General features: G+C 61.1%; 3 protein-coding genes across 4 annotated transcripts; 2 read left to right on the top strand and 1 right to left on the bottom strand.

Moving 5' to 3' along the window:
- Positions 1 to 138,954: 138,954 nt before the first annotated feature.
- On the bottom strand, positions 138,955 to 144,762 carry LOC125962731 (collagen alpha-1(I) chain-like). Its single transcript, XM_049703628.1, has 4 exons — positions 144,719 to 144,762; positions 143,536 to 143,677; positions 142,606 to 142,783; positions 138,955 to 139,967 (listed from the first exon to the last, which is right to left on the bottom strand). Exons 1-4 carry the CDS (start codon positions 144,760 to 144,762, stop codon positions 138,955 to 138,957), a joined length of 1,377 nt encoding a protein of 458 aa, XP_049559585.1.
- A 32,771-nt stretch (positions 144,763 to 177,533) lies between these two features.
- ZNF469 (zinc finger protein 469) lies at positions 177,534 to 191,820 on the top strand. The gene has a single exon (XM_004280140.3). It carries the CDS (start codon positions 177,656 to 177,658, stop codon positions 188,819 to 188,821), a length of 11,166 nt encoding a protein of 3,721 aa, XP_004280188.1. The 5' UTR covers positions 177,534 to 177,655; the 3' UTR covers positions 188,822 to 191,820.
- A 7,124-nt stretch (positions 191,821 to 198,944) lies between these two features.
- Positions 198,945 to 268,238, top strand: ZFPM1 (zinc finger protein, FOG family member 1). Of its 2 annotated transcripts, none has more exons than XM_049703174.1 (10): positions 198,945 to 199,713; positions 225,350 to 225,460; positions 228,073 to 228,201; positions 249,918 to 250,051; positions 260,257 to 260,359; positions 261,915 to 262,124; positions 265,283 to 265,516; positions 265,805 to 265,900; positions 265,982 to 266,128; positions 266,270 to 268,238. In XM_049703174.1, exons 1-10 carry the CDS (start codon positions 198,984 to 198,986, stop codon positions 268,111 to 268,113), a joined length of 3,738 nt encoding a protein of 1,245 aa, XP_049559131.1. In that variant the 5' UTR covers positions 198,945 to 198,983; the 3' UTR covers positions 268,114 to 268,238. The 2 variants fall into 2 exon arrangements, with proteins under 2 accessions (XP_049559131.1, XP_049559132.1); XM_049703175.1 differs by having other exon boundaries at positions 198,948 to 199,713; positions 266,336 to 268,238.
- The last annotated feature ends 10,646 nt before the right edge of the window (positions 268,239 to 278,884 follow it).

The following is a 278,884-nucleotide window of genomic DNA, read 5'->3' as shown; positions in this document are numbered from 1 at the left end:
AACTGACATGTTGACAATATTGAGTCTTCCTATCCATGATCATGGAATATCTCTCCATTTATTTCATTCTTTGATTTTCTTCATCAGAGTTTTGTGGTTTTTCTCGTACAGATCTTATACATATTTTGGTAGATTTTTACCTAAGTATTTCATTTCGGGGGTGCTAATGTAAACGGTATTGTGGGGTTCTTTTGTTGTTGTTTTTTTGCGGTACGCGGGCCTCTCACTGCTGTGGCCTCTCCCGTTGCAGAGCACAGGCTCCAGACGCGCAGACTCCGGACGCGCAGGCTCAGCGGCCATGGCTCACGGGCCCAGCTGCTCCGCGGCATGTGGGATCTTCCCGGACCGGGGCACGAACCCGTGTCCCCTGCATCGGCAGGCGGACTCTCAACCACTGCGCCACCAGGGAAGCCCTGTGTTTTTAATTTCAAATCCCACTTGCATGTTGTGGTATATTGGAAAGTGCTTGACTCTGGCCTATTAACCTTGTATTCTACAACCTTGCTATAATTGCTTATTGGTTCCTGCAGTGTTTATTTTTTTTTGTCAGTTCTTTTGGATTTTCTACATAGACAATTATGTCATCTGTGAACAAACACAGTTTTATTTCTTCCTTCGCAATATGTATATTTTTAATTTTCTTTTCTTGTGCATTAACTAGAACTTCCAGTATGACGCAGAAAAGGAGTGGTGAGAGAGGACATCCTTGCCTTGTTCCTGACCTTAGTCAGGAAAGCTTCAAGTTTCTTACCATTAAGCTTGATGTTAGCTGTAGATTATTATTATTATTATTTTTTAGTATTAGTTTTTTTTTGTTAGTGTGTTTTTTAATACTGCAGGTTCTTATTAGTCATCAGTTTTATACACATCAGTGTATACATGTCAATCCCAATCGCCCAATTCAGCACACCACCATCCCCACCCCCCTGCAGTTTTCCCCCCTTGGTGTCCGTACGTTTGTTCTCTACATCTGTGTCTCAACTTCTGCCCTGCAAACTGGTTCATCTGTACCATTTTTCTAGGTTCCACATACATGCGTTAATATATGATATTTGTTTTTCTCTTTCTGACTTACTTCACTCTGTATGACAGTCTCTAGATCCATCTACAGCTCAACAAATGACTCAATTTCGTTCCTTTTTATGGCTGAGTAATATTCCATTGTATATATGTACCACAACTTCTTTATCCATTCATCTGTCGATGGGCATTTAGGTTGCTTCCATGACCTGGCTATTGTAAATAGTGCTGCAATGAACATTGTGGTGAATGTGTCTTTTTGATTTATGGTTTTCTCTGGGTATATGCCCAGAGGTGGGATTGCTGGATCACATGGTAATTCTATTTTTAGTTTTTTAAGGAACCTCCATACTGTTCTCCATAGTGGCTGTATCAATTTACATTCCCACCAACAGTGCAGGAGGGTTCCCTTTTCTCCACACCCTCTCCAGCATTTGTTGTTTGTAGATTTTCTGATGATGCCCATTCTAACTGGTGTGAGGTGATACCTCATTGTAGTTTTGATTTGCATTTCTCTAATAATTAGTGATGTTGAGCAGCTTTTCATGTGCTTCTTAGCCATCTGTATGTCTTCTTGGAGACATGTCTATTTAGGTCTTCTGCCCATGTTTGGATTGGGTTGTTTGTTTCTTTAATATTGAGCTACATGCGCTGTTTATATATTTTGGAGATTAATCCTTTGTCCGTTGATTCGTTTGCAAATATTTTCTCCCATTCTGAGGGTTGTCTTTTTGTCTTGTTTATGGTTTCCTTTGCTGTGCAAAAGCTTTGAAGTTTCATTAGGTCCCATTTGTTTATTTTTGTTTTTATTTCCATTACTCTAGGAGGTGGATCAAAAAAGATCTTGCTGTGATTTATGTCAAAGAGTGTTCTTCCTATGTTTTCCTCTAAGAGTTTTATAATGTCTGGCCTTACATTTAGGTCTCGAATCCATTTTGAGTTTGTTTTTGTGTATGGTGTTAGGGAGTGTTCTAATTTCATTCTTTTACATGTAGCTGTCCAGTTTTCCCAGCACCACTTATTGAAGAGACTGTCTTTTCTCCATTGTATACCTTTGCCTCCTTTGTCATAGATTAGTTGACCATAGGTGTGTGGGTTTATCTCTGGGCTTTCTATCTTGTTCCATTGATCTATATTTCTGTTTTTGTGCCAGTACCATATTGTCTTGATTACTGTAGCTTTGTAGTATAGTCTGAAGTCAGGGAGTCTGATTCCTCCAGCTCCGTTTTTTTTCACTCAAGACTGCTTTGGCTATTCAGGATCTTTTGTGTCTCCATACAGATTTTAAGATGATTTGTTCTAGTTCCGTAAAAAATGCCATCGGTAATTTGATAGTGATTGCATTGAATCTGTAGATTGCTTTGGGTAGTATAGTCATTTTCACAATATTGATTCTTCCAATCCAAGAGCATGGTATATCTCTCCATCTGTTGGTATCATCTTTAATTTCTTTCGTCAGTGTCTTATAGTTTTCTGCATACAGGTCTTTTGTCTCCCTAGGTAGGTTTATTCCTAGGTATTTTATTCTTTTTGTTGCAATGGTAAATGGGAGTGTTTCCATAATTTCTCTTTCAGATTTTTCATCATTAATATGTAGGAATGCAAGAGATTACTGTGCATTAATTTTGTATCCTGCAACTTTACCAAATTCATTGATTAGCTCCAGTAGTTTTCTGGTAGCATCTTTAGGATTCTCTATGTATAGTATCACGTCATCTGCAAACAGTGACAGTTTTACTTCTTCTTTTCCAATTTGTGTTCCTTTTATTTCTTTTTCTTCTCTGATTGCCATGATTAGGACTTCCAAAACTATGTTGAATAGTAGTGGTGAGAGTGGGCATCCTTGTCTCGTTCCTGATCTTAGAGGAAATGCTTTCAGTTTTTCACCATTGAGAATGATGTTTTCTGTGGGTATGCCATATATGGCCTATGTTATGTTGAGGTAGTTTCCCTCTATGCCCACTTTCTGGAGAGTTTTTATCGTAAATGGGTGTTGAATTTTGTCAAAAGCTTTTTCTGCATCTATTGAGATGATCATATGGTTTTTCTTCTTCAGTTTGTTAATATGGTGTATCACGTTGACTGATTTGCGTATATTGAAGAATCCTTGCATCCCTGGGATAAATCCCACTTGATCATGGTGTATGATCCTTTTAATGTGCTGTTGGATTCTGTTTGCTAGTATTTTGTTGACGATTTTTGCATCTATATTCATCAGTGATATTGGTCTGTAATTTTCTTTTTTTGTAGTATCTTTGTCTGGTTTTGGTATCAGGGTGATGGTGGCCTCATAGAATGAGTTTAGGAGTGTTCCTTCCTCTGCACTGTTTTGGAAGAGTTTGAGAAGGATGGGTGTTAGCTCTTCTCTAAATGTTTGATAGAATTCACCTGTGAAGCCAGCTGGTCCTGGACTTTTGTTTGTTGGAAGATTTTTAATCACAGTTTTAATTTCATTACTTGTGATTGGTCTGTTCATATTTTCTGTTTCTTCCTGGTTCAGTCTTGGAAGGTTATACGTTTCTAAGAATTTGTCCATTTCTTCCAGGTTGTCCATTTTATTGCCATAGAGTTGCTTGTAGTGTGGTCAGAAAAGTTGCTTCATATGATTTCAATTTTCTTAAATTTCCTAAGGCTTGATTTGTGACCCAAGATGTGATCTATCCTGGAGAATGTTCCATGCGCACTTGAGAAGAAAGGGTAATCTGCTGTTTTTGGATGGAATGTCCTATAAATATCAATTAAATATACCTGGTCTGTTGTGTCATTTAAGGCTTCTGTTTCCTTATTTATTTTCATTTTGGATGATCTGTCCATTGGTGTAAGTGAGGTGTTAAAGTCCCCCACTATTATTGTGTTACTGTTGATTTCCTCTTTTATAGCTGTTAGCAGTTGCCTTATGTATTGAGGTGCTCCTATGTTGGGTGCATATATATTTATAATTGTTATATCTTCTTCTTGGATTGATCCCTTGATCATTATGTAGTGTCCTTCCTTGTCTCTTGTAACATTCTTTATTTTAAAGTCTATTTTATCTGATATGAGTATTGCTACTCCAGCTTTCTTTTGATTTCCATTTGCATGGAATATCTTTTTCCATCCCCTCACTTTCAGTCTGTATGTGTCCCTAGGTCTGAAGTGGGTCTCTTGTAGACAGCATATATATGGGTCTTGTTTTTGTATCCATTCAGCCAATCTGTGTCTTTTGGTTGGAGCATTTAATCCATTCACATTTAAGGTAATTATCGATATGTATGTTCCTATTACCATTTTCTTAATTGTTTTGGGTTTGTGTTTGTAGGTCTTTTTCTTCTCTTGTGTTTCCCACTTTGAGAAGTTCCTTTAGCATTTGTTGTAGAGCTGGTTTGGTGGTGCTGAATTCTCTTAGCTTTTGCTTGTCTGTAAAGCTTTTGATTTCTCCATTGAATCTGAATGAGATCCTAGCCAGGGTAGAGTAATCTTGGTTGTAGGTTCTTCCCTTTCATCACTTTAAGTATATCATGCCACTGCCTTCTGGCTTGTAGAGTTTCTGCTGAGAAATCAGCCGTTAACCTTATGGGAGTTCCTTTGTATGTTATTTTTCGTTTTTCCCTGCTGCTTTCAATAATTTTTCTTCATCTTTAATTTTTGCTAATTTGATTACTGTGTGTCTCGCATGTCTCTCCTTGCATTTATCCTGTATGGGACTCGCTGCGCTTCCTGGACTTGGGTGGCTATTTCCTTTCCCATGTTAGGGAAGTTTTCAACTATAATCTCTTCAGATATTTTCTCGGGTCCTTTCTCTCTCTCTTCTCCTTCTGGGACCCCTAAAATGCGAACGTTGTTGCGTTTAATGTTGTCCCAGAGGTCTCTTAGGCTGTCTTCATTTCTTTTCATTCTTTTTTCTTTAGTCTGCTCCGCAGCAGTGAATTCCACCATTCTGTCTTCCAGGTCAGTTATCCGTTCTTCTGCCTCAGTTATTCTGCTATGGATTCCTTCTAGCATATTTTTCATTTCAGTTATTGTGTTGTTCACCTCTGTTAGTTTGTTCTTTAATTCTTCTAGGTCTTTGTTAAACATCTCTTGCATCTCCTCGATCTTTGCCTCCATTCTTTTTCTGAGGTCCTGGATCATCTTCACTATCATTATTCTGAATTCTTTTTCTGGAAGGTTGCCTATCTCCACCTCATTTAGTTGTTTTTCTGGGGTTTTATCTTGTTCCTTCATCTGGTACATAGCCCTCTGCCTTTTCATCTTGTCTGTCGTTCTGTGAATGTGGTTTTTGTTCCACAGGCTGCAGGATTGTAGTTCTTCTTGCTTCTGCTGTCTGCCATCTGGTGGATGAGGCTATCTAAGAGGCTTGATGGGAGAGAGTGGTGGCGGGTAGAGCTGGGTGTTGCTCTGGTGGGCAGAGCTCAGTAAAACTTTAATCCACTTGACTGCTGATGGGTGGGGCTGGGTTCCCTCCCAGTTGGTTGTTTGGCCTGAGGCAACCCAACACTGGAGCCTACCTTGGCTCTTTGATGGGGCTAGTGACAGACTCTGGGAGGGCTCACGCCAAGGAGTACTTCCCAGAACTTCTGCTGCCAGTGTCCTTGTCCCCACAGTGAGCCACAGCCACCCCCTGCCTCTGCAGGAGACCCCCCAACACCAGCAGCTAGGTCTGGTTCAGTCTCCCCTGGGGTCACTGCTCCTTCCCCTGGGTCCCGATGCGCACACTCCTTTGTGCGCACCCTCCAGGAGTGGAGTCTCTGTTTCCCCCAGTCCTGTTGAAGTCCTGCAGTCAGTTCGCACTAGGCTTCAACGTCTGATTCTCTAGGAATTCCTCCTCCCGTTGCCGGACCCCCAGGTTGGGAAGCCTGACGTGGGGCTCAGAACCTTCACTCCAGTGGGTGGACTTTGTGGTATAAGTGTTCTCCAGTCTGTGAGTCACCCATCCAGCAGTTACGGGATTTGATTTTACTGTGATTGCACCCCTCCTACCATCTCACTGTGGCTTCTCCTTTGTCTTTCAACGTGGGGTGTCTTTTTTGGTGAGTTCCAGTGTCTTCCTGTCAATGATTGTCTAGCAGCTAGTTGTGATTCTGGTGTTCTTGCAAGGAGTGAGAGCACGTCCTTCTACTCCACCATCTTGGTTCCTCCTCCTCTCGTATGCTTTCGCTGTAGATTATTCTGATAGCGTTTATGAAGTTGAGAAAGTTTCCCTATATTCCTGCTTTACTGAGCATTTATATCATGCATGGGTGTCGGATTTTGTCGAATGCTTTTTCTGCATCTATTTATATAATCACATATTTTTCCTTTTTAGCCTATTGATGTGATGGATTACTTTAACTGATTTCTAATGTTGGACCAGCCTGGCACACCTGGGGTGAAGCCCACTTGGTTGTGGTGTATAATTCTTTTAATACTTTGTTGGATTTACTTTGCTAATATTTTGTTGAGGATTTTTGCATCTGTGTTCATGGGAGATATTGGTCTATAGACTTATTTTCTTACAATGTCTTTGTTTGGTTTTGGTATTAGGGTAGTGCTGGCCTCATAGAATGAGTAAGAAAGTATTCCCCCTGTTTCTGTCCTCAGAATATTGATATAACTTCTTCCTTATGTGTTTTTAGTAGAATTCACCAGTGAACCTATCTGGGCCAGACGCTTTCTATTTTTTTTTTCTTTTTAAATTTTTGGCTGTGTTGGGTCTTTGTTGCTGCCCAGGCTTTCTCTAGTTGCAGTGAGCGGGGCTTCTCAGTGCCGTGGCTTCTCTTGTTGCAGAGCACGGGCCCTAGGTGTGCGGGCTTCAGTAGCTGTGGCACACAGGCTCAGTAGTTGTGGCTCGTGGGCTCTAGAGCGCAGGCTCCAGTAGTAGTGGCGCATGGGCTTAGCTGCTCTGTGGCATGTAGGATCTTCCCGGACCAGGGCTCGAACCCATGTCCCCTGAATTGGCAGGCGGATTCTTAACCACTGCGACACCAGGGAAGTCCCTAATTTTTTCTTAAACACATTCTTAAGACCCAATTCTATTTATTTATTTGGCTGAGTTGGGTCTTAGTTGCGGCACGTGGGATCTTTGTTGTGATTCACGGGCTCCAGAGTGTGCAGGCTCAGTAGTTTTGGTGCACAGGCTTAGTTGCCCCACGGCACGTGGGATCTTGGTTCCCTGACTAGGGATCGAACCTGCGTCTGCTGCATTGGAGGCAGATTCTTAACCACTGGACCACCAGGTCCAGATGCTTTCTGTTTCTGAAGGTTATCAATTACTGATTCAATTTCTTTAATACAATACAGGCCTATTCAAGTTGTCTGTTTCTTCTTGGGTGAGTTTTGTCAGATTGTGTTTTTCAAGAAATTGGTCCATATCATCTAGGTTATAGAATTTACAGCACAGAGTTATTCACAGTGTTTCCTTTTTTTCCTTTAACATCTTTATTGGGGTATAATTGCTTTACAATGGTGTGTTAGTTTCTGCTTCATAACAACGTAGTGTTTCTTTATTATGCTTTTAGTTTCCATGGGATCTGTAGTGATTCGTTTCTGATGTTGATAATTTGTGTTCTCTCTTTTTTTCTTAGTTAGCTTGACTAGAGGCTTGTTAGTTTTATTGATCTTTTCAAAGAACCAGCTTTTGATTTGTTGATTTTCTCTATTGATTTCCTGTTTTCAATTTCATTGATTTCTGCTGTAATTCTTATTATTTCTTTTCTTCTGCTTACTTTGGATTTAATTTGCTCTTCTTTTCCTAATTTCCTAAGGTGGAAACACAGATTATTGATTTTAGGCCTTTGTTCTTTACTAATGTAGGCATTCAATGCTGTAAACTTCCCTCCAAGCATTGCTTTTGCTGCATCCTACAACTTTTGTTAGGTTGTGTTTTCATTTTTATTTAGTTCAAAACATTTAAAAATTTCTCTTGAGATTTCTTTTTTGACCCATGTGTTATTTTAAAGTTATAATAGTTTTTTTCCTTTTTTTAAATAAATTTTATTATTTTATTTATTTATTTACTTTTGGCTGTGTTGGGTCTTTGTTGCTGTGTGCGGGCTTTCTCTAGCTGCGGCGAGCGGGGTCTACTCTTTGTTGCAGTGCGTGGGCTTCTCATCGTGGTGGCTTCTCCTGGTGCAGAGCACGGGCTCTAGGTGCAGAGCACGGGCTCTAGGTGTGTGGACTTCAGTCGTTGTGGCATGCGGGGTCAGTAGTTGTGGCTCGCAGGCTCTAGAGCGCAGGCTCAGTAGTTGTGGCACACGGGCTTAGTTGCTCCACGGCATGTGGGATCTTCCCAGACCAGGGCTTGAACCTGTGTCCCCTGCATTGGCAGGCGGATTGTTAACCACTGAAGCACCAGGGAAGTCCCAGTTGTTTTCCTTTTGCTACCGTTGTCCCCAGATCTCAGCCCCTCCATCTCACAGCGTTGTGTGTGCACATCCACAGACACACACATGAAGAGAGAGATCTGTATTTCTGTACGATGGCCCTGAAAGTAGCTGAGCAGGATGAGAATGGAATAGCTACAAGCCTGGGCTTCTAGACCATTCCTTTTTTTGTTTTTTTGGCCCCTTCGAAGGGGTCAAATTCCTCGTTTTATAGCTGAAGACGTCTTACATATCGGCATTTTATGGGCAGGGTTGGCACGTTGGAGCTGTTTACACAATTCTGAGTCGAAGAATACTGTCTCTTGTTCAGACAGCAAGAGGCTTTGGGGCGAGTGTGGTGAAGGGGCTGTGCTCTCCCCCAGGTGTTCATGTCTTGTGAGATCCCGCATTTCTCTCCTGAGTTTCCGTGCCGCCATGCCCTCTACGTGGAGCCCCCAGAAGAATTGCCTTCTGAGGTCACCTGCTCACATCCCACGTGCACGTCTAAGGGTCTTTCCTGTTGTCAGGGCTCTGGTTTATTAGGACTCTTCTTCTATTTTCACGTTTACGACGCACTTTCTCTTTCCGGGAGTGCTTTCAGCTCAGCCTCCACTTGTGTGTTCACGCAGCTTTTCCAGACTCTTTCTCCTCCCACCCAGCTCTCTGCGGTGGGAGCTCACGAAATAGGCCTGTTTGAAACCAGCCTTTGTCTTTCTGTCTACAGATGATTTAATTTTTTTGGTGTCCTGTGTCATGTAGATGCGCTGAAGGTGTGCAATTCCTGTCATTTTGCTCTTGATCTGCGTGAAGTTTAGAGGATGTTTGGAAAGATTTCAATTCAGGTGCTGCTGTTACCTTGGTGGCCAGAATGTCCCAGTGCCTGCCCATGTCTTCTTTATGGCAAACCGCTCACAGCTTGACATGAGTAACCTTGAGGAAATACTGAGGTTACCTTTGAAAGAAAAGAGCCAGGAATTTGGGCACAGGAATGAAAAAACAGGGGCATGTGTCCACTCAGAAGTAACCCACTCCGTAATGAGGCTGTGTTCCCTTAGAAAGGACTCCCTGGTCCCCTCTCAGCAAGAGCGTGCTGGGGTTGTCTCAGTGGTTGCCCCATCTGCACTGGGCTCCCAGCAGGGATTTCAGACAAAGAGGAGGACACCCTCCCTGAAGCCTGGGTTCGCTTTTCGCTTGGCCTTTTTAGACATTTCAATATGCATTTCTGTATGAGAGAAACCAGGGCCACTCCTGGGATCCTGAAAGAGGTGTGTTAATGTCCCCAACTATGACTGTAGTTTTTCTGCCTCTCCTTTTAGTTCTGTTGACTGTTTAATGAAGAGACACAGACCTAGGATTCTAATATTTTCCGGTGCGTTAACCATTTTAGCATGAGGAAATGTCCCTGTTTGTCTCTGCTTCCTTCTTTAAAGCTTCATCTATGTAATATTAGTCTAGCTATACCGGCTTTATTTCCGTTACTGTTTGAATGATTTCTTACTGAATAGTTGGATTTTTCAAACTTCCTGCCTTATGATTAAGGTGTGTGTGTTGTACTCAGCATATAGGTAGACCTGGGTGTTTCTATCTTTACCTAGTCTCTAATAATCTTACACTGGAGTAGTCTGTTTGCATTTAATGAGTTACTGATATATGTGGATTTATATCTACTCTTACTTTTTTCTTTTTGACTGATCTCTCGTATTCTCCCTTCTCTCGTGGTTTGCCTTTGTTTGGGAATCAATTAAAACATTTATTTTTTCACTCCTTCCCTCTACTAACTTTTGCTAGTCCATCAGTGGTTATCCTAGAGATTCAAGCAGGCACATTTATTTATTACAGTTGAAAACAAATTATTACCTTTCCCACTCTTCGATGATGCTAGAAACTTAGAATAACTTAACTCATTAAACCCTACTGCGTTTTGTGTTTTTGTGGTCATGCATTTTCATTCTGCATCTACCTTAAACCCTACAGTTCACTCCAGTCATTGCTTTGTGCAGCCAGTATTCAGGAGATATTCATTTATATTTATCCATAGATTTACTCTTTCTGTTGCTTTCTGTTTCTTCCAGGAATTCCCTGTTTTTCTCAGTGGTCATTTTCCTTGTGTGTGGAGAACTCTCTTTCTTTTGCCTGAACACGTCCTTATTTTACCTCGTTTCTGGAGGATATTTTAAGTAGGCACAGAGCTCTAAGTTGGTGGGTGCTGCCTTTCTTATATATATATATATATATATATATATATATTTTTTTTTTTTTTTTAATTTATCAGCTGCTTTGGGTCTTCATTGCTGTGCGCGGGCTTTTCTAGTTGCGGTGAGTGGGGCCTACTCTTCATTGTGGTGGCTTCTCTTGTTGCGGAGCACGGGCTCTAGGCGTGCGGGCTTCAGTGGTTGTGGCACGTGAGCTCCGTAGTTGTGGCTCACAGGCTCTAGAGCACAGGCTCAGTAGTTGTGGCGCACGAGTTTAGTTGCTCCACGGCATGTGGGATCTTCCCGGACCAGGGCTCGATCCCGTGTCCCCTACATTGGCAGGCGGATTCTGAACCACTGCGCCACCAGGGAAGCCCCAATACTGTCTTTCAAAGATGTCACTTCATTGCCTCAGCACTTACATCGTTTCTCCTGAGAAGTTGGCTGTCAGTCTCGCTGCTGCTCCTCTGAAGGTGATGAGTCTTTTCTCTGGCTATTGCCAAGATTTTGCCTTTGGTTTTAAGAGGTCTTAATGTGATGTACCCAGATGCAACTTTCTTTGTATTTATCCTGGTTCTGATTTTGTAGGGTTTGGACAGTTGATTCCTTTCATTATCTTTTCAAATAAGGAAAGTGTTTCCTTTGTCATTTGTTTTCTCTTTTCTTGAGACTTCAGTTACTGTGTCTTTACCTTTCAACCATATCCCACTTGTCTCCAACAGGTTTTTCTATATTTTTCATTACTTTTTCTTTTGCTTCAAGTTGGTTATGTTCTATTAACTTGTCTTCCAATTTACCAATTCTGTCTTCTGCTTTGTCTAATCCGTCTTCTTCCTTTTCAGATATAGTATTTTCTCCTTCAGTTCTAGAATGCCCTCTGGGAGATTTCCCCATCTCCCCCTCTGTTTTGTTGAACTTATTCAGCATGGTTATTTTTAAAGGCTTTGCCTAAGAGATCTGATACCTGGATCACTTCTAGGTCTGTTTCTGAGATCTGTGTTTGCTCTTGGTTTCTTGACCGTGTGGTCCTCTCTTTTGTCGTGACAAGTAATTTTGATTGAATGATAAACATTGAATAAGGCACATTGTAGAGCCCCTTGTTCCTCTAAGAGGGTCTGCCCTTCCCTCTGCTGGAAGTTCGGTCTCCCTCCAGGTGCCCCTGGTCCTTTAGGGTTTCAGTTGAGAGCCTGATGTGTTCTTTTCCCCTCCCTTTGGTGGGTCCTAAAGTCTAAACTATGCAGTGACTCTGCTTCCCCAGGGCCTTCCATAGATCCCATTTCCACATAACCCCAGAATTCACCACGTGACCCTGAGGGGAAACTGGCCAGGCCCTCAGGCCCCCCACGTCTCCACCAAGAGCTCCACTGACCCTCTGCCCCCTCCAGTGGCCCCCAGGTACCAAGCCACGAGATTCTCAGCCTCCTCCAGGCGCCTGCGATCAGCAGATGCCCCTGAGACAAAGGAGCTGCTGGACTTTGCTCACCTTCCCGGCCCTGCCCTCTCCATTCCCAGCAGTTCCTGATGCCTGGCAACAGGCGATTCTGTGTCCGCGGAGGTTTCTAGTTGTTCTCAGCAACAGCGATGGCATCATGCTGGCTCCTGTCGCCACTTGGAACCTGTCGGGATTCTGAAGCAGGCGGGTTCTGTGGGCTCCCTTGGACGCTTGCCACCCTCAGCCAGACCGGGAAGGTACCTGCCACGTGGGCCAGAGGTCACACACTCCCCACCTGTGCTGCAAAGCCCAGAGCACTGCTCATAAATAGAGAACTCCCGGGGTCTTGGCTCTGCCCAGATGCTTTGGGGGTTCTGTAATGCATAGCGAGTGCCATGAATCCCTAACTTCTCGCTGTAAGAATGACAGGGTTGCTTTCCTGTCCCACCAAGGTGCCCCGAAGGCAAGCCAAAGCCAGGTGGAAGGACTTAATGATGTGACGGGACTTGGGGGAATCAGGTGTTCTCAGTCAGTGCTCACTGAGCCCCAAGAGCTCACTGATTTGTGTGTTCATCTCAGTTTTGATAACAGCTGTGAAGGCATTACTGTTAGGTCCCATTTCACAGATGAGGAAGGTGAGGCAGGGAGGCTGGAACTGGAAGTGGGTCTGTTGGCACCCCTGCGGTGCACAGCTCCCGACGTGGACATGGGCCACGAGCTCCCTGGGGCCTGTCGCCCTGGGGGTCCTTCCTGCCTGCCTGCCCTCCCAGGTCAGCTCTTGCCTCCTCTGTCTCCATTTAGATCCAGCCCCACTTGCTCCCTGGAGCTGGAAACACTGGCTTCCACGTTCTCTGCCCGCAGTGCCTCACTGACCCTCCCAGCCTGCTGGTGCTGTGCCCTGCACGGCCTGGTGAGGGTGTCGGTCCAGGAGTCCAGATGGGCCGAGTGCCTGCTGGGCTCTGGGTGTGCGGCCCTGGGATGCTCAGACTCCCAGCACAGACCCCCAGAGCCCCCTCATGTGTTCTGGGGAAGGTGGGACTCACAGGAGAGAACTGGGGACTTGGGGGAGGACGGGTCAGCCTCAGGAAGCCGTCTCTTTCTGGCCTAGGTTTCCTCGTCCCCGAATCTATAAAACCAGCTTCCCGTGGTTGGGGGCCCTGCGAGGTGACGTGACAGGAAGTGCTTTGTCACTTGGGAAACGCTGTCTCTGGGCTGTTACCTGCTCTGGCCGCTGGGCCTCCCCTGTGGCCCAGCAAAGGCCCCTGGTCACATGGATAACTTCCCCTGGAAGGGCTTGTGGAGCCAGGGTCCAGGGCCTCGTAGAAGAGCAGGAATGTGGCAGTCTTGGAGGGAAGGGGTGCCTTCCGCATGCTCCCTCCAGACTGTGGCACAGGGGGGACCATGCCCGGCCCTCAGCCCAGGTGACGGCCACCGTCGCCCTGCTGCATCCCAGCGTGTGCCCGCTGAGGTCACCCAGAGCCTAGGCTGTCATTCCCCATGGCTGACCACACCCTGGGGGGCTGGAGAAAACAGAAGCCTCTCCTCTCTGGCTCTGGGGGCGAGTCTGAGAGCCAGGTGGGGGCAGGCCCGGCTCCGTCAGGGTCTCCCTGCCAGTCCCCCAGCTCCTGGCGGCTGCAGGCGACACTCAGCGCGTAGACGCGTCTCTCCACCTCCAGTCCCGGTGTCCCCAGGCCTCTCCGTGTCCCTTCCGCCCCTTCCCTTCTAAGGACGTTGAGTTCAGGGCCCCCCGCCCAGCCCGGGACGGGCCCATCTCAGTAGCCTTGACTTAACCACACCTGCAAAGACCTCTTTTCCAGATAAGGTCACATTCAGAGCTTCTGGGACGTGGGCATTTCTTTGGAGGGGGTGTCACCACTCAACCCACCACATCACGCTTACAAACTTTTTTGACTGAGTTCACAGCCAGGGCTACATTTTTTCACCTTGACCCTAAACATGATCTGCACACGGGTTGAAACAGTCTCACACAAGACTGTTTCGTGTGATGCAGTATTTTCTGTCCTACTTCTGCTCCTTTTCCTTCGATTCAGTTGCAAACTCGCTGAGTGATTCCCGACGTACGAATGGGAATCGTACGAACGCAAGCTTTCGTCTGAGCCCAAGCTCTCCCAGCGGTGCCGGCATCTTGGTTCCACACAGAGCATCGTGGCAGCTGGAGAAGGGGGTAAAGCCCGCGGTATGTGCCTTACTGAGGCCGGTGGCCGCCAGGCAGTGGTGTTTATAACAGGGACGGGCCGGAGGCCGAGTGAAATGCGGGATGCAGGCCCCCCTGAGCACTGTGCTGGCCCAACGACCGTGGTTGGAAATGGCTTAGAAACGTGGAGAAGGGTCCGGAGTGGAGAACTTAGGGGAGGGTGTCTGCTTGCCAAGCCGTGGCCGCAGTGCACTGTTGATGGTGGCCGAGGGCACGCTTCAGGGAGAGACCGGGGGTGGGGGGTGGGGGAGGGGCACGCCCCGCCCACTAACCCGCCCAGCGTGCCAACCCCGCGTTCCCCTGAACTGCTCTGTCCGTGCCGTTCTCTCCCTGCCCCTCCCGCTGCCCATTGCCCCCACCCTCGCACGTGGCTGGCCTGAGGGTGTGTGCCTCGTGTGCCACGACCGGGAGCCCCGCACGAGCCCAGACGCAGGGCCCGGGGAGCGTTTGTGGACGACTGATGACCAGCGCGCGACGGTGTGGGTGTCTTTATCGTTTCCCTGCTTGCCTGATCGTTTGTAACGTGGGTCGTTTTCTTTCAAACGGAAAGAGCGAGGCTTATTTTTCCATGTTTGAAGCTGCACAGAATGAAGCTGAAGCACCTGCCACGGCCCCGTGGAGTCGAAAGGGCCGAGTTTGTCCTGGAGAAGCGGAGGCCGCGGGCCAGCGGGAGGCGGGAGGAGCACGCTCCCTGGACACGCGTGGCCACCCTGGCGCCGGGCTGCTCGTCCTTTCCTGAGCCCGAGGGCGCAGCGCGCAGCCTGGCGCCAACAAGCCCCGCGGAGGGAGCCGGGACTCGGGGACCCAGTAACCCCACAGGAGTTGCTTCTTCCTGCTTCGGTGTCACCGCCGCACAGATGCCGCGGGAGTCGGGCCTCGTGGATGGGGTACCGCGATGGAGGTGGCTCCTTTCCAGCTCGTGAGCCCCTGCCTGGGGACACTGCGGCGTGGACCAGGCGCTGCTCGCGTGTGAGGTCGGGGAGAAAGCGGCAGCTCCAGTTAAGGGATGAGGAGGACACCGTCTCAGAGAGGGTGAGGGGCAGACAAGGCCACACAGGAGTGGGCCCAGGGCCCTTCACGGCAGGCGCCTCACCTGGCCGGAGCGGGGCACCCTTCCCGCTGCCCACGGGTGCCTCCCCAGCCAGGCATGGAGTCAGCGTCCCCTTGGGGCATCCTTATTCGTTCATTCGCTCAGCAGTGATTTACAAGCTGACCTTAGGGTCCGGATAAGAGAGGCGGGGGCTGGGGACGTCGTCACAGCCTGAACCCAGGCTGGGCTCCCACGTGCCGCGGAGCAAGGAGCGCGTGAGACAGAGAAAGGGCACCTGGGCCGCCGCGGGCCTGTATGAGGGGTGGGAGTCGGGGGGAGCGGGAGAGGGGCCTGCCGCTGCCCCCGCCCAGCCCGGCTGGCCGCGCAGACCCGGGGCCCAGAGAGTACCAGCTCAGCCCCTCACGCGGGTGGGACAGAGCCTCGCCGAAGCCACAGGACGTGCTGGGTGCGCCGAGATTCAGGGTCCACGTGCCGTCTTCACCACACAGACGCGGGACACCTGTGCTGAACGCACAACGACAGCGACGTTCCGGCACAGAGCGAGTGAACGGCTGGGCAGGCGTGGGGCGAGGGACCCGCCGGGGGACCGGGACAGCCTGCCGCTCCGAGTGGTGTGTGGTCACTGGCTCTGTGGTGCACCATGGGGTGGAGAAAAGAGGGCGTTTCAGAGAAAATGTGCAGCGTTCTAGGGAAAATCGTCATGAAGGGACGGCCTGGGGGGGTGGGGGGGGCTGGAGAAGAGAGCGTGTGTGTGAGAGAGAAGGCGTGTATGGGACCCTGTGTCAGTGTGACCGTGTGCACGGGTGTGCGTGTGCCCGTGGTCCCCGGGTGCAGGCCTCTGCTCCTCCCCCTTTGGCCGGGGTCGCTTCAGGAGCTGGGCCGGGACCGCGTGGCTCCAGGAGGGGAGGCAGGACCGAGGCCCAGGCTCCACCGCCTGCAGCACCGGCCCCCTCGCTCGCCCCGCCCCGCGGCCTCCTCCCCGCTCCCTGCCCAGATCCCCGAGTCTCTTTAAATATTTAAAACTCACCTCTGATGGCGCCCCGGCGAGACTCTGCTCCTGATTTCCCGACGGCTGCGCTCTGGCGAGTGCCCGCAGTGGCTGGACCCAGGTGTTCCCAAGGCCTAACCTGCAGGCACATCCTTCCCTCTTATCCTAGAAGCTTGTGCTGTGCCGGCACCGCAAGGGGCCCCTTTCCAATTGGAAGAAGAGAGTCGTGGGCAGGGCGGGGTCAGGGACGAGCTGGGACCGGGGAGGTTCCCCAGGCGGAACTGGCGTCAGCTCCAGCCTCTGTGGGGGGAGGAGTGTAAGGGGTGTAAAGGGTGAGCGCGAGCTGCTGTGCTCTCCCCAAGGGGTGACGGGGCGCCCGGGGCTGCGGCATGCCTGCTGTGAGAATCCTGCTTCCGGGGCTCGTATCCCTGAAACCACACCCAGAGGTTCTCCCGGGAGTGTGTGTGTGCACGTGCAAGGCTCTAAACACCTTCCACCCTGTCTTTTGGGACAGTGGTTGTGGGTTGAACTGTGTTCCCAGCGGACATGTGCAGTCCTCACACCCCCTACTTGTGCATGTGACCCTGTTTGGAGATAGGGTCTTTGCAGTTGTCCGCATTAGGGTGGGTCTTTTAAGAAAAGGGGAAAATTCACACGGAGTGAGGCCACGAGGCAGAGGTTGGGGCGATGGCTCTACCAGCCCAGGATCGCCAGGGGTTGCCAAGGATCTGTGGAGCCACCAGAGGCTGGGGACACAGGGCCTCCCTCAGAACCTCTGGGAGGACCCAGCCCCGCTGATGCTGGGTTTGGACTTCTGGCCTCCAGAGCGGGGAGAGAGCGCGCTTCTGTTGTTGAAACCGCCAGTCTATGGTCATTTGTGACGGCCGCCCCATGGCAGTCCTCTCAGAAAAGCAGGAGCTGAGCTGGCGGTGACGTTTGTCACGCGCTCGGGGTCTGGGTGGATAGATGAGTGCGGCCGTCCCGAGGAGGGGAGCCGCCCGCCGCTGCCCATATGCTTTCTTCTCTGTTTTTTTTTTTGCGTTACGCGGGCCCCTCACTGTTGTGGCTCTGGACACGCAGGCTCAACGGCCATGGCTCACGGGCCCAGCCGCTCCGCGGTATGTGGGGTCTTCCCGGACTGGGGCACGAACCCATGTCCCCTGCATCGTTAGGCGGACTCTCAACCACTGCGCCACCAGGGAAGCCCCACGTGCTTTCTTCTTCTTTGCTTCTCTTTCTTTTGGCCTTTGGTTAGTTCCCATTCCTACTCACTTCACCTTAGAGGTCAGAATTGTGCTTTCAGAGCAAAGGCCATTTGGGAAGCCGTTCCACAGCGGGTTGCAATTTGCGATTCCGGTCCTTAGAACCTGGAAAGGCTCCTCTGCACGGCCCCTCCCTCGTCTCGGGGGCCCCATGCCTTGCAGTGGCTGCTCAGGTGGTGGGGCGAGGTCTCGCTGTGGGTGTGTCTCAACCCCTGACCGTGAAGCAGGAGCCAGGCTGGTGTGCATCACCCCCAGGGCCTGGGACGACGCCTGACCCACAGCTGGAGTCGTGCACACACCCGTGGAGGGGAGGGCGGGGCAGGGAACAGGGCCGGACGCTCAGCGCTGCCCCGTTCCGCGCCGTCTGCCCCGCACCTGGCCCAGGTGGCCGACGCAGGCCCCCAGAAGCCACTCGGGTTCTGCCCTGACTTCGTAATGGCATCTCTACAGGACCCCGGCGCCTCACTCACCAGGTGCCCATAAGGACAGAGAGTGTGTTTGTGTCGTGGGGCCGTGGAACCAAAGAACCGCAGACCGAGGGGCTTCAAACCGCAGAGACGTATTCTCTCACCACGTGGAGGCAGAAATCCAACATCAAGGTGTTGGTGGTGGGCCTGTTCCCTCGGGGGTCTCCGAGGGCCCCGGCCGTCCCGGGCTCTGCAGCCCGGTGCAGGGCACGCGTGGGAGCCACGTGGGACCCCGGCCGTGTGTCTTCAGCCACGTCTTCCTCGTCTGAAGATGGGGATCCTGGTGCCGGCGTGGCCGTCACAGGATTCCTGGGGAGGGCGGGGGTGCTCAGGGACCATTTGGCTCTTACTGTCCTGTGGTTGGTTCAAGCAGGGAAGAGCTCTCTGGGAAAGACGTTTTTGTAGTGGATTGTGGAGGCTGACCCTGAACTTTCTGAACCTGCAACTTCTGTTTTTTCGTAACCCATTCTCATTAGGAAATTTGGAAAACGTAGAAAAGTAGATAAATGGGCAAAAAGACACCCAAAGACAATGATTATTCATGTTTTGGTGTATTTATTTTCAACCTTCCTTTGTCCCCCACAAGTTGTTTTAATAGTTGAGATTGACGCCGAGAACCATTTTTACAGAGCCCGTGGGGGGCTTGGCCTGGTCAGATATTGTAAATGGGCCTTACTTTCAGGGCAGGACACAAAGAGTTCGGCAGTGGGTCCTGGTGCGCCGGTGGGACAGGGGTTGAGGCTGCGTGTGAGGGCGGTTAGCGTGTGGGCTGGGAGGGGCGGACTGCGGGCCGTCTGTCTAGGTGGGAGCCGAACCAGCTGCAGTCTGTGCTCGAGAGACGGCATCCCCCTCACGTCTCTGAGTATTGCAGTCTTTTCCGAGACTTCAAACACAAAGAGGCTTGTTTTGCATTTCACTAAAATGAATCAACCAAAAAGAAAATAAAAAGTCAAAGCTAGGATAAAGAGATCAAATTGATGTAAATATTTTCACCGATTTCCCCATGTTTTCCTCAAGAGGAAAGAACTGAGACTCCGCTGGGGGCCTTAGCTGAACAGTGTGTTTGCCGCGAACCCCCAGTCTTCCCCGAAACCACCGTCCCGTGGACAGATCGCTTCTGAAGCAAATGGCCCGTCGGCGGTGAAGGCCAGCTTCTGCGGGCACACAGCAAGAGGCGTGATCAGCAGGGACTTGGAGGAAAAGGAAGCAGGAGGCGGTCCGAGGCGGTGAGGCCTCGCGTCCAGCAGGATCGGCTGTGGAGGGCGTCAACACCGACGTCAGTGCACAGACGGACAGAGGAGTCGGCGGCACAAGCCCTGCTGGCATGTGCATGTGAGCGTTTGGTGCAGCTCCCACGGCTGGTTCTGAGTTCTCAGTTGTCTCTTTTTTTTTTGCGGTACGCGGGCCTCTCACTGTTGTGGCCTCTCCCGTTGCGGAGCACAGGCTCCGGACGCACAGGCTCAGCGGCCATGGCTCACGGGCCCAGCCGCTCTGCGGCATGTGGGATCCTCCCGGACCGGGGCGTGAACTCGTGTCCCCTGCATCGGCAGGCGGGCTCTCAACCACTGCGCCAACAGGGAAGCCCCCTCAGTTGTCTTTTAGTGAAAGGAGTTGTCCCTGCGTGAGCCACTGCTGCTGTGGGGAGGGCCCACAGCCAGGCCCAGGGCTGGCGGGAGCTCTCCCGAGTGGGCGACGGAGCTCCGTGTGACGCAGAGCCTGTGCCCGCGGGAGGGTGGGCATGTGTATGTGTGTGGCCATGTGCGTATGGGTGAGCGTAGGTGGTGTGTGCACACGTAGTGCGTGTGTGTTGCAGGACTTCGGTCTCCCCTCCCGCCGCCTCGCCAGCGCACTGCTTCCTGCAACAGCGGCGTCTCTGTCCATTTCTTCCTGTTACTCTGGGGGCCCCAAGAGGTCCAGTGACCATCCAGTCACACACTCCCTGATCTGCTGTCCCTGGTGGGTCTCTGGTAGGAACGATGGGGTGGTTGGCCCTTCCCCTGAGGGCATGCTCCACTCTGGAGGACTCTGGGCTGCGTTGGTTGAGTCAGGGGTCCACAGCCACACGTGTCCTTTCTGGGGTCCTTTCCACCTCGTCCTGCTCTGCGCTCCAAGTGGAAGGGATCCTCACGGCTGTGTTTCCGAGTTCCAGGCGCCATTACTGAGAACAGAACGGTGATTCTGGTTTTAGCCCCGCTTACCGTTTTTTCCCCGAGATCTCGGGGGGAGAGGGCAGCAGAACTGTCTTCACACTTCCCCGTGAAACCTAGAGGAGGTCAGAAAGGTGTGCTCGGTGGTTTGCAGAGAAGAGCTGGTGCGGCAGGTGGCCAGCCAGGCAGGCCCTGGATGAGGATTGGGGATGAGTTTTATTTGGGAAGGTGACCCCCGGCAGCTCTGGGAGGAGAGGGACCCAGCAGCCTGGTGGGCGATCAGGATGCAGCGGTGGGCAGCTGGGGCCCCCGAGGTGCTGCAGAGCGTTTGTCCTCAACTTCCGTCCAGTTGTGGGGGGCTGCGCCCCCAGCACCTCCTCGCAGGCACGATGGCCCCTCCTGTGGACAGAGAGCATGCTGGGTGGTGGCCCAGGTCTGGGCGGCCTCCCTGCGTTCCCAGTATGAACGTGAGGGTAGAATTAAAGCTTTGCACGCATGGCCATTTTGGCTGTATCAGCTGTTATTGCGATGTTTAGAATACAGATTTTGAGCCCCCAGAATACTGTTGGTTGGCGGAAGAGTCACGTCAGGAGCTCGTCCACCTGCCACGTGGCCTCGGCGGTCCTTTACCAGCTCCCGGTTCCCGGGACATCGGGGCATCCAGGCCACTGTCGCCACCGTGTTTGGAAGGAGCGCAGTGAACCCACAGCTGCCCTCAGTCCCAAGCGGGTCTCGCTTTTGTCAAGAATAAGTCCCATCCAGGTCGGTACTCTTCTCGCCGTGACAAGAGGTGACCCAGGGCACGACCACACCTCCTAGGGGGCTGTCTGGTACCTTCTCCCCAGTGGGGAGTGGGGTGGCCTGTTGCCTTCCAGGCCCTCTGGGGATTAAGAGGGTCACTGGCGAGTGGGCAGGCCGCGTGGTTGGCGTTGACCCCCGGGGACGCTCTCCTCAGCGGCTGGGCAGGCACGTTGGCCAAGTTGCCCAGAGTACAGTGTGCGTGACCTTGAGCGAGGTCAGCATGGTTTTCCCTGTGAGCCCTCTTCTAGGCTCTGAGCATCTCACTTACCTGTGTCCAAGCCATTCTTAGATCAGTGACAGCCAGGAGCTGGGGCGCACGAGGCTCAGGGTCTGGCAGCAGAGCAGGCCCACGTGGCCACCTCCCAGCCCAGTGCGGGCTGGCTGGGGCCTGGCCCCCTGACTGCCATCCTGTCCTCCTCTGCTGGACCCGGGAGCTCGCTCAGCCTCCCGAAGCCCTGCCCCTGCCAGCCCCGGAGACTGGCCAGGCCACCCACGCTGCCGTGTGACAGATGGGTGGAGGTCGCCACGGGCTGCAGCCTGGGCGAGCGCCTCCCTCTGCCGCCGTGGTCTATGCAGCAGCTCCTTCCCACCCTCTGTACTTGAAGCCCGATTCTGCTTGTTTGGGAGGCGACCCCTGACCTTCTTGCTGGATGACCCCACCGAGGTCAGCGGTCCTTAACTCCCTCCCTCCCTGCCTGCGTCCCTGAGGATGAGGCTGGATGGGTCCAGGTCCACTGGGTGCCTGGCCTTGAGCGCTCTTCCCCGTCTGGCTCTTGGAATCTCCCTGGAATGCCTGTTGGAAAACTGGTAACAACCACCTTGGAAGGGCCCCACGGTGGTGGGAAGCCCTGGATGCCTCGTTCTGGAGGTTTCCGCAGGAGGGAAGGGCCGTGCGCACAGGCGTCCAGATGTACAGCGGTTAGTCTCCCCAGCGACAGGTGACTTGAAAGTTTGGTTTTGATGAGAGAGGTTGACGAAGCTTTAAAACCATTCTGCGTGGCCGGGTGTGAAACAGGAGCCCAGCCCTGAGCCTCCGGTCGGCCCCCTCCTCCCGGGGGAGTGGAGGCCCGGCCAGGCTGCGGCCTGGATGTGCCCAGACGCTCAGGAGACAGACAGCTTTCTGGGGGACCCCCCGCCTAACACGTTCTCTGCCGCCACCCCCCGGCGCCACGCGCACCCTCTGCGAGTCTGAACCTCGGTTTGGGGATTTGGCCCGTTTGTCAGTGGGTTTCCATGTGTGGTTTCTGCAGGAACTTTGCTGTTTAAGTGCTTTTCTGAAACATGGAATTATCGTTTTCCTAACCGAGTGAGATCACTGGCTTTGTGGGGGGCTGGTTCATCTGCGGGGCCGTGTACCTCTGAACCCAGAGGCGGACACTCGGACACGCCATGGAACCAGGGGCTGCTGGGGTCTCCGGGTGCCCGCGGGCCCCTCTGCATCCCTGTGCATTTCCAAGATGCTGATGTGTCCTGGCTGCCCCATCCCTGAGCGAGCCAAAGGATTTAGAACCCTCCACTTGCAATATTACTCATGGGCTGGGGTTTACGTCCCACGGGACCAGCCTTCCCGAGAGCCAGGAACACTGTGACGTGGGGCAGGTCCTACAGGTGGAGAGGGCGCAGAGAAGCCAGGCTGGGCACGGGGCACAGCTCGGGGCGTCCACCAGGGGTGCCAGGGGACCGGCCGCGTCAGCCTCCAGGGCCCCTCCTCCTCCTCTGTTTGGAGGAGGTTGGATGAAGCCCTCGCTGGGTTAGTTGGCGGTTGTGTTTTCCAAAGGACCACAGCCCTCTCGTCGACGGGAGGGCAAGCCGAGTCGTCGCTGGTGTTGATCTTTCCCGTGTCCTGAAGCCTCAGAAACCCCGCTGGTCTGGAAGCAAAGCCCCGTTCTGCACACACAGGGGCTGCCGTCTGGACGGAGGGCAGTTTATCCCGCCTGACTCACAAGGAGGGTGTAAAACGGGTGCTTCCCCCCACTTCTCCTGCCCTCGGGCCGCGCGCCTGCCCTCCCTCCCTCCCCTTCTTGGCACGCCCAAGTGTCCCTCTGAGAAGACACCTGCCATGTGCCCAGGACCCCAGGAGGGAAAGAAGGTCAGCCAAGGTCGCAGGTCCTGAAGGTCGAGGGCCTCGTGACGTGGGCGCGTGACAGGAGGGCCAGGCCTGGGCGACGTGCTGCCACCCGGTCTCGATATTCTTAGAAGTAAGGGGCCCACGTGTTCAGTCTGCACCACAGGTGACATGGCTGCCCCGCTCGCCACGTCCAAGCCCCAGAGTCACTCAAGCCCCTCACTGACGTGCCGTACCCCTCCCTGTCCATGGCACTCGGGGTGCGAGCCCCCATTTCTTTCCTTTTTAAAATAGCTCATCTGGGGGGATTTTCTCCTATCAGTACTGGCTTCAGAGCACGCCTTGTGCCCCCAGTTCCCTCCTTTTCCACAGGCGCCCCCGTGCGAGTTGCCACAAACCCCTCCATCACACACAGCAGCCGGGGAGGTGTTGCCCGAAGACGCTGGCCCCTCACAGCCTCCCCCCGACCTGAGCGCCTCCCCACCCAGCCAGGCCTGGAGGTGGAGTCTTTGCATCTGCTGGTTCTTCCAAGAACCAAATCCGTTCACCCCAGACAAGACGGCAAAGCTGACATTGAAACCAGCCCTGTCGGATCCAACACTGTTTTTCCTTCAACTATATCACGGTGTTTTCAATAGCGGGAGAAAGGACGCCCAAAGGATGCCCATCCCTGTCTTTAATTTCTGCCACCTGCATTAGCATTCTGGAGGTCAGCGTTCCAGACAGCTCATTATCTATAGTGTATATGTGTCAATCCCAGTCTCCCAGTTTCTCCCACCCCACCCCTTTCCCCCTTGGTATCCATACATTTGTTCTCTACATCTGTGTCTCTATTTCTGCTTTGCAAATAAGGTCACTATACCATTTTTCTAGATTCCACACATATGTGTTAATAGACGATATCTGTTTTTCTCTTTCTGACTTACTTCACTCTGTATGACACTCTCTAGGTCCATCCACATCTCTACAAATGACCCAGTTTCGTTCCTTTTTATGGCTGAGTAATATTCTGTTGTACATATGTACCACATCTTCTTTATCCGTTCCTCTGTTGATGGACGTTTGGGTTGCTTCCATGTCCTGGCTATTGTAAATAGTGCTGCTATGAACATTGCGGTGCATGTGTCTTTTTGAATTACGGTTTTCTCTGGGTATGTGCCTGGTAGTGGGATTGCTGGGTCATATGGTGGTTCTGTTTTTCATTTTTTAAGGAACCTCCATACTGTTCTCCACAGTGGCTGTATCAATTTACATTCCCACCAACAGTGTAGAAAGGTTCCCTTTTCTCCACACCGTCTCCAGCATTTATTGTTTGTAGATTTTTTGATACCATGTATAAAATAGACAACTGATGGGAGCATAATAGCTCAGGGAGCTCTACTCATGCACTCTGGTGACCTAAATGGGAGGGAAGTCCACAAGGGAGGGGATGTGTGTATACGTATGGCTGACTCATTCTGCTGTGCAGGAGAAGCTAACACAACGTTGCAAAGCAGCTATACTCCAATAAAAATTAATTAAAAACAAACAAACGAAAAAACCAAACAGCTAGGTATCTGAGGGGAGAAAGTTCACCGTTAGGATTCACAGGATGAGTGAACTATATGCAAACCACCGTCCCTCCAACTTTTTTCTTAATTAATAGATTTTCTTTTTTAGAGCAGTTTTAGATCTCCCAGAGATTGAGCAGAAAGGATGGGAAGTTACCATGGATTTCCCCACTCCTCGTCCCCTATTATTAACAGCTTCTGTTAGCGTGGTGTTTTTTGTAAGTATGAGCCAGTGTTGATAGGTTATTATTAACGACAGTCCACAGTTCAGATTAGGATTCACCCTTGGTGGTGTACATTCTGTGGGTTTGGACAAATGTCTAATGCCAGGTGTTCACCTCTACAGTCTCAAGCAGAGCAGTTTCAGTGCCCTAAAGATCCTACCTGTTCACCCCTCCCGACCCCCGGCCACCGCTGATCCTTTTACTGTCTCATAGTTTTGCCTTTTCCAGAATGTCTTGGAGTTGGAATCATACAGTCTGCAGCCTTTTCAGATTCTGCCGCTGAGTAGTGTGTATTTAAGTTTCCCCTGTGTATTTTCACGGCTGGACAGCTCACATCTTTCTAGCGCTGCGTAATATCCCGCTCTCTGGTGCGCACAGCTTACCTACCCATTGGCCTGGGAGGGCACCTCGGCTGCTTCTAGCTTGGGGCAATTGTGAACGAAGCCACCCCCCAGTTGCCATCTGTCCGCCCCCTTGTCGTCCACACCGGACTGAGTTCCCGCGGGAGGGGTCTCGGCCTATTGGCGTCCGTAGGCCCGGCAGCCCTGCTGTGTGTGTGTGTGGGGGGCACCTGGCAGCTACCCCGTCAATAATCATAGAGCTCGACAGTGAGGAAGTGAAGAGAGGGCGTGAGAAGGGAGGGCGGAATCGGCCCTTGTGTCCCTGTGTGGGGATCAGAGCCACATGAGTGATGTTCGTGGGGAAAGCATGAGGATGGACAGAAGCCCGGGAAGCCCAAACCAGTCTCTGGCCGCTGCCCAGGCCCCTGGCAGCTCACAGCCACCCTTCTGATCTCCTGAGGTTGGAGCCTGGGGCTGGCACATCTCTACTCAATTTAAGCTCTTTAAAATGCACATATCAGAGCAATCAGGACCCAAGGGCAGCCAAGTGAAGTTGGTATTTTCCTGTGGGTCCACTGAAGACCCCTTAGATCCCAGTCTTCTCCAGGAGCAGAGGGTCAGGGCCGGGGCCGGGGCATGGACGGGGCTTGGGGGCAGCCTCCGCCGTTTCTGCCCCACCAGAAATGGGCTCCCAAAGCCCGTTGTCCTTCGTCAAGGAAAGCCAGTCTGCTTTGTAGCGGAATCGTTGGGTAAAGACCACATGGCCAAGGGTTCCCGTGGTTAGTCTTCCACAGACCTGGGCACTGCTCCCCTCGGTGGCCCTCGCCCTCGGCCAGGCCTCAGGAGACAGGTCCAGCCCCTCTGGGAGTCACCTCCCCTTCCTGACCTTGGCTGATTTGGGTCAAATGATGGATGAGTGACAGGTTTCATCTTGCAAGTCAGCTGGGATCGATTGATAATGGCTGCCCAGAGCGCTGGGTCCACACTCTGTGATGGATTAGACAGGTCTGACCCGGTGCAGAAGTGGGCAGTGGAGTTGCGTTCAAGACTCTGCCATCTGGTCCTCCACATCCTCAGAGCTTTTCTACACGTCCTCGTGGTTTTTGTTTATGTTACAATCCAGAATGCTGAGTTGGTTGAGTAGGCCAGGAAGAAATTGAGAAGTGGTTAAGTTGGTCTCATTTTTTCCTCTTATGTGGTTAAGAAGAAGAGGATTCTTTACGTTTTTAACATTAACTTGTGACACAGGTGTGCGGAGAACCACGGGATTTTTTGTGTACGGCTTTGCCTTCGGATGAGGCTTAGAATGTGCTGGTGTGGTGTCTGCCCGTGAATTTCCACGTGTCCTCGATGGCCCCTGCATCCCTTCAGGCTCCACGTGGCCCAGTGGCTGGTCTTAGGAGGCCCTGGCACACCAAGGGTGGGTCCGCTGGACAGGCCGGAGGAGGTGCCTGTTCTGGAGCCCACCGGCCTCTGCCCCATCCTCCCGAGCCGTCTGCTCCCCGTGCAGAGCGGAGCTGAAGGCCTGTGCCCGCTGCCAACCCTGGGCCGGTGACCCGGCTGCCCATGGCGCTATGAGTGGTGAGTCTAGGCGCCTGGTCAGCCCAGCCCAGCCCAATCAGTCCAGCCCTGACATTTAGAAGGGCCATGCTTGAGGAACATTAGGGGAGATTCAAGCCGTTCCTCTAATACTTGTGTGATGAGAAGGCAGAGACTGGGAGGGAGGGTCACAGCTGGCAGCTGGGGGCAATGTGGGGTTTCCCACATCTGGTCGGCCATCCAGGGTGTGCTGTCCACTCGCCCTCAGTGTCCATTACACACCCTCTGCAGACCAGGACTGAGAGGGTGGTGTGGTGAGAAATGCAGCTTGGCGCTCGGGGTCTGTGGGATGCAGAGGCGTCAACTAGAAAGCTTAGCGAACTCTCTTCAGCTCTGGGACGGGCAACGCGGGACAGCACAGAGGGGTCTCTGCAGACTCCAGAGCCGTCAGCGGGTGGAGGCGTGAACCCTTCCTCATTTGGGAGACGGTGCGTCGTCTGGCTCCTGGCAGCCATGAGGCTCCCTCCAGCTGACTCTGGGCCTGTTAGAAAAATAAGGACATTGGGGCGTGGAAAGCCCTAGAGCTCCCTGGCGTGTGGCCGCTTCCTGGTTTGCACCAGGGACCCTCAGCATGTCCATGGCAGGGACCCTCTCCTCCCGCAGACCCAGCCTGCACCAGCCTCCTCACAGCCCTGGAACAGCTGTGCATGCACACGTCTGCACACATCTCCCGCCAGCACTTCCCGTGCACACGCCATGCATGCACTCACAGGCACGTGTGCTCACACACGCCTCTCACACGCTCATCCGCTCATGTCCAAGTCTGCACACTGCATGTCGGCTCACACGCTAAGCTGGTGGATGTGTGCCCACCGGGCAGTGGCAGGGGTTAAAAGCGCTTCTGTGACTTTGTGAGAAGTTTATTTATTGGGACCTGGGAGGCTCAGGAGAGTGGGCCCCAGATGTCGTGTGTCATCGGCCTGTGGGTGACTCTACTGTTAGGGAGGTGAACTTGGGTCGTCTCATCAGGGCCCGGGGGAGGGCCAGGGACACGACCCAAAAGATGGACGTGCCCGTGACAATCCCTGAGTGACACACCAGGCACTGAGTCGCGTCCTGCACGTGTGCACAGAGCCACTGAGAGGCCAGAGCCATCTTGGAACTCTTGCCCTACTGAAAGGACATGGCACGGACACACTCATACTCACATAGTCACAAGGTCACACTCAAACCGCACTCAGAGTCCATACACCAGTGTGTAAGATTTAGTAGAGCTGTTGGCAAGGTGTTAGGTGAGTACGGAATGAAAATTAAGTATATGCCTGGCAGAGCCTCTAAGGATTCAGAGGAGGTGACAGTTCACATGGGTTTTGAAGGATGAGTAGGAGTTTGCTGGGTAGAGAGCACGGGAAGGCTAGAGCAGGATGTGTGCAGGGAAGGAGAGCAGCTTGCTGCAGCTTCCGTGGGCACAGGGATGCCTGGGGAGCTTGTTGAAATGCAAGTTCAAGGTCACTTCCTTGACTGGGGTGTCTGGGGTTGGGCCACGGAGTCAGCATGTTTTGTGAGCACCCAGGCAGTTGTGACACAGGTGGTCCCCTGAGTGCCGTGATACAGGCTGGCATGGCTGGGAGGGGCGAGGTGGGAGGGGAGCAGAGATGAGGCTGGAAGGCAGTGGGGGCAGGCGTGACGGGCCAGGTGCCCTGAGGTCTGCGCATACCCCACCGTGGGCCTCATGAAAGGTGGGCGTCACCACAGCGGGCGTGACCCACCTGGACAAGGTGGCCAGACCCCCATGGGCAGGCTGTGCCTCAGGTTCCACGGGGAGCAGGACATCTGTCCTCAGGGGGGCACACAGTCTGGGCACAGGTGTCCCCAGGCCCACCCCACTGTCATCCTGAGACACAGAACTCAGGGCAGAGGCAGACATTTTGGGGCAAAGGCTGGGGGGGTTCCCAGAACCAACCTCGGCAGCTCCAGAGGAGGTGGGCTGGCCCTGACCTTGAAGGATGGCCCCCGTGCTGACGGGCAGCTTCCTCCTCTGCCCGGGGCCACAACCGGGGCAGCTCTGCCCCGTGGACGCATTTCTGTTGTCACCACCTGGGGGGAGCTACTGGCGTCTGGTGGGAGGAGGCCAGGGACGCTGCTCAACACGCCCCTGGCAGGGGACACAGTGGCGGGACACAGTGAGGGGACGGCCCCACAAAGGATTATATCCTTTATGAGTTTCCTCTGGCTGCCGCAACAAAGGACCACAAACCGGGGACTTAAAACAACAGAATTTATCCCCTTGGTCTGGAGGCCGGAGTCCCAGATGACCGTGTTGGGCAGAGGCCCTGGGGGAGGATCCTTCCTGCCTCTTCCGGGAGGTTCTGAGACTCAGGACTTGAGCACGTCTTTGGGGGGACACGGTTCACGACAGCCCCCAAACGTCAGTAGTGCTGAGGTTGGAAAGCCCTGCACTGCGTGGAGAAGCCCGTCCCCTGCCCGTAGCAGCCGGCCAGCCCACGCACCCGCCTCCCAGGCCCCCAGAGCGCATCACCGACCCACCAGGCTGGCTCCGTCTGGCCTCCACCGCAGCTCAGACCCGCCGCGGAGGACCTGCCGCCCCCTCATGCTGTGACTTTGGAGGGGAGGACAAAGGGAGGACAGTTTGTGTGCCCTTCATGGCTGGTGCAGCCCTGGGTGGCGTTCTGGTGGGGAGGGAGGTGGGCAGAGAGCCAGGGGACACCAGAGAGCAGGGTGGGGGTCCTTCCAGAGCGCGGTCACCCTGTCCAGCCAGGGGGGCAGGCTGACACGGCCTCCTCCTCCCCCGTTTTCTGCGTGTGCGATTCCGCTGGGCTCCCTCTCCTCCCTCGTGTCCCCGCCCCAGAGCTGTCGAGAGGGTGGCTACACCCCAGAGCAGGAGTGGGGGTGGGGGGAAGGTGGGGGCATGGGGCCTGTAAGCCATGCCCATGCCCATTCGTGGGGGTGCTGAAGGGGCAGGAAGGCTCACGTCCGTAATGAAGCGCAGAAGTTTATTCTGCCGGTTCTGGAGGCTGGAAGGCCAAGGCCAAGGTGCCAGCAGGCTGGGTCCTCCTGAGGCCTGGCTCCCTCCCTAGAAGGCCGTCTTCTCCCTGTGTCCTCACATGGTTGTCCCTCTGTGCGTCCGTGTCCTGATTCCCTCTTCTCATGAGGACGCCAGTCATGTTGGGTTAGGGCCCCACCCTAATGACCTCGTCTTACCTTAACTGCCTCTTTTAAGACCTTATCTCCAATAACAGTCACATTCTGAGGTCCTGGAGGTTAGGACTTCAGACATATGCATTTGCGGGGGAGGTGTGTGATTCAGCCTGCAACAGGTGGGTTAGAGGTTCCAGCGTGGCCCCTACCACCCTGCCCAGGCCAGGGTCCTTGACGGCTCAGTGGGGGTCGACCTGCCAGAAGGGTCAGGCCAGTTCCCCAGCGAGGATGCCAGCCACTGGCCAAAAGCATGTGGACTCTCTAACACACGAGGTTTGGCAACCCATCGTTAAAAACTCAGGGTGTTTACACATTCCTGTAATGAAGGAAAAAACCCAAGAAGCAGAGAGCCAGAGCAGTCATTCACTCTTGCTTTCTTAAGCTGCAGAAGGAGCCAGTTGGGAAATCATGAGTCAAGTAAAATCCTTTAAGGAATGAGCGAAAACAAAAGGAACAAAAGCTGTTTGACTTGCTCACTGAATCCCCGTGGGGAGACGCTGACTGGGGCCGGGAATGTTTACCATCCACTGCCCCCATCCGCGGCCCTGCCCCAGCCTGGGCTGTCTGCATTCCCCTGTATCCGCTCCCCAGATGCTTAAGTCACTGCTTATAATGGCACAAGATGTCAGGAGGTGGCTCTCAGAGGCTGGAAAAACAGTGCAGTGTCCTCGGCCGGCAGCTGACTCATTGGCTCCACGTGGACGCTCCGTCCCTGGGCACCCACCTGAGGCGGACCGTGCTGGTACCATGGACACCAGTGCCAGCCCGTCCGTTCACAGCCTGCGAACTCTGAGCGGTCCTGCGCCCACACGGACAGCATCCAGGCCCTGTCTGCAAGCGGCTTCGGACCTCAGTTGGGATAAAAGACGTACACAACTCCTTCTGGAAGTTCCCCTCAGTCCCCCTGGGTGGAGTGGGTGCCCCTCAGTTGTGTTCACACTTTGTGCTTGTTCCGTGCTCTGTAGCTGTGTGCTGACAGACCCCCAGAGACTGCACTCCTCAGGGAGAGACGCATCTCATCCAATCTGGGTTCCAGGTGAACACGGGGAAGGAGCATTTCATTCAGCCTTGTGCTCCCAGGGCAAGTGTAGGGAGCAGATCAGAGGAGCTGCTTCATCTGCGTTTTTTTTGGATAGATGGATGGGTGGATGAATAAATGGGTGGATGGATGGATGGATAAGTGGATGGATGGGTGGGTGGATGGATGGTTGGGTGGATAGGTGGATGGGTGGATGAATAAATGGGTGGATGGATGGATGGATAGGTGGATGGATGGGTGGGTGGATGGGTGGATGAATAGATGGGTGGATGGATGGATGGATAGGTGGATGGATGGGTGGGTGGATGAATAGATGGGTGGGTGGATGGATGGGTGGGTGGGTGGATGGGTGGGTGGATGGATGGGTGGGTGGATGGGTGGGTAGGTGGATAGATGGATGGGTGGGTGGATGGATGGATAGGTGGATGGATAGGTGGATGGGTGGGTAGGTGGATAGATGGGTGGATGGATGGATGGATAGGTGGATGGATGGGTGGGTGGATGGATGGGTGGGTGGATGGGTGGGTAGGTGGATGGATGGATGGATAGGTGGATGGATGGGTGGATGGATCGGTGGGTGGGTGGATGGATGGATAGGTGGATGGATGGGTGGGTGGATAGGTGGATGGGTGGGTAGGTGGATAGATGGGTGGATGGATGGATGGATAGGTGGATGGATGGATGGATGGATGGATAGGTGGATGGATGGATGGATGGATGGATAGGTGGATGGATGGGTGGGTGGATAGGTGGATGGGTGGGTAGGTGGATAGATGGGTGGATGGATGGATGGATAGGTGGATGGGTGGATGGATGGATGGATGGATAGGTGGATGGATGGATGGATGGATGGATAGGTGGATGGATGGGTGGGTGGATAGGTGGATGGGTGGGTAGGTGGATAGATGGGTGGATGGATGGATGGATAGGTGGATGGATGGATAGGTGGATGGATGGGTGGGTGGATGAATAGATGGGTGGGTGGATGGATGGATAGGTGGATGGATGGGTGGGTGGATGAATAGATGGGTGGATGGATGGATGGATGGGTGGATGGATGGGTGGGTGCAGGGATGAGCATAAGGCAGCACCTCCCTGTGACGACCAGGCCATGTTTTGTGCCCAGGGCTTTGGCTTGGAAAGCCCATGATCTGGGAAAGCACAGAAACTGACCTTCCACCAGGAGACCAGGAATTTATTGCCAGTGATGAGAGGAGATCCTCTCTCACACACCACTGCTGAAGAGACGACCATGAACCAACCCCAGGACTTCCCAGAAGACTAGACTTGCCCTCCAGTCCCAGGCATGTGGTCTCTGTGTGACACCGACGGAGTCTCGCTGCTGTGAGGAGCACAGGAGTGTGTTCTGAGGGGACCGCCGCCTTCCGCATGAGGACGTCCTTCCGGGGTCAGCAGAGGCGCTATCGTGGGTGCAGGCCGCTGCAGCACGAGGAGCTCAGGGCGGACAGCAGTCAGGACTCGGGGCTGCCGCAGTGGGGCAGACGTGACTGGTCCCTGCGGCCCGCGGCAGCACCATCCCTCCTGGTCCTGAAGAGCGGGGACTGGGCCAGGGGGAGGATGCACCGGCTGCAGGCCTTTCCCGCCCTGTCCTCCCACGCTCCCCGCCGCTGTCTCCTCCGCGGATCCTGGAGCTGTGTCCGAGGCTGGGAGGTCAGCTGCCTGGGGAAATCAAAGGCTGATGGGCAGTGGTCAGCGCTGCGTTCCCAGATGAGTCACTGCGTGACGGTCGCCTTCCTCATCCTCCGCAGGCCCAAATAAGTCATCCCCGAGCATCGCTTCCCGTGACTCAAGCCTCCCGGCCTATTTTTAGGCTCTCTCTCTGGATCGTCGTGGTGGCGGAGTTGCTCCGGGGACTCTCCACCCAACCAGCAGCCCCGAAACAAAGAGCAAGGAAGTCGGCCTGCTCTGCGACGAGGACAGAGGCAGGCCGGCCACACCACAGGGGCCAGGCCGAAGCGGCGCGTGCCCCCTGGCCGTCCTCCAGCCGGGACCGCAGGCAGGTGGTGGCGCTGGCACCCCCAGCGGAAGCGCTTAGCAAGCGGCGGTGCTCCCTGAGTGTCCATGGCCCTGCGGCCCCCAGGGGCCCATCCCTTTCTCCTCCGCCTCCCATGAGGGACTGAGAGCTCCGCCTCATTCGTGTGTTCGTGTTCCTAACCCCGGCTCTGCCCCCAGAAGAGGCTCATCAAAGTCTGTATTCTCTCACTCAACATTTCTTGTGCCACTGCGGTGCTAGCTACGGGTTCTGTCCTCAGGGAATTTACCCCAGGAGACAAGCAGAAGCAACAGCGACAGGGATCGTGGTGGGGGAAGCAGAAAGGGCTGGGGCAGGTAGTCACGGAGGACTGCCTGGAGGAGGGAGTGTTGAAGATGAGTAGGTGTCAGCTGGGAAGAGCGGGGCGGGGGGAGATGTTTTGGCACAGAGGTCCCCACTTGAGCGTGCATATGAGTCTGTAGAGCGTCTGGTAAAACACAAATGGCTGGGTCCCATCCCCCGAGCTTCTGATCCATCAGTCAGGATGAAGCCCATGAATTTACTTTTCTAACAAGTTTCCCGTGATGCTGATGCTGGAGTCCAGGGGCCTCACCTTGAGAACCACCGTTCTAGGGAGAGGGAGCCACAGGCGCAAAGGATGGAGGTGACAGTGTGGATGAATGAATGAGTGAATGAGTGAATGTGCTTGGAGTTGCTTTTCCCACCACGGAGTTGGGTCGACGTGGATTCGTCTCTCTCGTACCCAGTGGACAAGGTCACATTTACAGAGCCTGAGGCTGACCACCATGCTGATCCTGGGGTTGAAGGTCAGCCTTGACTGGGTCCCCCGACCCCTAGGCTAAGGCCGGGCAGCTCCCAGGGATGAGCAGAGGATGTGTGTCTGCGACCCCCAGAGAGGACCGCCACGTGGACAACCCCTCAAACGTGCGGCTTCCCTGGGTCTCCTTCCTGCTGACTCCACCCTCTGTCCATCAAACCCCGCCCTCCCTGTGCTCGCTACTTCCTATACCCCCAGGTTCAGAATGTTGTTACCTGTCATCTGCACCCCCCAGAGCTCGGCATGTTATAGGGGACGAGTGGGTCCAGGACTCAGTGGAGCTCAGGGTCAGGGGTGGCAGGGCAGTTGGGATAGTTACTCTGGACACTTTCCGCGGCAAGAAACAGGGAGCTGCAGCTCAGCCGCCCGGCACAGGGCAAGCGTCTTCACCAGCCTTGGCTCGTCCGGGTCTTCCCCGCTTGCTGCTGGGAGAGCGTGTGTCTTTTTCAACCGAGTGTGATGGGAAAGGCGCAGCTGGCTTCTGAGCCCAGGCAGAAAGCGTCAGCTTCTTCCCTGTTTGCTGGAGCTCCTGGACCACGGCCTGGGCACCCACGAGAGGCTGTGTGTGGGGATGCTGCCGCCCTGTGCACTGCTCTAGTCCGAGGGGCTCCTGGTCCAGCTCCAGAGGCCAGAGGAGGAGCCCCCACCCCCGATGATTCAGCCCCATCTCAGCCGAGGCCCCAGGTGTCCACCACCCTGACGCCCACATCCACGGGCGCGGCTCAGTGCGGGTTCAAGACTGTGAAGTAACCGAGACCGAGGGCTGCTGCAGCCGCCCAGCTTTGACCGATGGGGAGGCCCCTTGCACTGCCCGGATGGAGCCAAAGAGTCCATTCAACAGCCGGCTCCGATTGCAAATGAGGACCAGGCCCGGAAGCGGGGGCTTCTGGGCCAGCGAGACAGACAGAAAGGAGTGTGATGGGCTACTTCTCAGAGAACAGAGAAAGCAGCTTCGGGGCGACTGAACTTCGCTGAGACGTGGAGCGGCCTTCAGAAGCCACCGTGGACGTTATCAGGCAAGATGTGGCCAAATGTGAAACAGTGAGTCCCTGGATCTGTGTCCAATAAAAGCCTCGAGCAGACGTTCTGGATTTTGCAAAATCCCCACTACGGCTCCAGTTTCTCCAAGGGTTGCAAATATGCTTTAAAAATTCTTCCAATGAATTTTACTTTATGTAGAATTTATGAAGCTGAGAGTATGCTAGAATAGTGCTGGGGAGGAGGAAGTGGTAGGCTAATTGTGTTACTCTAACACATCTATGAACTCAGTAGAAAAGAACTGTGGAGCTGGGAACCTTTGCAATCATTTATCTCAATTCCTGCATGTCACCGATGAGGAAGCTCAGGTGGCCAGAGACACAGCCACCTGTGCAAGCAAAACAGCTGAGCTGTCAGAGCTGGGGTTGGAACTTAGGCTTCTGGGAGGAGGTGGGGCTCTTCTGTGTTACGAGTCTTGCGTGTGTTTCCTTCTGCTGCCCCCACGATCTTGCCAGGGGTGCCCCCACATGCAGCCCGATTTCTGTGTGTGTGTGTGTGTGTGTGTGTGTGTGTGTGTGTGTGTGTGTGTGTGTGTGTCTGGATTCTTCATTCTGCTTTTATGGAACCACTTCCCTGTCTACACTCCAACACAATACTCTGTTGACTGCTATAGAGTTATAGTAAGACTTAGCATCAGATAATGTAACTCCCTTTTGTGCTTCTTTTTAAAGGTCATTTGGCTATTCTAGATCCTTTGCCTTTCCATATAACTTTTAGAAACAGCGTATTAATTTCTACCCAAAAAGGAAGTCTTTTGTGGTTTTGATTGCTTTGAATCTATAGATACTGAATTTGGGGGGAAGACTGCCATCCTGAGGGCAGTGAGTGTTTGAATCCATGAACATGGTATACCTCTCCATTGATTTGGGTCTTCTTTAATTTCTTTCAATAATATTTTGTAGTTTCGATGTAGACTCTTCAGAAGCCCCTCCTTAAGACGTAGGCATATAAGACATGGGTCCTGTTCTCTGTTTGTTAGTGTCTGGTATTGGAAAGAAGCCTAAAACCTGGACCTCGACTCCAAGCAATTTAAGACAAGCTGTCTTTCGCGCCCAAGGGATATTTTTATGTGTATTTTACAGATGAGGCTTTGGGAAGTTAAATGTCTTGGACAAAGTCCCCCAACTGATCAGCAAAGGAGCCCCAAACCCTGCTCCTACCCATAGGGCTGAGCTTTGTGGAAATTGAGCTATGTGTTTGACACCAAGGAGTGCTCTAGAATCACTTCCCTTTTTTTTTCTTAACACCTTCCCTTCCTTGGCTCCAGAATGAGATTAAACAGAAATGATGGCCCAGAAGCTTCCTTTTGAATCTGCATTTTCTTTCTTTCTTTCTTTCTTTCTTTCTTTCTTTCTTTCTTTCTTTCTTTTCTTTCTTCTCTCTCTCTCTCTCTCTGTCTCTCTCTCTCTGTCTGTCTCTCTCTCTCTCTGTCTCTCTCCCTTCCTTCCTTTCTTTTTTTTTTTCTTTCTTTCTTTTTTTTTTTTTGGCTACACCACGGGGCTTGTGTGATCTTAGTTCCCCAACAGGGTCGAACCCGGGTCCTTGGCAGTGACAGCGTGGAGGCCTAACCACTGGACCGCCAGGGAGTTCCCGCAATCTGTATTTTCTGATCACGGTCCTCAAGCGCCACGAGGGCTCTGGTGCCCTCTGTGTAATATAAGGAAACACTGATAAAATAACTAAATGTGCAGTTTTGTCCCAACCCGAGGTTATTCCAGTAGAATCTAGCAGAGACCAATGGAAATAGACTTTGACAGATTAGATGAAAAGTTGCAGGAGACAGACATCGTAGACCAGGGTGATTTATGTGTATGTGGACTGGGGAGCAGCCACTCTACGCCAGCTCTGGGGGGACAGCATCAGGATCTCTGAGTTACTGGGTCACACAGGAAGGCAGAGATTTTAAGACCACTTGGATGACGTTTGATTATTTTGTTCAAGGAAGATTTCCTGGAAGGAAAGAGATGGCTCAGCATAGCTCAGTAGCCCAGAACCCTCACCTCGCGGCGTGGGAGCTCCGTCCCCCATCACCGATCAGCTTTCCCCGATGCAGCTGGGGGCCCTGGAGCCGTGGTCTGGAGGAGGTCCAGCCCAGGAGGAGTCCAAGTTCATGCAAGGTTCTGGGCTTGAAATTTCAGGCAGTGATGTAGGAGGGCAGACATCCTCAGGGGTCAAGCTGCTTGGGGGATGCGAAGCCTTGTAGCATTTGGCATGAACCCTCTGTTTCTTTTAGAAGCTTGAAGATCTCGAAGAGTTTGGGTTAATAATAATAATACTGGTGGTTACGGGTGGTGACAGAGCAGCTGGCTCTCCAGTGGGCTTCAGGAGTGAGTGGAAAGGACGCACCCCAGCCTGCGGAGCTCGCCCCTTGGCAGCAGGAGACACACCAGGAAACAAGTTTCTCCCAGTCGTCCTCTGACACAGGAGTTCCTCTCATTCCTATTGTACACTTGAGGAGCTGGGCCTCGGAGATAGTCTGTGCCTTCCTGAAATCACTCGGCAGGCAATGTGGGCTGGCTTTGAGACCCCTGCCCGTGGGGCGAGTGGAGATGCAGGTGAGGACAGTTTCATGGGAGCACTTCCCTCCCCAGGAGTGACTGAGCTGTTTCTTCTGGTCCCAACTGAGCTCGACCCTTAAAGGGACCAGAGAGTGATGTATTTGTTTCTTTCTCTTTAAGCCCACAGAGCAGAAGAAAGTGTTGGGAACCAAGCTGTTAGAGTCCAGGCCTCGAGGCTGCCCGCCAGCTTGTGGAGAGGAGATGTCCCCTGGGACCACGGCGGGCAGGCCTCTCCAGGGGGAGGCTCGCAGGGGTACCCATGGGGGGGTGGGGCAGGGCCTGACCACTGCCAGCATCCCCGTGTCCCCGGCACGTCCCCAAGGGGATCCTGCACCCCTTCTCCCACCAGGAAGCCAGGGCGGTGAGCAGCCAGGTGTCCCCAGAGTCTGTGAAACAAAACCACCCCTGCTTCCAGGAGAGCTGCTCTCAGTAAAAACACAGGTTTTCCTTTGTAGGTGGAGAAACGCTTCAGGCTTTTGTTACTGAACCAGACTCGGGAGCCGATCTGCTGCTGCTGGGTGGTGGTGATGGACAGTACAGCATTTATTTGCAGAGTGTCAGGCAAGGAGAATGGGCAGCTCAGGCTCAAAAGACCCAAACCCCCCAGTGGCTGTCAGGGGAGGGTTTTTAAAGGCAGGGTAAGGGCAAGGGTTGCAGGTGCGGGATCAGCTTGTGAACCGTTCACTGATTGGCTGGTGGTGAGGTAATAGGGTGGTGTTCTGGGAATCTCAGTCATTAGTGTCTGTTTCCAGCCCGTCTGGGGTCTGCATTCCGTGGGCAGCATGTAGTTAACTTCTTCCACCTGGACGGGGTTTCTGTATCTGCAAAACAGCTCCCAGGACGTGGCGCAGAGTATCATCTACAGCTGTTGAGGAGGAACTAAAGGTCCTTGACTTTGTTAATGGCTGACCTGTTATTAATTTGTCTTGCTTGACTGTTTTCCTTTCTTTCTGCATTTTCTCACTTCTCTGGTTAAATTTATTCTTTGGAACCTGGTAAGGCCTACGAGGCTAAAGTTCTTCTGCAGACAGGAGGCAGGCGGAGGACATGGTGGGGGCGGTCTGTTCTGGGATGGCCCTCCTGGGTTCTGCTCAGTCACAACTGGTTTCTCCCTTTCCCAGCCCTGCTGGCAGTCAGTTCCACGCTCAGCGTCTCCAAATCTTCCCCGTCTCAGATCACCCCAGACCACGGGGATCTAGACGGGGTGGAGTGGGGAGAGCTCCGGGCTGTGGTGGGTGAGGAGCTGGCCCCACGTGGCGTTGGGCTGGCCAGGCCCTCGCGGGGCCGGACTCTCAGCTGCAGTGGGCCCTGGGGCCTCTCCTGCTCTGACCCGCTGTGGCTTCTAGCAAGACCTGGTCACAGTGGCTGTGGTGTCTAGGAGGACATTCCGCTGCAGAGTCGGGGTCTGAGCCGTCTCTCCTGGGGTCCATCCAGGTCTGAACCGGCCACTGGGGGCTGAGGTGGCAGGCACCCGCGTGGGTGTACGTACGGGCCCATCGTGTTTGTGGCTGGGATGACACCTGCCCTGATGCAGGCTCTGCATGGATGTGGTGGGGGTGGGCAAAGGAGCAGGAAGGGGCAGCTGCCCCGTGCGGGCTCACAGCCACCATCAGGTCCTCACACGGGTTTGGACCCCGAACCTCTGCCTTGCAGTTGTTTAGGGAGATGCCCTCATGGCAAAGGCTCCCCGAGAGCCCACAGGCCTCTTTCCACCCAGCACCCTGCCTGGAAAGCCAGCCCTGCTGCCCGGAGGGGCAGCCCTGTCTTCTGAGAAATGGTCTGGAATTGGGACAGTGTAGAGAGACTATTCTATTCAGTGTAGAGAGACAGACCAAGGCAACGCTCAGGTGAACCGTGTGCAGGCGAACTTCCGAGCAAGTCGGCGGGAAAGCCGCTGGGCGTGGCCGAGGTCCAGAACTTCCCCCGACGCCCCCCACGGCCCAGGCCTCGTGGCCGTGAGTTATGCTTCCAGGACAGGAGGGTGTTGGGGTCCCTCCAGGGCCAAGAAAGTCTGCTGCCTGACCTCCGCCGAGCTCCCCGCAGAGGTGCTTTCCTGCGGCCGGGGGCTCTGGGACCCGCTCTCAGGGCCGCCCCCTCGCCCCCCGGCTGTCTCACCCTCCCCTGTGAGGGAAGATATCTCCTGTACGTCCGCTACCCCTGCTGGACGGGGGGCAGCCACAGGATGGACTCCAGAGCTGCTCCTGGGAGGTGACGTCTAAGCTGTCCACTTCTCTCCCCGAGCTGCTTGTGGTAACTCTCAGTGGCGACACTGGAAAACCCAAGATCCTTAGGTTGGACGGGGCCTTCTCTGCTTCCTGCGCCGGCCCTGCTCCCACCCTGCCCACGTCCTTCCCCCACGGCCTTGCCATCACCCCTCTGCGTAGCAAGGAGGACCCAGGCCAAGTGCTGCCCCTCTGGGAAGATACGTGACAGCCACTGCTGACCCTACGCAGGACCGTTCTCATCACCCAGCGGTCCAGCCGAGCCCGGCGAGAAGAGGTGTGGTCAGTGAGTCCGGGATAGGCCTCTCCTCGTGGGCCCCCTCCCGAGAGGGCCCTGCTCCCCCGACTCCGGGGGCTCTGACGCGTTCCCAGGGAGGCTCTTGGTCCACACACGGTCCAGATCCTTTGCTCCACTTGGCAGACTGGTTTTCACAGGGTTACCCACTCAGGGGCCAACCTGTGTTTCCGTGGAGACGTCGCTCCACTGTCTCTGACGACGTGGATCCGCCACCAGGAACTCCAGCCCGTCGCGGGGTCAGAGCCGGGCCTCACGGGCTCCCCGCGCCACCACGTGACGCGGTCTCCTTGGCCAGGATCTCAGTTTTACTGCAGTTTGAATAATCTTCCGAGATGAACCCTTGAGAGTTTCCTTTGTTTATGGGAATCTTTGATCCCCTAAGAGTGTTTAGAACTCGCTGAAGTGTCGTCTTCCTGCCCCTGCTCCCGGCCCCGTGGGGCAGCAGGGAAGCCGTCGGCCTGTCCTCGGTCTGTGGGGATCCAGGGCCCCGAGAGAGAAGCCGTCAATCCGGAGCCTTTGCCCCCCCGGGGTGGAGGAGGGGCCCCTGCTGGGATCCTACAGGCTCGCGGCTGCTTTTCCAGAACAGAAGCTCCAGGGGAGGGGGGAGGGGCCCACTTCCTACAGCCTACGTGAGCAACTCTGCAACCACGCCTGGCCTTCCAACCACAGCTGGTGGGGGGGGGTCTACTCCCCCAACCCCCGTGAAAGCCGGCCACCTGCTGGCCACCTGCCGCCACCCGGGCTTGACACAACCGCCTCCCCAGCCCCCTGAAATGAGGGACCAGCTCCTGGGGCTCCACCCCTTCGTCTCTTCTGGGCCACGTGCCCCTCTCGCATGGCGTGGGCTCTCGCCAGAAGCCTCTGGAGTGTGCCCAGTTCTTTTGTTATTTCAGGTTGTTGTGTTTCCAGCACAGATTTCCATTCCGCTGCCACCAGGACGGAAAAGGCCTCTTCCATCTGAGCCCCGCAGTCCCAAGATTCCGACCCCTAAGTAGAGCCGGCGCAGTTTGGGGCAGAAACGAGCGTGAGGGTGGGCGGCCACCAGGGGTGCGTGTCCTCTGCCACCGGCCGGGTGGCTCTGGGAGCTGGTGCGCAGACTCAGAGAGCAGGCAGCCCCAAGTCCTCGTGCACCAACGGCCTTCAGTGGTGGCCCCGTCCTTGCAGCCGGCAGGGAACCCTCAGGAAGGCACTGCCATTCCCAGGACCCCCTGGAGTTCTTGTCCTTCGTTGCTCCAGGCTTCCCTCCGCCACCCACAGGAATGGCAGCGACCCGTGGCAGCCCCACCCCCAACAGGCTTGCTCCCTGGCGGCCCTCAGCGGGCAGGATGCCCGAGGGCGGGGGGCACCATGGGCAGACGCGGACGCACTCGGTAACTTATCCTCTGTGCTTTCTATCCCATCCTAGTCGGTTTCAGGGCCAGGTCTGCGTGCGGTGTGGACCTGGACAGCACAGGCCTCCACCCTATGCGGTGGGTTCATAATTCCCAAACGTCAAGGTGGACTTTTCTCACGAGGGAAACGGGCCCTGTGTACCTCTGTGGACTCCCTGGAGTGAGGCCCACTTCATCCCACACCCTCACTTACCATGGCCCCCAAGAGGCTATGAGATGCTTGAGAACTCTGGTCCCCAGCTCGGCCCCCCCTCCCCAAGTCACAGCCTGCCCTAGCTTCTCCAGATGCCTCTACACAGGGGAAGCCCCTGCGGGCAGGAGCCCCTCCACATGCTGGCCCGAGACCCCCATTTTCAGCTAAGTCCCTGCAGAACTCGCCTCCTCCAGCTTCTAGAGGCTGTAGGCACTCCCTGGCTTGTGGCACCATGGCTCCAATGTGTCTCAAATCTCTGTCTCCTCCGCATAAGGAGCCTCCCCTCCCCCTGGATGAGTCAGGTTAATCTCCTGTCTCAAGGCCTTAACTCAGTCACACCTGCAAAGTCCCTTTTATCGATACATGTTCCCAGCTCCAGGGATGAGGACCTATTACCTCTCGGGCCGTGAGAGGTGAGTTTGGATTTGATAACAGAGGAAAGAAATGATGGCATTCAGATCGATGGCATAGTAAACAGGGGGCACTGTGTGTCACAGAGAAGAAAAATACCAGAACTCAAGTGGTTTTGTCGGGAGTCCGCCTGCCAATGCAGGGGACGCAGGTTCGTGCCCCTGTCCGGGAAGATCCCACATGCCGCGGAGCGGCTGGGCCCGTGAGCCATGGCCACTGAGCCTGTGCGTCCGGAGCCTGTGCTCCGCAACGGGAGAGGCCACAACAGTGAGAGGCCCGCGTACCGCAAAAAAAAACCCAAAAAACCTTCCCTAAAAGCCACTGGGGAGTTCATGTCTTTTCAACAGGAGCTGCCCGTTTTCCTTGCTTGGTCCCAAGTCGGATACCTTGCCACAAACGCTGTACTTCCCTTCACCACAGCCCGGTGCCAACAGACTGGCTTTACTGCACAGAGGAGTGGACCCAAGTTTGGTCTGGTAACAGCTGGGACAGCCCTAATCACTGCAAAGATGGGCGGTATCAGGGGTCAGCCCAGTGAGGAGACACAGGACCTCCTGCACTGCCGGGTGGCGCCTAAGACAGAAGAGCGCTTTGGAAACAGCCTAATTCCGTGTGGAAAAGTTAAACAGACTGACTTAGGACGTGGCCATCGCACTTCTAGGAATCTGCCCCAGTGAAGTGAAACACGTGTCCGCGTAGAACTCCGTTCGTGCGTGTTCATGGCAACCTTGCTCATGACTTCCCCAGAGCCCGTGGGACCTCGCCCAGATGTCCACCAGCTGGGGGATGGATGGAGGACATGTGGAGAGCCCACACGACGAATACGACTGGCCACAGAAAAACACACGCCTCTGGTACACGCTGCACAACAGACCAGCCGTGGAGACGCTGTGCTCAGGGAAAGAAGCTGGACATAAAAGGTGGCATCCTGTCTGATTCCAGTCCTTCAGAGTTTTCAGAAAAGGCAAATCTCTACCAACAGTAAGCGGCTCTCTAAGCCCTGCATTGCACGAGGGCCGTCCCTCACTGGCACGGGGACTCTGGCCACCCGCAGTGCACCCTGCCACTCCCCCCTCTCCTTTCCTGACCTTAACACTCGGAATCAAACTGCAGCCCAGTCCTGAGGGCGGGCTTGCTTCTCACCAGCCCTACAGCCCCGCGTGGCACTGGTGGGCGATGGGTGCTCAGTCCTCGCTGACCGACGGCGGGGTGCGGAGGGACCCGCGACTCTGTGGGCCCCGGAGTGGAAGGCGGGGGAACACGCCCATCACGGGATCAAAGCCCACGCATCCTCCACAAGCCTGGGCCCCTCGTGTGCTCGACGGCTGGCCATCCTCCTGCAGGATCGGGAGCTCGGCCACGGGAGCTGCTGGCGTCCCTCTGCCCCAAGCCCTCCCGGTCACACAGCTCCGGGGGCGCTCTGTGGTGGTCAGTGTGCAGGGCAGTCCTCCCAGCGGCCACACTGACCTCTGACACTGCCTGGAAATCGTGACGGCCGGTTCCGAGCAGGCCCGGGGGCGGTGAGCGTTGGCCACCGTCTTACAGGGCTCAGGGTGGCCAGCGCCTCGGTGCGGGAAAGACGGCTTGGAAAGGGCACACGGCGAGAGGCCTGGCTGCCCGGGGACAGCGGGGGAGCGGTCTCTGGGGGAGGGACACTGACCGGGCAGCTGGGCCCTGCGGGTGTGACTTGGGCAAATCCCTGTCTGTCGGATGAGCACATGGGACCTCGCCCAAAGCCCAGAACGCACCCCTGCCCCTGGGACGCCTGCGTGCAGCGCAGCAAGTGGAGGAGCCGGCTGTTGGTGTCCCCAGCGGGGCAGGCCCACCAGGGGACCAAGGAGGGATGTGTCCCCCACACCCGAGAGGGCGCAGAGACCTGCAGCCACAGCCCCGAGGACCAGGCCCCAGTTCACGGGTGGGATCCTGGGGCTCAGAGGATGTGATCTGCTCTGGGGGGGCACCTCCCCAGAGCACCAGGTCGTGCAAGGGTCCCGGGGCGCCCCGCGTGCTCCCCGACTGCTCGGATCCCCTTTCTGGGCACTCTTCTCTTTCTCTGAAGGGTGTTGGGTCTCAGAGACAAGCCGGGTGAAGTCATGCCCGGGGGTTGTTGGAGGACAAAGCCAGTGACTCAGCCGCACGAGAGAAGGGGTGCTTCCAGACGGGGCAGGGACAGCCCGTCAGCAGGGCGGGTCCCCTCGCTCCACTGCAACCGGAAGCAGGCCTTGGCCCGAGGGGTCCCGCAGGGGCCGAGGAGGCGCAGTGGCCCCGAGAGCAAGTGCCCCCCCCCGAATCCTTGCCCCTGGCCCTTCCGAGCATCCGCGTCGGGGGACAGCAAGAGTTCTGTCCTGCGTGGACAGAAGGGTCCACTCTGCCCTCTGTCCCTCTGCGGGGAAGGCTCACATCACCTGGACTAGGCCCCCTGCCCCCAACCTTCCTGGAGTGACCACCTCCCAGAAACCCACCAGAAACGCACCGCAGAAGCCCCGATACCCGCAGCTCGAGAGCTGGCGTGGCAGGGCGACAGATGGGGGCCAAGTGCTGGATGGTGCAGGTGAGTGAGAGCTTGGAGACCGAGGGAGGCCAGGGAGGAGGCCCACCTGCGGGGCCTCGAGGAGGCAGGGGGCTGATGGGCGGGACAAGCTTGGTGGCCTCCGGCCTGTGCAGAAGACAGGTGAGCAAGGAGGCCCAGGAGGAGGAACTGTATTTGTGGCGACAGCCGTGGGGCTTGAGGCGGGGTCTGCGGCCCGTCAGCAGGCAGTGGGGAGGCTGGAACGGGGAGACGGGAGCTCGTGCCGGAGTTCCAAGCAGGGAGAGGGAGGGGCCCGTGGAGCGCCCCCATCCGCCCTCCCTGGGCGGCCAAGGGACCACCAGGCTGTGCCGTCCAGTGAGCCGGTCCCAGTGCGGCTGACCAGCACCGGGGGAAGGCCTCAGCCGGGCACGGGCCCCACCGCAGGGCCTGAGCTCTGGGGGCAGGTGGCATCGACGCCGGGGTCGTCTTTGAAGGGAGGCTCCCTGGGAACTGGGAGGGTGGGGGCAGGCCACGCCTTCCTCATGAGCCCCTCCCCCCCGGAGGGCCCGGCCCCCGGGGGCCTCTGGTCCTCCCAGCACCAGGTCCCGGACCCGCAGCTCCCCCTGCCGCGGGGATGTCACCTCGTCACAGAAGACAGGGATTTAGGGACGGCAAAGCTCACCCACTGCGGAGTTTTGGAGAAAACGTGGTCCCTCGCACTGACAAAGCGCCACCAGGGAAGCCCTAGGGAAGGGTTTTTACAGACAGTGTGAGGGAGGGCGGTGGGGGTGTGGTCAGCTCGCGGACATCCTTCTGACTGGTTGCTGGCGAGGTCATCGGGAGGCAACGTCATCACCCTTCTGGTTCCAGCGGGTCTGGGGTCTGCGTGCTGGTGGGCAGCAGACAGTTAACTTCTTCCACCTGATGGCGTTTCAGTATCACTCCAGGACGTGGCTCAGGATGTCATCTGTGTCCCTTGAGGAGGAACTGAAGGTCCTTGACTTTGTTTAATGGCTAAACGGTTATTATTTTGTCTTGCTTCACTGCTTTCCTTTCCTTTCGCTCTTTGGAACTCGGGTGAGGCCTGGGAAGCTGCAGTTTTTTTAATAAACAAGAGGCAGGGGACACGGGGAGGGGGTTCCTGGAAAGGCCCTGCAGGGTCCTGCTCAGCTGTACGGCGGGTGTGAGGGGGCGTCTCCTGGAGGCTTAATTGGCGTCTTCCTTTTCATTAATGAGGTTGAGGGCCCTTCTGTGTGTTTACCTACTATTCATATGTCTTCTTTGGCAAAATACCTATTCAGGTCTCTTAAAAATAAACTTTTTATTTTGGAAGAGTTTTACATTTATAGAAGGGTTGCAATGGTAGTACAGAGTTTCTGCGTCCCCTCTCTCCGTCTCTGTTGTTAACACCTCATGTCACCACGGCACGTTCATCGAAACGCAGAGAACAGCCCCAGGGCCTTCACTGGGACCCGAGGGCCAGACTTCACTCGGATCTCGGTAGGTTTCCACGCCGTCTTCCTTCCTGCTCCGGAATCCCCTACAGGGTACACGTGGCCTCCTTAGCCCACTCTGGGCTGGGACGGTTGCTCAGACTTGCCTCGTGTTTAATGCCTGTGAGGGTTTTGCGGAGTGCGGGTGCTGTGTTCTGTAGAACGCCCCGCAACTGCAGTTTGTCCGATGTCTTTCTCGTGGTTAGAGATGATGGGTTGAGGGGAAAGGACACACAGAGGGAGCGTGCTCCGTCACGTGCTGTGGGGGACACGCCATCACCGTGACCCATCGCTGCTGACGCTGACCCTGATCTCCTGGCTGAGGTCGTGTTTACCAGGTTTCTCTGCCCATCACTGGCTCTATTTTAGAAGCAAGTCACTAAATCCAGGCCACCCTCAATTTTTAGGAGGGAAAGGAGGAATTAAACTGTGCCTCCTAGAGGGGCGGCATCTACATGAGTTATTTGGAATTTTTGGTGTAGATTTGTCTCTTCTTTCCTATGTGTTTATGCGTTCGGCCATTTAACTATCTCAGTCTGGACTCACCCATGTGTACTTCCTGCCTTGGGCCCTAATCCCGTGTCACTGGTTTCGTTTCTCAGATGTTCCAGCTTCACTGTCAGCCCTTTCCGGGTGGCACCGGTGTCCCTTTGACCCCCCTCCTTTCGTTTCTTGGGCACGTCCTCGCTTTCTGGCTCTATAAGACGCGGTATAATGTGCTCATCTCATATATTCCCCAGTCCTACCCTAGAATCAGCTGTTTCTCCTAGAAGCCCTGGTTCCTTTTGGAGAATGGTGTTAGAAACCAAGATCTGGGCCCCAGGTGTGCTCGGTGCTACTGGGATGTCACTGTTACTAGGCCTCCTGAGCGGGCAGAGCCAGGGAACGTGCACGTGTGGGCGTGAGTGTGCACTACCTGTGTGTGCTCACAGACCTGGAATTGTTTCTCTGTCCCTCTGTATCTGTATTAAGCTGCACACGCGTTTGTGCTGAGATCTCTGAGTAACCCAGCGCCACGTGGACCGTGCCAGCCTTCCTCCCTGCTTATCTGCAGCGAGACGCGTGGCCCCTCCTTCCAGCGTCAGTTTACTTATTTGTCAGACCCCCGTGTCCACGTAAAACAGTTTGAAGTCTAACCTGTCTTCCCATGAGAAGCAGCTCTACCAACTCCAGCCTTGATATGCAGTGGGCCCTTTGTCTTAGCACTAGCACCCAGCCTTTAGTGTCCACTTTCCAGAGTTACTTAGGTCAGCTCCTTTCTTCCCCCCTCCCCTCGGTGAGGTTGTGTTCACGTTTGTAATACAACTGGATTCTCTGATCACAGTCTGCATCCCATCCTGGGATCTCCTGCCATCCTAGTAGTTGTAATTTGCATACATTAAAGTTCGCTCTTTGTGGCATCAAGTTCTCTGGGTCGTAAATACTTGGAGTCATGTAAACGTCACCCCAGTACCATTGCATCCCCCTAAACGTCCTCCAGTGCCTGTCTTCTGTAATCGACCACTGTCCCCTCCCACAGCCGCGGGCGATCCCTGATCCTAAACGTCCTCCAGTGCCTGTCTTCTGTAATCGACCACTGTCCCCTCCCACAGCCACGGGCGATCCCTGATCTGGCAGATTCCATCCCGGTAGTTTTGCCTTTTCCAGATGTCACAGGAATGGAATCATAGAGTATGTAGCCTTGGGGGTCCGTTAGCTGAATGCATTTAAGATGCATCGTGTTTCTTAACTCAGTAGCTTGCTCCTTCTCATCACCAGGTATGATTTTGCTGTGTGGACGTACCAAGCTTGTTTCTCTATAAACTGTTGAAGGACGTCTCGGTTACTTCTAGTTTGGGGTGATTATGCATAAAGTTTGCTGTAAACATTCACATACAGGTTTTTGTGTTTTCAGTTCATTGGATGAAATACCTGGTAGCACAGTTGCTGGGGCGTATGGTGTGTCTGTGTTTAGCTTTGTAAGAAGCTGCCTGAGTGTCCCCCACAGTGGCTGCACCGTTCTGCATCTCCACCGGGGATGAGCGAGGGTTCCTGTGGCTGCGCATCCTCGCCAGCCTTTGGTGGTGTTGGTTTCTTGGATGTCAGCCATTGTGATCGGTGTATAGGGATCTCCGTGTGTCAATTTGCATTTCCCTGCTGACAGTTGATGTTGAGCGTCTCTTCATATGCCTACTTGCCATCTGTATATCTTCGTTGGTAAAGTGTCTGTGCAGCTTTTTTTTAATTGGCTTGTTTTTGTTGCTGTTGCGTTTTTAGAGTTCTTTATATATTCTAGAAATAAGTCCATATTTAGAAATATGATTCACAGACACTTTCTCTTGGTCTGTGACTTATCTCTTCATTCTCTTAGGAGTGTCTTTCACAGAGCAAATTTTTAAAATTTTGATAAAATCCAGTAGATTAATTTTTTTTCTTTCACGGATTACGTGTTTGGTGTCTTATACAGAAACTCATTGATGACCTCAAGTTTAAGCAGATTTTTCTCCCTCGTTTCCTACTTTCTTCCTTGTTTTCTAAATCTATAATGCGAAGTTTCTAGTTCACATTATCGCTTTAGATATATGACCCATTTTGAATTGCCTTTGCGTCTTTGCCAAAAATCAGTTGACTGTGTGTTATACGACTCTGTTTCTGAGCTCTCGTCTGCTCCATTGATCTCCGTATCTGCCCTTTGGCCAACAGCACACTGTCTGAATGAGACAGTGCAGAGCTCAGAGCAACTTGCATCTCTTCTCTTAGGACTGGGAGCCGCTTCTGTGAATCAGCTGCTCATATCCTTTACCCCTCCTCCACCCGTGGTGGTTTTCTTATTGATTCTGGGTGCTGTTTATATATGAAGGGAATGTCTGTTATCTTTAGATTTGGATAAATTCAGCAGCCGTCGATGAGGCTCCGTGCCCTCCACCGTAACATCACGGTGACTCAGCGTCAGCCGTGTATCCATCCAGCAGGCACAGGACGGGCAGATGGGCAAGGTCTCACTTGGCAAAGATCACAGAGGGTTTGCTGACCTGTTTCCTCCACTAAAAAGCTTTCAGACATAGAGTGACATTTATCAAAGCTGGTAGAGAACACCAAATGTGAATGCCACTGCCCTGGGGCTGGCACTGGGAAACGGTGGCCGTGACTGTGTCTGCCCTCTGCATCCAGTGCCAACAGCAGACCCGAGAGTGCGAGTCAGGTGGAGAAGTGGGGGAAATACTGCCGCTGCTCCCAGGCCAACTGCGGTGTTGGGCCGGTACCGAGGAGGACCAGGGAGCGCAGGAAGCAGAGCCCTTGGGCAGTGACTCTTGGAGGTGTCTGTCGGGTGATGGCAGCATGACAGGTGTGTTTTCTCAGACTCAGTGGTGTCGGGAGAGATGTGACACTCTTCACACCGATGCTGTTCAAAGCCAGCTCAATAACTTGGCGGCAGGGCTTCCCCAGAGCAGTTCTGGGAAGGCCGAGCGAGGCTGGAGCTCGCTGCCCCGCCCTGGTTCCCATGGCACCCTGAGGCCCTGGACCTTGTCCTGCTGCAGGGCAGCCACACCAGCTTGGGGGGCGGGGCCCTCAGACCCTCCAGGCTAATTAGAGAAAGCAGCAGGGCAGCGGGGTGGCGTCGACAGATCATTGTCTTGCTAATTTTTTTTAACCAGCTTGACCACTGGGTCCCAGGCCGGCTCAGCACCTTGTTGTCCAGGACTGACATGCTTGCCCGCCGGCCCTGTTCCTGGCCGCCGGGGTTCCAAGCCCTTCAGCCCCAGACAGAAAGGGAGGCCCTGGGCAGGGGTGGCTGGGACACGCGGTGGGGGAGGCCTGGCGGGTTCTGGGCAGTAGCAGGTCGTGGGGACTCCTAGGGAGTGGGTCCCCGGGGGGGTCTCGGAAGGAGGGCGTGCGCTGCCCCGGGGAGGGGCAGTACCGGCCCAACCCACCGTCCAGAAGTGGGCTCCGTGCGTCGCTCCTCCGCTGCCTGAGATGAACTTCCCGAGTCTGGTCTGGGGTCCCCGACCTCCGTGAGCTCAGCCTGAGCTCCAGCAAAGGGCACCCCCACCCCGCTCGGCTGTGTCGTGAGGCTGGACGGGCCCTGGTGGTGCTTCTTGGCTCGTTTTCCGTCGTGACTCTTTGAAGGGCGGCCGCTTGTTGGCCCTGGTGTGTTTATCGTGCTCCCCCAGGCACGGGGGCGCCGTGAGGCTCCCAGGCCCCAGGGGTCCTGCTGGCCCGGCCAGGTTTGGCGAGGGTCCCCAGGCATGAGTGGTTCTGAGTTTTATTCATTCCCGGGCCCCAAGCCCTCCTGGGGCCCTGCCTCGGAGTCTGCCCGGCCCACTTCAAGCCCGTGGGAGTGTCTGTGCTAGGGACCGAGCTGCAGGGACCTAGGGGGATGGATGTCACCCCGAGGAGCCAGTCTCCTCCATCTCCCCGAGTTCGAACTGCAGTGCCTTCTTTTTTCTTTATTTCCCAATTCTCATCCTTTTTTTTTTGTCTTTTTTTGACATCTTGTTATGAAATTTTGCAGACGTACAGACCACGAAAGAACTGTACATTGGACACCCCTGTGCCCACTGCCCCATTCTCCCATCACCACCGGCCGCGTGTGCTTTATTACGTGTGTCCGTCTCCACGTTGCTCTGTCCGTCCTACTTTGGGGTGCATTTTTAAGTCATTTCCTGTGCACTTATTCTTTGGCATCGTACATTAAGGAAGAGCTGTCCCATCCCCACTCCCATCTGTTTATGTTTCCAGGATGGACCGTGGGTCACCGTGCAGTGCCTGCGTTCACGGCCGTGCTCGCTCCCTGACCCGTCACACTGACCCACACACACAGCAGACACCCGCCCACCCTCCGCCCTCCCTGCCGGCCCTGGAGGCCACGCCTCTTGTCGACAGAATGTCCTCCAGAAGCCAAGATCGAGGGTCTGGGAAGGCTCCGTCCTGGACGGCTTGTAGACCATCACCACCTGTTAGAGGCTCCTTTCCTTGTTGGGAGGTAAATTGAACACACGGTGAAATGCCAAATCTTCACAGTCCTATCCGTTAAGTCCTGACAAATGCATACTACACCTGGATAACAGGTGATACAGGCCATCGCTCTAGAACAGTCTTCCGGTCCCCCCACGAGACAGAGGGCGTCACTCCCGGAGGAGCCTGCTGGGGCCCCGCCCCGTCAGCCCCAGTACCCCATCGCCTCCACCAGGCAAAGGCGAGGGGCTGAGCAGACACCCCTTCTTTGTTTGCCAGCACACAGGCCCAGCCACACCAGCCAGCGCCCTTGAGGGCAGGCGGACGCAGACCACAGTCAGCCCCGAGCCTCTGACTCTGGGGCGGCTCTGGGGCAGGGTCCTGTTTCCAGCAAGCACCTGAGAGACTGCTGCTACTTCTGGTGCCGAGGCCCCGCTTTGAGAACCACGGCTCCAGGCAGACCCCTGCTCAGGGGGGCCCGGGGCCCTGGTGAGGGGAGAGCCCACCCTCCAAGCCCACGTGGCAGAGGGAAGGGACGGGCAGTGGCGCCGTGTCCCCAGCCAAAGGCCCCCTGCCCTCAGGGTCCCCACCCTCGGGTGCTGCCTGACGACGTGCCCCTCCAAGCATCATCCCAAGAGCACGGAGGAGCTGGCTCAGACGCAGTCCTGGCTGGGCCCCTGGGGAGCTCGCTTCTCCAGGTCAGGCAGGGACCCGGGCATCTGAGTGTGAAGGGTTCCCTGCCCACCGGGTCCTAGTGTGCCCGACGGAGGGAGGAGGGTCCCCGACACGCCTGCTTCCTGAGCTCAGCCCCTGCCCTGGGGCCCCGTCTGGAGCCTGGGAGGTCAGCCCCCAGGTCTGTTTTCAGTACCTCGCCTGCTTTCCGGGGGCCACCCCTCTGCCAGGCTTGGTGCCCGGCTGCTGAGGGACATGGGGAGCCGGCCGCCACAAGCCTGGGTCCCAGCCTCGTCTGCCCCCAGTGACCCGGAGGCCGCAAGCTGGAGCCGGGACCAGAGGCAGGTGGGCGGCCAGGGCCCCGCTGAGTGCAAGCCGCCACCAGCTGGTGCGGGTCCCCACCGTGACATGTGTGGACATGTGTGCAGGGGTGTACACGTGCTGGTGCACACATGTGTTGCACGTGTGTGCGTGCTCATTTATGTACACACGTGCCCTGTGTATGCGTTCGTCTCTGAGTAACTCTCCCCAGCGCGGGTGTCACGGGAGGGTCTGCAGGGCTGCCCTCCGTCGTTTTGGGTGAGACTTGGGGGAGCCTCCCCGTGGTGGTGCCTGAGCCTCCCTCCCCACAGGTCGGGCGACCGAGACGGAACATGCTGGGTGGCCCCGGCACCCCCGCCCGCTGCGCGTGCCCTCGGCAAGGCGTTTACTCTGGGTCTCAGCCCCAACCTGCGCCCTGGGGACCCTCATCGTGGGTGCCGTGGAGGAGGCTGAGCTGACTAGCTAGCTGACACTAGCTGCTGCTTCCCTCGCCGAGGCCGCGTGGGGGCTGCGGACGTGCGGCCAGCGCTCCGCTTCCCAAGGTGAAGCGTGGGTCTCTGCTTCTCTGATGATCGGCCCACGGGGCCAGAGCCCTCGGGCCAGGCTTCCCGGGGCTGCATCCCGCGGGGCTGGCCCCCTCCGCTTTTCAAATCCTGCGTCTCCTTGGGCCTCACTCCTTCACGTGACGTGTTTCTCTGCTCAGTTTACACCTGAGAAGGTGGGGGTCGCGGTGAACCTGGAGCAGGTACTGACTCGGCCCAGGTGTCGCTGGGAGAGGGCTGCGGGCGAGGATCCCGCTGCCCCGGAAATCCAGCCTCTCCCCCTCCCCCCCACCATCCACAGGCCTGTGTCTTCCTCTGATTGTTGCCCCTCAGCCCCCTCTGGATCTTCGGGCACGGAGGTCCGTGGCTGTGCATCTGTGGCCTCTGGCTGCCTTGGGCGTGCGCTGCAGAAGGCTGAGCTGAGGGGAGGTTACGGTGCCCCTCTTGCTTGGGACCTGTGAGCAGGGTGGGGAGGGGTGGCCCCGGGGGAAGCAAGGGAGGAGGTGCCGCGGTGCTGCTGGTGTGTCTCTGGCTGGGACCCGTCCGTGGCTGGGACCCAGGGGGAGTGGCAGGTCAGTGGGCAGGTCCCTGGGAGGGAAGGATCTGGTCCTCTGACGGCCGCAGGAGAAAGGGGGGGCAGACATCTGCGCAGAGCCTCCGCTTTCGTTCCTGCTGGCTGGGTGGGTCCCGTGGTGCGGTGGGACCCCTGCACGTCCACCAGGGCTGTCAAGGGAGCAGACTCCAAGCCCAGGGGGTGGCTTTTCTCCGAAATCCTAAATCCCAGGTGACTGGGTGCAGGGGGGGAGCCGCGAGGCAGAGCAGGGGAGGGAGGCAGGCAGCGGTGAGGGCGCTCAGGTGTGTCCCCTCCCTGCCCCTCCTGACCACATCTCTGAGCCACCTTTCTGAGGACAGATGCGTCCTGTCATCGGGACAGACAGCCTCGGAACACGGCTGATGCTCAGAGCCTAGGACGCTGCCCACGGCCCTGAAGCAGTGTGCTGATGCCTTGGTGAGGCCGCCAGGAGAGCCACCTCCCAGGGAGCCCGACCGTGAGCATCCTCTGCCTGGAGCGTGAACAGAAAGTGGGAACGGCCGAGGGCGTGGGCCGGGCGTGCCGGCAGCTTTCGCCGGGCCTGTGCCTCGCGACAGCCCCTCCGCGGGGGCTCCAGATGGCCGTTATCCCGTCCGCCTGCAGCAGGTGAAACAAAACACTCATCACGACCTGATATTCCTCCAGCTGCACCCAGATCCCAGAGCAACCACGCTCACTTCAGGGAAGATGTCCGGCTGTTCTTCTCTGCTTGTTATTTTCCCCTTGGCTCGTACCTTTTCTTCTTCTTGTTCCTTTACAGGAAGGAAAGTCTGGCTCCCAGGCGGCCCGTGCCGACGGGAAGGCCCGCATTTCGTGGCTAACTGCTCGGTCCTCTGGCTTTGAGGTCGCACCCTTTGCTTGAGGCTTCACCCCTTAGTTCACTCATTTATTCTGGTTTTCCGCTCAGGAGCGTGGAGACCGTTCAGGTGTGGTCCCCTGTGCAGGGCTGGCCGCCGCTCTGGGATCGTAGAATCTGTTTCGTCACTTACTCGATTTGTGGTTTAGGGAGAGGGACTCTACCTGTCTGGGCCGCAGGGTCCTCATCTATAGGATGGGGTAACATGAGAACCTGCTTCGTGGGGTTGTTGGGAGGAGTCATGGAAGGTTCTAGTCCAGGGCTGGCTTCCCGCAGGGCTCAGCCACTGTCATCTTTGTCTTCGTTAGTAACAGACTCTGCAGCAGCCTTGACAGAGCACATGGGAATTGGAGGACAGGCATGGCTCCTCGGCACCAGGGTGGGACGGGCAAGGGGCTCAGACAGCTTCACAGGCTGTGGAAGGTGAATTCACGGGGACGCAGGTCCAGCGGGACCAGCACAGGCAGAGGTGCAGGGCGTGGGTGCTCCCAGCACCTGGAGAGGGGTGCGTGTTCACGGCGAGGGGGGCTTGTGCAGCAGGTGGAAGGGAGGCCCCCGGTGCGGCAGTTGGCGATGCTTGGTTGGGCAGGGAATGGGGGACGGCAGTGTCAGGATCTAGACAGGCCAGGGGCTGCTGATCATGGATGGACGATGGATGGACGGACAGATGGATGGATCGGCGTGATGACGGGAGGGAATGACCTTCAGAGGGAGAGCTGTGCCTCCTTTTTTTTTTTTTACAGAATTTCTCAGGACATACTCAGTAAAGGACTTTTATGCAGACTCTACTTTCACAAACCTCCTGCCAACCAACAAGGAAAAGACAAACAACCCAACAGAAAAATGGGCAAAAGCCTTAAAAAGTCCTTTCTCCACGCACAGCCATCTCCTCCACTCCCGGAGGCTGGAGGGGTGGGGGCACTCGTGTATGTTCACAAAGGACGTGCCCTGGCACCTTGTCAGAGCGCTGTTCGTCCTAGCCCGGGCTGGAAACTACCTCCACGCCGATCAGAATGGAATGAGTAGATAAATTGTACTCACACAATAGAATTTACACAAAAATGTGGACCAATCTTGCACCTGAAAAGATGCTCACCATCACTAATCATTAGGAAAATGCAAATCAAAACCAGGAGGTGAGCACCTCACACCCATCAGGATGGCTCCCCTAAAAAACAGAAAATGAGTGTTGGCGAGTATGTGCAGAAATGGGAAGCCTGGGGCTCTGCTGGCAGGAATGCACAGTGGGGCAGCCACTGTGGAAAGCAGCGTGGCAGTGCCTCAAAAAGTTAAAAGCATAATTGCCACGTGATCCAGCAATTCTATTTCAGGTATATGTCCCCAAAAGAATTGAAAGCAGGGTCTCGGAGATATTTGTACACCGGTGTTCACAGCGGCGTTATTTACAGCAGCCAAGAGGTGGAAGCAACACAGATACCCGCTGATGGACGATGGATAGACAAAGCATGGTCCATCCGCACAGTGGAATAGGTTTCAGCCGTAAAAAGGAAGGAAACCCTGACACCTGCTACCACGTGGACGAACCTTGAGGACACTGTGCTCAGTGAAACGAGCCAGTCACAAAGGCTAAATACTGTAGGATGGCACTGCTGTGAGGTCCCCAGAGGAGTCACCGTCACAGAGACAGAAAGTAGGATGGTGGGTGCCAGGGCTGGAGGAGGGGGCTGGGAGTGAGGATCTGATGGGGACACTTTTGGTTTTACAAGATGAAAAGAACTATGGGGACAGACGACGGTGATGGTGGCCCAGCACTGATGGGGACAGTTTTGGTTTTACAAGATGAAAAGAGCTACGGGGACAGATGACGGTGCTGGTGGCCCAGCACTGTGAATGTGCTTAATACCACTGACCCGTGCACTTAACCACGGTTGGGACAGTGAAACTTATGCCACGTATATTTTACTGCAATTATAAATAAAAATATGATGAATCTCGTAGTGTCGAATGAAAGAAGCCACACACGGTGACTACCGACGAAGTGGCCCAGCTGACCGACCCCCTCGGCCACGGGAGGAAGCCCCATGGCTGGGCTGGGCCGGGCCCCAGGGCAGGGGGGCCACGTTCTGCTTCCCGATGGGGCTCTGGTGTGTGCAGGGTGTGGCAGTGCCGTGAGCTCTATGCCTATGTGTGTCTCCTATACCTGGGGAAAGTTTTAATAAAAAGAAGGGGCTGTCTTAGAATAAAGGGCTGTGGCTTCTGGGAGGCTCACCGTGTTGTCCTTAGTCTTCCCTCATCTCCTTGGGTCTCGAGAACACCCTCGTGGCCCCGCGTGGTTCACAGACCTGTGCTGGAGAAAGCAGGCTTAAGGGGTCCCACCAGCCGCCTTGCAAAGGGCAGGGCTATTTTACAAACACTCACACACACACACGCGCGCGCACCAGCATTCTCCAATTTAAAGATTAAAAGGAACAAACACGCCTTAAACAATGAGTATGGGGGGGGGGGTCTCTGGAAGCCCGTTGTTCCCGCCTGAACATCTGTGGGCTGGAGAGATGAGACCCAGATGTTCCCACGGGCCACGGCGACCTGGAAACTATTAATTAACCCTTGAAGGAGATGGGTGCCTGTGGTGTATTTGGCCTCTGAAGGTAGTTATTTTTCATGTTTGCTGACAGTCCAAACGATTCTAGATAAACCGGAGGGTGTAGGGAACCGGCGAGCCCCTGGAGAGGGGAACCCCGCCGGCTCTGCAAGAGCGCAGCTGTGACGGGCAGGCGCAAACCACCGAGCGCAGGGCAGGAGAACTCCGCCTTTCAGGGAGCACTTCAGGTTCATGCGAGTTAGTTTGGATGGTGGGTGCCGGTGAAGGTGCAGAGAATCACACCCGTCCCCTGGAACACCCACGGAGCCTCATTCCTGCCATAGGCGTTCCCGGCGTGGCTGGCAGCTGGGGCGGGGGGACACCTCCAACGCCTCTCACGCTAAGAGCATCTCACGTCCTCACAGTTTCTCTCCGTCTCTGTGACAGTCCTGAGGGAGCACACGTCTTTATGTTCGTGTCCTAAATGGACCCACTGAGGCACCAAAAGACAGGGCACGTGGCTGGCTGGGCGCCCTCAGAAGTCAGCCCAGAGGCTGGGACGGAACCCCATTTCTTGTCTCCGAATTCAGTGCAGTTTCTAAAGAGGTGTTTGTTAACATGTTTTGATTCCTTCCTTCCCCCAAACCTCCTGGGACTGTGGATGGGAACAGAAGGGTCCTGGCTGGTGTCCAGGGCCTTGCCACCCTCACCGTCCAGTGGAGAAGAGGACGAATGCGTTAGCAGCCAGAAGGGCAGCTGAGAGGCGGGGAGGGGGACAGTGGGGGGAGGACCCCCCCAGACCACGAGCTGCTGGCTGAAAGGGCCACAGGGAGACACCGAGTCCTGGAGGATGAGGGCCGGAGGGGCTGGAGGGAGCAGAAACCGAGACCACGGAGGAGGGTCCCACCAGGACAGTGGCACCCCACCCCCTCCGCTCCCCCCGACCGTGAGGACAGCATGGGAGGGGGGCCGTCTGGTGGGTCCCTGCCCACCCCACCCCCGTGCCCAGGGGTCTGGACGCGGCGGTCCCTGAGCTGGGCGCCGGCTGGGGCTGCTGCTTGAGTGTCCCGTTTACACACTCGTGTGTCATTCACAGAGTCGGCCGGTGGCCCAGAGAGAAGAGCCGTGAGGAGGGGCAGCAGCGGGCAGACCAGCCCGTCCCTCGAGTGGAAGTGTCGGCCTGTGCCCGGGGCTCACGAGGTAGGAGAAGCTTCCTCTTCTCTTCACTTTGATTTGGTGCTACTTCCTGCCTTATTTCACTTATTCTTTATTGTCACCAGTTGTGCTGTGCACGGTCAGTGCTGAGCCGGTGTCAGCGTGCAGGTCGCTTGTGTCCGTGCTGGTAGGTGGTCAGTGCTGAGCTGGTGTCTGTACACGGGTCAGTGTGTCACAGATCTTGGTACACGGCCAGCGTTGAGCTGATGTCGGTGCACGGTTTGGGGTGGTTGTGGACAAAGAGATGTGATCCAGGCACTTGGGTGGCTCTCACAGTGGACCAGGGGCAGGAGGCTTGTCTCCAGCTGGTCCGAGGTGTTTGCCGGGAGTGGCTCAGAGGGCAGTGCTAGCTCCGTCCACAGGAGGGCGGGCGGTTGTGCTGGGTGAGCTCTGTGTGCTGTGCCTCTGGGTCTGCCCTTCACCCTGTGCTCCAGGAGGAAAAGCGGGGGCCATGGCCGGAGCTGGGCTGGGCGCTGTGCTGAGAAGCCCCCCGGGCCATCCCGGGGCCTGGCGGGGGAGCCCCTGGCGGCCGTGGAGAGGAGGGCGCAGGTGGGGTATGCTTCCATCAATACTGTACCCTGGCCCTTGGGCCTGCCTTCCAGTGCCCCTTGGGAAGGAATGACCTTCTGACATCCACGCTGCTGAGGCTGCCTCAGGGCCATCTGGAGCCCACGTGGGCGGGGTGTGGGTAAGAGGCACGGAATGTGGCTAGGTGCGCAGAGCCCGCAGCCTGCCCTCCCCGACGTGGCGACGCTCCAGCCGAGGCGCTGGTCTGTGTGCTGGCCTCCGTGACCGCCCGCAGGCCGCGCAGAGTGTGAGCAAGGACCTGACCGTAAATGTGTAAGGTCGCCCTGCCCACGGCAGTCATCCCTGTTCCGGGAAGCAGCCCATCTCTCCCTCCCGGTGGGATGCGTGCAGCTGTTCGCTGTCTACAAAACCTGCCCTTGGAAAGCGGCTTCGTGGGCTCGTTTCAGATAAGGTTTGCAGGGAGGGGAAGGGTCCTCCCTGTGAGCACACCCTCCTGGCAGCCTCGAGCAGGGCTGCTCCCTGAACAGGCAGAACGCAAAGCGTCTTGACATTTAGCTTCAAGGGAATGTCAGGGCCTGTGTGAGTCCGTCAGGAATGGGGCCAACTCATTATGTCATGAAATCTGCCAACCCGCTTTCCCGTTCCTGACGATGCAGGACGGGGCTGCACACACTGGTTATTTCAGCTTTGATGTTTATCGAGCCCAGCGCTGGGTGAGCGGCTGCGGGCGTGAGGGGGAGGGGCTGTGAGGGAAACTTCAGGGGGGTGGCCCGACCTCGTCTCTCTCTTGACTGGGTTGGGTCACATGGGGGATGCCTGTGTCAGACCCCTCAACTGGTGCACTTATGAGGTGTGGCTTGCCCTGCCTGTAAATTTCCCCTAAAAACCATAAGCAAAAGTTGAAGTCTAGTTAATGCAGTGCAGGCTGAAGTGTTCAGGGGTGGTGCACACGGATGTCTGCCGTTCCCTCGAAATGCCTCAAAAAATAAGGCGGGTCGGCGCACAGGTGGAAGGATGGGAAGTGAACTGTCCCGTAAAGAGGCAAACAGAGCAAGAGGCGAGCGGCTGTGACCTGAGGTTTAAGTCTGTGGACACTTCCTGCCACGTTTGTCTGCTGTCCGTTCCTGTGAACATTGGAGAAAAATTCTGGGCGGGGCTTATGGGGGCCTTTCTGTATCTGTGAGCTACTGTAGGACCCACTGGGGTTCGTGGGACCTGTGTGGCTTCTCACGGTGCCTTTCCTGCTGGTCTGTCTGGGAGCCTCTGCCTCAGGTGCACCCAGCTGTGCTGGTGAGGGGGGCTCTGGGGATTTTGATGGGGGGCGCCGGCCTCGGCCTGTGGTCCAGGCACGTGGACTCACCGCCTCGAACTGCGCCGTCCCTCCCCCACGAGGTAGCGCTCGGGGCAGGCCCACTGCCCTGGCTCCCCACAGGAAGGAGTTAGCGCTCATCTTCCCTCTCGTGACCGTCTGCAGCCTACAGGGTCTCGGCCCCGCCGGCCGGCTCTGAGAGGAAGACCGAGGGTTACCCGTACCGGTCCGGGTCCCACGCTAGGATGAGGCCTGGTGCGGGCGCCCAGTCTAACGGGCAGCGTCCCAGCCCGCTCTGGCTCGAGAAGATGCCCCCTCCTGGCTAAATTCTGTGACTGTGGTGTCAGGTGGCGGCTGCCTGGGGCCAGAGGCCACACCTGTAGGAATAGTTCTATTTCCTGACCATTGTTATTTTCTTTTGTTGTCCTTTTCCAAGTTCAGAGAAGTTATTTTGATCAAACCCAGATAACAGTCTCCTTCACAGACTCTTAGCATCAGGAGAGCTGGTGGCTACACCCGTGGGGCAGTCCAGAGGCTGGGTGGGGCAGAACCGGGCTGGATCCCGACCTTCTGGCGTCAAGGCCAAGTGTCTCAGCCAGGTCGCCTTTGGTGACGAGTGACAGAAAGCCCACCTGAGGTGGCTCAGGCAGCAAGGGAGCTTACGGGCCCACATGACTGACCCGCCCAGGTTCAGGTACTGCTGGATTCTGAGGCCAAGCAATGCCTTTGGGGTTTGGTTCTTCTCCCTCAGCTGCCACTGCCCTTTGCTCGGGCCACGCATCCCCACAGCCCCAGGGCCAGTGGCGAGGCCAGGCACCTGGCCCTGTAGCAGCCTGGAGGCCGGGGCTGGAAGGGCTGCCTGAGCACAGGCTGCTGCCCACTCCTGCATCTGGGTGGGGTCCTTCTCACCCGCCAGAGGGACTGAGCGTCTTGTGGCTGCAGCCACAGGAAGGACCATGGCTGCAGGTGTCTGTTGCAAAGGCTCTTAATCCCACAGACACAGAGCTTCCTGCTGCCTCGAAGGGAGGCCCTGTGTCCTGTCATCACCCTCTGGAGACCCGCAGTGTGGAACACCAGCACTTCGTTTCTGTTTCTGACCATCTACACTTGCTAATGTATGGCAGTCCTGGTCAGCTTGCCGTTGGAATTCTTTTCCTGGGAAGCCCAGGATCCTGGGGTGAATGGACTTCCCCACGTCACAGCCCCCTCTAGCTGCTCCCTAAGCAGCCCTGTCCTTCCCCGCAGAGCCCTTCACAGGTTAAGGCTCAGGATTCAGCCGTGCCCCCAACCCCCTGCCTGGTAGGACTGATGTGCGCCTCAGAGTCCTGCGGCAGCGGCCGTAGGTGCTGACACCTGCCGTCATCGAGGACTCAGTCCCCAGGTGGCGGTCGGGGCTTTCTGAACCTGCCTGTTTGCCGTGGGCTCACTCAGCGCGTCCCCCTCTTCCCTGTCCTCTGTCCGTCACACTTGTCTGTCCGCAAGAGCCCGTGCCCACATGCCATCCTCTGGCTGCTGGGCACGTGGGAGCTGATCTGGGCTGCAGATGACAGCCGCCCCCTCCCTGGCCCCTGCCTGCACTCACCTGGCCTGGGCCCCAGCCAGGGCTTTGTCTCCAGCAGCTGTGAGGGATGCAGTGTCAGTGAGAGGCCATCTCTCAGCTGGGCTGGAGTGAAGCCCCCGGGGCGCAGGTGACCCGCTGAGCTGGGGAGGAATGAAACATGCCTTCCTGCTGCCAGGGCGGCTCAAGACGCGCAGCTCAGGCCTCTTGAGGCCCCGTGGACTGGGCGTGGCTGCCCCTTCCCGTTCGGGTGTATTTGATGCAGTCGAGTGGACCCGTGCAGAGCCTCGGGGAGCAACGAGCACAAGTGCCCACCGCCCATCCGAGACTCGGGCGTCCCGGCCCCATCGCGCTCCTCGGGACTTTTCCACCCTCCCCCCAGGCTCTGCCCCCGGAAATAGGCACGTCCTCATGCCTTTCTCATTTTCTGGCTTTTCTTTGCGAGAAATTTTATTTATTTTAATTTATATTAAATTAATTTTATTAATTTAATTTATAAATTTTAATTTATTTTAGGGACGTAGCATCCCTAAATCCTACAGTTCGTCTTGCTTGTTTTGAATTTTATTAACATGGTGTTAGCCTGGGGTATATTTTATTCTGTGACTTTGCTTTATTCCACTGAACGTTCTGTTTCTAAGGTGCATCTGGAGTGATGTCCGTAGCCGGGGGGCTTCTGTTTCCACTGCTGTGTAATACTCCCTCGTGTGACGGCACCACTGTTTGTTTACCCCGTTCTCCTGTTCACGGACACGGGAGCTTCCAGGGTTTCACCGTCACTAGCAAAGCCACCACGCACGCCCCGAGCCCCCAGTGTGCGAGGGTCTCTCAGTGCAGGCGCGCACGTGGGTGCCACGTGGGGGTGGAGGTTGTCCGCGCCAGCGCAGCTGGGTGCTGCCGAGGGTGGCGTCACTGACCACGCCCCCAGGGGGCAGCCCTGCCCCAGGCGTCCCCACGCTGGCTGGTCCTCCCCAGCCGAGTGGTGGCAGGACCGTCCCTCCCTTTTCCTTTAGTTCATCCTGTTATCGCAATTATAAACGCGCACGTCTGGAATGTGGAAGAGTTCTGTAAGGCGGGGGCAAGGAACCACACCCCTGCCACGTCCCCCCTCCCTGCAGCCCCACTGTCCCTGTGTGATCGTGCTCAGTCCATGGAGCTGACTCAGGGCCTTTGTGTCCACGTCACCACTCCCTCTGGATGTCCCGTTTTAGGCCCAGGTGTGCCGTGTCCACGCTACATCTCCTGCCTCGTGCTCGGCCCAGCCACGGTCAGCACTGACTTCATGGGGCCGCCGGCCATGCTGCATAGCTGGGTTTGTTGTACATCGTAATAGCCTTTCTTTACCGCACGTTTTGCTGGAAGTGTCTTGGGGGTTTTGTTGGTTGCGTGTGGCTGGCTGGCTTGCTCTTGTGTGGGCCGGTCACCAGTTTGACCCCACGCTCTCTCCCAGGTGTGTGACTCTCCTGTCAGTGCTTGCAAACCCGCCCGGTCATCCTTCCACCTCATTTCTTTCTTGGATCCTTCTGCTGCCCCAGTCTGCACTGGACGTTCTCTGTGCCTCGTGCCCAAGCAAGGCTCCAGGAATCCCCTTTCTCTGCCTCCCTGGGGAGTGTCTGCCTCCCTCCTGTGTTGGACCCCTTGCCTCCGAGATCTGTAGCTCACTTTCTTGGTTTACTCCCTTGTTCTCCTGGAGCACATTCCCCCAGCAGCTTCCCGAGAGAGGGTGCCGGGGAGGTATATTTGCTGAGAATTTAAATGTGTTTCAATGTGTTCGTTCTACTCTGTCACTCAGGCTCCTTGGTGGCAGGACTTGCTTTTTTTGGTACGCGGGCCTCTCGCTGTTGTGGCCTCTACCGTTGCGGAGCACAGGCTCCGGACGCGCAGGCTCAGCGGCCACGGCTCACGGGCCCAGCCGCTCCGCGGCATGTGGGATCTTCCCAGACCGGGGCACGAACCCGTGTCCCCTGCATCGGCAGGTGGACTCTCAACCACTGCGCCACCAGGGAAGCCCAGGACTTGCTTTTGATTCACCTTTGTTCCCTCCATTTTTCTTGCCTGGAACATGAGCCCCTCCCCCCCACCCATCTAAATCGCTCTTTAACGCCAAACTCAACGGCCACCTCCTCCAGGTGGCCTGACCTCCTCAGTCCTGAGTGATGATTAATCCTTGCTTGTAACCCTGTGATACCTATTCTCTGCATCACACCTTTGGCATCTACACTCATCATATCTACTCATTAAATCAGCACCTGTTCCTTGAGCCCCTACTGTGTGTGTTGGAGGATTCACAGTGAATATAAGACAAGCTCTGCCATCCAGGAGTGTCTTGGAATATTGGAACAAGAAGGGATCCCCTGGTACCACCCATGGACACCCCTGTCGTGTAGGTGGGGAGACGGAGACCCCCAGGACTACAGGACTTCTCGTCCAGTGAGGACCCAGCCCAGGTCCCCTGACCTCCAGGCCCCTGGTCTGCCTGTGATGACAGCTGTCTACAGAGAGACGACAGATGCTCGTAAAAACCCCACCCCCATGTCACGAGAGACGAGTGTTGTTTTATTTGTTTTACACATGAGGAAACTGAGGCAGAGAGAGATGAGTGTCTCGTGAGTGGTGGAGCTAGTGTTCCGGGTAGTTTGAGTCCAAATCTAGGTGCCTGCGGGCGAGTGTGTGCCCGGGCCCTCGGTCCCCGTGCCTCGGTCCTGACAGCAGATGTTGGCACACACAGCCAGCAGATGTTCACTTAGGATGTGTGGACCGAATACGGGGCCTTCCAAGGCACATGCCCTGCTGCATGTTTCATGTGCAGGGGAGGGGGTCTGTGCAGCTCTGCCTCGCCCGGAAGAGCCCTCCAGGGACGAGAAAACTCATTCTGGTGTTCCCAGGGGTGGACGGTCCTGAGTGTCCAGAGCCTGGGGCTGTGTCAGTGTGCGGGGAGATGGGCTCTGTCTGGGAGCTGCTTGGGAAAACAGCTTGTTCCCAGTCCCAGCCGCGCTGCCCCCCGCGGAGCTGGGGCAGCAGCAGTGGATGCGGGGGCACTGCCTGTGGGGCAGCTCCTCCCAGAGGGACGAGGCCTTGACCGCAGACGGGAGCCGTCACCACGGGCTTATTCACACCAGCAGGAGCCCACATGTGCGCTGAGCCACTGCCCAGGCATCCGCCCGGCTCTGAATTTCCTCTGCAGCTGATGGATATTCAGATGAAAGGCGAAATTTCCTGTGTCCTTGATCTCCAGGTCGCACCCCTCTTCCTCTTCACCTGTGCCCGTAGAGGGGAGGCAAAGGTGCGTTTCTGGCAGGACAGGGGTGGGCGTCGACAGCCTGCCTCTGCCGTGGTAGGGGATGGCCTTCCCCACAGACCCTCCGCGTGTGGCTGTGTTGGGACTTCACTGCGTGAGTGGGTGGCGTTCCCTCACAGAGCCCGCGGCAGCATCACCCTGGGCTTGTGAGTCACTGCCTTCCCGGGAGATTCCCAAGAACCATAAAAAGAAACAAAACTGAGTTATTTGTAGTGAGGTGGATGGACCTAGAGTCTGTCATACAGAGTGAAGTAAGTCAGAAAGAGAAAAACAAATACCGTATGCTAACACATATGAATGGAATGTAAGAAAAAAATGTTCATGAAGAACCCAGGGGCAAGACGGGAATAAAGACGCAGACCTACTAGAGAATGGACTTGAGGACATGGGGAGGGGGAAGGGTAAGCTGGGACGAAGCGAGAGAGTGGCATGGACATACATACGCTACCAAACGTGAAATAGCTAGCTAGTGGGAAGCAGCCGCATGGCACAGGGAGATCAGCTCGGTGCTTTGTGACCACCTAGAGGGGTGGGACAGGGTGGGTGGGAGGGAGATGCAAGAGGGAGGGGACATGGGGATATGTGTATATGTATAGCTGATTCACTTTGTTATACAGCAGAAACTAACACACCCTTGTAAAGCAATTACAGTCCAATAAAGAATTAAAAAAAAAAGAACTCCGGGGCTCTGTTCTCTTGCGCACGCATTTACGTACGTAAACGTGGGACGCTAAACAGCCCTGGCTCTGGGCAGTCTGCGTCGAGTGGGACTGTTGGTAGCGGCGCTTCTTCACCCTCCCCGCGCCACCCACCAGACTCAGCGGTCACGGAACTGCCGCCAGGTGCGCTCCTGCCCACTCTGCAGCCGTCTCAGGGCTCCGGCAGCCACAGGGTTTTTGGACGGATGGACGAGCGAACGAATGGAGTCACACGTGGCCAGTGCGCGGCTGATCACGGCCCCGACCAGATGTGACCTCGTGGACGTCAGGCCAGCCTCGTTTTCCGGACTCAGCACTTTCCTGGGGCCCCCGTCCCGTGCTGCTGTTCCCAGCGTGGGTATGGGTGTGGGCCGGGCGCCCCTCACCCACCAGCCCCTCTTGCCGCCTGGACCCAGGAGGAGGCGGGCAGAGCCGAGGCCTCCCGTTCCGCGCTCGGCCGGGCGCCCGGCATCCTCGGCGGCCGCTGCGTGGGGACGGCTCTTGGGTGCTCTGCCACCCGGCACGGCCACAGGTCGACCCACAGGAGGGGCTTACCTGGGCCACGAGCTCCGGGGTCAGCGTTCGACGCCACCAATTCTCCGCCCAGCCAGACGCGTCGAGGAAGCCCCGCCCCGTTCGCCGAGCCGCCGCCGCCTGCCGCGGCACGTGCTGGTCTCCTCACGTGACTGAACCTGCTAATCCCACGGCAGCCTCTCGGGGCGGCTCTGATTTCCGCACTTTAGAGATTAGGAAACTGAGGCTGAAACTGCAACTTGCCTGCGTCTCCAGGACAGAAAGGGAGTCAGGGATGAGCTGTTTCCCACCAACTACAGCTCCCGCGCCCTCATCCGTGCCCCCTACACCCGGGGCCCGAGCCTGGACGCAGAGGAGGCCTGCGTGGGAAGCTTCCCACCCCGACTGCTCCAAGTGGCGGCGGGAACCACAGAAGGAAGGGAAGACTTTCCATCCCCAGTCCGCCCTGAGTCTGAATCACTGACACAAGCCCTAAACCGCCCTGGTTTCTGTCTCCCTCCCAAGAAGAGCCTCCTTGGCCCTTTCCCCTCTGGGGGCCGCGGGGCTTAGTTACTGTTTGTCTGTTCTGCTTCCTGCCCTGCAGCAGGCGACGGTCTGGGGCTGGGCCTCAGTGGGTGTTGATGGCCCTGTGCTGGGGGCATGACGTCCACATCCTGGGTCAGGGAGGTTTGGGAACCATGGCCTTGGCCTCGGGTCCCAGAAGGAGTTTGGAGAATGTGAACTGGGTCTGGGTACGGGGTCGCAGCCCAAGGCGAGGGAGACGCAGTGAGTGTGGGTCGGGCGGGGTGGGGCTGAGGTTAGGGAACGAGCCTAGCGGACGTCCCTGAGGCGGCGGGGGAGCCAGAGGAGGGGAGCTTCAGAAGGCCCCCGGGTGAGCCTGCGGTGGGCATGGAGCCGGCGGGTCGGTGTGGTACCGGCGGGGCTTTGCCCAGACAGTGATACGGGGACCCTCTACTTCCAGCGAGGGAGGGGTGGTCCAGGGCACGGGAGGTCGAGCGCTGGGGCCTGAGCGTGATCCCAGAAGTAGTAACTGAGCCTCCCTAGGCCTCAGCTGGCCTGTCCGTGAAAGGGGCTCATAGAGCCCCCCACCCCGAGCTGCGGTGGGAGACCAGCGGGCTTGTGCGTGTGACGTGCTCAACTGGAGAGCACCGGGCAGAGTGAGACGTGGTGAAGGTCACAGCCGCATCCCGTCACAGTGAAGGCTTGGAAAAGGAAGGAACAGGCCTGCTGGATGGGGCTGGACGCGGGGGTGATGGCGAGATGAGAGCCCTGCCGCGTTCCTTCCCGCTGCCGGCTGGCGGTTGTGTTTGCTGCTCGGGGAAACGTCCAGTGTCTCCAGGCGCTGCCTAAGTCATTTTTTCCGTATATTAGCTGCTTCCAGCCTGTGTTGTACGATACAGTTTTTTTCTAGCTGATGTTGATTTGTATCCAGCCTCCTCTGAACTTTAGCTCCCTGGTCCTGGATCCTTTATCTGACGCTGGTCCACTAGACATAGTCTTTCTGAGAGCAGGGCTGACACTTTCAACCCAGACATCCGTGAGGGGAGACCCTGGAGTCTTCCTCATCCTCCACACAGAATGATGGAAGTCGACGGCAGGGGCCGGCCAGCAGCCAGAAATACAAACCCACTTCCGTTCTCACGCATCGACTGAGGCCTGTGGATGGATGGGCAGGTGGATGGATTAATTGAGGGATTGACCCATCGACTGATAAATTAACCGATGGATTGCTGGGTGAACCAATGGGTGGATGAATGGATGGATGGGTGGATAGATGAAAGGGTGGCTGGATAGATGAAATGGTTGGATGGGTGGCTAGATGAAAGGGTGAATGGTGGCTGCATAGATGAATGGGTGGATGAAAGAGTAGACGGGTGGATAAACGGGGTCCCGCCAGCTTGCACCGTGCCTCCCCTGGACGAGACCGAGGGACGGGCCGGGGGCCTGCGTCTTTGCCTCGGCCGGGGACTCGTACCAGCAGGACGGCCAGCTGTGCGCTGTGCAGACTCTCCCACCAGGGGCCTGAGCGCCCTGCCTGGAGCGTCCCGCCCCTGGTCTGTGAGGCTGGCACCCCAGGGTGGAGTGGAGTGTCACAGCGTATTAGTCCCTCCGCCGGATCTCTCGCAGCCTGGCCCAAGGCTGTGATGGAGAAGATGTGGCTGGGCCGAACGGGCAGGCAGCAGACCTGGGAGGAGCGGGGCGGGTCCCGGATGCCTGGGAGCCCGGCCAGGAGGGCGCAGCTCCAGGAGGTCTGCTTGCACCATCTGACCTTGGTTGTTTGACCTGGGAAAAGAGATCGGAATTTCTGCGTTGTCCGAGGTCAGATCGCCTCCCCGTGGCCTGAGGTCACTGTGATTTCAACAGGGCTGATTCTCCTCCAACAGCTGATGGGTCTCCTGGAGGCTCTTCCCCCTCTGTGCAGACGTGTGCTGCCTTCAGGGCTGCGTGAGAGGTGTCCGTGCATGGACGCTGGGTTTATGGCTGGTCGCCTCGGCCCGCCATGTCTCCATCTTCATCTCCGGCCCTTGGAGATGGGGCTGCTGTGCTCCTTTGGCCGGTCCAGAAGCTGCAGAGTGAGGGAGTGAGCTTGGGCAACCCCAGCTCTGCGCTGGACGGCGCCCCAGGCCCTGCCACCCCCAGCAGGGCAGTGGGAGCTTCCCAGGGCCACGCGCCGGCGCTCCCAGGGAGCATTGGCGCTTGGCCTCCATCAGGTGGAGCAGCGGCAGGGAGGACTTGAGTCCCGTGGAGAGTTAGCAGGTGACTCTGCAGCAGCCGTCTGCGGGCCTCTGTGACGACCCCACAAACGCCTGGGGCTTGCCTCCCATGTGAGAGGCTGGGCGATGCTCGCAGGGGTGGCCTCACCTTTCTAATGATAATCTTTCCGACGGGAGCCTCCCCACGTGCCTGGCCCCGCCGTGTGCGCAGCAGAACGTGGGAGGTGAGAGGAGGGCGGTCCCGGGGCAGCTTCTGTAGGGGCCTTTGGGGCCAGAGGGCGGGGTGGGGGACAGACATGGCCCACAGACACGGGCGGGTGGTCATTTGTAAACAGGGCCTGCGTGGGGCACGTGGAGAGTTCCGCCACCGGGAGGAGCCTGTTGGGGTGTGGGCTGTGTCGGTGGGGGACCCCTGCAGGTGTGCCCAGGGTGAGGCTGACTCAGCCACTGCCCTTCTTGTCGCTCACTGTGTCTCTGCACATGTTTCTGGCGGGTTGGTGGGAAACGGGTTTCGCCCTCTGCCCCCAGCCCCTCCAGGTCCCAGGCAGGGCTGGGCATCCCAGGCCTGGGGTCAGGGGGAGGGGGGTAACGGTCGGGATGACAGTCTGACAGCGATGCTGCTTCCTCAGTCACCAGCAACTTCCAGGCCCTCGTCCTCACCATAGCACCTGTGACGTGGGTATAATTGTGCCCACTTTAAAGACAAGGAAACTGAGGCTCAGAGAAGCCCCAGGCTCCACCCCAGCAGGGCCGTGCCCGCAGAGAGCAGTGCCTCTGCAGACCCCGGTCGAGAGGGGCCCGGGCTTCCTGGCTGGTGGTCATTGCTTCCGGGAAGTCGCGGACACCGGAGGAGGTAAGAAAAGGTGGGGATGAGGGTTTGGCCACCTGTGTTCTGACCCGCCGTCCTTGCCGCTGGTGGGGCCCCAAGCTCTTATGAAACAGTTACCTAGGAGCCAAGATAGTATTAATGGTAAAAATATTTCATCTCTGAGTCCGGCTGATGGCGTCTCTCAAGATAAAGGTCGCTCCTTTTTTAAGAGCAAATACGTTTAAATGTGCTGCTTCTTAAAATCTGTTTCAGTGGTTGCTTCCTTTGGCCAGGCCAGCGGGGCTGCCCCGCCTGGTTCCCAGCACTCTGCCTCAGCTTCTTGCTCTGAAAGGAGACTGCGTTCCTACCCCCTCCCTCCGTTCACAGGGGTCTGCAGTTGGGGAAGGTGGGCTGCCGGCCTTCTGGCGGAGGAGACGCTGGGCCAGGGCTGTGCATACAAAGGGTGCTCCACAGATGCTCGCTGGGCGAGAGCAGATGTCGGGACATGAGGAGGTGGGCCCGCAGCTCCGCTTCCCCGACGCAGACTGACCACCTGCTGCTCGTCAGGCTCCCCCTCTGTCCACTTTCCAGAGTCTGCGCTACGGGGGCTGGGGCGGCCGGGCGTGCGGGGCTCCACGACAGGACCCTCTGCCCCCGGCTGCTCCAAGGGGAGGCTTAGCAGCGACCCCGGAACACTGCAGGAAGCACAGATGGTGCGGGAACGGTCTGGAACCCAGTGCTTCTGTGCCAGCGCTGGCGTGGAAGCCCGGCCTCAAACCCTTGTCCTTGCCGTTAAGCTCAGACCTGAAGGTCGGAAGGCAGATTTCCTTCTTCTCTTGATCCCCATCGGTCAAGCCAAACCCTCAGTCCCCCGGGGGCTCTGAGCCCAATTATAAAACATGAAACTGTCTGTAACAGGCGTCGTTATCAGTAGCCAGAGCTGCCCTCTAGATGGGGCAGCCACTAGCCACGTGTGGCTACTTAACGTGTAAGTGAATTACAGTGAAATCAAGTCTAAAATCTCTATCCTCAGCCACTCCGGCCACCTTCCAGAGCCTCTTCATGGCAGGTCTGTTGGGCGGTAGGGCCGCAGGCCTGGCGACGGGTGCTTTCCTGCCCTGCACCTCTTCGGGTGCGCCTGCCCCAGTGAGGCCCTCCCCGACGCCAGATCTCTGCCTGCCCCCAGTGCCCCGCTTTGCAGAGCCCTCAGCTCCCACCTCCTCCGAGCCCACCGGCCGCCTGCACCTGCTCCCCTTGCCCCAAGGCACAGGACGCCACTGCCACTACCCGTGCTCTGTGAGGTATCTCAGGAGAAAGCCCCAGGACCGCGGAGCCGGGAGGGGCCGCCCACGGGGCATCGGCTCAGCTGCGTCTTCCTGGATGGCGTCTCCCCGCGGGACCGAGGCCACTTTGCGTTGTTTCTTTCTCACTCGTCTTCCCGGCCAGGTGGCCACCGCTCACGGGCAGGCATGGGGTCCCTGTCGCTTAGAGCGTGGACTCCGGTCACATCCTGAACCTCGCGGGCGCCTGTTCCTCGTCTGGAAAAGGAACGAGGACGGTCTCCATCTCACGGGGGTGCCGTGCGGGTTAGAGAGGGTGGTGGCCCACACGGCGTGTCGTCCATTCTTGTCAAAGTTGCAGGTAGTATCCGGGAGCAGCCCCCGAGCCTCTACAAGGAGCTGCTGGCCACGGGGCAGCTCTGCAGGGTGGACAGGGTAACTGTGGCTCCGGACCTGGCCCACAGCCCGAGTGAACCCCGTGGAGGCTTGTTGCGGGAAGAGTGTGGGCTTTTGAGGGCGGGTGGGGACCCTACACAGGACGCTGTCAGAAGGCCCGTCCCGATGGTGTAGGGAGAGGCCAGAGAAGGGGTGGGACGACGTACCTTTGGCCTGTTTGTCTGGAGGTCGCCGATGCCTGATGCCCAGCGCCATGGAGCAGACCCCACACCAGGGAGTCCCCACACCTGCGCCGCTGCGGGCGAGGTCGTACGGCAGCCTGGAACCACCTGAAGGTGGGAAGCTGAGGAGCGCCAACAGAGGAGGCAGGGACCTGGCCTCCGCCCAGAGCTCCCTTTCCAAAAGGGCGGACGAGCGCGGCGGGGAGGGCATTTGACTGACAGTGACAGACTCACCCCTGGTCACCAGATGCACCTGGGAATCTGCATGTCTGGTCTGGGGCAGCGGCTGAGCCCCGAGAGTTTGACGCCACGGGCATCTAAAGACAGCACCCCACCGCCAGCCCAGTGCCTTCCCTCCCAACGCCTTTGCCTCTGATTCCTGCTCGAGAGCCTCTGCCCCTGCAGGTCACGGCTTGGCAGTGATCCTTTGAGGATCACTTCCTTGCCTCCCCCGGCTAAGGAAGAGATTGGGATACAGGCTGTCCACGAGGGCGGATGCTGGTGCCGTGCCCCGGAGGCCTGTGACTCGCTCCCCCTGCAGGGGTTGGGGGTTGGTTCCCCAGGTGAGGTCCTGAATCCTGTGCTCTCCAAGTCACACCCGTATTCCATCAAGGATTCCCCTCAACCCCAGCTACCACGCAGGGGCCTCCTCCTGGGTGCCAGGGCAGCACCGGCCATGCTGGGGACAGGCCGCGCTCGACACCCACACCAGGGAGCTCAGAGCAGCGAACGTCAGAGGGCGTGATGTCCTGCGGAAACCTCAGAGTCCTTCCGGAGGCCGCTGACGTCCACGCCTGGCAGGGGGCAGGGCAGGCAAGCCGGGGGAACTCTGCAAGTCCAGGAACCGTGAGCACATGTGCTCACACACGGGCACACAGGTGCACACACATACACATGCGCCCTCAGACATGCACTCACACGTGTGTACACATATACGCAAGCACACATACCCTCATACACATGTGCACTCATGCATTCGTGCACGTAGGCACACAGTTAACACACGTATTCATAAACGTGCCTGACGAGTGGCGTGACACGTGTGCCCACACACACTCACACCCCAGGCACTCGCACACGTGGGTAGGAGCGTCACACCCCTTGGCTTGTACGGCGTGCGGCGGGAGCACCTGGAGGTGCTGGAGTCAGACGCGCCTCCAGGGCTTCCTGGGCTTGCGGAGGACGGCGGGAGCCTCGTGCCCGCGGCGCTGCTTTACCAGCTGCTGGCGGCACCGGGGCTGCTGGGCGCTCCACGGGCACGTGTCCCTGGGCGTCCGTACACCCAGGGGGAGGACCCACGTTCTGTCCCCGTCTCTGATGCGGGAGCTGCAGGGCTGCACACTGGGCCAAGTTCCGGCCTCCTGTGGGTACCGGGTGGGTCACACACAGCACCCCGCTTGGTCTCCAGCGCGCCCGGCGAGGCTGGTGTCAGGCCAGGCAGGAGCCCAGCTCTCCTGCCTCCAAGCCAGGCGCAGACGGGTGGCCCTCGCCCGGACCCCAACCTGGACTTCTGCTCCAGAAACGGGTTTTAAGGGCCTCTGGCTGTATTCCATCTTCACTCTCTGCTACAAGCAAAGGGCAGGGAGAGGGGAGAAGAGCTGAGGGTTTTTTCCAAACAGCTTTATTTAGATACAGTTCACATACCATAAAACTCGCCCTTTTAAAGAGTGCGGTTCAGTGGGTTTCACTGTACTCACAGCGTCGTGCAACGATCGACACCATCGAATTCCAGGACGATTCATCACCCAGAACCCCTCATACCCTTTAGCCCCCGTTCCTCCCCTCAGCCCACACCCCAGCCCGGCAACCTCACATCCACTTTCTGTTTCCAAGGGTTTCAGCATCTCACCTGAAGTGGACGCCCTTTGTGACGGGCTTCGCTCGGTCAGCATCACGCCTTCCAGTCTCCCGGGTCACGGCCCGCATCAGCGCTGCGTTTAGGCCGAGTGACGTCACTGCGTGGCGGCACCACAGTGCGTTTATCCATCCGTCCTTCCGTGGAGAGACGTCTGGGTTGTTTCCACTCTTTGGCTGTTGGGAATAGTGCCACTGCGAACATTCATGTGCAAGTTTTTATGTGGACATAGGTCTTCATTTTTCTTGGGTAGGTACCTAGGGCCATATGATAACTGTATAGTTAACATTTTGAGGAACTGTCCGACTGTTTTCCAAAGGGGCTGCACCATTTCACATTCCCACCAGCAGTGTGAGGCTTCCAGTTTGTCCACATTCTCACCAGCACCTGTTGTTTTCTGATATTTTGAATCTAGCCATCCTAGTGGTGTGAGGTGGAATCTCATTGTGGTTTTTGGGTTTTTTTGTTTTTGTTTTTGTTTTCAGTACGCGGACCTCTCACTGCTGTGGCGTCTCCCATCACGGAGCACAGGCTCCGGACGCGCAGGCTTAGCGGCCACGGCTCACGGGCCCAGCCGCTCCGCGGCATGTGGGATCTTCCCGGACCGGGGCACGAACCCGCGTCCCCTGCATCGGCAGGTGGACTCTCGACCACTGCGCCACCAGGGAAGCCCCTCATTGTGGTTTTGATTTGCTTCTCCCTGATGATTAATGACGTGGAGCATCTCTTCCTGTACTTACTGGCCGTGTGTTCATCTTCTTTGGAGAAATATCTATTCAGCTAATTTGCACATTTTTCAGTTGTATGTTTTGTCTTTTTATGCTGGGGTTGCAAGCATTCTTTATATATACTAGATCCACCTCCCTCGTCAGATATATGATTTGCAAGAACTCCCTCCCACTTCGGGGGTTGCCTTCTCACTTTCTTGATGATGTCATTCACAGCACAAAAGTTTTGAATTTGGTGAATTCCTGTTTATCTATTTTCTTTTTTGTTTGCACTTCTGGTGGCATAGCGAGAAGTCATTGCCCAACTCAAGGTTACAAAGACTCATTCCTGTTTTATTCTAAGAGCTTTATGGTTTTAACTCTTACATTTAATATAAGTTGTTGAGTCTTTTCGAGTTAATTTTTGTGTATGGTGTGAGGTAGGGATCCGTCTTCACTCCTTTGCGTGTGGATGTCCAGTTATCCCAGCACCACTTGTCGTGAAGATTATCCTTCCCCCACTGAGTTGTCTTGAGAAGCTTGTCGAATATTGGTTGGCTGTAAACGTGAGGGTTCATTTCTGGACTCTCAGTTCTAGTCCATTCCATTAATCTGTGTGTCTGTTCTTATTCTAATACTGCACGGTCTTGATTACTATAGGTTTGAAGTTGGTTTTGAAACTGGGACATGTCAGTCTTCCAACATTGTTTCTTGGTTTTCAAGATTGTTTTTGGCTGTTCTGGGTCCCGTGCACTTCCATGTGAATTTTAGGATCAACTCGGCAACGTTGGCAAAACAAGACAGCTTTGGGATGGTGGAAGGAATTACCTTGACTCAGAAATGGGACTTTGAAAGCATATGATTCTTTGGGTGGTTTGGGGGAGACCTAGAGAACCGTTCTCCCATTATGAGTTCAAATTAAAAGGGCAGTTTTTCCATGTCCCAAAACACACCCCTCATTTAGTCCTTACAACCTCACAGGGTGGGTGCTGCTGTCCCATCTCAGAGCACAGACAACCGAGGCCCCAAAGGGCCAAGTCAGGGGCCAGGGCCCACAGGTGCAGGTGAAGGGGGACCATTGGGCACAGTGAGGTGCCCATGGCCACAGACTCAGCAAGCAGTAGCCACTGCCATTCCCATCACCTCGGCCACACGTGTGCCTGGCCCCTGGCTGGACCTTGCAGGGTGGTACTCGCCCCTCGACCAGGGGGAACTGGAAGCTTCCTTTGTTCTTTGCAGAGCCTGCTCGCCCTTGCCGGCTCACTATTATCCCCACTGTGACCAAGAGGGTGACGGAGGGACTTTACGGGTGAGGAAGCAGCCACAGAAGGTGGTGGCCTCCCCAGTGCGGGGATGTTCCCACAGCTGCGACCTCCGTGCAGAAACACACAGCTGCTTCTGCCCATGCAGGAGGAGAGAGGGGCAGAAAGACCCTCGCCCCGTGGCTCAGCCCTAGAGACCCCAGGGTTCCAAAGGATGGCCCGGGGAGTCAGATGCAGACCGAGGGGAGTGGCCAGGTCCCAGCAGGGTCCTCGGAGGAGGGGGGATGTGCAGCGGCTGCTGGCCGGTGTTTCTTACCCTCCGCCCCCTGCTGAGCCACAAGAGACCAGGCCGGGGCCTTCTGAGAGCCAGGGAGCCTCCGCATTCCGCCCCAGGCCGCCCGCTCCGTGTTCCAGAGGAAGCCACCAGGGGCACAAGGGGCTGGATGGAGCCAGGCCCCGCCCCTGGGGAGCTGTGTCATCCCTGCACACCTGCAGCTCTGCACCGTCAGCCCGCGGAGCATGTCTGCTGTCCCTGCTCAGCTCCTGGCCACCAGGCCACTGCAGCCAGGCCGGCCACGCTCCCTAATCCCAGCTGGCCCGGTGGGCAGAGATGGCAGAGACCCGCCGCCCCACACCCACCAGCCCGCAACCTGAAATGCAGACAGCAGCTTCCACAACTCAGTCCCTCCCGCCTGAACCTCCAGGGCAGTTTAGTGTTTACTTTTTTTAACTCCTGGGAAGCTGGGAGTATCTCTAAACCTTGGGCAGAGGTGATGCTGGCTGCCACCTCGTCCTCTGCAGCGTTTGACTCCAGTGGAAGACCTTGGGGACCGGACGGAGCCGCTCCCGCATGGGACAGGACGGGGTTTGGCCCGTCCTCCTCGGGGCAGGCCCTGCATCCTCTGCCCCGTCTCTCCTCATCCAGGAAGCTGGGATAGCACCTTGGGGGGGCTAATGTCCACAGAGCGTGTCTGACAGCTGGCCTGGGCCCCCTGCTGCTCAGCCAGTGAGAATAGGACACCTTGTCTCCATCACGCTGCAGGGTCTGCTGAAGCCTGGACCCTCTCCATGGAAGAGACACACACATGAAATTCCAAGTCGCTCAGGCTTGCGAGCCCCAAACCCAGAGCCCCTGGCCTTGGCCCTTTCCTCTCCAGCCAGGCTGGGATGGGCCATGCTTAACCCAAGTAAGCAGGCCTTGAATGGCAGGGTTTGGGGCAGGGTAATGGGCTGGTGGGACACTTTAGGAGGGTGGCCACATACGACTGCCCCTGGCTCGAACTATACGAGCAGCCCCCGTCCCACTCCCAGTTTGATAGAATCAAATCAACCACAGGGCTGAAGGCCTGTTACTCACAGGCTGACCTGGTCCCTTCCCAGTCAGGCAGGAGCCATTGGCAGAATTTCACCTCTTCTGGACAGCAGGAGCAGAGAAGCAAGGAGCAGTTCCCCAATTGCTCCTCCAGCCCGATGAACTCCTATTCATATGTCAAAGCCCAAGCCAGGCCTCACCTTCCCCGTGCAGCCTTCCTCTTCCCTCTCCCCAAGGCGGAGCACCCACCAGGCTCGTCGTGGTGGCGGCAGCCCCTCTCTCCCGCCCTCTGTGGTCTTTGATTTCTCCCAGCCTGACTTCCAGCCCTGGTTTCTGTCCTACCTCAGGACATCCGTGTGGACGCGCCCCACCTCGTTCTCAGTGACCGTCTTCCCGGTCCCCAGGATCCCTGGGAAGCTCTAGGAATCTCCCTCTGTCTCCCGAAGCCCCTCTGGCTCCGTTTAAGGATTCACCCTACGTCCTGCTTTGTGAGCCGCTGAGCCTGGCCTGGCTCCGAGCTCGGCCGTCCCTCTCTGGGGCAGTGAGGAGCCCACAGTCCATGAGCTACGTGCAGTGGGGCCCCTGCGGCAGCTGGCAAGTTGGGCTTTGTGGTCCCAGCCCTGTCCCCAGTCTGCGACCCCTCTCGACAAGTTATGGCCTCACATTCCAGCATCAGAGGTGTGTCCCACATGTGACAGGCGGGGCCTTTATCCGGGGAGTGTGCGCTCCAGCCGCTCGCGTCTGGATGGCCAGGTAGCAGTGACCTCTTTGTCAGCAGGCTCCCTTTTCCTCCAGAGCTGCCGCGCTGAGCCCAGGCTGGGACGGAGGCTGCAGGGACGGAGGCTGCAGGGACAGAGGCTGCAGGGACGGAGGCTGCAGGGACGCTCCGTGGAGCAAAAGCTGCTCCGCCTTTGAGGATTTCTCTCCGCAGCCACCTCCTCCCGGGATGTCACCGCCAGCCCCTCCTCCTGGGGCCCTTCGGCCACCTGGGAGAGCAGGAAGCAGCCTTCCAGGGCAGCTGCCCTCTCACAGGCTCTGGGACTAGAAATGGCATCACAGAGTTGGGTGATTTTCCCACAAGTCCTTTAGGAAGTCGAGAAGCAGTGGCTTCTGCTGGCAGAGGGCGGGGATCCAGGAAGTGGGGCCCCTTGAGCTCTGTTCTCATAAATAAGGACGCTTGGACCCGTCACACGGCCACCTGGACTTGCCTTCCCATCTGTGTAATGGACCTAATGAGAAGTGCTTCAGAGTTTCATTGTTGCTCTGGGATCATGGCCTTCAGAAGAGGAAAGCATCGTGTGCAAGGACGGGACTCCAAAAGGGCAGGGTCATGGGAGACCCACCGGCAAGGGACACCATTGCCACGGTCGTGGGGGGGACGGCCACTCGCTCACGTGCTCGTCACCTTGCGAGGCTGCCATGGGTCTTCAGTATCCGGCGAGCAGAACCCAGGGATAAGCTTGTTCTTGCAGGGAGCCCGGGTTCACGGAGAATGTGGACGTTCCCGGGTGGCGGCCAGAGCCGGCCGCGTGGCCTGGCGTTTTCGGTGCACCTCACGGCGTGAAGCTGCCTTGTTTGTTGCCAGGCTCTAGACGGGGCCTGCGCACATCGGGTGGGGCTGGGGGAGTCCTGGCCTCCAGGGGTCTTCGAGGGGTCTTTGCCACATCCTGCCTAGGGCACTGGAATGCTGGATTGGAGGTTCAGGCTGATTGGATGAGGCCCACCGCATACAGAGGGCAACTCTTTTGCTTGGGGTAACCGATCGTAGAGACTAACCCTGTCTCCCAGATACCTCCATGGCAATACCCAGACGCGCATCTGATTGGCTCCCCAGGGAGCATGCCTGGTGAAGCCGACACGTAACCCTGACCATCACACCCTCTGCGCCAGGGTGCAGGCAGCAGGCCTGCAGGTCCCGGCACCACAGGGTGGCAGCTGGAGGAGCCGTAGCCCCCTGACTCTCCCCCACCCTGGCCTCATCTTCCCAGCTTCCTGTGGCGTCTCTAGCGCCGGAGTCTTTGAGTCCCCACCCACTCCACCTGAGAACACCAAGGCCCAAGGAGTAGCGACTTGCCCAGGTCCCATGGCCAGTTTTGGGCAGGCTCGTGTCACACAAGGTGGCATGTGAGGATGGCCTAGGGAGCCATCGATCGTTCGCTGGCTTTCATGGCGTTTACCAGTCCGCAGTTCTCCCCTCCCACACGTAATTACTCTGGGCACATGTGTCCTGACAGCTTCTTGGCGGGAGCTGCCGGCAGCTACCCTCGTTAATGGGGAATGCCAATTTCAGTTTTCTCGAAGTCAACAGTGGTCCCTTGTGGCTCCGGCCCCAGATAGCAGGAGCAGTTGTGCCGGGGAGGACCGTGCAGTCGGCCGGGGGCCGTCATCCCTGGGGCCCGTGGGGACCCAGCCCCCCACCCCCGAACAGTCTCCATCACTCCCCACCCCTCAGGACAGTGCGTGTGACACGTACCACAGGGGTGCGCGCTGGCCCAGGACGGGAGGCCAGGCTCAAACCTGCCCCAGAACCAAGTCATCTTGTGTGTGTACAGCAGTCTGGAGCCTGGGAGACCTTCTGGGTAAAGGGGCGAGTCACTGCTCAGGGCCAGTGTCCTCTGAGGACCAGGGAACCGGATGGGCAGGGAGCGCTTAGCAGGCACCCCTGGCCACGGCTACGGCCACGCCAGGGCCAGTCTCCCTCATCTGCACAGTGGGGACCGTGACGGCTCAGAGCTGCCTCGCCTGGGCTCCCACCCTGAGCAGGCAGGCGCCCGGCGACAGGGCCACGTCTTTTATTCCACGCAGCCTGCCCCAGGTCCTCTGTCCTTATAAACTGTAAAGTGCCATGTCCCCTGAGTCCCCAGTCCCCGAGCTTCCTCATAAACTCTACAGTGCCAAGGCACTGAGGGGCTGAGGCCATCTCCTCCTCCGTTGTTGCCGCGGCCGTGCTATCCTCCCACACCCGCCTGCCATCCACACTAGTTGGTCCCGTGCCCCAGCCCCTGACCCCCTCCAGGCCTCTCAGTGGGTCAGCAGGGCTCTATCACGATAGGGCCACGTCTTGCTGCCGTACACGGTGGCTGCTTGACGCATGAACTTGAAGTGTCACGACCATGTCCGTCCTCACCCCAGGACCGACTGGGGGCTGCTTGGGGGGCAGGCGCAGGTGGAAGGCAGGGGCCACGGAGGCGTGGTCAGCTTGTACCCCGGCCCGCGCGGCACCTGCTGCCCACCGGAAGCAGAGCCCCTCTGCCCAGTAGGGCCCGGGCCCCCCACTGCCAGCTGGTGTTTGCCCGTGGTGATCACCTGGGACATGGGCTCCTGGGCCCGGGTGTCAGCTCCTGGTTCCCCTCGAGTCAGTTGTCACCATTAAACATTAGCGGAAGGCGCTGAGCCACGGCCTCCCAGCCCCACCAGCTCCACTCCAGCCGCCCCAGAGAACAGCCCCTCGCGGGTCCCAGCAGCGCTGGCCGAGCGGACGTGCGCTGCCCAGCTCCCACCCACCTCTGTGCCCTTGTGGTCTGTCCAGGACACGGGCTGCCGGCCAGGCCGGAGGACAGCCCTGTCTCAAACAGAGTTCGAGAAACTTTGTTTCTCAGACACAGAGTTTCAGATGATGGGTGACCCTCCCAAAGCCGCCTTCTGTTTGTTTGTTTGTTTGTTTATTTATTTATAAATTTATTTATTTTTGGCTGCGTTGGGTCTTCGTTGCTGCACGCGGGCTTCAGTCGTTGTGGCTCGTGGGCTCAGTAGTTGTGGCTCATGGGCCCAGCCGCTCCGCGGCATGTGGGATCCTCCAGGACCGGGGCTCGAACCCGTGTCCCTGCACTGGCAGGCGGACCCTTAGCCAGGGCGCCCCCGGGGAAGCCCCAGCTGCTTTCTGCTGGCCAACAACAGCATTCACCTCCAGTCTCTGCCCGCGGTCTCCCCGCCCCCACCTCGGCCGTCCAGCGCGCCACCACTGCCCACGTGCAGCCCCTAAACGTAAGTTTGCTACAGCGTGGTGAACTGGAAGCTTTAGGGCCTTGGTTACACCCCCCCACGTTCCAAGTACCCCCGTGGCTGGTGGCATCCACTGGCCAGAGCGGACCTGGAACCTTCCATCACCACGGGAGGAGCTGCAGCTCCCGGCTACGTCCCCTCCCACCCCTTCCTGTCACATCTGTGACCTCAGTCCTCACATACTCTAAGGTGGGGAGACAGGCCCAGAGAGGCCCGGGCCACCCAGTTCTCACCTCCAGGAGGCAGGGGCTCCGGGGCTCAGACCCAGGACGTTCCCGCCAGGCCTCAGGGCCAGTGCCACGTGGAGGTGGCTGTGGAGCTGCAGAGGGAGACGCACAGCTTTCTAGGAACACGTCTTTATTCTCCCTTTAGGCCCGAATGACAGGGATGCACTTTCCGCAGAGGACCAGGAGAAGGTGTGGCCCCGCCGTCGGCCACCAGGGGGCACTACAGGGGTGGCGCCCCACGGCCTGGGCCTGGAGGGACCTGGGGCCCTGGCACTAGAGCTGGAGGGGCCTCCGAGGGCTGCTGGTTCCCACGCCACTGCCGTCAGTGCCTCCTTGGGGCCTCCCCCCAGGCCCACAGCGGAGCCAGGATGGCCCTTCCCGCTAAGTGATGGGTCAGCACCCTGCCTCCCTGCCCCTTTCAACACACATTGGGCTCCGCCCCCTTGGACTCGGGGGCTCGGTTCCCCCGGCTGCACATCGTTCCCAGCGATCGCGATTGTGACATGAACGCGGTTGTGACAACTCGAGCCCTCGTCTCAGTGGCTGTTGCTCCTGCCATCACGTCCCCCTCCCTCCCCCTCTCCCCCTCCCCCAGGCATCGGGGCCGCAGAGTGTCTTGGGTCATGGGATTCGGATGAGTGACCGGCGTCTGCAGCGCGTGTGCTGAGAGCGATGGGGCAGCGGGGCAGCTGCTCGCCCAGAGGCCCAGTGCAGATGCAGGTGCGCCTGTCCACTGGGCACCCACTCCTGCGCCGCTCTCCCCAGGGCCAGTCAGTGCCCGAGGACGGCGGCTAGAGCTGCCAGCTCCTGACTCCCCCCTCTGCGTGTAGAAACCCTGGTCCACTAGGCATGCCAGGGCCTGTTGGCATCCTAGCCCTGGCCCAGGGGCTGGTGGGGGGCCACCACAGGGTGTGGTCTTGAGCCACCACCGTCTGTAACTGCACCTTGGAGGCGGGGATCCCAGCCACTCACACAGGGTGCCATGCCTGGACCCGCGAGGTCCTGATCGCTCACAGGCTGGCCCATCAGATTCTGTGGGGTGGGGTAGGGAGTGTTGGGGAGAGGTCAGAAATTGCCTGGAGCCGCTGGGCGCGGCCCTTCAACCGCCCTCTGGCCTCCAACCTGATCAAGTCCCGGAGCTCTGGTTTGCTGGGGGAATGGCAGCGGGAGGGTGGGAGGACCCTTCTGGAGGAAGGAGGGACCCCGAGTCCCTCATCCTCCCCCTTGTCTCCTGCAGAAGGACGGGCCTTCCCAGCCCCCAGCCAAGGACAGGCCGGGGCGCTTCGAGTCTAGGCCCCAAGGGCGGGCCTCTGGGTTCACTGAGCCTCGGAATTGCCCAGAGAGGAGAGCAAGGGCAAGTGTGGATGGGGCATGTGTGGTATGCGGACCCCACTTACAGCCATCGGGGTTCGGGGTTGGAGGCGGAGAAGGGCTGCGACTCCAGAGCCCTGGTCTTCCCTGCATCCTGCTACACTGACTGCCCGGTGGGTCCCGAGCCTCCGTCAGGAGCCCAGCTGCGGCGGGCAGGTGGGAGCACAGCAGCACCGGAATGGCAGGAATCCTGAAGGGTGTTTGCGTCCACCTCACTGCCGCAGGGACTCCATCCGGGCCGGGCGGGGCGCCCAGGCCTCCCCCAGCCAGGCAGGCTGCTCTCTGGAGCCCGGCCCTGAAGCCCAGCACTTCCTGACTCACCCCTTCATCACCCAAAGGATGCCCGCTGATGCCCCCTTGTCTCTCTGTCGGTCTCTGTGTCTCCGTCTCTCCGTCTCTGGCGTGACGCTGTCAGCTCGTGTCAAGGCCCCGTAAGCACAGTCACGTTTGGCGTGAGGCTGATGTCCAGGATGTCCTTCCGTCCTCTGTCCCCAGCATCCTCCCTGTGGGGTCTCCGGGGAAGCGATGCTCTGCACCCAGGGAGTGGGATCCGTCGTGCTGACTGGTGTGAGGGGCCCCAGGTCCTGGCTGGGGTGTGAGCCATGTGTCTGGGGGACAGCAGGCAGCCCCATCAGAGGAATGGCCCCCAGTGGCGGCGGGCCCGGCCCAAGCGCTCCGCTGAGTGGCGGTCTGCCTCCTGGACATCCACTAGGAGAGAGCAGGGTTGGGGTGGGGCGCGTCAGGGACGGAGCTGGAGACCCCGGGCCTGTTATCTGGCCCTGCCGTGTCCCTCCCTCCTTCCATGGACGATCCAGGCCGTTTCACCCCGTCCAGCTCCCCGAGGGCAGGCCGAGGCCTGGCTGGGTCGGGCACCTCCCTGCCCCCTGGCCTGGGACGGCCCATCTGTGATGAGGCGGTGAGGACGGTCGTGGCTGTTTGCTGCTTGTGTGGAGTCTGCGGGGCATGAGGCAGGGCTGGGCCTTTGTGGGAGCCAAGTGTCCACACGGATGTTCACAGGGCCAGCTGGGGCCACGCGCTGTGCTGTCACCCAAACAGGACGGCCGCGTGGGAGGGCCATCTCACCCTGCCATCGATCATTTGATGTTGGCTAAGCCATGGAAATGCTTCAAACCTCCACTTCCTTACCTGTGAAATGGGATTAATAATAGTGCCTTCTGGGGCTTCCCTGGTGGCGCAGTGGTTGAGGGTCCGCCTGCCGATGCAGGGGACGCGGGTTCGTGCCGCGGTCCAGGAAGATCCCACATGCCGCGGAGCGGCTGGGCCCGTGAGCCACGGCCGCTGAGCCTGTGCGTCCGGAGCCTGTGCTCTGCAACGGGAGAGGCCACAGCAGTGAGAGGCCCGCGTACCGCAAAAAAATAAATAAAAAATAATAGTGCCTTCTTCACAGCCCCTAAGAAAATGTCTTTGGAGCCCTCAGCCCCGGGTCTGGCCATGTCAGCTAATGAAAAGCTTCTGCTGCTGAAGTAAACATCGCCACAGCCCCACAAGGCTCAGCAGTTGACTTGTTCTGCTGAGGAGTCTGAGCAGAGGCAGCCTAGGGCTGATACGGTGTCTGCAGCACCCGGGAGCCTGCTCCTTCTCCCTGGTACCGTATTTCTTCAGCGGCCTAAGATAACTGCCTCAGCTCCTGCCATCGCACCTGCACTCCACTCCCCAAAAGTTGGGATGCAGGCAGGGGAGGGCTCCCCCTGGTGTCACACACCTCGCTTCCACACACTAGGGCAGAACAAGGCATGTGTCACTCCGGGTTGCTAGGAAAATGGGGAGGTAGTTCAGAAAGAGCATGGGCAGTGGTCACACCACACCCCGTCAGGGACACTGCAGTTTACCCAGGGCAACCCCCACGTGGCGGGCACCGGGTGAGGGGAGTGAATCAAGGCAGACGTAAGTCTTGGGAGGTGGGGTGGTGGGGGAGCTGGGTGCCGGGGAGGGGACAAGCCTGTGAGTGATGGGGCGACCAGTCCGGGGAGACGGCACTCGTGCATTTCGGCTGGGACATAGACACGTGCAGGGGAGTCAGGTTCAAAGGAAACTCGGAGAACACCCGACACAAATTTCCCGTGGTTTTTATTAAAATGCACGTTCCTGGGCCCTGCCTTGACCCACTGGTCCAGCCCTGGCGATGGGGTCCAGGGGTCTGCCTGTGAACTGTTACTGTCAGTAATAGGGAGCGACTGAGGATCCAGGAGCTGGGGAGTAGCACAGTCCCCGCTGGTGAAGGGGCTCCAGAGGGCCTGACTTGCCCCTGCACTGCGCTTCGTCATCTTTTGAGAACTCATAGAAATACCTCCAGAGGGAGAGGCCTGGGTCAGAGTCGGTCCCGACGTGGAGAAAGTCGGCAGATAAGAAGGGCGGACAGATGTGACGTGGTCTGATTCCTTCCACCGATCACCCGTGACGACCTGGGGTGGGGGGAGACTTTCTTGAGCAGCCTCGGCTGGCAGAGCTGGAGCAGGGGAGGGGGGGCCGGGGTGTGGGGACCGGGCCAGCCCAGAGGAGCCGGCAGGGAGTTCAGAAGTTCGGAGGGGCGGGACACCGGAGGCCTGACCCCACGCTCCTCAGAGGGTCTCAGCAGCTCCAGGTCACGCGTCCCAGGATGGGGTCCCCACCTGAACCCTGGGTACCCCTTGGTCCCAGACAGTCCGGGAAGGTTGGTCACTCTGGCTGGGATTGGCTTTTGTTGACAGTATTGGTCTCTTGACTGTCCCAGGGCGGGGAGTCAGGGAAAAGCTTCTTGAACAATGTTTGGGCTTAAAATTTCATGGGGTCCAAAGGGGGAGCAGAGCCGAGGCCAAGAAGTGGAAGAGCTCACCCAGGATGCTCTCAAAGCAGGTCACTAGCCAGGACGCGGAAACAGCCCAGATGCTCGTCAGGTGACGGTAACAAAGGGCGGCCCGCCGGCCGGCCGGAACACTACTCAGCCATAAAAAGGAACGAACGCGCCCCAGCATGGCCGACCCTCAGGAACGTCAGGCTAAGTGACACAGGCCAGACACAGACCACATATTGGATGACTCCATGGATGTGAAATGTCCAGAGCAGGCAAACCCAGAGACAGAAAGCAGATGGGTGGCTGCCGTGGGCTGGGGGAGGGGGCGGGGCGAGGCTGCTAATGGGAACAGGGTTTCTTTCTGGATGATGGAAAGTTCTGGAATTCGGTAGTGGCGATGGTTGCACAACGCTGTTGATACGCTGAAAGCCACCAAACGTTCACTTGGAAAGGGAGGATCTGATGGTGTGTGAATTATATCTCAATTAAAAACAGACACCAACATTCAAAAGTTAAAGCCACATGACTGCTCAGCCCTTGCAGATCCGGGGCAGCAAGCTCTCTCCTGGGATCCCGCTGGGGTGCCCGTGGGGTGGAGGGCCAGGGGCCCCCAGGCACAGCCCCCGCCTCGGCCGTGGGGACCCAGGCCAGCACTTCCCTTCCTGAATTGCTCTCGTGAGCATGGATTTCTTCTGTGATTGGCATGCATTCATGGTTTTGAAAATTATACGGACTAAAATAATAATAAGCCCTAAACCGTTGGCAGCGGTCCCATTTGGTGGGAGAGAAACATCCTTTTCTGTATGTTTGACTCTTCCTCGCACTAAGTATCGCTTTGATGGTCTTCAAATTACAAAAGAAAGTGTGGAAGCCCAAGCAGAGGGCTGTGCCCCGAGCTCTGGTTTCTGTCTGGGCGGGATTTGACAGGCGCTGCACGCGTGCACACACGCACACACAGAGGTGAGCCGTGTGTGCGTGTGCGTCCTGAGCTACTGGGTGAGGTGACAGTGGAGGTCGTGCCCTCCCTTCGACTCTGTTTTGGCAAAAGAACTAAGAATCCTGCTGGAAGGCGGGAATTCGAAGAGTTTAGGCGTTTCCGATCCAGATCAGCGTCTCCCTTTCCCGGGTAGTTGGCTGCCATCAGAGGCCGACCCGCACGTGGGGTTGGGGCCATCAGAGGGCCAGCTCCGTGGTCCCAGAGGCACGGGCCGAGGCTGCTCTGTCCCTCTGACCCCCTACATGCCCTGGGGGTCCAGCAACCAGGCCTCCGAAGGGTCAGAGCCCACACGGAGGGCCGTTTGGACGTTGCCCCCGTGACCGGGGCCTGGCAGCCCCAACCAGGGGCAAGGGAAGGAGACCGCAGGTTCTTGCTGCCGGGAAGGTTCCCTGGGGGCTGCAGAGGGCACTCGGCCCCGGAGACTGTGAGGCAGGGTTTGCCACATTCCTCGCAGGCCGCTCGTGGGTTCTGTGTTTTCCGGTCTTTTCTCTTTCTCCCCTTCCAGCCGTGCGCCTTCAGCCCCTGCACCAGACCCAGCACTTCGCAGGCTGGCCGGGGGCACAGGCCAGGCCGCTCAGCACGTCCCAGGCCGAGCCAGGCCTCTCCCCCGCAAGCTCCACCCCGACAGTGGCTTCCCCAGGGCAGGTGGCCGGCTGGGGGCAGGGGCGCCTTCCCGTGCCCACGTGGCTGTGGCTGCCCTCCCCTCACCCGGCGCGGCCGCCCCTCTGGACAGGCTCCGTCCACAGCTCGGGACGGCCTGCCTGACCCAGATCCGCCTCCACAGAGGATGACATCTCAGAGAGGAATCCTGGCTGGCAACCGCATCCCAGGAGGCGCTTACCGAGGATTAAGGGGGTCATTTTCTTTTTAAAGGGACCGCGGCTGGCTTTGTTATGGACTGGCCAGGAAATTCCATGACCCAGGAGATGGGCCTGGAAACACATGTGCAAGGTCAGCGTGAGGCCGGGACCCGACGAGTTGGTGGGCCCCTCGGTATTGCCGAGACCTCTGGGGTGTCGCCTGGCCGCAGGTGCAGCCACAGCTGCAGGGGGGGGATGGGGACGGGTGCTGGTGCTCGTCCCGACCCAGGGCTGGCAGCGGGTGGAGGGCACTCGAGAGCAGAGCTCGCTGGACCTTCTGAGACCCCGGCACCCGCAGGGTGTCCAGTGAGGCCTCCGCATCGTCCAGCAACACTGCACGGTCCAGCCGACGTGTCCGCCGTGGGGTTCCGCAGGGAAGATCACGGGGGTGACGCGTGGGACCAGGCGGCGGCTCAGCGGCCACCCACCCGCGGTGCAGACGCTCCTGGTTCTGCGCCTCGTGTCGCCTCCCAGCTCTGTGCCCACCCCCCCGACTGGCACCTTCTCCCCTCCCACCTGCCCGGTGGCTCCTGGCTCATGCTGACCTGCCTGGTTTGGGGGTTCTGTGTCCGTCTCTCAGGGGCCAGAGCATGTCTGTCGGGGTCACCGCCCCCTCCCCATGATTCTCCGCCATCACCTCCTGGAGTGCAGCCCAGGGGCTCCACAGACCCCAGCGCCCTCCTCGCCTAGGACCCCTGGTGGCCAGGCCAACCACAAGGCTGGGATGAGCCCTTGTGGTTTGATCCCATCCCTTCAGACAACAGAGCCTCGGGGGTGTGTGGTGAGACGCCCCAAAAGTAACGCAAAGCTGGACCACAGCCAGGGGTGACCGGCCACATTAAACACTAAAAAATCCCACATCCCGGAAACCCTCTCATCACGGGCAAACCGAGCAGACGTTCCGGCTACAGCCCGATTTCCAGATGCCCCGGTGACCTGCCCGAAGGTGGACCCCACCAGCAAGTCCTCCCACTCCCTCCCCCCACGCCCAGGCCAGCGTCCTGCCATCACACCCTTCGAGACCGCTGTGAAGGCCCCGCTGGCCTGTGTGCAGGGTGCAGAACCCCTGCCTCCTGGCAGCCCCACCTCTGGTTCTCTCTGAACCCTCTTCCTGAGCCCCGACCCTCCACTGAGTGAGTGGCGGTTGGGTGGGGAGAGAGGCTGACCTTCCTGCTTAGGAATCTCACTGCAGGCTTCAGGGAGGGGGTGCAGAACAAGGCCCAGCCCAGGGGAAGGTCCTCGGGCCGGTGCCTTTATTCGTGGCCGTTCTCCATCTTTTTCAAACATAATTTCTTCCCTCAACCCCCTAGTTAAAAGTAGTTGGCAGGACTTCCCTGGTGGCGCAGTGGTTGAGAGTCTGCCTGCCGATGCAGGGGACACGGGTTCGTGCCCCGGTCCGGGAAGATCCCACGTGCCGCAGAGCGGCTGGGCCTCTGAGCCATGGCCGCTGAGCCTGCGCGTCCGGAGCCTGTGCTCCGCAACGGGAGAGGCCACAACAGTGAGAGGCCTGCATACCACAAAAATAAATAAATAAATAAGTAGTTGGCAAAGCCAGGGAGAAACCAGGGAATGGTAGTAGCATGTATAGACCTGGTGCTCACCCTTCATACCCTCTTGGGCTCCAGCCCTCACAGCTCTCCTAGGAAGGAGGGGCTTGTGACACCCCGGTTCACAGAGAGGTAAACCGAGGCTGAGGGCAAGCAGTTTGACCAAGACCTTGGCCGTAAGCCCTGGGCTTGCTCCTGTCTGCCCAGCTGTTCACTTAGGCCCTACTAAATCCAGCTCGTGCCCCCAGCACCCACTCACCCCACACTCCTCACTCACCTGCCCCTGCCAGACACGATGCTCAGGGCCAGGGATGCATAGACACAGGTAAGACTCAGCTCCTGCCCACATAAGCCCCAGCCCCTCCCCTCCTGCAGAGAGAATGCTGTTAACATTGATACGTAACCTCCCAGAACTTTCCACGCCTTCATGGGTATATAGTGTCTTTACTAACAGGGTCTGAAAGCATGTCCTTCGCTTGTGACGCCAGGGGACACCTTCCCAGGATGCTTTGAGCCAGCCTGTTGATGGCCATGCAGCTTGCTGCCGTCTCTTGCTACTCGCAGCTGTCCGCTGCCAGCATCCTCTGTTCCTGTAAGCGTGGACGCTCTTGCCGGCATTTCTGTAGGATCAGCACCTGGATGTGGGACTGTAAAACATTCATGCCTATTGCCGGGCCTTCCAAAAAGCTGGGCCAGTTAGGCTGCCACCCAGAGCCAAGAGGGCTGCGTCACCACCCCTACGTTAGCCCTGCACGTTACCAGTGTTCCCATGTTGGGACAAAAATCAAAAGCCAAGAGGGCGTCTCCTAGTTTCACTCTGCCTTTCTTCAGTTCCCCTGGGCCTCCACTTGGTGGGGCACAGGGCCGAGGAAGAACCCCCCCATCTGGCTCACTGCCTCCAGAGGTGGGGGAAGCAGGTTTCATGCCCCTGGGAAAGGGACCAGTTCCTCCTCTGGCCCTCCCCTGACCTCCACTGCTGAAGCTGCCCGCACGAACGCTGCTGCTGAGAGGCAGCCAGACTCGGTACAGCCTCACACCGCCTTGCTGCTGTGACCTCGGGCTTACCTTTTCACTCATCGGAGCGTCATCCACCGAAAGGGAGCACACAGATGGAGCAAGAGATCATGGCTGAGAAAACACGTGGCATGCAGTACGTGCTCACTAAACACTGGGCAGCTGTATCATCACCATCAGCACCACCATCATCACCATCACCATCACCACCATCACCATCATCACCACCATCATCACCACCATCACCACCATCACCATCATCACCACCATCACCATCATCACCATCACCATCACCATCACCATCATCACCACCATCACCACCATCACCACCATCACCATCATCACCATCATCTCCACCATCACCACCATCATCACCATCATCACCACCATCACCACCATCATTATCACCATCATCACCACAATCACCACCATCACCACCATCACCATCATCACCACCATCACCACCATCACCATCATTATCACCATCACCACCATGATCACCATCATCTCCACCATCACCACCATCATCACCACCATCACCACCATCACCACCATCATCACCACCATCACCACCACCATCACCATCATCACCACCATCACCATCATTATCACCATCACCACCATCATCACCACCATCACCACCATCACCACCATCACCATCATCACCACAATCACCATCACCATCATCACCACCATCACCACCATCACCATCATCACCACCATCATCACCATCACCACCATCACCACCATCACCACCATCACCACCATCACCACCATCATCACCATCATCACCACCATCACCATCACCATCATCTCCACCATCACCACCATCATCACCATCATCACCACAATCACCACCATCATCACCACCATCACCATCATCACCACCATCACCATCATCACCACCATCACCATCATCACCACCATCACCATCACCACCATCACCATCACCACCATCACCACCATCACTGCCATTAGCAGCAGCAGTGCTCATATTCCCCTCCGGGGATACACCCCTGTGTCCTGAAACCTTAGGATGCAGGCTTTGGGGACAGTCCCCTCTTTGTTTTGAGAGCAGAGCTGGGTCTGGCCTCAGCCCCTCTGTCTAGGGCGCTCTCCCTGCAGGTGGGCCTTTGGGTCTCCAGAGTCTCCTTCCGCAGATGGCTGTCCTCACGGTGTTGAGGAGAGGCACAGTGAGGCAGGGGCTCTTGCCGCCCTTCCTTTGTGTTGAGTTGTCATCAGTAAGACCACTGAGAGCATCTCTCAGAAATAAACAAACTTGCATTTCTGACAGATGGAGGATGGAAAATGACTCATACGGAGCATATGCCAAATGCGCCTTCCCATTAGGTATTAAGAGGGTCAGGTTTCGGTGCGGTGGCCAAGAATGCTGTGGCTTACTGCAGGGAATGATGCTGTCAGTGTGGGGAGCTGGCGGCAGCGCCTGCCGCCTGGAAACACCCATGGGAACCCTCAACACAGGCATCAGCGCACACTCTGCACCCGTCCCCACCAGCCCTCACGGGGGCGCAAGCACCTCCACGCCAGGGCACGGCCTCAGAGCCGGGGGTCCTCGTGGGCAGGGCCGGGGCTGGCACGGACGTGGTCCCAAATGCAAGTCATGGACTGGGGGCTGTTTAGTAGAAGAAACCCTTTCTGTGCAGTCAGCAGGCACATCCTGCACCGCCTGAGTGAGTGAAGCAAGGCTGGCCCCGTAACATGTGAGCTGAGGAGGGCCAGCTGGAGGGGAGGATGCCCGGGAACGTGGTGGGGGCCCCCCGGTACCCACTGCCCAGAACCGTCGCTTCACAGACTGCAGAGGTCATCTTCGTGTGGAGGATCTATGCGAACAGTGTCTGCCCGTTCCACAGATGAGGAGACTAAGGCGCCCCAGGTGCCCCTTCAGTCCAAGCACCTGAGACCCAGGGGTCCTGCCTCCAAGCCTGCAGCTTCCCATCCCCTCAGAGCCACCGAGCTGCGCCTCCAGGGAGTGAGGTCCCACCCCGTGAGCCGTCGTCATGTCTGTGCTGCTGCCCCTCGCTGCCTTGGTCCTGAGCCTCAGGGGAAGCAGCCAGCCTCACATCACACCCCCGGCCACGCTCTGGCCTCCGCGGCACACCCAGGCGTCCTTGTGGCTCCGCACCAACCCGGACAGAAACCAGGTCCTGGGGTTCAGCTGAGAGAGGGCTCTGGGTTGGCTGGGCATGGAAGAGGGGTCCAAGGTGACTCACAGGGACGGTTACGAGTTGGGGGCATTTCCTTCCAGCCTGATGGAGACGGAGACAGGGAGAGAGAGCAACGGAGAGAGATGTCGGGAAAATCGGTTTGGTTCCGCACAATTGCTCACGACGGCTTCACCTTTCTTCCAAGAGGGAGGAGCTTCTGTTCTTCTGACGGATTCGGGCCAGGGGTTCTGGCCTGCTCGTAAGATCTGAGGAGGACAAAAACAAACAGGGCAGCTGGGCTTGGAGAGAATGTGGTGTTGGAGGGGTCAGTTCAGTGAAGGGGGGCAGGAGGGAAGTTGAAGTCTTTCTCTCTCTTTTTTTTGTTAGTATTTGTTTGTTCGTCTGCGCTCGGTCTTAGTTGCAGCGCGCGGGAGCTTCGTCACCACGTGCAGGCTTAGTTGTGGCATGCATGTGGGATCTAGCTCCCTGACCAGGGATCGAACCCGGGCCCCCGGCATCGCGAGCGCGGAGCCTTAGCCACTGGACTGCCAGGGAAGTCCCGAGGCATCAAGTGTCGCCCCCTTTTCCTAAGAAACTGAAGACTTAGGAGACATCAGTTATTTTTCGGACACTGGACTGCGCTTCCGTTGGCACGTGTGTGTGTGGGTCACATGCACACGGTACAGATGAGATCATGCTGCCTTACATGCTGCGTCCCATCCCGTCGCTCCTCCGGGTCGTGAAAAGGCCCCTGAATGCGATTTGCTGGCTGCCAGTACGTCCCTGAGGGGGCTGTTCTGTCCCTTCCCTCAACGCTGCCCAGGTGTTGAACCTTAGTTGCCCCCGTAAAGCGCTCTGCAGGGGACATCTCTGCTTTAATTTGCGTGCGCTTTGATTGTTCACTCCTTCGGTGGGATCCCTGTATCCAGCGTTTGGATGCCCATAGGTCTGTGGACGTCGTTCCCGGTGGTTTCTACCCACTGAAACTCGACCACCACCAGCATCTTTGGAGATGCCCTGGAAGGTCAGAACCCCGCAGCCCCGGGAGACAGGACACAGGCCGTAAGGCAGCAGCCAGATTGGGCACGTGGGGTTCGACGGCATCGCTCGCGTGAAGCCTGCTCCCCGGGAGGAGGGGAGAAGAGCTGGCTCAGTTCCTCATGCCCCACCTCGGACCCCTTGTCGCCGGGCCATTCTGGGGATATCAGGGTAAATAACACAGCCGAAGGGAGTGACGGCCTGCTGATGGGGACACCTTCTCAGGAAGCCACCAGCAACTCAGGGTGAGAATCTAGGGCCCCTAGAACCCGTGAGCCTTGAGGGCTCAACCGGCCAGGAGGGGGCAGGGGTTGAGATGTGGCCCCTGGTATAGGTCCACCTGGAACCTCAGAATGGGACCTTACATGGAATAAGGGTCTTTACAGGTGTAGTTAAGGTAAAGAGATGAGATGAGAGCGTTCGTCCCGGATCACGATGGGCCTAAATCCAGGTGCCCTTAGAAGAGAAGAGCAGAGGGAGATTTGAGACACAGACACAGAGGGGAGGCCACGTGAGGACAGAGGCAGAGCCCTAAGGGCTGCGGCCAGAAGCCAAGGACGCCTGGAGCCCCCGGAGTTGGACGGGGCAGGAAGGACCCTCCCCCAGAGCCTCCAGAGGGAGCCCGGCCCTGTGACCCCTGGACTTCGGATTTCTCGTCTCCAGAACTGTGAGGGGATAAATTTCTGTCGTTTCAAGCTGCTAAGTTTGTGTTAGTTTACGGTGGCAGCTGCAGGTCACTCCTGGGAGGGTCGGCTCCCTCAGCAGGGGGAAGTGGCTGGGTCAGGTCCCCGGGATCTCCTCTGTTCACTCACCCCAAGTGAGTCCTCGGACCAGGGAAACCAGCAGAACTTGCCACGGGGCGACCAAGCCCAGAGCCCATAGCACGTGGAGGGCGCCTCTTAAAAGCCCTCGATCTCAGCCTGAAAGCTCTGACGTGAGACGCGTCGCCAGGTTTTGCGGGGTCGCGTCCTTTTGGGTGTTTCTCCAACATTAATTGACTCATCACCAAGTCTGCAGCCTCTCTGTTGACTTAAACTCTTCCTCCCTCCCTTTAATCAGGGTCCCTGTGCCCTGTTGTCATTCTGTGTCAGGTGCCCGTCCCCTCCTCAGGCCCTGCTCAGGAGGGCGCCGTGCGTTTCTCGGTCCCGTTGGCCCCAGTTTGATGAGTCTCCCTCTTCTGCCGGCCGGCGGCTCCACGTTCAGAGCGCAGTGATAAGGAGTCTGGGTTTTGGAGCCGGGCTGGGGCGGCCGATAGCCGGTGATCAGGCCCGCAGCCGTCCCAGGAGGGTGCGGTGCACCGAGGGGCTGCAGCAGATCAGCTGGGGACCGGCACGGCCCCAGACCCCGACTTCGCCCGGCACCGGGCTCCTCCACCAGGAGGACGCTGGGTGGCGTTTCCCTCCTCAGCGAGATGGGGTGGCCCTGCCACTCCCTGCCGGGGGGTCTCTGAGCCCCCAGCCCTCCCCCAGTTCTCCTTGTCTCGTAGAATGGATATTACACACGTTTTATTCTCTCACAGTCTGGAGGCTGGAAGTCTGAGATCGAGGGGTCCCAGGGCTGCTCTCCCCTCCAGGGGCTCCGGGGAAGGTCCTTCCCGCCTGCTGCTGCCCAGACTAGGCGGCTTCCTTCACCGCTAAGAGACTGGAAAGAGCGAGTTATCCCACCCCAGTCGTGTCTAAGGATATATTGTTTTATCTGCGCACCCCCCTGCATGCTGTCCTTTAAAGCAAGATGCTAATTTAAATCTGTCTAGACGGGTCAAAAAAAGTGATAGGTTAGCCCTTGTTTTTCAGTTTCTGCCACCTGTTAAAGTATGAAAGTTGTTCGTTGCCTGTGCACCTCACGCCCTACTAGAAAAGAACCTTGCACAAGCTAGTAGGAAAAAATACAGGGCGTTACACCAAGCTTATCTAGGCCTATTTTAATCCAACTATTAACAGAAGAATATTAAAATTCTAAATTCTGGGTCAAATGTCAAATTGGATGGGGTGCCGGGACAACAGACATAAACTGGGACTGTCCCTGCCAAACCCAGACATGTGTTACCTTAGCTATAAGACAAAAGAAGAGTGGACATCTTCGTTTTAAAAGGAAATAAAATGTATAAATGCTGTCTCTCCGTTGTGGGTTCTTATGAATGGATTTATGTAAATAACCAGCTTGAAAGGAGTAGTCCGTTGCCTGCAGGCCTTTGAGCCCCTGGGCCTGAGGCCAGCCCCACCCTGTCTCCTCACGGCCTGTCCTCTTGTGAGGACACCAGTCCTACTGGGCGAGGGCGCACCCTGTCCCGTGTGAGCTCATCTTAACTCAGTCACATCTGCAGAGACCCTTGGCGAGTAACGTCACCCTCACGGGCTCCAGGTGGACGTGAGGGCAGCACTACGGGTGCACAGAGGGACTGTAGCATAAGCCACCGGAAGCTGAAGCTGAAGGTCTCTGGGCAAATCCGGCGACACTAGACAGATGGGACCAGAACCAGGCCCCAGCCTTGGCGGGGAACTCGGCTCTGGGGGCTCCCACCTCGCCAGGCGGCCCGCAGGGCAGGTGCAGGGCCGGGCAGGGCTCTGTGCAGGTGCGTCCTGCTGGCCACTGGCCTCCCCACCCACCTGGGGTCACACTCGGGCCAACCTGGCGAAGGCATCAGGCCAGGCCCTGCCGCCTCTGCTGACGACGGCGCCTGATGTCAGCCGGTCATTTTCCTTTCCCGCCCGCTCGGTCCGCAGCCCCTCCTGTGTCCCCTCCCCCAGGCAAACCCCCACCCCCGGCCACAGCGCACAGGGAGCACAGCCCCCACGTGGGGCCCCCTGTGGCCGGGGGGTGGGGGTGTGGACACAGCTGCATCTTCTCAGGGAAACCCAAAGGACCAAATGCCTGGCAGAGCCGTAGAACCGACCACACGATACCCCGGGGACCGACGTGGGCCCAGCGGCTCACAGGACCCGGGTCAGGGGCTGCTGCCTTAGGGTGAGTGCTCTGGGCCCCGAGAGATGCAGCAGGCGTCTTCCCACCTGAGCCGCGGGTCAGCAGCCCCATCGGCGTGCCACGTGACATGGCTTTGGTTCCAGGGTGAGGGCGGGGACGGGGCAGGTGACATCGACCCCATGGGGCACGTCCCCTGCTCCACGGGAAGGGAAGGCAGGGAGGGAGGTGGCGGTGGGCAGCACAGGGGGAGCTCTCTGCTGCTACGTGATGACCCCCCAAAACTTAGCACTCGGGACAGCCTGGGTCACTGCATCCCCTCCTCCCCAGGGTCAGGGACATGGGCAGGACCACCAGGCGGCTCCTCAGTGCCCTGTGGTGTCAACAGGCGTTCCTCCATGGTGGTCGGCCGGCAGACAGGCTGCCGCAGTAGGTCCGAGACGGCGGCCCTCCCACGGTGGGCACCTCGGCGGGGACAGCTGGGAGGCCAGCCAGCTGTGACCGCGGGCTGGACTCCAGCAGCCGTCAGACTTATTCCATGGCAGCTCAGGGCTGATAGGAGCAGCCCAAGGGGCCTCCTGATGGCCTGGACCTTCACTCTCCTTTCCCAACACCTCCCTTCTGCTGCGTCCCGTTGGTCAAGCACGTGGGCATGGGGGAGGGGCTTAGTGGGAGGAGGAGCAGAGGATGACTTCACCTGTGGCCACCCTGGGGGTCTGGGTCACCCAGGGGTGGCTCAGAGCCACCGTCCCTACTCTCACCTGGTTGAGGATGGCTCACTGGACAGGACTTCTTGGTTCATCAAAGCAGTGATGGGCTGATGGGGGAATGTGACCAGCAACCTGATCCCAAGTCCCCCAGACGAGAAGCCCCGTGGGGGCCAGATCCAACCCACTCATCTCTGCCTCACACAGAACCAGCTTAACAGCTTTCCAGAGCGAGCGGCAATGGACGGATGGATGGGTGGGTGGGTGGGTGGATGGGTGGACAGATGGATGGATGGACAGATGGATGGATGGATGGATGGATGAACAGATGGAAAGATGGATGGATGGATGGATGGATGGATGGATGGGAGGATGGATAGATGGATGGATGGATGGGTGGGTGGATGGTTGGAAGGATGGATGGGTGGACAGATGGAAGGATGGATGGATGGACAGATGGAAGGATGGGTGGATGGATGGATGGATGGACGGATGGATGGACAGATGGAAGGATGGGTGGATGGATGGATGGATGGGAGGATGGATAGACGGATGGATGGATGGGTGGGTGGATGGTTGGAAGGATGGATGGGTGGACAGATGGAAGGATGGATGGATGGACAGATGGAAGGATGGGTGGATGGATGGATGGATGGACAGGTGGATGCATGGATGAAACTTTAAAAATTGAGATATATTCATACACCACAAAATTCTTCCTTTTAAAGTGTACAATTCAGTGGCTTTTAGTGTACTCACAAAGTTATGCAACCACTGCCACCATCTAATTCCAAGCAATTTTCATCATCCCCAAACTCTGAACCCAAGGGGATCACATTTCCCCTCCCCCAGCCCCTGGCAACCGCAAGGCTACTTTCTATCTGTGTGGATTTTCCCTCCTGGACGTTTGCTGTTGGTGGATTCATACACTATTGTCCCTTTGTGTCTGGCTTCTTACACTTAGTATAGCGTTGCTAAGGTTTGTACACATTGTAGCCTGTGTTAGTCCTTCATTCCTTTTTAGGTTGAATAGCATCCCATTGTGTGGATAGAACATACTGTATTTACCCACTGATCACTTACGAGCGTTTGGTTTGCTGTGAACATGCGGGTAGAGCGTTTGGTTTGCTACGAACATGCGGGTGTGAGTTTCCGCGTGGACCCATGTTCTCGTCTCTCTTGGGTGCACACCTGCGTGTGGAATTGCCGAGTCCTGGGGTCACTGTTCATTTACCATTTCAAGGATCTGCTGGACCGTTTTCCGAGGCGGCTGCACCGGTTTGCATTCCCGCCGGCTGAGTAGGAGGCCCTGATTCCTCGACACCCGCACCAACACTTGTTATTATCCACGCTTCTGACTGTAGCCCGCCCCAGGGGGCATGAAGCGGCCCCTCACTGTGGTTTGCATGTGTTTCCCCCGTGGCTGATGACGTGGAGTATCTTTTCCTGTGCTTCTCAGCCATCCGGGCATCTTCCCTGGAGAAATGTCCGTTCAGATCTGTTGGGCTTTAAGAGCTCTATAGATTTTCTGTAGCTACTCGACTCCTATCAGATATACTATTTGTAACTACTTTCTCCCATTCTGTGGGTGGTCTTTTCACTTTGTCGATGGTGCGCTTTGAAGCACAAACATTTGCAAGTTCAGTGAATCCAACTTATCTGCTTTTCTTTTTTGCCTGCGTTTTGGGTGACACATCTCAGAAAAATGATGTAACGTAATCAGCGGTTGTAGCTGTGAGCTCTCCCACGGGCCGCGTGCAAACTGCCTGGCTGCCCCTTCCCAGCTCTGCGTAGCCCTTGCAGTCCCTCTGATTACCTGGGGGGACCCTCCGCCTCCAGGAAGGAGGCCTCGCACGTGGTGCTGGCTACTGCCCGTAGGGAACGTGGTCTGTGATTTCTTAGTGACGTCTGTCCTGGCGGGAAATGAGGCCGGGCAACCCAAGTGCCACTGATTTGTCAGTGTCTCTGGTGACACGTTGGCCAGTTGCTAGAGGAGGGCCATCTCCTGGGTACACCGGGGCCCCATCCCCCCAGGACACTGTTGTCCCCTTCAGAGGTACTGGACCATCTTCTCTCCTATGGCTGTCCCCATGTAAGACCCACCCGGGTCTATTCCACCTGGGATAGGCGCGGCCTGTGTGCCGGGTGGACAGAGCCCCTCCAAATCCACACCCACCGGCACCCGTGAGGGCGATCTTATTTGGAAACGGGGTCTTGGCAGACGTAATGAGTTAAGAGGTGTTCACACTGGTGCCCTTATGCGGGGGCGGGGGGGGGCACAGACACACAGAGGAGGCCGTGTGATGGCGGCGGCAGAGCGGGGGGGGGGGGCGGGCATGGACACCAGCCTGTGAGCAGAGTCTCCTGGGCGCTCCCCCGGGGGTGGGCTGTGGCCTGGAGGCCGTGTGATGGCGGCGGCAGGGCGGGGGGGCACCGAGGGGGAACGGACACCAGCCTGTGAGCAGGGTCTCCTCCTGGGCGCTCCCCCGGGGGTGGGCTGTGGCCTGGAGGCCGTGTGATGGCGGCGGCAGAGCGGGGGGGGCACCGTGGGGGCACGGACAGCGGCCTGTGAGCAGGGTCTCCTCCTGGGCGCTCCCCCGGGGTTGGGCCATGGCCTGCAGCGTCACCCTCCAGGCACGGGATGCCGATTTGTCGGGAACAGTCACAACGGATGGAAGACGGGGACCCTGTTCTTACCTCTGCTCCCACAAGTGTGAAGAGGTGCTTCCCTGGGGCCCCCACCCCCCACCCCCCTCGCGCCGATGCCCCCGGGCGTGTCAGAGGCGCCCGTGTGCCCCTTTCTCTTCCGCCCGCTCTCTTCCTATTATTCTGCAGTGCTCTGGTGATATCGCAAGGTCGAGAACAAGCTCACGCACCCTCCCAGCGCCTCTCACTCAGGAAATACAACAGGGCAGACGGATGACGCCCCCGCCTGCCCCCCGTCCCTCAGCTCCCTGCCCCCCGGGGCCTCCGCCCCGACGCCCCACGTGTCCCCGTAACTAGTAACCGTCCTGTGTGCTTGTCGTCCTTCTGGAGGGCCTCGTTTTGTTCCAGGGCACCCAGTGTCGACCGAGCACCCACTCTGACACTCTGACCCGCAGTGCAGCTCCCCTGGCAGGGCTGCAGGCCACGGCGGGGCACAGTCACAAAGCCCAAGGGGGGCGCGAGAGAGGACGGAGATTACAGGGAAGCAGCTGAGCCATCAGCCCTGGACCCAGGGGCCCTGACGTGAGTGGGCGGCCAGTGCAGGGGAGCAAGAGGGCGGCCTTGTCATAAACATCGCGAGTTTGCATTCTGTTCTGAGGGAAGAAGGGCCCCAGAATGGAGGCTCAGGAAGACAGCCCACACTGTAAAGCGGGGTCGGCGAGTACCCAGCACTCCTTGTCACCACCTCCCCAGCTCCAGCAGACATCGCTGATCCAACGGTGCCGGTCAGGCCCACTCGGCCAGCTGGTGGGCGTGGCCTGAGGATGGGGTCACTGTGGTTCAGGCCAGAGCACCTCACAGGTGGGAGTGAGATGGAGGTCAGGGCCAGGGGCCACAGGCAGGCGCCAGAGCCAGGTGTCAGACCCTGAAGTCGGGTGTGGTCCTCAGCTTTGGGGGGTTAGGGAATGCGGGCATCGGGAGCTGGAAGGACCCCCCCAGGGAGGGTGAGTCCAGCCGACACCCGAAGCGCATGAAGACACTTAGGCCCAGGAGGAGGCACGACAGGCATGGGACCCACAGCTCCAAGGAGGCAGTGACCGTGCAGGGTGGGCCTCCTGGAACAGAATCTGCAGACCTTGGTCAGCCAGGGGGGTAGGATGAAGAGCTTGTCCACAGAACACACGTTGCTGGCAGACCAGCCCTTAGGGGCCATGGAGAGGGCGGCGGGGGGGCCTCACAGAGGGACCAGGGGCCTGGGTGGAGGAGGTGGACCCTCCAGAGATGCCAGGGATGTGGGTGGGGGAGGTGGACCCTCCAGAGTCTCCAGGGATCTGGGTGGGGGAGGTGGACCCTCGAGAGACTCCAGGGATCTGGGTGCGGGAGGTGGGCCCTCCAGAGACACCAGGGATCTGGGCGGGGGAGGTGCGCCCTCCAGAGTCTCCAGGGATCTGTGTGGGGACGTGGACCGTCTAGAGACGCCAGGTGTCTGGGCAGGTGCGGGGCTGGTGTCCAAGGAGTGGAGCATGTCTGCAGGCTCCTGGCCACCCCAGGAGGCCCCCTCCCTTGGGGCCTGTGTGCTAGGTCCTTTTCTCCATCCCAGAGGTTGCAGACAGTTCCTGTGAAGGGCTAATGGTAATTCTTTCAGGCTCAGCAGGCCACATATGGTGTCTGTCACTTTTTTTTATGAACCTTTAAAAACATAAGGCCATTCTTCTTTCACAGGCAGTGTTAACCCCTGTTTATGAAGTGCTTACTATCTGCTGGTGCCTGTGGGGGCCCACACCCCTAATCTCCAACCCCCCTCCCCCGGGCAGCATGCCCATTGGCAGGGGAAGTGACCCCCCGACCTGCCGGCCTGTGAGAGGAAGACAGTGGACTGAGCCTGCCCCTCACTGGGCAGCCGAGCGTACAAGCGCATGTGTCTGTGGGATACGGAGACCCTTGTTTTTTTCTGCGCTCTGAGTGACCCGCAGAGCTGAAGCGGCCCCACTTCGGGCATCGCCACCTGGGCATGTGTCTAACCCCTGGGCAGCATGGGCCCCCACCCTTGCTCCTGGCCCCCAGCTTCAAGCCCCCCCAGCAGGGACCCTACCTGGGCCACCTCTGACCCAGGGCCTGGTGGCAAGAGGCTGAGTCACCGAGGGGTAAACTGAGCCGCCCCGGGTGGTGACAGAGCCCATGAGATGATCGGGTCCTGAGATGAGCGGACAGTCTGGCGGGGCTGCCCTGGCCCCACGCAGTTTCCACGGCCCGAGGGAGGGAGCGCGTGAGGTCACATCCCTGGGGAGTCAGCCCTGCTGCGCAGCCGTCATGGGTGCGCCGTCTGCCCAGCTGCCATCAGAGGCCCCTGGTTCACTCGCAGAGCAAACTGGTGGCAGAGGCAGAGGTGGCGGGGTGCCGGCTCCCAGGCGGTCAGGATGGCTAGCCGGAACCCAGCCCCGGGAGCCCTGTCCACCAGCACTCTCTGGCCGCTGGGGATGTGCTGTGTGTGCACTGTCGCCTGTGACAGCCGCCAGCCACGCGTGGCCTGGGAGCTCCTGGAAGGTGGCAAGTATGAGCGAAGACCTGAATCTGTCGTTCTGTCTGATTTAAGTCTTTACGTTTAAGTAGCCACAGGCAGCTGGCGGCTCTCGCATTGGACGGTGCAGATGTAATGGCTGAACACGTGCATTTTGGGGACGTAGACGTGGGTTCAGACGCGGCTCCACCGCGTTCTGCTGTGTGGCCCTGAGCAGGTCACTGTACCGATCTGAGCCTCAGTTTCCTTGTCTCAGAATGGGGCAGATTGCCCTACCGACCATCCTCATAAGAGCCTGGTACTCAGAAAGCACGCTGCAGATTTCATCCCCCCTCCCTGTCGTCCCTGTGTCTTTACCAGGTTTCAGGCTTTATCCACCAGCTACGGCTGTGTAACCATAACCACAGCGTCTCAGAGCAGTGCGCACTTCCTTCTCACTCACTGGGTCCGCTGGGACACGGCGGGTCCGGTCTGTGCTCAGCTGTACCCGCTCCAGACTGTGGGTTCTCTCAGGTCTGCCCCACATTCTTCTTGGTCCAGTGGGGCACCCAGGGCTTGCTCCTCTTAGCCCGAGGGCAAGTCCTGGGCTCGGATCTCACACTTCATCTCGCCCACCCACACTTTCCTGGGCAAGGCCAGCATCTCCGGGGCAGAGAAGTCTGACGCTACCACAAATCTGGGGAGGAAAGGGTGAACCTTTGCTGAAAAAGCTACCCTCCCGGTCAAGCTTCTGTGGCTAAACGTCATGGGCGCCGGTTTTCGTTATAAGTCGGTGCTGGTTAGGATGACCAGGCGTGAGGAGAGCTGGGTGAGGCGCCGCGGTGGTCACTCACCGTGTGACTTGGGCACCCAGCTCCCCGCCCAGCCTCAGGCTCCCCCTTGTAAAATGACAGCGCCCCCAGGACCCCTCCAAGACGACGTCTCAGAATGCAGGTTCGGTCCTGGGCAGGCTGGACCTGCCCTTCCTCGCCCACGTGGGGATCCTCCGGACCCTTTTTACACCTTCACAGGGGACCTCGTGGGTTGCGGTGCGGTGGACGGTCCCTTTCCAAGAGGCTGCCCTGGAACGTTGGCGTGGGTTCCCTGCTCGCTGGTGAAGCCCCCGAGGCCTGGAAAGAGGCAGATTTTGTGAGAGAGCTTTCCCGTGGAGATGCTGGGCCAGCGCACCCACCCGGGCCGGTATCGGTTTCATGCATGGCCGCCCCTGCCGGCCCGGGGGCGACCTGCGGGGCTGGTCCTGACTGTGCCTTTGTGTGCCCGCCTGCTTGTTCTTCACGGAGAACCGTCTTGCTCTGCTCCCAGTCTGGTATCTCTGTGCCGACCTGGCAGCACAGGGCCCCGGAGGGACCGGGAAAGGCGCCCCTCTTCCCGAGATTCTTGGACGAGGCCGAGCTTTGGAACGGGATTCGGTGTGAGCGCTGCGCTCGGATTTCTGGCTGAAGGGCTGAACTTAGCAGCCGAGAGCATTAAAAAAGAGTTTTTATTCTGTTTCTGCTCCCTCTTGGTTGGTGCCCGGCTGACATCTCTGGGGACCGGAATTCTTGGCGCCGTCCCACGCGCGTTTCTCCAGATGCCTCTCTCCACCCCTGGCCCAGCCGCCCGCGGGTGCAGGACGGGCAGCCGGGGGAGCTGAGCGGGGAGGAGCCGGCCTTCGCTTAGCAGGGAGCCCGTGTGGGGGGAGGGGTCGGCGTCCCCGCCCGGACAGGCCCTCCAGGAGACTCTGATCAGCCTGCCCCGTGCTGCCCTGCCTGAGCCGGGCCGGGGCCCCTCACGGTGTCACCTCGAAGCCACAGGACGAGCCGTCAGGCAGCCAGAGTCCAGGAAATGATGGCCGTGTCGCCCCAGCCCACTGTCACCTCGGGCTCCGCCCATGCTACTCCATCGTCTCCTAAACGTCCCGTCTCCACCCGAGGGTCCTCTCCAGCCCCCAGACCTCCACGGACCAGAGGGTCAGTTCGGGTCCCAGAAGAGACAGGTTGAGGGGAGGAGGGGAGGGGAAGACCCCAGCTGTGCAGGGAAGGAGGGAGCGAAGGGGCAGGAGGCGGAGCCTCTCAGAGCCCCGTGCACATCCCGGAGAGACCCCGATCCCCAGGGGCCCCGTGGACCTGCCCTGCGATGTCGAGGCTCGAGGAAGCCTGGCCTGGGGGAACGGGGCCGTGACGCGGTGCGCAGATCCGCTCCCCCAGGACGGCCCACCCTGCCCCTCCCGGCTGCAGGGGAGTCCTGGGGCCTGTAACGAGCACCACAGACGGGGGAAGAAGAGGAACTTAGCCCCTCCCAGGTCTGGAGGCCAGAGTCTGAAGTCAGCGTGTCGCACGGCCACGCTCCCTCTGGAGGCCTGGGGGAGGGTCCTTCCTGCCCGCTCCAGCTCCCGGGGGCTGCACGTGTCCTTGGCTGGCGGCCGCGTCCCTCCAGCCTCTGACCGGCATCACGTGGGCTCCACCTGTGTGTCTGTCTTCTCCTCTTGTTATAAGGACAGCCGTCATGTTGCATTAGGGCCCACCGTAGCGACCTCATCTTAACCAGATTGTATCTGCAGGGCCCCCATCTCCAGATAAGGCCGCATTCACAGGTAGGGGTTACGACGTGGGCGTATCCCTTGGGGCACCTGCTGCACCTTGCCGTCGCCCCCGCCCACCCAGACAGAGCCACGTGCTTTTGTTTCAGGCCTGTGCTGGGTGTGGGCCCCCCAGGGAAGGACCTTGCCCAGGGACCGCGAGCGAGCAAATTCTGTCCCAAAGGACTAGTCAGAGGGGTGAGGGGCAGCGCTGAGCCGGGTCCAGGAGTGGCGGTGCTGACCCGGCCAGGTCCTCTCCAGCACCTGAGGCCCCAGGGGGCCTCGTGATGATGCCATCTGGGCTCCAGGGCCTGGGGTGGATGTGGGAGAGCCTGGGTAAGCCGCCCTACCTGCGCTGGGACCCCGACTCTCCAGGTAGGAGGTGCCGAGGACCCCTCCCTTTCAGCAGCCCCCGGGGTGTGCGAGTGAGCGGCCATGTGGGAGAGCATGGGCCCTGGGCATCGCACGCAGGCCTGTGTGCACGTGCCCAGGGTGTGGATGCTATCCCCTGCCTCCTGGCTGTGGGCCTCTCTGACCCCAGTTTCCATCACTTCACTGGGAAAGACCTGCAGGGGCCGCGAGGCTGCTGGCCAGCACGGACGGCTCCAGCCAGGAGGCAGAGGAAGCCTCAGCAAGCTGGAGAAAGAAGCTGGCGGCCCCTCGCCTCCGTCCTCCAGCATCACCAGAGCAGACACACAGCCAGTCGGAGGCCGCGTCCCCATTGGACAGATAAGGAAACTGAGGCTGGGAGAAAGGTTCGTGGGGCCCGGGTGCTATTCAGCACAGTGGTGCACGCACACGCTACACGCACACACCAGGCAGGCACACTACACACTACACACAGGCACACGCACACCCACTCCACCCCGACACCCCGGGGGATCCCCGCACGGAAGTCAGCAGCCAGGCCTCTGCGCGGCAACCCCATGTCCAGGTCACCCCTCCCGTTGCCCCACCTTAGGGGCCGACGCTATAAACACAGAGCTGCTTTTAGTTACGGAAGGGAAAATACTTTCCACATTTAAAGAGAAGACAGCCAGCAACGGCCCCTCTAAGTCTGATCCCTCAGACACTGATGCCGAGGGCAGCCTCCCACCAGCTCCCTCCTCCTCCGCCACCCTCTCCTCGGCCCGTGAGCCTCTGGAGGGACCACGTGGGCTCGGCCCCCCATCCCAAACCCCAGACCGTGGCCTCCCACCTTGGCCAGGAGTGCTCTGGGGAGGGCAGGGCAGCCCACCATCACTCCAGCTGCGACTGGGTGGCTGGCCTGGCCGCCTGGAGCCTCAGTTTCCCCCGTGAGAGGCCACCTGGGAGGTCGGCAGCCTGGGTTCAAGCCCAGGCTCCCCTGGTCGGTGGAATAAAGACCCCAGGGACATCCAAACGCTAATTCTGGAGCCTGGGAGTGTGTGACCACACGGCAGGGGGACCTTGGGATGGAAGACAGTTATCTGGGGTCCTGGTGTCATCTCGGGGTCCTTACGAGGGGGAGGCAGGAGGTCAGAGGAGAGAGGCGACAATGGGAGCAGAGGCCGGGCTGAGGGGAGGCCATGAGCCGAGGACCACGGCCCCTCCAGGTGCTGGAGAAGGCCAAGGAACGGACCCCCTGGGGGCCTCCAGAGGGAAGCATCCTGTGACGGCCTGACGGTCGTCCATCCGTGACGCTGATTTGGGCTCCGACTCCCAGAACTATCAGAGAATAAACACGTGTTACTTTTAACCACAGACGTGGTGATTTTTCACAGCTCGTAGGAACTCGCACACCCCGCCCCCCGCATGGCTGTGTGACCTCGGAAACGTGTCGTGACCTTGCCGGGCCCCGGTTTCCTTGTCATCAGTGGGGAGCTGTGGTCCGTCCCTCATGAGGGTGGGGACTCCGCGAGGCCAGCACTCTGGGCGCGCAGGGAAGAGGGTGACAAACGCTTGTCCACGGAGCCCCTCCCGGGCCTCACGCGCCCCGGCCATCCCGAGGGGCCGCGACAGCACAGCACAACCGCGAACGGGAGCCACGGCCTGGACCGCCGTCCCTCCCCGCTGCTGGCCCCGGGCGCCCGTTAGCACAGCACCTGCAGCCTGGGCCTCAGTCACCCTGTCCACAAGATGGGCGGGACAGAGGTGGTGATTTTCCCAGGCCTCTCTCCGCCCCTGGGCTCACTTGGCCTCCTCCCCAGGCTTCGGGGTTTGTTGTTAAGAGAACTTAAATCAAAGGACAAGGCCTCAGGAAGGCCCTGAAGCAGACGGTGACTGTGATGTTCTGCCTTCCTCCCCCCCCACCCCAAGAGAGGTCCAGGGCTCACCGTTCACAGGGCCCAGCAGCTGTCTTTGTGCTGGAGACAGGCCTGGGGGCGGCGCTGGCTGGAGGGGGGCTGTAGGGGGCTTCCTCTGGGGAGCTGGGGAGCTGCCCAGCCTAGGGGTCCAGGCCATGCCCTTGCTTGTCTGTGAGGGTGAAACGATTTTCGCTCTAATGTGCGGTTTTGACATCCACAAGTGGGTTTAAACCCAGGCTGTACAAGGGATGATGGATAAAAGAAGATGTGGTCCGTCCATATAATGGAATGTTTGTTGGGCCGTTAAAAAGGGCGAAGCTCTGACACAGGCTGCGACATGGACGGGCTCAGAAACCTTATGCAAAGTGCAGGAATAGAGTCACCACAGGCCACATGCTGTGTGATTGCCTTTATACGACACATCGTAGACACAGAGAGTAGATTGGCGCTGCCGGGATCTCTGTGAATGGGTTCGGGATTTTCTTTGTGGTGATAAAAACAGTTCTGGAACCAGGTGGAGGACATGATTACACAACATCGTGAACGTACCCGGTGCAGCTGAACTGTGTGCTTTAAACTGGTTGCAATAGGAAATTTTATGTACGTGTATTTTACGACGACAATAAAGCCCGTGCAAACATAGAGAAATGACAACATTACGTAGCTCGAGCTCCCAAACTAAAAACACTATTTTTAATTGAAAGAAAACGGAGTCGTCACCCTTGGGGGTTACGGCCGAAGCAGAGACGTTTCCTCAGCCCCTGCTGAGCACCAGGTGCAGTGGCCCTGGATACAGATGCGCGCGGCGGGGCCGTGCGTGTGCCGGGCTGTGGCGTGCAGCCTGCGTCCTCACGTGGACCTTCAGGATGACTGTGGGCTCGTGTCACAGTGTCACTGCGGGGGTTGGGCGATCGGCATGTTGGTCACGAGCTGCCTTGAGTAGCCCAGCGTGGGAGCGTGCCCGTCACCTCCCCAGGGCGGCCGCAGCCGCATCCTGAGGGTCTTGGCCCCTCTCCTCCACCCTCCCTGGGCAGCTCTGTGTCTCAGGAAGATGTCCGTATCCGGCCACCCCTGGCCTCCCAGCTCTGACGGTGCCCCCGGCCCCTCAGCGTGGACCTGACCCGTGGGCACCGTGGGGCACCCGTGGGCACACACATTTGGCCCCCCCAGCCTGCCAAGTGTGTGTCAGCTCCTCTGGGCTCTTGCCCGAGGCGGGTCCCCATCAGGGTGAGGGGCCTGGGCACCGGTGGGCGAGCGCCGGCCCAGCCTGGGAAGTTGGACCCGATGCTAGTTCTCTGGGGCTGCCAAGGGAGAAAGCAGGCTTCGGGCCAGGCAACCGTGGGCAGCACAGAGCGGGAGGGAGTCTGCGGAGGGGCTGGGAGCCCAGGAGCTTCAGGTGGGGGTTGGAGAGTGCGGGAAATGCCAGGCCTCCTAAGGACCAGTCAGGCAGACAGTGACACTCTCCAGGCCCCGTTCTCATGGCAGAGCGAGCTTTCTGGGGCCCCTGGCCCCCAAGTTCACACACTCCCGAGGGCTCCACTGGCAGCCAGTCAGCGGGGTTCTCCTCTGGTCAGAAACCGTGGGCGGCTTCTCTCCCACACTCACAACACAGGCCATTCCTCCCGTGAACACGGAGTCAGCCCCTCCGGCCTCCATCACGATGCTTGGAGCCGTGGGTCCCTGCCTCGGGGCCTTTGCACGGCTGGCGCATCCACAAGCTCACACTCTCCCCTCTCTCGGGCCTCCTCCCAGAGGCCCCCCACCCACCTGTCTGTTTTAGACAGCGCCTCCCCACCAGTCACTCTAGCCCCTTCCCTCCTTCATCTTGGTCTGTAGTGGGATGAACAGTGTCCTCCAAAAATTCACGTCCACCCAGAATCTGTGAACATGACCTTATTTGGAAATAGAGTTTTTGCAGAGGTAATTAGTTAAGGATCAAACTGAGATCGTACTGGAGTTGGGTGGGCCCTAAAACCAACAACTGATGTCCTTACAAGAAGAGGAGAGACATAGAGACACCCAGGGAAGACGGCCCTGCAGGGACGCAGCCACGAGCCCAGGACACCTGAGCCCCCAGAAGCTGGAAGAGGCAGGAGGGACCCTCCCGCAGGGCCTCCAGAGGGAGGGGGCCCTGCCCACACCTTGACTCTGGACTTGGAACTTCTGGAACTATGAGAAGACTCGTTTCTGTTGTTATAAGCCATGCGGTTTGTGGTAATTTGTTCCAGCCGCCCCTTTGATAATGCGCCCCCGAGCTATGTGGTGTCTCCTTGCTTACGACCCATCCCCCCACCACCCCCAGAGTATAAGGACACAAGATCAGGGACGTAGTCCATTGGGCTGTGGCTGTACTCTCGTCTTCGTTTGTTTTTCATCTTTGTTAGGGTTTGACTGGCAGATAATCGTCGTATATATTTAAGGCGTGTGACGGTGTTGTTTGTTTGCTTGGCCACGTAGCGCAGCTTGTGGGGTCTTAGCTCCCCGACCCGGGATCGAACCAGCGCCCCCTGCATTGGAAGCGTGGAGTCGTAACCACTGGACAGCCAGAGAAGTCCCTGCCCATTTTTAACTCAGGTTATTTGTTTTTTTGCTGTTGAGTTATGTGAGTTCCTAGTATATTTCGGGTATTAACCCCTTATGAGATACAGGGTTTGTAAATACTTTGTCCCCTTCTGTAGGTTGTCTTTCCATTTTATTAATTCTTTCCTTTGCTGTGCAGAAGCTTTTTAGTTTGATGCAGTCTCACTTGTTTATTTTTGCTTTTGCTGCCTGTGCTTTTGATGTCATATCCAAAAAGTCATTGCCAAGACCAATATAAAGGAGCTTTTCCCCTATGTTTTCTTCTAGGACTTTTATGATTTCATGTCTTACATCCAAACCTTTCATCCATTTTGAGTTGATTTTAGTGAGATAAGAGTCCAATTTCATTCTTTTGCAAGTGGCTGTCCAGTTTTCCCAACACCATTTATCGAAGAAACCGTCCTTTCTCCATTGTACATTCTTGGCACCTTTGTCAAAGATTAGTTGACCATACATGCCTGGGTTTGTTTCTGGGCTTTCTATTCTGTTCTAAACAGATACATGCATCTGTTTGTACGCCAGCACTATACTGTTTGATTACTATAGCTTTGAGATATAGTTTGAATCAGGAAGTGCGATGCCTCCAGATTTGTTCTTCTTTCTCAAGTCTGCTTTGGATTTGGGGTCTTTTGTGGTTCCATAAGAATTTTAGGATTGTTTTTTCTATTTCTGTAAAAAAATGCCGTAGGAATTTTGCTAGGGATTGCATTGAATCTGTAGATGGCTTTGGGTAGTATAGACATTTTAACCCTATTAATTCTTCCAGTCCATGTACACAGGATATCTTTCCAATTAATTGTGTCTTCTTCAATTTCTTTCATCAGTGTTTTCTAGTTTTCAGTGTGTAGATCTTTCATATCCATGGTTAAATTTACTCCTAAGCATTCCATTCTTTTTGATGCTATTGTAAATGAGATGGCTTTCGTAATTTCTTTTTCAGATAGCTTGTTGTTAGTGTATAGAAACGCAACTTATATTTGTATGTTAACTTTGTCTCCTGCAACTTTACAGAATTCATTAGTTCAACAGTGTTCCGGTTGAGTCTTTAGGATTTTCTATGTATAAGAGCAGGTCGTGTATACAGAGACAAGTTTACTTCTTCACTTCCAGTTTTTAATGACTTTTATTTCTTTTTCTTTCCCAAGTATTCTGAACTAAGATTTCCTGTGCTGTGTTGAATAGTAGTGGTGAGAGTGGACACCCTTGTCTTGTTCTTGATGTTGGAGAGAACGCTTTCAGCTTTTCATCACTGAGTATGCTTTTAGCTGTGGGCTTGTCATACATGGGGTTTATTACATAGAGGTACAATCTTTCTATACCTAATTGAGTATTTTTTATCATGAAAGGACATTGAATTGTGTCAGATGCTTTTCCTGTACCTATTGAGATGATCGTATGATTTTTCTACTTCATTCCATGAACGTGGTGTATCCCGTTTATTTATTTGGCCGTATTGAACCATCCTTGCATCCCAGGGATGAATTCCCCTTGATCGTGGTGTGTAACCCTTTTAAAGTGCTGTTGAATGTGGTCTGCTAGTACAGTTGGCTCTTCGTGTACATGGGTTTTGCATTAGTGGATTCAACTAACCGAGGATGGAAAATCTGAGCAGCAGTTGGCTGAATTCGAGGATGCAGAACCCACGAACACAGAGAGCCAACTGTTTATTTGTTGAAAAAACCCACATACGAGCAGACTCACACAGTTCAGACGCCTGTTGTTCAAAGGTCAGCTGTACTTGGCTGAGAATATGGCATCTACGTCCATCCGAGATACTGGTCTGTAGTCTTTTTGTGGTGTCTTTGTCTGGCTTCGGTATGAGGGTAATGCTGGCTTTGTGAATCGAATGTGGAAGTGTTCCCTCCTCTTCAGTTTTTTGGAAGAGTTGAGAAGAACTGGTGTTAAATTCTTTTTTTAAATGTTTGGTAGAATTCACCAGTGAAACCATCTGCTTCTCTGTGTTGGGCAGTTTTTGATTACTCTTTAATCTCCTTACTCATTACTGGCCTGTTCAGATTTTCTGTTTCTTTATGATTCGGTCTTGGTAGTTTGTATGTTTCTAGGAATTTATCTGGTTCTTCTAGGTGAGCCAATGTGTAGGTGTATAACTTGTTCATAGTGGTCTCTTAGGAGCCTTTGTATTTCTGTGGTTTCAGCCGCAATGTCTCCTCTTTCGTTTCTGATTTTATGTGTGTGTGTCTTCTCTTTTTTTCTAAGTCTAGCTAAAGGTTTGTCAATTTTGTCTACCTCTTCAAAAAACCAGCCTTGGGCTTCCCTGGTGGCACAGTGGTTGAGAGTCCGCCCGCCAACGCAGGGGACACGGGTTCGTGCCCCGGTCCGGGAAGATCCCACGTGCCGCGGAGCGGCTGGGCCCGTGAGCCATGGCCGCTGAGCCTGCGCGTCCGGAGCCTGTGCTTCGCAACGGGAGAGGCCACGGCAGTGAGAGGCCCGCGTACCGCAAAAAAACAAACAAACAAAAAAAAACAGCTCTTGTTCTGTGCCTCTTTTCTGTTGTCGATCTAGTCTGTATTTCCTTCATTTCTGCTCTGACTTCTGCTGTTTCCTTCCTTCTGAGCACTTGCAGAACAGGGCTTACTTAGCACATGGTAATCACTCGATAAATGAGCGGATTCAATTGTCGAATGAATAAATCAAAACCTAAGACAGCTCCCTGCGATGCGCCCACGCTCGACCCCAAGAGTGATCTTCCATGGGAAGAAAGTCAGCCCTCGGGGAGCGCAGGGTGGAAACCTGCTACTGTGGGTCGGGACAGCAGGACCCGCCAGCCTGCGGGTCCACGGCCACAGCTGTCCTGAGAGGGCAGGGAGGGGTGAGGGGCAGCCTGCTGACGGCCTGGCTTCCTGCAGCTCCGAGGTCCCCTGAGCCCAGGACGCAGGGTCTGAAGCGGAGAGGCTGGTGAGAACACAGACGGGGGCGCTGGCGGTCTGCACAGTGGTTACCTGCGAGCCGCGTCTCCGGAATGAGAAGGAAGCGGATCGAGTCCCTGTTTTGCCCACTTACAAGCCGTGTAACCTCAGGCGAGCCACACAAGCCGTGCACACCTTGGCTTCCCCCGTCAAGTTGGGAGATTGAAACCTGCTTGAGAGCGACGTTTTTTTTTCAGGATTAAGAGGGTGTCTGTGAAAGGGCTTTGCTCTGGGCCTGGCTCACCGACACGAATGAAATAGCAGCTGTTACTATCGTGCACTAATTTATCTAAACCCTCCTTGAGTTTAATTTCTGTTTTCAGCCTAAACGGCCTCCCGAGGGGACCAGGTCCCCCAAGCCTCCACACAGCCTCTTAAACAGCGCTTCCTTTTCTGTGTCCTAGCACCACCTCTGCCGGCTTCAAAGAGGCCTCTCAGTTCTAATGTTCCACAGCTGATGGGCCGCTGAGATCGGGGTGTTGCCAGGGGAGGGCTGGAGATGCGTCAGGTCTGGGGGGTCCCGAGCGGAGGGCGTCTGGGCTGGAAAGACTCTCCGTTGGTGGTTCCAGCCCCACTTATCTGCTCTGGGCTCGCCTCTCCCCGCTGATATGCAGGGAATGTGGACGCACAGCCCTGTTCCCACACATCTCAGGTGTGCCGAGGGGGCTGGGGCACGGGACACTGGACAGGACAGGGTGCTGGGTCCACCTGGGCCCGTCCGGTGACCTGCTGGCCGCTCGGCCCCACCGAGCCTCAGTGTCTCGGCTCTGAAATGGGACCATCCTGCCTCCTTCTCGGAATCCACGGTGCAAAGCATTGGGTACCACGGCCTGTGGCTCTGGGCTGTCTGGTTTCTCCGTGACCCTGAGTAACCCCCAACCTTCCTGGACCTCGGTTTCCCCGCTGCAAAACCTGAAACTGAAACATGGACTCCGCACTATGGCCTCCCCATGTCCAGCCATTCCCGCAGACAAGGCCGCTCTGCCTTTATCTCCCCGACGGCCTGTACGCGGCCAGTGACGGGGCTGAGGAACATGAGAGAACTCGAGGGACCCGGGCTCCCAGGCGCAGCCCGCCAGCAGGGTCTGCTGCAAACCCCGCAGCACTGGCAGGGACCTCAGCCCAGGCCCCAGCAAGAGGCGTCCCCAGGCCAGCCCACCGCGTGCAAGTGGACAGCGAGTCCAGAGCCCACGGCCAGCTGAGCAGGACCCAGACCGGCCCGGGTCCCTGGCTGCCGGCCTCGGGGCAGGCCGGTCGTCTGATGCCATGTGGGTCCTGCAGAGGCAGCGGAGGCGGGACTCCGGCAAAGCACTGGTCTTGCGGGGTCTCTGGCGGGCCGCCAGGTGGACAGCGCCCTGCAGCTGGCACTGCTGGCCTTCGTCGTCTCCATCCAACGTCAGCACAGAGGGCCGCCACGCCCCACGCTGCTCCATGCATATCTCCCTCTGTTTTCATGAAAATCACATCCCCAGGCTTCATTCCCCCCGACCCGGCTCACGGCTGGTTCCCCAACTGGGGCCTTTCCCTGGGGCTCAGGGGGCATCCAGGGCCCCGTGTCCTCCCCTGCCAGCCTGCGGGTCCAACGTGGGAGCCATAGCTTAGAGGTTGGAGAGGACTGGTGGGGTCGGAGGCTCTGGGGTCAGATCCACCGGCTCCCTATGACCTTGTGAGCTTACGTTCTCTGAGCCTCAGGGGGCCTGCAGGGGGCGGGAGTGAACACAGCCCCGCTTGTAGGGGTGTCAGGGTGCCATGAATGGAGCCACAGGAAGAGCTGGTTCTGACTGTGTGTATGTGCGTACCTGTGTGTGTACCTGTGTACGTACCCGGTGTGTGTATACCTGTGGGGGGAACGTCTGTGCACGTGTGAGGTGTGCACGGGGCACAGTCTTTGGGAGTGTACCTGTGTGTGTGCACCTGTGCGTGTGTGTCTACCTGTGTGGATGTGTGTGTGCACACCGTTATTTTTGTCATCATCATCGTTTTCCTACGAGCTGCTAGTGGATCTGGATCAGAATTTTCCGGAGGGCCAAGGCAGGGAGTGGGGGGTGAATGAAGGAGGCAAGACGGCGGGAGGGAGCCGCCAGCCTCCTGGCGGCCCTGTGACGGGCAGCGAGCAGAGCCCGGGACAGCCGGGCAGACTCCCGTCTGCACGAGCCACATCCAGCTCGGTGGAGACGGGCGAGAAGCTCCAGGCCAGGGCTTGGCGATCTGTGCTGGATCTCCACCCCTCTTGCCAGCGGTGCAGCTTTGAGCAAGCACCAGAGAACCTTCCGGAAGCTTGGTTCCCTCCGCTGTGAAATGGAAGTGGGGTTAGGGTTGCTGTCAGCACCGCGCCCCCGGCACGTGGCGGGCGCCCGGCCGGCTCCACGCAGAGCCCCCAGCAGCCGGGCTGGGCTGCTTCTGCGTGGACAGAGTTCCCAGGCTGCCCTCTCCTGGGAGGTGGGGGTGGGGGTGGGGGTGGGGAAACCGGGGTATGTCCCCAGGTCAGTGTGAGGGGCATCGGGGACAGCTTTGCGCTACTTGGGGGACAAAAAGTGAGCCTGGAGTGACAGCATGAAACTCAAAGGTGGGTTTACGTGCTGCTCCCCACTTGCTACCCCCTTAGGCGGCCCCGTGGCCTCAGTATTCTCACCTGGAAAGTGGGCACGGTGACCCCACCTCAGGGGCTGTGAGGCGCTTCCCAGACCCCCAGAGGAGGACCTGCTGCCGTCGCCGGGGGCCCTGGAGCCCCTTCCTGCCAGGGGCCTCGGGGCTGCCCCGCGCGGCAGCGGAGCCGGTGAAGAAGCCGCACGTTGGGTTTGGGTTTAGCCACGGCTCGGCTTAAACTACACCAGCTCTGCTTCCAGCCCATGCGAGCTATTTACTTCCCGTCCGCATTTGTGGGCGATCGTGAGTCAGCGCACCCTTCTGTTGCTCATGTGATGGAAAAAACGTGCTTTAAACGTTTCCCACGCTGTGTTAGTTATTAAGTGAGTGGCTCAGGCGGGAGGTGTTTACAGGGAGACTGGCGGAGCGGGTGGTGAGGACCCAGCGTGGGTGGGAGCAGATGGGCGGAAACAAGAAGCTGCTCCCCTCCCCGCCGCCTTCCTCACCCCCTCGGGCTGCTCGGGGCGCAGACTCTGCCCCAAATGTTCATTTTTAGCCCAGGAGGAAACTGCAGGGTGGGGGGTTGGGAGGGAGGCATCACGTGTACGCACGGGGTCTGGGCAGGCTGAGGCCCCGTCCTCCAGCCTCCTGCAGGGTGGAACCATCACGCAGGCTGCGCTGCGCAAGGGGCCACCTCCTCCGTGCGCCCCCAGCCCTGCCCCGGTCGCAGTGGGTGACATCAGTCCAGGAGGAATGGAAGGGGGCATTGGGAGGAGGCCCAGCTAAGCAAACAGAACAGGCCTGGTATCCCCAGTGCCCAGGGCCTCAGACCCCTGACCCCCGGACCCCACCAGCTGAAAGGCCCACGCACCAGGGCAGGGCTGGCCTTCCCACCTGGCCTCCGGGGGGCCGCCTCCAGCAAAACCCCACTAAGTGAGCACTCTGTAGGCTGGTGCGTGTTTCCTGCAGGGCACTGTAAGATCACTTGTATACAGAAGGCTACACAACTGGAACAGAGAGAGAGTGAAACCACCCACCCATGTAACGGCCACTGAGATCCAGACATTCCAGTGCCCAGAATCCTTCCCAGCCAGGACCCCAAAGGCACCCACTAGTACCCACCATCTGCCCTCCATCACCAGAGGGCAGGCCCACGATGGTGACTTTTACGTACGTGACGTCATGCAGAACGTACTCTTTTGTGTCTGGCCTTTTTTTTTTAGCCAGCATTGTGTCTCTGAGATTCACCCACACGTTGGGGAGTGTCACGTTCCGTTGTGTTAAGGTACCGCGTTTTAGTAGCGATTCTGCTGTTGGTGGAGATTTGCGTCGTTTCCAGCACAGGGCGATTACAGCTTGCACTGTGTTGAACATTCTTGAATAGGCCTGTGTGCACGTGGGTGCACCCATTTCTGTCGGGACTGTCCCCAGAAGTAGAACCGCTGGGTCATTGAACGGGCATATGCTCGGCCACCAGACACATGTTCAGAGTGTTGGTAGCGAGTTACACTCCGCCAGCCACACGTGAGCATTCCGGGGCTCTGTCTCCCAGCCAACACTGGGTATGGTCTGTTCTTATGGTTCGTTTTCTTGTTTGCTTTTTTTTTTCTTTCCAGTTTAGTCATTGTGGTTTGTGTGTGCAAAGGAACATCTTGTGTTTCATTTCAGTGTTGACTAAGGACCTTGAGAACTTCTCCAAAACTTGTTGTCCATTGAGATATCCTCTTTTATGACGTATCTGCCCAAATTTTTGCCCACTTATCTAAGATGCTGTTGTCTTTTTCTTATTGATTTTAGAAGTATTTTAAAATATTTCCTAGATACCAGCTCCAGAAAAAAAGTGCTGCAAATATATTCTCAAACTCTGTTTTGCATTTTCTTTGTTTTTCTCCAACATTTGATTATGAAAATGTTCAACCATGAAGCTTGAAAGAATGCTACAGTGACCACCCACATACCCACCACCCGGATCCTACAGTCAACTCTGAATATAATTGTTTTAGCGTATCTCTGTGCATCTGTGGACCCATCAATGCATCTTTTTATTTTTTGATGCACTTCAAAATAAGTTGCAGACATTAGTACGCATTGCCAAAAATACCGGAACACGTACATCATTCACTAAGGGTCAGTGTTTGTGTATGGTCTGGGTTTTCTTTTCAGGTAAATTTACATGTAGTGAAATGCACAGATCTTAAGGATGCCATTCAAGAGTCCCAGCAAACGTAAGCCAGAATGTGTCAACATACTGGACCAGAAATGCCCTCATGCCCCTTCCCAGGCAACCCATGGCCCCACCAGCACCCCCAGAGGCAGAACTCGCTACATGATTCCGTTTATATAAAGAGCTAGAACATCAAGTTAAGAGACAATAAGTGTACATTGTTGAGTAAAAAATTTTAGAGTTTCAAAAACAAAAGAGCTGGAGCAACGAAACTGATCTGTGATGGGAAAACTCCAGAAGGTGAGCCAGAGTGAGTCTGCGTTTACCTGTGGGCGGGCAGTGCTGACCCCTGTTCATACGCTTATTGACTATTTGTGTATCTTCCTTTGCGAAGGTTTCAATGTTCAGATTGCTCATTTAAAAAAATTTTGTTCTGGTTCTTTATATATGCTGGATGCTAATCCTTTGTCAGGTGTATGCTTTGCATATGTCTCCTCCCAGTCTGTGGCTTGCTCATTCATTTTCTGCATGATGGCTTTTTTTTTTTTTTGCGGTGCGCGGGCCTCTCACTGCTGTGGCCTCTCCTGTTGCAGAGCACAGGCTCCGGACGCGCAGGCTCAGCGGCCATGGCTCACGGGCCCAGCCGCTCCGCGGCACGTGGGATCTTCCCGGACCGGGGCACGAACCCGCGTCCCCTGCATCGGCAGGCGGACTCTCATGATGGCTTTGGATGAGCACTAGTTTTTCATTTTGTTGCAATCTAATTTATAAATATTTTTAGTATATGGTACTGTTTTTATGTCCTGAGAAACTTTTGCCAATCCCCAAGCTGTGAAGGTATTCGTCTAAATTTTATTTTAAAGCATTATAGTTTTCATCTTTACCCTCAGATCTGTGGTCCATCTTGAATGAATTTGGGTGTGTAGACACCCAGCTGTGCCAGCACCATTTGCTGAGAAGCCTCTCCTTGGATCGCCTTGGCACTTTTGTTGAAAATCAGATGACTAAGTGTGGGTCTGTCTCTGAACTGTTGGTTCTGTTCTGTTGATCTATTTCTTGACTGTTGTGTCAGTACCCTACTGGCTAGTTCCTGTAGCTTTAGAGTAAGTCTTAAATTCAACTAGTATTAGTTCTTCAACTTCGTTCTTATTTTTCCAACGTTGCTTTGGCTATTCTTGGTCCTTTACGTTCTCATGTCAACTTTCGAATCAGCCTGTCCGTTTCTCACAAAAATCCTGGTAAGATGATCCTTGGAGTTGTGTAAGCTTAAGGATCACTTGAAGACCTCTGGCTTCTGCACAGGATGCGGGAATCCGGAAGGAGCTTTGCTGCCCCTTGCTCACAACAGTTCACCCACCTGCTTACCATTTCAGCGGCTCTTCTTTCTTTCCAGAAGATCCGAACTTCTGTCTGGTATCATTTCCCTTCAGCCTTAAGAACTTAGTATTTCTCATAATATGGCTTCTGACGAATCCTCCTAGCGAAAATGTCTTCATTTCACCTTCATTCTTGAAGGATATTTTTGCTGGAGACAAAAGTCTGGCTTGACAGTTTTTAATTTTAACTTTAGAACTTAAGATGTTCTGCTGGCTTCTGGCTCCTGTTGACTTTAGTGAGGACTCAGGACTCAGTGGTAATTTGGGTCATTATTCCCCTGGCTTTTTGGTGCCACTTATCTTCGGTTACTGTCAAGATTCTCTTTTTATCCTTGGTTTGCAGACGTTTGTGACAAACCTAAGTGTAGTTTTCATTGTATTTCTCTTGCTTGGGATCCGATGAGTTTCCTAAATCTGTGAATCTATGTCTTTCATCAAATTGGGGAAATTTTCAGCTGTTGTTTATCCAAATAATATTTTTGCCCCATTCTTACCTTCCTCTCCTCTGCAACTTCAAGTACACGTACAGTGGACCTTTTGATATTGTTCTGTATGTCTCTTGAGTCTCTGTGAATTTTAATTTCAGTCTTTATCTCTCTGCTTTCAAATTAAATAATTTCTATTCATCTGTGTTCAAGATCACTGATTTTTTTCCTCTGTCATCTGCATTCTGCCATCTAGCCCATCTAGTGACTTTTTTTGATTTCACACATTGTATTTTTTTAGTTCTAGAGTTTCTGTTTGTTTCCTTTTTATAGTTTCTATTTTTTCTGTTGAGGTTTCCTGTCTTTTCACTTATTACAAACATAATCTCCTTTACATCCTTGAGCCTAATGAAATAGATGCTTTAAAATCCTTGTCTACTGAGTCTAACATCTGGGTCACATCAGGGTTGGCCTCTGTTGGTTGCCTTGAGAAAGAGTCACATCTTCTTGTTTCTTTTGGATTGTATCCCAGACGCTGCGAGTGACATGTTTTAGAAACTCTAGACTCCATTATATTTGTTCCTTTACGTTTCCCCATAAATTTTAGGATTCGCCTGTTGACTCCAAAAAAGCTAGTGGGACTTTGATTGGAATTGCATTGAATCCATAGATCAGTTTGGGATGAACTGGCATCTTTAAACCATTGAGTCTCCCAATCCGTGGATGTGGTGTATCCCTGCATTTGTTTGGTTCTCAAATAACCTTGCCTCAGTGATGTGATGCAGTTTTTCTGCTCGAAGGTTTGGCATATCTTCCATGAGTTTATTCCTGGGTAGGTGCTGTTTTGTGATGTTTCAGATGGTATTGAGTTCTAAATTTCATTTTCCAATTGTATGTGGAGACACTCAGATGGCACTGTTGGGAATCTCTGAGCAGAGTCCCAGCCCTGCTGAGTATTTGCCACGTAATCTCAGGCAGATCCAGACTCCACTTCTTTGACCTGCAGAGTGGAAGCTAGGCCGAGGGGCTGTATTTGCTGAGTTTTTAACCCTCAGCGTTGTCTCCCTCCTTCTCTGGTTTATGTCACTCTCCCTACCTGCTGGGCTTCGGGCCGGTGTTGTCTCCATCCACAGCTCCATGGATCAGGGCATCCGTCCCCCGGCCACTGTGGCCCTCCGGAGGCTGTGACCACGTACTCTGGGCTGTCAGGGGGGACCATTTGCTGCTGGACCAGGACGGCTTGAGGCTGCCCCATGGGAGAAAGCAGCCAGCAGGGGGCCAGGGCTGCCACTGGTCTTTCCCGTTACGTGAGCCAAACACTCCCTTCCTAGCTTTGGTCCATGTGGGCCAGGTTTTCTGTCACTTGCCACCAGAGGGTCCTGGCCGTGAGAAGTCAACTCCCTGGGACTGGATTGGCCTGGGGGCTGAGCTCGGTCATGAATGTCCTCCACCATCCCTGGCAAACAGGAGCTGCGATGGGGGCAAGTGAGGGGGACCGAGGGTCCCCTTTGACTTATCAGAGCAGAGGGGATGCCATCTCACAAGCCATCAGAAGGAGAGCATTCAGGTTCCTGATCCTAATCCCGTCTCCCCCCATTCTGCCTGCATCCGTCACCATGGGCGCTGACTTTACGTCGCTCCTCCCAGGCTGCCGTATCTCTGGGGTGGGGACAGTTCCGACCATCTGGGCACTCTTGTGGGGATTCAGGTGCTACCGTGTATAAAGCACAACAGCTGGGCACGTGGTTTACACTCAAGACGACCTAATTCATTGTCATCAGTACCGCCTCACCCAGTGCACGCGTGTCCTGTGGCTGCCACAACAAGCGACCACAAAACGAGTGGCCTCAAGCCCCGCGCGCTCCTTACCTCACTGTTCTGGAGGCCAGAAATCTCACTGGGCTAAACTCAAAGTGTCGGCAGAACGACACGCCCTCGAGGCCCCGGGAGTGAGTCTGTCTCCTGCCTCTTCCAGCTTCTGGAAGAGCCTGCGTTTCTTAGCTCGTGGCCCCTTCCCCTACCTTCCAAACCAGCCCTGTAGAGTCTTCAGACCTCTCACGGACTCAGACCGTCCTGTCTCCCTCTTACCTGGACCCTCGAGGTGACGCTGGGCACGCTTGCCCCCCATAATCCAGGGTCATCTCCCATCTCAGGGTCGCTGACTTGTCCACCTCTGCACAGGGACTCTGCCGCGCAGGGTAACACTCACGGGCTCTGGGTCAGCGCGTGGACGTCTTTGGGATTCATTATTCCGTTCTCCACAGGGCCTTTCCCCAGGGGCCCCAGGGGAAGAGGGTTAGGGCTAGGGGCAGGGGCTGGGGCAGGGACTCATCCTATTTCCAAGTTTACCGGAGCTGCTCCAGTAAGAGAATCACAGAGGGCTGGGGATGGGGGAGGTCAGCTCTCCGCCCCCTGGCCCCAGTCCCCCCGTGTCTACACTGCCTTGAGGACGGATGTTGCCACCTGGAGTCCATTCAGAGGCTGTGGCCGGGACGGTGAGGCATCCACGCAGGAGCCAGAGCCATGCTCCGGAAGACCTAGGAGTGTCCAGCCAGAGGCTATGAGGTGTTTGACCCTGGCCTTCTCATTCACTTATTTATTTTGAAACCATTTTAATTGCAAAACTAGCACAGAGTTCGGATACCTCCGCCGGGCTCTCCTGATACCTTGCGAGGTAGAGCGGGACAATTCATGTGGATTCATGGCAATCCATCCCCCTCCAGCCTCAGCGGAACCCCACCAGCTGACCCGTGACCTCCTTCCTCTGGTTGAGGGTCCAGCCAGGGTCCCACACGGCATCGGTTGGTCGTGGCGCCTTAGTCTCTTCCCATCCGGGATCGTTCCTCAGTCGCCCGTGACCTTGACACTTTTGGAAAGGGAGTACTGGCCAGTTATTTTGAAAACGTACCTCAGTTTGCATTTGTGTGACGTTTTTCACCATGACACAGTGGTTGTGTATTTTGGCGGGAATCCCGCAGAAGTGATGTCGTGTCCTGCTCGGCGCGTGAGCCTGGGGTCACCTGTGCCTCTGGGTCCCACTCCCGGCCGTGGTAACGTCCATCAGTTGGTTAAGTGGTGCCGCGTGGCTGCGCTGTAAGCTACTCCTTTTCTCCTTGTAATTACGGAGCGTCTTATGTGACTATGTCAACATCCTCTTTCCCGTGGAGCTCTGGTGTGCTGATTTTAGCATCCGTCGATGGTCCTTGTCGTGGCAGCTCGTCCTGCCACGTTTGAGGCATGAACGGTCCCCTGCACCGACCACCCGGGCTGTGCTGGGCGAGGTCTGCCCTCCCGCACGCAGGGACTGAAGCAATGCTCTGAACCATTATGGACTCACGGACATTGTTTTATTCTATTGGTTATTACTGTCATTATTACTGTAATTCCTGGTTATTACTCCGTGACTGTCATTATTAATTTTGTTGCTGAAGTTGTCCCAGGCTTGCCTGGCCTTTTTGCACTCAAATAGGAACCATCACTGGGGTTTTGTGCTCAGAGTGAAAGCAAACTCTCCTTTGCTTGGGGCCCTCGGCCCCTGCAGACCACACACGGGACCGTCTCTGCCTGGGGTTCGTAGACCTCAGAGGGGCTGTGACAATTCAGAAGGACACACCGAGCGGCCGACACCCCAGTGACAGTGTTCAACTCTCGAGGGAGGTTTGTGGGGGACGGGGGGAGGAATGGAGGTCCTTGCGGGTCCCCCAAACTGCGGGAGCTGCTGTCATTCTTTCAGAGTGAAAATGTGTCTTACCTGCGACCTCAGCCCACCTAAACTGGCCCTCACGTGTCCACGTTTGGTTTGGGAGTTTCACAGAGCGGACTTCTGTGTCCCAGGGGTGGCCAATGGGGCAGAGGGCGGGCGCCTTCTCCAGTCACCCTTGCCGAGGTCCCCGTGGTCCCCAGCGGCACAACCACAGTCCCAGCTGCGAGGCTGCTTGTTTCCCACTGGAGCACCGGCTAAAGGAGCGTTGTAACGGGGGTCTCCGGGCGTCGGCCAGGGCCTGGCAGGGTTTGGGGGGCCTGCGCGGGAAGCCGAAGCCAGGGGTTCTCAGAGCCAGTGGAACCATCCCGCCGGAGCACCGTGGTTGCCAAGGCCCGGAGGGCACTGCTGGCCCTGGGGCCGGGCTCTCCCACGTTCAGCCCCGCACCGGCAAGCCCGCGCGAGGAAGTGTCGTAGGACCCCCTGCCTTTGGAGCGTCCTGCGGCGCCTCCTCGTCTGACTCCTGTTCTCCTTCCGCCACAACAGGCATGATCTTAAGGCACCGCCTTTTCCAGGAACACAACCGCTAACTGCATCCGAGGAGGTGCTAATGCTGCTTTCTGGCGGCTAACCAGGAGTCCCTGTCCCCCGGGACACCTCGTGGGCAGCGCTGCTCTGGGCACTAAGCCCCCCTCCTCCTGCAGGTGCAGCTGCCCCGTCACAGTGCTTCTAGCAACGGGAGCAAACGGCTGGGTCTCCCTCCCGGGTCCTGCCTTTGAAACTGCTTCACCAGGAGAGCTGGAGCCCAAGGTGCCGGAACTAGTGACGGGCTGGGATTTGAAAGCAGTCTGAGTGGCGCGGAAGCCTGGGCTTCACCCTCCCCCAGGAGGCCCACGAGGAGCGGCCTCCGCCCTCTTCCCTCGCGCTTAGGGCACCGGAACACTTGCCACGGCAAGGAACCCAGGGAGGCCCTGAGGCTCTCAGAGGGAAGCACACATCCCAGGCGCTGTGATAAACTAAAGCACGCACTTAGAAGGCAAAGCAAAGCCACGTGGCCGCAGAGAGGAGGCTGCCCGTGCGAGGGCTCCCTGTGCCGGCGTCCCCCCGAGTGTGTGCCGACTACCTAGCACGCGCCAGGCACCACCATCCCCCAGGGGCGCCTTCTCGAGCCAGACCTGCCTTCCGTCACCAGCCGGTCACTGGCTCCGGCCCCCGGGGTCCAGGGCCCCGTCTGGAATGCTGAACATTCCCGTGAAGAGACCAACCTTCCGAGAGACGGAAAAAACAGAAGCAGCGCCCCCGTCAGAGCAGCTCCCACGCTGGGGACTCGGGGGACGCGGCCGGCACAGAGCCCCTGGGCGGTGGCACGGAAGCCCCCGGTGCCGCACATGAAAGCACGCCATCCAGCTGGATCCCGGATGCGCGTCCTCCGTCCAAGTGATGAGAGAGGAAACGTGATATTATTTTAGGACTGGCCTCCGCATAATAGCCGACAGGGCAGAGAGAACAATCCAGCGCTTGTGTCCAACACAGGCGGGCCTGCGCGCGCACCCCGCCTCTGCGCCAGGAAGAGGGCTTGGCGTCGAGGGCCTGGGCCTTCGGACAGATGGCCGGGCCTCTGGGTCGGGCTCCGGAGCCCGTGACGGCCTTGACGGACCGAGGAGAGGGGAGGACGGTGGAGACGAGGACCCTGCGTGCCTGCGAGTCTGTGGAGGGCTCCCCGGGGATGGACGCAGCCCCGCTCCAGCAGCAGGCAGAGCAGAGTCCCCTGCCGGGTCTCAGAGGCCTGACGGCTCTGCCCTCGCCTTTGAAGGCTTTGTGATGCCGGCAGGCCCTGCTTCTCCGGGGGTGGAGCTCGGTCGTTGGCTGGGAGCAGCCCGGGGAGCGTGTGGCCCGGGGAGCGTGGCCTCTGCGGTGGCTGTGCTCCTCGTTGAACCTGAGGGCCTGGCCCCATCGTTCTCCTCCTCTGAGGGGAGTGGGGAGTGGCCCAGCCTCAGGGAGCTCTCTGGCCAGGGACTCCCCCTCCCCCGCCGGGGAATAAGCCCTCCCTGGAGGTGGTCTGTCCTGGAGCAGGGGCCGCTTCTGCTGGGCACCCTCAGACAAGTCACCCCGCCCCCCTGGCCTCAGTGCCACTTCCTCCAGGAGGACCCCGTCCGGCTGACCCCAGGCTGGTAACAAGTGTCCAGGAGCCAACACGGAGCCGGTGACGCTGAGCCCCACACAGGCTCTGGCCGCACGTCGGCTGGCCTCACGGGTCCCTCCCTGGACGTTTCACACAGGAGCCCACCCCCCAGGCCATGCCCTGCACCCACCGTCGGGGGACCACGTCCAGTCTGGCGTGCAAATGGCGTGCAGACCCAGCCCTTGGGGTCAGGCTGCTTGCTCCTTCCCTGGGCCCCTCCACGCCGTCGGCCTGTAGGCAGGGCCGAGCTGACCCTTGTAGGCGCTCCGAATCAGCCTGGGGTCGGTGCAGCAGGTCCAGGGGGCCGCCCATCCACACCTGGACCCGTGAGGCCTCCTCTCCCCCTTCTCCATGTGGAAAGAACGTGGGAATTGAGGTCGGACAAAGTAGGGTTTACTGTTGGCCCACAGCCCATTGCTGTGTGACCTGGGGTGAATCACTTGGCCTCTCTGGGCCCAGCCCCTCATCTGGCGGCGGGGTGCTCAGTTCACATAGCGCTCCCAGAGCACATGGGCATTCTCGTGACAGTTCCATGGGGTGACACTGTCCCACCACCCCGTCTCTCAGATGACAAAGTAGGCTGTCACAGGGCTGGGGGGGGTGAGGGCTGTGCAGTCACGGAAGCCACCGCTGGACCATCGACCCGAGCCTCAGGGACTTCAGAACAGTCACAACAAGCTGCCCCCGCCGCGGCCTCAGAAACCACAGCTGTCTGCTCCGTCCGGTCCCGCCCCGGGGACACCCCCGCCCCCGCCACCAACTTGAGCCCCAGCAGGCCAGCAGGCGGTGGCTTTGAGCTCTTGGGCCAAGACCACTGCTTTTAATTGCATTGTTTTCCTGTTTCAAAAATAATACCTGTTTTTTACACAAAGTTTGGAAACTACAGCAAAACCCAAACAGGGAAATTTCAAAACTCCGCTTGACTCTGCAGCCCAGGGAATGCCCGCTGCTGACTCAGCAGGCTCCCGTGCCCCGAGCACACAGGTCTCGTTGCCTTTTCATAAAATTAGCACCGATGTCTCTTGTAAGCGGCTTTTCACGCTGACACAGAAGGAACAGTTTCCTGGGCGGCGGACGCGGGATTCCAATGCTTTCTGGCGTCAGGCTCTCTCGCGGCTTTTATGTAGATCACGTCCACCTTAGACATCACGAGGTGGGGGGAGGACACACTTCACCTGGTCTGACTGCTTCCAGGATGAACTCACGAAAGGCAGGAAGGCTCTGGGAAACAGCCCTGCGAGCTATCCTTGTCGCGTGCCCTGGCCAGACTCGCAGAGTCTATGTGTTTTAAATCTTTGACAATTTGCTGAAGAAACACAGCACGGTGTCACATCGCTGACGTGTCCACGCTTCACGGAAGCAGCGTGTCCTGTGCATCGGCCGTGGTATTTCTTCCTCAAGCCGCCTGTTTGTGTCACCGCGTGTTTCTTGGTTCCCCGGGTGGTACCTGCGTTTTCCAGGGCGGCCATAGCAAATCACCACAGACCGGGTGGGTTAAAGCAACAGACGTGTATCCTCTCACAGTTCTGGGGCCAGATACCCCAGATCCAGGTGTCGTGCGGCCGTGCTCACTCCAGAGGCTCTGGGGGGTCCCTCCTGCCTCCTCCAGCTCCAGGGGGCTCCATGATCACATGGCCCTTTTTCCTGAGTCTGTCCAAATCCCCCTCTTTTCATAAAGACCCGAGCTATTGGAATCACCACCCTAGTCCAGCATGATCTCATCTTAAGTTGATGACATCTGCAAAGACCCTGTTTCCAAATAAGGCCCACTCACAGGCAATGGCAGTGAGAACTTGAGCATATCTTTTAGGGGGACACAGCTCACTCCGCTACACTTTGCTTTTCTCTTGGTGAATGAAAGAGACGTCTCCCTGCAGAGATCTCTTACGAGCTGCTCCGAGCGGGGCTCTGTCGGGTTCGAGAAGGATTCAGAGAGGGGACCTGAGACCCCAGCTCTCAGGTGACCGCAGGCTGAGCACCTCGGGACCCACCCCTCCCGGGTCTCCACCCCCTCCAGGGATGACATCTGTCTCCTGGGCTGTGTCCCGGGCAGAGGGCGGGTGTCCCCACGTGTCTGCAGAGCCCAGCCCTCCCCTGCTGTAACCCGTGTGTCCAGCCCTCCTCCAGAGATGGGGATGGTCACCCCGAGGAGGGAACTAGGTCCAGGGGGTTCAGAACGTGCCCCAGGCCACCTAAGCTAGATGGTCAGCTGTACAGCACACTGTCACCACCGCCTGAAGCCCTCCTGTACCGCTCACTCCTTTGTCCCTGGAGACAGGGTGGCTCGTGGGGGGCACAGCTAAGATGCCTCAGAGCCAGGACTGGAGCAGCTGCAGCAAAGGCCCTTCCCATCATGTCCCTCCAAACCCCACAACCTTCAACCCACATCCACTCTGTGAGCCGGTCCTCAGACGCTCAGACAGCCCTGAGGCCCATCTCCGCGGCCGCCGGGGCACAGTTCAGCCCAGCAAGACGCTGAGTGCTCACCTGCTCATCCCGGTGCCCCCGGCTTCCAGCTCCCAGGTCCTGCGGCCCCTCCACCACGCGTGTCTGCATATGTTCAAACACTTAGTCTCCTGCTTAAAACAAAACAAAACAAAACCATTGCCCGGGGCGGAGCCAGCCCAGCATAATGTCCCCTGTGTCCTGCCCCGGGCTGCCCTGGGACAGAGGGACGCTCTGCATGTTCTCGGGCCCCGGACCCTCTGCTCAGCCCCTGCCCACCTACCCCTTCAGCAGGCAGCTCACAGGAGGCCCTGGCCACAGGAAGACAGGATGGGGACGAGACAAGCTTCCCTAGGGGACAGCCACACGGCAGCCGTAGCCCCTCAGCCCCGGTACAGCAAGGACAGTGCCGGCGGGGGCCTCAGACCCCCCCCCCCACCTGTAGGCTGTTTTAGAAGCATCTGCTCTGGAGCGAGCTAAGGGCTGGTGGTGTCCATTTGATGACATCACTCGTCCCTTTCCGTGTTTTCTAACTAAAGCATGTCTTCGCTTTGTGTACAACAACAATTAATAATAATGATTATAATGAAGAGGGAGGGGGAGAGGAAGAGGGAGTGGAAGGGGGAGAAGGAGATTCGTTTTCGAAGCTCTTGCTGTGAGCTGGGCACTGAGCATCATGACATCCTGCATCCCTGGCACAGCCCTGGGAGGAGGTCTGGGGTCGCAGGTGCTCACTTATCCTGAAATGCGTGCAGCCACACACCTGGAAGATCCGCCCCGTGCTCACACGGGACCCGACAGTGCACGGAGGGTCTGGTGCATGTCCAGCAGTTCAGTCCTCACGATCATCTCGAGAGGCCGGGCAGGACCGACCATCCCCGCAGGGAGCAGGAGGGGACCTGAGCTCCAAGCGGAGAGGTGACTCGCTCAAGGTCTCCAGCCACGCTTCCTGGAAGCAGCGCTCCGGTCCAGTCCCCTAGGTCTGTGCTGGAAAGTCACGTCTCTCCAGCGACTGGCATTCACAGGTGCACTGGAGTGGGTGTGGCCTTGGGGGTGCGGTGCTCCTGTCCCCGCCCTCCCCGGGATGCGTAACTACGGATGAACCGAGCCAGCCGCCCAGGAGCCGCGCTGGGGCTTGACTGTTCTCGGTGAAGTCAGTGCCTCAGCTGTGCTGGATTTGTGGGTCTTGGAGGCACTGGTGTCTGCATTCTGGGATGTCGGGGGTCTGCTGGGTGTGCGTGCACACACACACACACACACACACACACACACACGCTCTCTCTCTCACAGAAGTAACCCTGTGTGTATGTATCTCTGCATGTTAAATGCCAGCTTGTTGCTGGATGTCCAGGTAAAGGCACCACCGAGACAGGCTTTGTTGAAACGATGGCAGAAAAGATCAGTATCTGAAGGAGGAAGAGGGACCCTTGCAAAACCACTTGCTGTAAAACAGAAACCACATCAGAAAACCTTAAACCCAGAAGGACCCTTTAGGAATCAGCCCGTTCAACCTCACTGTTTCACAGATGGAGAAACCAGAGGCCAGGAGGCGAGGTGATGTAGCTGACATCATTCAGGACACGGGTCTGTTCCTGCCTTTGAGAGCTCTCCTCTCGCCCACAGTCCCGTACCCGCCACCCACCCAGAGATCATCACATCTGTGAAGTTCTGTGTCACAGCAGGAGAGGCAGGAAACAGGAGCATTCCTTGAGGGAGAGAATTTGGAGGTCGTGAAAACATCATCCCGCCACCACCGTTATCTTTATCATCATCACCATCATCCTACCACCACCAGCATCACCACCGTCACCACCATCATCATTACCAGTATCCCCACCACCAGCAGCATCACCACCGTCACCACCATCATCATTACCAGTATCCCCACCACCACCAGCATCACCACCGTCACCACCATCATCAATACCAGTATCCCACCACCACCAGCATCACCACCGTCACCACCATCATCATTACCAGTATCCTCACCACCACCAGCATCACCACCATCATCATTACCAGTATCCCCACCACCACCAGCATCACCACCGTCACCACCATCATCCCACCACCACCAGCATCACCACCGTCACCACCATCATCATTACCAGTATCCCCACCACCACCAGCATCACCACCATCACCGCCATCATCACCAGTATCCCCACCACCACCAGCATCACCACCGTCACCACCATCATCATTACCAGTGTCCCCACCACCACCAGCATCACCACCGTCACCGCCATCATCATTACCAGTGTCCCCACCACCACCAGCATCACCAACGTCACCACCATCATCATTACCAGTATCCCCACCACCACCAGCATCACCACCGTCACCACCATCATCATTACCAGTGTCCCCACCACCACCAGCATCACCACCGTCACCGCCATCATCATCACCAGTATCCCACCACCACCAGCATCACCACCGTCACCACCATCATCATTACCAGTATCCCCACCACCACCAGCATCACCACCGTCACCACCATCATCATTACCAGTGTCCCCACCACCACCAGCATCACCACCGTCACCGCCATCATCATTACCAGTGTCCCCACCACCACCAGCATCACCGTCACCGCCATCATCATTACCAGTATCCCCACCACCACCAGCATCACCACCGTCACCACCATCATCATTACCAGTATCCCCACCACCACCAGCATCACCACCGTCACCACCATCACCAGTATCCCACCACCACCAGCATCACCACCGTCACCACCACCATCATTACCAGTATCCCACCACCACCAGCGTCACCGTCACCACCATCATCATTACCAATATCACCACCACCAGTATCATCACCGTCACCACCATCATTACCAGTATCCCCACCACCACCAGCATCACCACCATCACCACCATCATCCCACCACCACCAGCATCACCACCGTCACCGCCATCTTCATTACCAGTATCCCACCACCACCAGCGTCACCACCGTCACCACCATCATCATTACCAGTATCACCACCACCAGCATCACCACCGTCACCACCATCATCATTACCAGTATCCCCACCACCACCAGCATCACCACCGTCACCACCATCATTTCCAGTATCCCCACCACCACCAGAATCACCACCGTCATCACCATCATCATTACCAGTATCCCCACCACCACCAGCATCACCACCGTCATCACCATCATCATTACCAGTATCCCCACCACCACCAGCATCACCACCGTCACCACCATCATCACCAGTATCCCACCACCACCAGCATCACCACCATCATCCCACCACCACCAGCATCACCACCATCATCATTACCAGTATCCCACCACCACCAGCATCACCACCGTCACCACCATCATCACTACCAGTATCACCACCACCAGCAGCATCACCGTCACATCACAGCGACGGTAGCAGTCCACTGGTTCTGTCAGGCTCTCTCTTAAGCGCTTTACAAACATCATTTCCTTGAATCATCCTGACAACCAATATGTGTTATCCCCACTTTCGAAGGAGAAACCTGGGGCTCAGAAAATGGCAGGTGTCTGAAATCCCACGGCTGGTGAGCTGCAGGGCTGCCCATGGTCACAGTTTGCCTGGTGCACAGATCGTGGAGGTGCCTCACGGTGGCGCTGGGCATGTGTAAGGAGGTTTGGGGGCAGTAAAATGAAGCACAGACGCCTGGAGGGTGAGCAGAGCAGGACAGGGCCTGCCAGCCTTGCAGCCCTGCCTGGGGATTGGGGAGAGGCCGTGCAGGGGGCTCCTCTGGGCTCAGTGCAGAGCATGAAGCCCCGGGAGAGCTGTTCCATCTCCGGCCGGGCCCCAGCTGTCTCTCCCTCTCTGGGCCTCTGTTTCTTCACCTGTAAAATGAAGAGGCTGGACCAGACCGTCTTTCTGGCACTGCCATCATCGGATGCTCTGTGCAATTGCCCATGTCACGTGGCCACGCTGTGTTAAGCACAGATGGCTCCCTGGAGAGGGTGGGGTGCATCCTGAATGGGTTTAAAAGAGGGAAGGGGCTTCAAGTGACAGAGAAGAGAGCATCCCAGGCTGAGGGACGACTGTGTGCCAAAGAATGAAAGGACAGAATCAGACCATTGTGGACGTATGGAGCTGAGGAGTGAGGTGTACGAACATGAATAAGGCCCCGAGGCGGGACTGGTGCACAGCGTGGTGCGTGCGTGCCACAGTCTAAGGGTCTACAAGGCTTCATAGAGGAGGGGACTTCTTGTGTGCGTCCTGAAGGATCAATGAGAGTTCGCTGGGCTGGCAAAGTTGGCAGGAGGTGAGGAAATGCACAGTGAGGTGGGGGAGGCGGAGGGGTATTTAGGGTGACGTGTGGCAGCTCAGTGTGGCCTGAGTTGGGGTGGGAGAGGCAGAGAGGAGGGAAGGCACTGAGACCGGGAGGCACTTGGCCCTGGCGGCCAAAGGCCCTGAGTCTACAGCTGACAGTACGTGTCGTCCTAGGGAGCCATGAGCGGCCTCTGAGCAGGGGCGTGACACGACAGAGTCCATGTTTTAGAAAGACACCCCCCCCATGATGTCCTGGATGTTTTTGCAATGAGTTGTTCCGTTACTGACACTAACCCACCTTTGCAGCCCTGAGCAGCTAGACTCTTGGTAGCAAACACCATGCGGGGTTGTGCCGGGCCTGGGGTGCCGCTGAGTTGGAGCGGCTGCGCTGGAGCCCTGGGAGCTGTGCGGGCTCACCGTGTGCAGGGTGAGCGGGCACGGTGCCCCGTGTGTTCCAGAGCCTGCACGACACGTGAACGTCCTGTTTATCCGAGTCAGCGCCTGGCAGTGACCGCCCCGGAGGGCGGGAACCACTGCATTCCCACCAACCTCACGTGCGCAGGGTACCAGGACCACGCAGGCAGCGGTCAGGTGACAGCCTCGGCTCAGGTGTGAGCAGGTGTCCAATACCTACGCCCCTCCATGGAAAGGCTGCCTGGGAGGCCGAGAAGGACTTGGGGGAGGGGCCGAGAAGGACTAGGGGGAGGGGCTGATTGGTGACATCACCCTGGGCGCTGGGCTGGCCCTGCTCCCGCCCCTTCCATCCGATGCCATCCGAAGGGATGGGGCCCAAAGGGGAGGCGGTGGCTTCATTTGGTGAAGCACAAGGGTTTGGTAGGTGCGTGACTGGTTTTTTGCTGATTCTACAAGATACAGTGGGAGGAGGAACCCGGGCCGCCGACTAGGATGCGCTGCTCGGATCTTCCCAACGCCTGTCGGGCCGGCCACGTGCACACCTCTGGCCAGCAGGTCCCATGGTTCTTCCTGCGATGGCGGATGCGCTGTCCCGCTGTCCGGCCCAGCTCCTCGGCCGCACGTGGCCGCCGAGCACTGGGAGTGGGGCGAGCACAGCGGGAAAGTGAATTCCGACGTTTACTTCATTTGAGCACAGACCACCGCCTGTGGCCCCGACGCAGACAGCACAGCTCGGGGGCGGGGGGGGCCAGGTTCTCCCCGTGATGACAGAGGCCAGAGCGAGGCTGCACTGCCGCGGTTTGCTTTTCCCCGGAAGGCTCCGTAGCCCCTCAGGCCCTCCTGAGGAAGGGGGTGCCCTGGGGGTGGAGCCCCAGATAAGCCTCTGCTCTCTGTGCAGGCTGGCACCTCGGGGGCAGGGGCGGGAAGCAGGACCAGCTGGAGGCCAGTGGGCAGGACGTGGCAGAGAGCTGTGGGCAAGGACTAGTGGTCATGCTGGGGTCCGAGGCTCGGAACCGGGGGGCACCTGGGGGTGTGCGGAGCCTGTGGACACGAGGCCTCTTTGGAGTCAGGCCGCGGCCGCAGGACCGTGATTCCTGCCACCCCGTGTGCAGCCTGGGCGTCAGGGTGGGGCCGTGGTACCAAGGGTCCACCGGAGAAGGCCTCTCCGCCGCCCGCCCTGTGCTCGGGCCACGTGTTGCCCACAAAGCCCACTGCTCAAGCCACTCTGCTCGACAGGCAGCCAGGGAGGGTCCAGCCCTTCATGGAAGTGTGTCCCGGGCGGACCCTGGTGACCGAGGCCTGGACAAGCACAGAGGGCCGGGCGACGCGGGCTCTGAACTGACCTTCCCCGGCCATTGTGAAAAGTGTCTGCAGGGCCGGGGCCCTGGGCTCTGCACGTCCCCACACTCACGTGCTGGGCGCCCGCTGCCGACGGAGGGGCGGGAGGTGGGGCTCCGGCTGGGAGACTCGGGGCAGGTCCCGGGAAGAAGGGGGTGGGGGGTCACTGTCGGGCTGTCCTGACCACGAGCTGTTAGTCACGACCACTGTGGGAACTGGGGGAGTGTGATGGGGAAGTAAGTCAGCAGGAGAGTCACTGATGGTGACCATGTGAGGTACTGTCCACTAGTGCTCTCACGCAGCCATGGGGACGGGGTGGGGAAACCAAGGACAGGGCGGAAGGAAGGGGCGGGCCTGCGGTGTGACCCGGACCCCGCAGCGCTGCCGCCCAGCACCTTCATGAGTGAGTCGGACTTACTGGGGCGGATGGGGAAACTGAGGCTCGGGCCACGTGGCTGGACCCTCACTGGCGTGGGCGCGGTCCCAGAGAGATGGGTGATCGGAGGAAATCCTCGCGGGCTCAGCCGCGAGAGGAGCCGTCGGGGACACATTCACAGGCTACTGCGCGGCTGTACGCACTCTGCTGGTTCGCTTCTCCGCAGATACGAGTGTTCCTGGCCATCGGCCCCGCTGCAGGCACGGGCGGTGGGGGGTGGGAAGCAGGGGAGCAGGCCCGGCCTCTGGTTCAGGGATCCTGAGTTCCAGAAGAATAGGTGTGAGCGCACACGCACTCACACACGTGGACGTGCACACACGTGTACACGTACACAGGCACACTCACGTGTACACATACTCTCTTGAATATACGTACACGCTCACATAAACGTGTACACACTCGCACACACACTCAAGCATGCACACGCACGTACACACACTGACACGTGTATTCATGCATATTCGGGGATATATATACACATTCACATATGCACATACACTCTCACATACGTGTAAACACACACCTACCCACACTCAGGAACACACACACCTCCCCTAACACATGCCTATACACACGTACACACAATCACATGTGCATGTGTACACACACACTCGGACACGCGGTCACACACGCACACCGAACTGAGGTCGGGTCACCCACCCACCTACCCAGCGTGTTCCCTCCTATCCTGAACTCAGTGTTCACCCCTGAGGAGGCGTCCGTGACAGGCATATGGCCCCCGGGGAGGAGAGGCAGCCTCCTGGCAGTGCCCGGCAGGGACAAGCGGGGACATCAGGGATGGCCCGTGCCCAGGCCCAGGGCCGCCTGGACATCCGCTGGCGTCCAGAGAGGGACCCTCTCCCTGGGCTGGTCCCAGACCCAGGCCGGCCGGCTCTGCACCCAGCCCGGCAACTTGCCCCTGCAGGCGGGCCCACGCCAGCCCGCCGTGTCTCTTCAAAGACCCAGGAGGAATGCCTCATCGCTGACCTTCGCCCCCAGGAAGTCAGAGGGGACCATGGTTGGGGCCATCACAGCAGGTGGCGAAAACGGAAGCATGATTTTTCTTTCACGTCATTAAGTGGAAGAGCTGGCTTGTGTCAGGGCCAGACTGGGATGGGTCAGCCGTTTGGAGAGAAAACGATCCCAGGGACCTTGCCACATTTTTTCTAGAAGAATGTTGGACGTTCTGGTGGCCAGGTATGGAAAAAGAAAACCTCTGTACACTGAAGTCATTCATGGCCAGCGGCACGGAGGCGTGTACACAGGCCAGGCGGTGAGGGCGCCGCTGCTCCCAGAGCCGCCCCGGCTAAAAGGGGCAGTTGTGTCCGCGCGCCATGGCCCGTCACCCCGAGCAACACAAAAACACACATGAATGCGCCCTTTACAGCTGGGGCCTTGCTCGCAGGCTCCAGATAAATGACCGACCTGAGCAAAATGTAAATTTGTAGTTAGCCCTCGGAGACATAATTATAGGAGAAAAACAACGACAGTGGCATTTGGACAGGGGACGGCCGGCTCCTTTCCTGTAGCCGGGCTGGGTGTCAGGGGGGCGCCCAGGACGGGGAAGGGGAGGAGGTTGGGCCCGGACGCCCCGAGGCCGGGGCTGCAGGCCACTGTCCGTCTCCTCCCTGCCCCGGGCCTGCCCTGGGCACTGCCATTCCTTGGGCCGAACGCGGTGATCTCCGCCCCAGGCCCTCGTTCTGTGGCCGCCCCATGAAAGGGCCCATTCATGCCCCAGGCCGCTGGCTTGGGTTACCTCGGCCGGCCGGCTGGTCTCCGCCACCTCTGTTTTCTTTTCATTAGAAGGTTTCCCATATTGAAGGCCTGCGAGAGGCTGAGAATGTCGGGAGCCGCCCGCGGGGCCCAGCACCTTCATGAATGAGTCGGACTTACTGGGGCGGATGGGGAAACTGAGGCTCGGGCCACGTGGCTGGCAGATGGCAGGGTTGGGGTTTGGACCTGGGCCGCCAGCTGCCTGCTGCCCTGCTGGGAGGAGCCTGGGAAAGACGGGAGTCCTGAGCCAGTGGGCAGGGCACGGAGGTCTTTCTGGAGGCGAGGGAGGGCTAGGAGAGCTGTCAGTCCCGGCGAGGGTCTGCCTCAGGAAGTCCTGCACAGCCCAACCCTCTGCTGAGTCCTGGGTCCCTCGGCCTGGGCTGGACCCCCGCCGGGCCCAGGGGCGCGCAGCCCCCACGTGGGAGAGCGCGGGGCTGTGCGTGACATATGGCGGGAGGGTGTGCCTGTGTCTGTGTGTGACACCCTCCTCGGGAAGAGCACCCTCTCCTCTCCCTCTTTTTGCTCACAAGCAGGGCCACTGGGAAGACAGGAAGACAGGCAGAAACAATTGCGATCCAGGCGGGTGTCTGAGTCACGCCACCGTCAGTCTGGAATGTCTCCTTGGAAAGCGGCTGCCTCTGCTCCAGCCCCACCCGCGCGGCCACCGCTCAAGCCTCCCGCCCTCCCCCTCCCTCCTCCCCCCCACCTTCGCTGGGGGACCCACCCCCATCGCAGCAGACCCTGCAAAGGCCCCAGAAGCTCATCAAAGCAGCTTTTACGCATGCCCGTTGGGGACCTGAGCTGCACCCGTGCAGGAAAGCTCGCGCCAAGCTTTGTAGATAAAGATTGATTCATTTGCATTTTGTACTTTCCCTAATGTCCTCTAAGGCCTGGATTTTTTTTTTTTTTTCCCTGCTGTCAGGAAGGAGACTTGTAGGTAGGTCCTGCCCCCCGGGTGCCTGAAGGGCCAGAGGGGTCATCAAGGTCCCTCGTGTCCTGGGACCACTTGGTCCTCCTCCCCTGGACACCGCTACTATGTCCGACAGCTCAGAGACCCCCGGCCACTGTCTGGAGGAGCTGGGGCTGCCCCGCCACCCCACGGGTCCTGCTTTGCCCTCCCAGCCTCTCAAATCCTCCCTGGCTGGAGGGCATCACTGTTGCCACCTCCCAGACCAGGAGGCAGAAACTCAGAGAGGTTGCTGACTGGCGCAAGGACACACAGCTGGCCGGGCGCAGCGGGGGACAGAGGCCAGGCCTGCCTGTGCCAGCCTCCCTGCGTTCACGGACTATTTAGCAAATTCTGCCAACATTACGTCCCTAACGTGGGTTCCGTGGAGCCCACAGGGACGGTGCACAGGGCACACCTTCCTCGGCAGGTCGATGTCTGCTGCGTCCGTGCCGAAGAGGCTCTTCGTGGGATGGGGCCGCAGAGCCCCCGAATCCACACTCCCCTGTTAACCAGCAGGACCCCTGAAGAAGTGAGGGGCGCCCAGAAGGCATCTCTGTGAGGCCGGCAGCGGGCTCCCAGGGCTCAGGCGGCCGCCTGCCACCATGCCCTCACCCTGGACTCGGCCAGGAGGCCAGCGGCAGGCAGAGGTAGTCAGCGATGGGACAGTCTCTACCATGAACTCCTGCGTCCTTAGGCGGGCCCCCTGCTTCCTCCAGCCTCAGCCTCCCCATCCAGCAAAGGGGGCCAAGGAGCCCAAGATGGCAGGTGACGCTTGCCGGGAAAACTCCAGGAGGGTTGAAACACCCGACCCGGCACGTCACAGCCACAGGCCTGGTCCGGGGTCTGAGGTCTCATCTCCCAGGGACGAGGGTCTCGTCCTTGGGGATCCCACTGCAGAGGACCCACCCTCAGGGCAGGGGTGGGCATCACTTCCGAGGTGGGAGGCTGCCTGGACGGATGGGTGTCCCCATGCCAGGCGCTGTCAGTGCCAAGCTGGAACGGCCACGTGACACTGTAACCCCTGGAATCTGCTGGTTTCACTCCTCCCGCCCCTGCTCTGGCTTTGGGGCCGCGGTTTCATTTTGTCATCGGGCAGAAGTTAGGGGATGACTCAGGAGCTGACTGGCTCTCCCAGCACACGCGTGGGGCCCAGGGAGCCTCTGCCCCTTGGGGGTGGCCAGTGGCAGGCAGCGAGGGGACAGACGGGCAGTGGGAGAGCGGGGCTCCGTGTCTGTGACTTTGGGCAAATCGGGTCAGCACCCCTGCGAGGTTGCCTCCTCTTGGGAAACTTCCAGCTCTGTTGCTTCTCGAGGCAGAAGCTGGGCCTCCCACGGAGGAGACCCTGCCGGCCACGCCCCCTCCGCAGAGCCCCACGGGGGTGTCCTGTCGGGCAGCTCTTCCTGGCCAGGGGGCTGCAGCTCCACATCCAGCTGAGGGGGCAGTGAGGAGGGAGAGAAGGCTCTGGGACCCAGAGGCCTAGGTCACCAACCAGCTGGCGGCCGCTGGCCCCGGGGTTTTCACCCTCGGTACCGCCCAATAATCGTTCGTTTGGGGGCCGACCTGAGCTTCGCAGGAGGTTCAGTAACATCTCTGGTGTCTGCCTGATGGATGTCATAGCAGCCCCCCGACTGAGAAGCGCTGGGTTTCACGCCCAAGCAGGTGCGCTTGGAGGATTGGGGCAGGGGCTTGGGGGCTGTCCAGAGTCGCCAGCCTGGAGGGCTGGGCTCCCGGCTGTGTGGGGTGGCGGCCCTGGAGTAGGAGCGGCGCGCCGCGTGGCCGTGGGCGTGTGAGATGGGGAGGGTAGTAGGCTGCCTCCTAGGGTGGTCAAATTCATTCACTTGTGCAGCACCTGTGCATCAGCTCTTAGGACTGTGGTCACAGCGGCAGCACGGAGTGAGGGCCTCTGTCGCTTCTGCACACTCGTGAGAGAGAGCGCGCTTCTCACACAAGGGGTGCACGGGTGTACCACGCTGGACACACACACACACACACACACACACACACACACACACACACACGGGTGAGCTCTGAAACTGTGGCCTTTCTTAGAAACAAGAATAGACCCATTAGGAAGGATCCGGAAGGAAATACCTTCTGGGAACTTTGTCTGAGCCAGGGGACCCCCGGCATTAGAAACTTTAGGAAACCAACTGATTGAAATACCGATTAACTAGAGGGGGTTTCTTAGCCCCTTCCTGTGCCGCCTTCCATGGAGAGGGCGATCCCAGGACCCTGAGGCCCAGAGTGATGCCTCGGAAACGTGAGCCGGGGCTCGGAGCCCCTGAGCGCCGGCGGGGCCAGGAGGCGGGGCCGCTGAGCCCCCCCTGAGCGCCGGCAGGGCCGGGAGGCGGGGCCGCTGAGCCCCCAGCCCCTTGTCGATTCAAGCTTTCAGGACAACTGGCAGGAATTTCTGGAACCTCCTCAGATGCTGAAACGAGCAACCGTAGGAAAATCAGCTTTGATTCGCGGTGTGTTTCAGCTGATTATGAATTGTACGTGCGGAGCTCAGCGCTCGACCCCTGACGCAGAGCCATAGGCCGCAGGCGGACCCGGCAGCCCATTCACTCGTTTCCACACCCGTGTGCAGGATTCTGGGCCAGAGGCCCTGTGTTACCTATACCTTGCTTTACATAATAAAGGTGTTCCTAAGAGGGTGTGAAACTTGAACTTTGTAGTCCGAGCAGCGCTGGCAGCACCCTCAGGGGGAACGTGGTTCAAACGACTAGTTCTGAAAGGATGCCTTTCTGCAAAGTGAAGCGTTCCCCTCAATTTCACTTCTCAGAAGTGCCCTAAGCCCGTGCCTTGGTTTGTCTGAAGTGGGGAGGGGCAGCATCTGTTGGTGGACGCCCCCCATGAGGGCTGCCCCCTGACCTTGAAGGACCCACATGTCCACACCAGGGACCGGCCTCTCGCTCCTGCTTGCCCCAGGATAGCCTGTGTCACACACACTGGGCTGTGTGGCTTTGGGCAGATCCCTTGCCTTCTCTGGCCTCGTTTGTGATGAACCACTGAGCGGCTGACCTGTTAGGGTCCCTCCGGCTCTAGGGACCTGCATGGTTCCAGCTCCTCACCATCTGTGTTCCAGCCTGGCACAGGCCAGAGGCTGGACTGGGGGGGCCCAGAGCAAAGGCACTATGATTTTAGGGACCATCAACTCCCACCTTCAAGGCATGGGGAGACCTCCAGCTGAAGTTCCCCAAGCAGGTGCGAAGCGACAGTGGTGTGTGCGCCCCCCCCTCAGCTCATCCTCCCCGCCAGAGGCACAGGGAGAAATGTTTACCCGGTCCCTACCAGGTGAGGGCTGGAGAGAGGGCCGGGCGGGGATGGAGATAGGGGAGCGATTGGAAAGCACATGGGTACGCTCACGCCACCAGTTTGGGAAGTCGTGCTAAACCCAGCCTTTGCCTCTGAGCACAGCAGGCCCTGCCAGTTTTGGGGTGCGCTGGCAGCGGGCCTGGGCAGCGTTTGCTGGCTTACGTACCTTTCCCATCAGGACCCCCATCACTAGGGTGGATCCCCCTGAAACAAACACCTAGGAAGAGCGGTGCTTAAAAATAGCGGGGGGGGGGGGCGGGGGGGAAGCAAAGTTTGTAACTGAAGCCGCCGCCGGTGCCTGGGGGCAGACCCCGCGGCCCGCCGGAGCACCCAGCCGGCTGCTGGGAGCTTGTTTGGAGAGGACTTGGCCCGCGCGGCCCGACCTGGGAAGCGGGTGGAGGTTGCTTTCCTCCTTTCCCCACCCCGCCCCGGAGGGGCAGAGCGCTGCGCGGCCCGGGCGGGCCTGCGGTCAGGGATGAGGACTGCGCCTCCGCGCCGCAGAGCGCTGCGCGCGGGCCGGGCGCCGGCAGCCGCCGCTGCCGTTCTGGGAGCTCGTTCGCATCCGCCAGCGCGGCGAGCGGCGCGGGGCCCTCGGAGCGGGAGGTGAGTGTGGACGCGCCGCGCCCCGCGCCGCCCGCGGCTCCCGGGCAGCGGCACTAGCTCGGGCGGCTGTGGAGGGACTCGGGGCTCGGTCCCCGGGGTCACCTGGCTGCCCGCTCCCCGCCGCGTCCCCGCACCCTCGGTGGCGCGCCCCGGCGGGGCCGGACGGACCCTCCCGGCCCTCGCTGCTCCGCGGCTCGGCTGCCCCGACCTCGCTCCCCGCCCGGGACGTGCAGCGCCGCAGACGCCAGGGCGCGCCGGGGGCTCGGCGGAGGCCGCGGCCGTGCCGCCTGGCCTCAGCCCTGCCCGGCGCCCTTGACAGAGCTTGGGCCAGCTCCGCGGGACACTTTGCAAAGTGCAGCCCAAGTGGCCGCCGAGCGGTGGGTTCCGGGGAGCTGGGAGCCGCCGGGCCGGACTGCGGGGAGCGGGGGCCGGGCGGGGGGCGCGAGCGGCCGTGGGCCGGCCATTCATTTCGGATCGCAGCAGTTGGTCCCCGAGCCGGGCCGCTGCCTTCTCTGGGTCGCCCCTGGGCGTGCTGGCCCCGTGACACTCGGACACTGCGGCGGAGGCAGCGCGCGGAGCAGGGTGGGGTCTTCCGACCGGGGGGCTCCGCGCCGCTGTGCTCCTGCGGGGGGAGGCCACGCGGCGCCCCAGCCCGGCCCGCGCCCCTGGCTGGCTTGGCGCGCCGAGGGAACCGGGCCAGAGGGACCCGTGGGGACGCGGCGCCGCACGGCGGCGGCCGGAAGGGAAGGCCAGCCGGGCTCGTGGGGACTTCCCGCGGCCACCAGACCCTGCCCCTGCACTGTTCGCTGCGGGGTGGGGGTGAGGGCAGCGGGGTCGGAGGGACAGGCCTCTGGGTGCAGCGGTGGCGGTGGGGGGCTCCTGCGCCGTGGCAGCTGCTCAGGCCTTTAACCCTTTCCGGACTGGCGCTTGAGCAGACACTATTTGCTGTGTAGGGACTGTGCCACGTGTTACCGCGTTGATCCTCATATCATGAGCTAGGTGGTGCCCCATATTCTAGATGAAGAAACTGAGGGCCAGAGAGGTTAGGTAACTGGGCCAGCGCAAAACAGCTAGTGAGCAGCAGTGGCTGATAGCCCCTCTCCATTCCACCAGATAGACTCCACGTCTGCCTCTTGGTTGAGCAAATGTGCATTGAGCCCTCTCAGCGCCCCACAATGTCCCAGGCATCCCCTGACCCAGCAAAGACCACTGCCTTCCTGATAACAGGCAAGGTAACAGGCAAAATGCCGGGGACAGTATCAGACAGGGAGCTGCTGGGGCGGGGGCGGGGGCGGGGGGGGGAGGTGGGGCGGAGTTACAGTTTAAGGAAGGACAGCCAGGGCCACCTCTGAGAAAGTGGCCTGGGAGGGCATGTACCTCGTGTACCTTGTGCCCGGCCTGGCAGGTCCAGAACCACGGGGCAGAGCCTGCCAGGAGCCTCCCTGTGAGGAGGAAGAGGGGGAATCCTGTTTGAAGAAAATAGGAAGGCCAGGCCATCTCAAGGGGGACCGTGGCCCCTACAGCATCTCAGCCTGGTGAAGGATGTGTGGCCCTGCACCCGAACCCCTGTCTGGCTGCCACCCCGGGCAGTGTGGAAGCAGCAAGTCCCAGGACTTCAGGGTCAGAGGGAACTTAGAGGTCATGAACTTCAACCCCCTCATCTGGGCTTCGGTCTCCACCAGACCCTGCCTCTGGGTTACCGACTCTGCTTGAATACCCCCGGCGACGGGGAACTCACTCCTGTCACAGCAGCCAGGTCCCACCCCCGAAATCCGCCGAAGGGTTCCAAGAAAGCTCTGCTGCAAGTAGAGCAGAAAGCCTCCTACCTGTGGTTTCTGTCAACTCCAGTCCTGTCATCCGGGGACAGCACACTTGGGTTCACTCTCACACACGGTTGCCTCTGCAGAATGTTAATAGAGAGATTATGTCCCCTTTTACCCGCCTCTTTTCAAGGCCTGCGCCTTTTCCAACTTAACTTCCAGGCCAGGCACCTTCCCGCCTCCCTCCCTGGGAGAAGGTCAGCGGGTCTCCACCTGGCTTCACATTTGTGAGCACCAGGGTGGCCGGGAAACAGAGACCTGCCCTCACCTCCTTTCTTCTGGAACCTTGCAACCATTGATGGTGCCAAAGACACATGTGCTCCTGGACATGGGCTCACACTTCTGCTTCCTCCAGAGCCCTGAGACTTCCGCGCCAAGCCCCACCCCATCCCTGTTGGTTCTGACTGTAAGAATTCAGTTACCCTCTGCTTCCTCGTCCAAAAGGGAGGGGCTGAGAGTGAGGGGGAAGGCAGTGCAGATCCAGAGCGCAGGCTGCAGAAACAGCTGTCCACGGGCTGTGTGGGCAAGTCACCAGGACAGTGGGGGACTTCACAGGGCGTCATGGGACAGGCTGAGGGACAGAGCACCGGGGCACAGGCGAGCATGTCAAGTGGGCAGATCCTGCGAGGTTACTGCCCTTGGGGTCACGGAGACTCCGAGGGGTCGGTGGGAGGGGTGTGGAAGATGCAAAATACTTGAAAGGGTGCGATGTGCCAGCTGCAAGCCCAGGACAGGGAGCTTGTAGGGAAGCGTCGTGCAGCCGAGGCAGGAGGCAGCCTGGGTCCCGGCGGGCCCCGGGCAGTGTGGAAGCAGCCCACCCCCGCTGGCCTGCCCACCTTGGCTTTGGTTCACTGTAGATACGTGGTGAGGAAGAGAGCTGGGAAAGCGCATGACCAGCCCACTCTCCTGCCCGCTGCAGACAGAGCTGGAGCTGGAGCCCAGCATTCAAGGCAGCCACGGTCCCGCCCGTCCTCTCCCGGACACCCTCCTGGTCCATTCAGCATCCAGGATGCTAGCTCCTGCTTCCCACCTCGCAGCCTGGACACCTGGCGTCCTGTCCCCCATCTCCACCATCCCACCTTCCCCTGTTCCGCCCGCAGTCTTTCTGGCACCCCACCTGTCATCACCTGTGGGCCTGCCCATCCCCCGCTAGACTGTCCCCCGTGAACAGCAAGATGATGCCGTGCTCAGAGCTCTGTCCCCGCCAAGCTGTGCAGTGCACTCCGCACCCCCCGGCTGGGGGACTCTCAGGATTTCTATTGCCAACCTCGTTCTCTGATGGAATTGGGGGCTGAACTGAGCCTAGTGGAGGGAGGAGGGTGGGGACGGGGTGAGCTCTGTGAGACATCCTTGCGATTGCCTGGGGCTAGTTTATCCTCACCTTTCACCTGGTGGCCATAGCTGGGGTGGCAGACGCCGTCTTCAGGGGCTGATTGCAATCTTGTACTTCACTCAGCCCCACCATCTCCCTGGGTGGAAAGAAAAGTAAGACTGTATGGTTGGGCAGGTTGTTCAGTGCACAAGGGCGCCGAGCCTGTACTCTGCTCAGCAGGCCTCCCTCCACACACCCAGGCTGTGTCCACCCTGGGGGTGCCTTGTCCTGCACACCCAAAGGTCCTGGAAGCATGAGTGGCAGCCCCACCATAGACGTGTATGCCCTGCACGGACTGCTTTCTTTGCTCGCGAGGACCGCGCACGCGGTGCCGTCGCGTGTGCACCCTGGAAGCTGCCCTGCAGCAGGGCCGAGGCCTCTGTCATTTCAGACTCGGGATTCCCTCCTTCCTCGGGTGCTTTCAAGCGCTTCGGCCCCTCAGCCTTCTTGTGGGTCCACGTCACTCCTGCAGGTGCCCCCTTGGACTGGCTCTGCCAGGCCCCCTTGGGGAAGGGTAGGAGGCAGGGTGGCCGGGGGCTGGGCCTGGCTGTGGCCTGCGCTGTGAGTTCCTACAGCTGGTCTTCAGCACCCGTGGCCCCGCCCCTGCGCACGGCCAGCCTACGGTCGCGCGTCCTGGCTCCCAGTGACCAGAAAGTGAGATCAGTGACTGCACTGGCAGGACTTTGGGGGCCGTGACCCCGGCGTCAAACTAGAGGTTTTCTGCTCATTACTCACCCCAGTTCTTGTCAGGATTGAAGTGGTCTCTTAGAATTACATCCTTGTCTAAATAAAGCTGGCGTTTTGAAGGACAGTTCCAAATATAAGCTCCTTTTATGAGCGTGGGGAGAGCCTGAGGACGGAGGGGGGCTCCCTCCAAAATGCGGGGCTAGTCTGGGGGACCCTGGGGGCTAGCTAACCTGCCACATCTCGACACCGTCGTCCCAGGCCCCCTCCCCGCCCCGTCTTCGCCATCACCCAGAGCGAGAAGCAAGAGGGGACCACGGCCTGCCGCCCAGGAGCTGGCAGCACAGCTGTCCTTGCCTCCCCCAGGGGGTCCTCACACCCACAGCTCTCACCCTCCCACACAGGGGTGGGGGTCACTCGAGTGAAAAATGGGTTTGGGGTGAACTCAGAGCCCGGGGTCAAGGCCCGCTCAGCCTCCCCAGAGGCGGTAACTAGGCAGTGGCCCCCTGGGGGGCCCAGTTTGCATCACAGAGAGGGCCAAGGGGAGGTGGCCTTCCAGGTGCGTCCTTACGCAGCTGCCTGTCCTGGGCTCGGCCACCCACCTGTAGCCAGGGTCAGCAGCCAGTGGAGGGGGGAGGGACCGTACAGGTGAGGGCAGGTGGACGGGACAGGGACCCGGGACCAGAGCAGCCTGCTCCGCCGTCTCCAGCCCCCTGGCGGGCAGGCAGGCGGGAGCCAGCGGCCGGCTGTCTGCTAACAGCCTCTGTCCTGACTCTGGGCTGCTCGCAGGCGGGCGTCCCAGCCAGCAGCTAAACAGAATCCACATTCATGAGCGGCCCTTGAGTCTTTCCAAAGGCCCGGCCCGCCGCCCTGCAGAATGTGACCATTGCATTTTCTGAATTCCTCCGGGGTGGCCGGGCCAAGGTGGCCGTGTGTAAACGGGGACTGCTGCTCCGGGCCCTGCATGTGGCCGGCCGGGCGCTGCCCTCTGGGGACGCTGCAGAACCGGGTCTCGCTGGGTTCCTGGCTAGGGGCGGGGCCCGGGGGGTGGTCAGTGGGGAATTGCCACGGCCGTGGCTGGGCGGGGCGAGGGAGCCAGGACCAGGTCCTGGTACTGGAGGAGGTGGCCCCATTGGCGGAGGCTGTGGTGCTGCGGGCCGGTGGGCACCTCGCGTCCTACGTCAGCCCTACTCAGCAGGAACCTTGTTTTTAAATATATATAGAGAGAGTTCATGTATCAGAAAATTCACCCTTTTAAAGTGTACACGCCGCCAGTGGTTCTTAGTGTGTTCACAAGGTTGTGCAACCATCACCACCGTGTTGTTCTAGAACATTCTCATCACCCCAAAAGGAAACCTGGTACCCACTGGCAGTCGCTCCTGCCCCTCCGCCAGCCTTGGCAACCGCTAAGCTACTTTCTTTCTCTACGGATTTGCCCATTCTGGACGTTTCACGTGAGCGAAACCACACAGTGTTTTTCTCTCCATGACTCTCTTCCCTTGGCGTGGCGTTCGCCGGGTTCATCTGCATTGAAGCCGGGATTGAAACTTTGCTGCTTTTTAAGGCTGAATAATATTCCAGCGTGTGCACGACCACGCGGTGCGTATCCATCGTCCGCGATGGACACCTGGGCACTTTCGCCCTTGAGCTGCGTGGATGACTGTGCTGTGAACATGCGTGTACAGGCGTTTGTGGGGACGTGTGTTTTCGGTTCTCGTGGGTAGACATCCGTGGAGTCACGTGGTCACTCTAACCTGTCCAGGAGCTGCCAGACCGTTCCACGCTCCAGCTGCACCATTTCCCGTTCCCGCCAGTGGGTAAGGGGATGGGGACCTTACCCTCTTTCTGTGGACAAGGAAACTGGGGCAGAGAGGCAGAGGCGCTGGCTTGGGGTCACTTGCCAGGAAGAGGGGCCCGGATTCAACCTCTGCCTGGACGCAAAGGGGAGACGGAGGCAAAGAGTGGCCGTCATGACCCCGAGGCCATGTCTTTAAGGACAGTCCCGCAGTCTTGCAGGAGGCTCTGGCCCCCGCCCCTCCCAGAGGCATCTCCCCTGAATGAAAGGGAGGCCAGGTCCCCTTGAGGCCAGACCCCGCTGCTCTGCTAAAACTGTATGGTTGCTTGCCCTTCCCCCAGCCTTCCCGAGGGGTTTCTTCCCAGGGTGACTGTGCCCTCCGAGAGGGGCAAGCACATCACTCAGGGACACTGGCTCTGAACTGACACTATTCCCAGGAGATACCAACATCACTTGCTGAGATCAGGTGACCTATGCAGTGTTAGCTCAGGTCCGTCCAAAAGTGGGCCCCGTAACCTGTTCCGTGATTACTTCCATGGTTCCAGAGCACACGGTCAGAAAAGACAAGCCCAAAAACTAGCGGGGTCCACGGTTCTCACCCCAGAGAGGTTACAACACTTGCCCAAAGCCCACCCAGCAGAGAGCAGTCAGAGGGGTCGGGGGCTGGGGCCAGGTGTGCCCTCCAGCTCCGTCCAGGGGCGTGCCCTGCCCCGGGCACTCCCAGGCTGGCTCTCGCCATGCGGCCAAGCACGTCACGCTTGGGCCCAGCACAGGGAGCGAGGCGCTGGGGCTCGGTACCCCGACCTGGCAGGCTGGCTTTTCCTTAGCTGTGACACGCGGAGACTGGGGGGAGGTGGGGTCCTCCCCGGCGGCCGCAGAGCGACACCGCAGGTGCTGCCTCGTGCCTGCGTCTAGCAGTCAGTCATCTGCGCGGGACTGCCCGGGCCAGGCTGTGCTCCAGGCCCGGGCCGCTGTGACCGGGCCACCCCCTCAGTCCTCCTGTGGGCAGCGACTCCAGGAAAGGGGCGAAGGGGGCGTCTGGGTGGGGTCAGGGGAGGCCGGGAGGAAGAAGGTGTTCCAGGGGCCGATCCTAGAAAGAGGAGAGCAGGACCAGGGGAGGCCGGGGGGCAGCACGGGCCCGGCCAGCCGCCGCCCTGGGGAGAAGAGGGCGAGGTGAAGCGGCCGCCTCCCTCACACAGCTCCGGGTCAGCCGGGCTGCGCACCCGCCCTGGTTCTTGCCGCACCCTTCTTTGTCCCAGGGGCCCGGGGGGCCACGCGAGAGCAGCCGCGGGGAGGGTGACGCCCTCGCGGGGCCCTGGCCAGGGCTGCAGGGGGCACGGCCCCCCTTCAGCAGTCACACCCCCACTCAGTTGTCGGGCTGGTCTGCACCACGATGGGAGGGTGGGCACTTGGCCGGTGCCGGAGCGGCGGCCAGTGCCGGGCGTCCGTCCCCCAGGAAGCGGGGCCGCTGAGGCACAGAGGGAAGGGCCAGGCCCCCGCATCAGGACCCCGAGGGCCTGGGCCCGGCCAAGGGGCAGGTCGGGCCGCCAGCGCATCCGGCCCACCTCCTGGCCTGTAGAACCCCTGAGAGGCCGGAGCTTCGCTGCCCGTGCCCCTGCCCCGCGGGGCCGCCTTCAGATCGAGGGAGCCCGAGGCCGAGGCCTGCCCTCATCGCAGCCAGTGGCCGTGTGCAGCCGTCGGAGCAGGGGTGTGCGTGCATGTGGGCGTGTCTGTGAGCCTGTGCCTGTGTGTATTGTGGGGTGTGCACGTGTTGAGTGAGTGTGCACACGAGTGTGTCACGTGTGTGGGTACTTGTGAGTGTGCTTGTGTGCGTGTGGGTATGCACGTGTGTGTGCCTGTGTGCACATATGTGAGTGTTGTGTGCATGTGTGACATTGTGTCATAAGTATTGCACGTACACATATAATACGATATAACCAAAGTACACAGGTAAGTTTAAATGTTCTAGAAACTACATTTAAAAACAAAAAAAGAAACGGGTGAAATTAATTATATTTAAAACAGCATGTCCAAAAGGCCATCACTCCGACATGGGATCAGTACAAAATCAGTGAGGCAGTTTAGCTTCTTGAGGTCCAGTGTGTGGTCGTGGCCGCCGTGCAATGCTGGTCTCCAGGTGCCCTTCAGCTGTGGAATCCCTGACGCCCACCCCTAGCACAGGGCCCCTCCCCCATCCAAACCCTCCTCACCCTTCTGACCTGCTTCCTCCAGGAAGTCTCTCCAGACTGCACTTCCCTCTCTGGGCCTCAGTCTCTCCAGGTGGGGTTTGTGACCCTGGAACACACTCCTGTCTCACCCAGGTCTGCTGAATCAGAACTGCTAGAGGGGGGCCTGGGGTCTGCATCTTCATAAGCTCCCCTGGTGCCGTTAAGGCTTTACCCACGTTGAAGTTCAAGACCCTCTTAAGCCCTTATCTTTTTGTCCCTAGATGCCACGTTCTAGGTACGCTGGACAGCAGCTGTGCCCACGCACACCACTTCCTTGCTCACCACCGTATCATTACACATGCTGTTTTCCTCTCTTTGGGATGTATGGAAAACTTCTATTCATCCTTCAAAACCCACCTCTAACATTGCCCTGCCTTTCCTCTGAGAAGGCTTCCCTTCCACGGGAGCATGAGTCCCCTCCCCTCCGTTGCTCCTTCTTAATTCTGCCCTGCGCACAGTGGTTCCATGTCTCAAGTCCCTGGTGTGCGGTGCCAGCTCCTCTCCGAGCTCCCGGAGTCTGGCCAGGCCCCAGCATGGAGCGGCCTGTGAGCATGGATGTGGAATGAATCCGCGCGTGCGTGGGTGGGTCGGTCTCTGCAATCTCAGTAAACATCTGGCCACAGGGCCTGGCAGGAAGCTGACCTCGAGGGTACCACTCGGCTGGCAGCCGTCTATAAATACATTCTAAACTCGGACCAGCCCACATGCATTCCTGCTCCCGGAGTGCCCTCCCAGTGGAAGAAAGGCAGCCGGCGGCCCTCCAGGCCTGGCCGGGGTGGTCGCTCCTGGCGAGCAGGAGCATGCCCGCTCCAGGGTCAGCTCAGGGCCCCCGAATCCAATTGTTATGTGAACAAGCTCACCGGCAGGCCAGCGCCCAGGCTGCGTCTAGCTCTGAGAAAGGCTCCCGGTGCCGGCAGCGTGCTTTTCTTGGATGTCCAGGCTGTGTTTATGCCGGGCCGGTGCCTGGGGAATAATTAAAGTCTCAGAGGCTCCGGAAGGGCCTGCCTGCTGTTCGTAGGTGCTGAATCTGTGTGTGCAGGCCCGAAGCCTCCTGTGCCGTGTTGCCCGGGGCCTGTTGAGCGAGAGATTGAGGCTGGTGTTCAGGGGGCTGTGAGCTGAGCCCCGCAGGGCCCAGGAGACCCCGTCGTGTCGGGCAGGACGAGGGTCATGGGAAGGGTCAGCCAGGCTGGGGTCCTCAGTGTGTCCCCTCCTGGGCCCTCAGTCTCCCCACTCGCCCCGCAGCACAGCTGTGCCTCCTGGCACAGGGGCGCAGCCCTGTATGGCCGGCAATCGGTCTGCAGGGGCTTTGCCAGCCAAGGGCCAGGCCTGGTGTGTGGCGATGGACCATTGTTCCCCCAGAAGGTGGAGTGGACGCCATCTGGCAACCAGGCGTCTCGGGCACGTGTCTCCAGGAGAGGTTGTCAGGCCCCGAAGTGCGGAGACCGCTTCTGATCTTCTGGTGGCCGCACGAGGAAAAGAAGCAGGTGGCGTGAGCTTTCATGATGTGCTTTATCTAGCGAGCATCTCAACGTGTCGTCTGTAGAAGTGACCAGAGAGCCATTTCACCTTCTTCTGGGCTCATCTTCGAAGGCCGGGTTTGGGGGGCGAGGAGGAGCACTGCGTGCACTCAGGGCAGCCTGGGGGCAGGGGGAGGGGGTCGCGCTCCCATCCCAGCTCCCCAGGGGCGCTCCCTCGGGTCAGGCCTGGCGTGTCCTGGAGCCCGGCTGTGCCTGGTGGGTTCATGGCCCCGGAGGCCCGGGGACGTGCAGGTTCCAGTGGGTGAGTGAAGGAGACGCGCGGTGTCCGCGGGGACTCAGGGCTCAGGGACTCCCAGCGTCGTGGTTTCCATGGGGTCTCCGTCCTCATGGTCCCCACAGACAGCCGTGTCCACCCCGGGCACCCAAACCTCTCGGCCTGCCTTTCACCTGCTCCCGCCCAGCCCCTCCCTACTCCCCTGGAGGCCGCCTTGGCCCGGGCAGCCTCAGGCTGGCTCAGGCGGCCCCCACAGGGCTGGATCAGCCCTGGGACCCCCCTCCCTGGGACAGACTCTGCAGGCGGGTCCTCAGGAAGTTTCGGAAAGGAGGAAGTTTCTCTGTGACCACAGCCAGCCAGTTAGGAAGCTCTGGAGGTGGGTGGGTGGACACGTAGACGACACGTAGGTACACAGGTCATCGTGCGTGATGCGTTGTTACACGTATAACGCTGTATAGTGCATAGCGTCGTATGCGGTGTGTCACCCTAAACATTTAACTGGTGTGAGCACGCGTGTAACGCTATGTAAGGTGCGCGCGTTGCTGCGCCCTGTGCCGTTCCCTGAGCCGCGCGCCAGGCACCGTGCTAGGATTTTGCCTGGACGATGGGTGTTCCTCTCCCTGCACCCCTCCGGGCAGGCAACACTAAGACACTGCAGCTCCCATTTGAGGCTCCGAGGCTGCAGGGACTCGTCCGAGGCCACACACCCAGCAAGGGGTAGGGGTTGGAACCCCGATGTCAGCTCCAGGAGGCCGTCTGTCCGTCCCACCATATGGCCCCCACCACCGAGAGCACTGACTGCCTTGAGACCGTCCCTCCCCTCCGGACACCTGTCCCCGAAGGCCACGGCCCTGGGCTGTCCCAGGCGGGCTCTGCCACCTCAGCCCACGCTGGTCATCTCGCCGCCGGCCGAAGCCCCTCTGCCCAGGCCCCCGCACAGGCGGAGTCACCCGCGGGGATGTCTGCTGTCCGTTCGCTCATCTTCCGTTCCCATCTGACACCCCACTCTGGGTCCTTTCTCCTTGTCACCCCACTTTCAGCTTGACCGCGTTCTTATGCGTCGATTCTCTTGAGTGCAGGTGACAGAACAATTCCTGATTGGCATGTGGGGCCGAGAGGGCCCTGGGATGCTCAGGTTCCCCGGGCGATGCCTGCGAGTCGGCCTCTCAGCCGCTCGGCTCCGCCTTTGTTGCACTGGCCTCACAGGAGACCCTCCTGAGGGGGGCAGAGAGACCACATGGCTCAGGCCTCTGTCCCACCCGCCAGCCCAGCAGAAGTTCCTGGGAAGCCTCTCCTTGGTGGATTTGTGCTCACCACTCCCGGGTCTCCGTGGCCTGAGGATGCCCTGGGGCAGGTCTGTGTCGTGCACCCACCCCCGGACCTGAGGTGGGAGCGGCCCTCCCAGTCTCATGGCCTGGGCCTTTCCCCCCCGCATCGTCTGTCCCTCATCACAGGGTCTGCCCGCCCCTCTCCCAGCTGTTGGGGAAGGGAGGGTGAGGACAGAGGGAGGTGGGCAGATTTCAGGGTCCTCAGGAGGAGGGGAGGGCAAGGCTGTGCGTCTTCCTAAGTCAGTAAATAAGAGTGCGAATATTTATTTCTATAGGTATCCTGTATGTATGTGTGAGAAGATAGATGACGGATGGATGGATGGATGGATGGATAGATTCTCTCTGTGAGATTGCTTTTGGACGTGAACCAAGGTTTCAGTGGCTGCAAAAGTTGGAAACCCCCAGGCTAAGACGACCTCAGACCCCTTGTTCCAGACGTCCTGGCACCCTGGCATCCGGGAGTGACAGTCGAGAGAGGAACCTGGCCCTCATCCCCGAGCCTCCCGTTTGGGGCACAGGCCCCAGGGTGTTAGGGCTCCAGGACCCTGGGGCACAGGTCAGAGGCATCTCCGTGCCGGCCGGGTTGGCACGTGGCAGACGGCGCCGCTTCCGTCAGCACGCTGGACAAAGCTGAGTCAGAGAAAACAAAACAAAGGCCTCAGAAAGCGCTTTCTCTCAGCAAATAGAGACAGTGCTGGAGGAAGTGCGCGTCCCCTCCCTCGGATGAGGCTTTGATCCCTGCCCCTCCCGCTGCGGAGTCCGAGGGGCTCCTACAGTGACCGCGGAGGGGGGCGCGAGAGGGGCACGGGGCCCTCCCCTCACTTCTCACCGAGGTCCCCCTGCTCAGGACACATCTGGGTGCAAAGATGCGTTAACTGGGGAGGAGGATGGGCTGGCCGGCACCCCGAGGAAGGGGGACAGCAGTTCTGCACATGAACTTGGATCTGCGTCCTTGGCAGTAGCCCGGAGCGTCTGAGACAGGGATTGTGAGCAGACGGTCAGGTGGGATCCAAGTCGCTTTCCCACGGGAAAACAGTCATTTTCATGGGTCCCGGGACAGAGCTGATGGTGATGACGTTACAACAGCCGTCACTGGTCTGCACTTACTGTGCTGAGAGCTTGAGTTGCGCCATCCTGTTTAATCCACTCAACACCCCACTTAGAGAAGAAAGCTAAAGCTGAGAGGCTTTGAGGACTACAGCTTCCCACTGCTGTGTAACAAGCAGCCCCAGCTAGGGGATTCACACAGCTGCAGTTGATCACTTTTCGTCATTCTGCAGGGTGGCAGCGGCGCTTCTGCTGGTCCCGCCCCGGCCCTCAGGGCAGCGCTGGGTTGGCGGAAGGCCGTCTGGTCCCAGCTGGCTGTGCTCGTGTGGCTGGTGCACTGGGTTGGCAGAAGGCCGGCTGGTCCCAGCTGGCTGTGCTCGTGTGGCTGGGCCCAGGGCCACCTAAGTGGGAGGGCTGGACCGTGCCCACAGGCCAGCAGGAGCACTGCGACCCCAGGGGCAGGGCACCCAGGAGGTGGGAGCCACGTTCCAGTCTCCACCCCTGCCAGGCTCTGCTTGACACAAGCATAGTGTGGCCCCAGACAGTGCTCCGCCCTCTCTGGGCCTCGGTTCCTCAGGGAGGAGCTGGGGATTACGTCATCGTGCCTGCTCACACATCAGGCGATGGAGGTGGCAGCTTGGGGTGAATGGAGGGTCCAGGTGAGCTGCTCCTGTCAGCATCTGCCGTCGTGGCTGTCGCTGGGGAGCCCGGAGCCATTGGCCCTCGTGGTGGGAGGGGACGGGGACACCAGTGGACGAGCCTGACCTCCAGGGTCAGCACACCCGAGCCTGGGTGCCGCCCCAGCCTGCGGCAGCCTTTGAACCTCAGCATCCTCGTGACCCCAGCTTCCGCCGGCGTCTGGCAGCTCGAAAATTGGCTCCATTCTCCAGATGGGGAAACTGAGGCCCCACCTGCTGGCAGAGGGGCCCACACTTAGGCCTTTGCGGGTGACTTCTGCTCTCCTAGGAGCACCCTACCCAGGCTGGCCGGGAAGGAGCACAGTCCCGCGGTCACTGTGGTTCCTAGAAGCACTTTGCTTTCTGGAACCTCCGCACCCAGTGGCCTCCTCGGGGCCTGGGACCCAGCCTCTCCGATCAGTCCCTCCTCTCAGCTGTGAAAACACAGCAGCGGCAACAGGAGGGCTGCTCGGCTGCGGGTCAGCTGGGCGCCACGGTGCAGGGACCCCAGTCGGGCGGAGGGTGAGTTGGTATCGCGCCCTGGCTCCGTCTGTGCCTCTTGGCATCTTGATAACAGACAGAGGTGCCCTGCTCTCCAGGTGGCACGGGAGGGTCTTCAAGGACCCCCAGCACAGCGGGTTACTGCGGCCGGGGGCTGCGCCAGCCCAGGGAAGGTGCCTAGGGATGGGACGGGGATGGGAACGGCCCGGAGCCAGCAAGGTAGTGTCTCCCTCTGGGAGATGCAGGAGCGTCTCCCTGAGGAGAGGGACGGACCATGTCCTGGATCTGGTCTGGCTCCCCCACCCCCGGCCCCTTGCCGGCTCTTTGGCCCACGAGGCCCTGGAACCCTCCATAGGCTCAAGGAGAAAAAGGACCCAGTCCCCAGATGGCTGCGTAAGGTCCCTCCCCCCATGGGATCACAGAGCTGACCAGGAGTGAGCACTGGGGAGGAGGGCGTGTCCCCTTCCCAGCCTTGGAACAGAGCTGTCGGTGTCAGAGATGGTGTCTGTGCTGCGGGCACCCATGCCATCCAGTGCCAATCATGTCAGGTCCTCTCTGGGGGAGGGGGTTCACCTGGTGGGGGAGGGGGCAGTTGCTTACTCCAAAGCGTCACAGCACCGGCAGCCCTGCTTTGAGCTGGGAGGTAAAGTGCAGCACTCAGGGCCCCGAGACTAGAATTCTAGTCCTGGTGACAGATGGATGGTGGGTGGAAGGTGATGGGTGCATGGACGGATGGATGGTGGACGGATGGATGGTGGACGGATGGATGGGTGGGTGGATGGGTGGATGGATGGTGGATGGATGGTGGACGGATGGATGGGGAGTGGATGGGTGGATAGATGATGGGTGGATGGATGGATGGATGATGGATGGATGGGTGGATGGTGGGTGCATGGACGGATGGATGGATGGATGGATGGTGGACGGATGGATGGGGAGTGGATGGGTGGATGGGTGGATGGTGGATGGGTGGATGGTAGACTGATGGATGGTGAGCAGATGGGTGGATGGATGGATGGTGAGTGGATGGGTGGATGATGGATGGATGGGTGAATGGTGTGTGGATGGTGTGTGGACGGTGGGTGGATGGGTAGATGGTGGGTGGATGACGGATGGGTAGATGGTGGGTGGATGGATGGATGGATGGATGGATGATGGGTGGGTGGATGGATGGGTGATGGATGGATGGATGGATGGTGGATGCATGGATGGTGGATGGATGGGTGAATGGTGTGTGGATGGTGTGTGGACGGTAGGTGGATGGATGGGTGATGGATGGATGGATGGATGTATGGATGGTGGGTGGATGGATGGATGGATGGATGGATGGATGGATGGATGGATGGGTGGATGGATGGATGGATGGGTAGATGGTGAGTGGATGGATGGTGGATGGATGGGTAGATGGTGGGTGGATGGATGGATGGATGATGGGTGGGTAGATGGTGGATGACGGCTGGATGACTGCCTTTGCCAGGCATTGTGCCGAGCAGCAGACACAAGAGTGAACCCTTCAGACTAGGCCCTGCCCTCCAGGAGCTTCCCACCCACCTCAGGAGGCTGAGTAACCCAGGTGGACAGGTGGATGGAGGACTCGGGCACCAGAAGTAGATGCTTCCCGCGGCAGGATGGTAAACTCCGGAGCACAGTGTGCTGGGATGAGAATGCCCTGTGGACATGTAGTGTTCGAAGGTTCCCATGGAGACAGACATTTGGCATCCCAGTGGGGCCTGGCCCCCAGTCACAGTCTGACCCCTCCACTGTCCACCTGGGTCCACACCTGTGCCCCAGGCCTGCAGCGTTCACCGCTTTCTCTGAGCCCTCATGGCTCTGCCAGGAGCAGGGCGTGGCGGGGGCGGGGCGCGCCTGCCCCACGGCCTCACTCTGCTGTCTCTGGGGCCTCAGTCCGTGCAGGCCCGCTGGCCGTTCGTCACCCTCACCAGGTTATTTTCCAGGTGGGGAAACAAGCTGGGCGCGGGGAGGCGGGGGGGGCGCAGGGTGTGCCCAGTGTCACATGGCCAGTTAAGCTTCCCCGGGCTCTGCTGATTCTCTCGTCTGACCAACCCGAGGGGAACAGAAAGACCCCATAAAAAGACCAGCTCACCCTAGGAAGATAAGACCATAAATGCTACACCAGCCACGCATACCAGTGCTCAAATATGTGGAAGATATGTAGAGATCAGGACACTCGACTTTTACAAGGTCCAGACGCAGGGAGGGGAGGGGCGGATGGGGTCAGGCGGCTGGCAGGCGGCCTGTGGGGGGCACACTGGGGCTGGGGAGCAGCCCCAGCACAAGGCGCAGGTGCCCCACGCGTGCATCCCACTTTCTTACTGTGTGGATCTCTACTTCCTTATTTCTTATCTTGATCCGGGACCCTTTCTATTTTGCAATTATTATGAATGAATAGCTTGGATTCTTTTACTGCCCTTGCACTCTCACAGGTGCCCACTTGGGACCGCGCATTCTCTCGGTCTGCGTAGACGCCCACAAGGGACCGCCCCCTGCCCTCACCACGCTGAGGGACCCTCCCTCCAGAAAGCTTTCCTCCTGGAGCTGACGGCGCAGACAGTGTCCACATGCCGTCAGGTGGCCCACAGCTCCCTGGCAATTCTGGGATCCTTAGAAAAACAGGTGGAATTTTTGTGGTGGTAGGTGTTTTACAGGATAACTGTTTTTATGGTGGACCTTTCTAAATATAAACAAAGGTAGCAAGAAAGGCATCCCGAGCTCTTGCCCATCACCCGCTGCGATAGTTGCTTACACCTGGTGCCCTGCCCTCGTGCTTCTTCTCGCTGCATTTTCTAAAGCAAATGCCAGATGCCGTGTCATTTCACCTGTGAGGACTTCAAGAAGTGCAGTCAGCTCTTCAGAGGCGAGACAAACTGGTGCTCAGCAGCGGGGGCGTTTCAAATGGTGTGTTAGTGAGCTTCCGGTGTGAAGGGTTATTTGCCTTTTTAACCTAAATGAGGACGAATCGGAGGCCGTCCTGTCGCCGTATCCCCTTACGGACTCATCCCCTTAGGCCCTCTCGGCGGAGAGAAGGAGGGCTGGGCCCCAGAAGCTCCGGGGCTCCGGGAGTGTGGACAAGAGCAGTTTGGAAATCTCTGGTGCGGGATGCGGCTTCGCAGCCCACGGGGCGCGGGAGGCAGGTGCCAGTGTGTGAACAAATGCACTCGGGGTGGTTTGTTTCTTCTCAGCTGGCAGGTGGGGGACAGTGGGAAGGAGGCTCAGACCACGGGGAGAGAGGCGAGGCCGGGTGGCCGGGTGAGGAGAGAGGTAACGAGCAGATCACTGGGCGCGTCGGGCGCCTCCAGAGAGCCAGCGGCTGACCCAGAGCAAAACTGACACCCAGCAGGTCACCTGTGACCGCCCCACCCCCACCCCCATGACTTACATTGGTCAGGATGCTTTTCAGCCACAGGGGACTAGAACTCACCTCAAAATAGGTTAAGTAGAAAGGAGACTCTGCTGGCTTACATTAACTGGGTTATACAGGGCAAGCTTCAGGCATAGCTGGATCCAGGTGCTCAAATAGTGGCATCAGAATTCAGTCTAATAAAACAGGGCAGGGTCAGCCCCACCAGAACCACATGCTCACAGTAGAGGGGAGGGTGGTTTCCCAGAGGAAACCCAAGGTGCTATTGCCAGGAACAGGAGGGTGGGTGCTGGGCGGGCAGGAAGCAGATGTTCCCACAGAGGGAACATCTGTAGGTGCAGGGAGGGTCCAGGAGTAGAAATAAGGCAGAACAAGACGGGTCAAGCCCTGAGCCTCGGGCGCACCCACAAGCAGGATGGGGATTGCAGACTGGCAGCCCCGGGTCAAATCCACCTTGTGTATTTGGTTGGCCCCAGCTGTTTTTAAAACCATAGAACTCCACAAGGAAATCCAAGCTGCTGGTGGAAACCCCAGAGAAGCTTACACGCTGGGCCCATCATGCCGCCAGGAAGCAGTCAGCTGGGGCCTGAAGCCCCCGCTGGCCACAGTCCCTGCCATTCCCTATTGCCCACCCCCAGCGCACCCACCTCACCTGTGTTCTCGCCCCGCCCCTTGGGGCATTTGCATCTGCACCTCAGGGCCTGGAGGGGATCGTGGGTGGAAGAGGCTGAGAGAGGGTGGGCCTGGGTCCCCAGCCCGGCAGCATGAACGGGAGCAGCGCAGAGTGTGGCGGGGGTGGGGGGGGGGCCCTACAGGCCCCCAGGAAATGCAGACAAGGTTTGGAGTGTCCGGACAGTGAAGACCAGCCCCTCCCAGCCGCCCCAGCGTGGCCACAGTGTCCTGGCCGTCGACAGCCCATCCAAGCCCTGCCGGCCCGCCCCACGGCCCAGGCCCCAAACGCCCTCCAGCCCGCAGCTCTTGGCCCCAGCAGCAGAAAAGCCCCTGCCCTTGAACAGCTCAAGATGGTTCCTGCATTCTTCCCCCTCCCCCCGCCCCCCCAAGGCTGATGCGCGGGTGCTAACGTGGCTGAATTGCTGTTGGGGACTTTGAAGGAAACTAATTAAAAGCAGCTGAGATGTGAAAAGCTGGAAGGTGGCAGGAGCCAGGGACAACTTTCCACGGGGCTCCGGAGCTGGCTCGCTGCCACCGCCAGCCATGGTGCCCAGCCAGGCCCCGCGACGGCCCGGCCTGGCCAGAGGACACAGCAGCCAGGAAACTGCGCATGCGTGGACCCCAGAGCTGCGTTCCAGCGCGGGGGTGGGGGTGGGGGTGGGGGTGGGGTTCGGGTGGCGTGGGGGGAGGGGCCGGCATGCCTGCTCACCTCCGGGCCTGCGGGGGGGCGGTCCCGCCCCTCCCTGAAGGTGCCCTGCAGAGCCTCTGGGGTGCAGCCCCCATCCCCCAGAGGAACACCCCACATCCTGCATTCCCCCATCCCCCACGGTCGGGGACCCGCTTCTTAAGCTCAGCAGAGGGGGACGGGCTTCCTCAGAAGGTGCCTCTTGGACTCTGTTCATCATCAAAGCAATTTCTGCTCTGTGTCAGAAACTCAGGCACAGATGTTTAAAAAGTGAGCAGGCGAGGCCCTGTCAGTCCCCTCCAATCCCCTCCGCAAACTTCCAGAATCCTCTCCGTGTGCACGGGTCTGGTGCCTAGACGGCTTCTGTTTGGTTTTTACGAGACAGATTACACCGCGTGCGCCGCTGGTACCTCGCTCCTTTGTTGGGGCCGCACAGGGTGGGCGTCTCAGCCGCAGCCCGCTGGCTCCCCGTTAATCTCCAAGACGGCTCCCCAGGGCCCCTGGCGGCTGTGACACGGTGACCGAGTCCTACGGATGGCGTTTTGGGCTTCCAAGTTGCTTTTCTATTATTTCCTCCAATCTTTTTCTTAAAATTAGCATAAGCACATTGTTTTAGGGATAAAAAAGATCAACAGGCCGTGCCTGCAGGCTTGGAAGTGGTGGCATCTGTCGGCCGCCCCCTGCAGGTGCCTGAGGCCAACCGATCGGGATGGCGCCCAGCCTTCGCTCTCCAGCCTCTGTGACCCCAGCGGGAGCCAGCGGCCAGCCTCAGCCGGGCAGGCGGCAGGGCCTTGGGGGGCCGGTGTCCCTGCGCAGAAGCGGCTGGCCCAGAGCTGCCTGTGTGTGTATGCCAGTGCGTGCGCCTGGACGTGTGCGTGCACACCAGAGTTCCCCACGTGCGTGTGCACGCAGATGCACGCATGCACACTGCCTGCCTCAGAGCCTGCCTGGGCAGGAAGCTTGTGACAGGCACGATCTCCTGGACACCTGGGGCAGGGGAGGGGCACAGACTGGGAGGGAGTCACGAGGGTGGGACACTACCCTCCCAGCAGAGCCCCGGGGGTGGGCAGGGCTGGGGGTGTCATACCCATTTTTCTGATGGGGAAATGGGGTCCCAGAGAGATGTTTTCCTAACATCACTTTTAAAATATCTACATTCATCTCTTACACCCAGGCCTGTCTGTGCATCCTCCGGGCAATGGGAGAGGCGAATTAATACAAAAATAATAGTAATGAAATAACAGTTTACATTCACTGAAGCACGTAATGAGCTCAGTGCTTTACAAACACTGTCTGAGGTAACCCCACAGACCCTGTGAGGTAGGGACGATTGTCAGACCCATTGACAGGTGGCTGAATGGGGCTCAGAGAGGTTAGGTCAGTTGCCTGAAGTCACACAGCAGGGAAATGGTGGTGCATGTGCTGTGACCACGACATCACACGGCCTCGGTCCCACTCTCCTGAGAGGGAGCTGACTGGCCTGGGCCCCCAGCGCGTGAGCGGGGCCAGGACCCTTCTCTCTGGGGTCCACCTGCCCCGGGCTGCCGCTCACACCACCTTCCCCTACGGACAATGGCCAGGGCGGGGTCCCTGGTCCCATAGTGGGGAGGCTGCAGAGCCCCCAGGTCAAGGGCAGGGCCTGGCTTTCCAGTGCGTGTAGTGGGGCTCGCTCCCGCTGCCTGGGAGACGGCCAGGGGACCGTGGGCACACGCCAGCCGGGCAGGGAGTGGGACAGCACGTTGCCTCCCCTTCCTCTCCCGTCAGCTGGAGCCCATGGCAAGCATGTCCTTCAGCCCCTGAGGCTCTGGTCCCCTCATCCCAGAGCAGCAGGATATACAGGCTGCAGCCTCCACAGGCCTGATTCCAGGTCAGGGTCACCCCCAGGTCAGGGTCACCTCAGGTCAAGAGCACTCCCAGGTCAGGGTTACCCCGGGTCATGGCCACCCCCGGGTCGGCGTCCCTGGAGGGTCACCTTCCTGCCAAAAGGCGTGCACTGCCCCGTCCTTCCCTACTCTATGTTCTCCCCACTCAAGATCTCCTCTGACAATCTGGGTCTCCAGTGGTCCCTCCTAGCGATATGAGAAGCCCCCAGCGGCCTAGGAGGGCAGACCACGTGTGGCAGGTCCCTGTGCCCACGGCCCCCAGAGCTGCCACGCATGCCTTGGGGAGAGACTGGCCCTGGTGATTTGCCCCTCCAGGCTCATGGCAGCTCCAGGACCTCGGCTGGGCACGCGGTCAGACACAGGCAACGCCTGGGCCGGGACTCCCCTCCCCCGCAAGAAGGGAAAGTGGAGGACGAGCCCTGGCTGCCAGTCTCAGCACCTGGCCTGCTGTAGTCACTCTCTGTACCATGACCTCGAATGCCATGTGCCTTTCTGAGCCACAGCTTCCTCACCTGTAACACAGAGGAGAGAATTTACAGCCGCTGAGCAAACGCGACGGACCAGGCGTGTGACACCTGGTGTCTCTTTTTTTTTTTTTTTTTACATCTTTATTGGAGTATAATTGCTTTACAATGGTGTGTTAGTTTCTGCTTTATAACAAAGTGAATCAGTTATACATATACATATGTTCCCATATCTCTTCCCTCTTGCGTCTCCCTGCCTCCCACCCTCCCTATCGCACCCCTCCAGGCGGTCACAAAGCACCGAGGTGACCTCCCTGTGCTATGCGGCTGCTTCCCGCTAGCTATCTACCTTACGTTTAGCAGGCGTCTCTTTTAATCTCACCACAATGCTGGGAGGTAGGGATTGATTAGCAGGGTTGCAGGAAAACTGTTTACGATGTGTGCTCCCCTCTGGTCGGATAACGGAAGAGACAAGCGCACCGTGCTTTGTTCCCTTTTTGCCTTGGTGGCCCGGAAGTGCGGAGCTTACTTTGAACCTCCTATGAGGTTTTTGGCTTTAGGTTTCTGTCTTGACCACCTGTGGTGTAGGCATCGTTTTTCCTAAGCCCCCTTTAGTCCGTTTTTGGAGCAGCAATACAAGCTTTACAGAAACAAAGGGGAATTAAAGCTTGAGGACAGACAGGGAGAGGGCTGTTGCCATCAGGGCAGTGTAAGGGGACAGGCCTAAAGAGAGGTCAGGGTCACAGGCTCCAGGGCGCTCAGAACGGCTTTGCCGGCCACCCAGACGTCATTCCAGCAGATGCTCATTTAGCACCAACTGTATGCACAGCACTGCCCTTCCGGAATCTTCTCGCTCCTCCGTGTCTCTCTCAGGCCCCCTTCCGGTCCCCAGGGGTTGGCTCACACAGGCTTCCTGGACGGGGCCTCGTCCCCTCCAGTCCCCACAGACCCTCGCTGGCTCGAGGCCGGCCCCCCTCCACCACAACCTCGAAGGCCAGAGGGAGAGGACTCCCTGGGTCGGGCACCCCGTGGCCATGAAGGCAGCACATGGTCACAGTGCCTTTTCGGTCCCTGCAAAGTATTGCACTTTCTTCCTTTCTTCCCTCCTTCTCTGCAGCTGATGAAAGGAAAACAGCCAGAGGGTTGGGGAGGGAGGGACGTTCCTCGGGCCTCCGCCAGCGCCGCCCTCGGAGGCCAACAGAGCCAGGGCTTGTCTGGGATGAATATCTGCGTTATTCGGGCTGCATCCCGTGGGGCCGGGGCCCCTCCCTGGCCAGCCCTCTGCATCGGGCCCCTCTGCAGGGAGGCGAGGGGACGGGGGCTTCGCCTTCCAGGACCACAGCGTGGGCCGTGCCTCCAGAGACCCCCAGAGTGCGGTCCATGGAGGTCCCCCAGGAACCCTGAGCTCAGGTCAGTGTGCGGGGAAAGGACGTCCCCCACCTCACTGTGGCTCAGCCCCACCCGCCCCCGCTGCAGCTCTGCAGGTGCGATGTCAGCGCCCCGGGGGACGCCGCAGAGCTAGCCGTGAAATGGCAGGATGCTGGCAAACAGAGGGGGAGACAGAGGAGGGGAACGCGAGACCGTGGAGTCTGATCGCACCCGGGCAAAACTGCCGCCTGCAATCGAGGCTGGAGGCCTGCCCGCGTGGGGAAGCCCCGCAGGGGCAGTGGGGACGCAGGGGTCTTCAGGGTGGCGTGCTCCCTCGTACGTGCTGTGTGTGCGTGTGTGCATGTGTGTGTGTGTACACATACTCCCCCTTACGTGCTGTGCGTGTGTGTGTGTGTGTGTACACATACTCCCCCTTACGTGCTGTGTGTGTGTGCGTGTGTGTGTGTACACATACGTACGCGCACGTATACGCTGTATAAACGTGCGTGCTCTATGGATATTCGTAAATATGTGCTTTTTACATACGATGCACTTCATGGTGACATTTTTTTAATATTTATTTACTTATTTATTTGTTTATTTGGCTGCGCCGGGTCTTAGTTGCGGCGTGCGGGGTCTTCATTGCCACGTGCGAGATCTTCGTTGCGGCATGTGGGCTCTTAGTTGTGGCATGTGGTGGGATCTAGTTCCCTGAGCAGGGATTGAACCCAGGCCCCCTGCATCGGGAGCGTGGAGTCACGGAAGTCCCTGAAATTTAAATTAAAACTGGATAAAGCAGGGCAAGGAGATAGCAAGTCCTGGGGACAAGGTGTTGAGGTGGACCCGGTGGTCAGAGGTGCCCGCTGAGCGGCCAGCCTGTGGCCAGAGATGAGCCGTCCATAGCTGTCTGGGGAGCCCGGCTCTGGGCAGAGGAGGCCGAGGTGAAGGCCCTGGGTCGGGTGTGCGAGGGCTCCGGGCAGGGGTCCTGCTCTGGCAGCTGCTGGGAGAAGGCAGTGGGGAGGTGGTGACGGGTGCAGGAAGGTGACCGCAGTGGTCCAGCAGGTGGGAGCAGGGCCACCGAGGTGCAGGTGCCGGGAGGACGTCAGACCCTGGATGTGGTTGAAGGGGGAGCCGACGGGAGCTGCTGATGGATTGGATGTCGGGGTGGAGAGGAGGGGGCAGCATGACCCCAAGCATTTTGGCCAGAGTGGACTGTTCACAGAGAAGTGGACGCTTGGTCAAGCCGCGCTCCCTCTGGAGGCTCTGGGGGAGGGTCCCTCCTGCCTCTTCCAGCTCCTGGGGCTCCAGGCGTCCTTGGCTTGTGGCCTCATCCCTCCAGTCTCTGCCTCCGTCTTCACGTGGCCTCTCCTCCCCGTCTGTGTCTCTCCTTTTCTGTCTCTTATAAGGGCGGTCTCATTGGATTTAGGGCTTCCCTAACCTAGGATGACCTCATCTTAAATCAGTCACCTCTACAAAGACCCTATTTCCAAATAAGGCTGAATTCACAGGTGCCGGGCGTTGGGACTTGGTGATATCTTTGGCGGGGGACACAGTTCAGCCCACAGCTCCCGTGTGCCCCGCCCCTCGCACTGGCTGGGCACAGACGGGGGTGGAGGAGCCACAAGCAACGAGACACAGACTAGAAGGTGAATCACTCCTGTTCGGACTCTCCAAGGAGGTGCACTGAGCTGAGGGGCCCAGAGCCCAGGCAGCCGACACAGAAGGTCTAAGAGGAACGTTCCAGGCACAGGGAACCTCAAAGCAAAGGCCCCGAGGTGTGCGTGAGCGCGAGGCTTTCTAGAAGGCCCAGGAGGCAAGACCCCGATGGTGCAGGGGCTTATGGGCCAGGGTGGGACTTGATTCCAATACCAGCGACGCTGTGGAGCATTTGCAGGGGGGGATGTGGCCCCCTCTGTGCTTGGAGAGACCCCCTGGCTGCTCTGGGGAGAGTGAAGTACAGGAGCCATCAGGGAAACCAGGGGTGGGGCATCACAGTCACCTGGCAGGAGATGGTGGCCTGGTCCAGCGAGAGAGGGGCCCCAGGGATGTAGCCAGACAGAGGCCAACCCAGGTCTCCGGGCCCTCCAGCTGGCGGCTGTGTGTTCATGGGCAACTGTCTCAACCCCTCTGGGCTCATCTGCAGAGTGAGGAGCAAGTTCTCCTGCTCGTCACACACTGGAGGGGACCCCGTCCCCCCTTCCAGTGTCCTGGGGATCTAGCAGGCCGCGCCACCAGCCAGCCCTGCCCTCCCCAGGGAGGGACCCCACCCTTACCAGGCAGGCGGCTGGCAGTGGGTCTGGAAAGGGCGAGGCCCGCCTGCTCGTTGTGGGTGGTCAGGTGACGGGCAGTGACAGGCAGCCGCTGGCATCTGCCACCCGGGAGGAGAGCCTGAACGCTTCTGCCCCTGCTGGAACCCAGGCCAGCCTCAGGCCAGGAACATGCCTGGGTGGGGGCCTGGCTCAAGGCCACAGTGCTCAGCTTGCCCCCCGTCTGCTCGACCGCCCCCAGCCGGCCCTCTCTGCAGCCCATGCAGCCTGCTGTGTGACCTGGGGCACGTGGAGTAACCTCTCTGACCCGTAGTGAAGGTTCCGGGAATCCTAGAACTTTCCAGGGTACCGCAGGCCTGCACCAGCCGTGGCGCTGGGGGACCTGTGTTCACATCCTGACTGCCCTAAACTGGGCCTCGTGGACTGGGGTCCGTGTCCATCCTGTTCTGTCCACGGTCCTGTCCCAGTGCCTGGAGGGGAGCCTGGCCACCAGGTGAATGAGTGAATGAGCGGCTGGGTGAACCTGGCCGCCCCCCACGGTGGGCCCAGTCTGGGAGGGACCCCGCCCAAAGAAAGGTCACGAGACCAGCCACAGGCCCAGGCGCCCCAGGCGCTTCGGCCCACAGTCCTTATTTTGTCTTATATGAATTTGTTGCCAGAGTTTCAAAATGGGGAGATTTCGCTTTAAAACCTAGATTTCTGGCTTTTCCTAAAAACTCAGAGAGCTGCCTCTGTGCTGCATTTCCTGCTCCAGCGGCTGCCCATTTCCAAGCCCAGCAGGCGGGGTGGGCGCCAGGCGCTCATGCAGCCGTGAGCCCGTCAGCAGGAAGAAGAGTGGGGGCTGGTGCCAGCCCCCTCCCCCTCCTTGAAGAAACACGTGCTCATCCGGGCAGGGTCCTTGGCACTGGGGGACGCAGAAACACATAAAACTAATGAAAAGCTCTGTCCGTGAGGAGAAGCGGCTGAGTAGGCGTGTCCGAGAGGGTGGGGCCGGGTGAGACCAGGGAGGCTGCCCCACCCGGGGGGGCAGGGCAGCGGCACAGGCCTGGAGGTCTCGCTCCGGAGCCCTCCTTCCTTCCTACGGCCCCAGAGGAGGGCGGACGGGACAGCAGGGCGCTGAGCAAGTGAACAGACGGTAGATGAGGGTAGATGAGAGGCTGGGACGGGGCGGCCTCCAGGAAGAGCCGTCGCTGCCCTGGAGGCCCAGCGGCCCTGTTGTCTCCAACACCGGGCTGCGTGGGTGAGCGCCCACCCGTCGGCCTGCAGCCCCGTTCCGCAACCCGCTGACTCTCCATTCACCCTCCAGGTCTCGGTTTCCCCTTCCACGCAGAGCTGGTGGGTGCCGTGATGGGGGGGCTCCCTGCCCGGGCCTGGGGCGAGGTTGCCGAGGGGTGTGTCCGGCCGAGGCAGGGGTGGGTGGCTTAGCACGGGCGTGGCTCCGTCCCCGCGCTGCCCCTGGCTCTGTGGCCTTGGTCTTGGCTTTCCCATCTGTGGACAGTGGTGCCCCTGCGGCCGGGCCCTGGGTGAGCTCTGGGGACAGCGGGGAGGGAGCCCAGTCCAGCCCCCTCCCACCACCACCCCCCTCCCGGCTTTGTGTTCTAGGAGGGGAGGTGACAGGTGCCGTCAGGGGAGGAACCGGCAGGGAGGATGCCGGAGGGGCCTTGGTGAGACGGTGACCCTGAGCCCTGGCAGAGCCAGCGTGAGGGCTGGGGGTGGGCAGCGAGGCAAGCTGGCCCTGCAGCCGGCACACGGGCTGGAGGCCGTGGGGGGGGCCCCTGGCTCCCTGCACTTCGTCACACCTCACGTCCCTCGGGCCCTAAGTCCCAAGTGTCTCCAGGAGGAAGGGGCGGCCCCGCCTGGCCTCCTCCCCCGGCCTGCATGCCCCCCGCTACCCACAGACGTCACCCCAACAAGCCAAGGGCTCCCCAGACGTGAGCACCTACCGGGCCTCAGGAACTAGGAATGAATGTGAACAAAGGTGACCGGCCTGGCCCATTGGACAGCCCGACAAGCGCCAGTGAGAGGGAGACACGCGCTCCTCCCCCGCTGCAGCCAGAGGAGGCCCTGCGAGGCTGCGAGGGCCACAGAGCCGGGGTCCAAAGCCAGGTGGGAGCGAACCGGCCAGGAGGCACGGCAGGGGGACGGCAACAGGGGCGAGGCTCTCAGGCGGGTCAGGGCTGTGGGTCAGGGAGCGAAGGCCACCAGGCTGCAGGGGGAGGGCGGCCTGACCGCGGACCCACCTCCACCCTCCTGCCCTGTGGCCTCCCGCCCTCTGGAGCAGCGAAGCCTGGAGGACACCCCACGGAGGGCAGCCACCCCCACTCCTGGGATCTGGGGCTCTTCGGAGCCAGGCCGCCGCAGCCAGGGGTCCACCACCACCCAGCTCGGCCCCTCCCAAGCCCGGGTCAGCCGCCCACAGCAAGGGCGCCTTTGGGGCTGCTTCACGGGGGGACTCAGTCAGCTGGATCAGGCCGGCCCGCGGAGAGCTGAGCCAGGCCCTCAGAGCCCAGCTGTGCAGAGACTGGCCGAGGCTGTACTGCCAGAGGACAGCCTCGCAGGAAACACCGGGGGACAGTCCTGTCCAGGGCCACGTCGGGGTGTGTGGCTGTGGGTGGATCACACCCCTTCTCAGAGCCTTGGTGTCCCGTCTGGGCACTGGGGTGATGACAGACGCCCCTGGCAGCTGAGGGAGCCCCTGCAGCCTCGGGGACCCGCAGCAGGACCCCAACCCCTGTGTCCCTCTCGGCACGCGGGCCCGGCTGTCCGTGGAGGACGAGGCAGCAGGAGAGTGGACAGAGCTTGGAAGTGGCCAGAGCGGGGCGCCCATCCCAGCCCGGCCCCTACATGCTGAGCCTCAGTTTCCTCATCTGTAACGGGGGCTGAGTGCCTGCCTGCTTCCCAGGGGTACAGCCCTGAGTCCGGCCGGCGGCAGGCGTCTCGTCGGACCCACTGCCCTCCCCCAAGCCCCCAGCTCAGAACCCCACGTGGGGGGGCATTCACTGATCTGTGGTCCTGAGGATGTGAAATCATCATCACTTTTAATTGAGAAAAGAGGCGGATAGGATTCTGAACCTGACGGGACAGTAATTAACGCAGCCAAGGAAGCTTGTTAATCTTGTCCCTCAGGACACAGCTCGTTAAAGCCCGCCGTCCCAGCGCCCCGCCGAGCACAGTGACCTCTGCGTCGGGCCCCGTTTCTCATGTGGAAGCCTGCTCGGGGCGAGGTGGGCTGCTTCCAAAAGCCAGGAGGTTTCCAAACCCCCTCCGGGGGTCTGGGGGGCGCAGGCTGGGAATCCCACAGCCGTGTCCCAGTTCGTTTACCTGCCGCAGCCTCAGCTTCTTCTCCTGTAAAATGGGCTGGCGGGTGAGAGGACTGCCCGGGACACCCTGTCCTGAGGCCTGGAGGAGCCAGAACCAAGCCCGGCCCGATAAGCCCGCAGAGCACGCAGCGAGGCCCGGTGCGTTCCGGGCTCCCCAGCCCCGCTCTGCAGCGTTCCCACCTCTCCCTCCTCCCGCCTGGATCCCAGCTCTTCTCTGTCACACGTCAGGGTCACAGGGTGACAGCGTGTAAACTTCCCCGCACACTCTGACCCCAGCCCAGGCTTCAGACTCAGGCTTCAGACCCAGACTGGGCCTCTGGGCACTGGTCCTTGGTCTGCCCTGGGCAGCAAAGGTTTGGAGGTCCCTCTGTCACCCAAGGGTAGTGGAGCCTGAGAGGGCCACGCACAGAGCCGCTCCAGATGCCAGTGCCGTCACGACGGTGCCCGCAGGACTCCATGTTGAACGGTTCAAGTGATGGAGGACAATATCGATGTTTATAATCAACAGTGGAGTGTGGGTCGTTTGGGGGAAAGGACGGAGACAGCCTTTCCCACAAAATCAGAATCACATGGAGCTTTGAACACCCTTCACTCTCCAGGGTGTTCCCAGCCTGACCCTGAGCCCAAGGTCCAGGGCCCGCTGAGGCTGGGGTGCTGGGCTTCCTGCCTTTCTGCTGGGGCCCTCGGGTGGGGGCAGGGTAGTTACGGACAACAGGGATTCAGGTCTCCAAGAGGAGACGTCTGCTCCGGACAGAGCCTGAGGCCTGGGTCTGTAGCCATACCGAGGGCCGGGTCCAACCTAGGGCCCGAGCAGCCTCCACCCTCCAGCTTCCCCTCCGGGGCCCTCAGAACCCCTCCCTCTCACCTACCCTTCCCTTCTCTGCAGACGGGATGGGGGCTTGTGTCGCTGGAGCTCCGAGACAAGGGCAGGCCTGGGCGCTGTTCGTGCTTTTCCAGAACCGCCACTCGGCATGCAGAGTGGTGTCTCCCTCCCCCTCTCCGGGAGGCCGGGGTTGGTCCCACCGACACCCCAGCTTCTGCTGCCGTCTGGTCTGAGCGTCGCTGGGCCGCTGCCCTGGCCTGGCTGTGCCACTGTGTGCCCTTGGGCAACTCCTCGTCTGTGAGGTGAGCGCACTGGACGAGGTGCCCCAGAGGTCCTGGGACTGGAGTTCCGAGGCCAAACTGCCCGCTGGGTGACCCTGAAGAAAACGCCCCGTGCACTGTGGCTTTCCAGGCGGCTTCCATGAAGCCGCCGTCCCGGGTCCTCGCAGCCCCGCTGCCCTCCATGCCCCGACCAGCCTGCCCCGGACGAGCCGCCTCTTGGCTTTGGGACCGTCGGCTTCGTTCACCCCGGACTCGACTGGGGGTTTCCCGGGGCCACTGAGTCCCAGTATGCTCCCTGCACACGGGACCCAGGGGGTCCCTCTAAGCAGGGGAGAAGGACCCTCCGAGGGCCAGGTGAGGGGCAGCCGGAGTGTGCTAGGCTGAGCTTGGTACGCTGCTACCCTCAAGGGTGTGAGACGAGTTCCCAGAACACCTTGCCAGCACACGTTCCTGGACTCGGGCACTACGTGGAGAGATGGGGAGCCCCAGGGCACGGCCTCCGTACCCCCATGCCTGCCCGACAGCCCCCTGCCCACTGGCTGCTGTGCGCGGAGCATCCCCAGGCTCCTGATGCGTGTTTCATCCTGTTCCGTGGCATTGTGTTGAGGGGTCGGGGGCGTGCCCCCTTACCGACGGAGGCCGCAGCGCTTCCCTAGGCGCCCTGTGAGGTCGGCAGCAGGGCTGGGCAGACCCGGCTCCTCTCCAGCCTGGGCCGGACCCTGGGCAGGAAGGGGCAGAGAGTGGGGCCTGAGCCACTGCAGCCTGGGCCCACCTCGAGCGGCAGCTGTGCGGAGCGGGGGACGGTGCAGCAGGAGGCAGAGAGCAAAAAAGGACATTCCCCAAGCGACTGACAGACAGGCCTCGTGGCAGAGGCTGTGGCAGCCCCCAGCTCGGGGAGCCTTCCAGGCGCAGGCAGCACTGGGGCTGCCCCGGGGAGGAGGGAAGGAAGCATCCAGGGAGGGCCCGGCCCGTGCAGGTGCCCGGGCAGGAGCACGCCTGGCCCGCGGCAACGCAGAGGGTGGCAGAGGCGAGCAGGTGCCTGGGCGAGTGGCGGCAGGTGAGGGCAGAGGGCAGCGGGGTGGGAGGGCCCAGGCAGCCCAGGTTGAGACGTCTCACAGGTGGGCACTGAAGCAGGCGCTCAGGGACGAGGGCGCAGGATTCCCCGCGGCCCCACGCGAGCGTGCGTCCCCAGCATCTCGACCTCCGCAGACTGTGCACCTTTCTTCCCCTGAAGTCTCCGGTCTCACTCCTCGGCCCTTCCCTGCTCAGCCTGTGTGGGCCAGTGTGGTCACTCCCATCCTGCAGTTCCGGCACCGAGGCCCCCGGAGAGCTGCTGGTGTCCAGGGGACCAGAGGGCGCCAGTCAGCACAGGTGTCGGGGGCGGTCCCTCGTGGGGGGGGGGGTGGCCGGGCGGGGATCCTGCCTTTGATTTCTGGCGGCCCTCCTGATGCCAGCCGGCGGTCAGCAGCGCCGGCAAGCGCGTTCCGGATCCACAGGGGTCTTTGGGATGCGCCAGGCGAGCCGCTGCCACCTGGGGGCTGAGGTCAGGGAGCAGCTTCTTGGGCAGCCCAGGCGCGGACAGCCAGCCCCTTCTCCTGCCGCGTCCACTCTGCCCCAGGCCGCTCTGCACCCCCAGCTCCGTCCTGTGCAGCGTCCGCCGGACCCTCCGGGCCCTGCTTGAAATTCCAGGGCTCCCGGCACCCTCAGAGTTAAGGCCCTGGTTCTGCGTCGTGTCCAGAGTGAGGGCGTGTGGTGTCGGCAGGTCGTGGGGTTTGTTCTAGGAGGACTCGGCCAAGATGTGAGTCGGGGGCCTTTTCACACCCTCCCAACGCTGGTCTCAGAGGAACACGAGGACGGAGGCGAGTGGCCGGTACCCGGCGCCGGCCCTCGGCGGCTTCCGCGGGCGACGGGTCCTGCCTTTAAGCACGAATCGCGGCCGCCTCCCTGTCAATTTCGAAGACATCGTTTTCTCCCCACGTGCTCCTCTTATCTCCCTCCTGTTAAAGGATCTCAAATATGCACCCCGATAAGGCGGAACGCACCCCCGCTTCCCGGCCCCGTCCAACGCCAGCCTCCACTTTCCCCCAAAGTAATTAAGATAAATGCAGCTGATAATTTGCCTGGTATTCTTAAACGGACCCTCGGGCCATATCTCAGATATAATTTTACCTGCAGAGGTTTATCTGAGCGCTCAAGTAACAGATAGTTTTTTAAGCAAAGCGGCAGCTTTTGAAGCGAAAGGAAAAGGGAATGTTTGTAAAATAAATGTCAGAACGAGCCGCCGTCACAGCCCCTCAGCTCAGGGTCAGCGAACGGAGACCCCGCGCCGTCCGGGGCTGGCCAGGAAAGGGGCAGGGATGGGCTCAAGGGATGGGCTCAGGGGCACCGAGAGAGCGGGCCGGCGGGGGAGGCTGTGGGTGCAGCCGCGAGGGCCGGCGCCCACGGCCGTGCCCCTCACGCTTTCCCAGCCGCGCTAGTCAGAGCTGACCTGGAGCGGAGGCCCCTGCCTGGGAGAGCTGGCATGCAGGGCACCCATCGGGGAGCGGGCCGGCGGGGGAGGCTGGACCAAGCCACAGGCCAGCGCCCAGGGAGGCGCAGCTCGGGAGGCTTGGCCAGGATGGGGAATCAGTGCAGTGGGCCAGGCTGGTGGCTCCCACTGTGGTGGGGAAGGCAGGGTCCTGCTCCAGGCTCTTCTTCGGACAGGCTGGAGTCCCCTGGGAGCCTCGGTTTCCCCGTCTGCATCCGGTCAGGCTGGAGCCCAGCTGCCCGTCACAGCCTGGTCCCACCCAACAGCACCTACGTCTTGCTTCCTGACGGGTATCCGGGAAGTGGGGCGGGGGCCTGGGGTGGGTGTGTGTCCACGGCACCCCTGACCCGCCAGTAAAACCCGCGCTGACCCGCCTCCTCGCCAGCACCGTGCGCTCACCGCCCCAGCCTCACCGAGCCTCCCACCCGGGACACCCGTCCCCGACGCTGTGCCAGAGGGACCTCACCCGAGGCCCGGCCATGCATCGCTGAGGGTCACCTCCTCACGGGGGGGGGGGCCTCTCCGACCCCATGTCGCCGCCCCCCTCGGCCAGACCCCTCTCGCTCCCTTTGCCCCGTTCACGCCCGGCTGCTGTGAGCGCCGTCCTAACGGGCGTCACGATGCCTGTGCCTGCCCACACCCCTCTGGGGCCCGACCTCCCCTCTGCAAGCCTCTGTTTCCGGCTGTAGCGGGGGTGAGCGCTGACCTTGCAGGGAGGCCATGAGGTCGAGGCGGTGTCCACACCGCCCTCTGTGGTCCTTGCTGTTGCCTCGGCGCCGTCCCCTAAAGCTGTGAGCTCCTCGGGGAGGGACGGCTGGTGGAGGAGAGGGTCCAGCAGTCTGGGCCTTCCCCCGTCCATGCCCTCCTCCGCACACCCGTCCTGTCACCCAGCGCCACGCCACACACGGGCGCCGCCGGGCCGAGGCTGGGATAGAGCAGGCACACGGCCCACCCTCACGACCTCGTCCAAGCCTGAGCACCTCCAAGGGCACTGGGGGCTAGGGCTTCAGCACACATTCGGGACAAAGCCAGGACAGGACGAGGGGACAGGGCAGACGCCTCTACCCCACTGAGCCGTGTGGCCTCACTCTCTGGCAGGATGGGAAACGGAAGGCCGGGCCCCTGCCGGTTAAGAAGGTACAGCCCCACCCTGCTGAGAAAGCATCATAACAGGAAAATTAAACCCTCCCACGTCTGGGCACATCAGCAGCAGGGAGGCCGAGGGGGCCGCAGGGCAAGAGCGAGGTCCGGTGCTGGCCGGGCCCCCAAGCGGCCATGTCACCGGGTCATGGAAGATGGGGGCCGGGGCGGCCTGAGGGGTAGTCAGCTCGAGCCCCTCGTCTAGAGCTGGGGAAACTAAGGCCGGGGGGCCCAGGGGTGCGTGTGGGGTCGAGGCCCAGAGCTCTGACCAGACAGGGCCATCTGTGTGCTGAGCTGCCCAGTCCCCCGGTGTGGGGGGACAGTGCCACCCCCGAGGGCTCCCGAGATCACACCTGCTTTGCAGGTGGACACACACATAACTGGGAGGGCTTCTTGGAAGAGGTGGGCTGGAGAGGAGCCTGGAGGAGCAGTGAGCACGTTCGGAGCTAACATCCGCAGGCTCAGTGCGTGCAGGGCCGTGTGAATGGTTTGCTGTCCCGTCCAAGCCCCTGGCCACAGCCCTTTGACACCAGAGCTGTGATCACCCCGTTTTGCAGCCAGGAGGTGTCAGAGCCAGGATTCAAGCCCGGGCCCAGCTGACGCGCCCCCCCCTCCCTCACGGTCTCCCTGGAAGTGGGTGAGAATCGGGAAGCTGGAAGAGGAGGGTACGGAGAGGCCCGGGCTGAAACGAGGCAGGTTGAAAGGGGAGGTGAGGGCAGAGGGTCGGGAGCAGAGGCCGGACACTGTACAGGGCCTGGGGTCCGTGGGGAGGGAACACCGGAGGGCAGGGGCCCAAGGCCCATGGCGGGACGCCCCTCACCAGGAGCTGCCGCCCACACCCCAGCTGGAGCCGGCCAGCACCACCGCGGGCTTGAGTTACCCAGAGGCTGGGGCCAGGTGGTGTTTCTCAGCGAAAAGGAGACGCCTGAACTCGTGGGGTTCCTGGGGGCAGGCCGGGATCTGGGGGATTGGATCTCCCCACTTCAAAGGGGCCCCAGGCCTGCTGAAACCCACACCAGTCAGCACCAAGGGGCTTTGCCAAGAGCCTGGGCAGGGGTGGGAACCCGAGACCCGGGCGCACGCTGTCCCCCACCTGCCCCACAGTCTGAGCACCCAAGATGGGCCCTTGTGCCCCCGGAGGGGCAGCCAGCATGGGGTGCTGCAGGCAGAGGACAGAGGCTGACGGGGTGGCTGAGCCCTGCCCACAGGTCAGCACGTGGAGGCAGGGCCGCCCCAGGGAGGAGGGGGCCCCGAGGCGGGGGCTGAGGTGCAGAGCTGTCCTGCACGGGGCAAGCGTGGTCCCCAGGGGCCTGCCTCACACCCCTACATGTGCACTACATGCTATGTGACTTGGCGAAGTCACACAACCTCTCTGAGCCTTCGCTTCCTCATCCATAGTTCCTGTTGACTTTTCGCAGCAGAGGCAGGATCAGTTGCTCACCACTGTGTGGCCCACCATCCAGCAGAAACGTGGAGATCCCTGAGTGAGTGAGTGAGTGAGTGAGTGAGTGAGTAACTGGGAAGCTGCAGGGAAGGCAGGGCCCTCCCCAGGCCTCGGCCTGCCCACCTCCAGGTAAGGGCACGCTTCGCGCCCTGTGACGCCGGGACTCACTTGAAAGCCTTGGCGTCTCCACATTGTCAGGAGGGCTGCACGTCAGTACAACCCCCGAGAGTTGTCCCCGTGGTTCCCTAAGGCTGTGTGACACGTAGCAGCTTGAAACAATGAACCGCTATATACCGTTGCCGTGGGTTCCGAATCTGGGCGTGTATCCTGTGCGTTAGCCGCGAGTCGCCACGTCCAGCCCCTGTTCGAGGGGAGGGATTTGGGCTCCACCTTTTGGAGGGAGGAAGATGAGAGAATCTGTGGCCAAATGTCAAAACCGCAATAGTGCTTAACTTGACCATCTCTCTCCAAATCACAAATGCATTTGCCGTTTCTTCTTTGAGTTCATCCTGCTGGTCTCACTTACACGTACCCGTGGCTCTGCTATTTGTAAAGGCCCAAACAGGACAACCTAGCATCCACCCGTCCGGAGGGATCTGGGCATACGAGTAGCCGTTCCGCAGAACATTCCGTAGCTGCGTGTGGGTGGAGCAACGGACAGGCAGCCGTCAGCCAGACGTCGCTTCATGAGGGCCTGTGGGATTACCTCTAAGATTCACCGTTTAATGCAAAAAGTACAGTGCGTGTAGTAGACTATCTTTTGTTGAAGAAAGGGGCGAATGGGAATATTTATTCATATTTTCTGGTATTTGCATCAAGAAACTCTGGAAGGAAACACAAGAAGCTGCCCCGTGTGCTGACCCAGCAGGGCAGCGGAAGAGGGTCCATGGGCCGGGGGAGCCGGTGTTGGGGGGGAGACCTCTCACTGCAGAACTTCAACCACAGGAACGTGTGATCTGTGCACACGAAATACCACGACAAGAAACGTAAGATCACCACCAACCCAGCGGGAAGGCGACCAGCTGACCCCACCCCTGCAGGGCTCCCCCACCCGCCAGGCCGGACTGAGCTGCCCACGGGCCTCCTGTGGTCACCCAGCTCCCCGCAGTCCACGTCGGCTTCCTGGGGCTCTGCAGGCTCCATGTCCTCTCCGGGCCCCGCCCCCCCAGGGCTTGCGGCCAAGCACCACATTGATGCTGACATGCTTCCCATTTTCTTTGCAGCCAAGAAATCCCCATCCCTGTGGAAGCTGCGCGGCGACCCAGCTGAGGGCCGACTCCCAGGTACGTAGAGGGCACCGCTGGAGTGGAGGCTGGCGGGCCGCACGCGGCCGGAGCTGCCCTGTCCCCGCCCTGCCACCCGTGTCTCCTTCCGTATTGCTCGCTCAGGCGGTAATGGGGGCTGCCGGCTGCCTCCCCGGAGCCACCTCCGGGGCCGGGTGTCAGGGCCGGCCCTCCGCTCCGAACCGCAGCCCTGGGCCGGGCTTGTCACCTGACGCTCTGTCCCCTGGCCAGCTCGTCAGGCCACTCGGGCCAGACCCCTCCTTTCCTGAGGGGCCTGCAGCACAGCTGATTCAAACCAGCAAATGAGCCTCTTACGCCTGTTTTCAGACCCTGCCCAGCCTTCCGCACAAGCCGCCCTACATCTGCTTTGTGTCCGTGAGCAGAACAGGACCCAGGGGGTGACGGGACGTAGCGGTTACGGTATTCACAGGGAAATACTTCGGTGGCCACCGCACCGTCTGCTCAACACCCGGTGAGGAGCTTGTCCACTGCACTCTTTAGGGGCAGCATCAGTCCCGGGGCGTGGGTGGAGACCTTGAGCCCATGGAGGCGGGGCAGGGGCCGGGGCCACAGCCAGCAGGGGCCGTCAGCCGCCCAGGCCCGAGCCCCACCCACCCATCCCTCTCAGGGGGCGCAGTTCGGAGCCTGGACCTGCGGGGCCTCCACGGTGTCTGACAGCTACTTGGGCGTGACCGGCCCCCCCCAGAAGGCTCCAGAAGCTGTGGGGAGGCCAAGCCCTGGGCCCTCCCCGCTCCTCACAGCAGCGCCTGGGCAGTGTGCGGAGGGGTGGTGAGGAAGGCCCCTGGAGGTCAGGGGCCCTTGCACATCTGCCCACCTGGCCCCTGGGCCTCACTGCCTGGCAGGCAGATTCAGGAGCAGAGGCCCCACAGACCAGAGCCCGTCCTTGCTCCTAGGGAGGGGCAGACACCAGCCCCAAGTGGGTTCAGAGACCCTGATGCCTGCCACGCGGGAGCCCCCTCCTCTGACCCTCCAGGCCCTGAGTTAAGTCCCACCTAGCATGCAGTAGGTGCTGCCTGCCCACTGCCCCCCACGCCCAGCCTCTTTGGGCTGTCCAGGAGCTCTGAGCCAGGGTCAGGTGTCCACGGCTGTGCTGTGTCTGCTCCCCTGGACGCTGGGCATGGGGCAGATGTCCAGAAGCGCCATGTGAACCTGAACTTGAGAACAAGGGGTCGGCCCCCATATGGGGCCTTTCCACCAGGAGCAGCTAACTCACAGCTGCTGGAACTGAAAGGGCCCTTCAGACAACCGGGTCCGACCATCCCCTTCCGCCAATGGAGAAGGGGAGCCAGGAGATGGGCAGCGCTCCTGGCAGGCAGGCAGCTAGCCCACCGCAGCCCGTGACCTCGGCCCTTGAAAGGCAGCAAGGCGATTCCCGAGTCCTGGCTCTGGATGTCTCTGCCTGAAAGAAGCATGAACCACTGCTGCTCGCAGCTTAGCGGCCAGAAGGAGCCACGTGGCCTGTGCTGCTTGCAGCAGGACACACGGACGGTCCTTCCGCAGGGCGCAGCGCACTCGTGGGTCATGATGCAGTCTCCCCACCTTGAGCCCAACGGGGAGCCCTCTGGGCAGAGCCCGGGCTTCTGGCGTTCAGAGTGACGAGTGTGCGGGCCCGAGGCCGCAGGTGCCCGAGAGCAGGGGAGGGGCGCCTGGGCTCAGGGCTTCCGCTCCTCCTTAAAAACTCAGGCGGGACGGCCCAGGTGACCCCGACAGACCCCGACTCCCATGTGGCTTCAAGCAGTGCGGGGGAGAAGCAGCTCGGCAGCCCGTGCACAGACGGGGACACGGAGGCCCGGGAGGCGCTGGCATCCGGGGGGGCCCCTGCGTGCCAGCGGCCGGCCAGGCTCTGTGCACTGCTGAGCCTCAGGACGGCCCTGCGAGGGAGGCTGTTACCATCGCTACCCCGAGGGCGTGCAAACCCACTTTCCCCAGCCCTGGACGCCTACTGTGCGCCAGACTCCAGGCCAGGGGCGCGGGCAGAGGAGCAGATGCAGACTCGCCCTCAGGGCTCAGGCGGCAGCAGAGCGAGTCGGCAACCCCCCCCAAACAGCACACGTCCCACAAGGGCCTGACCCAGAGTTGGCAAAGGGTCGTCTCTGCAGCAGCCCCATCGGGGGCTCCACTGGGATACCCATTTTCCAGGCACACGGCGACTGAGGGACTTGCCCCAGCGGCGTCACGAGGGGCCCGCCCTCCCCTTGGCCCCCACGGCTCTCTCGTGCGGGGGCCGTCCTGGGGGCCCTGACTGCTGCTGCCCCTACACCAGGCACAGCCCGGCTCTGAACAGGTGTCCGGACCACATGTGGGGCTGGGAGGAGGCCCCACAGGAACCCCCGGTGTCCTTCGCTAGCCCTGAGGGCTTGGGCGAGTTACGCCCCTCCCTGTGCTCCAAAATCCCACCCGTAAATCAGCGATGACAGTAGCGCTTCTGACCTCTCGAGCCACTGTGAGGACCAGAGGAGTGGCTGGGAAGCACTCAGTGTCCTGGCCCCCAGTGAGGGCCCAGAAGGAGCTCAAGCTACTGCTACTGCCATCATTTATTCATTCAGCAAACTTCACCCACGAGCCCTGCCCCAAGGGCTCTCAGTCCACATGTGGAAAGGGAAGCTGAGGACTTGCCCCAGGCAGTGGAGCCCAGAGGAGCGGGGAGGTCCCTACCTAGGAGGGAGGGCGCCCCCAGGCTGATGGGATGGGGAGGGTCCAATGGCGGGGCTGGCCTGGCAGAGGATGGGGGCGGCGGTGGGGCGATGTGGCGCCCACTGCTGGCCGGCACTGGAACCACGCCCAACCTGGGTCAGGAAGCCTCTGCCCCGACCTCAGAGCAGGTGGCCTTCACGTGGGGCTGAGCTCCCACGACTGTCTGGGGAGAGCCAAGAAAATCAGCGTTGCTGACAGCCGGCCGCGGGGTTGCTCTGTGGACGAGACCCCCAGAGCCGCTAGGGGGATGGGAGTGGGGTCATGGAGACAGAAGGAAGGGGTGAGGGCCATGCCCCCGGAGGCTCCCCTCACCCAGTGCTCCTAAAGCTCAGTGTCCTGGGTGGGGCCTTTCTCCAGAGGCCCGTGGGGCTGTGCTCTGGGCTAGGGTCACAGGCACAGGCCAGATACGTGTGCCCCCAAACAGGAGCTCAGCTCAGGGACCCAAGAAAGGAGCCGGAACCTTCCGGAGACCGGGGGTCCGCAGGGCGAGGGCCTGGAGGCCGTCCTGTGTGATCCCAGGGTCAGGGGATGGGGCAGGTGAAGGACCAGGTGGGAGCCTCAGCCAGACGCCCCCTCCGTCCTTCCTGGGCTCTCCGCCCTGGCCGTCGGGTGCCCGTCACCCACCACGGGGCCACTGCAGGTCTGGGAGCCACGTGCCACTTGGGGCTTTGCTGCTCAGGGCCCGGCTGGTGCCTCGCATGGCTTGCTTGGGGGTGGCCAGGGGTCTTCTCAGATCTCAGGCCCCAACAGTATTTTCTCTTTTTCCTTCCTTTTCCTCTCCAACCCCAATCCGCCCCCCACTAAGCCCTTTCTCAGTCTGGCAGCAACTCTTTTCCCCTCTCATCTCTCAAGGTGCCGACGGAGCCAAGCCCCCTCCCCTAAAAGTACAGGTTACGTGCCCGCCGCTTCTGCTCCCAGCCTGCCACGCCACCGTGGGAGCCACGAAGCCCCACGGTCCCCGACCCACTCTGTCCTTTCCTTGCAGGCTCCACTCAGGACCATGAGAGCAGGCCCCTCCAGGGCCCCTCGAGGGGCGAGGATGTCCGCCCAGCCCGCTTTCCGCGGCCCGCCTCAGACCACAGCATCCTCCTAGCACCCAGGACGGAGGGGCCATGCCTGGGGAGCAGCCCCTCGGAGCGCCACCCCCAACCATGACCGGAGACCTGCAGCCCTGCCCAGCGGCCAGTGGCACGGGGGGGGGCCCCCTGCAACCTCCCAGTGAGGTCAGTGCCCCAGCCAACAGGACCGCCAAGACCACGGGCAGCGGGGCCCAAGCCATGGACAGCCCTGAGGCCCAGGTGCGGCAGGCTGGGAAGGCGGGGCCCAAGGCCCCACTCCCCAGAGCCCAGTCCCTGAGCAGCGCCCCTGGGAAGGGAAGCAGCCCCCAGGCCCCAGCAGGGAGGAACCTGGTGCAGGCTCGCACACGGCGGGCGAGCAGGCTGGACAGCGGCCCCCAGCAGCTCTATGGTCTGAGCATCGCCAGCTCCAGGCCCAAACCCGCCCTGGACGAGAAGACCCCTGAGGGCCCGCAGCAAGAGGCCCCCCGGCCCCCAGAGGCCGAGGCCCCCCGGGGCCAAGGAACCAGAGCCCGTCTCAGGCCCGGCCCCCCCAGGGCTGAGGCCTCGCCTGGCCCGGAAGAGCTCAGCTTCCAAAAGTGCTTCCAGGAGACCCCCTCCAGCTTTACCTCCACCAACTATACCTCACCGAGCGCCACCCCTGGGCCCCCGCCCCTCAGGGCCCCCCAGAGCAGCGGCGCCAGCCCCTGCCGGCCGGCCTCCTACGTGGAATTCCAGGCCAGCAGGGCCGACGCCTGGCCTCCCACGGCTGAGAACAGCTTCCCAGGTGCTAGTTTCGGGGTGCCGCCCGCTGAGCCGGAGCCCTTTCCCGAAGGCGGCAGCCCCGGGGTGGTTGCCTTCCAGTACCCCTTCCCAGAGCTGCACGGAGCCGGCCCGAAAGCCTTCCCCGAGGACGCGGCCGGGCCCGAGTTCGCCGAGAGGACGCTGGTGTTTGCCTTCCACCAGCCTCGGGGAGCGTGGCCCGAGGAGCCGGTGGGCACGGGCCCAGCCTACCCCCTGCCCGCCCGCTCGGGCCCCCCAGCCCCGCCCTGCTACCCCGGCCGGCCAGGCGGCCTCAACGCCCCCAGCGACCTTGGTGGTGCGCTCCCTCCCCCTGGCGCTGCTCGCCCGGCCCCCAGCCCCTTCTCGGAGAACACGGCCACCTTCCGGGACAGTTTGCACGAGAGCATGACCAAAGTGCTCCCTGAGAGACCGCCTTCGGCCCACGATGGGCTGGGGAGCCCCAGGGGGCCCCCAAACTCGATGGCCCAGAGGCAGTTTCCCGGGCAGGCGTATGGAAGCCCCGGAGCCGGCGGGGTGGGCGCCAGCCCAGGGCCTCGGGACACGGAGCTGACTGCCTCCAGGCCCCCCGCCGCCAGACTGCCCCCGCTCTGGGACCCCGCCCCAGCCCCTTACCCCACGCCTCCCCTGGGCCCCCTGGCCACTACCAGGAGCGCATTCTTCGAAGCCCAGCCTGGCCCAGGCCAGCAGCTCAGCCTCCCCCAGAGCCCCCCGCTGCCCTGGCCCCAGGTGCTCCCGGCCGCCGGCCCCAGCCCCCACCAGATGGAGATGTTGAACCAGCTGCCTTTCCCCCCGGAAGTCCCCGAGTGGCAGGGGGGCAGCCAGGGAGCCCTGGCTGCTGCCGCAGGCAAGACGCCCGGGCCGGGCGAGAAACTGGCAGTCCTGAGAAACAGCCCGGGCCAGCACAGCAGTGGCTCCCCTGGGCTGTTCGCCTACAACGGGCTGAAGGACCCTGGAGCCCAGCCCCCCTTCTTCGGGGCGGCCCAGCCCCAGGCCTCCCCCCGGGGCCCCCCCGGCCCGCCCCCGCCCAGGGTGGTGGGAGCCTCCCCCAGCGAGTCCCCCCTGCCCTCGCCGGCCACCCACACGGCCAGCAGCACCTGTTCGTCGCTGTCCCCTCTGTCCAGCAGCCCAGCCAACCCCAGCTCGGATGAGGGCCAGCTCCCCGCGCCGCTCGGGCCGTCCGCCTTCTTCCACCCACCCACTCACCCCCAGGACACCGGCAGCCCCTTCCCGTCCCCCGAGCCCTCGCACGCCCTCCCCATCCACTACCAGCCGGAGCCAGTCAAGGCCTTCCCTTTCCCCACAGACGGGCTGGAGGAGCCCCCGTTCCCTAGCTCGGGGCTCGAGGTGGGCAGCGTGGGCCTGGAGGGCTTCCCCCAGGAGCCGCCCCCGTACTCTGCCCACCACTTCCCCCTCAGCAGCGCCAGCCTGGACCAGCTGGACGTGCTGCTCACCTGTCGGCAGTGTGACCGGAACTACAGCAGCCTAGCCGCCTTCCTGGGGCACCGGCAGTTCTGCAGCCTGCTGCCGGCCAGGGCCAAGGATGGCCACCAGCAGCCCCCCGGGTTCCCCACACCCCCCGTCACCCCCTCTGCACTGGCTGCCCCCAAAGCGCCGGCCAGCGGGACCCCGAGCCCACTCAGCCACACCAGGACAGCGCCCTTCCTGCTGGGTGGGGACGTCCGGCCCGATGGCAGAGATGACCCCCTGAGGATGAGCTTCCTGCCCAGCCCGGCCGCCGCCCCCTTCCCACTGCCTACAGGGGACCTGGACCTGGACGACGCCGCCAAGCTGGACAGCCTCATCACGGAGGCGCTCAACGGCCTGGAGTACCAGTCAGACAACCCTGAGATCGACAGCAGCTTCATCGACGTCTTCACTGACGAGGAACCTTCCGGCCCCCGGGGCCCCGCCACTGGGCAGCCCCCCAAGATCAGGCTGGGGGCAACGCCAGAGAACAAAGCCCAGCTCCCGCTCCCGGCGGTGGCTGCCCCGCTGGAGCCCCAGCCGACCCGGCCCGGCGACACGGGCTACCCGGCCGGCCCCAGGCCCAAAACCCGCTCCCTGGGCCCAGTGCCCTCAGAGGCAGACGGGGCCGGCCTGGCCGGCCAGCAGAGAAGAGGAAAGCGGTTTAAGTTGTTCCGGAAAGAGCTGGACACGGTCAACACCGCCAAGAGGCCGGGCAGGGGCTCCAGGGCCAGCCGCCTGAGGCCGAGGAGGAAAGGCCGGGCTGAGCCGGCCCTGTCCCGCCCGCGGGACCTCAGAACCCAGGCCCCCAAGAGCCACGCGGACCCGGGGGGACGGGCCCTCCTGGTGGAGACCCGGAGCTCCAGGCGCCTCCGACTGTCCCCCGGCCAGGATTGCAGGCGGAGGCGGCCACGGGGCGGCACCTGGAGCAAGGAGCTCATCCACAAGATCGTGCAGCAGAAGAACCGGGCGGGCAAGCACGGCCCAGCCCCGGGCACCGTGGACGGCGGGCCCCCCGACTGCGACGGCGCCTCTGAGTCTGAGGAGGAGGTTGGCCCGCGGCTGCGAGGCTCGCGCCCCAGAGGCCGGCCCCGCCCCAGCGGCCGGCAGTGGCGCCGGGGCGAGAAGAGGAAGGAAGTGGACATGGCCCCGGGTCCCAGAGAGGACGGGCAGCAGCAGAAGCCCAGGAAGGCCGTGAGGCAGGAGGCCGTGAGGCCTGGGGGCTCCCCGGGCCCAGAGGAGCCGGGCAGGCCGTGGCCGGGTCCCATCAAGAGTCCCGAGGCCCAGGGCCCGTCGCACGGCTCAGAGGCTGGAGTGGGCCCTGAGGAGAGAGGCCCCCAGCGCCTCCTGCAGGGTCTCACGGGCGCCGAGACCCCAGAGGAAAGCCACCCCTCTCTGGACTTCCCCCGAGACACCGCGAGCCCTGAAATCGCGGAAGACCGTCCCCCTGAGGCCACAGAACTTCACAGAGAGGCTCTGAGCTCCTCTCCAGCCACCCGTGGGGGAGGAGACCCCTGCCCCCCAACCCCAGAGCGACCACAGCTCCGCAAGGAGGACGCAGTGCCGCCCCATGCGAGCTCGCCCCTGCTGGGTGCCCCCCGGTGCTCGGAGCCCCCTGCCTCCCCGCCAGGAGAGTCACTGGTGCCCGTCGCTAACGCAGCCGACACGGACCACCCCGAGCCCAGGACCCTCTTTTTGAAGACCCCTGGTCTTGGAGATTCCGAGGGGCTTCCAGCCGCCAAAAAGGGGCCGCAGCCCTACAGCAGCCCTCCCAGCGGATTGTTCCTCAGACCCAAAGACCTGGCTGGCTGTTTCCACAAAGACCTGGGCTCTCAGTCCTCAGCCCCAGACAGCCCACCGGCCATCAGGGCAGGCCTCTGCCAGGGTGGCGAGGACGCCAGTTCCCAAGACCCCAGGCCGCCCAGGAGCCCACCCTACACAGTCGTCACGGGCCCAGGCAAAGCTGAACCACCGCCGGCCTTGGAGCGCGCGGCCCTTTTCTCGGGGCTGCCCGGGCACGGCTTCGAGCCGCCAGCCTACGGCAGCCTCTCTAGGAACGGGGACACCCAGGTGCCACGTGCGTGTGCTGCCCCTCCCCCGAGGAAACCTCAGCTAGACCCGCCGTACCCCTCGTTTCTGCCCAAGATGGGCTGGTCCCTGCTGGAGGAAGTGTCCCCTGTGCCGCCTGGCCATCTGCGCCCTTCTCCCAGCCTCTCAGGGGAAAAGGCATTCAGTCAGAGGTGTCCCAGTGAAGGGACTGTGGCCACCAGCCTCCCCACTTTGCCCGGCAAGGTTATCAAATGTAGCACCACTTGTAGCGGTGACCTGTCAGAGGAGGAGCTCGAGATCAAAAGGCTGGTCACCGAACTGGAGAGTCAGCTGCAAAGCAAAGGCGCACAGGACGGCCCGGGAGAGCCGTGCGGAGCCAGCGTCACCAGTCCTGGGGAACTGAGTCCACTCCCGGAGGGGGCAGAAACAGCTGTGGCCACCACGGGGGGCACTCCAGGGGGCCCCCAGGAGGAGTGGCCCTCGTTCCACCCTGGAGAAGCAGCCCTGGCCCCCAGCGCCCACAAGGACGTGGTTCCTGGGGGTCCTTTCAGGCCCACTGGGGCCAGCCTCAGTTTCCGGCCAGTGCAGAAAGCCGGGGTCTCCAAGACGGGGCTCCCCGGGGCCCACCCGGAAGTCTGTTTACCAGAGCCCCCATGGGACATGGGGAGTTTAGCGAAGTGCAGCCCAAGCCCTGAGCCTTCACTTCCCAGGGGTAACAGGGCCGCCAGAACACAGCACAGCCAAGACCTCCCCCTGCTCTTTCTCTGCCCACGGAGAGGGGGGCGTTCCCCGGGCTCCCACAGGGCACCTGGGCCCTGCCGAGACCCCTCAGAGCTGGAAGCGTTCAGCATCCCTGTTGCTCCTCTTGCACCTGGTTTGGCATTTCGGGGGGCCGAGCTTCTGCCCCTGGGTGCCACCCCACATTCTGGGGCCAGTCACAACAGTGCCCCCAAGGGACACTCTGTGAGCAGCACAGGTGGGCCAGGAGGAGCAAGGCTCCTGTCCCCGGTAGCAGGGGGCCCTGGCCCTGAGGGTAATGAGGGGTTTGTACCAGCGGGGGCCTCCCCAAGTCGTGCCTCTGTGCCCGACCCCAGCCCCGGCAGGAGGCCCCAGGACCCAGCCTCGAGCCCCCTTCATCAGCTCCAGCTCCTGGTGGCCAGAGCGGCCGAGAGAGAAGATGACACCCGGGGCTCACAGGGGCCCCCGCCTGATGACACCCGGAGCCCTCAGCACAGCGACCCCTCAGATCCAGGAGAGGAGAGTGTGGAAGGTGGGAAGATGGCCTGCAGCCCCGCCCAAGGCTTCCCGGGGGGCATCCCTGCTGTGGCCGGACGCCAGCTGGGGCCAGAGGGAGGTGGACATCCAGGCTCACACGGCCAGGCCGAGAAGCCCGAGGGCCAAGCTGGAGCCAGCCAACCGCAGCCAGATGACCGGGGGAGGCCGGGGCGGCCGGCCCAGCCAGCCGGGCAGCTCCAGCGAAGCAGGGTGGCCGTGGGCCTTCGGGACGGGGCACGGGCCACCCCAGGCCCCGCCTACTCTGAGGCGGAGTCTTCTGTCCCAGCCTTGGCAGCGGCCGACACGGGAGATGGGCCCGAGGACCAGACTCCAGAGGCAGTAGCTGGCCCAGGCCTTCAGAAGCATCTGCTGTTCACTGGCGAGCGCCCAGTGCCCCCCACCAGGGACCCGGCCAGCCACACCCCCTCGCCCACCTCTGCAGCCACCCCTGATCCCTGCGGCCCCACGGAAGGCCCAGCTCGCCACCCTCTCCGGGGGGACTGTGGCCCCCGGGAAGACCCTCCTGAGGAGCCCAGCTTCGTCGGTGCCTTCACTCCCGCCCGTGGAGGGGACTGCCCTGGAGGTCGTGTGGCAAGGACCCTAGAGGGTTCCAGAAAGGAGAGACCCAGGGAAGCTCCTGCCTGTGCCACCCCTCCCCCCCCAGCGAGGGCCACCTCCCCGAGAGTGACCATCACGGCCGCTGCCCTGTCCGGCATCCCTACCACTGGTGGCCTGGGGGCAGTCAGAGGCCCCAGGCCCGAGTGGCCAGACCCCAGGGGAGCCCTGTCCAGCACCCACCCCGATGGGGTGCCCAAGGGCCCCTCCTCAGAACCCCCAGGCAACAGGGAAAGCCACGGTGTCACCGCTGTGCCCACTGACCCTTCCACACAGGGGGCCGTGGGGCCAGATCCCCACGCCTGCCAGGAAGGTGAGGCAGAGGCCAGCCTCCAGGAACAGGAGGGCCTAGAGATGCCCGGGGCTGGGCGCCCTGCCGTTACAGACGCCTCCGAAGCCGGCACCAGGGCTCTGAGGGTCACCTGCCCTTCCACAGAGCCCCACCCAGGCAGAACCACAACTCCGAGCGGCACAGCCAGCGACTCCAGGCCACGCTCCCCCCAAAGCCTCGGGGACACCCTCCACCAGAGACCCCAGGGGGATCCCCTCAGTCCCCAGGACCCCAGACAGAAGCCTCGTGGCTTTAAAAAGAAGCCAGTGTTCACTGAGAACGGCCACTGGAGGGGCGGAGCCCCCAGCGGGCAGCCCGTGACCTGTGAGGTCTGCTCGGCCTCCTTCCGCTCTGGGCCGGGCCTGAGCCGCCACAGAGCCAGGAAGCACGGGCTGCACAGGGCTACTGCCTCCCAGCCGAGCCCGGCGGCCCCACCTGCTCCCCGGACGTGCCACCCACCGGGAAAGAAGAGCCGCGGGGCGCCGGGGAAGGAGCGACCGAGGCGCCTGGCGGGAGACCCCCGCCAGGCCGGGAGGCTAAGCCCTGCTCGCGGCTCTGTGGCCCCTGAGGGTGCCCTGGGTCCCGGGATGTCCAGGGGGCTTAGGCGGGGGCTCAGCCTTCCGGGAGCACCGGGCTGTCCCCCTCGCTGGGAACCACATCCCCCAGACACGGTCAAGCAAGGGGTGGACGTGAGGCCTGCAGAGCCCAGGAGACGGGACCAGCTGGAGAGGGATGAGTCCCGTTCCAAACAGACAAAGAGAGGCGGGGGCCAGAGGCGGGGCAGGCCGCCCGCAGACTTCCCCAGCGAGTCAGAGGGGAAAGCCAGCAAGAGGGCGAGAAAGCCAAGAGCGAGAAGGTTCCGGGAGGAGAGCGGTCTCCAGGGCCCCGCAGATGTGACTTCAGGGAGAAGAGGCTGGACTCCATCGGCTGCCATTGCCAGCCGCCCAGCTCTCCCGAGCCGCCGCCTCTCACCAGAGGCAGAGCAGGAGACCGAGGCCCCGCAGCCGCCTCTTGTCGCCACGGACCTGGAGGAGACGCCTGCACAGAAGCCTCCCGGGGATCGGGTGGCCTGTCCAGGGATGGTGGAGGGGGCACCTCCTGGGCCAGAAGGGCCCGCGGGGCGGAAAGCAGCCTCGGCGAGAGGGTGCGGGGAACCCCGAGAGACCAGGATGTCTGGCATCTGCAGAGAGCCGTCGAGGGCAGCTGGGGATAAACCTGCAGGGGACAGCAGAGTGGCCGAGAGCAGAGCAGGGCAAGGTGTCCGGGAGGGGCACGAGGCCCCCTGGGACCCCCAGGGCCCTCCCGAGACTCGTGGTGCTGAAGCAGGCGGCACCGTCAGCAGTTGCCTGCGGGACCCCCTGCACAGTCCAGGAGAGGGGGTCCGGGGGCCGGAGAGCTCCGCCCCTGAAGCCCCCAGCCCGAATCTCGGAGACCCCCTGAGCTTGTTTGATGATGAGGCCTCCTTTTCCCAGCTCTTCCCCCTGGGAGACCGCTTGGTTCGGAAGAAGAACCCCCGTGTCTATGGGAAGCGCTGTAAAAAGTCGAAGCCACCTCCCCAGCCCGCGCCCAGCAGCCGGGCAGGCGGCAGTGCCACTCTGTCCTCCTTCCGCCTGCCCACAGACCTCAGTGACTCTGGCTCGCTCTGCCTGTCCCACGAGGATCCGTGGGGTGACGAGGCTGCGGGTCTGCCGGAGTCCTTCCTCCTGGAGGGCTTCCTCAGCAGCAAGGTGCCTGGCATTGACCCCTGGGCCATGGGCCCCAGCCTGTGGGCCCTGGAGCCCCACGCGGAGGCGGACCCCTGCTGCGCCGAGGACCACCCGTCAGAAAGCATCCCTGAGCTGCACATGGTCCCGGCAGCTTGGCGAGGCCTGGAGCTGCAGGCCCCCGCCGACGGGGCCACCTCTTCTCCGGGAGGCGCGAGCCCCGAGCCCCCCAACCTAGAGCGAGAGCACCACGAGTGTGGCGTCCCCGGGAGCGCCGCGGATCTGCAGGTGCAGGACCTGTGCTTCCTAGGACCCTGCGAAGACCCCGCGGGTCTCCCCGGCACCAGCTTCTTGGACTTCAAGGCCACGGCCAGTTCCCAGGGCCCACTAAGCAGGACAGAGGGGGCGGCCGCGGCAAGAAGGGCCCCAGGCGGAGGCCGGCCCACCAAGGCCAGGAGGGCGTCCTACAAGTGCCGGGTGTGCTTTCAGCGCTTCCACGGCCTGGGAGAGCTGGACCTCCACAAGCTGGCCCACAGCCCCTCGCCGCCCCCCACCTGTTACATGTGCGTGGAGCGCAGGTTCGGCTCCCGCGAGCTGCTGAGGGAGCACCTACAGGAGAAGCACGTGCAGAGCAAGGCCGGGCTGTGGGCCTGCGGCATGTGCCGGCGGGAGGTCGCCGGCGTCTGGATGTACAACGAGCACCTGCGAGAGCACGCTGTGCGCTTCGCCCGCAAGGGGCAGGCGCGGAGGTCCCTGGGGAACCTGCCCGGATGTTGGGAGGGGGACGGCGTGGCCACGCGCTTCCTGAGCGGCATCGTGGGACAGGTCTCCAAACCCCACCGGGGCAAGCGCTCCATCGGCGGCAAGGCAGGCGGGGGCCCCGCGGAGGCGGCAGGGGCGGATGTGGGAGCTGGGAAGGAATTCCCGGGGGAGAGACGAAGACCCAAGGCCCGCGCCAACGGCTCAGACCCGGACAGCGCCTCGGCCCAGGGCAGCCCGTCAGCCTGCGTGAACCCCGCCCCGCCCGGCGGCTTGTCCCCCGACGGCCGTTCGCACAGCGAGTCCCCGCCCCCAGCCGTCCCGGTGCACCAGGACTGCAAGGACCCCGCCCGCGACTGCCACCACTGCGGGAAGCGGTTCCCCAAGCCGTTCAAGCTGCAGCGCCACCTGGCGGTGCACAGCCCGCAGCGCGTCTACCTGTGCCCCCAGTGCCCGCGGGTGTACCCCGAGCACCAGGAGCTGCGCGTGCACCTGGGCGGCGAGCACGGGCTGAGCGGGGAGCTGGAGCTGCAGCACACCCCGCTGTACGCCTGCGAGCTTTGCGCCAACGTCACGCACATCAGCAAGAGGTCCTTCGTCTGCAGCTCCTGCAACTACACCTTTGCCAAAAAGGAACAGTTCGACCGGCACATGGACAAACACCGGAGGAGGGGGCAGCAGCCCTTCACCTTCCGCGGCGTGCGGAGGCCCGGCGCCCCCGGGCACAAGGCCTTGGCCCGAGAGGGCTCGCTTCCCAGCAAACGGCGCAGGGTGGCCACGTCCAGCAGCCCCCCCGGGTCCGGCGTGGACGGGCCTCTGTCCCGGGACAGCGGCCCCACCCTGAGCGAGTGGTCCCTCCCAGCCCTGCCCCAGCCCTGCCCGGAGGCAGCTCCCAGCACCACAGCAGGGCAGCCCGGGACCCCAGAGAGGCCCACAGACCCCGTGGGCCACCCGGTCGGTGGCGGCGATCTGCCCTCTGCCCTCCAGGAGCTCCTGCCCCCGTCTCTGTCTCCTTTCCCGGCGGCCTCGGCTGATGGCACAGATGGCCACGAGCCGGACCAGGCCCTGGAGAGCTCCGAGGACGAGGCTTCCCCAGGCAGCCCTGGGTGCTTCCTCCAGCAGGCTCTCCCCTTGGGGGGCTCTCTGCCCCAGCCGGGGGCCAGAGGCCAAGACGCAGAGGAAAAGAGGGCAGCTGGCCCGCTCTCAGGGAAACACAGGACCCCAAGCGCCCCTGGCAAATGTGCCCCTGACCATCACCCAGAGGCCCCCTCTCTGCTCTGGAAGGAGAAGCACGTGTCCACGTGTCACGTGGCGCCTGCCGGGGGTGCAGGAGGCCCCTCCCTCAGAGGCAGTGCCAACAAGCCCGGGGGCTGCCAGAGCTCGTCCAGGGACAGGTCAGCCTCGTCCACCGCCAGCAAAGCACCCAAGTTCCCAGTACAACTGAAGAAGGCGGTGCCCAGCCCAGTGCCCACAGAGCTCCCCCATGGCACTGAGGACAGGCCAAAGCCCACCACCCTCAAAGTCAAGCCGGGCCCCGGCTCCCAGGGCGCTGGAGGCCCCCGGCAGGGCACCAAGGCAGCAGGCGGCAGCCAGCCCCAGCCGGCCAGCGGGCAGCTCCAAAGTGAGACAGCCACCACCCCAGCCAAGCCCAACGGCCCGGGCCAGGGCCCTGCCCCAGACAAGGACCCCCCTCGAGCCCCAGCCAAGGGCTACCCCAAGGGACCAAGGGAAGCCAGTGACCAGGGGCCGCGAGGGAGCCTGGGCCCCAGGGAGGACGGGGACAGCAGTGAGAAGAAGAGGAAGGGCCGGGCGCCGGGGCCAACCAGGAATGAAGCCGTGGGGAGCCTAGGGAGAGGCCCCGCGGTCCCTGACAAACCTCCCCGGGCCCCGCGAAAGCAGGCGACTCCCAGCCGCGTGCTCCCTGCCAAGCCCAAGGCCAGTAGCCAGAACGGGACACCGCCCCAGCCCTCAGAGCCGCGGAAGGGGGAGCCCGGCCACACCCAAGGGAGCAGCAGGCGTGGCAAGGAGGCGCTGGGCAAGGCCCTCCCCCAGGCCAGACCCCTGCATAGGCCCCCCAGGAGGGGCGGGGCTGTCCTCGGTGCTGAACCCCCCAACTCCCGGGCCTGCCGGACAGCCGAGTCCCAGAGCCACCTCCTCAGCCAGCTTTTTGGGCAGAGACTAACCAGCTTCAAGATCCCGTTAAAAAAGGATGCTTCCGAGTAATTTATAGGAGCCAGCGCGTGCCGGGAGTGGGGCTGGGGACGGACTGGCAAACGGGGGACCCGGTCTATGCTGAGGAGCTCCAGCCCTCCGAGAGTTTACCTGGTGGCCACATCTTAACCCACCTGCCATAGCGTGCAGATACTCAAACTTTGGTGTTAGACCTGCGACTCTGATGCCTTGAACAGGGCCTGGGGTGGACAGCAATCCCTTTCTAGCTGGAAGGTGAGGGCGAGGGGCAGGCCAGCTGCAGCCTCTTTGAGACCATGCAGCTGTTTTCTCAGTACCAGGACGTTAAAGAGAAAGCCGCTCACCCCACCCCAGCCCCGTGTGCCCCGCAGCCAGGCCCGGTACGCCAGGGAACCCCTTGCTTTAAAGGTTTGCACAGGGCGCCCCACCTGTGTCGTCTAGCAGGAAGTAAGTTGAGGCAGCCGCCGGTCGTGTGGCGGCAGCCTCCGTCTTAGTGTCGTTGCTGCTGTTGCTGGAATTCCAAAGCGACCCTAGAAATCAGATGGGGGCAGAAGAGCCATCCGTGAGCTGCCCGGCGCCCCCCGCACCACCACCACCCCCGAGCACAACAGGCCTTCTCTGACCACAGGGTCGTGCCGGCCACTGTCCGTGCCACTGACGGAAGCGCCGGTCTCCAGTGCACCTTGACCCCTGGTCCTCCCTCCCCACCCGCGCTACCCCCAGCCCGGCCTCCGCAGTTGCCCTCTCTAGAGCCTTCCTTCTACGTGGACCTCTCTGCTGCAAGTATCAGCAATTTTACTCTGAAGATCCTGGTGCTATTTTCATGTTGTAATGTGAATACAGGCTTCCTTGATTTGTTTTACCTGGGGGGTGGGGTCGGGCCAGGAGGCGCAATGTGCCACCCGGGCGGCCCGAGGCACCAGTGGCCTGAGAAGCCCTTCGCTGGCTCCCGGCCGTCGGTGGGAGGCTCCAGCCCACGGGCAGCTCCCGCGCTGGCACGACCCAGGGGCTGGCTCGCGTGTCCTTTCTACAGAATCGTGTCTCCGCGGGGGCAGGAGGCAGGGAGAGGTTTCCTCCTGTTCTTAGGTGTCTCTGAGGTTTGCGGTTTGTTTTGTTCTGTTTCTTCATTTTAGCCTTGGGTGCAATGTGTATGTCAAAAGTTTTAATTTTGATATTTCGAAAGAAACCAAATCAGGCCCGTACTGCCTTTGTAGAAGGTACGTGTGCCACTCAGAGTGCCTCTGTAGTGCTGATGAATAAACCCGGGGGCTCTGAGGTTGTAACATCTTAGCGCATCCATGCTGTCAAATATATGTCCACTGTTTTCACGGGGCACCTCCTCTGTGGCCTCTGTCCTCCCGCCAGCCCCACCCTGCCTGCCTCCCCAAGCCGCCGCTTCGTCCGTCCTGTCCCAGGGCCACCTGGCCCTGCAGAGCTGCCCCAGCCATAGGGTGGTCCCACCAGCCCCCAGACTTGTTGACACGGTGCAGACAGTGCCTTAGTGCTGGGCGGGACCCTCTCAGGAAGGCACTAGCACAGCTGGGTTAGGGGACCCAGAGGGCAGCAAAGGCAGCAGGAGGGATCACACTCCCACCGCAGGCTCAGACCCCTGGGGCCCACGTGTCCTGAAGACCCCCGTGTCCGGGACAAGCACCCGGATGGCAGGCAGGGCCCGTCCAGAGTCGGGCACCAGCCCTGATCCCATCCTGCCCCTGACAGCTGCCTGGACACGGGGGTCTCTCAGAGCAGGCCTCAAACAACACATGTCGGGCCGGGGGTGGGGGGGCCTCGCCAAGCCCTTCCACAGGGAGGGATCCTGCACGTGACCCGAGACTGCCGAGCCCACGCCCCCCCACCCCCCACGCCCTACGCACTCCCCCTTGTCCTGCCAGGCCCCGGCCCTGCCATTCCCTCCGCCAGGGACGCCCTGCCCTGTCCTCTCTCTCGGTCTCAGCCGCTCCCACCAAGTCCCCCGCCCAGGTGGGCTGCCTCCATTTCCACCCCTACCGTGGGCCAGGAACTAGCCAGCGGCTTACCAAGTGGTGCAGGCTGGGAGTTGCGCTTTCCGTGGGTGGAGCTGGAGCTGTGTCGGGGAGAGGCTATCTGGGGACTTGGTGGTGGATGCCCGTGGGCCGGCTGGGTCCACGGCACTGAGTGCCCCCCGCCATCGGCTCACCACGCCTCGGGCGGCCTGGGGCCGGCGTCTGCATCCCCAGAAACATGACAGGGCGTCCAGGCCCTGCCCCAGACTGTGAATCCGGGGCTGGGGCGAGCCGGGCGCTCCGTGCCCTCGGGTGCTGAGGCTCACCACGTCGGGGACCCCCGCAGCTCTAGTCTTCTCAGGGCTGGACGTGAGCAAAACCCACCCTGCTGGACCCTGAGCCCACCCCGCAGCCGCAAGCCCCGTGGCGTGGACAGCGCCAACCTGGCCAGCAGGTGGCAGCATTCGCCGGCTCAGCGGGGAAGGGGCAGCTCGGCTGCCGGGCCTCAGTGGGCACCGGCCTCCAAGCCCCACATTCACACATCACAGGTACACTGGGCACCCCCGTCCCCACCGACGGGCCCGGAGACACACACTTCACACGGGGGTGCAGTCCTCCACGGCTTCGCACACACACACACACACACAACCACGTGAGTGACTGTGGGGCACATCCGTGGGACCCAACCCTCGAGGTGTCCGGGGTGGGCATCCCGAAGGGCCCCACGTGAGCCGAGGGAGGGGGCCGGACAGGGTGGGAGAGGGGCCAGGTGGGTATAGGCCTGTGCAGGGGCCATGGCTCCCTGATCCCCTGAGAAAGCGGAGCCCAGACCCCACTGCCCTCGCTGGCCTCGGGCAGAGACCCCTGGGCCTGGCTTCCCCACCTGGGAGGCCAGAGTGCCCCTCACCCTGAGACTGCAGGTCCCCCGGGGCTGCCCTGCACTGGGCAGGGGCCCGGGGAGACAGAGGGTCAGTAGCAAGGTCACATGAGCGCTGTATCATACAACTGCACCCTCCCAGGCCCCAAAGCCTGACCCCGACCACCCCTCGGCCCCCAGCCTGGAGACGGGGCAGGAGAGAAGATGGTGCCTGGGACCAGGTAAGGAGGGCCAGGTGGAGGGGACGGGCGGGGGGAGCGGGTGGGGGTCTGCCAGAACTCGGCGGACAGGGCAGCAGGAGGGAGACGGCTGGTGGTGGAGCGGGCAGGCCAGGCTCCATCCCCAGGCCCCATAAAGGGGGAGGCTTGCCCGCGTGGCCAGAGGGCACATTCGCCGGGACCCTGCTGGAGAATGTCATTAAAGTGGGCTTCCCTAGGCTCAGAGAATCCGGTCTCCCAGGGAGAGTGTGTAGACGGCCACACTCACACAGGTGGAAGAATCCGCATGTACAGGTCCCACAGAGAAGGCCTCAGAGGCGCAAAGGGCCTCCAGGGAAGGGCTGGATCCTCGTCACCGGGGTCCATCCTAGCACCTCCCGTGCAGGGACAGGAGTTGGAGGCCGTGGGTCCCGTCCACGTCACCTGCAATCGTGCCGCGGGTGGGCTCTAGGATTGAGCCTGAGGCTGTGTCTCCCCAGACCCCGTGTCTCTGCCTGCCTGGTGGGTGGGCAGTGGCCCGAGGTCCCAATGCTATGGCCGTGCTGAGCCTTCGGGGCATTGCTCCTTTCTGCCCGCCTGGGAGCTCAAGGCCACAGCCCCTTCCCACAGGGTAATGTCTACCTTGCTGACCGGCTGGCATGGCCTTGTGGGCTGCAACTCAAGGCCACCGGCCTCCTCCCCAGAGCCCCAGGCAGAGAGAGGATGCAGATGGCCCTCCCGGGGCCCAGGGCTTAGCTGGGCCTGAACACACCGCGCCTCGGTCTCAGCTGCCGAGAGACCCAGGGCCGTTGCTGGGGCCCAGGCAGGAGGGCGACCACCAGGGCCAGAGACACCAGGCTCGTCACCAGCCCTCTGGGCCCAGGCAGGAGGGCGCCCACCAGGGGCAGAGACACCAGGCTCGTCACCAGCCCTCTGGGCCCAGGCAGGAGGGCGCCCACCAGGGGCAGAGACATCAGGCTCGTCACCAGCCCTCTGGGCCCAGGCAGGAGGGCGCCCACCGGGGCAGAGACACCAGGCTCGTCACCAGCCCTCTGGGCCCAGGCAGGAGGGCGGCCACCAGGGGCAGAGACACCAGGCTCGTCACCAGCCCTCTGGGCCCAGGCAGGAGGGCGCCCACCAGGGGCAGAGACACCAGGCTCGTCACCAGCCCTCTGGGCCCAGGCAGGAGGGCGGCCACCAGGGCCAGAGACATCAGGCTCGTCACCAGCCCTCTGGGCCTCAGTTTTCCTTTTTTTTTTTTTTATAAACTTATTTATTTATTTTTGGCTGCATTGGGTCTTCGTTGCTGTGCGCGGGTTTTTCTCTAGTTGCTGCGCGGGGGCTACTCTTCGTTGCGATGCACGGGCTTCTCATTGCAGTGGCTTCTCTTGTTGCGGAGCATGGGCTCTAGGCGCGCGGGCTTCAGCAGTTGTGGCTCGCAGGTTCAGTAGTTGTGGCTCGCGGGCTCTAGAGCGCAGGCTCGGTAGACGTGGCGCACGGGCTTAGCTGCTCTGTGGCATGTGGGATCTTCCCGGACCAGGGCTTGAACCCGTGTCCCCTGCATTGGCAGGCGGATTCTTAACCCCTGCGCCACCAGGGAAGTCCCTTCCTGCCTATTTAAATGGGCCCTGACACTCGGGGCTCCCTCCGAGGGCTAAGTGCTGGGGCTCACTGGCTTTGCCCGGACGCTGTCCCTCCGCTGTCCACCTGGCTCCCTCCCTCCCTCCCCTCCTTGAGGTCTTTGCTCAGGTGGCACCTCTTCTCTGTGGCCTCCCTAACCACATGCTAAGATGCCAGCTGCACCCCCATTGCCCCAGGCCCCAGCCCGCTGTACTTAGACCTGATGTGCCCCACAGCCCACTCCTTAATCCTGGCTATTGTCCTGCCGCTGGACCCTGAGTGACGCGTCCTGTGTGCTGTTCACAGTTGTACCTCCAGTGCCCAGTATGGGAGCGCAATCCACGTCTGTGGGGGGAGGGGGGAAGGGGAGGGGGAGGGGGAAGGAAGGAAGGAGGGCGAACGAGGAAGTGTGCGCTTCCTATCTGGTGATGTAACCCACGTGACCCCCGCTCTCTTGGTTGGGAAATGTCCAGATAATCTTTCCTGTCTGCGCCTGGCTGGTAAATGGGCCACACCTGGGCAGCTGCATGAAGGGGTGGATCTCACTAATACCAGAGGACAGTTTCCCGGCAAGAACCTTTGCGTCCCGGGCTCTCAGAGGGTGCAGCTTGTTAGAGGTGCTGGTTTCAGAGAGGACTGCTGAGCCGGGAGGAGACCAGACTCGTTCCACCGTCTCTGCTCCCCCAAGATGTCTGAGGGGTGGGCGGTGGATATCAAACAGGGACCACCTGAGCCCATCTCCCAGGCCAGAGCCAGTCCGAGCCACCACGGGGGCAGCCCGGGCAGCAGCCCACCGCCCCGTACACCTCCCCTCCCCGCAGGGTGGCCCAGGCGGCATCCAGTTGTCACTGGCATCACCCGGCTTCTCCCCTGCCCCTCCTGCAGGCCGCCTCTGATCCCTAACTTAATTTATTTTGACATCCTTGCTGCCATTTGACCTCCCTATGGAGTCACGTGGTGCTTAGAACTCATTATACCCCCTTGAAACAGGAAGTTAATTAAACCCTTCACAGAGCCGGTGTTGACAAGCTTCGGTGAGGGCCCCTGGCACGACGGCCCAGCGGCTCCAGGGCCTTGGGCTGGCCAGCAGCGGTGGGAGCGAGGCCTGGGTCCCCTTCCCCCCAGCGCAGCCACCAGGGCCCATTCTGGAGCAGCAGGCGTGCGTTTCCTAGGGAGACTCCCGCTCTGCTGCTCACCTGCTGTGTGGCCTTGGGGGACTGACTTCACTTCTCTGAGCCTCAGTTTCCTTGTCTGGCAAATGAGAATTCTAACCATCCCTTCTTCAGAGAGCTGTTGGGAGCAGACGGTGCTCAGCACGGGCCCTGGCACTGAGGAACCGTCCACAACTCACTCATACCACAGCAAGCGTAAGGTAACAGCGTGCTGAGTACCACAGAAAAGGCACCTGGGCCCTGCAAGCTGGACCAGAGAGGAGCAGTCAGGAGCTCCCTGAGGAAGGGTGGGGGGCCAGGCAGTGGGAGGGAAGGGTGCACCGGGTAGCAGGGACAGCTTGTGCAAGGGCCCTGTGGCCACAGGCCACCGGGACCCACATTCAGGGAGGGTCAGAGGAGAAGGTAAGGGCAGGGCAGGGCCTGAGGTTATCATTCGCTTAACGGAAGGCCCGGCTGGCTTCAGCCTGTAGTGGGGCCAGGAGTGGCTGTGGGGATCCGGTAGTGGTCAGGGTGGTAGGTAAGGGAAGCTTGGAGCGGGGGTTGGGCTGACAACAGTGTCCCCACAGGGCCTCTCAGAGCTATACGGAGGTGAAGTCAGGGACACTGGGGGCATAGTGAAGCAGAAAGAGGGCTCACGGTGTGGCCTGGCCATCAGAGGCCCCTCACCTGACCTGGGCTTGGGACGCGCTCCCCACGGTCTGTCCAGCCCTCCCAGCCTTTCCCTCAGCTGAGAACGCCCTTCTGCCACCACTCTCTCCTGAACAGTCTTCATCATTCGGTGTCCAGCTTAAGTGTCTAGAACATTCTGTGGTTCGCTTGGTCATCACCTAGCAACCAGTGCAGAAGGTGGGATGTGGGAGGCGCCACAGTCAGCCCCCTCCCCACCAGCAGCCACTGCCCGGCCCCGGGTAGTCCTCCTGGGTCGGGGCAGCAGGGAGCATGCCCGTCAGCAGAGCCAGGCCCACGGTTGCCACCCCACAGGGCAGAGGGCAGCGGTGGAGCAGACGTGAGCCCAGAGCCACAGTGGCACCAAGGCTAGGGGAGCCCTGAGGGTCATGCCCCCCACCCCCACTGGCAGATGAGGAAGCCAAGGACCTCACTGCTTCAGGACTTGCTCAGGGTCGCAGCCTCCAATGTTGGAGAGCCAGGGTTCAAACCCAGTTCTCCTGGGGCACAGCCAGGGTTAAGAACCCGGGCTCTGGAGTGCGACTGCCTGGGGTCACCACTTCTGAGCTGCAGGGCCACTCTGAACCTCAGCGTCTTCATCACCACCGCGACAGCCTTGGAAGCTGTGTCCTAGGCCCAGCTCTGCCACCTTCTGCCTGGGTGACCACCAGAGGTGGTCAAGGACATCACGAGAGACCGTGAACCAGCCCAGAAGAAGGGCTCGGAAAAGACTGGTGATGCCGACAATGACATCGCCCCTAGAGCCATCCCCAGGAGACTTCCCTAGGCCCAGACAACCTTGGAGCCTTCCCGAGAGGCCTCCAGACTATTAGACCTTGAAATCCAGCAAAGCAGGAAACATCCAGGCCGTGGTCAGGGCAGCCCAGCTCCACGCCAAGCCCTTCTCAGCTCCATAGTGGGTGTTGCCAACCCCCAAGTGGACTGAATGCAGTTCTGTTTTCTCCACCAGTGACGTTTGGATGTGAATCTTGGCACTCCCACAGGGGCTGCAGGTGGCCAGATGGAACCCTCTCCCATCTGAGCAGGGATCCCTGCAAAACTCCACAGAGATGGCACCTCCTCCAGTTAGCCTTCCTTGATTTCCCCAGGCAGAGGCGGTCGCTCCTGCTCTGGGCTGAGCCGGGCCTGCCTTTCCACAGCATTTCTTGCTCCTCTTTCCTCAGTTTATCGTCCGTATCAACAGACCTCCCCTGAGGGTATAGTGGCCTGTGTGAGCGAGGTCCTGTGACACCGCCATCGGTCACAAGCAAGCTGGAGTTTCCTCATCTGTACGGTGGCGGTAATAATATCCCCGTGCAGGGCAGACAGAGGGGGCAAAGCATGGAAGCCAAGTGCCCCAGAAACATCACGGGCCTGGGTCAGGGCTGTCATGGCGGGGTTTTTTGTTTGTTTGTTTTTTATAAATTTATTTATTTTTAATTTTGGGTGCGTTGGGTCTCCGTTGCTGCGCGCAGGGCTTCTCTGGTTGCGGAGAGCGGGGGCTACTCTTCGTCGCGTTGCGCGGGCTTCTCATTGCAGTGGCTTCTCTTGTTGTGGAGCATGGGCTCTAGGCGCGCAGGCTTCAGTAGTTGCGGCTCACGGGCTCAGGAGTTGTGGCGCACGGGCTTAGTTGCTCCGCAGCATGTGGGATCTTCCCAGACCAGGGCTCGAACTCGTGTCCCCTGCATTTGCAGGCGGATTCTTAACCACTGCACCACCAGGGAAGTCCCCTGTCATGGCGTTTGATGGGCACTTGACCCGCGCAGGTGCACAGAGCCCTGCACTTGGCTTAAGGCTCTTCTGTTGCTGCCCGGAAATTCTTAATTTTTGAACAAGGGGCCCCACGTGTTCATTTTTCACTGAGCCCTGAGAATGATTTAGTGGATCCTGGTCAGCAGGACCTGCCTCTGCCTCTAAGTCCCTGGGCAACTGGGGTTGTCTCTCCTCTCAGAACCTGAAGTGGCCAAAGTCCTGCCACTCTTTTCCTCCTGCACCCTAGACAGACATCACTAATTGATCGTGGTTCTCCTCCACCTGCTGACCCTCAGAACCCTCCTCGACACAGACCTCCAGGCATTCCAGCAGCACCAACCTGGGCGTCACTTGCTATGCATGGAGCCTCAAACCCAGCACAGCTCCAGCCCGCGGCCACCTCCTCCAGGAATCCCCCTGACTGCCTGACTGAGGTTCCCATCCTGTAAAGAGGCCCCCTTTGGGGAAGGCAGCAGGCCCAATGAGAAACCCAGACAGGTGGGGCCCCTTGTCCAGTTGATAAACATGTGGGAGCCCTGGGCCGAGTGAACCAGCCATCCATGGGCCCCATGCTCCCCAGAGGAGGGGTGCAGCACCGGGTAACTCTAGGAAGGCTGTACCCCTTGGCCCTGGAGTGGGAAGAGCTGGTGAGCACGTGACCCTGGACAGGTCTCTTGGCCTCCCGGCCTTAGTGTTCTTCTCTGTCCACTGGCAGTGGCAGGTCCTGGGGTAGACCTCAACCTTCTGCCCTGCCTGCCAATCTCCTGCCCTCCTGGGAGCAGCGGTAGGGCAGGGGAGAGTGCCCAGGTTCTGAGGGCAACCTTTTCCTCTTCCGTGGGGCAGGGGCAAAGGTAACAGGAGTCAGAATGAGGGGGGGGTCTCACGGGCAGAGTACTCAGTACCTAGCCAGCCTCCATATGTGACAGTTGTGATGATTATCTGATGCCATCAGATGGGTGGGCCCAGCTTTCTGGACAGGCATCCAGGTGTCCTGTTTGCAAAGGTCTTCCCATTAGCCCCTGGGCCCTGCTAACTTCCTATTTCTTGTGAATATGGGGGGTGGGGGTAGGCACCAAATGCAGGCCAAGAATGTTAAAAGAATACACTTGAGCCCCCAGGGGCAACTCTAATGGTGTATGACTTTGAGCCTCCCTGGAAAATGGGGGGCCTCTGGGATCCCATGAACATATCCCAAAGAACAGAAGGCTCGGTCTCCGTTTCCATGGCTGGAACAGGCAGCACTGACCTCGCTCCCTTCTGACTGTTCCAGGCGGGGAGGGGGCTTAGGGGTTCTCTCAGCCCGCGAAGGGTCTTCTTCCTGGGCCTCCAGCAGGGGCGCCCTTTAGAGGCACGGCCGGGGGAGGAGAGGCCCAGAGGGTCAACGCCTGGGGGCAGCTGCGGGGGGAGCAGGCACAGGCCGCTGGCTTCCACACCACCCCCGCCCCCGATCTCCAGCCATATCTGAGCCCAAGGGAGGGGGACCCGAAGTCCCCCACTCTCCACTTGGGGCTGCAGCCACCGGAGGTGGCGAACCCCAGGGATGCCGCTCTTCCACCACAGCCTTGGGCAGAAGCCCCACCCTGTCAGAGCCGGCTCCAAACCCCAAATCTGGTCCAAGGCAATGTGGAGCGTCAAGGCCTCGGGCTTCCTGACCCGGCCCTCACCGTCCCCCATCCCGCGGGCCGGGGAGGGTGGTCGCAGAGCCCAGAGGTTCTGGGCGGGACCGAGGCCCTGGAGGCGGAGTTACAGAGCGGGGGGCGGAGTCATGGGCGGTGGAGGTCGGAGCCATGGTTTGGGGGCGTGGTCTGGGCGGGGCTTCGGTGTCCAGGAACCGAACCAGGTCAGGTCAGGCTGGGGGGCGGAGCTGCAGCTGCGCCGAGGAGGCGGGTCCAGGGAGGTCTGGAGCCCGGCCGGACGCGGGGCGGCGGGATGCCTTGGGCCGCCGAGTCTGAGCCGGGTCTGGGGACAAAGCGGCAGGGCCGAAGGAGTAGTCGAGGAGGCCACAGGTCTACCCAGGGCCGGGGGCGGGTTCAGCTCTCTGGGGGCGGGGCCAGAAGGCGGGGCGGGGCCATTGCGGCGAGGAAACAGGGCCAGTCCAGGGGCGGGCCAGGGCGGCGGGGCGGGGCGGGGCCAGGGCCGCGAGGTAACAAGATCCGCCCGGGGGCGGGCCAACTCTGTGCAGGCGGGGCGAGGCCGCGGCGCTGGGGGCGGGGCCAGCGGTGGGGGCGGGTCCGGAGGCGCGGCGCCGTGACGCGGACGCCCCGCCCGCACGCCCCGAGCGCCCGGGCCGAGGCCGCCCGGTTCGCCGCGCGCTGCCCGCAGGTTCCATTGAGAAGAGCCGAGCGGCGGCGGCGGCGTCTGCGCGGAGGCGGAGGAGCCGGCAGCAGCCCGCCGCCCGCCGGCCCCGGCGGTCCGCGCGGCCGCACAGCAGGGCCGAGCCTCCGGCCTCCGCAGCGGCGCCGGGCCGGACGCGGCGGGCTGGGGGCGCGGGCCGGGGCGGCCGCGGAGCCCAGGGGCCGGGGGCATGAGCCGCCCCGCGGCCCCGCCGCGCCCCCGCCGCCCGCCGCCGCCCGCCAGGGGCTAGAGGCGGCCGCCACGAGGGCGCGCGGCGCCGGAGACATGTCCAGGAGGAAACAGAGCAACCCCCGGCAGATCAAGCGTGAGTCAAACTTTGCCCGCCGGCCCCGACCCCCGCCGGTCCGCCCCCGGTCCGTCCCGCTCTGCCCGCGGCGCCCGCGACCTTCACCCCGCGCCGCGCCCCCCACGCTGTGTGCCAAGCGCGCCGTAATCTAATCTCCGCTGGCGGGCCGGTCCCCCGCGTCTCGGCACCGGCACCGGGGGTCCCGCCTGGTGGGGGTGTCCGCCCAGAGGGCCAGAACGGGGTTGCTGGGGGCGCGGCCACCTCGCGGCCTGCCCCTCCCCCGCATCCCCCGAGATGGTGCGGCGATAAGGCGGCCCGATCTGGGCTCAGATAAAGTTTAAAATATTCCATTCTGCAAGTCCCATCCTGATAAGATCGCTCTGTCGGGACGGGCTGAAATTGTGATCTTATCTCGCGCGGTTGACTCTCCCAGGCTTTGTATCTAGAGGGAGAAAGAGAGAGACCTGGGAGGGAGAGGGGGCACCCGGGGCGCGTGGAAGTGCACGGCCAAGAGGCGGAGACCCGCCGGCGCCCACCCCCACTCCCGCTGGCTTGCAGAGCCGCCTGGCTTGGAGGGTGGAGGTGTAGCTACCTCAGCCCACGCGCTGGGCTCCAGCCCTGTCTCTGGGTCTCGAACTCGAGCCTTCCCTGCCCGGGGACAGCCTCCTGGAGGTCCTCCCCTCCCTGTGTCCCAGCCAGGACTGCAGGGGCGCTGTGCGCTGGGTGGCTTGCGGTCACACACACTCTCTAGCCGAGGGGTCGGGGAGGGGTCTCCTGGGACTCAGTCCTGGGCCAGGGTCGCCTCCGCACGCGTCCAAGTGTCTCACCCGTCTGGCCCGCGGGCCACTCCCCCGGTGGGGGAGGGGGGGCAGGCAGCTGCTGTGTCCACACTGATGATGCCCCCCGGAGATAAGAGCGCCCCGTACTCTTGGGGCCCCTCGGCTGCCTGAGCAGGGAGAGAGAGGGCAGTGCACAGGAAGCACGGCTCCCCACCCCACGCCAGTAATAACTTCGCGCCTCTGCTGCCAGGGCCAGAGTGCGGGGCCACATCTCCCCGGCCAGACCAGCAGGTCGCTGGGGCTGCCCAGGAGGCGAAGAGGGGGCCAGACCACTGCCCAGCCCCATGTTCCCCCGCACTGCCTCTTCTGTCCACATGACCATTGCCACCAGAACCCTGTGTGCATGCTCCTGGGGGAGTGTCTACTCCCGAGGTCCCAGAGAGGGGGAAGGCAAGCATGAATCCGGGTTCCCGTAACCCGACTCCTCAGTGTGCAAGCGGGACCTGTTTTCCGAAAGTCGCTTTCTATCAACTCAAGTATTAAAACCACCCACAGGTCCCGATCTGCGCTGGTTCTCTGGTTTCTTTTTCCCCTCCTCCCCTGTGCGCCTCTGTTCGGTCTGTTCTCGTGTGTGCGTGTGTATGTGTTTCAGCGTGATGAGAAATGCAGATAGCGCGGGCAGGGAGATCGCAGGTTGGGAGCCGATCGCCAGAGCCGATAAGGCCCAGAGCGGAGCGAGCGCCCGGGCTCAGCTGGGTCGACCGAGCGGTGCGTGTTGGGGACAGGGACCAAAGCGGGCGCGAGGGCGAGCCCCCGCTGTCCACCTTCAGCGCGCCCGGTAAGCGGGCTGGGGAGAGGGCCGGCCCTGGGAGGCGGGGACGGGGCACCCTCCCTTCAGCCCGCGGCCCCGGGCGCCTCCTCCCCCTGGCAGATCTTGGCGCGTTAAGATGCGAGCGCTGATTGTCACCAAGCGGCGGCGCCCGCACGCCCGCCCTCTGCCGCCCGCCCTCTGCCTGCGGCTGTGCGTAGGGCCCTGGCGGCTGTGTGCCCGCCGCTCTGGCCTCACCTGCGACCAGGCCGCGGGTGTGGAGGGGAGGGGCCCGAGCGCTTGGGCCGCCGCCCCCCCCGGGGCCCCCACCAAAGCCGGGGCGCAGCTGCCCGCGCCTCTGTGCGCCTTTTGTTCCGCGCAGAGATAGATGTGCCGCGCTGATAAGGCGCACAACCGATGGCGGCGGCGATAGGCGCGCCCATTTATTAACTTCAAACGTGGGAGCGGGGGAGGGCGAGGCGGGAGCGCGGCCTTGGCCGGCCAGATGGCTGCGACGATAGGCCGGGCCGCGCTGGCGGGGAGCGCGGGGCGGAGCGCAGCTCGGGACCCCCGGCGCCCTGGCCCGCCGAGGTTTCCTCCCGCCCGGGTCGATGTGAGCTCAGATAAGCGCCGGGCCGGTCGGCCGGATGGCGATCTCCCAAAGCGATAAGAGCCCTTATCTATGGCCACCAGGCCCCGCCGGGTTCGAGGCAACAACAGCGCGGGGGCGTCGCGGCTGGGGCGAGTGGGGGGCCTCCGACCTGCCGGGGAGGGGTGGAGGGGCGTGCGTGCCTGGGTCCGTTTGGGCGAGTTTTCATCCCAAACACACTTCATTGCCAGGAAGTTGATCCTCCCCCTGCGGGTGGTACAGTCCGTCAAAATGAAAGAAAACTGACTTTGCACCGGCCAGGAGCGGGGAGGAGGGGAGGGAGGACACCCAGCCCTGATTCCTATTAGATGGTGTGAGATAGCAGAGTCAGGGGTGTCACCTCCAGAAGGAGAGAGGGTGTTTTCCCCCTTGAATCAAGTTGGTGTTGGTGTTCTTCCTGTCAAGTGGTAAGTGTAACCTGCGTGGAGTTTTCTTGAAAAAAGAATCGAAGTGGCTTCTGCTGCCGAGCCGAGGTTGGGGGGAACACAGCGTGCTGGCATCTCTTTGAGCAGGTCCCCCAAATCAGAAGGGAAGGTCTGCTCAGACCTGCCTTCATTCACTCAGGAGGTCTTCACTGAGCACTTGCTGAATGCGAGTACTGGGTCGTAGCCACTGCCCTGGGGAGCCAGGGGAGGGGTGAGCTGACCAGGGGCTGGCAGAGAGCAGTACGGAAACCGGGGAGGTGGGGGTGGATGGGGGCAGGTGGGGGCACTGCCTGCAAGGGGAGACCTCCAGAGGAGGTCAGGAAGAGGCCAGCTGTTGGGGGTGCCTCCAGGGACAGTGGGCTAGCCTCAGTTTCCAACTCTGGACAGTGGGGACAGGAGCAAGCCCCCCGGTCACACTGGGGATGCCGAGGGGACCACAGAGCCCTTTTGCAGTGGGAGGGCCCCTGCGGACCATGGCTCCAGATGCCAAGTGGAAGTCGAGGCCAGCCAGGCAAGGGGCTCCCGGAAGAAGTCCCAGCCCGAACAGCTGCTCCATTGCAGACGGAGGTGTTTTTCACACGTTCTCGGAGCTTGGTTAAGCAAATTATTGGTGGCCACAGGATGACTCATTCACTCCGAGCTTTAAGCCACCTGCCCGCTCTCCCCAGCAGGCAGACGCCCACCTGGAGGCTGGCCGTGCCTCTGGTGAGGGCTGGTTCCGGAGAGAGACTGGGTTGGGCCGGAAGGGGGGTGAGGTGGTCTCTCAGTTTTTATGAACTTGAGAGGATTATCTGCACAGAGCGATGCACCTCCCCCTGCCAGGTGTGGGAGGCTCCTGGGAAGCTGCCTGGTTCCCAGGGGTCACCTTGCAGCACCCACCACCCCACTGTGACGGCAGAGAAGCAAGGAAACACGGGGCTTTGGCAGCCTGGCTGCCCGTAACTCGAGCCCCACGAGCAGGTGGCTGTGCCTTCTGCAGCCTCAGTTTCCCGTCTCTGGAAATCCGGTGTGACCTTGCCTGCCAACCGGGGGTGGACGGGCACCATGGCTGCCCTCAGCTGGCCTCCGCGCCCTCCTCAGAGCCCTGGGGGCATGGGGGCCAAGCTACAGTGAGCCAGGGACCCGGGCCTTAGAGATGCAGAGACTGGCTCCCAGCCCCCATTCCCTGAACCTGGCCTTGAGCAGAGTTCTGGTGGGCGGCAGCCGGGGCCGAGCTCTCAGGCCCTGGGGCTGGGCCTTCACGCTGGTTTTCCTGCATTCCTGGGCCTGAGGGAAGACAGACGGCTCATTTGCTCGTTAGATAGTAATAATGATATCTATGGTAGCTAATACTCACGGGGCTTACTCTGTGCCAGGCCACGTGTTATCTTAAGGCAGGTCCTGTTCTTACCGTTTACATCTTGGGGAAACTGAAGCACAGAGAAGTTAAGTTTCTCACCCAAGAAAATGACAGCCAGAGTTGGAAGGCAGGCAGTCTGGCCCCGCTGTGGACATCACGCTGCTTTCCCACAGTCTCTTGCCTTTGTCTGCCTCTGGGCTTCCCCGGCCTCAGTCTCCACACCTGTGAAATGGGCCTCTGGGAGCAGAGGTGCCCAGGGGTCTTTCCCCAGCCCTGCCCTTGCCGAGTCTCCTGTGACCTCCTTCCGGAGATGTTTCTGCGCAGGGTAGGGGGATGGGGTCCCAGGAGGCTTCATCCAGCCCTGCCAGTGCCCTGAGCCCCAGTCTCATCCCGCCCACCTAGCCAGCCCCTCCCCAGAGGTCACTGGGAGCCCAGCATGGCACCAGCACCGCCAGGGATTTAAATGGGTCAGTTGGGGAAGAAAGGAGGAGGGAACACGATGCCATTAATTGTACCCCTTATCTCCTGTTTCTATGCCAACCAGACGTTCCTGGGGCTTGCCGGGCTCGGGAATAACACTCCCGGGCGGACTATCTACCATCGACAGGCCCTCTCCTGGAGGCAGCTGTTGCGTCCCGGCCGCTGTCGCCAGCCCCGTAGCCCCGGGCCCGGGTGCCTGGCTGGGCTCCTGCCACCGGCCCCCATACCCTTGGATCCTCCTGGCGCTGCCCCATGGCCCCTGTCCCCGTTTCACAGACGGGGAGACTGAGGCCGCCATCACACGTTCACTCTCTGAACCTCACCTGCTGTTCCCTACCCAGGCAGGAGTGGCCTGGACCGAGAGGGTGGCAGGAGAGGGGGCAGCAACACCTGCAGAGCGTGCCCCTGTGCCTCCGTGTCCTCCGCTTTGGCAGCAGGAGGCGGGCGGACCCGTGGGCAAGGGCTCAGCCGCCTTCAGGCTGCAGTGCACGTGTCCCTGTGAGGAGGGGAGGGCAGGCTCCCGTCAGGCTGCCCCCTCACCGGAGCCTGGGTTCAAGCCGAGACTTGGAGGATTTCTCTCTGGCTTCTTTCAGCCCCTTCCAGCCTCAGTGCCTTCGCCTCGGTTTCCCCATCTGCAGAATGGGGATGCCGACACTGGTGGTCCCTGAGCACAGCTGTGAGCACAGACGGGAAATACACGTCTTCTCAGACAGCTGCCAGCATCCCCATCGTCCTCCCCCGCAGTATCTTTGTGGTCCATCGGTCAAGTTAGATCTGTGGTTTCCAGCTTATCTGTGATGGACAAATCCCTTTTCCCAAGCTGTCCCTAGAGAGTGAAACACATGCAAGGACCCTGCCTAGGAAGTGGGGCCCGCACCTGCCCCCCTCCCGTCTCTCCTCTTCGTGGCTGGCCTTCGCCTCCAGCCGTTCCAGCTACAACTTGCCAGGCAGGTGCCCGGGCTGTGCACACTGCACACGTTGCTTGCCCTCTCCAGGCTGCGGTTTCCTCGTCAGAGAGGAGGGGCTGCACTGGGGAGTTGTCAGCGAGGTTCCTCTGTCCCCCACCCACCCCTCACCTCCCCGCCTGAGCTCTGGATGGGTTTGGACCAAGCCAGCCCAGAGTTGAGGGGCTGTGGGGTCGGGCAGCCCACTGAGAGGACCCCAGGGCCTCCTGTGTCCCTGTGCCCATTTCACAGAGGAGGAGCTGGAGGCCTGGAAAGGAACGGCGGCTTTCCGAGGGTCCCCGGGTAGCATCAGTGTGGGCGGCCCCTCTCTGCCTCAGTTTGCCCCCTGGTTCAATGGGCACATCCCAGTCCAGTGCCCCATTTTGCAAATGAGGTTTTGAAGACATTGGGAGGCCGGGACTAGAGTCCTGCCTCCAGGCAAGGAGGCGATGAGGGCAGTCTGGGTCTGAGAGGCCGCCCCGCCCTTCTTCCCCCCGCCCCGCCCCCCAACTCTCAGCTCCAGCACCACAGCCCCAGCTGAGTGGCCTCAGGGAGCGTCTCCTATTTTCTCGTCTGTAGAACAGGGGTGACACGTGACACGGCATCTACCCCAGAGGCTGTGTCCGGTGCCCACGCGGGGCTGGGACACAGAAGGTGATGAGCAGAGCACACCTGGGATCCCAGGTGAGATAGGGGCTGGGCTGTTGGCTGATGGGTGGCGTGTTGCTCCCACCCACCCCAGCTGTCCCTGGGACCACTGGGCGGGCTGAGGACAGGGACCTTTGCCTCTGGGCCCGGGGGTTCCATCCCCACCCGGTGCCCCACAGCGGGGAGTGGGAGCTCAGAGATCGGGGCCCGCACCGTCCTCCGAGGGCTCCGGGCTGCAGGCCAGCCCTTGTCTCCGGAGCGGGAGGCCACTGCAGCGGGGGGCTGCCACGTGGCCTCGAGTCCTGGCCTTGCTGTGACCCTGTGGGCAGGTGGCCTCTCTGCTGCCTCGGTTCCTGCTTTTGGAACAGAAGCTTAATAAGAGCATCTCCCTCCTGGGGCCTGCATGTGGGGTCCGTGAGATTCCCAGATACAAACTGTAAAGTGAGGTCCCGCAGGCAGGTCCTTGGCGGACGTGGCAGCCCTGGGAGCTGCTGGTTGCACTACTGACGTTTTGCCAGAAGCCCCGAGGGCTGGACGCTTCACACAGAGGCCCGCCTCCCACCCTTCTCCCCTTCATGTGTTAGTTTCTGAAGAGGGAGGGAGTCGTGGGCTGGGTGCCCTGACTGCACCTTAGGCGGGGCGGGCCCAGGCCCCATCAGTCCCTTTCCTGCCCAAGGGTCTTACCTGCTGTTACGATTATCATCGTTATTGACTGACCCATTTTACAGGCAAGAAAACTGAGGCCCTGGGAGACAGTAACATGCTCAGGAACTTGTGATCCAGGAGCTGGGTCTGTGGACCCCAGAGGAGGGCCGAGGTTTCTCTGGGCAGTGCCCACTCGGCCCCCCAGTCACCTGTCCTGCCCTCCTGAGTCATCCTGTGTCCTCCCAGGGCCTCCTGGGCCCAGCTCCTCCCCGCCTCCCCTCCCTCCTCCCTCCCTCCCGAGTCTCCTGTTTGGGAGAAGGCAGTGCCCGCTGGGGCAGGAATGTGGTGGCTGACCTTGGGCCAGAGCTGGGGCACAGATAGGCAGGCCCCTCCCCTCTACCTCCTGTCCCTCGATCTGCCTCCCCTGGGCCTGCCGGCTACACCAGGGCCCCATCACCTCTTTTACGGGAGGGGAAAACACGGCTCCACAGCCGTGTTTTCCCCTCCCGTAAAAGAGGTGATGGGGCCCTGGTGTGCAGCTTCCGCGAGCCCCGGCGTGGGGCGAGCTTGGCCCTGGCCCCAGTGCTCCTGGTTCCCACGGGGCCCACCCCAGGGCTGGAGCGGAGTAGGGACAGAGACCCAGCCAGTCAGCCTCAGAGCCTACCCCCTGTAAGCACTTCGCTGGCATCCCCTCCTGTGATTCTCCATACACCCACTGAGGTTGGGGTTCTCAAACCATTTTGCACCCCAAAAAGAGGATCAGAGAGGGTGGGTGGTTGCACCAGGGTCACACAGCACTCGAACGATGTGGAGATGGGGTTGATGGGGTGGTCTGTGCAACCCTGTGCCAGCTGCTAGACACCCCCAGAAGTGGCGGGCGGGCTGCTTCCTGGGAGGAGGGGGCTCTGCACTTGGGTGGCTGCCGGAGCTTCCCTGCGGCGGGGCTCTTGGGCTCTGCCGGGAGGCTCACCTGGCCTCCCTGAGCCGCAGTCTCCACCTCTGCAGGACGGGGATGCCTTGGGGACACCGGGCTGGGTGCAGGTCAGTTGGTTCCCCTACAAAGTACAGCTGTGATGCTGAGCTCGCAGGCAGCGAGGCTGCTGAGACCTTACAGCAGAGGTCCGGCCTGGGCCAGAGCCTCTGCGTCGTCTGTCGTTTGTCAAAGTTAAAATGAAGAGGAAGGGGGACACCTCTCCCCTCCCCCATCTCCCTTGCACTGCTTCCTGTCAGTTCCTCTTGGTGTCTCACTTCAAGCCCTCCAGCTTTCCTGATCTGCCCTGGCCACTTGCACCTGCCACAGCCTCCTGCCTTCATTTCCCTTTTCTCCACCCTGCAAGTCAGACCCGGGGAGCGGGAGGCCAGGGGGCCACAGGGCCAGGGGTCTCGGCTCCTTCCTGCGGTGGGCAGCGGGGGAGAGCTGCTAGAGAGCCCTCCACTGGAACAGCGGGCCCATGCTGCACTGCTGGACTCTCAGCTCCCAGGGAGGGCTTGGTGGGCCTGGGGAAGCCCCTCGCTGCCTTTCGGGCTGCTCTGGCATCGGGCCCTCGGCCCCTTGCAACGAGAGACAGAGCTGAGGCTTCCCCCATCTGACCCGAGTTTACTGGGGTCCCAGGCTCATCCCAAGACTAACCCCAGCTCGTGGTCACTGGCCGTTAGACCAGGCGTTAGCTGAGCATTTACTAAGCCCCTGCTGGGTGCCCAGCACTTACAGCCGTGAGCTCACGTCCTCCCCTCACAGCCTGTGAGGGGGGCTCAGCAGTTAGCCCGGTGCATGGAGGGGAAACTGAGGCTTAGAGGGTTTAAAGGTCAGACTCAGGACCGCGGCTCGAGCTCCCCACCCTGGGAGTGAGGAGAGGATGGCGACGGTTGTGGTGTCCAGGGCCAGAGCTCTCCCTGCGGGGCTTGGTGCCACCCATGTTTACATCCAGGAAACTGAGGCTTTCCTGCGGTTCCAGGCAGCGTCCAGCTGTGGTCTCCTTGGTGGCTGTGTGACCTTGGGCAAGTCCCTACCCCTCTTGGGCCAAAGTGGCCGCTGCCCAGCCTTCCAGCTTCAGGAGAGAGACCAGAGCCACAGCTGAACCGGCACACGAAGGCCAGGCCCTCCTGGGGCAGTTCCTGGTCACATGGGCCCTCTAGGCAGCAGGTGGGGGGTGTCCTCGGGTGGGACTCTCGCTCCGCACCTCAGCTTAAGTGCTCCCAGGGAATGAGTGGATTTGGACGCCCTTTCCTCTGAATGGGGAGATGTGTTCTGTTTATGGGCCCTGGGTGCCCCATCCCCTGGGGCATCCCATGCCGGGGCCCTGAGGGCAGGCAGGAAGCCCCAGCATTTTAGGGCCACACTGAGCATACCCCGAGCCTCAGGTCGGGACCTGCGGGCGCAGAGCCCACCAGGATGTCCCCACCCTGCTCCTGGGGCTTGGGGCCTGGAAGAGGCTTCCAGCAGAGGTGATAGGGGACCCTGCGGGCCACAGGCCAGGAGGGCAGGCTGCCCACACCCCGGTCCCCCCACCATGCCCCCACACCACCCACCCTTTCCACTTCATGGGCCTGGCACGGCTCGGGAGGGCCTGGGACCACCCCAGCCCCACTGGGGCTCTGAGGTGGCCTCCTGCCTCAGTTTCCCCTCCTGCACAATATGCACACACCCAGCTCCGCCCAAACCAGACATTTTCCCAGAGAGCAGAGGGACCGCCCCCCGCCACACACACACTCTCACTGCCGTGGCCTTGATGGTCAGTGGGCACCCAGGCCCTCATGGGCCCCGGCCAGGTCCTCCTCTCCATCCTGGCTTTGCCCGCTGGGGCCTGGTCCGCCCGAACTGTCTCCCCGGTCCAGGCCTCTGGCAGGCGCAGGTTTCAGCTCCCGTGATAACTCGGAAAGTTGAACTGGCCCCATTACCGCGCCGAGATGGTTGGCGAGATACGGCCTTGATAATGGGGGAGATACGGTGTCTCCGTGGCCAATGGCCCAGCCTCTCCACCCATTAACATTCCCCACCAGCGATCTCTCTGCGCTATCTCCTCCATTTCCACTCCTCCCGCAGATAAGAATGGAAATTCTGACTTCATAGCTCACTGATTAAAGTGTCTGGATTTCTTGATAATACACAGATAAATTATGTTTTTGAAAAAGAAGGTAGGGAGGAGGGTGGGCAGGGTGGGGGCCGTCTCTCCCGGCCTGTCCTGTCCCCCTGGGCCGGCCATCAACCTTGGCACGTCCAGCCTGCACCTCCCAGGCCTCTGCACAAAGGCAGTGTCCGCGGGCCGGGCTGGGGAGGGAAGGTAGAGGCCTCCGCTGGGAAAGGCAGCAGCAGCGGCAGGGACCGTGTTGGAGGGAACGGGGGCCAAGGGTTGAGCCCTCGTGGGAGACTTAAACCTCCCCAGCTCACCAGAGCTGGGTGTGTGGACCCGGCTGCCTCGCCTCTGTCTCCTGGGACGTATCTCTGGGCCTCGGTGTCCTCATGTGTCAGATGGGCCCAGGCTTGGGTCTCTCCTCTCCCTCCCTGACCCCTAGAACGAGCGGTGCCTGGTTATACACAGTCGGTGCCCGGTAAATGTCAAGGAGCCCGGCGGAGCCCCACTTGCCAGTTAGTTGGAGAAAGGGAGGGGCTCCCAGCTCTCTCTCCCTGCCCGGTCCCCGGCCACCCTGCCTTCGGAGGCCCGCCCGGCCGCCACGTGTGACGGCTGGCGCCCTGATGGGACTGAGGTACCATCTCCGCGTCTGTCTGGGTAAAGCTGCCTCCTTCAGCTGATGAGATCCGGTGCTGATGGTGCGATGAGTGCGATTAGGGCCACCGTGGGACTAATCCTCCCCGCTGAGGGACAGGTGCGGCAGCCACGGGCGAGGGGACGCTACAGAGGGGACGCTACAGAGGGGACGCTACAGAGGGGAAACTAGGCATCCTCGCCCCCTCGATGCAGAAAGCCCGGCAGAGGAGCTGCCTGGGGCTCCCGGCAGGCGCAGGGCAGCCGGCCATTTTCCTTGCTTTCTGCATTTATTTTTTAAGCAACTCTTGAGATACGAGATTCTCTGTGGTCCCAGAGACAGGAGGCCTGGCTGGACAGTCAGTGACATTTCTGGGTGGCTCTGGGACTCCACGCTTAAAATCCGAATGGAGCCATTGTTAGCTGATAGCTCCCTTCCCTGAGCGCTTGCTATATGCCAGGCCTGGGCGTGACCTGTGTTATCCTTAGAGTCCTCCTGGCATCCTGGGAGGGGCACCTCTGACCTCATTTCTCCTCAGAGGACTCAAGGCTCAGAGAGGTTGAGTAACCCACCCAAGGTCACACAGCATGGGAGGAAGCCGTAGAGACCTGACTTAGAGGCCTGGTCAAGGTCTGGGTCTCCCTCTTGGCTGCAGGCTCTGGAGATGTTGGCGGCCATGAGCTTCCCCCTGCCCTAAGAGGACTGCCCTCTCTGTTTTGGGGAAAATGCCCAGGCACAGAGAGGGTGAGTGACTTCTCAGGGCCACACAGCCCTGTCCAAGAGCAATGGATGATGGGGCGGCTGCTCCTGCTTGCGTCTGGAGGTCATTTCATCTGTCCTCAGAAAATGGGCCCCTTTGGTGATAAAGTCGGTTTCTTTCTGTCTTTGGGGTTTTATTTTGTTTCAGTATTCTAAAGGAAGTCAGCTATTTCCAGTAAAGTGGGTGCGTATATGGCGGAGGGGGACCAGCATAGGGTGGGGTGGCTGGGTCTGAATCCTGCCGCCTGGGGAGGGCGCCTGGGCAAGTGACTTACGGCTTCCTTACCTGTGCGGTGGGTGTGACTGCACTTCCGGCCTCCTGGGCCTTTGAGGCAGGAGACGGGAGAGAAGCAGGGAGAGCGTCCTGGGACACATGCTTTGGGGACGCGGGGTTCTCTCAGGGCACCTGCGGGGGTGCCTGCTGCACCTCCTCCTCGAATCCCACCAGCATTCTTCCTGGGCTGTTGGTGGCACATGGCTCCAGGTTGCAGAGGCCCAGGCCCCTGTGCTCTCACACAGTGACCTGGGTGGTTCTGGAACATCGGTCCTGTGGCTCTGGGAGCCCTCCCCTTGGACCCTCTGCTTTCACCAGAGCCAGAGAGAGTGCAGAGGGAGGCTAGGGGGTCCGCCCCCATCGCTGTGGCTCACAGGCACTTCCCTGTTCTGAGCCTCCGTTTCCACATCTGTAAAACGGGGCTGAAGACACTAAGACCTGCCCCACAGGCGCCGGGCTGGGAGTCAGTGGCCTGGGAGTCAGTGGCCCGGGAGTCAGTGGCCCCTCTGGTCATCTCCCCTGGGGCCTCCCTGTCCCCGCCCAGCCGTGCCCTCCCGGGGCGCACAGGACTTCTCAAGGAAGGAGCTCAGTACCCGCTCTGCAGACCACCACCTTCAAGGCCAGGGAGGCCCAGGTTCAAATCCCGGGCCCCGCACAGCCTTGCGGTGTCACCTCTCTGGGCCTCCCTGCCCTCGTCCTAAAACGGGAGTCAGCCCTCCTCAGGGCCCTTTTGCAGGGCTGGTGAGAGGGATCTGGGTTCTCTCTCGGGCGCAGATGCTCCCCTGCCGCCGCTGCGCTGTCACCCATCTCAGTGGTGACACCGACCCTCGGGACCCCTGCCCTTTCCAGCCAGGAGCTCCGGGCCTGGACACTGGGTGTGTTAGACACAGAGGGAGGGAGCCTGAGAGGGAGGCCCCTCGGCTCGGGTCCCGGGTGTGGGGGTGGGCTGGGGGGTGTGTTCCGCCCTCCCCCCCGAACCTGAAAGAAAGAAAAGGGAACTGCGATAAAGAGCAGATAGGCTTGGTGGTGGAGCAGCCCTATCGCTGTTATCTATCTGCCTGCCTCTCCGAGCGGTTCTGTTGTTTCCTCTTATCTCACCCACCAAAATGCCAGGAACAAAGCCTGTGCACACGCGCTCACACACACTCACACACTCACACACCCGCGAGCCCACCGCCCTGCAACTCAGAGCCGCGAAAATGGTGCCACTAGTTCTAAGGTGAAAGCAGGGGGACCGGGTTCTCGTAAAATCATCATCAATGTCTCCATCACTTCGCAAAGAAAGGGGAAAAATAGCCCTCCCTGAGACGAGGCAGCGAAGAATAAGAAGTGGCCCTACAGGCCCTCCCTGGAGGGAAGGACCCAGGCTTGGGGTGGGGAGCCAGGACTGGAGGCGAGGTCCCAGCTGTGCTGCTGTGTCCTGGCTGTGTGACCTTGGGTCAGTATCTTTCCTGCTCTGAGTCATTCATAGTGGCGGGGAGGGGAGGATTTAAGGAAGTACCTGCGCTCTAACCAGAGTTCTCCCCGAGCAGCAGACCTGGGGCTAAGACGGGTCACCCTGAGCCTGGCACCCCTAGAAGCCACCCCCCAGAACCTGGTCCTCCCACCAGAGCCCCTTAGCCCTCAGGCTCCCCGGAATGGCCCAGCAGAGCCAGTCTCCCCGAGAGCCAGCCCAGGGCCCTCAGAGCCCAGTGCCACCCCCCATCCCACCCAGCATGGTCTCCCCAGAATCGAGCCCCCCACGCCCCACCCCCACAGCCAGGGAACCCAGGGCCTAACCTGTGTGTCCTCAGCCAATGGAAACGGGCATGCAAATGAGCAGGAGTGAGGCCTAGGGATTGGCTGAGCACTGTGCAGGGGGGCGGGCCTCCTGCAGGCGGGCCCTTAGTGTGGGGAGACACTCCCCTGGGCAGGACCTTGCCCCAGTGATGGAAAACTGGGCGCAGGGGGATGGACAGGCGGGCCTTTGGGTGACCTCCTGCTGACCTGCAGAGCCCAGACCCCCACAGCCTGAGTTGGGAGGCCAGGACTTGGGCACTCCCGAGATCAGTGCGGCCAGCTCCCCCTCCCACTCCACGTGTCTGGGGTACCTCCAGCCCCTGTGCGTGCTGTCCCCTCCCCCTCTGCCCTCCCCCGCTGGGATTTTCACCTGGACCCTCCCTCTGCCGCCCCGTGGAGCACCAGGCTGGGGGCGGGGCCTGCGCACCATCCTAGGGAGTCGCGGTCCAGCCCGTTTGCCAAAGCTGCCTCGCAAACCTGCGTCGCGGTCTGTACGACGGGAGGCTCTGGCCTGTCTGCCTCCAGGGTTTCTGTGTGCTCCCTGGGCCTGCGTCCCCATTCACACAGTGAGGGCTCACACAGGAGGTTCTCCGGGGCGTCCTCCTCTATCTGTGGCTGTGGTGTATTCTGGAAACAGGGTTCTCCACAGCTCCCATTTTAGAAATCTATCTGACAAGAGGCCATGTCCATAGGAAGCGTTCAAGAAACTTGGGGGGATTCTCACGATGTTCAAAGGCACTTTGCACCTCTGGGATGTCTTGTTGGCAAGATGGGGCCCAGAGTCCAGCCAGAGGCCCCCCCAGCTCCCATGGCACCCACAGGGCTCTGCGACCTGAAACGCAGCCACAGGCGTGGGCGTTTTTCAAAAATGCATAAGTGGAAAGTAGCAGAGGGGCGAGGAGGGAAGGAGTTCGGGCTGAGATCAAGGGGAAGGAAACGGGGAGGGGGCCGTGAGACCAGAACCAGACTGCCGCTGGGTGACCACGGCAGGGCAGCAGCTCTGCCTTCCCCAGCACAGCGCAGGGCACACAGCCGGTGCTCCATGAATACTCCCTGGACCGGGCTCTAAATCTGCTCCCCACCCTGGGCCCTGTCCCAGGGGAGCAGAGCAGAACCAAGGAGCAGAGGGAACTGGAAGGGGAATAGCCCCCGCGAGGGGTCGCGGCCACGGGGGTCGAGCGCAGAGCCTCGGCCTCGCTGCTCCGGGGCTGGCTGCCTGGGAACGGGGTGGACGAGAGACCAGGCAGAGGCAGATGACGTGTCCGGGGAAGAGCGTTCCTGGCAGAGGGAACAGCAGAGGCAAGAGCCCTAACCGGGAAAGAGGCGTGACGGTTGGGGAGAGAGGACAGCAGCTGGGACAGGCCTGGTGCTCGGTCTGGGCTCACTGGGTATTCCTGGATGGGGGCGGGGGGGGGGGGGGGGCGGAGGCGCCGGGCTGCAGGGGTTGGAGCCAGGCCAGGGAAGCCTTGGCCCACTCCGTGGGAGAGCAGCAGAGCTGGGCCATGACCCGCTGCAGAGGTTTGCCTGGGACCGTTCACGGGACCGGTCAGCTCATCTGACCTCCGTCATGGACATGCTCCCCAGCATCTCCAGCCCCGATCCGTGGACGCAGGACCAGACCCCGGCAAGCCCTGGCCTATCTCTGCACTCAGCAGTGGCCTGGGGCAGCGTTGTGGGGAGGGCTGTGTGTCTCTGAATCCCTAAGGAAGGGAACAGGCACTCAGGGAGCACCTACTGTGTGCTCCACGGCACTGGGCGGCAGACTCGTGTGTGTGTGTGTGTGTGTGTGTGTGTGTGTGTGTGTGTGTGTGGTGAAATACAGATAACACAGAACTTACCGTTTAGCCATTTCCAGTGTGTACCTCAGTGGCAGTAAGTGCGTTCATGAGGCTGTGCGGCCATCAACGCTATCCATTTCCCGAAATTTTCCGTCTTCCCGACAGAAGCTCTGTCCCTGTGGAACGCTGGCTCCCTCCCCCTCCAGCCCTGGGCGACCTTCCTTCCACTTTCATCCATGAATTTGAAGCTGTTGTTTTAACTCCCAATGTTTCAGTTGAGGAAACTGGCTCAGGGAGGTGAGGGGCCTGCCGGTGGGATTTAAGCCCAGGTGCACCGCCGCCCCCAGCTTCCTGGACACTGTGGCTCTGGGCCCCGTGGAGACGAGGGATGCACTGGGCCAGGAGGTCTGGGGTCCAGCCCTGCACAGCCACCACCTCCCCGTGGGCCCAGGAAGCACCTCGGGACCTGAGTGGGAGCAGAGTAGATTGGCTGCCTATGACCCAGGCGCACCCAGCAGGGACACAGGCCCGGCCAAAGGACCCTGCTTCTTCCTTTCTTGCCGCACGCCATCCCCGGGGCGCTGGAGAGACACCTGGGGTAGTGTGGCCCCAAGTCTGGACACCAGCGTCTCCCAGGCCCGGTGTACATCCCGCTGCTGATCTGCAGAGCATCAGGAGGGCCTGCCTGGAGGAAGAGGAGCTAGCCACCCCCCCAGGGCCGTGGCACCATGGTGTGAATGAAACCCAGAGCCCAAGTGGGCGCGGGAGTCCCCGTGACAAGAGGACCCTCTCACGGGGGCCCTAGTGTGGGACCTGGGGCAGTCGTGCCCAAGGGCTGGGTCTGCAGATGAGCCCGGGCAGGCCTGCCCTCCTGGTACCTGGCCACGGGCCCCAAGGGGCTGCAGCCCCAGGGGTGAGAGCTGAGGAGGGCTCGGCGCCTGGCCCATGCCCCTCGGGGTCTCCCACCCCGCCTATCAGATGGCAGGGCCCTGTCACACCGGAGCCTCATTCCCTACCAGGAAGCCGTCTGCCTCTGTCCATCTGACGGCAGCCCACGCGGATGGCTCCATGAGCTGCGGCCCCACTCCCACCTGTCAGTCCTTATCGGCCCATCCGGAGAGAACCACTCCAGAGCCTGCGGCCCCTGTTCTCGGGCACGACTCCCGTCTCCTCCTCCGCGGGCTTCCTTCATACTCACAGCTCTATGCCGTGGCCTCGGCCACCCTGCCACGTGCCGTGGCCTTGGCCACCGCTCCCGCCCCCTCCCCACCAGTCACACGTGGGGTCTCTGTCACATGCTCCGAGTGCGTTCTTGACAACCGCCTCGGCCCACAAGTGGCCTCGGGGCCCTCCCCGCCCCACCCAGGCCACGTGGTCTGCACCCCTCCCCCAGGAGCGTTCGTAATCGGTTCTCCAGAGTGAAACAATCTCGTGTAATCTATCAGCGGCTATCGGGCCCATCGGAGGCCGGGAGTGGCCGGGCCCGGAGATGGCGCCAACCTCTAGCCTTGATAAAGTCTCCGAGTTCAGCAGTGATGAATGTTGAGTAAGTGCAGGCCGCCGATAGGATGTTGACTTGGCAGCCCTGCGGCTCCGGCTGAAACCAATCTCTCCCCTATCAGCCGGGCTGGGCTTTCTGGGCTTTCTCAGGCCCCGCTCTTTCTTCCCGCCTCCTCTGCTCCCCTTTCTCTCCACCTTGCCCGCCTGGGCCCCTGCCCCCAGGGACCGAGGTGGGGGACCAGCCCGCTGGCCCTAGCCCGAGAGACGGGACAGGCTCTGGGCAGGGGAGGATGCGGAGCCAGACCAAGGAGGTGGCAGAGAACTGGGGACTGCCTGGAGGCGGTGGCCGGGCCTCGGCAGCTGCACGCTGGAGTCCTTCCTGCAATCCAGCATCCACATTCTTCCGCTTAGTTTCCCACGGTGCCGAGAATAAACCCCGGCCGGCCACCCTGCTGCTCCGGCTTCTCTGCCTCTCTCAGCCTTGGTGCTCTTTCCTCAGCGGCCCAAACCCACCAAACTCCTTCCCGATTCCGAAACTTTGCACTGGCACTTCCCTCTGTCTGGAGTTCCCCATTCACAGTCCCAGCTTAAATACCGCCTCCTCCGAGGAGCCCTCAGTGACCACTCCCACACCCACCCACCATTCTTTGTCCTGTACCCATCCTGGCCCTTCATGATACCCAAGGTGTGTGTTCACCCCCCACCCAGACTGTTTACCCCCATCTGGACCTGTTTGCTCACGGCTGACCCAGCACATGGAAGGCCTGGTGGAGGGAATCACGGTGCTCCTGCGAAGGACCCCATCCGGGGGCATCTTTATCTCCTGCAAAGCCCTTCCCTGTCCACACTGACAGCGGCTCTGTGAGGTCGGTGGGTCGATACCCATTTCCCATATGGGTAAACCGAGGCCTGGGCAGGTTCCCTGGGCACAGCGCAGTCTCGGTTCTGCTTGGTCCTGAAGAGCCGTGTGGCCCAAGGTCCTGCGCTCTGAGGGCGGCTGCTCCTGGCCCGTTTCCCTCTTTGCACTGTGGAGCCGGTTGCCCCACCGGCTGGTGCTGGTGCAGGGCCTGGCAGAGCTTCGTAAACTGTCGAGGGCTGTGCTTACTTGTCTCGGGTCTGAGCCAGAGGGAGCAATAGCTCCTGGAGGGAGGGGCCCTGGGTGCCAGCTGCGTCACACCCCTGCTGACCCCCTACCACAGCCAGGGGAGCAGGCGGACACCCCCCCGTTGCCTCAGGGATCAGTCCGAGGGGGCAGACAGCAGTCACACAGACCAGGGAGGGGGGCTGCCCACAGGGGAGGGAGCCAGGAAGGGACACTGAGGCTGAGTGAGGGGAGAGGAGGCCTGGGAGCCACACAGACCTGGGTCCAAGTGCCCCCCAAGCCGGCCCCCGTCTCTACAAACAGGGACGGTGGGTTTGGGGGGCCTCGGCGAGAACGCAGGGCTCGGGAGGAGAGAGCAGGTGGCAGCCCGTCGCTCCCGTAGCTGTGAGGCCTTGGGCAAGCTTCTTTACCGCTCTGTGCCTCGGTTTCCCCACCTGGACGATGGGGTGACACTAAGGGTCGTTACAAGGATCAGAAGCCCCTTGTGGTGAGTCCAGAGCCCGGCCTGCTGCAGAGGCCGCCCGAGCGCTTGCTCTGCTACCGTCGTCGTGGTCACGGTGATGGTGGCATTACTCCTGCCTGGGACAGGCCCAGCGCTGCCCGTGGTCCCTCCTGCCCTGGGCGGCCTCGAGGGGTGATGCGTGCCGGGGGTCCGGGCGTGGCCCTGGGGCCGGGGCACCTAAGCCCCCCAGGTTCGCCCGTCAGCTGCAGGCTGGCCGCAGGGGGAAGTGGTGGTGGCTGGGGCTGGTATGTGGTGCAGACCCCCGGGTGTCAGCGCCCCATCTCCCTGCATCCTGTGGAGCCCCATACTCACCCAGGCCTCAGAGCCCCAGGCAGGGCCAGCCAGCTTATCTTCCGCCAGTGGGGGCAGGGGGCCCGCTCAGGGTCCCCGGGGCTGAGTCCCTGCTCACACCACCCCCAACAAGCAGGCTCAGCCCCCAGGCTCCCCTCTGGCCCCACCGCCACCACTGTGGACCCGGGTGGCCCCCAGCCGTGCCCGGCTCTGAGCCCACCTGTTCCCCTCCCCCACCTGTCCCGCAGTCACCAGAGTTCCCGGCGCACCTACTGTGCACCAGAGCTGGGGACGCCCCAGTCTCCAGGTACAGAGACGGAGAAGGCAGTGATGGAGTAAGTGTGCAGCGAGAAGGCGGGCGGTTCTGAGCCGGGACAGTTCAGGCCAGGACGGCCTCACCAGAGCCAGGGGAGGGCGGGCACCGGCGTGGGTCAGGGTGGCCGCAGCCCACGGTCAGGGCTTCAGAGACGGAGAACCGAGGTGCACTCCACACCCTTGCAGCCCAGTTGCCAGACCTCCTGTGAGGAAGTGAGAGCACAGGTGCGAACAGTAGGGGTCTGGGGGAGGGACAGGGAAGCCAGGACAGTGCACAGCCAAGCGGGGGTGCCCGGCGCTGCGTCAGCCGGGGGTGTGGAGAAGTGACTGGGAAAGGCAGTCTCAGATCCTGACTGACCCCTGCAAAGCTTTGGAGAGAAGCGGGTGGGGATTTGGGCTGCTGAAGTGTCTCTTTGTTGAGCCTGGGCTACAGGGGGCCCTGGGTTTTGTCTGGGTTACCTAGGACTGTCCTGCTCATCTTTCAGTGAACATGCCTCCAAAAGGTGAATGACACTTAAAGGATGGATTTTATTGTATGCCACTGATATCTCCCTGCGATATTTTAATGCGTTCAAAGCTGAAGTAGGTTGCAGCACTCGTGTTCCTTAGAGTACGGGGTCCCTGTTCCCGGAGCGCATGGGGCCTCCGCTGGCCTCCGCTCTGAGCACCCAAGCTCTTCCTCGACGCCGAGGGCTCCCCTTGCCCTCCCATGGCCCAGAGTGTGTTGTGCCAGCGGCTGGCCACTCTCCTCGGCCTGGCTTTCTCAGGACAGCGTGCCACCAGCACCTCCCGGGCGTGGCCTGGGTGCACATGGGGCCAGGAGGCTGCGCGCATCAGGTCCAGCTCACAGCCTGGCAGCAAAGGCGGGTGAATCCACGGTCACTCAGCCCCAGCCGTGCTGGGGACCTGCCCACCCAAGGCGGGGGCCAAGCCTGAGAGGCCGAGGGTCCGGGCTCAGGTCTGCTCCTCTGGAAGGAGGAGTGAGCCCCCTGCTGCAGGGTGCGCCTGCGCACCACCCAGCCCACCCTTGGCGGGGAGCCAGGCTGCCCCCCAGCGCCCTCCCGTCTCCTCTGTCCCAGGGCCACGCCTGCCACCGGGTATGGGGCGGGGGAGGACCAGCGTGGGAGGGCATCTGGACCCAGGCCCCCGGCGCACACGGAGGTTCAGACCCTCGCCCTCCCCTCCGCGGGGCAGCCTGCCCACTCGAATAAGCCATTATCTCGCCAACATCCTCTTTGTGGTCGCCCTGGCTGTCAGCAGGAACTGATCCTGGGTTGATGAGGGCCGCTGGCGGGTCACAGTGGAGGCCTGTGGGCCCCTCCCAGCCTGAGCTTGCCGAGGAAGAGAGGTCCCTCTATGCTCCGCGGGGGGGCCCGCATCTCGTCCCTGCTGCCGTGGGTGCAGCCCGCTAGGGGCAACGCCGGCAGCACCTCCCATGGCGTGGGCTGCGGGGCGGGGTCTCCCTCCGTCCTCCGCTGGGCACTGGGGGAGGGCAGCAAAGCATCAGAGCAACACCCCAGGGGACAATGCGAACCAACGTAAGGCTCCAGGGATGACCCGAGTGTGGGAGAGATTTCAGAGGTAGGAGGAGGCCTCAACCAGGCAGGGGGGCTGTCCTGGCAGAGGGACAGCGTGGGCTAAGGACCCAGGCCTGGAGGGGCGTGGACAGCGGAAGCAGTTTGGCTGCCATCCAGGGAGTGAGGGTGGAGGGAGCGGGGAGGAGCTGGGAGCCAGGACGGCCCTGTGCTAATGGGCCTGGACCTCCTGCCAGAGCGGCCCAGAGAGCAGTGGGCAGCTTCTAGCCACGTTTGGGGGGTGGACATGAGGTGGACCCTCCGAGGGTGTCCAGCATCCGTGCTGGGCCTTGGTACCCTAGCGGGAGGGTGGGCACGAGAGGACCCACAGGCGCCCAGGGGGCCTCCCAGATCGTCAGCCTCCCCCCACGATGCCTGCACCCCTGTGCTGTGCGAGCTTCTCAGGGACCATGGGCCGGAACCCACCTTCCTTCTAAGTGCTGGCAAAAGTTTTAAGAAGTTCTGCTTAAATGGGACCCTTGCTAGGCCCTGATGACCTTCCCTGGGGCCGAGGACCTGCCCCTGTCTGCCCGCCTCCCCCCTTTGCCCCTTTCCTGGCAGCCCTGGGCTCTGAGGCGTGGGCCACCCCTGCCCTTCACCAGAGCCCCGTTCGCTGGGCTCCACCTGCCGCCCCGTCCCTGCTGGGGGCTCCCCTTCTCGCCCGCTTCTCTCCATCCAGCTCAGCCTGGAAATCAGCCCAGCTCCTCATTAGAACTGGGGGCAGAGAGCAAGTCACATGGTCCCGAGGGGCTGGGGCCGCCTCTGTGCTCGGGGCCTCTGTCTCCTCGTCCCCCAGCCCCAGCTGGACCAGAGCCCGTCCTGGCTGGAGGGGCCCAAGCCCCCGGGACACAGCGCAGCCGCCCTCGGGGAGAACGGAGCTGTCCCCACCGCCTCCTGTCCCTGCCGTGGCCCGAGCTGCCCCACTGCCCGGCGGTGGGAAAGTCTGAATCTGTTGCTATTTTCTCTCTGTTATCGGGCCCTTATCTGGCTGCTGTGTGCCGCCCAGAGGCCAGGGTCTCTCCCTGGCAGCGCCATGCCCCCTCCCGCCCACCGGCTGACCAGGGCCAGTGGGACAGGAGGCCGGGCCGTCCGCCAGCCTAGGGGGAGGTCTTTCTCTTCCACCCACACTGCCCTCCTCAGGCCCCAGACCCTCATTCCCCTCCCTCCAGCCGTGCCCCTTGGTCCCCACGCCCCTGTCCATGCCCCGCCCCCCATCGCACCCCCAGAGGGGCAGGTGTGGCACCTCCCCGGAGAGTTGAAACAATAACAACAGTTGTAATAATAACCCCAGGTCTGTGCTCGGCACCCACGGGCACCACATTGCTGAACCCTGAGCCCAGCCCATGACTCGAGGCTGCTATAACCCACAGCTTTCCGTGAGGAAGCTGGGCTCGGGGAGGCGTGGCCTGCACAGGGCCACAGGCCTCAGCGTCCCGCTCCTCCTTCTGCCTGGAGTGCTCTTCCCCAGCCCCGCCCGCAGGCAGCCTCCTGTCCCATCGCAGATCTCCACTCACTCGTCGCCTCCTCCAGGAAGCCCTCCCTGACTGCCACTCCACCGCTCCTTGGTGGCAACGCCCACACTTGGATTTTTCGCGTTTCTTTCCTCGGGGTACGTGTTGGCTGCGGCAGGGTCCCCAGGAACTTGTGCAGGGAGACGGACGCGGGGCAGGTTTCACGAGTGAATGAAGAGCGCAGGAGTGAACGGCAGTTGAGAAGGAGGCCGTGGGCGCTCAGGTCCACCGCACCCCAGGCTGTGCGGGTGGGGATGTCGGGGGACGAGCAGGGCCGCGTGCCCACCAGCGTCCACCCCACCCCCAGGCCATCGGGCCTGCGTTCGTGCTCCGGCCCTGACACAGAAGGGGGCCTGGCAGGTGCCCCCACCTCTCCTTCCTCCTCTGCATTGGGAACACAAGGGATCTCCCCACAGAGGCATAAATGGCTGTGTAATGGCAGCCACATAGCGGGGCCGCAGGAAAGCCCCACGCCCGAGGTCAAGCGCGGAGTCCAGGTGGAGGCTCGTGGGGCTTTGCTCTGGTTGTTCCTCGTAATGTTTCCAGTGGCTGGGGGGGCGGGCACAGCCTGCAGGGGCCGGCGGGGGTTCGGCCGGGGCCTCCAGATTCCCCGTCCAGTGCTCTGAGCCACCCCGCGCTGCACGCCACCTGGCAGGTGCACCCCAGGGCCACCTCGGGCGATTCTGCCCTCCTCGGCTGCCAGCTCCGGCTTTCTTTGGGGCAGTCATCCAAAGGACCCCTCATCCAAAGGCCCCCCAGCTGCCTCCACATCACAGCCGGGAGGGCCATCAATCATCGGCAGCCTGGGCCTTGGAAGGGAGTCGGGTCATCCCGCTGCACAGAGCCTGTCTCCATAATTCAGTTTTAAAGCATGAAAAAAGGGAGTTGATGAAATTCCGCTATCAGCGCCAAGCCAATATGCAAAATATCTCACCCCCAATCAAATAGCTATTATGTTTTCATTTCCATTTCGGCGTCCGGCTTAATGAGCAGGAGACGGATCGGCTGGCGGGGCGTCTGCTCGCCGTGATAACTGAGGGGCTTCGGGCAGCGGGGGCCGTACCCGGTGCCGGGGAACACCGTCACCACCCGTGGACGCCCCCAGACAGGTGCTCGGCCTTGGGCCCAGGCCTCTCCTCGCGCCGGGCAATGGGGCCAGCGTCACCCTCACCCCAGGTCATCAGCGGGCGGGGGCAGGCATGGGGCCACACCTGCAGCAGAGGAGGGCTGTGGCCTCAGCAGCGTCCACGTGGGTGGTGTGTGTGGGGAGTCGGGCTCCTGCCAAGGGCCACAGGCAGGTCAGTCCACGTGGCCGGGCCTCCGTTGACTAATCTGCGAAGTGGGCATGACTCGGCCTCACCTCTGGGGTGTCGGAAGGCTCCCAGGCACTCACCCATCGTGCCTGGCGTCAGGGCCTGCCTCTTGCGGGCCCCTCCCTCCTGCTGGCCCTCCACCCCCGGGCTGCGAGGTGGGCAGGGGGCTTAAGGGAAGACATTTGTAGAAGGCTGAGCACAGGGCTAACATACAGGCGGCGCTTAATAATAGCAGTGCCCTGCTGGGTGCTGGGTGGTAGCAGCTGACGCCGGTGACGGGTGGTGTTTCCTGCGCACTTACTACGTGCCAGGCGCTGACCGCGGCTCCACACAGGTGAAACCGAGTTTCGTCCTGCGGGGCCAGAGCCGTTCTGCTTTCCGACCACAGGAAGGTGGAGTGACTTGCCTGTAGTCACACAACAAGGACACCGCCTGCCTGGCCATGGGTCGGCCTGGCTCCGTAGTTGGGGTGTCTGACCATACAGGGCCCCACAGGGGTCGAGCAGGGTCCTTCCTAGCCCAGGGCACCCCGGGAAGCAGCTGCGTCTCACCCCAGCCAGTGGAGAAAGCTTCCTCCCAGGTGGAGTGGGGACCCAGGTGCACAGGTGGCCCGGGGGTGTCGGGGGGCTCCAGCAGTGGCTCCGAGGCAGATGTGGGGCAGGGCTGGGGCAGGATTCGCAGCGTCGCATCCCGCTGTGGGCCTGGAGCCGTTCGCTGGTTGATGACTGTCTGCTGTGTTATCAGCGTGTTAATTGTGCTGGAATGAATTAGCGCATTAGGGTAAATTGCTGCAGCCGCAGCCTTTCTTCACGCTCCTGTCACGCTTTGTGCGGAGCGGGTGCCTTTGTTCTCCCACAAATGGAGCCGCCAGGAGCTCAGGGCCTCCCTGGGTGGCTGAGGCCCACCTGGGTGGGAGAGGCGTGTGCCCGGGCGGGTACAGGGCTCTGGTCGCTGCAGTCCCCGAAAGCAGAGGCTTCACACCCATTCTCCAGAGCCGGCCGCTGAGGCCCTGGAGTCCCGGCGTCGGCAGGAGGGACCACAGCTCTGGGGCACCATCTCCAGCTCTGAAGGAGCCGCAGAAGCCCCTGGGCTTCTAGAAGGAGTTAGGCAAGCAGGCCTGCGAGCTGTCCGCCAGGGCAACCGGCAGTGCGGGCTGGGGGCCAGTCCCACGGGCCGGGGAGCCTCTGCTCTCCTGCCCCGGCGTCTGCCAGGGGAGGTCACGGGGGGTCAGACCTCTCACCTGTCCCAGAGGCACGAGTCGGGTGTGCCCAGCCCGCCGCAGAGCCCACCGTGCGGGCGCGTTGATGAGAGACCGTGAGGCTTAGCCCAGGGCTGGTTCTGTGTGGTCTGAGCCCGGCCTCGGCCACGGGAAGTGACGGGAGGTGAGCGCCTGCGCTCCTGCTATCAGTACAGCTCTGAGGGGTCCCGGGGAGCCCGGGGCCCGTGGGTCTGTGGGGCCAGAGCTAGAATCCAGAGGGTGCAGCCGGACAGGTGTCTGCACAGGAGGAGCTGGGGAAGGTGGTGGGGCAGGGGGCAGCGCTGCCCGGGCACCTGTCTCGGGCCCCAGGGCCCAGCTGAGACAGGGTGGAGGGGGCCTGTGGGGGATTCGCAGAGCAGTGTGAAGCGGGACAGCTGTTCTCCGCCGTTCTCTCCGCCCACAGCGCTGGCACTGCCCCTCTGACCTCGGGGGCACAGGTTGCCACCCTGGCCTGCACTCCGGGACACGCTGTGGGTCTGGCTTCGCCACCCTCCTAGGTGGTCTGGGGACTCAGTCTGCCTTCCCACCTGTACGGAGGGCTCCATGGGGCACCCCCCGCGTGAGACCTGAGGGAGGATTAGTGGGCCGCGGAGGCTGGACTGCAGACGCTGCGCACCCACCTGTGTCCCATCAGCCATTTACCCCCTTAATCAGGCTGACGAGCTCTTCCTGTGTGCCAGGCACCAGGGCCCGCCCTCTGCACGTACCCTCAGAACCTCAGAACCTGAGTGTGGCAGCTTCCTGGAGGAGGGGTCCCAGGCACAGGGGGCAGGTGTGCAGAGCCCCGGGAGATGTTTACCTGCGGGGGTTGCGGATGTGCGCCGGGACCCTGGGACCCCGCAGAGTGTGCGCCTGCATTTCGGCAGCCCCCAGAGGCCCCGCCCAGAAGACGCCAGCGCAGCGCTGCGCTCACGCGTGGAGCCGAGGAGAGGGGAGGGGTCGGGCTGCCCGGGGCCAGCGTCCCGGCAAGAGCGGCCTGTGGGGCCGGCAGAGGCTGCGGGGCAGGCGAGGTGAGCAGGAGGCCGGGTGGCCCCCAGGCGTTGGTGCAGGGCTTGGGGTGGGTACATGGGTGGGGTTCGCACATCTACTCATGGGGGACCTGGGGGAGAGCCCCCGTGCTGACGGCCGCTCCCTCGAGGCCTCTGACCGCCTGGGGGGCCGAGACCCTGCTCGGACCCCACTGCGCCCGGCCCCGGGGCTGTGCCTGTGCCGGGGGGGTCAGGACGCCGGCTGTGGGGGGCAGCGCCTCACGACTCCCCTGGGGCTGTGTCTGCAGGTTCCCTCAGAGACATGGAGGCCAGAGAAGAGGCCCAGGCCGCGGACACCGGCCTCCCGGAGCGAGAGGCCACAGCCCTGGAGCCCGAGCCCCCGAGCCCTTCCAGTCCAGGTGAGTCGGGCGGTGGACGTGGCAGGCTGGGCCCTGGCATCCTGGCACCCTTCCCCGCGTCCGCATCCTCGCTGCGACTTCACGGGAGCCAGTTCCCACTGAGGACTCAAGTTCTCACACCTGCGAAATGGGCGTTGCACCGAGCGGCGTCTGCGGGCTGCCCGTGCCCACTGGGGCTTGGAGGGGCTGGTCCGGGTAGAGGAGATGCACACACCTGCAGAGGGTCTGGGAAGCCCAGCCCTAGTGGCAGAGATGGGCAGAGCAAGGCCCCGGTGGGGAAGGTCTAGTCCAGGGTGAGGCAGGGGGTCATATGGGCACTGAGTGACCTGGGGAAAGCCACACCCCTTCCCGGCCTCCGTGTACCCTCGATGAAACGGGCTTGCGTGCCTCAGCACACGTGGGGCTCGGTACCGAGCAGGTTCTCCTGTTAAGGCAAATCACCCCATTTTACAGACGGGCGAATGAGGCCCAGAGAGGTTAAGTGACTTGCCCAGGGTCGCACAGCCTGTAAGCACCTGAGCGGGATGCAACCCTAAGTCCGGGTTCAGGTTGGTTCTCCCGTCCCCTCTGTCTGCTCCCCACCCTACCCCACCCTGGACACCTGGAACCTCTCCTGGGGCCCTCCTGGCAGTCTCCCCAGGGTTTTGGGGCACTTTTCTGAAGCTGAGAACAGGACTCGGAAGGAGAGACTCCCACACACACACCCAGGGCTGAATTAACCTGACATTAGGAGGCCTTCTCTGTCTGGGTCCCCGGAGGGGCCTCAAAGCCGGGCCATCCTCTCAGGCCAGCTGTGCCCTCAGAGACCCCCAAAGACCCCCCAAGAGTCTGGGCCTCACTGCGGTGGAGGCCCTGGGGGAGGTCAGTGCCCTCACCCCTGTTTTCCAGAAGGGGGAGCTGAGGCTGGGGGGTTAGTGGAGGGAGGACTGGCGGGGTGGGCTCTGCCCTGGCCCCTGCTCTGAGCCCCGCTCCCCTCGCCCCCCTCGCCCCCCTCCACCCTGCCGGCCGTGGACAGCAATCTCACTCACATCCCCATTCCATATCACGAAGCCCTGTGCACAGAGGCTAGTTACCCCCAGACAATAGTCCCATGGGGGAGATGTAGCCATAAATGGGGCCGTTTTAGTGGGTGGTGTGACCAGGATTGAAGGCAAGATGGGGTGGGTGTGGCAGTGAGCAGAAACCTGCAGGACGGGTAGAGTTCCCCGTGCTACACACACCTGTACGTGCAAAGGCCCTGGGGTGGCACAGAGAGGGGACAGGAGGAGAGCCCTGCAGGGCTGGGACTGGGGGGTGGAGATCCTACACAGACGGTGGGGGGCTCCTCACTGTGGACCCCCATCCCCAGAATGTGCCAGAGTCTCCCCCGGCTGACCACAAGCCCCCAGTAAGCCTCGTCCTCTGAGACCCGCTGGCCTGTGTCCCTTTGCCCCGCGGCAGCCCCTTGGGGTCACTGGGGCTGTGCAGTGAGGAGGAGGCTAGGCTAGCAGGACTTGAAACCAAGGCAGGGGCTCCCGTCACCCGCAGCTGCCCCGGGGCAGCAGGCGGGGTGGAGGCTCAGGGCCTGGGCTCTGGCGCTCTGTTCACAGCTGTTACTGTCTCTACCCTCACCGTCACCATAAGTGTTTAGTGCTGCGGCCAGCGTTCACCCCGGCCTGTCCCCGCCCGGGCTCCTGCCCTTTCTGAGCCTTGGTTTCCGCATCTGTAACGGGGCGCCAGCCCCTCCGAGGGCCCAGGGAGTGGCGAGGGGCCCCCCATCACCACCACCGTCATCGGGTGCTGCGTGCTAATGGGGGCCACGCTCTCCAAAGGGCTAGCGGCTGGTTACTGGTGGACTTTGCCCTGGGGAGCCGGGCCTCTTATCTGATCTGGGAGCTGGGCTGCACGGGGTGGGGGCGGGGGCGGGACTGGGGAGGAGCTGGAAAAAAACAGCCGGGGTTGCACCTGGCACAGGCCTCAGTGATAACGCGCCGATGGGCGCGATAAGACGGCAGGAGCAATGTCTGCCTGTCGGGCGGGCCCGGTGCGGCTCCCGCGCAGTGGCTGGAGCTCGGATGCCAGCCGCGTTGATTTATAGCCAAAAGTAATAGGACTTTTATACCGTGTGATTGATTTATTCGATGTTAATCACGGCCCTTATCGCGGGTATTAATAATCTGCCGGGCACGTGACGTCACCAAGGGGGGGCTTTTACGGGCGCTCATCGATTGGGGGCCGTGGTGGTTATCGGGCCCAGCAGGGAAGGCAAATATGCCCTTTGGGCTGGAATTGGGTGCGGGGCCTGGCGGAGGAGCCCCCAGCTGCCGGCCGAGGAGACCAGGGATCCGGGCCACGCGTGTGCCTGCTGGCCTGGGTGTGCCGGGCGGGCAGCTATCGCTGCCGCAGTTAATAAGGGGCTGAGGGCTTTTCCAGGCCAAAAATGAAGGGGGAGAAACTGAGATGTCTGACGGCGCCCCCTGAGAGCAAGCTGGTGGGGGGAGGGTGGTGGCCGGAACTGTGCCACGTGCTCACCCACCTGGGCCTCAGTATCCCTCCCGGCCACAGGCTGGGGTGGGCGGGCAACTCGGTGCCCCGAGGCTCAGTAGAACCTTCTGGTGTTTTCCTTCCTGCAGATGCTACTCCTCCACCCCCACCGCTACCACCCGCCCCCACGTCCCCAGGAGGCTCTGAGGAGACGGAGGGTCCGGAGCCAGAGACGAGGCTGGAGGAGGAAGAGGCCAGCAGCCCCTGGAGCGGGCCAGGTAAGCGCGCCTGTGTCCGGGGTCTGGCGGCCTTGTCTCTCCAGGGCAGCCCTGGGGCCCAGCCTTCTGGGGGTCCTGGGAGCTGGCCACCCTGACAGCACGGGTGCAGCAGGCCCAGGTCTGTCCTGTTGCAAAGTCCAGCCAGCCTGTGGGCCAGCGGCTTCCCTGGAGGTGGGCGCCAAGCTGTGCCGGTGCTCAGGGCTAAACCCCAGGCCCCTAGCAGCAGATACGCCTCTGAGGCTTCCCTGGAGGTGGGAATGCGAGTCTGGAGCGGCCCGAGTACCTGCGCCTTCCCAGCCCAGCTAGGGGCTCAAGCCTGTGTGGGTGGAGAGGACCCACCCCTGTGGTGGCTGCAGCGCGTGGCGGGGGGCCGGAGGCCGTTCCGAGTGTTCCAAGACACTCCTGGATCAGGAGTGTCTTTGAAGGCGGTTTCGTGCTCCCAGCACTGCCCCACCCCCGCTTGTAGCTGGAATTCTGACCTTGGAGGGCCCACCAGATGTGTTGTGCCCGCGGCTCCCCGCTTCCACCGACGTATGAGTATAGGGCAGGCTGGGCGTGTCGGCTGTTGTCATGCTTCCTAAGTACAAGTGACGCGGCTGAGGGGAACCGGGGCAGTTCGGAGGGGTCCTGGGAGCTGCTGGGTGAAGGAGGGAGGGCGTGGTCCTCGGGAACAGAGGGAGAGAATGGAGGTTGCGCACTCAGGCCGGGCGCACGTGCACGTAGCAAGCACACATCGAGCACCTGCTGTGTCCCCGAGGTACAGCTCTGAGCAAACAGGGTCCTCAGAGAGCTGTGATGACACAAATGCAGTCAGTGGCCAGTGGAAAGGAGGCACGTGGCAAGGGCCTCATCTTGCCGGGGGGTCAGGGAGACCACACCAGGGCAGAGAGGACCCCCATGGTCTCCCAGGGGTGTCAGAGATGGCCTCCTGCCAGGTTCAATTTGAGTGGCCATGTGGACCCTTCATCAGGATCCCAAAGTGTCAAGGAAAGAGTGCTGGGATTGATTAGTGATGTCTGCGTGGCACCAAGGAGATGAGGTGGCACGTGTGCCTTCTGGTCCCCCTGCTGATTTAACACACCTCTTCCTACAGTAGGTAGGTGTCTGAGGCCCAGAGAGGGAGGGATGGGCCTGGTGGTCCCAGCCTAGATGGTGACCCCAGACCACTGGGAAACAGTCTACTGCCAGCGTCTCCCACCTGCATGGGCCATGGTGCTGCCTGGGAGTGAAGCATCCTGGGTCAGACAGGCTGGGGGTCCCCTCTGCTGCCCCAGGACGGGAATGGGGCTTAGCACAGGGACACCGCTGCCCTCCGGATGGACTCGGCCGCCCCCCACCCCACTTCAGTGACTCAGGGACAGGCAGGGGAGGGGCCCCAAGGGCTCTGGCAGGGACGTCCTCTCCTCACAAGGAGCACCTGGCCAGGGACAGGTCGTGTGTGTATGAGCCCCTCACAGCCCGGTCGGGCGCAGCTGAGCCAGGTACCCACCTGCCGGGGCTGGGCCATTCCGCACACAGGGGACGGTGCTGTGGGGCTGGTGCCCGTGGTCAGACCGCTCTGCTGCCTCCGTTTCCCCAGCTCTAGGACAGGGTAACGACGAAGCACCCAGAGACGCTGGCTCAGCGCTGCCTCGGCCCGTGGCGCGCACATTCCAGGGACCGCCTGGTGCCTGTGGGCCCTGATCGGCCGCTGGGCAGGCGGGGGGCTGAGAGAGCAGCTGCCGGACAGGGTGACCGTGGGGAGGCATGTGCGAGGCGGTCCTCACACCAGCCCCTCGAGGCAGGGGTGAGGCGACCCTCCCCTTTACGGAGAGATCCAGGCACAGAGCAACTAAAGGGTCTGTCCACGTCACCACCCGCGAGGGGGCACAGCCAGGATGCAGACCCGCCGCCTGGTTCTGGAGCTCAGGCAGCAAGTGTGTAGACGCAGCCTCAGCTGTCCTCCGGCCGGTCCCCGCCCACCCTGCGGACTTCGTATCACCGTCCCCGTTTTACAGATGGGAAGGCAGAGGCCCCTGGAGATTGGAACCTGGCCCCGGAGTGGCCGCGGGGGCCGTGGCTTGGGTGGGTGCACCCAGGAGCTTCCTGCGCTATTTGCATCCTCGGGGGCTGGGGGGCTCCCTATCGGCCCCCACAGATAGGAATTTCTGTGCAGTGGGCAGCGATGGCCCGATAAGCAGCCTCCGGCCAACCGCCGTGGTGGCCGCCCCCTATCAGACCCCAAACAGGCCACACTTATCACCCGGCCGGGAAGCCAGAGAGGCCCCGTGGGCTCTTATCTCACAGGGGCCACCGTGCTGGCGATAGGGTGGCAGGCTTGCCTGGGTCGCCGTCCCCAAGGGCAGTGCCCAGCCCAGGAACCGGCCGGGGGACAGGGGTGTCCAGCGGGGCCTTCGCTGCAGGTCCTGGTGCCCTGCGAGCTTCCCCGGCCCCTTTCCCTTCGCTGTCCCTCTGGGCCCCGCCCCTTCGTGTCTCCTCCCACCCCACCCTCTGAGTTTGTCTTTTGATCTCCACTTGCCCCTCCTGCCCCGTCCCCCATGGGGAAAAGTGCAGCCCTGGGGACCCGACCTGTGCCTGGGGGCACCCCCACCTTTCCCTCTGGGATGGCGGGCTGGTCTGGACCCCAGCGCACCCTGTGCCGTCTGGCTTTGAGGAGTGACTGACTGGGCCCCATGCCTCGGTTTCCCATGTGAGCTGCGTGAGGGGAGGCCCTGGAGGCCAGGGCTCGCACACACCTTGTGCCGCCCCTGCAGGTGGTCGCCCCCATCTCGCCTTTCTGGCCACCGTCTGCTGGCCAAGACTTGGCTTGTGGGTGAGACCCATCGCCCAGGGAGGGTGCTGACACTGCAGGGTCCCAGGGGCAGGTGACATCAGCCCGGCAGAGAGGCTGGGTCTCAGTGCCTCTCTCCAGCTGCATGGTGGGTGCAGCGCAGCTGCCCTGCCTACAGCAGTCAAGGCCCCGAGCAGGTGGCCACAAAGACCCCCAGGAGATACCACACGGCACCAGGCAGGAGGGAGACCTCCCAGCTCCTGTCCTCCCAGGGGGCTCTCGACACGCGCTGCAGACACAGCGAGGTCCTGGACCCTTGAGGGCTTTGTAAACACGAGAGTGCGGGTGTGCAAGGGGCCTGTTCTCTCCGGGCCTTGTTACTGTCCCCACGCTAGCTCCCTCCTCCCACCCGTGACCCGGCGACCCCAGAGCTCCCGACCCAGGCTGGGATGTGGTCAGTGTCGTGGTCACTTTTGGACGCTGTGACCGTCATCAGGTCACGAGCTGCCGGCGGCTAGTTCTCAAGTGCGACTTCGAGTGGGAACCACCCCCACCCCAGCAGTGCTGAGAGGCCGGAGCCAGCGTGCCTGCCTGCCTGGGCTGGGGTCCAGCTTTGCTGAGCGACGGTGGGCTGGTTACTCCACCTCTCTGGGCCTCAGTTTCCTCATCTGTACAAATGGGACGGAGGGCAGAGCAGCTCCCCACTCAGTGCCGTCATCTTGCCCTGGTGGCCCGGGTGCCTGTGGGTAGGGGAGGGGACGTGTAGGCAGGTTCCAGGGAGAAGCTGCTCTCTGAGACCAGAATTCCGCTGTCGAGCAGGAAGGCACTGCAACCCCTCGGCCAGCTGAGCACGTGGCCAGGGAGCGGGGAAGGGGGGGTCCGCCTCTCATGCCCCTACTGGTGATGGGCACCTTGGCCCAGGGGTCCCCACTGACCATCAGGAACCCGGGATCCAGGCTGGGTCAGAGACCGCTTGGCCTCGGAGATGTCACCTCCCTCCTCTGAGCAGTTTGGGCAGCAGCCGCTATGTGGGTGGGTGAGGCTGGAGCAGAGGCCACGCTGCACGGTGCAGGGTGAACGCCTGCTGCCTCGGGAGAGGCCGGGGCGTCCTGCATCCTCATGGAGCCCAAACGCCACCGGCGAGCCAACCGTGGACTGGGTGGGAAGGCAGGGGTCCTAGACGGAAAGGTGACCCTGAGGGGCCTGAGGGCACGAGGTCCGCGTGGACGTGGGCGTGGAGAGTGCCGGGCAGAGACACAGCCCCCACCAGGCTCCCGGGGGACTGAGCAGGGTGCCAGGTGGGCGGGGGGTTGGTCCCGAGGGAGATGGGGGTCCCCTCGGGTTGCCTCAGGGAAAGTGGATGAGAGCAGAGCGGGGGACCCACCCCCGGCTGAGGGTCTGTGGGGAATGGCCCGCCATGGGCAGGGGGCTGCCCTGCCCGGCCCTACCCGGCCCTCATCTTCCCTTGAGCCGCTGGCTGGAGTGTGAAGGGAGAGGGGTTGGGCAGCAGGGACCCGGAGAGCTGGGTATTTTTATCTTTGAAATGACCTTGCTCGCTCGAGGGGCTGGCTGTTTAAAATTCTGATATGCAGATGGCTGAGAGCTAGAATCTGAAATCCCCAAGGCGCATCTGGGAGGGTAGCTGCCACTGCGTTAGCTGCGTGGTCCCCGGTGCCCTCTGCCCATCAGGGTGCACGGCCACCAGTGACCCGCTGCCCCGTCTGTCTCCAGACTTAACATCCAGAAAAAGCAGAGGGTCGTGCAGACAGGCAGCCCCCACAAGGGCTGAGAGCCCTGAGGGTCCCTTCCGACTGTGGGGTCCTGAGCCTGTCACCTACCTCATGACCCCCGTCGGAGCCTCTGTCCAGTGGCAGTCACCATGACCTCAGGCTCCTGGCCAGGTCATGAGAAAACGGGGGGAGGGCAGTGAATGGACGCTAGGCCTGGGTTTGGGGCCCCAGGCCTGGGTTTGGGGCCCCAGGGGTCCGGGAGCCTCCTCTGCAGCCAGATCTCGTGGGGGGTCCCCTCCACCCAGGGACTTGCCTGGGGTGGACCAAGCAGGTGTCACTCCTCTGCCCTCCCCACCCCACTGTGTCCCGCACAGGGGAGGTGGGAATGAGCACACATCCATCCAGGTCTCTGACAGCTTGTCTGGGAGGCAACGTGGTTCAGACATCCCGAGTTCAGGGCTGTCCACTGGGGGTGCCGCGCATAGCTGGGGAGCAAGGTGATGAACCCAGGGGGCCCACAGGGGCTCCCCATTGGCTCTGGGGGCTAGTCAAGTGGCCTGGGCTCCACGGGTCCAGGAAAGAAGGGGGTGGCCAGTCCTGTGACCTGGCTGTGTGATCAGAGCCCCAGGACTGGGGTCCCCTTCACCTGTAAGTGTCTCAGGGCCTGGAACTCTTTCCTGGTGACCACTGTTTACAGAACAAATTTCAACTGACTGAACATCAGGTATCATCTTTTTTTTTTTTTCTTTAATTTTATTTACTTTTGGCTGTGTTGGGTCTTCGTTGCTGTGCGCGGGCTTTCTCTAGTTGCGGCGAGTGGGGGCTACTCTTCGTTGCCGTGTGTTGGCTTCTCATTGCGGTGGCTTCTCTCGTTGTGGAGCACGGGCTCTAGGCATGTGGGCTCAGTAGTTGTAGCACGCAGTCTCAGTAGTTGTGGCTCACGGGCTCTAGAGCACAGGCTCGGTAGTTGTGGCGCACGGGCTTAGTTGCTCCACAGCATGTGGGATCTTCCCGGACCAGGGCTCGAACCCATGTCCCCTGCATTTTGCGGCGGATTCTTAACCAGTACGCCACCAGGGAAGCCCTAGGTGTCACCTTCTTTTGTCTCAGCTTCATCCTAGGCCCTAGAGGCAGAGATGGGAAGGCTGGCCATGTCCCCACTCACTGCACGTCAGCAGAGGGGACAGCCAGGTGGTCGGGCCAGGACAGCACCGTAGGTGGGCCCCCCCACCCCCAAGGATAAACTGGAGTGGGCCAAGGGTGTTCGGGCAAGGAGCTGGCACGCGCAAAGGCCCTGAGGTTTGGACGGCATGGGCGTGGCTGGACCATTAGATGCTGGAACGGGGTTGGGGACAGATGAGACAGGGCACAAATGGCTCAGAGTTTGGGCTCAATGCCATGGACCGTAGGGAGACGCCTCCGTTTTCTTGGCTGTAAAATGGGGAGTGGGGTGTTAAGTGGGACGTTTGGTCAGCTGCCTTGCCGAGAGTGGGTTAGTGGGCGAGTACCTCCGGGCGCACGGGGAGGCGGGCAGCTGGTGGGAGGGGCCGGAGGATGCATCCGTGCCGTTTCCTGCCTGGGGACTGGCGCCCGCTCCACCCCCCACGCCCCCCGCGCCGGGGTTCCGGGTTCCGAGGGCCTGCTGGAGGCTGGGGATCCTCACGCCGGGAGCGTGAGCAAGGGCGATGGGCTGCTATCTGGGCTGCACTCGGTTGACTAATCTCGCCGCCTGGTGTTTCTATGCAAACCTCAAGGTTTGTTATCGGGCGGTGGGCGGGCAGCTGAGGCAGGACGGCCTGTCCTGATGGACAGCTGGGGAGATGGGCCGATACGGCTTGGCCGCGCGTCCCCTCCCGCCAGCTCAGCATGTGTGGGTGGGAAAAATCATTTCAGCTATTTCGCGTTATCACTGGGCCTGGCATTGCGGCCCCATAGGCCTGTTTATCTTAGATTAGCGGGCGGGGGGGGGCGGTGAGGGGCACAGGAGGGGGCGATGGTGGATGGCAGGGTTCAGCCTGGGGTCAGACCCAGCAGCTGTGTCAGGAGCCACCTCTTCTCGGTACACCAGGGAAGGGGGTCCAGCCCAGATGTCCCCCGAGGGCCATGTTCCTTGAAAACCCGCAGGGGGCCCTCCGCGCATCCTGACCCCCCACCTCGACAGCTGAGCAGACCAAGACTCCCGGAGCTGGGGGGGTCCTAGGGAGGGGCCGCGTGTGCCCGCAGTCGGCCTTCCTTCCCGGGTGTTTACTGAGCACCTACTGAGGGCGGAAGTGGCAGGTGTGTTGTGTGGTGGCACGGGCCGTAGAAACAAGGAGCGTGGGGTGTACAGCCCAGGGGCGGGCAAGAGAAGGAGGTCGTTTATTCACTCCATAAACACTTGTGTTTTAAGCGCCTGCTCGGTGCCAGCAGAGTCCAGGCCCCCAGAGAGCTGTTGTTCTCATCAGGGGGACAGAGACTAAATAATAGAGAAGTGAAAATGTCCCCCGTCCGAGGAGGGGAGGCTCGGAATAAAGGGGGGGCAGTTCTGAGTAGGGTGTCCTGAGCCTCATGTGGGCAAAGACCAGAAAAGGGAGGGGAACCAGCTGCCTCCTGGGGACAGTGTACCAGGCGAGGGCACGGCCAGGGCGAGAGCCCTGAGGCCAGGGTGGGCCCGGCTGGGGCGAGGAGGGAGGGGGTGGGCTCAGAGAGGGGAGGATCCGTTCTGTAGGTGGTTGTCCTGGAAGTGGGGTTCGGGGGTTACGGGCTTCGGCCAGCGTGGGCCAAGGGTGAGCGACGGATACCTCGGCTGCCTGCTGTCTCCTGGGCCCTGAGCTCTTCCATGACACCCTCTCCAGCCCCTCCCCGGAGCATCGGTCCCCAGGCCAGGGTAGGGGCCCAAACCCCGGCCAGCATCCACCACCAAAGCTCAGAGCTGCCCCCCTCTCCGAGCAGGGCCGTGTGGGGCAGAGCTCCCAGGCCGGGGCCGAGGTGGGGACCGAGAGCCCGCGGCCTCTCCTTCGCGGCTGGCCTGGCCTGCACGGATGCCATGTCCTGCGCTGCCCAGTGGGCACCAGGGGCCCAGGCACCGGGCCACACACAGCACCCCAAAAAGGCCCTGAGCAGAGGGGCCTCCGCTCCCTGTACCCTGAGGGGCTGCTGAAGCCGTGGCCTCCCCTGTGGTCGGGCTGCTGACCCCTCAGCCCTGGGCAGTCCCCTCGCTGCGGTTAGCAGTTCTTCACCCTGGAGGTGCTGACCGCCCGGCACCATCAGCCTGGCCAGTGGGGAGCCGCCCTTTGGCCCAGTTCTGACTTCAGCGTCTGCCCCTGACGAAGGCCTGGGCGTCGGGGTCAGGTGGGGGCCAGGACCCATGAGAGGGGCAGGTGGTCAGCGGGCCGCTCTTCAGCGAGACTCAGCCGCCGTCCTGTCAGACTCCCCTGCCGTGGAGCCCGTTCTGCTCGCTCACTTGCAGTTTCATTTATTGAGCACCTACTGTGTGCTGGTCCCTGCGGATGCAGCCAGCCGCTGCCCTCCAGGAGCCACGGCCCAAGCAGAGAATGGTCAGCCGGGGCACAGAGGCTAAGCAAGGAATGTGACTGAGAAGTGCAGGGGGTGGCGAGCCCCTCCCCCTCGGGGATTTGCACCGAGAGCTCAGTGGCGGAGGGGGGGGCAGCCCTGCGGACACCTGGGAAAACTGCCTGCATGGCCAGCGCAAAGGCCCAGTGGTGAGACCATGGGGGGTGACCTGGGGGCAGCGGGAGGGCTGGTTGCCGCATGGTGAGTGGACTGTAGGGGCTCAAGGGTGGACCTGGGACCTGTGAAACGGGTGAGACGGGAACGTGGCAGCCGGTGCTGTGCTCACCGCATTTCACATGTGGGCACTGAGGCCCAGAGAGGTTCGGGGCAACTGAGCAGGGCCGGAGCCCACAGTCCCGCCCCCCAGCCCCGCCCCACGGGGTTCTCCCGGGTCCCCACTGTCCTGGCGGCGGCTGGGGGCCGATGCCTGGCCTCCTGCCCCGCGCTGCCTGCTGACCTCACCGCCTTCCGGGAGTGGCTATCTGCGGCCGTGGGCGCTAATCGAGCCGCTTCCTCCTCCGCCCTCCACCGGCTTCCTGCCCGGGCCGCCCCCCCAGGCTGGGCGTCTGAGCGTCCGCCTTTGCCCCACCAGGGCCTCCCAGACATCAGGGGGTGCAGGTCTGCCCAGGCCCACCTGGGAGCCTCTGGAGATGGCCGCCCCTTCTGGAAGTTTCCTTCCCAGTCATCCTCCTGGGCCCAAGCTCAGACTCACCGTGGCCCGGCCGTGCGGCCTGGGACCCATCGGCTTCCCTCCCTACCGTTGCCTCCCTGGTGGAAAGCCCACGGGTGCACACGTGGGGGGACCTGGGATGACAGGCTGGCCTTCACGGCAGGCGGTCACGGCCACTCTGCTCTGTCGCCTTTGTCGGTGCCGTTGCCAGTGCGGACGGGTTCTCTTCCCAGGACCAGGGCGGGCACTGCTGCTGGCGCTGTCCCCAGGGCTTGTGCGGTCCCGGTTACTGGGGCCAGTACGGTCACCCTTGCCCCTGGTACCGTCCCCAGCACTGTTACCGTCCCGCTACTCCGGGCTGGCAGGGCCCTCGCCACTGGTGCCGGGGCAGACCTGGCTTCTAGCTGTCACCTCTCCCTCTGGGGTCCTCGGGGCCACGGCGCCCTCTCTGGGCTCGGGCTGCTCTTCTGTGGGACGGGGACAGGACATTCAGGCTGTCTGGAGGAACCGGATGGGCAGGGCAGCGGGGGGACGGGGGGTGGCAGCGTGTGCGTTGCGGCGGCCCCCTCCAAGCACGCGCGGGGTCCCACAGCCCCAGCTGGGGCGTATCGGGGTCCGGGGCCCACCGCCGGGGTTCTGGGCTCCGTCTGTCACGGGATCTCCCCGAAGCTCAGGGCGCGGGCGGCTCTGCCGGGCCCACCTGACAGGTGAGGAGACCGAGGCTGGGCGAGCTGAGAGTGTCTCCCAGACTCGGGACGGGAGCCGCCCGGCCCGGCCCCTGATCTGATGCTGTCCCCTGAGCCCCCACCCCGTGCGGCGCTGGGCTCCTCATTTATTTATTTATTTGTTATTAGGCCTCTATCTCTGCGCGTAACTTCTTATTTCCTCACCGCATGTTTCCATTACGGCGGCCGGCGGTGGATGCAGCCGATAAGATCGGTCCCTGGAGATGGGACAAAGGGGCCGCCATCGGCTTGAGGGCTGGTCATATCCTGCCCGAAAGGGCCGAGCGGGGCCTGAAATGAGCGATGCTATCGGGGGCTTATTGTGTGTTGGGGGGGAGGGGTCCTGCCTCCTTGGCCACCCCCTCCCCCTGCAGGCGGAGCCTCTGTGGCCACCCCTCCTTGGCCCCATCCCCCCACAGCACGCCCCAGCCCCCGTGCCTCGGGCAGTTGGCCCTGGCATCCACCCGGCTGTCCCAGGTCCACCCGTGGTCTCTGTGGGGCTGGGAGCTGCTGGGTGCAACAGGCACCAGGCCGTCCACCCCCAGCCCTGCGAGCGCTCACACACGTCCAGGTGCTCAGGCTGGAGCTTCCCGAGCCCCTCAGGGTACTGAGATGCCCCTGCCTTGACTCAGCAGTTCAGCTTCTAGGAATTTACCCCCGAAAAATCATCTCAGCACGGACAGGCGTAGGGTGGTGGGGACGGACATCACAGCCGTGTGGAAGATAGCAAGCCATTTATTTTTTTATTTCTGCTCTGGTCGGCAGAATTTCTCCAAGAAAGGGGAGAAATGATTCTAAAGGAAGCAAATTGCACGCAGATACCCGTGCTGCTGTGCCCGTGCGTGCGTCTTCCCACGAACACCCAGATCCGGGGCTGACGTTGGTGCAGCCCCACCGCCGCCCACCACCTTCCCTGGTTCCTGGGCCCTGGCTAGTTCAGCCAGAATTCTGCTGCCCCGGCCCCTGAAGGCCCGGGACCTTGCTGGGTCCCAGAGGGCAGGAGCAGCGACCTTGGCGGGTGACAGCACCGGGTCCCGAGGCTGAGACCCTGGCGGTGGCGGCACAGTGCTCGATCGAGGGCCCAGTGGGGGAGCCCTGGGTGTTCCTGGGCAGGAGGGAGCTGTGTCTGGGGTGGGGACCAGCCTGGGCCCGGTCTGTCCTCCAAGCCTCCTGTTCCTGGGCCCCTGCCCAAGCATTATTCCTCCTTATCTCCCCCTGAAGGGGCAGGAAGGACAGAGCACTGGACAGGGGTCGGGGGCCTGGGCTTGAACTCAGTCACCCCATCGCACTGTGTGGCCAGGTCCCCTCTGACCCTCGGTCTCCTCGTCTGTGAAGGCGGGGAATAACCACCCCTTAGGGCATGTGGTGGTTTGAGGACTAAGTCATCAGTGCTCTGAGAGCAGGTGTCTGCTGGTTCCACGCGCTACAGTGAGCGCGCACGGCTTACGAGAGGGGCTTTAGCAGTTCCCTCGTGCTGGTCCTCCTCAGGGGCCCTGGGGCCCAGTGTGCCAGTTTGAGCCGTGGCACCTTGGGCAGGACATAGCGCTCGCCGGGCTCGGCCTCCTTTGTGGGCGGAGCAGCCAGGGTGCTCATAAAGGATCTGCAGGAGTTCAGGGCCCATCACGTTCTCTGGAAGGAGCTTCTTATTCCCTAAAGGGCCGGTCCTGCGGGGTGGTGCAGTGTCAGGACATTCTCGATGGTGTTGGCCAACCGCAGTGCCCGCTGCTGCCCCTTGGGCGGGGGTAGGACGGGACTGGCCCGAGGCTGGGGGCAGCGCCGAGGTCCTGGCAGCGGCAGGGCGGGGCACCCTCCCTTTACCCCCTTGACCACCCGGCCTCCACCCAGACCCTCGCTTGCCCTCATGCCCACCCCTCCTGCCCATCTGCAGCAGAGAGACGGCGCTCCGAGGGACAGGAGGGTGGGGCCCGGGGACACAGGGAGCAGGGTGGGCCGCCGGGCCAGCTGGGAGGCGGTGAGCTGGAGGCTGACCGGAAGGAAGGGCCCTCGGTGGCGGTGGCGGTGGCTCCTGGAAAAACAGGGTAGGGGCCGGGAGGCCCAGGCTGATAGGAGCCTGATAAGCTGCTTGCACGGGAGGTGTTTTCTTTACTTTATCTCACCGGTCCTGCTTCCAGCCCACCCTCCAGGACCAGGCTGGGCTGGGGAGAGCCAGGGGCCCCCACCCATCCCTGTTCTCAGTCCGCAGGGTCTCCCAAGACCAAAGGGCCAGGGGCTGCAGGGCCCTCCGCCCACTTCACAGGTGGGAAGGCTAAGGCCAGGGACCCAGGGCGCCTTTTGTTATTTAAGCTTTTTGAGAAGGCTGGAGAGACCTCAAGGCCTCCCATTTTGAGGCCCCCGGGGAGCCGCGGTGCTCAGGCTCCATGGGACGGGGGGCAAGGCTCTGACCCGGGTGGGGATGGTGAAGGGGCCGTCAGAAACCTGGTGTGGGGCTGGGCCCATGCTGCACTGTTGGCTATCCCCAGGCGGTCCCAGCTCCACCATTAGCTGGGGCCAGGGTTCAGCCCGATAAAGACAGGCTGTTGTTCTGTGTCAAAAAATCAATAATCCCCGGCGATGTCCCAGTGATAGGAGGAGAAGTTCACGGCACCAGCTGGCGGGGGCGGAGGGGGGTGGGCAGGGCCAGGGCTCCAGAACCTGGGGGCCGCCCGCCCTGCCCGGCCATTACCCAGCTGGCTGGTGGGGCCGATCCACGGTGGACTCCAGGCCCAGGGGGCAGCGTGTCCTCCTCCTTGCCCACCCCCCATGCCGCCTCTTTGCAGATGGGAAGCTGGAGCCCGAGGTGAGGCTCTGGGCCTCTGTGCGTCCTGGGGTCAGGGGAGGTGAGAGCAGACAGGAGGAGGACCGCCCCTGCCCGCCCCCTGCCCAGCGCAGCAGGACCAGATGCCCCTTCTCCCAGGCCTGTGGCTCGTCAGCAGGGCCCGGGCGTCCAGCCCCAGTTCCGCGTCTGGCCAGTGTCCTCCAGACTCAGGTGCTCACGGGGGTCCACTGGGCCCAGGCGCTTTTAGGACACAGCCAGCTGACAGTGACCCTGGCCCAAGGGGCTGACATTCTAGCGGAGAGACTGGGAGTCAGTAGAATACACACGTGGACTCCACGGTGCTGGACGTGGTAGCAGCTCAGGGCACCGCAAGCCGGCAGAGGTGGGGAGGGCTCGGCAGCCGATGGCGGCGCCCCCAGTGCACGCGTGAGGGGACTCGGGAACACAGGTCCAGCCAGGGCGTGCCCCCAGAGGGCCCTCCCCAGCCCGGGCCCTGTGACAGGCACCGTGCCTAGCGCCCATTGGCCCACGTTGGGCCGGCCGCAGTGCCGCCCTGCCAGCCCCCTCTGCCGTCGGCTCCAGGAACCTCGCCTGCCTGCCGGCTCCACCCCACGCTCGGGCTGCCCCATGTGACGCAGCCACCGGGCAGAGCCTGGCAGGAGAGGGGAGGCTGACAGGGGGCAGGTGTGGGGGCAGGTGTGTCCCACCCCGAGGGAGGGCCTTGAGAGGCTCTCTCGGGTCTGAGCTCTGGAACCCTCCCCAGTGCAGCCCCTGCCACCGGCCACTGTGAGTGCAGGGTCTGTGGGCAACTTCTTAGGAAGGACGTTCTGGGCTCGAAGCCCTTTGAAAACCTCTGGCCTGGACTGAGAAGGCCACCCCGTCCAGGCAGGCTCAGGCTCTGCACAGCCTGCCCGGCCCGGAACTCAGGGGGCTGGGTGCCGGCAGAGGCCACCAGGGCCAGCAGAGAGCTGTGAGACTTCCCCAGGCGGCGGTAGGACCAGGGACATCCGGGGGCCGCTGGGGGCAGCTCCCAGGAACGTCCTCTCCTCTAACGTTCCCCGTCAGGGAAATGGGCGTCCATCCATCTTGGTCACCGTCACAGCTCCAGAGCCGGGCCCTCAGTAACATAAACAGCACAACAGTGATGGGGCGAGCTTGGCCGCAGGATGGGCGCGGGCTGGGGCGGCGTCCTAGGGAGAGGTGCTCACCGTCCGAGGGCAGCAGCAGGTCGCGGCCCTGCAGGAACCAGAGCCTGGCTCGGCCGTGGCGTCCGCTTCCCCCAACGAGGCCAGAGATCCCAGGCCATACGTGACATCAGGTATTTAACCTGTGACAGCCAGTCCCCATTTTCATGTGTGCCCTCAACTCATAGCTCCCCGGCCCCTCCAGCTTCCTCTCCCAATTCTGTCCCTCCTGCCAGGGTCCGGGCCCTCCGAGGGGCTCTGTGGGGACGCCCGGGCTGGTGGAGCCCCTCACCCAGCCCCGGAGAGCGCTTGGAGGATTAACAGCTCGAGTGGCTTTGCTCCTGAGCCAGCGCTCACGTGCGCCCACGGCTCCCTCAGCCCGTCTTCCCTGGAGGGTGCACGTCAGCTTGTTCCTGCCATCTAGGCTGTGCTGTCTGCCGTGCGGTCGGGGTCCTGGGGCCGGGCCTGTGTGCAGGGCTGGCGTCGGGAGTGTTTCCTGCCCCGCTCAGCTCCGTTGCTGCCACCTGTGAAATGGGGACGGGACTGTGCTTGGGGTCCGGAGCGTCCGGCCCCTTGATGTGCCAGGTTTGCTGTGAGTGACGGCACAACGCCCGCACTGGGGTCGTGGCTTTGGGGTCAGAGGGATCTGGGCTTCACTCTCCTGTGCTACTTGCTGGCCATGTGACCTCAGACGGTCCCTTGATCTCTCCAACTGCTTTTCTCAACTGGAAGAGAGCAGAAGAAACGGACCGCACCCATTTTTACCCCAAGCTTTTTTAACCATGTTCCCTTGACACTTTGTCCCCATGAGTCACACATGAGAGCCGGAGTCTTTCCAAAGGCGCCGTGGTCACTGGTGACACCCAGGGTTAGGATCAAGCTCCGCCCCTTTTTGTTTCCTGATGTGGCATTCAGGTGTGGCCTGATCCAGGGGACGGGCCAGTGCCCCATGGCCCTGGGTCTCCTGGTCCTGGAGCCCCAGGCTGCATGGGCCTGTCAGCCTTCTTCCTGCCCTGAAAGGCGGCACAGCGCAGAGAAAAGCCTGTCGGCAGCCAGGGTGGGAGTCTCGCCAGGGCCTGGGCCTGGGCAACCAGCCCAGATGGGAGAAGCTGCACGGCTCCGGCAGATGTGCGGGCCGCCTGCGGAGCAGCTGGCTGCCCACCACGCACGGTCCCGCAGCCCTCCGCATGCCCCAGGGCCCAGGTCTCCCCCTCCTCGGGGCCTTGTTGCCCCGTCTGTAAACAGGATCAGAAACGGGCCGACAGGGTGGAGCCCAGAAGTGGGGGTGTCCCGAGGAGCTGATGGGAATTTGCTGTCTGCTGGCCGTTTCTCTCCAGGCCCCATTTGCCCCCTCCCGCCGGATCACGGGAGGGTCACACGCGAGCAGGGCCTCGCATCCACGCAGACGAACCCTCCCCTCCCAGCCCAGAGGCTCCATGACCACAGAGCAGAAGGGAGGGAGAGCAGCCCCGGGCCTTGAGTGTCCAGATGGGCCCCCGCAGCCTCGGGGGCGCCCGCCCCACATGGTCGGGCTCTCGCCTCTCTTGCCGCCCAGGAGGTGGTCTCCTGTGCCTGCCCGGGAGCCCTGTTCAGTGTATCCACGAGATTAGGGCTCTGCCCCGCCACGGGCAGCAACCCCACAGCGTACTGGGGCCGGGACACCCAGGCAGACGGCTGCCGGCGGCTGCAGCTGTGTCCCGCTGCCGCGGCACTTGCCATGGAGGCGAGCACGGTGGTCACGCGGCACCGCGCCTGGGCTGCAGGGAGCCCCATCAGCTCTGAGAGCAGCCACTGGTGTCTGCTTTGGGGATGGGTCCCCCCCAGGCCCAGAGGGGCTGAGAGCCTGGCCAGGGTTGTGCAGGGACCGCAGCTCAGCCCAGCCGGCCCCCTGCCAACTTCCCGTGGTCACCGAGCACCCACCCTGCCGGGCCCTGCCCTTTGGCCCTGCACCTGTTGTGTCATGTGACCTTGCAACGACCTGGGAGGTGGGCACTCTCATCCCCCACTTCACACGAGAGGAAGCCACAGGCAGAAAGGGACACGCCCTGGTACCGACCCAGGTCCTGGAGCCTCGGGGCTGACGGGGGTCAGGCCTCATCCCCTGGCAGCTGGGTTACTAGGAGCTCCCTCCCCCCGCCAGGCATCTCAGTCCCAGAAGGGCAGGGACAGCCCTGTTGCTGAGAGCTGCAGGACAGACACCACCTCCACCCCCTGTCCCCTTATCTCTCTGTCTTCCTAGGGCCTCAGCTGCCACCCAGTCAGGACGGTCAAGTTGGGGGCAGCAAAACGGCTGGGCTTGAGAGCTGGTGACCATGGGCAGGTCCCACCACCCTCAGTTCCGGACCATGGGGGGCCCGGTGAGCTGCATCTGCAGTGGGAGGGGCTGAGCCAGCATATGAGTGAGCAGGCCAAGGGGACAGCGAGGTGGCTCGCCCCGCCCCACAGACCCCCACTGACCCCGCTGCCTGGTCTGCTGCGTGACCTTGAGTGAGGTGCTTGCCCTCTCTGGGCCTGGTTCCACGTTGGTGGAACCCCTCGGGGCCCACAGCCTCCCAGCCCGCCCTGCTCTGGGCCCAGGCCCTTGGAGACTTCTAGAACCCTGCGGGGGGGGGGGGGGGCCTGCTCACCCCTGGCGTTTTCTCTCCCTCTCTCCTTTTTCTCTCCCTTTTTTGTGACTTTTATCAAAGGCAAACAGCGTGATCCTGAGATAGGGCCACTCCCGACAAAGCCAGGGCCAGCTGGCCCCAGGGAGCCGCAGGGTGGGGCCGGGCGGGATTAGATAAGTGGGTGCTGGCAGTGACCCCAGGGTGGGCGCCCACACGCGGATCCCAGAGCCCACTGTCCAGGGCGGGGGCTGCCAGGCGGCTGGCCTTTGTACCCTGGAGGCCAGTGGCCATTAGCACAGAGCCTGGCCCCTGGAAGGAGGGGCCAGCCGGCAGGGTGCAGGAGGCCTCCCTGAGCTCACCAACACTCCTGCAAACAGCAAGGCTACCCGGTCAGCGCTGCCAGCCCGCCTGCGGGGCCATGGCTCGGTGAACCTGGGGCCTAGGGGGCTGGGCTTGGTGGGCCCCGGAGCCAGATGGGTCCGGGTTGGAGCCCTAGATTCTCGGTCAGAAAGGAGCTCAGGTCTAGTGGGGTGACTGCAGCCCTTGCTGCGCAGCCTGGAGCAGGTCTCGAGCTCTCTGGGTGTTATTGAAGGAGGGCGCCAAGGGCTCCAGGGCGTGGGGCAGAGCCAAGTCTGAGGGCAGCTCCGTGCAGCCCTGGCGGGGCCGTAGGCCTCGGGACACCCGGGCGCCGGGGGAGAGGAAACGCGGGGCCAGGCGCGCCGACCGACAGGCTGTCTCGACTCTCGTCGCAGCCGCCAGCCCAGCAGGTGAACCGAGGCTCAGCGAGAGCCGGGCAGAGGCAGGAGTCAGCCCGCTTGTTGACTGCAGACCCCATTTCTGCCAGCCGCCACCCCATCTGCTGGGCTCCCAGGATGGGGTCCTGAGCCTGGCCTGGGGCAGCGATGCCCAGTCGCCTCCTTCCCCTGGCCCCTCGGGACGCCGTCGAAGGGTTTTAAGACCTAAACAGGTGTTTAAATCGCAGAAATGTGCAAAGGCTGAATTTTCTCATCCGGATCCTCGCAGATGCTCGGGGGTGAAATTGAATCCCAGGGCGGCGTATTTGCTCTGGAAACGACGTGTGTGGGGTTGTACGACAGAATAACTTAGGCTTTGTCCTGACTCTGTGCCGGTAGTGATGGCCCGACCCCCGTGGGGAGGTCCACCCAGGCAGCGCAGGGCTTGCCCCCGCCTCCAGAGGAGACCAGGCTGCGGATGGGGAAACGTGAGGGCAGAGCAGGGAGAGTCAGCCCTGCAACGGGAGAGCGGGGGCTCGCCTGCCGCCCCTCACCTCCCCTGCAGCAGCCTCTCCCCGCCCTCTTCTCTGTCGCCTCCTGCCTATGACTAGGAAGACCCAGAAAAGGGTGTCAAGGCCCTGGCCAAGAGCATGCTGGGGCTCTGGTTCAAATCCTTCCTGCCAGCTGTGTACCTTGGGCCTCTCCCTCCGTACGCTGCGGGGAATAACTGCGGCATGGCTGGGAGGAATCCCTGTGAACTACGCCAAGCGCCTGACTAAGGCTCGATAAACAGAAGCCAGGAAGTGTGTTAGGACTGGGAGTTCCCAGGGCAAATGGCATCACCCCTGCTGTCCAGCTGTGGGGACGGAGGCCATGGTACAGAGGTCAGGGAGCACTCGGCCACGACCTCACCGGAGCTGGAGTTCTCTGTGCCCCGCTCTGGAGCTGGGAGGAGGAAACAAGAGACATGGGTCACAGGAGGCTGCCAGGGCAGAGGACATCTCCACCTGGAAGTCCACCCTGACTGGCCCACCATTGGAGCTGCCGCCACCCATGTTTCCTGGGAGCCCTGAGGGCAGAGGCCATGCCTCCCTCAGCTCTGCCCCAGGTACCCACGTCGGGTTTTGTGAGTCCAGAGGCTGGGTTCTGGCCCCACCTCCGGCCCGGGCTCGCAGTGTGGCTTGAGCACTCCTGGGCCTCCCTGGGCCCCAAGTTTCCTGTCAGTGTGGTTGGGAGCTGACCACTTCCATGGCCACCACTGTCTAGGTCCTCCAGCTCTTTCAGAGGCCGTTTAAGAATAGCTGTGTCTTCCTGTCTGTCACTCTCCCAGCCAGCTCCCATCCCCAGCTCAGCATCTCCTGCCCCCAGCCCCTTCCTCACTCATTCATTCTTTCATTCATTCTCAACCTTGAACTGAGCCTCCACCAGGTACCCAGTCTGCAAGGAGTAGGTGGCCTTGCCTCTCCTGACCCCCGTTCTTTGGGATACAGTTTTATTTCTTGTTGGGAGAGGGTCTCTGATAGGTGCTAACTGGGCTTTAACACCTGCTTGACTGTGCAAGGGGTTGGGCAGGAACTGGGAGCTGGAAATAGTTTATCTGAGTGGATGGATGTTGAACATCACCAGGGCCACCGTAGACAGTTGCACAGGTTGTGCACTGCACAAGGGCACTGAATGAGCTGGGGCTGAGATCCAGCCATGTTCCCACCATGGAGCCAGGCATCTGCTATGGCCCTGCATCCACCCACATGGGGTACCCTTTCTAATGCCCAGCCTCTCAGGGACAGCCTCCCCTGGACCAGGGAGGGGGCTTCCAATGGCGACCACTGCCCGATCCTCAGCCCGCATCGCTCAGATCCCTGGCCTCCCTGCCTTTCCCAGACCTCGACCATCCCCCAGCAAGCCCTGAGTGGTGGGTTCTGCCCCGTCGTGCAGAACGGCCGCCTTTATCAGGAGCCGTCCTCCCTCTGGTGGTGCGTGATACCCAGGAGATGGAGTGGCTGCCACGGGAAGCGCCAGCCACGCTGTTATCTGGGAGCTGGGGCTGCCAGCCCTGGGGCGCGATTAGGGGCCACGGCAGTTTGTCTGTGGTGCAGCGTGGGCGGGTGTGGGGGCTCACTGGCTCTGCCCCTTCCTCTGGGGGGCTACCAGTACTGGGGATGAGCTAGGGCCAGGGCTCTGAGAGAGGGGCCTCAGGACCCCACAGGTGCAGCGAGCCAGGGGTAGACTGGGGGCCTGGGGCCCGCCGTGTCCCTGAGTCTGTGTGGGACTTGGCCCGCACTGGGGAAGACTGGACTGAATTCCCCACTCCTCTGCCCCCCGGGAAGGTGGGCGCCGGCCTCAGATGGACGGCACTGTCTCGTACTGGGGGGCCCAAGCCTGACAAGCCAGGAACAGGCCCTGGACACTGAAAGGAAAATATGTGACGGCAACAGAGGGAGTCGTGGTCACTATCCCTGGCTCGTCTGTGGCCCCAGCAGCACAGCTGCAGTCAGAAAGGGTGTGGGCCGACCCCATGCGGCTTAGCGCAGGTCTGGCTGTCTGGACGGGCACCGGCCATGTGTTGGGAAGCAGGATGATTCCGCCTTGACCCCACCGTCCTGAGGGGGCGGATGGGAGGGGGCAGGTGGTACCCAGCTCAGCCCACGGTGGGCTCCCCAGCCAGCCTCAGAAGGAGAGCGTGGACCCGTCGGATGGCTGGCCAGACCATTTGGATGGACAAGTGAGTGCCCAGCAAACCTGCCTTTAGACAGCCTCTCCCCACACGCCCACGCCCTGGGGCCAGCTGGGCGGGGTACCAGAGACCCAAATATACCCAGGACAGCAGCGGCCCGGGCTCAGATCCTGGCATCCCACTGCCAGCTATGTGGCCTCTCGGGGCCTCAGTTTCCTCATCTGTATTGGGGGGGGGACCAGGAGAGGGCCGACATCATAGGGCCATTCGGGCAGGAACGGGCGACCGCATGCCGGCTGGCACCCTGCAGGCCCAGGGGAGGGGGGGCGCCATGGGCAGAGTCCTGGCTGGGACCCTGGCATCCTGGGTGCACAGGTAGAGGACACGGCCCCTTGTGGGCGGGCTGCAGAGTGACATGGCCGGCCTCTGTCCCCCTCGCTGCGGGGCCGATAAAGGGCGCCGCCTCCTGGCCACGTCCTGGTCCCCTGCCATCTTATCTGCCCTGGGGAAGACAAGGACCCAGTTAGAACATTGTAGCCGGGCCTCCTGGTGTATTTACACGTTATCTGTGCCATTAGGCCGGCGGTTATCTGATAATCGGGCCCATTAAGGCCACAGCCCGCCCGATCGGGGATCCAGGAAGCGGGGCCAATGCAGCAGCGCTTGCTCGGGGCCCAGGCCAGGCCACGTGAGGCCTCTGTGGGCCCAGGCAGCCCAGGTGGCACCCGAGGCACAAGGCGGCCCCGCCCTCCTGGGCAGAGGGCGCATGGCCTGGGGAGCGACTGCCCTGGGAGGGCATGGCCACCGTCATCCCCTCGGCTTTGAGGACACTGAGGCTCGAGACGGCAGGTAACGTGCCAGGTGTGCGTCTCCCAGGGCGGCCCGGGCAAATTCACACCCTTGCTGCCTCGAAACATCAGCAGTCTACTCTCTCACAGCTCTGGAGCCAGAAGTCCCGAATCACGGCGTGGGCAGGGCCGCATTCCCGCAGAGGCTCAGATGCAGCGTCCCCCCAGCTGTATCCCACCAGTCCCCGCCCCGTCTTCAAGTGGACTTGTTCCTGTGCCTCTTTTTTTCTGTGTGTCTCTTACGAGGACATTTGTCATTGGCCGTAGGGCCTACCGGATAATCCGATGGTCTCACCTTGAGATCCGATCTCAATCACATCTGCAAAGACCCAAACAAGGGAACATTCCCAGGTTGCGGGCCACGTCCAGCACCCCCCACAGGTCACGTGGGTCGTGCGCTGAGGCCGGGCTGAAGCTGGGAGCCCACCTGCAGACCCGTGCGACCCCAAGCTCCCTCCCCGTGAGAAGGGCTGTGGTGGGGCTCCTGGCAGAGGCTGGTCTGTCCACGTCAACGGAACCGAATCCTGCCAGGGGCCGGGCACAGAGGCCACTCCCCTAGCTGACACAGGAGCCACAGCCCGGGCCACGCAAGCTGGCAGAGTCCGGGAGCTTGGCCCTGATCACAGCACAGGTGGCCGCGGCCCGCGAGCCTTAGGCCCTCAGCCAGGCGACAGCCCGCTCGGACAGGCAGCCGCCGACCAAGGGCCTCGGCAGGAGTTGGGTCCAGACCTTTCCAGAGAGCAGGCGGGGGTCCTGCAGGGAGTGATGCTGGCGCTACCCGAGCGCAGTCCGGCTGTGCCGAGGGCCTCGGCCAGCAGTGGGCGGGGGAGGGGAGGAACACTTGGCTCCAGGCCTGGCTCCCCATGCTGGGCCCTGTGCTGAGATGCTAAGAGGATTGGGAGGTGCGGGGTCCCAGCATTTCACAGCTGCCCACACAGTCGTGCTCTGCGGATTCTGGGGCTCAAGCTGATGGCAAGGGGCTGGGAGGACCGTGTGGAGGGGACGGGAGGCGGTCTCAGCGGCGTCATCATCCTCCACTCTGCCTGCCCCCACGTGAGGCAGTAGGGGTGACCCGGCTCCATGTGTGCGCCCTAGGCTGTGCAAGGCACGCGCGTCCCAACGCAGCCGCCAAGGTCCCGCCGAGCGGTACGCGCGTCCCAACGCAGCCGCCAAGGTCCCGCCGAGCGGTGCGCCCACCTGCTCAGTGCAGCTGCAGGCGCCCCTGCTGTCCTATCTCTGCGACCTGCCGTCCCCAGAACAGGTCTCACTTCAGGGGCTGGCCTGGCCCCCAGGACCTGGCACCAGCCACCATCCCCGTAACCTGGGCCAGGGCCACCCTCCCGCTTCTGCCCTCAGCCCCCCAACTGCTCCCGGGGGGGCGGGTGCCGCAGGACGGGCTGGACCTGGGACCTGGACCTCCTCACACCTCTGACCTCTCTCCCCGCAGATGAGCTGAAGCTGCTGCTGCAGGACGGACAGAGGTGCGTGCGGGCTCGGCGCAGCCTCGCCGAGGGCCTGTCCTGGGGCCCGTTCCGCGGGAGCATCCAGACCAGAGCCTCGTCCCCCAGGCAGGCGGAACCGGTAAGGAGCCCTGACCCCGGCCGCAGCGGCCAGGACAGTGTCTGGCCCAGGGCACAGGCCCCTTCAGCCCCCTGAGCCAGGCCCGGGCTAGACTCCCGTGCAGAAGCAACTGCCACTCCACGTGAAACATGTCAGGAGATGCAGGGAGGAGTTAACTGCCTGGGAACACAGGGAGGGCTGCCTGGAGGAGGTGATGCGGGGCCTCTGGGACCTCGGGGTGACACAGGGAGGGCTGCCTGGAGGAGGTGAGGCGGGGCCTCTGCGACCTCGGGGTGACACAGGGAGGGCTGCCTGGAGGAGGGATTCTTTCAGCAGGCACTTAATGAATGAGTAGACGTTGGCGAGGCAGAGAAAGAGAAGGGCTTTCAAGGGAGGGAAGCAATAAGGAACCAAGTGGTGGGACTGGACCTGGCCTGTGGCCTGTGGCTGGGGAAGCAGACAGGGACTGCCCCCCGGCACTGGGCTTCATGGGTGGGGCCACCCGTCGTGGTAAGCGAGGTGGTTATTCGTTGCGTTTCCGCGCCTGTGGCCCCCAGACAACAGGGAGAGAGCGCTGCCTGAGCATCTCTAGCGCGTGCTGACGACCACTGGGCTGTCGTTTGTCTCGGGGTTGCTGCTGAGCTGCTCTCAGTTGTTGGCAAGTCGGTGTGGCGTCCTCTCGCAAAGGGTACAAATGCTCATTTTAAAATACGTTTCGGTTAAGCAAGGGCGTTGACGTATGGGAAGCAAGTGTGGGGCGGTGGAATGGGCACGTACGGTGTGGTGGGAACCGGGAGGGGCCTGTGCTGGATGAGAGTTCATGGTGACGCTTGCCTGGGAGGCCGGGCAGCACCCGGGTTGGTCCCCTCAAGCCCAGGCTCAGGTGCCCCAAATGTGCAGGCACAGCCATGGCCTGGGCCCTTCTGATTCCTAACGTGGCGTTCAGGTGTGGCAGGTGCCCTGTGATGCTGGGCCTCGTGGGCCTCTGATGGGCCTTCGCTGGCAGTGGCGGGGCTGTGGGGGGGGCTTCCCGCCAGCCCTGCGCCTGGAGGCCAAATGCTGCCTAACAGCTGGGACTTGGCCTGCAGCAGGGCTGGTAGAGAGCCGTGGGCAGGATCCCCAGCGGCAGCTCTCGGACTACAGCTCACAGCCCGCACGCACTCCCGTGTGCAGTGAACCCTGAGCCGTGGGTCACGCTGCCTCAGAACCTCAGCGCTGGGGCCCGGGCCTCGGGAGATTGGAGACGTCTCAGCTGAGGCCCCTGGGCTGCCCACGCTGCCTCTCCCAGCTGAGTGGCCAGGTTCAGAGGGGCGGTGCTCACCCAGGCCACTCAGCCAGGGGGTGGGAGGCGGCCCAGGACCGAGGGCCCCCACTTTCAAGGCCAGGCCGTCCCCATGGCACAGGGTCCAGGTCCTGGGGTCTCCTACCCTGTGGCTGTTTTGCCGTGTGCCCCCAGGCAGGCCTCCACCTCTCTGAGCTTCTGTCTCCTCAGCCTTTGGGACCTCAGCGGGGGGGACACAGGGGAGCCCTGAAGGGTCCTTGAGACCTGCAAGGTCCTGCAGACCCTGCAGCCTCCCCGCTATAGGCAATGAGCTCCCCGTCACTGGAGGTGTACAAGCAGCAGTCGACTCTTAAGAGAGAGGGTAGGCCGTTGGGCGGAGTTAAGAGGAGCTCCGTGACTCTCGTGTCTGGACTCTCAGAGAATAGCCGTAAGCAGTGATGGGACAAAGCCGGGATGGCTGAGGACTGGGGAGCTCAGTGTGTCCTGAGCAGGGCCTGCACCTCTCTCCTCTGCTCCCTCCTTGGGGACAGTCAACCCTCTCTCCTCTGCTCCCTCCTTGGGGACAGTCAACCCCTTCCAAGATGGACAGTTCCAAGTGCGTGTTCCAGACGCACTGCTGTGCGCCCATCCTTATACTCGGCCCCTCGTTTTCTCCACCCCCCATGAGGCGGGTACTGCTGTTCCCATTTCCCAGATGAGGAAACTGAGGCTCCAGGAGGTTAGGTAACTTGCCAAAGTCACCAGGACCAAACAGCAGAGGGGAAATCACTATTTTCCTAACCACAGAGACCGCTGCAGGACGGGGATGGGGGGCTGGAGATGCCCGCACCAGCCCTGGGATCCCCACCGCACCCCCACCCCCAGGCCCTCCCCTCCCGCCTGCAGCCTCCTCTCCGGGGGTTTTGTCCTCCTTGGGCCCAGGGCGCAGGTCAGCCTGGGGAGACTTGGCGTGAGGTTGGAAACCCTCTCCAAGCGGAGAGATAATCCAGGGAGTGCGCCAGAGAAGCGGGCCTCTGAGGCTCTGCAGAGGGGCCCAGGGAGGAAGGAGCTGCCTGCTCTTCCCTGCAGCTTTATCTCCTGCAGAATTAAATCCTTGATTAACCCTTATCTCCCCAGCAGGCACTATCTCCGCCTTGGCGCCGAGTGTCCAGACACACGTACAAGATGATTGATTTCTTAAAGATATGCGTGCCTTTCCGATACTTCATTTATTGTCTAAATATTTTCACTAACATTTCAGCAGGCCCCTTATCGAGCTCAGCTGATGGGCCCCGGTTCTCTCCCCCGTGTACCTCCCGCCCCTGATCGTCCTGTCACCCGCCAGGCAGTTTGTCTTCGCTGTTTGGAGAGGGAAGCGGGAGAGGGGCGACGCTGGGGTGTGGCAACCCTTTCCCACTGGTCTCCTCAGGCCCAGGCTGCTTGCAGGCCATAGGGGAGGCAAGGAGTCTCCCCTCACAGTCCCTGCACACACTGGGCTTCGGGTGTGGTACCCCAGAAAGGACACAGCACGCAGAGCCTGCCAGGAGTCGAGAATTGGTTCTGACACCAACTTGCTGTGGGACCTCAAGGTCCCCCAGGATCCAGGTTCCACCACAGAAACCCAGGGCTTGGAGGTGCAGCAGTTCTAAAACTTGTACCCAGCTGCAGAGGAAATGTTCAGGATGGATGGAGGGGTAGATGGTGGAGGGAGGGATGGATGGATGGAGAGACAGGTAGATGGAAGATGGATGGGTGACGGTAGATGGTAGATGGATAGGTAAAGGTGGGTGGATGGTGCATGGACTGGTGAGTGGTGGATGGATGGTGGATGTGTGGATGTGTGGATGGATGGATTGGTGGAAGATGGATGGATGGGTGAACAGTAGATGGACACGTAGATGGAGGATAGATGGGTGAATGGATAGATGGACAGGTAGATGGTGGATAGATGGGTAGAAGATGGATGGATATATGTACAGGTAGATGTTGGAGGGGTCGGTGGGGACAGGTAGATGGATGGATGAGTAGAAGGTGGATGGTTAGGTGGATGGTTGATGGAAGTGTGGATGGTGGATGGACAATTAGAAGGTGGAAGGGTGGGTGAATGGTGGACACATGGGTGGATGGATGGATGGATGGATGGTAGATTGCGGGGGATAGTGGATGGACAAGTAGAAGTTGGATGGCCGGGTGGATGGACAGGGGAGAAGGTGGCTGCATGGGTGGGTGATTGGATGTGTGGATGGATTGGTGGATGGTGGGTAGAAGGTGGATGGAAGGGTGCATGGTGGATGGATGGGTGGGTGTGTGGAGGTGTGGATGGATAAATGGATGGCAGATAGACAGGGAGAAGGTAGATGGACGGTGGATGGACTGGGAGAAGGTGGATGGACAATGGATGGTGGATGGATGGGTGGATGGTTATGGAGGGGCAGTTGAGTGGATATTGAATGGATAAATAGATGGTGGATGGACAGATAAATGGCAGATGGATGATGGACAGTAGATGGACGAGTAGCCAGTGGATGGGTAGGTGGATGGTGGATAGATGGGTAGATGGATGCATGCACAGGTAGATGGTGAACAGAAGGCTGAATGCTATGCTATGGATGGGCAGAAGGTGCGTGGATGGCTGGATGGTGGATGGACAGGTGGATGGTTGATGGAGGAGGGATGGTGGATGGACGGGTAGAAGAAGGATGGTGGATGGTAGATGGATGGATGGACAGGAGGATGGTGGATGGTAGATGGATGGATGGACAGGAAGATGATGGATGGACGTGTGGAGGGTGGATGGAAGGGTGGATGGTGGATGGATAATTAGAAGGTGGAAGGATGGGTGAATGGTGGATAGATGGGTGGATGGATGGACAGGTAGATGGTGATGGATGGATGGTAGATGGATGGGTGGAAGGTGGATTGCAGGGGATAGTGGATGGACGGTGGATAGTAGATGGACAGGTGGATGGTTGTGGAGGATCAGTTGAGTGGATATTGAATGGATAATGGATGGTGGATGGACGGGTAGAGGGTGGTTGGAAGGGTGTGGTGGATGACGGGTAGATGGTTGTTGGAGGAGTGAGTAGATATTGGATGGAAAAATGGTTGGTGGATGGTGGATGGACGGATGGATAAATGGTGGATATGTTGATGGTGGATGGATGGGTGGATGATAGATGAACGAGTAGCAGGTAGGTGGGTGGATGGATGGGTGGGCAGGTGGATACGTGGATGCATAAATGAATGGTGGATGGACGAGTAGATGGTGGATGGATGGGAGGTGGGTGGAAGTATGGATGGACACATAGATGGTGGATGGATGGGTCAATGGTAGATGGACGAGTAGCAGGTAGTGAATGGTGGATGGACAGGTAGAAGGTGGATACATGGGTGGATGGTGGGGGGAATGATGAAAGGATGGGTAGAAGGTGGATGGATGGGTGGGTGAGTGGATGAATGGGAGGATGGATGGATGGACAGGTAGATGGTGGACTGATGGGTGGAAGGCAGAACGATGGGCAGAGGTGGATGGATGGGTGGATGGGTGGGTTAGTGAATGTGTGGATGAATAAACGGATGGATGGTGGATGGATGGGTGGATGTGGATGGATGGGTGAGTGGATATGTGGATGGATAAATGGATAGTGGATTGCCATGTGGATGGTAGATGGAGGATGGACAGGTGGATGGTGGATTGATGGGTGGATGGTAGGTGGACCAGTAGGAGGAGGATGGATGGGTGGTTGGTGGATGGATGGGTGGGTGAATGGATGTGTGGATGGATAAATGGATGATTGGGTGGATGGATGGACAGACAGGTAGATGGTAGATGGAAGGTTGAATGCTAGATGGATAGTCAGAAGGTGGATGGATGGCTGGATGGTGGGTGGACAGGTGGGTGAGTGGATATGTGGATGGACGGGTAGATGTTAGGTGGATGGGTGGGGACAGGTAGATGGTGGATGGATGAGTAGAAGGTGGATGGTTGGGTGGATGGTTGATGGAAGTGTGGTTGGTGAATGGACAATTAGAAGGTGGAAGAATGGATGAATGGTGGATACATGGGTGGATGGATGGATGGGTGGATGGTGGATTGTGGGGGATAGTGGATGGAGAGTAGAAGTTGGATGGCCAGGTGGATGGACAGGGGAGAAGGTACCTGCATGGGTGGGTGATTGGATGTGCGGATGGATTGGTGGATGGTGGGTAGAAGGCGGATGGAAGGGTGCATGGTGGATGGATGGGTGGGTGTGTGGAGGTGTGGATGGATAAATGGATGACAGATAGATAGAAGGTGGATGGACAGATGGATGGTGGATGGACGGGGAGAAGGTGGATGGGTGGATGGTTGTGGAGGAGCAGTTGAGTGGATATTGAATGGATAAATGGACGGTGGATGGACAGATAAATGGCAGATGGATGGGTGGACAGTAGATGGACGAGTAGCCAGTGGATGGGTAGATGGATGGATGGACAGGTAGATGGATGCATGCACGGGTAGATGGTAAATGGAAGGTTGAATGCTAGATGGATGGGCCGAAGGTGCATGGATACCTGGATGGTGGACAGACAGGTGATGGTTGATGGAGGAGGGATGGTGGATGGACAGGTAGAAGGTGGATGGACACATGGATTGTAGATAGACACGTGGATGGTGGATAGATGGCTGGATATGTTGGATGGATGGGTGGATGATAGATGGACGAGTAGCAGGTGGATGGGTGGGTGGATGGATGGGTGGGTGGGTGGGTGGGTGGGTAGGTAGATACATGAATGGTGGATGGACAAGTAGATGGTGGATGGACGGGAGGTTAGTGGATAGATGGGTGGGTGGGTGAATGGATGGACACATAGATACTGGATGGATGGGTCTATGGTAGATGGACAAGTAGCAGGTAGTGAATGGTGGATGGACAGGTAGAAGGTGGATACATGGGTGGATGGCGGGGGGAATGATGAAAGGATGGGTAGAAGGTGGATGGATGGGTGGGTGAGTGGATGAATGGGAGGATGGATGGATGGATAGGCAGATGGTGGATGGATGGACAGGTAGATGGTATACTGATGGGTGGAAGGTAGAACGATGGGCAGAGATGGGTAGATGGGTGTGGATGGATAAATGGATGATAGATGGACAGGTAGATAGTGGATACATGGGTGATAGATGGACAGGTGGATGGTGGGTGGACGGGTGGATGGTAGATGGCCGAGTAGCAGGTGGATAGTTGGGTGGATGGATGGACGGACAGGTAGGTGGAAGGTTGAATGCTAGATGGATGGTCAGAAGGTGGATGGACGGCTGGATGGTGGGTGGACAGGTGGATGGACAGGTGGGTGAGTGGATGTGTGCACGGATAAAGAATGGTGGATGGATGGGTAGATGGTGGGTAGATGGTTGGATGGATGGATGGACAGGTAAAAGGTGAACGGGTGTATAGGGGATTGATGGGTAGAAGGTGGATGGACGGGTGGATGGTGGATAGATAGGTGAGTCAGTGGATGTGTTGATGGGTTGGTGGATGAATGGGTAGAAGGTAGATGGATGAGTAGATGGTGAATGGATAGATGTTGGCAGGATGGGTAGATGGATGGATGAATGAACAAATGGGCCCTCACTCACTCGGCCCATCCGTCTGTCCAGTTGTCCTCCCACGGCTCACCCACTTTAGCCACGAGGCCACCGTGACATCAGTGAGAGCTGGGAGGGTGCCCCCTGGATGGCACGCAGGGCAGCAGGTCTGAGCCTGCCTGTGAGGCTGACGTGGGACCATCCAGGCCCAGCCGCCAGCTGACCGCACGCAGATGGGCTCTGAGCGGTGGGGCCCCTCCAAAGGCCGCTGCCAGCGGTCATTGCCTGGCACAGCCCGACTCCCAGCAGGATGATCCGGGCCAGGGGGTGACGGGGCTGCGGTGCACGAGCCCAGTGCCCTCCTGGCGAGGCCCCTCTTCCTCTGGCTGTTATAGGGAGTAATTCCCAAGGGAAGGCGCTCAGCCCAGGCGTGGTGCATCATGGGTCTTTCTTTGCCAGATGGGGCCATGCCTTGAGCCGCCCGTGTCGTGCTTCTCTTGCCTCATGAAACGTCTGGTGCCAAGGGTGGAAAGCCATTGCCTCTGGCGATGGTGAGTGGGACGCAGGCGGGGGCTTCTCAGGACACGCTGAAAGGGAGAGATGAGCGCAGGCCCCGATCAGGGCCTGCCCCAGGTTCCCGACCTCCCACGAACCTGCCCGCAGTGCCCTGGGGAGGCGTTCTGCAGGCCCCCACCTCCCCTCGACGCTACTTCACGCGCTGTATGGCGAGTTTGGGAACAGCCTCAGATACGGCTGTCACAGCGGATGCGGTAGAGATAGGGTTTCTGATGGCTATCAGCGGGCACAGAACCCAGACACTGACCTCTTTGTTGGGGGAACAAGGAGGGTTCTCAGATGCACCCAGAGAGTTTAAAGTGGCCGTCCGCTGTCCCGGGGCTGGGTGGGGCAGCCTGGAGTCAGGAGGGAGGGACAGGGCGACCCCCAGGGCTAAGGCAGGGTAGGGGCCAAGCTTTTTTCAGACGCCGCACCCGGCCTGTCTGGGGTGAACCCCAGACCCAGCAGTGAGCCTGGGGCGCCGGTGGAGGGGAGGCGGCCGGCAGTACACACATCTCTGATCATTTTAGGCTCGCACCCCGCTGCCCACGGGCAGGGCCAGGAAGGGAACCTGCCTCAGCCTGGCGCCTCCGACCACCAGAGAAAAGGGCTTCTGTTCCAGGGCTGCTTGGAATTGGGGGATGGGGGGAGAAAATAAATAACGGGGCAGGGGGGCAAGCTGTAGCCCTAGCGCACGGCAGGGTCCAGCTGCCCGGGACAGTGCGCGTTGCCACCCCACAGGGACGGGGACAGGGGCAGACTGGGCATGGCCGTGCTCCTCTCCCCGGAGCCGTGGGGCGCCGGCTCTTGCACCCCTCGGGTCCGTGCGCAGGCAGGAAGGCTGGTGATGGTGGGCCCAGCCTGCCCCATTTAAGTGGGGGCCAGGGGCCCCCAGAGTGTTAAGGGCTGAGGGAACGAGGGTGGAGGGTCTGGTGGTCATACGGCCTGGATCTCCTGGCCCCTCTCCCTCCTGTGAGTCAGGCGCGGGGTGCAGGATGCAAGCCCCCCTCCAGGTCCCCACGTCCCCTGCCCCTCACCCGCCCAGGGCAGCCACCAGGCGAGGGGCCGCTCCCAGCAGGAGGCACACAGCCGGGAACACAGCGCCGCCGTCTCCCCTCCACTCAGATGGACGCGGAAAATTCAGGGGTTCTGCAGCGTCAGCAGAGCTGTGCGCGGGCGCTTTTATCATGCCGCGAACACGCCGCTCCCGGGAGTGATAAGCATTAAACCGACCGGGAGGCTGTCAGTCTCAGTTTGAGGGTTTAGAAATATTGGGACGAATAATTAGATTTCATATCGTTACCGCAGCACCCATCGGAGGATCAGGCAGATTAATTTTTTTCTCCCTCCTCCACTCATTAATATTCATTAGAGACTCAGGGAGACCCTGGCCTCCGCCTCTCTGCTGGCCCAGGTCAGGATAGCTGGGACGTGGGCGCCGCCGGTCAATCGCTGCTGTGCCAGCACCCCCCCCCCCCGGTCCCACTTTGGCCCCCCAGCCTGTCCGCAGCTGTGGGTGATGGGGACCCCCAGGTCTGCAGCTGCCCGTTAAAGCATGCTGCTTGGTGGAGACACTCGCCCCCAGTTGATACCTGGCGGTTGCTGGCCTGCCGCCCCAGTGGACATCAGCCTCCTAGGTCCGAAGGCTGTCCTCTGCCCACTGTGTCCTGCGGGCCAAAGGGAATGGAGAAGCAAGGGTGGCGGGACTCCTGTTTGTCCTGTGTTTGTCACGTGCCAGGCGGCTTCACACAGGCTTCCACTTCCCAGTGCCCAGGGAGACTGAGTCAAAGAGGGATGTGACCCACCCCCAGAGCAGGTGGCAGCACAAGGACGGTGGAGGGAGCCCGGACTGGACCCGATGCCCAGCTCTGGAGCCCACGTGCTCCCTGCAGGCAAAGCTCAGTAAAGCCGTGGTCTTGGACCAGGCGGGGAGATGCCCAGAACACGTCAGGGGACCTCCCATGTGTCACTGCTCCAGCCATCCCATCACGCTAGCTTCCTGGCCAGCTGCCCCATCCAGGTGACGGCGAGTGACACTGGGCCTTGAGTTAGAGCTTCTGATACACAGTTTGACTAAAAAGCTTTTATTTGCATAAAACAAAGAAAATACTCAGACACGAATGTGCTGTGCCTTTCCACACGGCGCCCAGTGGCGGAGCTTGGGGACCCCCTGCAGGAGAGGAGCCGTCCACAACCCATCCAGCCCTGGGGCTGTGGCCTGAGGGGCGGCTGCGGTCATCACCCTAACTTTCTGCGGCCAGTCAGGGCCAGGGTCTGTACCTCATCGCCTCCGTGTGGCAAGGGCCAGCCCCCTCCCAGAACCATGTAGGACAGGGGACGTATGTTTGCAGTGCCGCCTGGGGGGGGTGGGGGAGGGTGCCGGAAATCAGGCCACCCCTTCTGGGCGCCGCTGGCAGCCCCGAGTGAGAACCGAGCTCAGGAGTGCTCTTCCACTCCGGGCGCTGCAGAGGCCTGGCTCGCAGCCTGCGTCTGGTCCAGTGCCCCACCAGGGAGGGGCAGCAAGAACGGAGGTCCGGGTGTGCCTCCCCGCTCTGCCACTCACTGGCTGTGTAACTTTAGGCAGGTTGCTCCACCTCTCTGGGCCTCAGTTTCCAAGGGAAACCAGCACCTGACCCACGGCAGGCAGGCACTGGATCCCTGCTGCATGCGTGTCGCCAGCGCTTGGCAAGGACCCGCAGCCTGGACAGGGTGCCCACGGGGCAGACTCTCAGGCATCCCTCACAGGGAGCCCCCCGCTGCCCCGGCCAGCCTCTCCTCTCTCCTGCTGACTGTGTCCGAGGGCGTGACTGAGTCCTTGCTGACCCCCCTCCCCGCCCCCAGAGCCCGGCCCTGACCCTGCTGCTGGAGGACGAAGCCTGCTGGCTGAGGACGCTGCCCCGGGCCCTGACCGCGGCCGAAGCCAACTCGGAGATCTACAGGAAGGGTTGGTATCCTGGCGTTTCCCTCACTGCCTTCCGGAGGGTGGGGGGTCACGGCTCCCCCTGGGCCGGCTCTTAAAGGGAAACCAGCCTGCTTGGGCCGGGCCGAGGGGCTGGCCACCGCCGCCACCACACGCCCAGTGCCCCCATTAATGCTTGCCTAGGGCTGGACAGGCGTCGGCCCCGGGGGTCGGGGAGAGCGGGCCCAGGCCAGGACTGCCCTCAGGGCCTCTGGGAGACCACAGGGACAGTGGACACTGGCAGGGCCTGGTGGGCCCACCTGGGGGTGCCCACTGGACCAGGGCCCTGTGCGGCCTGACTCCCTCCAGGAGTGGTCAGGAGGGCCATGTCCAAACCCAGCTGGGGGGCCTGGGACAGGTCCCCTCACCTTCTGGGGCCTCTGTTTTGTGAAGCTGAGGAAAGCTCCACGTCCCTCCTGCAAACCTGCACTTTCCAGGAGTGGCCCTGGGAGGGCGGGGTGGGGTGGGGGGACCCCCCCATTACAGATGAGGCAGCTCAGGTCCCGGGGAGGATGTGGGGAGCCAAACACCACAGCATGGCCACGGGAAATCCACCTCCTTCTTCTGGGGCGGGGGGGGCTCCGCTTTGGTAGAATGTTCTGGGGGTGTCACCCTCACCATCGCCTCCTGAGCACACTGGACTAAATGTCCTGTGGGCAGCCTTAGCCTTGTTTCAGGACAGAGCCAAAGGCCCCTGGAGGTGGGCAGGGGCAAGCTGGGCTGCTGCTCCAGCACCTCCCCAGCCCCTCCCTACCTGGGGGCCTCCAGGGCACAGCAGGGGTCAGAGCAGGTGCTGAGGTCAGCATCCGGGGCCCTGCGCGTTCCGTCTGCCCTGCCATTGGCCCCGAGGACCTGGCTAGCACAGCACCTGTGTGCCTGTTTCACCCCCTGGCCCACCCTCCCTGCTTTGGGGTGCTCTAAGGACCCAGAGAGCAGCTGGAAAGCACGGGAGGGCCCAGGTTGGCAGCAGGTGCCCAGCTGGGGGTACGTACACCTGGCGGGGACGTGGCCCAGTTAGCAGTGCCTGGCCTGTCCCCCCTGCTCGCCTGGTCAACAGGGTTCATCTGCCCGGGCAGATGCTAGCCAGGTGGCCTGGTCCTGTGGGCAGCTCAGCCCGGGTCCTGTTGGCCAAGGCTGCCCCCCGCTGGCCACCGTGGCAACAGCCACGCTGGCTGAGTAGCGAGGAGCTGGGAGGCCTTTCTAGGGCGTGGGTGAGCGGCTCCCAAGCCCTCCCCGCCGCTCTGCTCCCCTCTCCCCTAAGAGGGCCGTCGCGCTCCGACGGACACAGGCAGGGAGGCCCAAAGAGCAGGCAACACCTAGTCGCCCTGAGGAGGCAGGTGCGCCACGGAAACCAGCCGGCCACAGCTGCGAACCGGGTGTGGCTTCGCCCCGGCCACCACACCGGCTTCAGAACCCCCATGCCTAAGCTGGGGCGGCGCAGCGGGCATCAGGAGGATAAGATGCGCAGGGTCTTTGCAAAGGCGCGGCCGCGGTGGCCTGGGGCTGCCGGCGCCCCGTCACAGACGCCCTCCCCCCGCAGATGGCGCCCTCTGGTGCAGGCTCACCAGGCCAGTGGCCGCGGGCGGACGGCTGAGCGTGCTCCTCGCAGCCGAGCCCCACAGTGCCCCCAGCCAGCCTGTGAAGGAGCCGGTGGAGCCCGAGGGCCTGGCCCCCTCCCCCGCCGCCGACATCCAGCTCCTGCCCCAGCAGGCGGGCATGGCATCCATCCTCGCAACTGCAGTTGTCAACAGTGAGTAACCCACTGCCTGCCCGCCCCCACCCCAGGCTCAGAGCTGCAGGCGGTGCCCAGCTCAGGATCTGCAAAGACTGGTCACCACTGCCACCTGAGCAGAGGTGTGCCCCGGGGGCACGCCCGGGGGCCTAGCAGTGGGGTTCCAGGAGGGGCTCCAGGGTGCAGTCAGCGTGCAGGGGGCCACGTGGTGAGCTCCCAGATGCTGACGGGGAGGCGGGCTCTGCAGCAGAGCGGGCTTCTCACCACAGCGCCTCTGGCACACGCTCCGCGGGGTCCGGAAGGCCCTTCTAGCTTGCCAGCTGGAGAGGCCGCGCAGGGCAGGGGTGGAGTCTGGGACACATGCACCGTGGGGTGCCCAGCAGCAGCCCTGCCCTCGCTCACTAGACGCTGGTACCATCCCCACCTCCCAGTTGTGAAGGACGTGGTCAAGTGTCCCTTTGGGGCAGAGCCGCCAGTGTGGAGAGCTGCAGTGGAGGGACCACGTTTGTCACTCCTCCCTACAAGCAGCAGAGGGTCTGAGAACCGATGAGATTCACCGTTTCTCAAATCCTTGTTCAACGTCCACACCGAACCAGGCGGTCAAGGCGCTGGGGTCAGCGAGGGGGGACAGCTGCCCGCCCTGAGGGGGCAGGCGGCACATCCACGAAGGAGGGCAAGTGGTGATGTGGGCAGTGGCTGGGGTGCTTGGGAGACACGCGCGCCAGGGAGAGCAGCTAAGCGGACAGCCCAGGCCCAGCGAGACGGCCACCGTGGCCAGAGCCAGACTCCGAGGGTGGCCCCGGACAAGGGCTGGGATTCCTTCTCAGAGAAACGACCGCGGCAGGGGGCTTTCAGGCAGCAAAGGGTACGACCCCATTTAGTTCTAAAATTGCATGGCTGCTAGACTGTAGGGTTGTAAAATTGGGAGAAAAGTGACCTTTTTAAGCAGGTCAAACGTGAAGACGGCACAGGGCCTGCCGGGGGGGGGGGGCGGGGGGGGGAAGCGGCAGCGTGAGGCCGGGGCTGCAGCACGGCCGCGGGGCGGACACTGTCCGTCCCATCGCAGTCAGGATGGAGGGCCCGTTCTGAGCAGCCTGACCCAAGACGCCTGTTGGGCACTAAGTGGAGCCCAGGAGGCGACTGGGGGACACGTGCTGGGGCTCAGGGTGCGGTAAGAGTTGGGGAGCTCCGGGCAGGACGAGGCCCCAGGGAGAGACAGGACCTGCAGACACTAGAGCCAGGGGTGAGGGGAGGCCCGCTGTGTTGAGAGCAAAGGCAGGCAGCATGGAGGTCACCGTGACCCAGATACTGGCAGCCAAGTGAGGAGGGTGACACCGGAGGGGTGGGGACAAGCACAGGTGGGTGGGCCGGACAGGGCAAGGCCACTGCCTCAGGGAGAATGGGGTCCTGCAGGGGAGCTGAGAGGGTGGTGGTGAGCAAACAGGGGTCTTGTCTGACGTTGAGGTTTCAGGAAAGAAGGGTGCTGGATAGAAGGGTCTCTCAGAGGCCAGGACGGCCACCCCACCAGGGCAGGGAATGGCATCTGGTGCCCAGGGGGCTGCCTCTCTGTCTCTTTTGGATGGGTAGGTCGGGGGGGGGGGGGCTGCAGGGAGCCCCAGGTGCTGGAGGGCTTCCTCTCAAGCCCGCCCAGGAGCAGCCTCTCTGGGCCTCGGTTTCCCTCCCCTCGGGTCTGACACTGGTCTGTGAGGGCATGGTGGGCTAGCATCGTTTATACCAACCCTACGTGGGCCTCTCCTACTGGTGGTCTAGAAGGGCTTTCAAAACCCGAGCTCCAAAGTCAATCAGACCCGGTTTAATTCTTGAGACTCCACCACTCTGGGCCTGTTTTCTCATCTGTGGAAGCAGTAAAGGTAATGCCGGTCTTGAGGTGTCTGTGCAGGTTACCTGGGCTGCATCCACCCGGGACTTGGCCCGAGGTCAGCCCTGGGTTGGTGGGGCGACGACCGTCCTTGCTAAGTTTTAGGGCCGGGGCTGGGGCCCACACGGGCCTCCGAGGCTCCCAGTCCCTTCGCTGTGCCGCAAGCAGCAGCGCAGTCCCCAGCACTGACCCTGCAGATACCAACAGCAGCCCACAGCTGGCCCCTCAGACCTGGATCCCAGCTCAAGGCCTCAGCGCTGCCCCTCAACCTCCAAATAAAAGGGAACTTGAAAACCAGAAATAACACAGTAGGAAGAGTTGAGCCGCAAACACCGCAGGCACAGGGGCATGAGGAGTGCCCACCTCACTTGACAGACAGGCACTAAATTCCTTAAGAGAGGCAGAAGGTAGAAACCTGGCAGCCCCCGGGGGGCAGGCAGACCACGTGTTCAGTAACTACCAACCAGCGGGCTGAGAAATACGTCCCAACCCGCACACGACCCCCAAAAGGTGTCCATTCCGTGTGAAGGTCAAGGTCGAGACCCAGAACAAGGTCTCCCCCCTGCCCTGGGTTCAGCCTAGGGGTGGCTGGCCAAGGAGCAGGGACAGAAACAACAAAACATTCCTTATCATTCTGCTGAAGCACCCACCAGAGAATGCTCACCAGCTGGCAAATCCACCCCCGCCATCCAAACCCCCAACCGCAAAGGTACTTGGGTTAAATGTAGTGAATTCAGGAAGTTCTGACCAGTAACACAGGTGTATGGGGGGGGCGGGGAAGGGCGGTGCACCGGGAGGCTCCTCCTGCTCTGCAGCTCCTGGCCTCAGCCCCCTGCCTACCCAGAGCCACGCTCACCTCTCGCCCTGCTGCCCCAGTGCTTGGGGACTCAGGCACCCAGCGGCCCCGCAAGTCCCACCGCCCCCGCCAAGTCACAGGGACAATCAGGTCACGGACCCCAGCCTCGCTTCTTCCGCGGGCACCCCCAAGAGACCACAGTGTCTCCTTATGGGGTTCCCTGTCCGGACGCAGCCCAGGGGCCACCCACCCCAGGATGCAAGTCCCCATGGCATCCTGAAGATCCGTAGAGAGGGGACACGGAGTTACCAAGGGACAGCTGAGAAGGCAAAGCAGTGAAGAGGGACAGCCCAGGTCACAAACCCCACCCCACCCCCAAGCTGGCAGACGCCGGGGCACAGCCCTCGTGTTGCAGAGGGCCCAGGGCCTGCCCCGGGTGCTAGGCGGCCAGCGCTGCTGCCGGGGCACCCCTCAGGCTGCACCCGCCTCTCCCGCCCGCAGAAGACGTCTTTCCCTGCAAGGACTGCGGCATCTGGTACCGCAGCGAGCGGAACCTACAAGCCCACCTCCTGTACTACTGCGCCAGCCGCCAAGGCACCAGCTCCCCCGCTGTGGCCGCCCCCGATGAGAAGCCCAAGGAGACCTACCCCAACGAGCGGGTCTGCCCCTTCCCCCAGTGCCGCAAAAGCTGCCCCAGCGCCAGCTCCCTGGAGATCCACATGCGCAGCCACAGCGGTGAGCCCCGCCCCCAACGGCGTGTCTCCCCGCCCAAGCCACGCATGCTTACTGCATTGTTCCTGGGGTTGCACAACTGCCGTGGACGTGCCCGAGTGGTCCTCCCACCCTGCCGAGCAGCCTCCCACAGGGCCCCAGGCCACTTGCCCCGCCTGCGACCGGCTGGGTGGTCGGCTGGGGGCTGGGCCCCCGATGGGGTCCTAGGAGGCAGAGCTTAGGGGCCCTCCACACGTGCCCGTGCCGTAGTCCTCGGCTGGCCAGGCTCCCTTACCGGGCCCCATGTTCCAGGAGAGCGCCCCTTCGTGTGTCTCATCTGCCTGTCCGCCTTCACCACCAAGGCCAACTGCGAGCGGCACCTCAAGGTGCACACAGACACGCTGACGGGTGAGCGGGGCCAGGAAGGGGGCGGCGGGGTCTGCGGGACGCAGCCACCGGCAGGGCTCTGACACCACAGCCTACCTGCAGGTGTGTGCCACAGCTGCGGCTTCATCTCCACCACGCGGGACATCCTCTACAGCCACCTAGTGACCAACCACATGGTCTGCCAGCCGGGCTCTAAGGTTGAGATCTACTCCTCAGGGGCTGGGCACCCCACTGCCAAGCTCCCCGCAGGTGAGCCCCTGGTGACCCTGCGGACTGGGAAGGGGGAAGCAGGCTCGGCCACGAGGGGTGGGGGTGGGGGGGTGTCGGTTTCGGCCTCGACGCTCCACCACCTCTGTGCCCAGCCCAGCTCTCCCTTCCCGCCCTCCCCAGCTTCAGGTCTGGCCCAGGCAGGTCCTGCTCCAGGCCTGAAGTGTGGCCCCTGGCGTCTCCCCGCAGACAGTCTGGCCGCCTTCCAGCAGCACACGGCGCTGCACGGCCCCCTGGCCTCTGCAGACCTGAGCCTGGTGCCCGCCCCATCACCGGGACTGGACAGGAAGGCCCTGGCAGAGGCCACCAACGGAGAGACCAGACCGGGCCCCCAGAACGGGGGTGGCGGCGAGCCCCCGGCGACCCCCAGGAGCATCAAGGTGGAGGCGGCAGAGGAGCCCGAGGCGGAGCCAGGGCCCCAGGCCCTGTCGCGGACGCCATCACCGCCCAGCGCCGGCCCCAGCCCCGTGCGCGTGAAGGCGGAGCTGTCCAGCCCCACGCCCGGCTCCAGCCCAGGGCCCGGCGCACTCTTCCTGCCGCAGTTGCCCACGGCGCCGCCTGCCTCCGAGATTCTGGCCAAAATGTCCGAGCTGGTGCACAGCCGGCTGCAGGCGGGCGCGGGGGTGGGCGCGCCGGCTGGCCTCTTCACGGGGGCGCCCAAGGGCGCCACGTGCTTTGACTGCGACATCACCTTCAACAACGTCAACAACTTCTATGTGCACAAGCGCCTCTACTGCTCCGGCCGCCGCCCGCCCGACGACACGCCCCCTGCCCGCCGGCCCAAGGCGGCCCCAGGCCCGCCGCGCGCGCCCCCCGCCCCGCCGCCCGCCGAGGCCGACGAGCAGCGCTCGCCGCCGGGCCCCGGGGCGCGCGAGGACGAGGCGGGGGGCGCGGCTACGCCCGAGGCGGAGACCGAGGCCGAGGCGGGCGGCCGGGGCAGCGAAGGCAGCCCAAGCCCGGGCAGCGGGGCAGACGAGGACGACGACCCCCGCCGGACGCTGTGCGAGGCCTGCAACATCCGCTTCAGCCGCCACGAGACCTATACGGTGCACAAGCGGTACTACTGCGCCTCTCGTCACGACCCGCCGCCGCGCCGGCCTGCGCCCGCCGGGACCTCCGCGCCCGCTGCGCCGCCCGTGCGCACGCGCAGGCGCCGCAAGCTCTACGAACTGCACGTGGCCGGACCCGCCCCGCCCCCGGTCGGACCCGCCCCGTCCCCGGTCGGACCCGCCCAGCCCGTCGCGCCAGGCCACGCCCCCACGCCGCCTGCGTCGCCGGCGCCGCGGCCCGGAAGCGGAAATGGAGGCGGAGGTGGAAGCGGCCAAGACCCGGCGGAAGGCCCCATCGACCTGAGCAAAAAGCCGCGGCGCCAGGCTCCCGCCGCCGCCCCTGGCCCTGCGCCCGGCCTACCGGCCCTGGCCGATTACCACGAGTGCACAGCCTGCCGCGTGAGCTTCCACAGCCTCGAGGCGTACTTGGCGCACAAGAAGTTCTCGTGCCCCTCTGCCCCGCGCCGCCTGCGCGCCGCCCCCGAGGACCCGCCCGCCATCGTCTGTCCCTACTGCCCCCCGAACGGCGTGGTGCGCGGCGACCTCATCGAGCACTTCCGCCTGGCGCACGGCCTGCTGCTGGGCAAGCCCCCGGCCGGCTCCGGCCCTGGCGCCGAGGCCCGGACGCCTTCGCCCGCCGCCCCCCGCGACGGCCTCAACGGCCAGGACCCTTGGGAGCCGCCCGCCGGCAGCCCCCGGCCCGGCCCGCCCCCGGCCACGTCCCCCGAGGCCGTGCCGGCACCCCCCTCCCACTCGGACAAAGGCGTGCAGACGCCCAGCCAGGGGACGCTGGCCTCCGTGCCCAACGGCAACCACAGGTACTGTCGCCTGTGCAACATCAGGTTCAGCAGCCTGTCCACTTTCATCGCCCACAAGAAGTATTACTGCTCCTCGCATGCGGCCGAGCACGTGAAGTGAGCGCCCGGCGCTGCTGCCCTGCAGGGGGACCCGGGACGCTCCAGGCACAGACCTCGTCCGAGAGGCTGCAGGGGGCAGCGCCCGCCTGGACCTTGGCACTTAATAAAGAAGTTCAGTTTGCTGAGCACAGTGGTGGAGCAGTCTAGTTCTCTGAGCGGGGGGGGGCCCTGCGGGGAGGGCACAGGCAGGGCCAGCAGCACCTGTAAGTACACACAGGACACTGCAGGCCGGAGTCCCGCAGTGGCCGTAAGAGCTGGATCTCGCCCCGCACCCGGGGCTGATGGCACTGCTCTGGGCCCCCTTGGGGCATGGGGAGAGCAGGCACTGCCCTTCTGGGTCCACTGTACCCTCCAGGATCCAGCCAGAAGCTCTGGTTTGGCCACCAGACACCAAAGGGAGGAGCTTAATCCTGGCCAGCGGACAGCTCTTCCACCTGCTCAGTGACAGGCCACCAAGGAATCAGGGAGGGGAGCATGGTGGGGAGGATGAAGCCCTGCAGTTGCCGAGGCTGATGCGGGAGAAGGGAGAGTGGGAGAGTGAGCCGCTGACAGGCACTGGGGCCCACAGCGAGCGGGCACTGGGGCCCACAGCGAGCGGGCACTGGGGCCCACAGCGAGCGGGCACTGGGGCCCACAGCGAGCGGGCACTGGGGCCCACAGCGAGCGGGCACTGGGGCCCACAGCGAGCGGGCACTGGGGCCCACAGCGAGCGGGCACTGGGACCTGGGGGCTGCGGTGGGCACGAGGCTGGGGCCACACCACCCCCAGTCTGCCCTGCTGCTGCTGACCATGACCTGGGCCAAACCCAAGCAGGAGGAGCCCAACTGTGGTCCTGGCACGTGGCAGCTGGGGGGCTGTGGGCACCCTCCAGCCTGGTGTCCCTGTTTGCAGTACAGAATGTCTCTTCCGATATACCAGGCCGCCTACTGCAGATGAAAGTGAAACCTGACCTCTCACCTTTCTCTGCCTCTGAACATCAGATGTGCTTCCTGCCACCCACCCAGACTCACTCACCTCCTCGATCGAGGCAGGTTTCCTCCCGCCCAGCCCTCAGGGGTGACAGGCTAAGGAGCTTGTGTTCGGACAGGAACAGTCCCCACACCTCGCCCACAGGTACATGGGACACGGCCCCCTCCCGCTTGCCCCCAGCTGGCCCTGAGTACCAGGGTGTGACCAGGGCTGCTGGACAGTCGGGGGCCCCAGGAGCCAAGCTGCTTTCCTGGTAAATGCCCCACGTTGTGAAGACCTTCCTGGCTCTGCTCTCCTGGACTGGGGCAGGGAGGCTCCCAGACCCCTCAACTCTGCTCACTGTTGCACCCCGGAGAGTCTGAGGCTCCGCCTCTTGAGTCCCACCACCAAGTGCGGCAGATGTCATTCACCCTAAGGCAGGGGGAACGTCCCTGTGTGCTGATAAGCACAGATGCTCAAAGGGGAAGGATGGGGGAGACACGGGAAGGCAGGGGAAGCATCTGTGCTCGCCCCCTCCCTTGCACCACGTGAGTGGAGGACAGCGCCACACAGAAAAGGGCCTCGGTGTCCACGCCCACCCGACCCCCACCCCAGGCCTGAACTGCTGGCCAGGCCAAGCTTTGTGCCAGGGAGGTCCTGCAGCTGGGTCCTGGGTCACATGCCCCCTGCTCTCCCCCCAACCCCGGTGCATGGCCAGCACCCTGCGGCCCTTGCCCCACTCAAGGTCCCCAGTGCTAGGCTCTCCACCCACAGCCCGGAGCCCACCTTCACCCTCCTCAGACCCCCATTTCCCACACACTGCCTCCTCTCATGCCACCCCATGTTCTCCCCGAGAACCTGCCACCACTGTCCCAGCTGCAGCCCAGGGACAGCGCTTGGCCTCCTTCCCACCTCTCTGGGAGCCCTGATGCTCCCAGACCAGCCCCCCGCCCCCATCCCCGAAGCTCACTCCACTTACGGTCCTGGGCAGGCACACGGGTTCCCGGGCCCCTATGTCTCTCTAGCCCAACCATGCCCCCCGCCCAGACCAGGGCCCCTATGTCTCTCTAGCCCAGCCATGCCCCCCGCCCAGACCAATGCACCCAATACATGTCCCTCAAGGGCCCTGACACGTCCAAGGCTGAGCTCTCCCTGCTGCGTCTTCTCCCCACACCTGCGCAGACGTGGCCATCAACCCTCAGTGTCACAGCAGCTGTGACCACGAAACCCGCCTCTGCCCATCCTGGCCCCCAGGTCCACAAGTTCGCCTCACTTCTCTCTCAGGCCGATTCCAAACCTCAGCGCATCTCACTGCCTCCGGGGATGGCCGCCCCCGATGGACTGCACTGTCCCCCGCCAACACGACTCTTCACCGCCAGGTCGGGTGGTTGGGAGACCAGGTGGGGTCACAGCGGCTCCTGCTGCACAGAGGTGGCTGCCAGGCCCTGGTCGTCGCCCCATGGCCTGTTCATGCTGCTCCAGCGTCTCGGCGCCGCCTGCTCCCTGCAAGGGGCTGCCCTTCTCACGCTGTTTAGAGACCTTCCCTGACCCTCCGTCCTAACACCCTGCTCATTTCCCCATCATAGTGGTCACTCTTCTTACCCCCTTCTCCCTGCCCCACGGGCCTCGCCGACCTTGACCACTGCCTCCAGGGCACCTGGCCCACGGCCCGGGGAGGGGCACGTGGTCACTGCAGCCCCCCACCACGCCCCAGTCGTCACAGCCCTCTGCAAAGCCAGCCCCGCCTGCCCACCTCCTGGGTTCCCTCCTCCATCCCATTCTCTGCTGGGCTCCTGCCTTCGGCCGCCGCCCAACGCTGTGCCAATTGCACCTCCCCAAGCCAGCTCTTATCAGGTGACACTGTACACACAGCATGCACAGCACTCGGTCCACATTCAAGGCCACTGTCCAACCCCAACTCCTCCTAATTGGGTCGCCCCCCCCACCCCGAGTCCTGTGTGCAAACCTCATCCAGGGCTCTGCAGCCCCGCGCACCCTGCACCCTGTGCTGCCCGTCCACCCCTGGGGAAACCCTGGCACTAGGAATCACTGCAGGTAGACGTTCCTGCCACCAGGGGTCAGCAGTGACTCGTTTACATGGGCCGGCAGGCCAGGTGCCAAGACCTCTCGGCCGGCCAGGGCACCCGCCCTCTGTCTCCTGAGGACCCAGAAAGGGTGGGAGGCGGAGGCGGGTCCCAGACGCAAAAGGAGAACGTGGAGGAGGGCGGCGTGCAGCCCGAGGACCTGTATAGTCTGGAGCCACGTGGTCTCCACCGAAGGCGCAACAGAGATGACCGGCGAGCAAGGGAGGAGCCCCGAGGGCAGGGCCCTGGGTGCGGGGGCGCACGGGAGAAGGCGGGGGGCCCAGGCAGAGTCCCGGCAGGCATCAGGCGGGTCATACAGCTGCCCGTGCAGCAGCCCTGGAGGTACAGCCTCTACCCTCTTCCCCCATCACCGTCCTCACAGGAGGACGTGGGCTCCGGGAGGGGGCGCGACCGGACATCGATCAAGCCGGTGCTGGGAGCACCACCGCTGAGCGCGCACACGGCTGCCGTGGCCACCTCCCCTCTGAGGCTCCGGCCCAGCCTTGCTCGCAGACCTGCCCTCGCCTGCCTCTCACGGGTAGCAGCTCCGAGCAGCAGAGCCCAGGCCCCCCACTGCACGGCCAAGCCCGGCCTCGGCGCCTCCGTGTGGGGACAGCCGCGGGGGACGACTTAGGAGAGCAGTTCCCTGGGACACGGTTGGTCCCCGTTCCCGAGAGCACGCTTCTCCGGGGCAGCCACGTCGCATCACCCGAGCCCCAGTGGAGAATACACATTCCAGGGGCCCCGGACGGGCTGAACAGGCCAGGGCCTGGGAATCGGCCTTGATCAGGTCCCAGCAGATTCTTCTCTGGCCAGTTTGAGAAACACCTGCAGGGCAGGTGGTCAGACACTGTTCATGCCTTTATGGTCAGCCCAGCAGGCGCAGGACGGCCCTGCCGAGGAGCCTCTGTCAGCTGGGGCAGGACGCAGCGAGGAGGGGGCTGGGCCCAGACCTCAGCCCTTCAGAACCGCACGTTCCGCCACTCCGTCCCAATACCATTCTGCCTTCACTGATCACCAGATGATCCTCGGAAGCCCCGGCCCCGCTAAGTCCAGGCCACGCTGCTGAGCAGAGCCGCCGGGGGCGGCAGCCATGCCCAGACTGCGGAGGTACCCTGGGCAGAGTCCGAAGGGCACGCGGCTGGGAGAGCGAGCTGGGACTCCGAGGAGTCCGGCCGCGTTACTTAACTAGGGGCTCGCGGGTGGGAACCGCCCCCAGCCGCCGTCCCAGAGAGGAGTGCCAGGCAGCACCCCGAGGAAAGGAGGGGACCCCGCCCCTGACGCTGTGCTTGCGGGCGGCGCAGCCCCGAGTCCTGACCGGTGTGACGGGGCACCCTCGCTCCGGGAGCACGACCAGGCCCGAGGCTCCTTTGTTGCCACACGGCTGCCACCGTCACGCTCGCCCCTGATCCCCACCCCCACCCCAGAGCCTGGCAGCACGAGAACTAATGCCCCGATGGAACCAGCCTGAGCATCGGCTCCCTGCGCACCTAACATGCCCAGGGGGCGAGCAAGCCCCTCCCTACGTGCAAACGGCCGCACAGTAGCCCAGGCGCTGTGCTCAGGGGCTGGGCGCTGGGGGCTGGAATCCTGCCACCGCTGTGCTGCTGCGGCCGACCCGTCCCAGGGAAGCCGACCAGGGCACCTGCAGAGGGAAGCGGCCACCGGGACGTCCCCATGACACTGTGAGACCGCATCAGTGGGCGACAACAGATAATTCAAAACAGAAGTTTGAGATGCAGACGTGTCTGGAGATTCAAAATAGTATAGGACTTTGCACGGCAAGAGAGGACAGGGCTGACTGGGTGTCACGAGTCTAACACCAGCTCTGAGTTACTACTCACCGCCCCCGAGACAGGGCCGCTAGCCAGTATTTCCAAGAACCCCAAAATGCAAAGGCTTTAAAAGACACCCAGGGTCTGAGGACCAAATTCTTGAGGGACACACATGTGACCTGACCCCCGCCCCTACCCAGGAGGGGCCACCCCGGGACCCACGCCACTAACTCAGTGGGAATCAAAGCAAAGGCTGCGGCCAGGGAGGATCCCGACACCACGAGGCGGCTCGAAGGACAGGAGACGACGCCCACAGCCCCGCCCCGCAGGCTCGGTTGGGAGAGGCCCTGCCCCTGCACACGCGGGAGCCCAGCCACCTCTGCCACTGGGGTCGCCCCTCGGACGCAAGAAAGCCGGGGGCGGGGAGCGGGGTACGCTGCATGAAGCCCGACTCCCCACCCCCCGGGCTGGTGGGTCTGTAACGTCTCTGAACGCGGCAGCCCCGATGGCTTGATTCCATCCACAATGTGAAGAGGCCCCAGCGGACCGCGAATCCAGATGATCCCAGCAGCCCCTTCTTGACTCCCAGGTGCAACTCTTAGAATTCTGTCGTTAACAGCCCTCTGATCAGGCCCACGGCAAGAAACGCAGCCGACAACGCCAACCTCTCCACGGAAGCGGAGGAACGAAGCCTGCTCCCCACGCGTCCCCGCCTCCGCCTGGGCCGTGCGTGGCCACGCCCCGCTCCGTGCGTGGCCACGCCCTGCTCCGCTCCGCGCGTGGCCACGCCCTGCTCCGCTCCGCGTGCGGGCCTGCCGAGGGGACTCAAGCTGCTCTTCACCGCCCGCAGTGAAGCCCCGCCCCACCAGGGCCAGGCGGAAAACGTAGTGTGGGGCGGGGAGGCGGAGGGCAGAGAGGGATAGCACAGCTGGCCGGCGCTTGAGACCGAAAGCACACCTGCTGCCCCCGCCCCCTGTCCACAGTCAGGTGTTTTCTGAGGCTGTGACTCGATGCTGGGTGGGAGCAGAGCTTCTAGCCAGACGAACGGCCCTCGTACACTCATGCACATGCTCCCAGCCTCTCGTCTGCAGTGGGTGAGCCGTGATCTCGTGGACGGAGCACCTTTACAGGAGCCCCTCGGGCGTGGCCGGGACACACCACTCTGCCCAGTTCTCTGGGTTCCCTGGATGTCACCTTCACGCCGCCCAGGGCTTCTTCAGGGACATCCCTTACAGGCTGGTCTTTGACAGTTAAAGAGTTCCTGCAGGCCCCCTGCAGCTGACACGAATGCCCTTTATCACGCAGAGGGTAGTCAAAGCTGGACCTGCCACCTCATTAGGTCCTGCTGGAAAGCGAGGCCACTCTGAGCTCCATGGAAATCACGTCTCAGCACTCCAGGTGACAGGGCTGACCCCGTGAGTCAGCACAGAGACATCTCCCTAATGACGCTCGCCTTCCATGACACTCCAGCCACCCAGCAGAGGGCAGCTGGGAAGGAGCAAGGACACGCACACACCTCCTCTGCTTTGACACCAGCGGCTCTGAGTGTGCGCCAGGGAATCCAGGGGCGCCCCCAACCTTTCCAGAGGGCCAGCAAGGTCCTCCTTTGACCGGAGTTGCATGAGCGGCACAAAAGCCAAGGCGGGTGTGACAAGTGGACCTTAGCACGGACCGAGGCCGCCGACCTGGCAGATACGGCAATGGGCACCCTGGCCCTCCCACCCCCGTCTCACAGGAAAGCAACAGAAACCAGTTTAAATTAACAATGTCCTTGATGGGGCTGCCCTGGTGGCGCAGTGCTTGGGAGTCCGCCTGCCGATGCAGGGGACGCGGGTTCGTGCCCCGGTCTGGGGGGATCCCACATGCCGCGGAGCGGCTGGGCCCGTGAGCCATGGCCGCTGAGCCTGCGCGTCCGGAGCCTGTGCTCCGCAACGGGAGAGGCCACAGCAGTGAGAGGCCCGCCTTACGCCAAAAAAAAAAAAAAAGAAAATGACAGCAAGGTATCAGAGTTTAAAAACGTGTAGAGGTGAAACTGCGTTTACTGTGTATAAATCACCCCAATTTAAAAAGCTCACAGCAGGATACTGAGGTGAAGGGGGGACACCTGGGGCACAGCAGCCCCATGGGACCTGAAACTCCCCGCAAGGGTCTGCGTCCTGTGAGGGCCTCTGAGCAGTGGCCCCGTCATACCTGTGCCTTTCTTCCTGAGCACGTGTGTGTGTGTGTGTGTGTGTGTGTGTGTGTGTGTGTGTGTGTCCCCCACAGATGCTGACTGCACACCTGCAAGCCGCAGTCCCCAGACCTTCAGAGCAGCCTCACCGCCTCTGGGCGCCCTTCCCACTCCAGACAAGGGACCGTGCCTGGGGAGGGGGACGCCCGTGGAGAAACCGCACCCTGCCACCGCCTCTGCCACGACACCTCTCCGGGAGCATAAGTGCCCTCGCACACAGGCCACTGGTGCCGTCGTGCCCAGCAGCAGCGCCCGTAGACGGCCCGTTGGTGGCAGACTGTCCAGCACCCCCTCAGAGCAAAGGAGCCCCGTGTAAGCGGCTGTGAATCGCTCGGGAGAGAGAAGACCAGACCATCTTAAGGGCCGAGGCGCTGAGTCATGGGAGCCTTGAGGTGCTGATGGGCATTTGAGAAACTGCCGGACGCCTGTGAGGACGCGGGACACAGAGGGGCCGGGTGGTTGGGGTGTCCTAGGACCGACGGTGGCCGGGCACTCTGCTCCCGGGACAGGGCAGCTGCGCAGGGGCGTGTAGGGCCGCCCCCCGAGGACTGAGCCCCAGGAGGCTCTGAGATGGGGGTGTCCGAACGGTATTCGGTGCAGCGGCGAGCGGCAGGCCTCCCCGGGTCTGCCTCCGCCTGCTTCCAACCCTGGTCCGCTCCGCCCACCTGCAGAGAGTGTCCTGGGGCGGCCAGAGCAGAGGACCGCAGGCTGGGGGTCTCAAGGCAGGTGAGGCTGTGGGCGGGCACGCCCTCCGCAGGCTCTGGGGAGCGTGTGTCTTGCCGGCCTCGCCCCCATGCTGGTCTTGCTCAGGTCTTAGGGTCCCCAGCTGTGGGCACTTCCCTCCGAGCCCTCCCTCCGCCTTCTCTCCTCTGCGTCTGTGTCTCTCCTCTTCTGTCTCTTTTAGGGACACCCTTACGGGGTTTAGGGCCACCCTAATCCAGGATGACTTCAGTGAAATTCTCACCTTAATCCCATCTGTAAGACCCTTCTCCCAAACAAGGGCACTGGCTGAGGCACCAGGTGGACGTGAACTTGGGGGACACCTTCCAACCCGATGCCCCCTGAGGCTCTCAGGGAGACGTGGCCTCCCCTCCTCCCTGGGAGCTCTTGAAGAGTCAGGGCTGCCACCTCCTTCACATCACCCGGCTCCACACAGATGGACGGATGAAAACAGCTCCATTTAATCCCTTTGCTACTCCAGGCTGCGCTGGTTTCCCCTGAGGGAAGTGCTCCGCGGCAGCCGAGGAAGCTGGGGCCGGGCCAGGCGCTCTGTCGCCCGACGATGACATGACGGCTACCGCGTGTCATAGGCCTGTTTCCAAGCTGGGCCCCGCGTGGGCTCCCATCCCATGCGTGTAGCTGGGCCTCCAGGCTCCAAGTTCAGCCGCCTCTGTGCTTAGCAGCGACCCTGGCTGTGACCTTGGCAGCAAACCCACCCTGAGGCCCTGGTGTGGGGGGGAGATTGAGCCCGTTTCTTCAGCCCAAGAGAGAAAAACAGAGCAGGGTAAACAGGAAGAGCCAGAGAGATGGAGAGAAAAGGGGACGAAGGCGGGGTGGGGGGGGGGGTGGGGGGGAGGAGCCAGGGCCGCCCGTGTCCACAGCATCCTGGGCAGCCCCCCACCTCCAGGGCTGTGGGCTCGCTGGCCGCCTCGCCCACCCTCCGAAGGGACAGCCAAGCACCCACGCCCTGCTCCGCCCAGGCCACGCCGGCGCCCCGCGGACTGTGCCGAGCCGGCCTCAGGAGGGCCGGGGGGGTCCGCCACGAGTGGTTTTCTAGCAGCTTTACCGAGGTACACCTCACATGCCATACAACTCACCCGCTTACGTGCACCACTCACCAGTTTGCCACAGATGCGCAGAGGTGTGCAGCCACTGCCACCGTCAAGTTCAGAACAGTCTCATCACCCCCAACCTCCACAGCGCCCCCCCAGCCCCCCGCAACGACGGATGGACTCTCTGTCTCTGCAGATTCACCCGTCCCGGCCGTTTCACATGCACGGAATCACTCATGCGTGTCCTCGTGTCTGGCTTCTGTCTCTCAGCGCGTTTTCCAGGTGCGTCCAGGCTGTGTCGGTGCCGCTCTCCCGTTAAGGCAGCGTAGTATTCCGCCGCGTGCCTGAACCGCATTCCGCTGCTCATTCGGTGACGCGCACTGTTTAGCTACGTGAACGACGCTGCTGCCGGCATCCACGCGCACGTGTCTGTGTGGATGTGCACGTCCATTTCTCTGGGCAGACACCCGGGCGTGGAATCGCGGGGTCCCGCGCTAACCGTGTCTTTAACCTTTTGGGGAAACACCAGACCGGTTTCCACCCGCCCCAGCAGCGACAGGGCCTGCTTTCTCCCCGCCCTCATCCACACTCGCTGTCTCTGACACTCTCCTGAGCTGTCCTGTCCCCCAGGTGTGCGGCAGTGCCTCACTGCAGTTTCATCTGCATTTGCTGATGGCTAATGTTGGCCATCTTTTCCTGTGCTTGTTGGTCATTCGTATTTCTTTGGAGAAGTGACTCTTCAGACCCTTCACCCATTCCTACAAGGTTTTAATGTTCACTTTGAAGTGAAAAAACAGAACCTGGAGGTCATCGAGTCTAAAAATGATAGGAACGGGCTCTGGCCTCAGACACCCAATCCCACCTTGGTGCCTCCCAGCCACACGGCCACGAGCAGCTCACCTCCAGGACCCCTGGTGTCCTCGCCAGCCCAACGGGGTGAGGGCATGCCCACAGCAGGAACTCCGTAGTGAAGTTCACAGAGCGCCACGGCAGAGCCCTTCTGAACCCGAGCCCCAGGGCAGGCGGCGTGACCATGTCCCACCTCTGCAGGCAGAAGAGCAGTCGGGCGCCCAGAGCCAGCAGGTGGAGGCGGAGTGGCGGGGAGAATGAACACCCCTGTCCCCAAGGGGACAGAAGCAGAGCTGGGGGCAACGCTTGTCCTGAACCGACAGATTCTAGGTGGGCTCTGGGGAGGGAGAATAGGAGGAGGACACAGAGGACACGCAGACGACGCAGGCGAGAGGCCCAGCTCGCCCAGCTTCACTCCCTGAGCTCGCCTCGCCGTGTCTGTGAAATGGGAAGGTCTCGCAGGATCCCACCACACCCTCAAGGGTCAGGGGTAGATGCCACTCTCCCAGCAGTACCGTCCCATTCACCCCACAGGAGTCAGAAAGGGCTCCAGGCCCCCAGCCCCGGCAGGCTGGGACCCGTGTCACCTGGCGGGGCCACTGCCGCCCTTCCTTCCACAGGGTGTCACGCAGGGAATCCCAGGGACCTCCTTGGTTCCAGCCCGAGCTCAAGGCTGGACTGCTTGTCCATGGGCCCCTGAGTGGCCCAGCTGAGGGTCCCTGCTCTGCCCACCAGGTCCACCCCCTCCGACCTGGCCTGGCACGTGGCTCATCTGAGGGGGTCAGTGGTGGGTCTCGGAGCTGCAGGCTGGAGAGGACAAGGCCCCCAGAGCAGGGCCCCCAGGCTTTGGAAATTCACAAACCAAAAACGGTTCACAGTGACCTCTGGTCTCTCTCCTTCTCTCTTCTCCTTCCTTCCTTCCCCAGATACATTCATTTTTTAAAACTACTGTTTAATCATCTCAATATTTCATAAAAACACATTTTAACATAAAAATGTTAGGAGGAGGACACAATCTCAGAACAAAAGAGTCTTTTACGTGAAGCAAATTTGACTTCCTGAAATCCCCAATTTTGCTCTAATTTCACTGCAGACTCATAGAAACTCTGCCGCA

This window comes from Orcinus orca, chromosome 20, assembly GCF_937001465.1.
Source record: "Orcinus orca chromosome 20, mOrcOrc1.1, whole genome shotgun sequence".
Lineage (NCBI taxonomy): Eukaryota > Metazoa > Chordata > Mammalia > Artiodactyla > Delphinidae > Orcinus > Orcinus orca.
Note: the sequence above shows the minus strand (reverse complement) of the source record. Positions and strands in the feature narration are given on the sequence as shown.

Bases quoted from the DNA above. Each gene is read 5' to 3' on its own strand.
- LOC125962731 (XM_049703628.1), bottom strand. From the start codon at position 144,762: ATGGTGCAGCTGGAGCGTGGAACGGTCTGGCAGCTCCTGGACAG. The intron at 143,678-144,718 runs GTTAGAGTGACC...CCTGCCCGCCAG, and splicing joins GTCTGGCAGCTCCTGGACAG to GGGGCTGGAGACGGCGGAGC. The intron at 139,968-142,605 runs GTGCGCGGTCCT...GCCACGGCGCAG, and splicing joins TGCACACGCGACGGCACCGC to GAGCCCCCCACCGCCACCGC.
- ZNF469 (XM_004280140.3), top strand. From the start codon at position 177,656: ATGCCTGGGGAGCAGCCCCTCGGAGCGCCACCCCCAACCATGACCGGA.
- ZFPM1 (XM_049703174.1), top strand. From the start codon at position 198,984: ATGCCTTGGGCCGCCGAGTCTGAGCCGGGTCTGGGGACAAAGCGGCAG. The intron at 262,125-265,282 runs GTGAGTAACCCA...TCCCGCCCGCAG, and splicing joins CGCAACTGCAGTTGTCAACA to AAGACGTCTTTCCCTGCAAG. The intron at 265,517-265,804 runs GTGAGCCCCGCC...CCCATGTTCCAG, and splicing joins CCACATGCGCAGCCACAGCG to GAGAGCGCCCCTTCGTGTGT.